Source organism: Lynx canadensis, chromosome C1 (genome assembly GCF_007474595.2).
Source record: "Lynx canadensis isolate LIC74 chromosome C1, mLynCan4.pri.v2, whole genome shotgun sequence".
NCBI lineage: Eukaryota > Metazoa > Chordata > Mammalia > Carnivora > Felidae > Lynx > Lynx canadensis.
The window spans coordinates 10,508,077-10,768,308 of NC_044310.1; the positions used below are offsets into that span (position 1 = coordinate 10,508,077).

Here is a 260,232-nt window from a genome sequence, read left to right on the forward strand (position 1 = left end):
TCATTTGTGCTTTTAATAGAATCTACAATGCATCTGCTTAGCAGGGATGATAGATCTTCCTGATTTGGTGTATTTTACAAAAAGATCCTTGCACCCTGCCTTCTCCGATTCCCCCGCCCCCCGTCTCTGCCATCTGCTGCTGAGGTCGTCGTCCTCCACGGGAGGAGCCTTAAAATTGAGACCCGCAAACTTCTTGCAGAGAGCCCCCCCCCCCCCAGCCAGAGAGCCAGCTGGTCCCCTCCCTCTGAAAGCACAATCCCATACAAACCACCCCCTGCTCCTTACACTCCAGACTGTTCTAGGTGGGAAAGTGTCCCCCGCCGAATTCACGTCCACCTGGAATCTCGGAATATGACCTTATTTGGAAGCGTGATCTTTGTGGAGGTAAGTAGTCAGGTTAAGGTGAGGTCCTATTGGATTGTGGTGAGTCCTAATCCAAACTCGGGTGTCCTTATAAGAAGACCATGTAAAGACGCAGAGGGATGGAGGCCGTGTGATGACAGAGGCAGAGATTGGAATGATGTGTTTATAAACCAAGCAATGACGAGGATTGCAGGCAACCACCAGAAGCTGGGAGAGGTAAGGAGGGGTCCTCCGCTAGAGCCTCCGGAAATGGGGCCTTGCCGACACCTTGATCTCAGACTTCCAGCCTCCAGAGCGGGCAGAGAATAAAGCTCCGTGTCTGTGCACTTTGGTGCGGTAGCCCCAGGAGACTACTACGGTGCCCGTCCTTCAGTGTCTCAATCCTGCCCGGTTCTTTCACCCCTGCACGGGCTCTCCCGTCTGCCTGGGACTCTCTCCCAGCTGCCCCTCCACCCCGGTCCTTCTCCTACCCCAACCACACATCACCAGCGCTGCCCCTAGCTTAAGATCTCAGGTTAGACGAGAAGCTTTCTTGGATTCCCCAGACTGGGTGGGGGGTGCTTTCACTGGACACCCCCGGAGCCCTGCACCTCCCCTCCTGGCACTCACCACGCTTCAGCATAACTGTGTGTCCATGGCCTGTGGACAAACCTCCAGACAGTGGGTTTGGCCAGGGCACCGCCATTGTGGGTCTTATCCACTGACTTGTCCTCGGGGCCTGGCATCGTTCCTGGCATTCAGTGGGAGCTCGGGAGGATTCTGTGTGGCGGTAGATGAAGTGAGCAACGTTCCTGGCCACGACCAGCTGTGCTGGCAGCTTTTCTTGACTTCTGCCACCACGTCCACCATGGGGGACAAGACAGCGGCCATCATCTCAGACTTCGCCACCGAAGGCACCGTGGGGTCCCGTTCGACTAAAGGCTCTGGGAGCCGGCTCACTGGTCAGTTGAAAATCCCGCTCTGGTTCTCCTGCCCTTCTCTTTTGTGAGGACTTTGCTCATAGATGAATATTTAATGAATTACCTTATTTAAAACAGGTGGCCTTTGGGGCGCCTGGGTGGCTCAGTCGGTTAAGCTTCTGACTTAGGCTCGGGTCATGACCTCGCAGTCCGTGGGTTCGAGCCCCGCGTTGGGCTTTGTACTGACAGCTCGGAGCCTGGAGCCTGCTTTGGATTCTGTGTCTCCCTCTCTCTCTGCCCCTCCCCCACTCACGTTCTGTCTCTCTCTCTCTCTCTCTGTCTTTCTCAAAAATAAACATTAAAAAAATTTTTTTTAAGTAAAAGAAAGAAAATAAAAAAAATAAAACAGGTGACCTAAATAGAAAGGAAGCCTCCTGATTTGCCTGGAATTTGGCTAGAGCCCCCGCCTCAGTCCCATAAGCTCTTGGGGAGTAATATTTATGCTCATCTAATCATCTCTTTCTCCCTGGAGCCTGGCACTGAGTTGACAAATAGAAAATGCTTGATCCTAAAATAGCTGAGCCCAGAGAAGCCAGAGTGGCCGCATCCTGACACCTAGCATGAGACTCCAGTCACAGACTTCTCCCCAGAGAGATCCTAGTCTGTGAACTCTTGGGATTGGTGCACTAGAGAATTCCATTGTTGCCAGGGCGTAAACTTGCATTTGAAAAGACAGGACGGAAGTAAGTCGGGAGGGCCACTCGCCCAGCCCCACAAGTGGTGGACTTTTGACCTTGCGATGCCCTTCTTCTGAATCCCAAGTTCAGCCTCATTTTATCCAGGCCTCCTGAGCTGCAGCGCTCGACCATGGCCCAGCCAGGGCCACCGGGTTTCGGCTCCGATCAATGGCACGTGGAAACGTGCCTCAGGGCCAACCTTTTGCTTCCGTCCGCTCCCCTTCGCCCTTGAAGATCTGTCGTTTTGTGAGATCCGCTAGGGTGGGGAGGTGTGTTCTGTACGGGGGCTGTGAGGGGGCTGAAGGGGAAGCAGAAGACAAAAGCTGCACTTGACTTTGACCAGGGGACCAAAATAGAAAGCTCGGAGCATTTGATTCCCTCCCGTCCCCCGGGGGCCACGCTGCTGGTGGAGTGAATGTTGTTGTGTCCGGTGGGCGTCCATCCACTTCCAGGACCACAGGCACGTCAGGTTCTGTCACTTTTCTGTGCCCGTTTTCTGCTCCCCAAAGTGCATCCAGCTCATGGAGACGCTGTGTTGCTGATGATGACAGCAGTCATCCCGCCCGGTGCCTTAGCTGAGACTTTGCCTTCTGCGTCAGCCTCGCTCGGGGCCTTGGGAGACCCCCAGAGCGTGGAGGCACCGGGTGGGCAGTGGGCTCATCAGCTGGCACGGCCCCTGCTCCAAGCGGGCTTGTGCCTGGCTCCGTGCCCTTGGTTTTCCCTTGCTGAGCCTGTGATGTGTAGAAGGTTCCGGACTGTGTTCAGACAGAGGGGAAATGGAGACACAGAGGGCAGAGGGCAGAGGGGGAAATGGAGACACAGTTTCACTGCAGGAAGGACAGGAGCGGACAGGGGTGACTTCCCAGAAGCACAGCCGGAGCCTCCTCCAAGGCCACTGGAGGAGAACAGTTCTGACCTCCCCCAGAAACATCTGGCTTCCCCGTCACTGTTAATTGCGGCTACACCTATCGGGCACTCATTGAGCGCCAGGCACTATTCCAGCACTTTCCCTGGGAAGGAGCCATTTTATAGATAACGGAGGCTCAGGGAGTTGAAGCAACCCACCCAAGACCACACAGAACAGACCTGGGATTCCGACCCAGGATGACCGAGCCGAGGCTGACATCTTACCCACTTATTGGGGGCCTGCTCAAAGTGAATACCTAACCACCACTTCTCAGCTGGGCAGCCTGGGGAGTCACGTGGCCTGGAAGCACCTGGGCAAGCCTTGAGTGTGTGTGTTTTGGGGGGGGGGGGCCAGCGGGCCCCTCTGTGGCTGGCCTCAGCCCCGCACATCCTTGGGGCCAGGCAAGCGTCTGGTCTGCTTAGTTTCTCTTCCTTGCTCTTCCTTCTCTCCCACTGTGGTTTGAGGAGCCCCGTGGTGTTGCTGGTACCGGTGAAATGCTGAAACAGGAAGCCAGGTCCCCCCTTCCCCAGTCCCTGCTGGCATGTCGGAACGTTCTGGTCAGCAGGAACGCCCATCTCCGCAAAGCAAGGCGGCTGACTCCTGTTCCCGCCACAGCTTGGGATCAAAGCCTCGTTTTAGGATTCCAGCTCCCAGCCTGCCCTCCCACTTCTACCCACTTCCTGCCCGGATCGACCCTTCCGATTTGTTCCTTTAAATCACCACTTGCGTTTTGGACAGTCTCAAGCTTTTCCTGGCTCTCATGCTTTTTTCTCCCCTCTCAGGGTGAGCTTGCGACCTCTCATGGCCTTCCCTGTGTGAACACAATTCAGGGGGCTGACTCCGGACTCACTGTGGAAGCTCAACGCAGGGGCTATGTGTATATATATTCAGCACAGCGCGGCTCTAATTACAGGCTGCTGCTGGAGACTAGTCATTTTGTGAGTCATTAGGACGTGTGGCTGGGGCTTTACCGTATCTTTTGACAAGTTCTGTGATTTTTAGATCTTCACCTATGATGACGTTTTCGGTAAAGCAGAACACAGTAGTGAGGTTGGCAAATGTCACGGCCTCCGGGCTGTTTCCTTCTCCCCATTAAAAGGGTCCTCTCCTCTCCGTTGCAAGGAGAGCAATATTGATTTTGATTGGGTTGGAGGGGTTGGAAGCATGGCTGTGTCTCTGTGTCTTGCTAATCAATATCCCAAAGCCGTGGTTGGGGGTAATGTTTTGAGTTCTTGCTTCTGTTCTCCTTCATGTTGGCAAATTACAGGCTTTCAGGTGAGGCGCCTTCATTTTGCAGAGGCTGTGAGGAGCAGGTTTAATTAGCACGCAGACCTGCTGGAAAAATCCAGCGTTATTAAGAGCCTCACTCCATGTCGGTGGCTGCCAGGCTGTGCCAGTCCCCTGCCCTCTGCCATTTCCTTCCTGCAGATACCCAACACTGACCCCTCATTACTTTGCCATTACTCCCAAGATCTCCAGGGATGAGCAAGAAAAGGGTGAGAAAAATCACCAGTTCAGATTTTTCCCCATTGAGACGAGGACTCAGGGTCTCATGAAACTCTTGAAACTCTTGGCTTTGATCCTCAGATCCTGCTGGGCAGAGTCACTGAGGGTTGGGTCCATGGGCTCAGCTCTGGGAAAAATTAAGTCCTTTCTACTCAAAAGCAGAGACCACAGGCTTTGGAGCTAACATAGACTTTGTGGGTTGGGTCCCGTTCTGCTCCTGACTTGATGTGTGACTTTGATTGAATAGTGTGATTTCTCTGGTCTTCAGTTTCTTCACCTGTAAAATGGGGTTAATTCCAGTGGCAGTCTCATGAGTTGCTGTGATGTCCAATGAGCTAAAGTATGGAGGGAAGTTGAGCCTGGCACAGGGATTGTCAGAGCATCAGCTCTCACCCAGGTAGTTGCTCTGAGGGTTATGCTGTGATGGTTGTCCCGTGGTCATGTTGTTCTATTACCTGTATGAACCTTACTCCACAACCACACGTGCAAGAAATCTGACCAGACCCAACCAGGAGAGGTGAGAAATTCAGACTCATCATATCAGTGAGTCCCTCCACGCCTGCCCGAGGTCACATGGTAATCCAGGAAGTTCATCTGATGACCAGAGAATGGAGGAGGAGAGTGGAGTCTTGCATCCATGGTGGTCTCAGCTGACCTGGTCTTTGTCCAGACCCACCTGACCCCCAGAGGTGGACAGCACTCTCCCCTGAGCCTAGGTGTTTCTTTGGTGATGTCAGGAGCCCCAGTGTCCAGGGTCCAGACCCATGACCCCTATGTGTGGTGCCTACATGTGGCCACTCCAGACTTCAGCCCTGCTGACCTGTCACCATGCTGGAAGAAACCAGACACGTTCCCACTATCACAGGCCTACAGACCCTCCTGCTAAGGCCTCGAGAATTGTCCAGTCTCCTCCTTCTAGAATGTTCCATATCTCCACCCCCCAGAAGCACCACCTCTTCTCCTCCTCTGGCCTAATTTCCTCTAGGCTTCCTGTCTGAGGAACAAAGGTAAGGAGGGAAGTATGCCTCCAGGTAAGCCCTGCTTTCCTTTCATACACGAGTCTCCCGGAGGCAGGGGGCTGAAGGACCCACTTTCTCTTGGAGCAGTGATTGACCAGAGTTGAGTCACACATTCATCCTGGAATCAGCATGGGGTCAACCCTATGGGAGGCTCATGAGCTGAGTGTAGGGGAAAAAGAGGTGGCCAGGGAAAAGGGAGGTGCTGTTGCCAGAAGAAAAGGGCATGAATAATGCATAGACAACATGGCAAGAGACTGTCACCAGCAGACAAACACCTTGATTGCTGTATCAGAAGCTGAATTAATTAGGGCACAAGCCTTTGGTGACCCAGCTGTTAAATCACTCTGCTGTGGGAAGAAAAGGGACTTGGAGTCACAAAGCCAGACTTCAAGGCAAGCCTCTGTCTCGTGATGGTTGTGGGACCTCTCTGGGCTTATTTTCCGGTCTACAGAGTGGGAAAAACTACTTCATACAGAGAGGTTTTATGGCAGCGCTGCTCTAACATGATAAAAACGTTCTAGAACTGCACTGCCCAGTATGACGGCTGCTAGCCACAGGTGGCTATTGGGTGCTTGAAATACGGCTAATGTGACTAAGGAACTGAATTTTTTATTTTATTTTAATGAATTTGAATTTAAAGGGTCACACGCGGCTAGCGGTGGCCATATCGTACAGTACAGTTGTCAAGTATTTAATGGAATAAAACAGGAAATTGCTTCGTAAGGTGCCGTGAAAGGATAGTCGTTGCATGCCTAAATTGAAAGATCATGGATGGGGCCAGATGCTGTCTGAATAAGTCCAGATCATGGTGATTGTAACTGCTGATCTCAAGGAGGCCTAAGACCCCAACAGAGGCTGATTTCTGGACATCTCCTTCCATACATGAAGGGTTAATACACCGGCCCTGCCACAAACCTATACGGATTCCAGTAAGAACTGTATTGCATGGATGGATGAATGGATGGACAGACAGACAGAGAATAGATGAACAGGTGAATGAATGGATGGATGAATGGATAGACAGACTCATCCATTTATTCCTCTGCCCTCTACTATTTGCTTGGCGTTGTTCTAGCAGTTAGGGATGGAATAATGAAGATGCCTTCACGAGGGTCATGTTGTAAAGAGGAGAGTCGAACGCTAAACAAGAAACCAAAGGGCTAATATATCAAATAGCAGTAGTGCTGTGGAGAAAAAATGAAGTCAGGAGAAGGGACCCGGAGCAATGTGGATTAGCTAACTCACAAGGGTGGTTGGGGGAAGACCTCTGGTAAAGCGATATTTGAGAAAAGTATGAGGGAGGTAAGAGAGTGAGCCATGCAGAGACGCGAGGGTGGAGCTAAGACAGCAGAGGGAGGCCAGGGTGCTCTGGACCAGGGTGTCGGACGACATGTGAGCAGAGATGAGGCCAGAAGGAGCTGGGGGTTTTCAGAGGTGGTTGGAAGGCTTTGGTTCCCTCTGAGTGAAGTAGAAAGCCAACAGAAGGTTTACAGAAGAGGAGGGATGGGGTCTGGTATATATTGATGCTGTGTTGAAAATAGACGCTTGGTGGGGCGTGTGGGTGGCACGGTCGGTTAAGCATCCGACTTCGGTCATGATCTCACAGCTCGTGAGTTTGAGCCCCCGCGTTGGAGCCTGCTTCGAATTCTGTGTCTCTGCCTCTCTCTGCCCCTCCCTCACTCGTTCTCTCTCTCTCTCTCTCTCTCTCTCTCTCCCTCTCTCAAAAATGAAAATTAAAACAAACATTAAAAATTAAAAAAGAAAGAAAGAAAGAAAGAGAGGAAAAGCAGGGGCAGGCAACAATAAGGTGGCTGTGATGCTAATCCAGGCAAGAGATGATGGTGACTGGGACCAGAACATGAGCAGGTGCAACGTGGTGGGATTCAGGATCTAGAGTAAAGGTCGAACAAACAGTACTTACTGGTGGATTAGATGCGAGGTAGGAGAAAACAGAGAAGTCGAGGATACTTCAGGGATGTAACCTTGAGTTGCTGGAAGGAGGGCGTTACCAATTGTTACGACAAAAATGGGCAGGAACTAGTTGAGAACATGTAGGGTGGGGGCAACCGGGAGTTCAGTTAGGGGCCTGTTACGTTTGAGATGTCTGTTAAATCGTCCAAGAGTTTGGAATTCAAGAGAGAGGTCAAGGCTGGCCGTATACATTTGGGACGCTTCAGCATAGGGATGGTATTTAAAGCCGTGATACCGGGCCGGTATACACAGAGAGAGAAGAGAGGAGGCCTACGGATGGAGCTCGGGACCCTCCAGCATTTGGAGGGCAGAAGGAGAAGGGGGATCCAGCAAAGGCTATTGGAAAGGAGCAGCCTCAGGTGAACTAGGAAGAAACCAGCAGAGCGAGGGGCCCCGGAAGTAAGGTGTATCAAGGAAGAGAGAGTGATTAACTGTAAGAGGAGGCTGGAAAATTGAGCATTGGGTTTAACAGCGTGAAGGTCGTTGGTGACCTTGGACCGTTCAGAGGAATGTCGGCATGAATTGCCAGCGGGCTGGCCGGGTGGGTGGATGAAAGTTTAACCCGACTAATACAGCTGACTGCAGCATCCCTCACCTGGACCAGCAATTAAGCAGATGTTGCCCGACGCCCTGGATGCCGGAACCAAAGACCGTCAAGACCAATCTCGTCCATTTTCCCCACTTCTCTGGGTTTAGCCCACAAATGTCGGTGTGACCCCTGCTCATTATGAGATTTGAATCTTGGCATCTTCTGCTTTGATTAGTGTTCTTTTGATTACCCATAATGCTCTCCGTTGAATGTTTCCTCTTCTGAGGCGTGAGAAGGGAAAGAGAGGGAAGAAAACGAGAGAGAGAGAGTAAAAGCTAGCTCTGGGATTCTGGATTCACTTGGTTTTGTATTTGCCTTTGCAAACTGCCACTTTGCCAAATTCCGCTGCCTTTTGGGAAGAGCAGATTTGCAGACACCTACCTCTGCGAGCAGGTGTCCCTGGTGATTTCCTTCCACTTTAAAGCCAAGCGAGAAAAGTGAGGTACGCTTATAAGTTGTAGTTGGAGAGCTAGAGATTTTATGTAAAATGCTATTGATCTTTTATGGGTTTATTTCGTTATTCATTGGGAGGCATGGAGGCTGGAGCCCAGTCAATCAGCCTGTATTACGTTGTCCTTAGTTTTTTGGTTTTTTTTTTATGTTGTTTATTTGTTTGTTACTTATTTTTTTTATTTTTAATGTTTATTTTATTTTTGAGAGAGCGTGTGCGCACATGCGTGAGTGGGGGAGGGGCAGAGAAAAGGAGACACAGAATCTGAAGCAGATTACAGGCTCCGAGGTGTCAGCACAGAGCCCGACGCGGGGCTCGAACCCACAAACCGGGAGATCACGACCTGAGCCGAAGTCGGACACTTAACCGACTGAGCCACCCAGGTGCCCCTGTTTGTTTGTTTGTTTTTTAATTAAAAGCCTTATTTTCCATGAAGCAGTCGCTCTCTTCTCCTAATATTAAAAATCACATAAGTGGGGAGGCATGAGGCTCAGACCAGGCTTTCTAGCTGTGCCAGGATCGTGATAGCCAAGGGTTAACCTGTCAAGAATGTGGTGAGCCTCACACTGATAGCTGAAATTGGTGATGGTGAGGGTATTTACACCAAGGCGATTGGCAGCCCAAATCAGGACTCCTCTCCCCCCCCATGTCCACAGCTGATTGTTAAGCATTTACCAGCAATCAGGCCACCGCCTGTGGCCCTCAGCCCTATTCTCTGGGATTCATCTGAAGTGCAATCTAGGGAATTCCCTGCCTTCCTGGAAGAGGAGATTTCAGCCCAGGTGTGACTGTCACACAAACAGGTGCTCAGGAAGATGTGTTGCCCGCAAACTCGCACAGTTGATGTGCCCAGCTTCAAGCTCTGTAGGGTGGGTGACCGTGTGATGGGAGAGAGCTGTCCCTCCGGCGACCAGGGAGATTAAAAGCAGTTTGGCTGAGAAGAGGAAGAAGGCGACCGAGTGGGGTTGTGATCATCACCGATGTCAGGATCTCGCCTCATTAGGGCACCTCCGGGGCTAGCCGCAGAGGCGAGAAGCTGGAGGTGAGGAGGCGGCTTGACAGAATTGTCCGTGTTATCAGTTCCCTGTCCCCGATCTCATCTGCACAATCACCACCTCTGTTGTCACCTGTCCAATTTCTGATCTTGTGGTAGCTGTGTTTGTTATCTGCACAAATGCGGCCAGCACCGGGATGGCACCGGTGACAGTGGCTGCAGGGGGCTCGTCGTAAAGCAAGCCGGGGAGGGAAAGAACAGATATCTGGGAAGGCGCACCCGGGGTGTGCAAGCAGGACCCAGGGCTTACTATGACCATCACTCCTTTGCAGGGGACGCAGACATGGTGTCGCAGAGGAGTTAGATGTAGGGGTCTGGAGGGAAATTGTCTGGGTTCAAGTCTTTTTCTGCCACTTACTAGCTCTGTGACCTTTCTTTATGTTTATTTTTGAGAGAGAGAGTGTGCTAGCAGGGGAAGGGAAAGGGGCGGGGAGGGAATCCCTAACGGACTCTGCACTGTCAGCAGACCCTGACATGGGGCTTGAACCCGCGAACTGTGAGATCATGACCTGATTCGCAATTTAGAGTCAGGTGCTCGACTGACTGGGCCACCCAGGCGCCCCTGGCTCTGTAACCTTGAGCACACTTCTTACTCTCTCTGTGCACCTTGCAGTCTACCCATTCATAAAATAGGATGATAAGAATGATGATGGTGAACCAAAAAATGGCGTGCTTGTGAGGCTTAATGAGCAATCTATATAAAACGTTTAGAGCGGTGCCTGCCACCTAGAGCTTAATAAATGTTAGCTGTTATCATTCCCTTCCAGGCCTTTTTTCCAATAGCCATGTCTGGATTTGTGAAAGCCCTCTCTGCCACCTAGGGTACTGCAACGCCATTCACTCTGAAATCAGAGCTAAAGAAAATAAATGGGCCTTTCGGTGCATCGAAACCAACTTGTATTAGTCAGACACATCCTGGAGTTTCAAGTGAGAGGAAATCAACATAAACTGTCTTAACACCCCCCTCCCCCCCGCCAAAATGCAATAGCTATGCTCAGGTAATTGAAAATACTGGAGTGGATCATTCAGGCATGGCTGGATCCAGGAGCTTAAGCAGTGTCACTTATTAAACTCTATTACATTCTCCTCCCACCACCAATCTTGTGGATCTACTTCCTTTTTTTTCCCCTTTGTATATTGTCCCCATTCTCTCCTATTGAGGTGGGCTTCTTCCACGTGGCTAGGGAGATGGCCTCCAGCATCATCTTTACATCAAAGATCTCCAGGGAATAGAAAAGCGTATCTCCAGGAGGTCCAGAAAAAGTCCCAGGGGAGACTGTGATGGGCTCACCTTTAATCCCATGCCCATCTCTGATCCAATCACAATAGCCAGAAGGACAGAGTCTGTGGTAGACCTAAGCTATGGGCCAAGGCCTGGACTGAAAGGTAGGCAGATAGGGGCCAATGCATGTAGCCCAGCCCATGAGATGGGGAAGAAGTGGTCCTCTAAAAGTAGAGTGTGGGACAGACATACAGCGCTGGTTCACCACAAGTCCATGGTTAGAGGAAAGGCTCCAAAGGCCTTGGGTTCAAATCCTGGCTCCTTCACTCCCTAGCCAAGTCCCCTAGGACACGGTCCTTTTCCTTTCCGTGCTTCAGTGTCCTCGTCTGTAACATGGGGATACTAACAGCACCTGCTTCATGAGGCCGCTGGGAACAAAAACTAGTTAAAAAGTATAGTTGAGAGCAGTACTTGGCACTTAGGAAGTAAACGCTCAGTAAAACCTGTTGTAGGATCTGATATTCGCAGTCGTCATGAATATCCTACAAAGATTTTCATTAATTAAACAAATGTTTTGGGGCGCCTGGGTGGTGCAGTCGGTTAAGCGTCCGACTTCAGCCAGGTCACGATCTCGCGGTCCGTGGGTTCGAGCCCCGCGTCAGGCTCTGGGCTGATGGCTCAGAGCCTGGAGCCTGTTTCCGATTCTGTGTCTCCCTCTCTCTCTGCCCCCCCCCCCCCGTTCATGCTCTGTCTCTCTCTGTCCCAAAAATAAATAAACATTGAAAAAAATTTAAAAAAAAAAAACAAAAAAAAAAACAAATGTTTTATGCCAGGTCCTGCGCCAGGCCCCAGATGTCTTGCCGGACCCTACAGCCCATGGGGAGTGATAGACATTAAACAAATGATTGTGCAGTAATTGAGGGGGAGGGAGGGACTTCTTACACAGAGTGGCAAAGTGGAAAGCTAAGAAAGCTTTGCTGGAAGCCACACCAGCCTATAGATGCACAGCTTGGGCACAAATGGGCTGGGTGATGGAGGACACAGGGCACAAGCTCTTTCTCAGCCTTGACTTTCTTCTCTCTAAAATGGAATGACAATCTCTGGTGGACTTTCACCCCAACTGCCTAACACCCCAAGGTCTTTATCACACACCTGGGTGCATTGATTCAGACCAGGATTTCTCAGCCTAGGCACTATTGACATTTGGGGGCCAGGGAACTCCTTGTTGGGGCTCTCCTATGTACTGTGGGCTGATTAGCAGAAGCCCCAGCTTCTACCCACCAAGTTGTGACAACCAACCAAACATGTCTCCAGGCATTGCCACATGACCCACGGGAGCAAGGCCTCCCACCCACCCTCCCCTACTTGCGAACCAGTGCTCTAGAAGAATTTCTCTGCGTAACTCTTTGGTCTGGGACTCCCCTCCCCAGGCCTCAGTCCCCCCATCTGTCAAATGAATGGCTTGGCCCAGAAGATGGATAGCAATAGACCTCCCCAAAGCAGAGTTTTCCCAGCTCCAGATTTTTTTTTTTTTTTTGGAGGTTGCAGGGAGAGAGAGAGATAGAAGGAGAGGGAAAGAGAGAATCTCAAGCAGACTCTGTGTTCGGCACAGAGCCGGACATGAGGCTTGATCCCGTGACCCTGGGATCATGACCTGAGCCAAAATCAAGAGTCAGACACTTAACTGAGCCACACAGGCAGCCCCCAAAAAAAAATTTACCCCAATTTTTATGGTAAAATCCAGCCAAGTTCCACCAGCAGGAGACAAGGAGGACAAGGAAGACAAAGAGGAAAAAGGCCATTCGAGCTTCAGCTAGACTGTTATAGAGCTTTCCAGACGTTTTGTGTATCCACCTTCTATAACCCCTTCCCTTGTGCTAGACCTTCTTTCTGGCTGAATTGCCCATTGGCCACTACATTTGCCCGGGTCCTGGGGAGACACTGTCCCTCCTGCACGCCAGAGAGAATAGGAAGGTCATTTGAATGTTAATGAACTTACTGGTGAATTTGCGGTGGATGTTGATATGATTCCTGGCACCCGAAATGGCCTCATCCCCCCCAGAGTGGTCTTTTGGCCCTGGCTTCATGTTTCTGAAGGAGCTTATTCTGGTTTTCTTGAAAGGTAATTCTTGTGGCTCAACTTTGCTGAGATGAAGAGCCTTCTCCTCTCCCTTTAAATCCCCACATGTACCTCCAAGAGCAGAAAGGACCTCTGTCACAGGTGTGGTGTCACATTAGCACCTGGGCTCTGGAATCAGAAGGTGTCCTTTCAAATCCCAGCCAGGACACATATGTGACACGTATGTAAAGCCCTGAGCATAGTTCCTAATGCATAGAAAATGCTCTATACAAAATCATTTATCAATAGTTACATAGATTACAATTGAGAAGTCAAACGGGCTTATTTATATCTGGTACTTTTAAACTGTTCAGTGTTACCTACAAGACTAATAATTCTAAGATGTTATCAACATCGTAAATAGCACTGTTCCAGCTTTCCAGAGGAAAATAGCCAGATACGATCTGTCAGTATCACAGCCCATCAGTATCCAACGATGCTTACTCTGGCTTCAGGGTCAGAAACAGCCTGGATCTCTCACTGGAACAATCATGCAGAAAGTGGACTTGTTGGCTCAGATTGACTCAAAGCCCTGCTCTGGAAAAATCTGTGCCACAGAACTGGGCCCAAGAACAACCCCCATGAGGACCAACAGGGTTCCCAAATGGATGATGAGAATACGATCTGATGTGTGCAGCTGTGCAAGAACGCAGACCCCTCCCCCATGGAGTGGAGGTGTCTAAGGGACACTCAGGGTCCTCCGGTCATGATGGAGACAGTGACCACAATGGAATGGGTGCCAGGTGGAAGGCGCCACGTTAAGTACATTATGTGCATTATCTCATGAGTGTTTACAACTTCCTAACCCCTTGTTATAAATGATGAAAAGGCTCAGAAAGATTAAATCCCATGCCAAGAATTTCAAGGCAAATAGCAGTAGAGATGGGCTTCTACCCTGGGCTTCCCAGATGTTTGACTGCTGCAGGCAAGCACACAGAAGTGCCTAAACCAGCTTTAGGATGAGGTTCACGTGCTCAGGAGGATTCAGGTTGTAGGGGGCGATGGAGGGAGTGATATGACAAAAGGGAGATGCCCCTTAAAACTCTGAGCTGATGAAAGAGAACTGTAAAGGCTTCTACACCAGACAAGTGCCACATGCTTCATGTACACTTTCCCACTTAGTGCTAGCAACAACCCGCCAAGACAGAGTCTCTGTGGACACCCATTCTAGATGAGAAAGCTGAGGCCTGCAGGGTCCCAGTGGCTTTCCCTTGGAAATGTCTATAATAATTAGTGGAGCTGGGTTTGGAACCCATGCAGTCTGGCGCCCTGCAGAGTTGTTCTAGCTGCATAACAAACCACCCCGAATTTAGTGATGTACAACACTAACCATTTTATTTTGCTCAGGGATTTTGTGGGTCAGGAAACCAGACAGGGCTGGGGTAGCTTCTTTCTGCTCCACGATTCTGCAGCCTCAGCTGGAGCTGACCCGGTTAGGTGGGAGCTGAGCCAACAGGTCCGCTTCCGAGAAGGCATCTTCACTCGTCTAAAGAAGTGCACAGGTATGACTCAGAGGATGGGCCCAGCCAGGAGTGATGATCAGAGCACCTGCCTGTGGTCTCGCCGTGTCACCTGGGTGTCTTAGAGCATCTGGGTTCCAAGAGGGAACTTTCCAAGAGAAACATCTGGAAGCTGCAGACTTTCAGGACCTAACTTTGAAGTCACATGGCATCCTTCCTTCTGTACATCACCGATCAGAGCAATCACAGCAGCCCAGATTCAAGGGGATGGGACATAATTTATACTGGGCTCTAGCTAGTGCTGGGGATTGGGGGAACAGTAAGACAAACCCTCACCCTTGAGCAGCTCCTAGGCTCGTGTGGGGAAAGAATTACGCCGCCGCATGTCCCATGCCCTCGAGGTCTCTGTGTCATGCCGTGGGCATGGAGCTCATCCTCAGAGAGCGTGGTAACTGTCTAACAGCTCTGTCCCATTAACTAGCAACACCACGTGCTCTTGGAGTCACTTGTGACCAGTCCTGCACGGGTTGTGCTCAACCAGCTTAAGATGAATGTTGTGAAGAATGAATGTTCCTGTGATAAGCAGGGGATTTCCAGTCATACCAGAAAATCCAGCAGAGTGACCGGGCAGATAGCTTCCCAGCCAACCACTTCCCAACACTTGTCACGACTGGTGAGTGCAGAAACAGGTGGCAACAAATACAATGGGCACGGGAAATGCTGGCAGAACCCCTTTTGAAAGCTGTAGAAATCATTTGAGGACCTTAAAGCTCAAGAAAGACTAGAAGGCAGGAAATCAGCCTTTTGCCACCAATATCATGGCGTTGTTTACCACCTGGTCCTGGACTTTCATTATTCATTTATCCTTCATCTACAAGTGTTTATTGACTGCTGATTATGTGCTAGGCATTGTCCTAAGCCCTAAGCTGCAGTGGCTGCCCACCAGTGGTAGCAACTTCCTCTCCTTCTCTAGACCCAGTATGAGCTTCTCCAGGGCAAGGACTAATCTCCTCTCCTCCTGTGTATCTCTCAGGGTCTAGTTTGAGCTGCCATTGGAGCTGGCACTCTACAAATGCCTGTTGAGTCATTAAGTCTGAACCTCAAATTTTACTGTGACTCTGAGGGTCATTTTGAATAGTTATGACTAGAGCATATTTAAATGCAAAACTTCAAGTTCTTGTAGAAGAAAAAAAAGCCCATCTGATATCTCTGAAGCGTGGTTTGGTGAAGCAGTTCTTAATTTGAATTAAAACTCATCTTCTGGGGTCGTTGGGTGGCTCAGTCATTGAAGTGTCCAACTTCAGCTCAGGTCATAAGCCCCGTGTCGGGCTCTGTGCTGACAGCTCAGGGCCTAGAGCCTGCTTCAGATTCTGTGTCTCCCTCCTTTTCTGCCCCTACCCTGCTTGTTCTCTGCCAATCTCTCTCTCTCTCTCTCTCTCTCTCTCTCAAAAATAAAAATAAACACGAATTAAAAAAAAACAACTCCTGTGTGTTAGCCTCTCCCATGAAGCAAATTGTTTATTCTCCCTAAGCTTCAGTTTCCTTGTCCGTAGCAGGGGGACCAGCCTGTTTGGGGGCTGCTAGGGTGTGAAATGATGCCTGGAAAGTGCCTTGCTTGGAGTTGGGCATACACTTGGCTTTGATAAATGAGGACTACTGTTATAGACCTAATACTTATGCCAGTCCAGAGCTCCAGGTATTGGGGTAAGGTCATGCAAAGTGCCACACCAACTCTGAGGGGCCAGGGTAATGACAAAGTGGCAGTTAGAGTTCAGATCCCCAAAGCATCACCCATCAAAACCTTGCTCTTCCAAAAACTTTCATCTCCCTGCACTCAGGAGGACAAGTCAGAATGATTGCAAAAATAAAAGCAATTATAGAACACTCAAAAAAAAATAGTTGGCATTTATTGAGCACCTAAGAACTTCGAGAGGCTGCTCTAAGAACTTTGCGTGGATTATTTCACTTCAGTCTCATGACAGCCCTGCCAGGTGGATGCTGCTGTCATCCCTCTTCTATAGGTGAGGAAACCAAGGCACAAAAAAGCAAAGAGATTTGTCGAAAGTCATTCAGGGAATTAGTAGGGGGCTGGAATTCAAGCCCAGACATTTCTCTACAAAAGTGATCTTTGATCATTATTGGTAACTCTAACAGTGGGTCTTCAGCTCTTTTGTCCAGGGGCACAGGGCTCCTAGGACTCTGATGGAAGTGATGGCCTCCTCCCCTAGGAAAACACACACGGGGCATGGCAGTGCCTGGAGCATCTTCCCCAAAGCTGTGCCCTTTCCAAAGGTGCAACTCTGAGACACAGCCTAAAAGAGCAGGGGGCATCTCTTTACGTGCCCCTCCCCCATCTTTTATCCCCAGCGTGGAATCTGGTGTAACTTATTAAAAGAATATACACACACACGATGTTGGATGCAATTTCAAAGGATTCAAAAGCACTCCCCCTCCTCCGCCTCCAAGCTTGCTCATCCCCCTCACACGCACACAGTGGAGAATCCCAGTTAGGAATCAGAAAAACAGTTCCTGATAGGGACAGTTAGGGGCCCCACTTTAACTCTGAACTATAATTCTTAAATTAGCACACCACTGCTTTGTGGACCACCTGCTTGGAAATCAGTTGTTTTCCTTAACTCATTAGACGTCCCCCTGACCTTCCTGTGTATGATTAGAAAGCCCTTCTTCATCCCTCAGGTCCCCCAGCCCCAATCTGTTCTGCACCTCCTCGTTTCATAGATAAAGAAACAGCCTGAAAGAGATGATATCATTCGCCCAGGGTTTTGTAGCCTGTAACTAAGTCCAAAGAGCACCCAATACCAAAACATCTCTTTCTGTTGTACCACTGTATTCAAGAATAAAATCAGCCTTCGATATTGTATGAACTGCATGGCTTTGCTTTGGATGTATATACCATCAAGTTCTCCAAATTTAGGATGTTTGTCACTGGAGTCACAGAAGCCCAGAACTGAGTGCATTTTGGGAGGTCACTTAGAGAAGTGTTCCTTAACTCCCTGTGCATGGCAGTCAGCTGGGGCTCTCCTTAAAATGAAAATTCTGATTAGGAGCTCTGGAGTTAGGCCCAAGATGCAGTATTTCTGCAAATTCCAGGTAAGGACCATGCTGTTGGTCCAGAGATCTGTACTGTGTGTGGTCAAAGGCTAGACCAACCTCTTGACTTTCCCTAAATGGTCTCCATAACTGAGCAGGAAGTATTAGCTGAGAGCCTTCAAAGGAAAATTATAGTTCACAGTGGGAACACCATGGTGCAGAAGAGATCCACCCGTGGGGTGGGGCAGAGGGGACCTTAGCCGTGGAGGCTGAGCCCCATTTCAACATGCAGCATAAAGATGTGCTCCCTGAGGAGTCCAAGGAGAGCAGGACATCACTGTGCATGGGAAAATGCCTGGCAGGCAGCTATTATCCATTGGAATGGAGTCATTATGGGCATCTTTTCCAAAAACACTTTAATGCCAGAATCAACAACAATAACGTTACCTCCAAGTTCTCCTTTATTAATCGGAAATGGGATAATCACTAAGCTCTTGCTTGGGTTAACCCAGGAGTCCAGCCTGGGGAAGGGTGCCCCTTCCTCTCTTCCTGTTGCACACCTCTCCCCAGCCAGGCAGGCTTCAGGCCAGGTCCTCCAAAGCTTCCAGCTCCTGCCCCCAGACCTTTGCACCTGCTGAACTCATTGCCAAGAATGCTTGTCCCCCTTCTCTCCATCTGATTGACTCCAACCATCGTGTGGGATCTGAGTGCCTCTCTCTCTCTCTCTCTCTCTCTCTCTCTCTCTCTCCCTCCCCGCCCCCTTCTCACATAGTTTACCACTGCATTTCCAACATTTAGAACAATACCTAGTTCCTAGTAGGTGTTCATAAACACTTTTAAAATGAGTTGAGAAATGAACCACCACCACTCCTCCCCAGGTGTGGTTATAAGGATTAAATGAGATTATTTATGTATTACAATTAGCATAGCCCTGGGTATTAGTAAAATGACCAATAAATGCTAATTCTCCCCCACTTTCTCTCCCCTTCCCCTTCTCTGCCAAAGATCCCTTTTATTATTTGACCCCTCATGAACCCTAGGTTTTGAAAGATTTTTTTTTTCCTAAACTGATTAAATAATGTATTCTTCTCCCCCTGTGCCATGGAGCAAAGACAATGCTAGCTGTGCAGAGGCATTAGCCTCCCTGGGAAGAACCCATGACTGCATTCACTAGGAATGAATCCCAGAAATTCCTACGATGTGATCAACAACCAATGAGACCTCTCACTGGTCTAAGTAAGCTAGTGTTACCACTGAGCGGATAGAATTCCAGCCTTAAACAAAGAAGCTTGACATTTTTAGTTTGTCTTCTTGTGCAGGGTTATCGGGAGTAAAATAATGATTTCCCTTGGGGCCGTGGGTTGGCTCGGTCAGTCTGACTCTCGATTTCAGCTCAGGTCATGATCTCATGATCTCACAATTTGTGAGTTCGAGCCCCACATCAGGCTCTGTGCTGACAGCATGGAACCTGCTTAGGATTCTCATTCTCTCCCTGTCTGCCCCTCCCCGACGTGTGCCCCTGCACATGTCCTCTCTCAAAATAAATAAACATTTTAAAAAATAATAATAATTCCCATGAAGCATTTTTTAAGTTCTTAAAAAAATCTCACAGCCCTTCCTGTGATCCCTGGCCTCCTGCCCTGCCCCAAGGAGCCCCGGTTTGGGAGTCATGAGCCTTGCGGTCGTGTTTCTTGCCGCCACATTCCCGTGGAGCCTGAAGGAGGCATTTTTCAGGGTGCGATTGCTTGATCACTTTCCTTCCCTGCTCCCAGTAATGAGCTTCTGGGCCTAATTACAATGAAATGTGCTGTTTCCCTTCCTTCTTTGTGTCCATATCCATAATGATCTTTATCATTAGGATGGATTAATCGCTCTTGTCCGGTGCATGCTCGCTCTCGCTCTCTCTCTCTCTCTCTCTCTCATTACAGTTTCCTCAGGGTGTGTATATGTAGGTGCATGAGTCTGCTCACTGTGTGGATGTGAATGGTTAAGGGGACCTCCATAGAACTGGGAAAAAAAGAGGAAAAGAAAAAGAAGAAAGAAGATAGGCAAGTGACAAGGAATGAAAATAGCACCAAACGAGCCTCTCTCCTGACTGCCCCTCTGAGTGATCATTGAGAACAGGGGAAGCACAACACAGCTGTGTTTGTCCTTCCTCATTGCTGTGGCTTTAATGAGAAAAGGAAATTAGCTGATCCGGGGACATTCTTGTCATCTTCCAGCATGTGAACACCTTTGTGAGGTTTCGGGCAAACTCGCCTTGCCCGGGCAGCACTTTGCAAGCCTCCCCGCCCAGGAGGCTGGAACACAAAGGCTTCTGCCCAGACTTGCTCTGTGACTCGTCCTTCCCATGGGTCACCTGGGGTTTCCAGCCCCGGGACCCCAAGAATGGAAAGCCTCCCGGCGTACCCCCTCTCCCTGCTGCACCCTCTTGTGCACGAGTGTTAACTTCAAAGACCTGGGGAAAGAGGGAAAGTGAGGGACCCCAGAAGTCAGGTAGGAGGTGCTAATCAGTCCCGCAAATGCTAATTATCTTCAAATGGATGTAATTCATTACAGTGAGGGGATCACTATGAATACACACACTGGAAGGGGTGATGCCCCGTTTAACCTGTTGAGTATGGCTTTATGCATTACTGATTAGCCTTGCAGAAAAATGGCCACAACCTCTGACTCCTACAACAGAAACCACTGGGTTACAGCGGAAAGAGCGTGATGTATCAGTTAGGATCGACTCGGTTATGCCACAGGGTTTATTTGTCACTTATGCTCGTATCCGGTACAGCCAGGACCCAGGCTGATGGCGTAGCCTCTAAGACCCTGGCAGGAAAAAGAGAAAGGGGCAGATCACGTGCCGACTCTAAGAGCTTTGGCTCAGAGATGACACACATCAATTCTGTGCATTTCATTGACCAGAGGAAGTCCCAAGGTCAAAGCTGCCATCATCAGGAGGAAAGTATAGTTATTCTCCTCCAGGGAGAAGTAGTGAATATTTCTGAAAAATAGTAGTCTACCACAGTGGGCTTACAGCTTATGACTGCAAAAAACAAACAAGCAAACAAAAAAAAATTGAGCAATTATGATATAGTCACTTAACAGAATAGCATAGAGCCATGTAATGGATGCACTCCAGCTGTACTTAACAACATGGGGAGTCTCAGAATAGTAAGGGTAAATGAAAAAAGCAAGTCACAGAAGACCACATTTATTGTGATACCATTTTTGAAAAGCTAACAACAAAAGGTGGAACTAAACAATATGTTGTTAAGAACACACATTGATTAAGTCAGATCTTTTTTTAAAGAAAGGATTGATGTTGGGGGTGGATGGGCAGCTCAGTAGGTTAAGCGTCCAACTTCAGCTCAGGTCACGATCCTGCTGTTCTCGAGGTTGAGCCCCGTGTTGGGCTCTGTGCTGATGGCTCAGAGCCTGGAGCCTTCTTCAGATTCTGTGTCTCCCTCTGTCTCTCTGCTCCTTCCTCACTTGCGCTCTCTCTCTCTCTCTCCCTCAAAAATAAACATTTATATATATATATATATATATATATATATATATATATATAAAAGAAAGGATTGATGATCCCCAAACCCTCCGATAGCACCGACCCCTGGTAGAGAAAGTAGGGATTTAGAATAAGGGAGAGGCAAATAGACAACAGTCCAACGATGCTGACTCACAGATGTTGACTTTATTATTAGGATTCATAACCTGCGTGTATATTATGTATTTTTCCAATGTCTTTATTGTGGTAAAATACACATAACATAAAAGTTACCCTCATAACCACTTCCAAGTGTGCAGCGCGGTGGCATTAAGTGCACCCACACGTCGTGCAACTGTCACTGCCGTCCATCTCCAGACCTCTTTTTATCTTGCAAAACTGAAACTCTGTCCCCATGAAATACTAACTCCCCTCCCCCAGCCCCTCGTAACCACCTATATCCATTGTTGTCTACGTATCAAATATGACATAGGAGTTGGTTTTGAAGGGAAGAACAGGGGCTCTGGAAATAGATCTGGGTTCAAGTCTCAGCTCTAGCTTTTGCCGACCTTGGGATCTGCTTAATCCCGTCTGCTGAGTGGGAATGATAAAAGCATCATAGACGACATGTGCTGAGCATTTAGCACGAGGCTAGACATACAGTCGATGCTTTAAAAAAGGGTAGATATGCCATTGTAAGTGGCGATTGATTAATTAAGTGTTGAATAAAGAACTGGCCCCAGGGCCATGCCCTTTCAAGGCACTTAAATGGGCCAAAGCTGGGTTGGTTTTCTCCTGGGAGGGAAGGAGGGAGTGCTGCAGAGATACTGTCTAGGAGCAGAGGGTCCTGGGGTCAGAGCAGGGTAACTCAGAGAGTCTCCAGCTCAGGGTGGAGAAAAGTTGTACTTCCAAGGGATGTGGGGCCGGATGTGATGTGCAGGATGAACCCTAAAGCCCAACGCCAGCAGAGGGCAGACTGGGGAACGTGGTGTGGGTTGGGTTAGGGGACACGGGTCTAGACTGAGGCAGACAACGATACAAAGGCATTGCTGGGGTCTGTTCAAAGGAGTGGGTGTGATCACCAGTCTGTTAGGATAATAAAATCATACAGGATCTTTTAGTGAGCCACCCATCTGGCTGGAGATTCCCCGAAGAGCAGAGACGGTCCTATCCTTACCCCTATCACCTGTCCTCTCCAGCAGTCTGTGCAGACAGTTCCCATCCATGCCAATGACGTCCTGGGTCTTCCTGAGCACATTCTATGGCCACAGAGCATGCTTGACCCGCCCACCAGGAACAGGGTCAGAGGTCAGAGAGGTAGCACCTCAGGACCACCCTCAGGCCATGGCATCCAGGAGTTGGAATATACACACTGCACCTTCTTCGGTCCTTCCGTGGAGACAATGCCCGATGCGTTCTACACAGTCTCTTAGAGGGCTGCAGAGGACTGACCCCAAGTGTCACAGCATGAACCCATTTGTCAGCCTACCTTCCTTGTCTCCCTTCCCCACTTCTTGCTCCCCGGGACCAAATCCCAAATAAACTTCTTGTGCCCACATCCTTGTCTTAGGGTCTGCTTTGTAGGGAAGACCCAAACTGAGATGGCGTCCAGATCTGGTTTTTGTCCAGAATGACTTAGCACTCATTGTCTCCCCAGAGACAATTCCTATCCTATTAGAGACAGCTCTGACCCTGGAAAAGTCTGCAGCCCATCCCTCCCTGCCAACCCATGGGCCAAATCCAGCCCTTTTCCTCCCCACTGTACATACAGCCCATCTAACAGGAATACTTTTAAATGGTTGGAAAAAATCAAAAGAAGAGTAATAGTTCATAAGTGAAATTTACATGAAATGTAAATGTCGCTGTCCATAAATAAAGTTTCATTGGAACACAGCCACACCCATTCATTTACATATTAGTTAAGGCTGCTCTTGCCCTGCAATGTGAGCTGAGTAGCTGGAACGGACACCGTGGAGACCACATGACCTGAAATATTTACTATGCGGCCTTTTACCAAAAAAGTTTGTCGACCATGGTCTTAACATGACAAATGTGGCAACTATCAGACTGTGGGGTGGTAACCTCAGTGAAACGTACCTTGTAGGTGAGGGGCACCTGGGTGGCTCCGTCGGTTAAGCATCAGACTTCAGCTCAGGTCACGGTCTCGTGCTTCGTGGGTTCAGGCCCTGCGTCGGGCTGTGTGCTGACAACTCAGAGCCTGGAGCCTGCTTCCGATTCTGTGTCTCCCTCTGTCGCTGCCCTCACCCACTCATGCTCTGTCTCTCTCAAAAATAAATAAACATTAAAAAAAAAAAAGTACCTTGTAGGTGAAAGCCAAACTCTAGAGTTAGAACCCAGTTTGAGGCACTTCAAGGGGAAGCTTGCCATGGGAACCCGCGGGGCTTCTCAGAACTTGCCAAACGATCACCTTTCCTTTTCCAGCTCGACAAGTTTGGGTTTGGGGTAAGTGAACCCAGCTGGGTCAGCCGGAATGCTCCACTCTGGAAACGGGCTGATCTGGGCAATTCAAATTTCTCTTTAATGGAAGATTGAGCAGGAAGTCCTTTCTGCATCGCCCCTAGGGAAAGATCTTTCAGTTGCATGCGAAGCCCGTTCTTCCTGATGTCTATTTTTCCTGATGGAGAAGTCCATCTTGCAAATGTCGCTGAACCCCTCCATTACCCAAGGACGGTGCTCCATCCTGCAGTCGCACCGGCCATCAGTCTCACTGATGGGACGTCATGCCACTGATGGGACGAAAGTGCAAGACGAAGAAAATGAATCTGCCAAACCCATGACATCCCCTAAAAGCTGAAATGTTTTCCTTTAAAAAAAATTTTTTTTCTCCATATATGAATAGAAACATCCCTTCCTTTAAAAACATCCTTTCTTCAGGGGCACCTGGGTGGCTCAGTCGGTTAAGCGTCCGACTTCAGGTCAGGTCATGATCTCGCGCGGTTCGTGAGTTCAAGCCCCGCGTCGGGCTCCGGGCGGACAGCCTCGGATTCTGTGTCTCCCTCTCTCTCTGCCCCTCCCCCATTTGCACTCTCTCAAAAATGAATAAATGTTAAAAAAAATTTTTTTTAATAAAAACATCCTTTTTTTCTAGCACTTGCTCTGAATTACCACCGAGGTTTTGATCCAGACCCCATACCATCAATGATCTGAGAGTCGGGCTTTGTTCATTATCAGATAAAAATATAAAGACATCCAGTAAAACATAACTTGCAGCCAAACACCTGTACCCTCAGTACCTATAAAAGTTAACGCTTTAAATATTCCCGATAACAAATTGAAATCTTTTTTTGCCCTGCCAACTTCTAAAATTGCAGGAAAGGGTGTTTAAAATTTTTTTTCATGTTTGGTTATGTATTTATTTATTTTGACAGAGAGCATGAGCAGGGGAGGGGCAGACAGAGAGGGAGAGAGAGGATCTCAAGCAGGGTCCTTGCTGTCAGCGCAGAGCCCGATGCGGGGCTCGAACCCACGAACCATGAGACCATGACCTGAGTCAAAATCAGATCAGATGCTTAACTGACTGAGCCACCCAGGCACCCCAGGAGGGGGTAATTTTCAAGGTATCCTATAGATCAAAATTCCATGACTCAGAGTCATCTCGGGGGCTCTTCCAATGTAGAAACTTCCAGACCCCACAGCAGATCCACCGGTAGGGGTCCAGATGGGGCCCAGGAATCTGTATTTCATCCAGTTTCATAGTGCTTCTGATGAAAACCACCAGTTTAAAATTGCTACATTTCCCAGCTACATGGGAAAATGTCCGTAGAATATTGTTGAATTTAACAAAAAATTTAATCGTAGAATTTTAAAAAGCAAGATAGCCTCTGTAATGCTATCTGATTGCCGGAAAATTCTGTGTTGTCTTATGTTTGAGGGGGGAAAAAAGCCAATAGAAGTAACAGTAAGGAAAGTGTAATTTTACAGGCGATTTATGCTTTTTTCTTTTTACTTCTCTGACTTGTCTGACTTTTATGCAATGAGTAGATACTTCCTTGAAAATAAGAAAGCAATCCCTAAAGTAATTTTCTCATTAGGGCGGAGCAGACAGAAGCATCCTGGGATCTGTGGCAATTGGGGTCTGGCTGGGTGAGGTTTTACGGTGTCTCCTGCTCTTGGATCTGGCCCTGCCTGTGCGTGTGATCGGAAGCTACTGGGGAGTGTGAAGAGAGTTTGGCATTCCCTCCTCCGTTCCTCCTGCCTTTGCCCTCTGGCTTGCCACCAAAGGGTCTGTGAGCCGTGTAGACACCTAGAAGTAGGTGCCCTCTCAAGGTGACAGGCAGCGTGCCGCGGGGTGGTGGCCCTGCTGTCATGTGTGGTTCATCTCTGCCCTCATTCGTGGCCTAAATGGAGTCTCAAGGTCCCCCCGGGAGCCCAGGCGAGCACCTGCTACGAGCCCTAAATCCTCCCGGAACTCCAGGGAGAAAACACTTCCGGCAGAAGAGAGTTCCGTCCCTGCCGGGGGCTTGCCTCTGGGTCATCTCCGATGACCAGTATCTGCACCGCCATTATGGGAAGAGAGTCGTCTGTCTTTCAGAGGCACCTCTCTCTCTCTCTCCTCCCATCCCCTGCCCCATATCCTACAGTCCCTGGATTGTTTGAAGGCTAGCTTCTCCTACGACATTTGCAGCATCCTACCCTCCCCTGGCAGCCCACAGGAGCCCACCTGCAGGCTTCCCCTGTAGGCTTGCGAGGGGCAGAGTGGAAAGGGAGGCGCTGGAAGGTTGCAGGGAACCCCCCAGAACGTGTCTCCAAAGCAGGCTTTTGAATTACCATCCATCTCTGCGGCATCCGTGTCCGTGCTGAGGGTTAGATCTGCCCGGCCCCCTCCGGCATGGGCAGACGAGCCCAGGAAGCGCCTGCCCTTGGGCCGTGGGGTCTCCTGCAGGCCCAGCCATCTGATGGCCAGGGCCCAGGCCAAATCATCTGACGCATCTTGTATCCCCAGCACACACAGGAAGTTTCCGGAAGGAAGGAAGAAAGCAAGGGAGGGAGAGGAAGGAAAGAATCATCAATCTGCTGAGATTATCCCTCATTCATGCATCCTTTCCACAAGTACTTATGAGCACCTACTATGTGCCAGCCGCTATTCTAGGTGCTGGGATGTAATAATGAGCAAAAAGTTGGACCCGTTCCCTGCCTCACGAGGCTGCCGGTCTACAGGAGGAGGCCACCATAAGGGAATCATCCTTTAAAAGAATAGTGAGGGGGGGTGGTGCCTGGGTGGCTCAGTCGGTTAAGCATCCGGCTTCAGCTCAGGTCATGATCTCACGGTTCGTGGGTTCGAGCCCCACATCAGGCTCTGGGCTGACAGCTCGGAGCCTGGAGCCTGCTTGGGATTCAGTGTCTCCCTCTGTCTCTGCCCCTCCCCCGCTTGAACTCTGTCTCTCATAAGTAAGTAAGTAAGTAAATAAATAAATAAATAAATAAGAGAGAAATGGCTCCCATGACCAGAGCTGCACAGGGGAGGCCAGAAACCTTTTGATCTGGCCGGCGGGGGGCGGGGGGCGGGGGACACTCCCCTGTGGAAGCAAATGCCTCATGGAGCACAGGCGGGTGCAGAGTACAAAGACCTCCATCCTCCCTTCCTGCTTCCCCTCACTTTAACTGACCCCACCCCTACCCTTCATGCCGTCACACCCACCCACCGCCGCTTCCCCGACAGAGAGGGCGGTGGGCTGGGAAAAAGCAGAATTGCAAAAACTCTTTCTGACCATATCGCGTCTGGAGCTCTATACACCCCGCTCGGCCTAAGACCTCCGTACCTGGAGGCCAGAGGAGGGCGAGAGCTCAAAGTGGGGAGCACTGATCCGTCCCCTTTAAGCCTACGTTGAAGGTGCAAGTCTGAAAAGAAGGTGCAGGTCTGAAAAGTCCCTTTCCCGAGGGAGGCACCTTCCGAATGTAACAAATCTCACCCCAGCTCGGGAGCAGACAGCGTTGCCAACGGAGTGTCTCAAAAGTTGTGCAAATGACAGGCTCATTTTGAGCTGAAAAGAAGACACATCTGAAATATTGATGAGGCAGCCGGGGCCCAGCTCCAGCCCCGGCTACAAAGGGAGGCGCTAAATAGTTGATGAAGAGGATAATTAATCGCAGTTATGACTCTCTGGCTGCAGGTTTCAAACCAGCCGTTCCCCACGCACGTTTCTCTGACCCGCCAAAGCACAGGGCGCCGCCACTCAGGGCACCGGCCGTGCGTGAGTCAAATTGTAAACTTCCTGCCTTCTGTCACCCCCATCTCCCCGCCCCCCACCGGCCCACAGCTTTCACCGCGGCCCCTCCTGCTACAGCATCTAAGCATCGGCCACTGGCCTGGCAAACACTGGTCCTTCTGCTCAGGACCACGTTCTCCTCCGTCGCCTGACCCACTCCCGCTCCCGGACTCGCCTCTTACCACCTGTGCAATGCCTGAAAATTTTCTTTCTTTCTTTTTTTTTTTTTTTTAATATTTTTGCTCTAATATTTTTTTATTGTGCTTTTTGGGGAGGTTTTCATGAACGTATATTGATAGTGTAACTTATCTCCACAAACTCTGTTTTAATTTTTTTTTTAACGTTCATTTATTATTGAGAGACAGAGAGACACAGAGCGTGAGCAGGGGAGGGGCAGAGAGAGGGGGAGACACAGAACCCGAAGCGGGCTCCAGGCTCCGAGCCGTCAGCACAGAGCCTGACGCGGGGCTCGAATTCACAAACTGCGAGATCATGACCTGATCCGAAGCCGGTCGCTTAACCAACTGAGCCACCCAGGCACCCCTGGAAAATTTTCTTAATTTCGTTGTGCCTCAGTTTGTAAATGGCGGGGGGGGGGGTGGTGGTTGTACGGTCACTGGGAAGACTGGAGGTGGCAGTGATGTTGAGGGCGTAGAGCACTGCATGGTGCTGTGTTTGCTCTGAAGATGGCAGCTATGGATAGGACACCCCCTTCCCAGCTCAGCTGCTTGGCCTCCCAGATGTGCCAGCGCCGCCCGTGCTTACATAATTGCTGGTCTGTGGTCCTCGCTGGACTCCGAGCTTCTCGAAGACAAGGATGGGACCATTCATCTCTGTATGCCCGGTGGCTGGAATGGGGTCCACAGGAGGTGCTGCATGAGTGAATGAATGAACGAACGAACGAATGAATGAGTGAATCTGCACAGAGACTTCTCCAGGGTCTGAGAAATAGCCCACATCTGTGACTTGGGCTGAAGGGGACAACTCTGTCGCCTTGCTCATCCAGCCAGCTGTTGGGCGCAGTGGAGCAGAGGCTGCCCTCGGCCCTGGGGCAAGGGCCTTCCCCACCAGGCACAGAGTCTAGGCCTACGGATGCCATGGGGTAGCCCGCTGTGCCGCCGTCACTTGAGGCTGAGTTTTGGAAAGCGAGTCTCGCCCTCCGTCTCCCCGCCTTCCAGAGCAGGATTCTGTAAGCGGCCCCTCCTGGCATTTGCCTTTTCTCCTTCCTCTCCCGGCCTCACCGGCGGCCTCTGCCATTATCCACGCCGCCTCTCCCCATACGGGGACAACGGGCAGCCCCAGAATCTAGGGAGCAGCCGGGGAGCGGTCTCCGGTTTTTTACAGTGTTGGTCCCACGCTCCCACCTCCCCCCCAGCCCTCCCCCGCCATGCCTTGCATGCTGGGCACACGCTCCAGGCTCTGGGCAGCCCGGCCAGCCAGGAAGTGCAGACCGCCCTCGATTAGTAGAAGCAACCCGCTTTCCTTGGCTGGGTCCGGAGCCGTTGTGGCCCAATTAGCAAAGCCGCCAGATCAGCAGGCCTTCTCATTAACACGGATCCCATCCCCTTGTCAGCTGCTGAAGCCCCCACGGTCCATCCCTCGGCAGTCTCCCTCCGGGTCACACCAGGGCTCTGAGAGCGGCCCTGACAGCCAGGAAGGGCCACGCAATGCCCTTGTCACCAGCTGATGTATAGAACCAGCCAGGGGCTCATCTTCCTGGGGGGAAGGGCTTCGGCCGGTGGGCCTCCCAAAGTTCAAGGCAGGCCTTGAGTCCCAAGTCTTTCCAGCCCTTCCTCGTACAGTGACTCTGCACTAAGTTCTGTGAGACACACGCTGCAGGCCATGGTGCCCGGCTTCAGAAAGCTTTCCTTTCCCGGAACCCAGGCCGGCCGGCTCCGTGGTGGCCACAGCCACGGCCTCGGTCACAGTCGGCCCCGGGAGTCTCATTAGGTCAGCTCAGAGCACCTGAGGCCAGAGAATAAAAGAAAGTAAAGGGAGAAAAGAGGGGCAGCTGCTTTGGTTTACACAACCCGAAGGGCTTCTCAGAGGAGGTGGCATTTGAACTAAGACTTGAATGACCAAAAAAAGTCGACCTGGCGATGATCCAGAGAGATGTCCCAGGAGAAGGGGGAGCGAGTGCAAATGAGAAAGAAGCCAACTTCTCTCTACAAGAGGAAGGAGGCCAGGGTTCAAGGAGCTCGGTCAGGCATTGGGATGCTGAGTAATGAGGCAAGCGGGAAGAAATCCTCGGGTGAATGAATGAATGAGTGAACGCTGTCAGCACTGAAGGCTGGGAGAGACCGCTGGGACTTGGGGTCGTCAGGGAAGCTTTCTAGAACACACAGGGCTTTGTTTTTGCTCCTGTTTACTCCTCCATCACAGAAGCAGATCCTACGCGGTGGGAGAAAAGAGAGAGATCCTCAGAGCGCAGCAGGTGGATTCAGACAGGCTCCACGTTGCTCACACACGACAGACCCCTCCGCTGTTCTGTCCCAAGTCACAATTAATGGCCAGGTGCCAAGCACTTGACATACTGAAGCTTCTGACAGTCGCAACAACCCTACCATGGGATAACTCTAGTTACCTCCACTTTACAGCAAGGAAACGGAGGCACAGAGGGGTTAAGTCAGTCAGTGGAGCAGGTGTTGAGCCCGGACATGCCCCTAGTCATTGTTGAGTTTGCTTTGTACTTGGTTAGAGAGCCAAGGGACCCGCCATGCTGCATGAGCGGCAGCCCGAATCCCTGCAAAAGGCCACGGGTTTGTCCCCGAGAGAAGCCTGTTCCCGGGCGCTCAGGAGCTTTTACCCACCACGCCTACTGTTCGGGGGCCTCAAAGTGGCTCTCCAGAGTACATTTCTATAGTGGACATCTGTCACTCATTTGGTCCACACGGCATGCAAACCTCCTTTCTGGGCTTGAAGAAGCCCCCAAGTACTTTCAGGAAGAGTCTACTCCCCTCCATCAAGTTGAAAATGCAGGCGACTTGTATTCCCAGCCTCCCTTGCAGCTAAGGATTCGACACATGACCTAGTTTCCACCAATCAGAGGCAAGCATCTCACCCTTAGAACTGGAAACCAGTGCCCCAAAGAGGTGACAAGAAATGCAAATTAGGCTCAGTTTCCACAGGCTGTGGTGGAGGCACCCGTGGGTCCATCATGGGGAGTGGCAGTAGGTAAGATAAGAGTGTCTGGGCTGGACAGTGGGGCCTGGCCAGCTTGATTTGGGCCACGACTCCTGGTTCCACGCCCTCTAAGGCTGTCTCTCCCACCCTCCAGGAGATGTGTGAGCTAGCCAGACAAACGTGCCTTTTCTGCTTGAATTAGCTATAACCGCTTTCTGTTGCTTGCAACCAACAACCGCTCGAACTGGCCCACTGTCGTTAGGTCTCATCAAGTCAGTAAAGAATGCAATTCTGGGGGTGCCTGGGTGACTCAATGGGCTAAGCATCCGATTTCAGCTCAGGTCATGATCTCGTGGTTCGTGGGTTCGAGCCCCACATCGGGCTCGTGCTGACAGCTCAGAGTGGAGCCTGCTTGGGATTCTGTGGCTGCCTCTCTCTCTACCCCTCCCACACTCACACTCTGTCTCAAATAAACACTAAAAAAACAAACAAACAAACAAAAACCTCCCAAAGGTGAGACAAGGAACTTGTCATTTCTGGGCCCAAGAGAGGGACTTTGGGAGACACTCCTGAATATCTCAGACTGTCCAGCTTCCTGGGGCCCCACCCAATGACGTTTTCTTGTGATCTGGATTGTAGATTGAGAAAAGCAAGAACTTAACCTTGAAAGCTATGTGGTGTGGTGGGAAAATAAAGGTTTACAAGGAGACATGGGTTTGGGTCCTGGCACTTGGCACTTACTAGCACTCGCTTAACTTCTCTGAGCCTCAGTTTCCTCATATGTAAAGGAGGGTTTTGCAGTTCAAATGTCTTCATCTGTAAGGACTCAACATCCAAATCCAGCTGGTATAAAAAAATAAAGATGTTTATTAAGTCATGACACCGCACTTGAAGATGTAGGTCAACTTGATCCATGACTTTGTCTCCATTTTTGGTGATTCTCTTGGCTCTGCCCTTTTCTGGGTTCAGTTCCCTCCTCGGGCTGGATGTCAGCCAGCTGCTGACGTTCAGACGCCACAATAACATCAGAGAAAGATGTGGCATTGTTCCTATCATCCAGAGAATCGGGACAAACTTCCCGGACAGCTCATAGGAAGCTACTCCAAGGATCTCATTGGTCCAAACTGGTCACATGCCTATTCTCCAGCCAATAGCGGTCACCAAGGGAAGGCCACGTGCTGATTGGCTTAGGCCTGAACTCCTGAGCCAATCACTGGCCAGGGTTATCAGAATCTCGGGATTGGCTCAGCCAGCAGTTCTCAGACTTGCGTTCTCATAACCCCCAGTACACGTTTAAAATTTAGGCAGGGCTCCTACAAGCTATTGTTTCTATGGATTGCATTTATTCACTTTACCATTCGGAAATTAAAACCGAAAAAGGTTAAATGTTTATTTACTTTAAAAATAACAATAAGCCCATTGACGTGTTAATAGAAATAACGTGTCTTATGAATAATAACTATATTTTCCGAAGCCAAAAAAAAGTTACTGAAAAGAGTGGCGCTGTTTTACACTTTTGCAAACCTCTTTAAAGTCTGGCTTTAAGGTTAAAGTCCGACAGCAGGTGTCTCATATCCGCTTCCGCACTCAGGCTGCCGCAGTAATACCGTTGTTGGAGTTGTAGTTCACGAAGACAGTCCAGCCTCGTGCAGATACGTGGTTTGGGAAGGTGAGGCCCCGCAGACTTCCGGGAAGGCTCTCGGGGACCCCAGTGGTCCTCAGAACGCACTGTGACAACCACTTGCTTAAACTGACTAGGGCTCATCCCTGGAGCTGGCCAGGGTCGGATCCTGCAAACTGCATGGGAGCTCCACCTTGAGGGGTGCACAGGTATTGAGGAGACACCCACAATGTCCAGTCCGTGGAGATGACAATCCCCCGTACTCCATAGGGTTGTTAAGAGAGAACTAAGGGAGATTATGTATGTAAAGCACTTAACACAGGGCTCACTAAATGGTGCCTGGGACTGAGGAAGGACCTCAGGTGAGCACAGGTAAAAGCAATAATCTTTGGCTCAGATGAACTGACTTCTCCGTCCCTTTTCCCGGGTCCTCCACCCACGTGCACCCCATTATGCCACTCTTGCTGCATCTGTGAAAGCAAAGACATACCATGATGATTGCTACAGAAAGGAAAACGGGGTCGTTATTCTACAGAGGGGAGGAATCAGTTGCAGCCATCAGACTCCAGCACTTGAGTTTCCTTGAGCAGAAGGAGAGGCAGGGTCTGGAGTTGGCACAAGTCAGGGATCAGGGTGAGCCTCGGATCTGCTGATGCTCTCCCCCAAGGGCAGAACTGGGGCCCTTGCTCAGGAGTGCCGTTGCAGAGAGCGTAAGACACAGTCCAGGGTCCAGAAGCCAAAGCAAAGCATCCGGTGTCAGCACTGGTCAGCAGGTTGGGGTTGGGGACAGGAAGCTGAAAACCAGATGGCATCAGGAAGTCAGACCAGGACAAGGGAGAGCGGACAAGGTCTTGGTCATTTGGTAGAAGGAGCAAGAAACTTCAGACCAAAGTTGGAACTTGCAGGGAACAGCTGGAGCATATGCACATGTGCGCGCACACACACACACACACACACACACACACAAGTGTGGAGCTAGGCAGGTAGCTTGTATGACTAAGTCCCTTGCACAGAGAGGGAAGCAATGGTGTGAAAGGCTGGCCACTGCACAGCTTGCAGAATGATCCCAACTTCAAAGGACCCTAAGGCGATAGGGACGGGTACCTCTAGCATTCAGTGCACGGCACATAGTGCCTATCGGTTCGATAACTGCTGGCTGGATGAATGAACCTGTATCGTTACCCCTAAATGCCATCAAAATATCTCAAAACTTGTCATGCTTCGGCATCCCGATTGCATCTCCCAGACTCCCCCCTTGCTCCCAGGAGTGATACAAAAGCCTTCAGCTGAAAATGTGTTTGGATTCGGGGCTCAGAACACCTGCTTCCCTCCAAGCGCAGTGAAAGGGACCCTGCTATGCAGACCAGGAAACCCTGGTTCCGTCCCCAGCTCTTCACTAGATTGATATGTCATCTTCACCTTGTCACTCTCCCTCTTGGAGACGCAGGTCACCCCCTGTGGGTGGATGGGGTCACCAGCGGGGCACCTGAGAGTGCGTGCTGAAGCAGGGGCTCAGGATCCCAACAACAAGGAACCCAGAATGTTCCACTAGCTCAGGTTCTCAGGTGGGACCAGGGAGACAGTTTGCCAGCTGAGGGTCAGGGCACCTGGAGAGTTTGGGCTGTGGTCGCACCTGGCGATGTGTTCCCTCTCTCGGTCCTGGCAACCCTTTCGTAGAGCCCCTTTACCTCAGGAAGGCTACAGATGGACTCCAGCCTCTGACCTGATACAGGTCAAAGCCTTCCGCCCGACTTTTAGGGTACGTGCTGCCGGTAGCTGAGGCCCGTGAACTTGGGTCTGGGCCATGAGGAAGGATTGGAAGGAAAGAAGCCATTTTCGGTCCCAGGCTTGATCTCCTTTTTCCAAACGTGAGGTTGGGGAGGCAAATAGGAAGGGAATGAACGGTCTTCAAGTGCCTGTGATATGTCAAGCCTCTGTTAGACTCTTGAACTGTATGCGTGACTTTCGATCCATATGGTAATTATCAGCGTCCCAAGGAATTTGAGAGAGAGGTGTAATGTCTTGGCCAAGATCATGAGCGCAGGCTTTCAACCTCCCCTCTCCTATGCATCCCTCTCCCCTCCTCCCCCTGCTCTCCTCTCCTCCCCCACCTCCTCTCTTGTGTCCCTCCCGCCCCCTCCCCTCCCTGCCCCTCCCCTCCTGGAAGGTACCCAAGAGTCCACAACCACCTCTGTACCCTCAAGGGATTTGAGCAGCCCTCTCAAGAAGCAGTGTCCTTATTTCATTTTCCCTTTGTGACCCTGGACTTCCGCCCTGGCCATTCAGGGTGGCAGCTTCCTACCGCCCTCTCCCCTCTGCCAACAAAAGCCAGACATAATCCTGCCTTCCTGCCCGCCCCCTCCATCCTCCAAAGTAATGTCTTTCCTCCCTCATTCTTCCCCCCATTGCTCCAGCCCTGTGGCTGCCTTCACAGCAGGCCCGTGGGATTCGGGCCAAGGTTGCCAGGAAGGACTGGGATGGCTGGGGAGGCAGAGCCTGCTGACCTGCACGCCCCCCTCCCCCGGGGACTCCCTGTCATTTGCTCACCCCGATGGCTGCACCTTGGAGCTCCTCACGGCGCACCCGGGCGTGGGGTTTGTGAGATGCGGTGGCTTCTTAGAGGAGAGAGCGTGCTGCCCCCGACCCAGAACTGCTTCTCAGGGGCCGTCATCACCCACCCTCAAGCTCTGCTTTGAGTTCCCCTGGGAGAGGTCCTGCACTTTGCAGAAGCTCGTGGGAGAGGTGAGAGCCCCGCCTCTGCAGTTAGCTCTGACACTTGGCACGAGTTGAAGCTGGTCAGTGCCGCCATTTCACCATCTGCAAAATGGGTACAAGAGTAGTAATGACCCCGTGGGGTCATTGGGAGGATTGCATGCCTGGGAAGAGCTTAGGCACTGGGTCCGGCTGGTAGGGAGGACCTAGCAGGTGGGGTACAGCTGCTACCATGCTGGTGTCTTTCTGGCTTCCTCTGTTGTCTGGAAAGGGGAAGCCACTGGAAGGAGAGAGTTGCTGGCATGGTTGGTCCAGGGAAAAGAGTTTCCTTACCCAGACCGCTGTGATTCCAGGGGTGGGTACAGTGCCCACTAGGGTATGCTGCACAGAGTGTCCACAAATTTATTCATTCAACAAATAATTGAGCATCCACTCTGTGCCGGGCCCTGTGCCGAGGGCCAGGAGGCAGTGGTGACAAGACACAGATGACCTTTGTCCTCAGCGAGCTTCTTGTATGGTAGAGAACGATAACCAATGAGCATTGAACAAATGATCTCGAGATGCATACGTGCTATGAGAAAAACAAAGTGTGGTCATCGGTTGGGGACAACCAGAGGGAGGGGCTTCTTCAGGTGGAGGTGGGGGCAGGCCCCTCAAAAGAGCTGGTCTGTGACTGAGACCTAAACAGGGAGAAGGACCTGGACACAGGTGGGACGGGGAAAGAGCCCCTCTCGCCGGGAGGTACGGCACGTGTCAAGACCCCGAGGTGGAAAGCGGCTTGGTTTACTCACAAGATAACAAGGCTAGTGGCGATCAGTGAATGAAGTCAAAGTGGGGATGGATGGGGTTTGGGGCGGGGGGAGTCAGGCAGGGGACAGATCCTGCCAGTTATGCCACAGTCAGGAGTTCAGAGTTTGTCCAAAGAACAACGGGAAGTCAGTGGAAAGTTATAGGCAGGGGGTCACATGGTCTGACTGGCTGTACGTCTGGCTTTTGGATGGAGGCTGGATAGGAAAGGAGCACGACGGCATAGAGCCTGCTTTGGATCCTCTGTCCCCCTCTCTCTGCCCTGTCTGTCCCTCCCCCACTTGCACTCTCTCTCAAAAATAAGTATACTTTAAAAAAAAAAAAAGATCCATTTGGAGGTGAAGCCAGGGGGACCCGCTGGTGGGTGGGTCCATCCAGGTCCCACCCAAGAGCAGCCACGGCGAGAGAAGCTCGAAGGACTGTTAAAGCTGCGTGCCCGTAGCTGCCTCTCCGGGGTGGCAAGACTTCAGCCCGTCTGTCTCGTCGAAGCTGAGAGTCCGCGCTGAGATATCCGAGGGGATGAGAGTGACACACGCTGTGTTATGGGAACGTGGCCGTGAACCCGTGAATCCCCCTCTTCGGAGCGCCGGGAGGGTCTGCCCGCCGTGACCCCCCCCCGCTCCGCTGATGAAACTGAAAAAGACAGTGCACGCAGATGGGTGTGATATGCACACACCGAGGCAGCCGATCCGCCGAGCAGGTTAGGGACGCAGGGACCCAGCAGAGGGTGAAGCACCGAGAAAGCCTGTGCTGACATGCGCTTAACATCGCTGCCTGCGCCAGGGTGCTGGGAGCAAACAAGGACAGAGAACGTGCTTTGATAGACCTAGGTCTTTATAGGCTAGGAAACCCCGAGTTCTGAGAACTGCCGTGTTTATCCTCCGTGTTATTTCCAAGGAGAGCCAAATACGCAGCTAGAGACCGAACATACAGTTGCTTTTATTTATTTATTTTTTAATGTTTATGTATTTTTTGAGAGACAGAGCACGAGCGGGGAGAGAGCAGACAGAGAGGGAGACACAGAATCCGAAGCGGGCTCCAGGCTCCGAGCTGCCAGCACAGAGTCCGACGCGGGGCTCGAACCCACAAACTGAGAGATCATGACCTGAGCCGAAGTCGGCCGCTTAACAGACTGAGCCACCCAGGTGCCCCAACATACAGTTCCTTTTAAAAGCCAACTTTATATTGGGGCACCTGAGTGGCTCAGTCGGTTAAGCATCCAACTCTTGATATTGACTCAGGTCATGAGCTCACTGTTCATGAGATCAAGCCCCACGTTGGGCTCTGAACTGACCACACAGAGCCTGCTCAGGATTCTCTCTCTCTCTCTCTCTCTCTCTCTCTGCTCCTCCCCCATCTCTCAAAATAAATAAATAAACTTTAAAAATTAAAAAAAAAATGCCAACTTTATTTTTTTTTAATTTTTTAACGTTTATTTATTTTTGAGACAGAGAGAGACAGAGCATGAACGGGGGAGGGGCAGAGAGAGAGGGAGACACAGAATCTGAAACAGGCTCCAGGCTCTGAGCGGTCAGCACAGAGCCCGACGCGGGGCTCGAACTCACGTACCGCGAGATCGTGACCTGAGCCGAAGTCGGACGCTTAACCGACCGAGCCACCCAGGCGCCCCAAAAATGCCAACTTTATAGACATTCTGGAAAATGACATCATTAAACCTAGGTGAATGGAGCAAAAGCTCTTGCACAAAACTCAGTGAGAGGAACGGGAGCCACCAGGCCCAGCCACAGGGAATAAAGAGTGTGGGCAGGTCAGCCTCGGAACACAAAATGTCCTGTTTGTTGTTGGTTTGGAAATTGAAGGAACTGTCCTCGTAGACGCATACATTATAAATAACCTCTTATTTTCTCCTCCCCTCCCCCCTCTCCTTTTTTTCCTACCATGGTCTGTCTGGTCACCCAGTAAGATGCCAGGGATAGGAAACGCAAGAAAAAGGAAAAGGATAAATGCTAACAACACCTCCACACTTGTGAATTCAAACACAGGATCCAAACTCTGCTTTTCAAGAGGCCAGGAGGGCAGGTTTTGTTTGATGGCCCTGGGGCCACTTCGGCAGTGACCATCATTGCAGATCTCCCTTTCATCCCAGCCCTGCAGTCCTCGGCAGCTGGGCGGGCACCCCTTCTGTCTGCCTGGGGTGCCCCTCCTTTGGCTACGGGGGGCAGACTTTGCGCCGGGCACTGGGGGGGACCAGAGGTCAAGACTATTCTTCCCCATCGCATCCACCAGATGGGCAGAGAGAGGATGAGGAGTAGAGGGCTGGTTCCTGCTTTGTTGTGCTTTGTGGCTGAAGATAGAGATGTACCAGGATGACGTAGGCATCGCTTTGCCGGGCTGAGAAGCTTACCACACTCTCCACCAGCCCTGGGCACAGGCTTTGTAAAAAGTTGCCTTGTGGGAAAATCAATCTTCAAACATTACGCTGGAAACAAAATGTAAGTTTAACAATCCCGATCCCATTCATCTGACATTAACAGGTAACATTTCTCAAATGCTTACTCTGTGGCGGATGCCGCTCTAAGCGCTTTACGTGCATTTAGTCCCTTAACCCACTGAGGGAGGCAGCGTTCTTGTTCCATTTTGCAGATGAGGAAGCTAAAGTCCTGGGATGTTTAGCAATCTGTGAAGGGTCCTACACGTAGGGCAGGATTCTTGTCTTAATCTCCCCTCGTCTCAGGGCCTGGCACCCAGGGATGCATATGCTGGTGGGAGGTTGGCAGGTCGACTGGTTAGTGAGTTGGGTGATTAGCTCATTGGACTGGTTAGGCAGCAAGATGGTTAGGGGCCCAGGCTTGAGTCAGCAGACCCAGGTTCCAGCCTCAGTGTGGCCACTTCTCAGCTGTGTGGCCTTGTGGAAATTGCTCGCCCGCCCCCCTCCACGCGCCTCAGTTTTCCTCATTCATAAGATGGACGTCGGGATTGCCTTACAGAGTTTTGGTTATGGCTAGAGGAGATAAATGCATCTAAAACCTGGTGCGTGGTAGGTACTTCATTATGGTTGCTGCAATGCTGAGCCCCAGCTGTGAGTGAGGCCTTGCAACCCAGTTCCAAACAAGGGCCACGGGACGCTGGCTTGCAGGGTTTGAGACGTCTGCACACTTCAGGCACCAGCATAGACAGGTCTGTGTGCGGCTCGTCAGATTCCCTGCTGGAGAAGACACCGCTCAGGTCTCTCCAGATGCCCGTGAAGTTGTTTTCCAACCCCCGCACCCCCACCCCAGGCATGTCCATCATCTGCAGGTGCCACGGGGCTCTTCCCACGGGGCCTGAAGCGCACTTGGCGTAGAGAAGCCCCTGCCGGCTTGGTTTGCTGTGTCGCCTGCCAAAGGGGACCAAGTAGGAAGGACCCGCACTGGAGAAAGAAAGGTCCCACAGGCCTGCGTCCAGGAAATCCTCCCAGGGTTTGTTAGCCAAATATTAACGATAAGGATAAACCAACTACTTCATGTGAATGCTTAATAAGAAAATGACACACCACATGAATTCAGCTTGCCATTAACTGCCCAGGGGAACTCGGATACGAACAGTGGACAATTTTAACAATTTAACAGGACGTGATTACCCTTGAAATACGCTGGGTTTGGAGGTTTTTTTGCTTTTTTTTTTTTCTTTCTTACTTCCTCTTCCTTGAGCAGGGTGACTTTGCTAACGGCTTTGCTTAAGCGGATGTTAAAATTTGTTTTCATTCCTTGGCTTAGTGGCCAGGGGTAGGGCAGCAGAGGGACACCCAGGACCATGCCAGATAGTAAGGAAAAGTCAGCCTCAGAAGTGAGCTGTGACTAGAAACAGACGTGTAGGCCAACAGAACAGAACTGAGTGTCCAGAAATAAACCCACGCCTATACGGCCAACTAATATTTGACGAGGGAGCCATAGATACCGGATGGGGAAAGCACAGTCTCTTTGACATATGGCACTGGGGAGAGTGGACATTCACATGCAAAAGAATGAAAGTAGCTGCCTATCTCACACCACTCACAACAATGAACTCAAAATGGATTAAGGACACAAACGTGGGACCTAAAGTCATGAAACTCCTAGAAGAAAACACAGGTGGAAGTCTTTGTGACATTGACCTTGGCAATGACGTTTTGGATGGGATACCAAAAGCACAAGTAACAAAAGCAAGAATCAAACTGAAAAGCTTCTGCACAGCAAGAGAAACAGCCAACAAAATGCAAAGGCCCCCTGCAGAATGGGAGAAAATATTTGGAAACCACATAGCCGTTAAGGGGCTAATATCCAAAATGTGAAAGGAACGCAGACGATTCGATATAAAAAGAAATCCATTTTAAAAATGGGCAGAGGAGCTGAATAGACACTTTTTTTTCCAACGAAGACATCCATATGACCAAGTACACGAAGAGGTGCTCGACATCACTAATCATCAGGGAAATGCAAATGAAAACCACAGTGGGATGTCACTTCACACTCGTTAGAATGGCTATTATTGAAAGGACAAGAAATAACGAACGTTGGCGAGGATCTGGAGAAAAGGGAGCCCTCTCACACCGTTGCTGGCAATATAAACTGTTGCAGCCACTCTGGAAAAGGGGATGGAGTTTCCCCAAGAAATTCAATATAGAACTACTCTGTGATTCAGCTCTACAACTACTGGGTGTTTACCCAAAGGACACGAAAACACTCACTCGAAAAGACATCTGCACGCCCACATCCACTGCAGCGTTGTTTGCGATAGCCAAGGCACAAAAACAACCTAAGTGTCCCTCAAGCATTGAATAAATAAGGAAAACGTGGTATAAACACACACGCACACGTATACAGTCGCAATGGAATATTACTCAACCATAAAAAATAAGAAAATTCTGACATTGGCAACAACATGGATAAACCCGGAGGACGTTATGCTAAGTGAAATAAGCCAGACAGAAAAAAAATATCCTGTGGGATCACGTATCGGTGGAATCTGAAAAAAAAAGTCAGACTCACAGAAACAAAGTAGACGGATGGGTACCAGGGCCTGGGGGGTGGGGGAAATGGGGAGATATTGGTGAAAGGGCATAAACTTGGCAATTGTAAGAGGACAAAATTCTAAAGAGCTAATGCACGGCATGATGACTGTCGTTAACCATACTATATTACATATGCGGAAGATGCCAAGAGCGTAGATTTTTCACGTTCTCAGCACCACAACAAAATGGTAATTTAAAGTGAAGGATGTGTTAGCTGACCTTAGCGGGGTAAACATTTCCCAACATATACGTGCGTCACATCATCACCTTGTACACCTTAAACTCACACAGTGCTGCGTGTGAATTTTATCTCAGTAAAGCTGGGGCCTGGGGAGACAGAAGTGAGTTACAGCATGGCTGGTGACCTGGGAGACGTTGGCCCCACGCTGCCCAGGTGTCCCAAGTGCATTGTAGAGTCCAGCCATTTTGATGTTGTCCCATAAAACGAAAATGTTAAAAAGTCTTTTTCGATACCCCGAAACAGCAAAACTGATTTTTTTTTCTTAAAAAGCGCAAATGATCAGTTGAAACATGCAAGTGAATTGTCAACATTAAAAATCATTGTGTTCCCTCTCACTAGTGATCTCATATTTCTCTGGGAGACAAGGTGGCAACCCTCGATTGAGGTTAGGTGACCATGAAATAATCCCAGCCTGCCCTCAGTTACAGAGTCACTGGATATGCCTCCCTCTTCTGAAGATCTTGGGGGGAGGGAGCGTCTCTGAAGCAGCGTAGATATAGGTCAGATTGAAGTACGCAATCTCCCTCCTGATGGGTCAACACTCTTGCCTCCCCTTGCCCCCCACTGCCGGGATTTACAAAGGCCAAGATTAGTAAAGTGAAGCCCCTGCCCCTAGGAAGTGCCCTAGGACTTTTCCACTCAGAGTAAGGCACTCAAGAGTGTGTGGCCTCTGGACCAACAGTATACGCATCTCCTGGGAGCCTGTTGTTGGCAAAGCTGAGCCTCAGACCCTACCCCAGAATCTGCAGTTTCATAAGGCCCCCAGGAGATGCACGTGCCCAGTAAAGACACCCTGTGGCAGGATGTCCTAATACCCCTAAGAGGGCCAACCGAGTTTGAAAAGTATGTGCTGGGTACAAAGAAGAAGGTGTGATTACTTTGCCCGGGCATGTCCTGAACTGCTTCCGGAAAGAAGTGTCCTGTGAGCTGGGCTGGAAAGGATAGAAGGAAGGGCTTCAAAGGAGGTGGAAAGGAGAACATTTGGGGGGGGGGCGCTCAAAAACTGCCAGTGGGAGAGGCATTTCCAGACCTTTCTCACCTGAAGGCGGGGGGGGCACCATTCCTCTACCCCCATCTCTCCCCAGAGCCCTCGTGCCCCCTGCAGAACATCTCTGCTGCCCTACTCGTGCTGGAGACTGGACTTCGCTCCATCGAGCTGAGCCGGGACTCCGTGTGAAATATTACAGCTTCTGCACCCACTCTGTGCCAGCATTGTGCCGGGCACCTGCCCTGCTCTATTTCATTTATTCTGAAGGACAAGTCTCTCAGCAGATCCTAGAGAGGCAGAGGGGCGGAAGGGTTAGGAGCACGTCTCCTGGAGCCAGACTGCCTGGGTTCAAATCCTACCTCGTTAACCTACTAGAAGCATCCTTGGAAAAGGGAGGATTAGTTGACTGGCCCCTACCTTGAAGCTTCCTCTCCTATCAAATGAAACGAGTAACAGTAGGTACTCCATAGGGTTGCTATGAGGACTACATACATCACATAGAGTTTGGTGCCTTGGCCCGTGGGAAGCTCTCGAGGTGAGAGTTGTTACACTTCTTATCCCCATTGAACGGATGAGGAAACCAAGGCTCTAAGACTTTAAATTCATTTTTTTTTTAATTTATTTTTGAGAGACAGAGAGCACGAGCAGGGAAGGGGCAGAGAGAGACAGAGAATCCCAAGCAGGCTTCGTGCTATCAGCGCAGAGCCCGAGGTGGGGCTCGAACTCACGAACCGTGAGATCATGACCTGCCAAAGGTCTAAGAACTTAAAAGTGACTTCTCCAGGGTCACGGTTATACCCCACCGCCTTTGCAAGGATCCCCCATGGGCTCTGCCCTCTCTCTTCCACTTAGCTTGACTTGGAGGTCCCTTACACTCTGCCCCCCCCCAACCTCCTCCAACGTCAGGCCCTTGCTTCCCAGTCGGTTTTGCTCCCAACTGACAGAAAACAGCTCATCTCAGATATGTGCCTCTGAGTCCGTTACTGCCGCCGCACCTTTGCTTGGGCTGCTTCCTCTGGCCAGAATGCCCACCTCCCCGTCTCTGCCTCTCCTGATTGCACCTTTCAAAGCCGGGGCCAAATAACACCTACGCCTGTGTGGACGGACCTGGCCGGAGGAGCCCCTCCTCTGCGTTTTCCCGTGGCAGCCCCTCTCAGCGGGCCACCTCTCGCACACCGAGAGGGCCAAGGCTATGTTTTGCACATCGTCACTTTCTCCCACTTTCCTAACACAAGGCTCGGTATGCAGTCGGTGCTTAATAAATGCATGGTGAACAAATGCCTGGCCCAGGCCGGTTAGCTCCTGGCTACCAGGATGGATCTGGGATGCCCACGGCCCGCGGATCTCTCTCTCTCTCTCTCTCTCTGCTCGACCCCTTCTAACATTCATTTTCCGACCTTGAATCACAAGTGGCTGCCACAGTAAATGCTTTCCCCTTAGTTCCACCAGGGAATGTTCCAGGCCCTCCATGATTACGGAACAGGACCTGGTCCACCCTGCTGACGTGGGTGACCCTCCCTCTCGGGATCCTGTTCCTAAGGGCTCGTGGGGGCTCATGCTCTCTCTTGACTCTGCTCAGTGTTTCCCAACCTCATGTTTGAAGCCGAACAATTCTTTGTTCATCTTGTGTTTAACAGCGTCCCTGGCGTCTACCCACTGGTTGCCAGAAGTCACCTCCCCTCCCCATCGGTGACAACCAAAAATGTCTCCATACAAATGTCCCCTGGGGGGCGCAGTTGCCCCCAGATTGAGAACCATTGATCAACCAGAACTCCTCCCAGGGTGACCAGGAGGAAAGAGGGGTGGGTGACTTTAGCAGAGGGGGCTACAGAGAGGTCTTTGAAATCCCTAAACTTACATGCAGGGAGGTCACATAGACAAGGAAAGATGTCTGAGCATGAGGAAGGAGAGAGTGCCTAGCTCCTGCCAGTCCTTGCCAGGTGGAAATGTGGTCCAGCTTTTGCCAGATCTCAAGACTCTTCAAGAGAAACCAGAAATCCTGTCTTTTATGTGAAATCCCCTGATTTTTAAATGTTGGCAGCTAATGTGATTTCAAAAAACAAACAAACAAACAAAACACTGTGGGAGAAACAAATATGTCTGTGAGCCAAATGTGGGCTGCGGGCTGCCAGTTTGACAAGCTTTCCTATAGGCTGAGCTTCCCTTCTAGAAGGGACCTGAGCCTGCAGGTCCCTACTCTCTTCGCACTCGTTTGCATCTTAGACACCGTGCACGAGCCCCCTGCTAGGCCTCCGGACCACACAGACACTCTCTGTCCACACTGGCCATGCCAACCCCCTCTGAAGCCCAGTTTCAAGAAGTTGGAGGGTTCTAGATTCCTGAGGGAGAGAGACTATGGGAAGTCCCCCCAAAAAGGGGCTCAAGAAGCCTGAGCTCTGCCTGCCTCTGGCATTGCCACGCCGTGTGACCTTAGGCAATCCTTCCCCACTCTCTGAGCTTCAGTTGCCTCCCATCAAATGTTTATGGAATGAGGAGAGAGAGGGGAGCTTGAATGAATGCTGTCTGTTCTTAGGACTTGAATAAGCATTTCCCCTTGGCAGCAAGGAGCCCCGACTGGCTTGCCCGGTGCCCAGAGGGCATCTTTGTCCCCACACTGACCTAGGCAGGGACAATCTGGCTGTACCTCCCAGCTCAGGCATCCTGCATTTCAGAGCAGGGAGTCTGGGGAGTATCTGACGGGCTCTCTGCTCTGTGCAGTTAGATTATTGCTTCTAGCAGCTTCTCCAAGGGTGAAAGCCCCCCTCCTGTCATTGGGAAGGGCCAGCCCATTGGCCCCTGCTGGTACTGATGGCAAAGCTCTGGGCTAATGACATGGTCCCCTGCCAGGAGGTACTCACATCCACACGACGGCTCAGGTGGGCAAGTCCACATCCTGCCCGTCTGCAGCCCCCAGGGTGGTTTCCCAACCGACTCTGGGGCTGCGGGGAGCTTTAGGCTGATAGGATGTCCTATCCGGCCTCCAGATTGTATAGGTGGGGAAGCTGAGAGCCAGGGAGAGTCTGCCCAAGGTCACCCAGCCAATGGAACAAACACCAGAATCTCCTGCCCTGTCTGATCTGCCGCATCGGGATCTCCCAAGAGTGAGCACTGGGGAGACAGACAGACAGAGAGACAGACAGATGGACCCAGTATAAGCAGTGCCTTTGCCTGTCATTAACTGTGGCCTAAGACTAGTGGTTGTAAACGCCACGCCTGGAACACCCAGGCGGGTCACTTACATGAGCAAGGGAGCCAGGGGTAAGACCACAGGGAGCAGCTGGGATGGCAGGGGTGGGGGGAGGGGGGTAAAAGGGCACAGTGTTACCCTGTGGGATGGGATAGGGGCTCACTATTACCAGATTTCCTGATTTTTCCAAAGTAAAGCTAAATGTCTGAATTTTTTGATGTAAGTTATCCTCACTTTAAAATATTGGCAACCAGGGCACCTGGGTGGCTCGGTAGGTTGAACGTCCGACTTCGGCTCAGGTCACGATCTCGCAGGTTCGTGAGTTCAAGCCCTGCATTGGGCTCGCTGCTTCGGATCCTCTGTTCCTCTCGCTCTGCCCCACCCCCACTCACACTCTCTTTCTCAAAACATAAATGAAACATTAAAAAATATATATTGGCAAGGAGCTTGGGTGGCTCAGTCGGTTGAGCGGCCGACTTCAGGTCATGATCTCGAGGTCTGTGAGTTTGAGCCCCGTGTCGGGCTCTGGGCTGACAGCTCAGAGCCTGGAGCCTGCTTCGGTTTCTGTGTCTCCTTCTCTCTCTGCCCCTCCCCTGCTTGCTCTCTGTCTCTCTCTCAAGAATAATAAACATTAAAAAATTTTTTTTTAAATATATATTGGCAACTAGTGTTTCAAATGTTTCTGAATAGAGTGTTAGGAAAAGAAAATACATTTCCTAGGCCCCATTTGGCTGTAGGGCCACCAGTTTGCAATCTCTGCTCCCTTCTCTGACCCTCAGTTTACTCTGCTTTAAAATGGGTATAATAGCAGTATCCCTTTCTTATAAGGAAGTTGTGGGATTAAATGCAATGATGCATCTAGAGGGTCCATCATACCACGGGCCCCACAGCAAATGGTAGCTATTGTAACTTATTAGGACATGGGACACTCTTCTTCAGTGAAACAGAAGGGGCTGGAGTGACAGAAGGGGCACGTTAAGTTCGGCACAAGGCAGCTGGGAAGCCCTGAGCTAGAACTCAGGGTCTTTTCATGAATCCACAGAACTGATCATGGGCTTGCTGTGTGCCTGGCGCCATGGGCATATATCAAGTTTAAGACCTGTCCCTTCCTTGAATTTACAAGGGAGGTGGAAATACGCCCGTGCAGCAGCTCGTGGGGTCGTCCTTTAGCCCAGGAACACCTGTGAATCCCTCCCCTGGGCCCCTGACCCGGGAGAAACCTTCCACTTTCAAAGCTCGGGTCTTTTTTAAAAACAAAGAGAAGGAAGCTTCTTTCACGTTTGGCAAAACACATTTTTACTTGTTTGTTGAGCAACTTCAGGGGACGATGCCAGTCCTTCCTATGTATCTGCCTCCTGAAACCAGTTCCAAAGATATTCAAAGGGCAATTCTGGGAAAAGAAGAATTTAGAACCAATTCTAATTAGTCCCACTGGGACTCGAGGCCACTGCAGATTTCTGCCCTGAGAACCCGAGACTGGGGCCTAAAGTTACTCCTTAATGTCCAGAGCAAAGAACGTTCTGCCTTCCTCCCTGGCTTGGCCCACACCGGAGAAGCTTGGGGCAAAGTCAGGCCTGTTCTCGGCTTTGCCGGGGGCACTTGCAGCCACAGAGCCCCCTAATCTGCTTGTGTGGTGGTGATGGAGGCCGTGTATGCTCTGTGTTCAGAGTTGGAGAAGACAGGGGTTGCTCTGGCTGACGTACCTGGGTTCTGGTGGGCGGGTGTCTGGACGAGCAGGTAAAGCCCGTATTTACGGGCAAGCAGCCTCGGGCATGTGCGGACAGGCCTCCCAGAGCCAGGGCTAGGTGGCCTCCTGACAAGGGAGGGCCCTGGAGTACGGAGTCTGGGTGCAGAAAGCCATCAGGGTGGGGGAGGGGTGGTTATGTAACTCTGATGCCACAGTCCCTGAGAAAGTGACCTTGCTATGCTCCACTGCCTTGTTCCTCCCCACTCGGAAGGACATGAAAACCTAGCAGCCCTTCCTCTGGGCACGGCAGTGGCCCTCAAGTTTATCACCATCAGGGTCACCTGGAGGGCTGTTAAAACTCACACTGTCAGACCCCACCCTTGAGTTTGTGACTCACGAGGTCAGGGCGGGGTAGAGAATTTGCATTTCTCATAAATGCACAGGAATGGTGCCGACGCAGCTGGGCCAGGGGCCACACTTTGAGAATCGCTGCTCTAGGACTTAGTCCGTCTGCCTGGGCCCCTGATTTGCTGTGTGCACCTGGGCAAGTGTCTGAGCTCCTCTGGGCTTCTGGTTTTTTTTAGAAGGCGAAGCCAGCTTTGTCTTTCAACAACTAACCCCCACCTCAGGGTTGAGATGCCTAATTACTATTCACAGGTAGCTTAGAGATCCTCACAGGAAAGGCCGGGCCTTAGCACAGGGTTCTTACCCCATGGTTCGAACTTGCTTTTAGCCACTGTGAGGCTAAGTCACTCTAGGAGAGGTGGGCACTTTAAGCCTTAAAGGGGCAGGGCAGGCCAGCATCTCTGGCCTCAGCACCTGCCCTGCGTGCAAGAATCTTGAAGAGGTTCACTAGGTTTGTCTTTGGGATCCTTTTGTGTCTTTGAGGAGGTGAGTGGCACAGGCCCATCAGAGCCCCAGTGATCTATGGCATAGAAGATTATGGCATAATCTGCCAGAAGTCCCCCCTTTTCGTCTTAACATCTAAGTGGAGTGTCTGCCTCCTAGATGCTGGGGTCCCCTTGCCTCCCGCCACCGCCTCTGGGACAGGAGTGGACTCCTGGCAAACGCTGAGTGCAGAATAAAATGAACAAGCGAATGAACACACGGACCCTTTCGTGAACCGGTCGTGAACAGGGCCCAGCTGTCCTCCTTGTGCAGTTACGTGGGCTTTCCCACCTAGGGTCTCCTTTGCTTTTCACAGAACAGCCTTGGGGAATGGGCCAGTATTCTTATCTCCCTTTCGTAGGTGGGGAAGCTCAGGCCCTGGGGAACCAGGCCCCAGTGGCCCGACTTGCTCGACTTCACTAGTAAGTAAAGGGCAGTTGCAGGAGGAAAGTACAGAACTCCAAGCCAAAGCCCCTCCCAACAGCCCCTCCCAAGTGTAATCAGTTGTACCTCCCACGCCCCTTGAAGAGCCCTCCGCAGGTGATGGCCGTGGACGTGAAGTGGGGAGAGGGATGGTGTCGCTGCAGGTGCCCACAGCAGGTTCTACTGACCGGCTTCACCTCCGGAGCCCAGAGCAGTGCCTGGCACACGGTTGGTACAGAGTCTGCGTCTGGTGAGCGGATAAACGAATGGACGAATGAAGACAGGCCGGGTTGAAGTACCAGCCCTACATTTACCAGCTGGGTGATCTCAGACAAATCCTTTTACCCCTCTAAGCCTTGGTTTCTTCAACTGTACAACAACAACAACAACAACAACAATAATAATGACAGTGACAGAATAATAGTTGAGAGAGCAGACTCTCTAGAGCCAGAATTGCCTGCGTCTGAATCCTGGCTCCACCATACAGTACTGTGTGACCTCAGGCAACCTCCCCAACCTCTCTGTTTCCTGCTTTCCTCACTGATAAAGTGAGGATAACGACAGTGTTTGTAGAGTGTTGTGGGGACTGAACTGAGCTAATATGGGTAAAGTGCTCTATGCAATATTACTCATAACCCTTGACAATGATGATTCTACCTCAGTGCATTGGTAAATTAAATGACCTCCAAGGAACAAGCGCCTAGCAGAAGAGTTCCTGGTGCAAAGGCAGAAGTGCCCAGTAAACAGTAAATGTTATTCTTACCTCGGGCGCTGACTGGCCCAAGGCCCTCAGTGTCTCTTGAGTCACACATAGGAAGGGGAGACACAGGGTCTGAAAATTGTGGCGGGGGACAGCAGCCCCATTCCCCAGGTCCCACCAACCCCTGGTTCAAACTTGCTGAAACCAGTTGGAGAAGGTGAAGTACTGCCACTGGCCACTAGGGGCAGCAGAGGTCCCATCCCGCCCCGCTACCCAGCTGCTTAACCCTTCCTTAAGTCCTGTCTTTTTAGGAGGTAGGCAAGGATCCGTCTCTTCCAGCAGGCCCACGGGCAGGCATTTTCTGTAACCCTGAAGTGGGGGGCATTTCCCCCAGATAACACCCCTCCCTTCTGAGGGTTAGACTCCCAACCCCGCATTACCAGTCACGTCACCTTGGATAAGTCCCTTTGTCTCCATAAACCTCGGTTTCCTCATCTGGGACATGGGGATAGAGTGATTTGCAGGGTTGAAGGAGCTAGAAGGAGCGGTCCCTGTGGCGGAGTGAGCACTCAACCAATAACACGTGTTGCCAAAGGAGCATCGTGATCATCAGCATGGAGTCTGCAGCCAGACTACATAAGCTTCAACTCTGCTTGCCCTACTCGCTGCCTGTGTGCCCTTACGTAAGTGACTTGCCTTCTCTGTGTCTGTTTTCTCATCTGCAGATGGAGATGGTAAAGTAGCGTATGGTATACTTGTATCTCTCAGGGTTGTTGGGAGGGTTAAATGAATGTGTGAAGTACTTAGAACACATATAGTAAGTACTATGCAAATGTATGCCAGTATTATTATAAGTCATGGTGTTTTGGTGTTATTGTTTTTATTCTGAATAAGCTGCAACATTCTAACTTCCTGCAGAAACCTCCCTCTTTGACAAAAAAAAAAAAAAAAAAAAAAAAAAAAAACAACAAAAAACAAAAAACCCTCCCCTAAAAGGGGCTTAGAGGAGATGAAGATGTGGCCTCTGGAAAAGAACTTTTTCCTTTTGTTGCAGCTGAGAATCTCACTCGGGACCCAAGACAGTCTGACAGGCAGGGAGGGCGTGGAGGCCAGCTGCACTCTGTGAAAATACTTCAATGCCTGGCTCTGCCCGAGGACTGAGCTAAGCCTTCGCCCCCAGGGCGGGCCCTTTGCAAGCCCTCAGAGGGGATCAGGATCTCTGCCAGGTCATTTGGGGCCCCGGGAACATCGTCAAAGGGTACCAGTGAGCCCATGACAGGCGCACAAAAGTGTCCAGCCAGGAAGACCTCGCCAGGACAGATGGCAAGACGGATCGTGGGTAAATCCTCTATCCCCGTAGGGCAAAGGTCTAAATAGGTTTGGAGGAAAATCCCAGTCTAATCCTCCTGCAGCACCTGGGCCCCCGAGTCCTACTGGGATGGCCAGGGAAGACCAGCACCGTCCCTGCTGGTGGCCCTGGTCACAAAGGCATCCCAGGGCCTGCCAAAGGCCTTCCGAGTCACCAGGCTGCAGAGCTCCATGGAGATAGGTAGCACCTGTCTGACTTAGTAGCAGTGGGCGTGTCCCTCCAGCCTCCTCCAGCCATGTCCCTCCGGCCCGCTTTTCAAGGGCTTACCCTGTGCCGGGCACCATTTACAGCTCCATATGTGCATTTTATCAGTGAAACCCCCCACCCACAACCTCTGAGGTGGTAGCCACGGTCCTCCCCATTTTAAAGATGAAGAACCTGAGGTTTCCAGAGGCAAATCGTTTGTCCAGCATCATGTACCCGTGTGTGCCAGAGCTAGGATTCGAGGCCCGGGCGCCCGGGCGCCCAGCCTCCCGGGGTGGGGAGCCTCCAGTATGGCCCCCAGTGACCCCCGCCTCCTGGTAGTCATGCCTTCCTATAACCCCTCCCACGAGACGAGGGCAGGACCTAGTGACTCACTCCTAATGAACACGGAAAAGGTGATGGATGTCCTGTCCAACGTGAGGTTACAAGGAGACCATGGCGTCCATCTGGGGCACACTGTCTCTTGCCCTTTCTCAGAGCCCCGTGGCAGGATCAAGCTGCAATTCTGTGTGTGGCTCTGTGAGGCGTGGAGGGCGGCCAGTGGCCAACAGCCAACGGTGAGCTGAGGCTTCCAGTCCGGCAGCCCATAAGGAGCTGACTCTTGCAAGAGCCACAAGTGTGAGCTTGGAAGTAGATCCCACCCAGGTAGAGCCTTGAGGTGACCGCAGCCCCAAAGGCTACCGCGGCTGCCACCCTATGAGAAGCCTTGAGCCACAGGCCCCCAGCTCAGCCACGCCTGGATTCCTGACCTGCAGAAGCAGAGAGATAATAAATACCGGCGTGGTTTGTTTTTTTTTTTAAATGTTTATTTATTTTTGAAAGAGAGAGACAGAATGTGAGCAGGGGGAGGGGCAGAGAGACAGGGGGACACAGAATCCAAAGCGGGCTCCAGGCTGTGAGCTGTCAGCACAGAGCCCAACGCGGGGCTCGAACCCACGAACCGCGAGATCATGACGTGAGCCGAAGTCGGGTGCTCAACCGACCGAGCCACCCGGGCGCCCCAATACTGGTGGTTTGAAGCTGCAAAGTTTGGGGGGGATTTGTTATACAGCCACAGACAACTAATACACTTGCTTGTCACTCCTAGTGACACCCACACAGCCATCATAGAAAGGACAGAAAAGACCGGCTCAACTGTAGAGGGCAGAACTGGCAAAGCCCTTTCACATCCACTAACCCAGCTCTTCATTCCGCCTTTGCCAGTGAGGGGCTGAGACAGAAGGAGCCTTTCCCACAGTCCCACGCAAGCTAGCGGGGACCTAACATCCCTGCTGAGGGCTCCAGACTCCCTGGCAGCATTGCGAGGGTTACAGATAAACCTGTGCGGATTCCTGGGAATCCAGAATTGCCACTCTGTCTTCATTGCAGGTGTTTGGAGAGAGCACAGTAATGTTGGCTGGAAGATCTTAGTAGAATCTCCTCTACAAATACTAAAAACATAGCCAAGAAAAAAAAAATACCTGAAAAATTCCAGTGGATTCAGATACTCAACTTCAAGCATGTATCAAATATAGTGAGGCCTTTTAATACAACGTTTCTGGTCTTCCTTCCTTAAATCAAATGTATCTTGTCATCTTTTCCTGTGATCTAAGGGCAGTTTCCCTGGAAGCCAAGGGATACTTTGAATGGGAACCGTGCTGATCCCTAGCACGGGATCCCTGATGCCCCGGCCTCCTTTGTGTTTTCTTCGGCGGCACCCCGTTGACATCCTGAGATCAGGGTCATGGGGACACTGGCTGGCCTCAGAGCTCAGAACCAGAGCATCCTCCACCCCCCTCTGGCTGACTGCCCATCCCCCCACCCGATTTCCCACTATGCCATTGCTCCTTAATTAGTTTTCTGGAGGAATGGATGGGGAAGTTCCTGCTGCCTTTCCCCACCCCCAGATCCTCCCTTCCTGCCGCCTCGCAGAGGCCCGACACAACGTACCCTGGAGGACGGAATGAGCCAAACCCCGGGCCCAGCTGCCTCCAACATCAATTCCCAGCATCCCCCAGAGAGGCTGGGAAGATCTTCTGGGAGGAGAACCAGCTAGGTAATTTGCAGATCCCAGTGCAAGATGAACGTGCGAGGCTCCTAGTTCAAAACTAATTAAGGATTTCAAGGCGATGACAGCAGAGCATTAACCCAAGAGCAGGGCCCTTCTGAGGTGGCACGCTCAGAAGCTGGCTCCGTCTTGGAGTTTCCAATAAAAACCGCCCTGCAGTTATCATTCCTGGAGGGCCTGCCCAAGTGCCCAGGGCAGAAAATGGGTTGTCACTTGGTTCTCGGACCTCCTGTCGCAGAACTGAGCAGAAACGTCCCCCTGGGTCCAGGGTGTCCTCATAACGAGAAACATACCTCAAGGAAGAAACACCTCCCACCCGAGGCAGATGGTTTTCTGGAAGGCTGCAGGCCGTCGCTGGTGCCAGAGGTTTGCCTTGCTAGCAGAGTTGCGAGTGGGGAGACAGAGAGGCTGACGCTGCCTGGGGGAGGCCTGGGCCGTCGGAGGACCCCCAGAAAGTGAGGGAAGGTGGGTGCGACTGCCATCTGAAGTCCTGACCCTGAAAGTGGGGAACACAGATGCACAGACACAAGCACACACGTGCACTCACACACACAGCCAGGCCAAACTGTGCTGAGTAAGGGAGAGCCGCGGAAATCCCCCAGGACTGTGCATGTGCAGACTTCTGAGAGGTCACGGGGGGCCCATAACGGTAGCAGTGAAATGAGCACGTGTAGCCAGTGGGCTACACAGAAACTTCTAGACATGTTTACTTTGTTGTTCTTTCTCCGTCCTCTTCTTCTCCTTCTCCTCTTTCTTCTTTGTAAGTTTTAAAGAGGTGTCCACATTTTGAACTTAGGTTACACATAAAAAATTCATATTTCTAATAGTTCTTTTAAAAAACACAACAGAACCCCTCGTGACACCAGAGCCACATTTCTGCATGACAGCAATCTACGGCCTCCTCTCCAGGGAGGCTGGTGGCTTCCTGTTTGCCACAGTCCCCACCGCTCCCTAAAGTCTCCGTGACACTAAATCCAAGTGGCAAGTGCTCCGTATTTAGGCTTGTGCTGCTGTTTTCTTGTCGTGGAATTAAGAGGAAATTGCATGTTTCCATCAAAAGTGGGAAGACAGACTCAGAGTTCCATGTACTTCAAGAAATACGGGAAGGAGAATGTTTCTCTGTGGAAGTAAATATCCTTCCTGCGGGCTTAATATGCAACACGTGTCTAAGTCAAAAGACTACACTGGTCACTGGTGTGACCAGTGGTGGTCAGTTTCCTCCCCTTAGAGTGGTGTGGGTGTTGAGGGTAGTTTTCTCCCCTGGCTGGGGGTATCGCCAGCATTTGATGTTACCGGTCAGCTTTCCAGTGGGAAGTCGGGGTTCCAGACAGGGCTCTGAGGCAGGCCGGTTTCCACATCATGGGAGGAGGGAGGAAGATGTCGGGTGTGGAAGCTGGGAAAGCCACGATGGGTGGTGGCCAGACCACAGTGCTTGCTCCGGGGCAGGGTTCCTCGCCCACAGACAGGAAAGTGACCCATGAACAGTTTTAGAGACTTGGGGGCGGGGGTGGGGGTGGGGAAATAGTTTGTTTCCCACAGCTTGTTGGAGAGGCATATGCCAGTGACCTAGAAATTCCCAGAGCTCAGGCCTGGGCCCGTGGGAGCCACAGGTTAGAGAGCCAGGCCTGGTGCATGCTGCCTGGAAGGGGAGGCCGGGGACATCACTGAGAGTGTGTGAGTTCTTGCCTTGTTCTTGCTATGTTGCCTCGGTTCCCCATGTGTACAATCGGGGGGAGACTGGACCTGCTTCCCGGGGCTGCGGGGAGATAATTAGTCTTTCTAAAGAGCATCATAATACCCAGATCAAAGGGGGCTGGGAGCTGCAAACTCATTTTACAGCAGGCACTGCCAGCCACTGGTGCACCCACTCCAGCAGGCAGGTTCAGGTTTGCAGACCCAAGGTGCCACCTCCTAGGGGCTTGGCTGGCCGAGTAACTGCACCCCCCCCCGCCGACTCCCGGGGTCCAGGCCCTGGCCTTCCCTGGGAATCACCTCACCTGCCTCCTGGCTCTGGCAGAGGGGCATTCAGAAGCATCTGGCATGGTGGACAGGGTGGGAATTGCCGATGCCTCATTTGAGAGATGGGGAAACTGAGGCTCAGGGAAGTGAGATGCAGACATACCCCGCCCCCCACGCCTGGTCGGTCACACAGTACAGGTGAGTGCAGGAAATGTCCCAGGGCCACCACCCCTTTCCCTGTCCACTCGTGCTGCCCTCTCCTGGTCGGCTATTGGGACTTCAGCTCCTCAGCAAGGCTGTCACAAGGGTGTCGGAAGAGTGGAGACATCGGCAAACCGGGGTTCCAGGCAGCCGTCCCCCAGATGCCCGCACTCTGGGCTTTCAGAGATCTTGGTTCAGGCCTGTCCCCCTCCGACCCGTGCGCCACTGGCTGTCGTTCCGACCCGCAGTCTCTCCAGAAATGACCATGTGGGGGGATGCGCCGAGCGTCCCCGGAACGGGGCCACGAAACGCTCGCCGAGGCCGTGGGGCGAGTCCCGGCGCCGCCGAGGGGCCGGGGGCGGGGCCGGGGGCGGGCCGAGGGCGGGGCCGAGGGCGGGGCGGGGCGAGCGGCCTCGCCAGCCCGGAAGGAGCGGGAGGCGGAGCCGCGGGAGTGAGGGCCGTTCCCACGTGAGAGGCGGGCGGCCGAATTCCTCGCGTGCGGCGGCCGCGGACTGCCCGGCGTCGGCCGGACGGAGAGCCCGGGTGCGGCGCGCGCGGGCGGCCGGCGGCCGGCGGGGACGGCGCTCGGCTGCGCCCCGATGCGGCGGTGGCCTCGGAGGCTGTGAGCCCGGCGCCCGCCGTCGGAGCCCCCCGCGCCGCCGCGGCAGCGCCCCCCTCCCCGGGCACGCGGCATGCGGGCGGCCGACTCGGGCACCTGGGAGCGCGTCCGCCAGCTGGCGGCGCAGGGCGAGCCGGCGCCTTCCTGCGGGGCGGGGGCCGGGCCGGCGCGCCCCCCGGCGCCCGCAGCTTGCGAGGCGGGTGCGGACGCTGCGAGGCCGGCCGACCGGCCCCGCGCCGGGGCGCCTCCGTTCGAGCGGATGGCGACTGCAGCCAGCCGGGTAGGTGCGCGCGGGGCGGGGCGGGGAGGGCGGCGCGGCCGCAGGCCCGGGGAGCCGCCGGGGCCGGGCGCGCGGGGGCGCTCCGGGCCGGGATCGCCGCGCGCGGGTGGCAAAGTTCTCGCCGCGCGCCGCGCCCCCGGCGCGGGGAGGGGCGCCCGGGGAGACGCGCGGGACGCGGAGTTGGTTCTGCGGCGCGGGGGCGGGGGTTTCGGGGGTCGCAGCTCTCCGGCCGAGCCCCCGAGCGAGCTGCAGAGGGAGGTCAAGGCCACGCCTGCCGGAGTCGGCGAGATCCCGCGGCGCCTGGAGGGAGACCTTGCTCTGGGCGGGCCCCGCGACTTTCGTGGGAAGCGTGGGAAAGGGGCCAGCCCCGCACGAAGTTGGGGCCGCCCCTCTCCGGCCGCACCTGTAAACCCACCTGGCAGCCCCGTAAAGGGCCAGGAGAGCCCTGCTCTCCTGCTGCCCCTCGGAGAGGAAAGTGGTGAATTGCATTTGCGGAGAGGGTAGAGATTTCTCTTACGTTTGAAGGACTGATGCGGAAAGAGATCGAGGCGGTGCGGACACAAATTAAATGGTCCAGTTGCGTATCATAGGCTAATCTGACCCCAGCTGAGAACCGCGTTTTAATGTTAAAATGTTCTGAGTAGGTGCAGCCTGTTTCATTATGCTCCTGTCTCAGCTGCCCGCCACCCCGTCCCAGCAAGTTATGTCTTGGGGGGGGGGGGGGTCCCACCGAATCCCTGGATCCCCTTGACTCTAGAGGAGGAAGAAATTTAGATGGAAGATGAAGGGCTTCCAAGAAGTGTCTGTCACCATCAGTTTGAAGTTTGAATACTTTTTCCAGGAAAAAATGGGGGTGGAGGGAGTACAACATGATTATTCATTATTTCTTGAATACCTGTTGTGTTCCAGTAATTTGCATGCAGTGTCTCCTTAAAATTTTATCACAACTCTGGGAGCCAGGCTGTGTTATCTCCATGAAGATAAGGACAGAACACGCAACTTGCCCAAGGTGCCACGATTTCAGATTTTCTGTCAGTTGACAGTAGAATGCCTCTCCCAGACAGCAAGCTTAACCAGCTGGGAAACACCAGGCTTATTTACCTAATAATTATTTCTTTCCTATGAGAAAAAGCCAGCAGCAAGGCCCCCTTAATTCCAGGCTGCCTGTGTTGGTCTCCCAGGGAGACAGAATCCTGAGTATCACAGTTGTAGCCACAGGAGCTGGGACCACTGACCTGCTGAGCTGCCACTGGTGTCCTGGAGCCCCTGAAGTCTTGGGTCACCAAGGGTCTAGAAAAGAGACACTGAGCCCTGGAGGTAGCTTGAATCCCTGAACCCTTGGCCTCGGGGCTGGGCCTGTTGGAGACAGTCCCACCTCCTCCCCAGTTGCACAGAGCAGTTAGAGAAAAGATAGCTTGCTATAAAACAGAGCACAGATGCAAAGTGCTAGCAGATAGAGCTCGGGCAACTTGTTTATCTTTTTGAGACTCCGTTTACCCATTTGAAAAGTGGCGGATGATACAAGGGTCAACTAACATCCTGATGACCCGAAAGCTAGTGTCTGCAAAGCACCTTGCCTCGTTCCTAGTTGACTCATAATAAAGGCTGGTTGTCAGCTTCCCTTGTGGGGCACCTGTCAGTGCCCCCGTTGACTCGGTTTCCCATTAGGATGTGATGCTGTAGGTTCCATCTCCACCCTCCTGAACTGTGCCAAGATGAGATTTGTCTTGTGTGTGAAATACCTCAGGGATCCAAGGCTGACTGTTGTGCTGCGGGGAGGGGGGGGGTTGTTATTATGTAAAAGTGTAGGAGATGGCTGGGTGGAGATAGGTCTGTTTACTTTGTGTCTACAAAGACTCCGTTTGTGTATTCGTAATAACAATATCCTAATGATACGGTGTAGCTGAGAAACGTCGGGTGTCCAAGGCCTTGGGGGGGGGGTGGTTGTTTCAGTGGCCCTCGTGGTGTCCCTTTAGGGCAGAGAGCAGTGGACATCTTCTGATTTACAGATGGCATCCCTGGCGCGAAACAGGATCAAGCCGGCAGCTACACCAGAAAGTTTTGAGTTCTCTCCACTCCACCACCCACCCTTCACCCTCTTCCGGTGCCCGGTTCTTAAAGGTCACGTGCAGTTTCTGAGAACTTCCGTGCCGGCTGGGCATTGAGGCTGGCCTGCCATGGACGTGGATGTTTGAGAATCCACGAATGGTTTGAGACATTGGCTGTTATTAGGGGTTTTTCCTCTGGGAAGCAAATGAGAGCTCTTCTGGCTTGGAACCGCAAGCTGAAATTACTGTCGAAATAAACATTTTAGCCAGGCTGTGAGGTGACTAGTCCCAGGATCTCTGCCCATCGGTCTCCAGCTGCACGTAGTTGCCCTGTTGGATGACAGAGTCTGGGAATTGGCACGTTCAGAGGTGTGGGGGAGGGGTAAGGGAGAGGGGATGCTGGCTTGGCAGGCTGGAAGGCTGGACACCTTGACATTGCTCACGGAGGGTGCCCTGAGATCACGAGGGGGACAGGCTCTGTGCCGGTGACAGCCCTGGCCTCCAGAGTGGGGCCAGTTCTAGGGGAGGTGACCGTTTTCAGGCTCAGGACCAGAGCAGGAGAGGCAGAGATGAGACACGCACTCAGTCCGCACCTGGTTCTGCCTCAAATCTGTGTGACCTTGAGAAACTCGGTAACTCAGTTTCCCTGTTTGGCACCGTGGGACTAACTCCATCTGAGGGGAGGTCACCCAGACCCCCCGCAGAGTAAAGCAGGTGCTCCCTGAAGCTTCTTAGGCTGGGGCGTGAATTCTTTCCATCTTTGGTCGTCCATCCATTCAGTCACATTTCTTGAGCAACTACCGCGGCCACTGTCGTAGCTGCCAGGGATACAGTAGCAAAGGGGACAGCCGCAGCCCCTGTTTCCATGGAGCTTCTATCGTGGGAGGAGATTTCCAGCAGGCGCGGGCGCACAAGATGTGTCAGGAGATGGCCAGTGCTGTGCAGAAAAATAAAGCCAGGTGAGGGGTTAGCATGATGGGAGCGGGTGCTGGGTAGCATCTGGGCAGCGGGGTCAGAGAAGGGAGTGAGCTGGGTCCCTAAGGCGAGAGGGTGTTCGCCCTTCGGCTAAAGGCTCCCCCAAGCCGTTGTTTCAGAGTTGTTGGTAAGTTAGTAAATTTGGAGACTGGACAGCGTATCTGTCCGCATCTGAAGCCAGCCAGACCTCGAGGCCCAGTGCAGATGCCGTTGCCTCCTTAAGCGTTTCTCTGAACCCCAGCTTTCAAAAGGCGCAGGACCTAATGGCTCCTCGGCCAGCCTCTACCTTTTTTATTAGTCATTTGCGTTCTTATCGCCTCTTGCCCCTCCCCCTCACATAAAGCACCCCCCCTGGCCGAGGGCACCAGGCCCTTGTGGATCTGGGTACTGGCTCTCATTGCTGTCCCGTACCCTCCTGGGGGCCGGTGATGGTACTCACCCAATGGGGTGCTCTGTCTTAATCAGTCCTCCAGGGACCCCAGCCGGGAGGTGCAATCACCTGTCCCGGTCCACAGGTGAGGAGACTGGTGCTCAGGAAAGTTTAGTAATTTGCCCGAGATCACGCAGCTGGTAGGTGTCACAGCCAGGATTTGACGGTGGGGTCCCAGGCTGAGGACCTCAAAGCGGTGTGGAAAGACCTTGTGTTGATGTTTAAGACGTAGAGCCACATGAGGTTTCAGGTCCGTTTTCTCTTTAAATTTTTATCTTTAAAAAGAGGGGGCGGGGGTTGTCCTCTCCTTGACTTTCCTTGTTTTAAGCAACTCAAGCATTTGCTTATCTTTGTGCCTTTAGCAGTTTCAGCAATAGATTGGTCTTGTGTTATCCCTTCTGTAAAGGGTCTCTGCTGGGTTAGGGGTGAGATTTCAATCTCCACCTTGGAACCGGGGATTCTCTTAGAAAGCCAGCCACCAGGACCACAGGGTTTAGTGTGGACATCCTTGGCGACCTGAGCGGGACAGAGACTGCTGAGGCTCGGGGGTGAAAGTCACTGCTCTTGAACACCATTCCCATTGGTTTCCTTGGGGAGATCCCCTGCGGGCCAGCACCCTCACCCCGGGTGACCGCTCAGCGAGAAGGATTGCACTTGGCTTCTGCCAGGACGCTTGAGGACCGGGCACCAGCTTTGGGGTCAAACACACGCTGGTTACTCGCTTCTGCTTACTACTAGCTATGTGTCCCCAAGCAAATGATTTAAGATCCCGAGCCTCAGTTTACCCATCTATTAAATGGGATCATATCACCCACTTCGGAATTGTCGGACAGGAATCTGTGTGGTTGGCATCCTTCATACACTCACGGAGCCCGATGCCACAGGAGGGAGGAGGTTTCCCGTTTATCCAGAGTCCAAACAAATCGATTGAGTGTGTATGTGTGTGTAAACTTCTTAAACGTTTTGAAGTGTGAGATACTGGGATTTGATGAGATCGGGTGATTCCAGAGGACTGGTCGCTGGCTCATTTGGCCTTCAAATTTCCATAATAGTCATTATGCCTGCTTTGTGTTCCTTGTAACATTCCAATCGAGTTTACTGGAGGATATACCAGGACCCTCTAGCCATTCTGAAAGATGAGTTTAACCCCCTTAAGCCATTTCAAGAGTCACAGAGTGCATGGTTCAAGGAAAACAGCAAACATGAGCCTGGACCCCAGCCCCTCCCACCCATCTGGTGGCCAGTTGACAAAAGTAGAAAATCAGATACATAGGTGTTTACCCGGATTTTAGCCCTAGCAGATAAGCACAGCCAACATATCATTAAAGCTGTCCAAAGCAGCCGCCGTGGGGATGCTGTGTTTGCTGTGGGTCACTAAGGGCTGTAAACACTCCAGAGAGGTTGGCAGGCTGTGTTTACAAGGTATGTGTGCGTGTGCGTGCCTGTGTGTGGAGGTTTTTTTTATGAATTCACTCTCCGTAGATGCACTTCATGTTGCGTGCGTCCGATGAGTGCCTGTCCGGGAGGGGAAAAGTCAGGAATGACTCCTGTTCTAAAGGACCACCCCTTCCGTGCCCCTTGGGGCAGCCACCCTGAAGGTGGGGACTTCGTGCTTTCTCTTGTCTGCTGTTGGGATGCCCTCAAGAGAAGCCAGGTGGAGGACCTGGGTCGTGGCCATTCCTCTGAGCCCTTGGCCAGTGCCAGTGGCCCCAGAGGTGCTAGAGCAGACCCGGATTTGGAAGAAATTAACGGCCAGAGAGGTACGACAGGTGGGTGAGTCCTGAGCTCTGAGCTGGGGGGACGCTACGCCCGGGCTAAGGAAGAGGGGAGCTGGTGGGTTCAGTGATGGCGACCGTCCCAGTGCTCCCTCCCTCTGTGCGCTGGGCTTTGGGGACCACTGCGGGGAACACCCACCACCTGGGAGCCTGCCTGCAGGTGCCAGCAGCCTCATCTGTTGTTGCCACCCGGACTCGGAGGCTGGCTCAGGCTCCCAACTAGTTTGGGCTGTGACTTTATCACAGGTGTTGAGTGCGTTCGGTACCTTTTAATCGTACAGAAGCTTCAGAAAGTTCTCCCTGGGGGCCTGGAGAGAGGTGAAAACAACAGGTGCCAGTTCCTTCCCGGACTGCACGGCTCTGCCTCACCGGTGCCCTGGTAACTTTGAAGTCCCCCTGTGCCCAGGCAGGGAAGAATGTGTATTTCCGGTTTGGGGAAGGTCCCTTTAATGGCAAAGAAGTGTTTGTTCAGGGCCACCCAGGAGCCGAGCACTTTGTTAGCTGCACTCCTGTTGGTCTTGTCCTACCCCCGTAAGGCAGCCCGGCATTCCTCCCCATCCTAAAGGTGACACAGCTGGGGCTCCTGGGTGACTCAGTCGGTTAAGCGTCCGACTTCGGCTCGGGTCGTGATCTCACGGTCTGTGAGTTTGAGCTCCGCGTCGGGCACTGTGCTGACGTCTCGGAGCCTGGAGCCTGTTTCGGATTCTGTCTCCCTCTCTCTCTCTGCCCCCCCCCCCATAAATAAAACATTTTAAAAAATTAAAAAGGTGACCCAGTTGAGGCTTCAAAGCAGTTAAACAGATTGTAGAAGTGGCTGTTCGAGGACGTCACACTCTCTGCCCCAGGACCATTGCTTCTCACCGCCATTTTTCCTTCACCAGCTGACGATTCCTTGAGGGCCGCCAGGGCACCAGGCAGAGGCTGTGCGGCTGGGTGTCACGGGCTGGGTGTCATGGGATGCCCTCCCTGACATCTTTGACGCTGGCTTCCAGTCAGCCAGAGGCGTTTGGAAGCGAGGGCCTCTGGGGCCCAGGGCCACTCAGCTGGCTCCAGGAGACAGCCCTGCCCCCCTGCCCCGGCGAGAGTCCAGAGCAGCCAGCTGACCCGTGACAGGAGGTCCAACCCAGGCAGAGTCCCCAGAGGGAAACAGCAGCAGGGAGAGAGTCCATCACTCTCTACGAAGTGAGGAAACCGAGGCCCAGAGCGAGGAAGGGACCACACTGCACGGTGCCATGTGGATTCCCGGGGCCAAATATCAAGACCCCCAACTACACGTGATACCTTGGCAAAGCTGGGGACTTTCCCTCTTGACCTCCTTCCTTAAAGGGGGTTTCAGCCTGAGGATCACAGGGGTCCGAGGTAGGCTCCGCCTCTATTCTGCCTGTAGTGCTGGGGAGGGGGCCTGGGAATCTGTGTGTTTATTGAGTGCCCTGGGTGATTCTGATACGAGGGTTCCACGGGCCAGACTTTGAGAACCTCTCTGCCCTTTGCATTTCTGGGATTGGGTTAATTTTAGAGTGAGAATATTAGCAGGCCGAGCACTCTGGTTTACCCCCCGCATCCCGACATCGTCCTTGGCCGCACCCTGCTCCCTCCCACAGGTGTCCCCAAGTGGACAAGAGGCACATAGACACCCTAGCCAACTCTCCCTCTTTCCCTTCCTAGCCCACGCGCCCCTCCCGCCCCCACCTGACCTTCTCCGAATCTGTTAGAAAGAGGCACGTGCTAATCTGTCTCGTGCGCTCCCAGGATCGGCCAGGGGTGAGAAAGCAACCAGAGTAAGACTCTGTCTTTGCTCAGATCTCCCCACCCCGCTCCCCACACCGTCACCAGCACGCCTGTGCCTTCCGCTCGGCCGCTGTTCCTTCTTCCTTGAGTACCTCGGGGCGGGGGGAGGGGGCCAGGCACGGGGCAGGGCGCTGAGCGGACAGAGGGGGACCGCACGCTCGGCCTAAAGAACCTCGGTTCATCCAGATCCTTTAGACTTGGGACCGAGCCCACTCGGGGCTCACACTCACCATCCACGAGATCTTGACCTGAGCCGAAGTCAGACGCTCAACCCACTGAGCCAGCCAGGTGCCCCTCTGGCACTTTTTCATCGTCCCAAACTGTGACCGTACCCACTGAGGAATGTCCCCACCCGCCGCTCCAGCCCCTGGTAACCCACCGTTCTGCTTCCCGTCTGTGCATTTGCCTCCTGTAGGCACTTCATACGGTAACTGCAGAACCCTGCACTCTCAACGGACTGTCCATCCTTGTCCCTGCACTGCCTGTCCTGGAACCGCATGTGGAGATCCCCTGGCCCCGGTACTTTATCTCTAGTGTTCTTTCAACTCCTTCCTTGAAAACCCGACCACCTCATATGTGTGCTGGGAAGCTCTGGGAAAGAAGTAAATTCAGTTGCCTTTTCTCTGGGATTAAATCCAGTCTGTTGTTAATGGCTCTGCCGCTGTGATGGGTTAAGCATACACCTTTTTTGTTGGGTTGGTTTTGTTTGGTATCACTTTTCTTGAAGGGGAGTTGCTTGGGCTTGGTTTTCCTTAGCATACTCGTGATGCCTAAGCTCTAACTACTAAGGGCTACTCATCACGGTGGGGAGTCTAGCAGCCAACCAGAAGGAAAAAGAACCATCCTCTTGGGTCCTGGGGCAGACATGGAGGCCAAACTGGACCACCTCCTCCCACCAGCAGGTGCACGGGCTCTTTAAATGTGGGGAAGAAACGTCGCTCTCGGCGGAGCCTCCCGTCTCTCTTACACCCTGAGAAAGATGGTGGGGAAACCCCTTTTTATAGAAAGGGAAAGAGAGGCAGACACGTTGTGATCGCTCCAGGCCAGAGCTCTCTGACAGAACTTTGTGCAAAGGTGGAAATGTTCTAGATCTGTACAGTCCCATATGGTAGCCACTGGGTTTAAAATGTAGCTAGGGTGACCAGTGAACTGAATTTCAATTTTTTTCAAATATTTTTTTTAAGGGGGGCTGGGGACAGAATCCCAAGCAGGCTCCGCACTGTCAGTGCAGAGCCCGATGTGAGGCTCGATCTCATGAACCACGAGATCATGACCTGAGCCGAAATCAAGAGTCAGGCGCTTAACCAACTGAGCCCCCCAGGTGTCCCCACTTTTTATTTAATTGCAAAAGGCTCCGTGCGGCTAGTGCCTACTGTATTGGGTGGCCCCGAATCAGGGCATGGGACTACAGATGTTTCTGGGGCTCATCGAAGCTCGCAAAGCCTGAGAAATGTATTTTTCCACGGTGCCGCTCTGACGCTCCCACGCCTCTCCCTGTGGCTCAGACTGCCTGCATCAGAATCACTCAGAACCTAAGTTCCTGGGCCCCCTCGCAGACCTGGACAGTCAAAAATATCCAGGGAGGAGCCCACAGATCTGCATTTCAAACAAGTTCCCTCCTCTGCCTGGTGATCCTGACCCTCTCCGAAGCGTGAGGACCAAGGCCTCCCAACACCTTCACCTTTACTTGGCGTGGCTCTTCCCAGCCCCCGGTGACCCATCAGCACCCCTGTGCTTCTTCCGCCTCCCCCCATCCCTCATAACCACGTGCTCCAGGCCGGTGGTTCCCAAGATGGGGTGCCAAGACCAGCAACATCAGCCTCACCCGAGAACCTGTTACAGGTGCGAGTCTCCGCCCCCCCCCCCCCAGACCTGCAGAATCAGAAACAGGGTGGGCCCAGCAATCTGGGTCTTAATAATCCCCCTGAGGTGATGCTGATGCAGATACAGCATGGGACCAATCACTGAGCAGCACTGCTCTGGGAAGCTCCTTCTGCTTCAATCCGCCAAGTCCCCTCTCCCGTCTCCTCCCTCTCCCTGCCCCTTCCACCTCCCCTGTTCTCCGGCCTGTTCTCTCCCCGTCTGCCCAGAGCCTTTGAGACCCTTCCACACCTGGGGGCTACAGGCTGTGTGGCTAGATGATGCATTGCCTTTCACAAGGGCCTTTGGGGATCCTGGCCTTACCCGAAGGGTGGCCATAACGGGGATGTCATAGGTGAGGCAAGCAGGGCAGCAGCCAACAGCACCCCAATCCCCATCCCGTCTCCCCACGTCCCAGGTGGTGGCCGCCGTTCACCCTGGGTCAGAATCTCGGAAGAGCAGAGGGCCAGATGGGCCCGTTTCCCTGGGGCCCCTAGGGCCCCTCTTGGGGACGAGGGCTCTGGTGCACGCCCCCCCCCCTTCGCGTCCACTGGCCCAGAGGAAAGCGGCACAGCGCACGGCCGTGCTCGACAGACAGCGCTTGTGTATTTCACGTCTCCCCGACGTGCAGGGAAAGCGAGGAAGCTGGAGGCCAGAATGTCACACTGGCCCCGTGACTTGCCCACCGTGGTCACTCACGTCCGAGCCTCAGTTTCCCCGTTCCAGGAAACGAGAGTCATAGCGTCAGCCTGGCCCGGCTCCCACGCCTGTGGTTTGCCTGAGCCCACGATATGCAACAGCTTTGTAGTGTCTGAGCCCCTGACAAATGGGGTTGGCCCCGCCGGCAATCTTTTCCCTCTTTGGTGCTGGTGCGGGCAGACCTGTGCCTCAGGTGACCAGCTCATTCTGGACTGCCAGAACTCTCCCGGTCTCAGCATTGAGCGTCCCACGCCCTGGGACACCTCTCGGTCCCCTGGCGAAACAGGACCGTCGGTCACCCTCTCTGTACCCCCAGTGGCTTCTTAACACTTAGCTGTGCCAGCCGTACTTACCTGCTGCTGCTGTATCCAACGAGCGATCCCCCCACCCCACCCTTGCACTCTCCGCAGCTAAGGTGTCCCCTGCCTGGCCTCTGACCCCTCTACCTTCACTCGCCTTTTGGTGCTGTTCTCTCCCAGCTCATTCACGTCTCTGGGCCACAGCTGAGGGTCAGGATGATTCCAGCCGAGCACCTTTACTAAGTCAAATCTGCCCGCTTTTTTTTGCTTAATCACTCACTGGATGCATACTCCTCTGACTGGGTGCCTGGTGTTGACAAGCTGAGCCAAGCCAGCTCTACCCTCCTGGGGCTTACGGTCTGGAGGGGAAGGGTTCTGTCTAGAACCTTTAACTTGAACCAGAAGGATGGCCTCCCTCAGGCTCTCCCCAGAACTGCCAAGGCTCCTGGTTCACCCACCTGGCAGGTGTTGAGTACCTGCTCTGGCCTGGACTTGGGGCTGGGACCCACGGACCCCTGACAGCCTCTCTTTTGACTCCTGTCGAGGAGCTCAGAGTCTCCTCACTGTCCCACGAGCCAGCTGGCTCACTCCCACCCCTCGCCTTCTTACTTCTGTCACCATTCCACCCCACACTGACTTCCGAGTTTTCCACCTCGTCCCGGGCCCCCGACCCTTCTGCAAAAGCCTTTCTTGTTCATTCCACCTGTTCTGTGCTTTGTCCTTGCATTGCCATGGGCATATGTCATTGGAGCACAGGGTAGCTGTGGCAGGTCCTGCATGAGCATTTCTCGAGTGTTACCCTGGGCCCTCTGAACTGTCATCTCCCAACGGGGCGGGGCCATAGGGCACCTGCACCTCCGTCTCCCTCTGTTCACCTGGAGCACAGAGCAGGGCTCCAGGAAACGCTCCAAGTGGGGGGAAACACGTGTGTGTGAATATTTGAGCTGGAAGGACCTTAGGAGAAATCTAATCCTGCTGACATTGACACACCTTTGGCTGAGCCTCACCCAGCAGGTCGGGCACACCTGGAGAGCACCTGCGGCCTCACCAGTAATTGTCAGGCTTTTGAGGGGTTAGTAAACACGTCCCTCTTTTCTGGAGCCGGCTGAAAGCTATCGGCAGGAATGGGACGGGTGGAGATGGTGACTTGGGTTGTGCCTTGTGGGCACCCCCCTCCCCACCCCCCGCACCCCTGCACTGGATTTTGTTCTCAGCCTCCGTCTCAGATGTAAGCTCACGAGTTCATTTGCTTTGACACTTGCCCTCGTCCTTTGTGTCATCTGGTCACCCTGTAAACAAGTGGACAGTTTGTGTTTCAGTCTCCGGAATCATTGGTGGGGGGGGGGGGGGGCCTGGGTGGCTCGGTCGGTTGAGCGTCCGACTTTGGCTCAGGTCATGATCTCGCGGTTCGTGACTTGGAGCCCCGCGTCGGGCTCTGTGCTGACGGCTCAGAGCCTGGAGCCTGCTTCGGATTCTGTGTCTCCCTCTCTGCCTGTCTCCCGTTCACACTCTCTCTCCCTGTCTTAAAAATAAACATTAAAAAAGAAAAAAAAAAAGAATCATTGAACCTGTAGAGCCCCTGAAGTTCTTCTCTTTTCTTCATTTATCCTGTGAATACTTGGGGTGCACCTGCCGGGATCAGAACCCTTAAGTAACAGGGATACAATTGTAGATAAAACACAAAACTGCTCAAAACACAGTCCTCCCCGCTGGCCTGAAGTCAAGGATATTTTCAGAGGGTGAGACACCGAAAATTCGTCCTCTGTTTTCGGTGTCGTTGAACATTTCCTAAAATGCCTTTCTGCTTCCCCACCTTGGTCGCAGGGCCAGTGGAGCCCGGGCGACTCCTTTTTTGGCATTGGGCTTCTGCGGACTTTCCGGTTCTAACTCAGAGCCTGCGCGCCTGGGACGGTTTGTTGTACTTGGCCCCACAACTTTCCCTGTCTGGGTTCAAGAAAGTCAGAACGCATCGCGTGCATCAGCGAGTCGTGTCGTTGCTTCTTTGTCCTCAGACGTAAGCCAGAGCTCCAGTTAAGTGGGCACCTGAGCTGGCCGGGACCCGGTTAGATGACATTTGGTTGTGTGTTTTGGTGCCCGCTGGGGTGTTTCGAGGTGGCCTGCAGCTCCTCTTACGTCTCTTCACGCCAGGCTCCTGGAGTAGGCATCAGGGACTTCCCCCAAAAGGCCGTGTGTCCTCGTGCGACCTCCTCTCCCAGGGTGATCGGGCCTGGCCCTGCCGACCTCTAGGCCAGAGCCCCGCCCTCGTGCTTCTCCCCCCTCCCCCGCGCCACCCGGGACGCTCCCCGCAAGGTGTGCCGTCCCTTGGGAACACGCAGGCGAAAACCATGCAGGGGAGCCCCCTCTGGGGACTCCTGCTTTGCAGGGTCGCCTACACCAAACAGCCCAAATCAGTGAGGTGCATGAGTCACCCCATTTTGCAGACGAAATAACTGAGGCACAGGGAAGTAAAGAAGCTTGTCCCAGGCCACGGAGCCGGGAGGCAGAGAAAAGCATTCAACCCGAGGTCCAGCTGGAGTCCGGCTGGCAGTAGCCATTACTCTCCTGTCCCCACTGCCATGTACATCGTGGGGTCACTTGCGCCCATCCTCAGCAGTGGCATGGCAGAGTCTGAAGTGAGCGGTGACGGGGGGACTTTATCCCTTGAGAGGCCGGGCACGCCCCTCCTGTCCGGGGGCCCCACCCCTGCCGAAGAGCTCGCCGTGGCTGCCTCCCGGGGCTGGGCTGGCCCCTAGTAAACTAGGAGGGTCGTGGGCCAGCTCTGTATACTCCAGCCCGAGGCTCAGGTGTGGGTGAGCTCTTTGCAGGCGTCCCCGACAGAGGGTTCTCTCCCAGGGCTGTGGGTTTCCCCGCTGCTCTTGACCACAACACGTGAAAGATAACAGAGTCTGCAAGAGGGTCCAGCGACTTTCCCATGCACCCTGTGAGGCCGGGAGGCGTGCTCACCATCATTCAGAGCGGCATCTGCGGCTCGGAGAGGCCCTTGCTTACTGCTCAAAAACTTCCTGAAAAAACTAACTTTGTATTGTATTGTTTGTACTTCCTCTTGCTTTCCTACCACCTGCCCGGAGAGTCATGTAGTTGCAGGGCTAGTTGAGTTGCAGATGATAGAAACACCACTGGCACGGACTCACTGAAAGGAAAAGCAACAGCTCCCCATAACTGAGATGGTCAGAGGTAAGCCCGGCTTCAGGCGTAGCTGCATCCAGGGGCTCAAATGATGTCATCTCCCAACTCTCCTTTCATCTGTTGGGGCTTTATCCTTTCTGCTGGCAAAATGACCCCTAACAAGTCTAAGCAACATTTACCTTTCTAGGTTTCCAGTCAGTGCAGAAAGCCCTTCACTCCCAGTATTTCCGGAAATCCCAGGGCTGATTGTCATCGGTTTAGCTTTAATGACGTGACAGCTCTAAACCAATCACCTGGTCCAGTGGCCTAGAATGCATTGACTGGCCAAGCCCAGATGTGCACCCTTCTCTGCAATCAGTCGGGATAGGGGTTGTGAGCCCCCAGTGAGATGCACAAGCTGAAAGGAGGGTGTTAGCCAAAGGCAAGTCAAGGAGAATGTTCATCCCTGGCAAATGCGGGAGCTGACCCCTGCGGAGCATGAGATGAGTTCCTTCAGCAGGTATGTGTGTGTGTGTCCCTCGCTAGGTGCCATGGGGTTGAAAGGAAAGCCTTAGATGTGGACCCTGTCACTCAAGGATTTTGCAGGTTTTCTTGAGCAGCTGCCATGGGCCAGGCCCTGTTGTACACCTCTGTGGAGGAGCTCAGTTCTCTCTTCTGTTAAGAAATCATTCTTTCTCTTGTTTTTCCTCCTTCTCTCTAAGGACCAGCTAGAGAGTTGCCACCTCTCAGCTTCCTTCTCAGTCTCCTGGTCATAGGTAATTATGACTCTGCCTGCTTCTCCCTTCCATCCCTCTGTTTATACCTCTTTTGTCACCCCTGTCCCAGATGGGCTTTTACAAGGACCCGTGCATCTGTTGGCTTCCTGAGCATGGGGGTGGGGTGGGGTTGATCTGAGCACACACACCCACCCACCCCAGTGTGCCTGCATAAATGTGTGATGTGATGTTCCCATTGCCGGCCTCCTGCCACATCCCTGATGCTGCTGAGCGCACTGAGGGCAGTGACAACAGCTGGTGCTTTGGGCACTCCAGATAGCATCTGGCTTCTCTCAACCTCCCCATTGGGAGTCAGATTTTCCAGGCCGCATGTGGCGCTTGGCCATCTCCCTGGAAAGCACGGATTGATTCCCCTTAGAGATGACCTGAATCCATACCCCGCAGGCAGATGCTGCCTTCTCACAGCAAGGCAGGGAGTGGGCAGCCCAGGAAGGTAAGAATTTAGAAAAAGGGATGGTTAGCTTGCCTCTGTGCCTGGCATTGTTTAGGGTGTAGGTGCTGGCTCCACATTTCCTTTGGTATCTGCCCTTTGGGGGAGGGTGAGTCCCCCCACGAAGACAAGTACCTGGACCCGGGGCTCTGAATGTGGGGACACTGGAGGGCGTGTACCAAGTGCCTGGGGCCATAAAGCCAGACCGCCTGTGTGCAGATGGTTTCAACAGTGGGGACCTTGAGCAAGCTTCTCAGTCCTTCAGTTTCCTCATGTGTAAATTGGGGGAACTACCAACTGGGGGTGCTATCCCTCCCTGGTAGAGGTTTTGCGGAGATTCACCGGGATGACTTAATGCACCGTGTTTAGCATGGTCCTTGACACATAGTAGGTGCTCAGTAAACATCATTTGTATCAGTTTTATACCAAAATGGGTGCTGGAGAGATGCCCACACTGCACAAACCTAGGGTCAATGATCAGCGGGAGATAAAGTCCTTAGGAGCAGAGTGAGGTCCTGCCTGGCAGGTCCTGGCAGCAGGTTTTCAGGGCTTCCTGAGACTCAGGTTCCGCATCCTGCCATGGAAATGGCAGAAGCCACCCTGCAGAGCCTGGTATACAGCAGGTACTTGATAAGGAAAGCAGCTGCCTTATTCGTAAGCCATCTCAAATGCGTTGCAGGTGTTTATTAAGCACGGGGTTGGCGATGGCGGTACCAGAAGCATCTTCCCAAAGGATCGGGTGTGTGTTCGTGAGCCTGTTGGGACTTTGAGAGTGTGGGAATGACTGACCCTTTAGCCTGGTTGTCTGTGGCATATGGTTAGAGTCAGGGCGCTGTGGCTGAGCAGTGATGATGGGAGGTCCATGGGGAGCACAGGCCGTGCGTGAAGCCTGTAGTCAGAGGGAATGTGAGTCGGCCTTGGGGAGGGCCTGGGGCTTGATTCCTCTTTGCAGCCTCAGGGGTGCCAGATTCCCAGGACGGTCGCTGAGCCTTCGCCCAGCTCCGCATCCTGCGGGGAGCCGTCTGCTCCCGCCACCGCGGGTCCCGCCAGGAAGCCCCCCAGTGCTTCAGGTGTGAGGAGGTGCCTACCCCACGGGACTCTAGTCAAAGCTGGGCTTGTTGTAAGGACACGACACGCAACCTCAAGAAGTCCAAGGCTGGCCGCGTGGGGTCCGGACAGGAATGCTGGGAGCCTGAGGCAGTGCCCCCCTCTCTGTCCCGCCCCCTTCCTCTTCCCACCCAAGGGCTCCCCCTAGCGGCCTTCCCCGGCTTAATCCTCTGCTGTAGCCTGGGTCTCTTCAATGCCCTGGCGACAGAGAATCTCATTGGCCCCTGCCTAACCAGTAGTTGGGCACACCGTGGGTCAGGTGACTCTTCCGGCCCAATCAGCTGCAACTATCGTGGCGGGGGGGGGGGGGGTAGGGTACCTGGCCTATGGAGTTGCTTCCTTCCAGATTGTGGGAAAGTAGTTAACGTAGAGAATTGGGGGCAAGGACGACAAATTGCCTCCGAACGTCCAGTGCAGTGTGTTCCTCCTGCTCTTGACTGCCTTCCGGGACTGGAAACTCACTTCCTTCCAGGCAGCCCCTACAATTTTTTTGATCGGTTTTAAGCATTCGCTCCCCTTTTTATGGAGCCCCAAATCGATCTCATTGTAGCATCCACCTGTTGTCCCATGTCCTGCCACGTGAAGATCTAATACACTAAATCTATTTCCTGGACCTGATAGGCCCTCTGATGCAACTACATGACTCTGTGCAGGTGGTAGGAGAGTAAGAAGAAGCAGAAACAATACAAAGTTAGTTAGCTCCATGGTACAGGACCCCATACACCCTACCGCACTAGCTTCGTTTCCCCAGATGTCTTTCTTCCCGGTCAGGCCAGAGCAGATTGTGCTGGAGGGGCAGGGGGAGGACAGGGCATCTTGCCTTGATCCGCCCAGCTCGACCAGCCTCACATCTCTCACTCCCCACCGGGAGCCCTTTTTGACAGTAGATGAGAGCTGCTGCTCATCTAGCAGGAGAATGTTCCCCATGCTGAGCTGTGTGTTCCCGGCTGTCCTGATGTTTGTTTCAAGAGGACTCAGGAACCTGAAGACTTCAGTGGCGCCCACTGGGAGCAAGGCTGGGAGAGGGGCAGCTAGAAACCCCACCGGATGCTGTGAGGACAGGCGAGGACGGCACAGTAGCCTGAGCCAGGCCAGGGCTGTGGAGTGCGGATGCCATTCCCCTTTTCTGCAGCCCACCCTGTACCACCCACCCCCGTGCTGACAGCCCCTAGGTCAAAAGGAACCGAAACATCCAGTGACAAGTTCACACACTCCTTTTGCGGTCGATTAAGCAGCATCCGTGGCCAGATAAACAGCACTTGCCCCTTGGCAAGAGGGTCCTGTGAACATTTACATGTAGCCAAGAGATTACAAAAAGAGGAAGACAGAGGTGGAGGAGAGAAGCGATACGTGACTTGCCGACCAGTTGAAAAAGGGGATTGAATTTGTGCCTGGAAATGTTGGCCAGGCCAGGCCAGCCGGGGTGGGGCTCTGGTCCACCCCACCCCTCCCCCCCGCTCGGCTCCCCCCAAATTAGCTTTTTGCAGGTGTGCACCCAGAGAAAATGCTAATTTGGAAGGAGATTTATAGCTTTCTCTGGAGATCAGGGGCAGGAACAATTTCCTGGGCAGTGAGCTTATCCCGGGTTAATTTTCATGATTACTGAAAGAATCTTAGCTGAACGTTCTTTGGCCCTGCCCGTGGCCCTTGCCGGATGCCACGCTGACCGTTCACCTGCGGGAGAACCCGAGGGGTGCTGTCCCTTTGTCCCTGGGCCTCCTGGGTTGGAGGTTCATTGTCCAGGGCCTTGTGGCTGAAGAATAACCAGAGCTCGCGTTGGATTTTTTGTTTGTTTTTGGTTTTGATTCCTGGAATGTCTGCAGCTATGTGCCATCCACCCCCAAAGGAGTGACCTCACTGGCCTGGCTGGTGACCAGCCTGCAGTTCCAGGGGGGAGCATGGCAGCACGCCCACAGGACACAGAGCTTTTTCTTATTACAAGTTGAATTACAGTGCAAACACCTGCATTGTAATTGTTAGGACACTTACTTCTTTATTCGGCCTACTTTCTGCCGCTTTGGCCAAGCATGGGAAGCAGCGCTTTGAGCATCAGCAAACTGCAGATGTGTGTTTTTTGTTTCGTTTTGGGTCCCCCGCTCCACCAATTCTGTACGCCCCGGGGGCCCGTATCTCTTCTCCTTCCTCCTCAAGCAGCCACGAGGGATCATACCATTTCGGATGTGTCAGAAACGGGGTCCCAACCTCAGGCCTGGGACATCCCAGGATTGGTGTTGGCGGATGGGAAGAAGGAAGAGAAAAGACATAGAAAAGTTCAGTTCAAGAGAGTAGGGCAAGGGGAGGCTGACTTCGATAAAACATGCAGACCAGTAGAAAGCCTCTGACCTGCTCCAGGCCGTTCACCTCCGGGGTCTCTGCTGTAACTTGCGTTTGTTCCTTTCTTCAAGCTGCACACTGATTCTGCAGCAACAGACCTGCTATTTTCCAGTTGGTGTCATTTTCTCCCCTGGGGTGGAGGGGTGGGCAGGGGAGGGAAGGGTATGGAAGAGAGAGACTTCAAGGAGAAGCGTGTGTCGTCTCAAAAGCGCCTCTAGGCAAGAGAGCGTGGTCCTGTGCCGGGGAATGGGGGAGAGGGTGGCCTGATCTAAGGCATCCCTTGCCCTGGGCCCGTGCCCTGGGCTGGCTTCAGCTCCGGGGGCACTTCTTGGGCTTAGATGATGAGTCAGGGCTCTGCTAGGTGCTGAGGTATATAACACGTGACCCCTGCCAGGAGGTGCTCCAGAAAGAGTTGGAAGGATGTTGTTCTATACGAGATTTCCTTGTCTGCGTTGGCAGGATCGTTTGTGTTCCTTCCAGGAAAGCAGCCTGGGGGTCGGTCACCATTGGGGAAAATTCTGCATCGTCTCTTGGCTCTCCTGCTCCTTCTAAGGGGTGCTGGGACTCGGTCACGTGTTCCGTCGAAGCGGGTATGTGCTGTGCATGCGTGTGTGAGCGCGTGTGCGAGTGTATGGGGGAGGTGGGGGGTGGAGAGCCCTGGGTTTTTTTTTTTTCAATTTACATTTTTCGAATAGTTTTCTCCTCTGCTCTCCCGAGAGACAGCGTGCGGAATGGAATCAGCGTTTGACCTTTGCGAGACGTTGGTGGAGTGGGCCAGGCGGACGGGGGGGGGGGGGGGGGACGTTTGGTGACAAGCTGGTGGCAGCTCAAAGCAGGAGTTCGAGTTGCATCTCTTTCCTTTTCAGTTCATAAACTGGAGAGAGTGAGGGTGGTGGGCAGCAAACAAGAGGGGGCTTCTTGTGCCCGGGCCTCTGGATTAGGATCACGTGGGCCACTCAGCTGGGCAGCCGGGAGCCCCACTCTGGAGACCTCTCAGCAGAGAATGTTCTGCTGGGGGGTCCGGGTCAGCAGTTTTCAGGAGAAGCCCCCCGGGGACCCAGACCAGGCGGCCAGGCGGGGGCTGGTCTCCGAACCGGAAGGCAGTGGCCCCCAGAAGGGGGAGGGAGCAAAAAGCACTGGCAGGAATGTGGCCGTCTGGCCTGTGCCGCGTCCCGTCCCTCTGTGTATAGTCCCTGTACAGGGACAGCCACTCTTTTAATTCCCAGAGCCACCCTATAAGATAGGGACTGTGATTGCCCCATTTGACAGATGTGGGAACTGGGGCACAGGGAGGTTATGGAGTGGCTGGGACCCAGACCCAGACCGCCTCGCCACTGTGAGGCTACGTTCCTAGCCACGTAGACCACGCTGCCTGTCGGTCAAGGTGCCCAGGAAGTATCTGTCAGAACCAAAAGGCAGACGGGCAGGTCCTGTGTTAGGGTCGAGTTTTCCTGTGGGGGAAGAAGTTCTGTTCACAGGCATGGCAGTAACTCATTAGGGACTTGAGGTTGCCCTCCCCCCCAAATACCCCACATTTTTCTGTCTTGATTATATGTTTGGTGCATAGACCACACTGCTCAAACTCCCCAAGCGAAATTAAGGGTGTTTTTCTAATCCGTTTTGTTCAGTTTTAGTCGTGGAGGTTGTAGCCTGATGGGAGGAAGGACATGGTTGTGGGGGCCCCGGTTGGTGCCCCACTGTCAAGTGCAGGAATCCATTACCGCCAAGGCCTCTGGAGACAGGCTGGACCACTCTGGGATTGTGGGTACCCCCAGCCCTTCAAACAGCGAGGCTTTGGGGGGAGGCTGGGAGGACAGGAGTGCATGCAGCAGCCCCGAGAGGCAAGGTTGCACCCAGGAGTCCGCACGGGTAGGGAGGGAGGGGGCTGGGGAAGGTCTGAGGGAGGCAGGAGCTGGGCCCAGGCCTCACGCACTGAGGCTCCCTGAGTGAACTGGTCGAGGAGCTCATCCTTGGGCCGAGGGGCTAATCCTCGGGCCTTGGGCTGACTGCCCTTGCGAAGCACAATAAAACCTACCACTGTCATCTTCCCAGGGGATTAGGATGAGACACATAACAGAAGTGAGAGCACTTGGAAGAAGTTAAAAGTGCTATATTCAGCCTAGCAGTATCAGGCCAAAGCACATAGCCTTCTTCGTGTGAAGACGCCATTTTGTTCCGGGCTAGGCAGAAGGCCTCCGTCTGGCCTCGCTAGCCGCTGTCCGTTCTGTGCTTGCTTTGGAGTTATGTTTGTCAGGACTGGGGGGAGGGGGGGTGTCCCCGTGGCACGTCAAAGAATGGAATCCTGGGAAGACGTATTGCAGGGGGAGCCAGGCAATGCAGTGACCGGGGCCCACGGCTTTGAGGTGTGGGCCCTGGGGCAGGCCCTTCGTCACCTGGAAAGCGGGCATCCTCCCACCCTCTGGGGTTGCTGGGAGGTTGCACGGGACGTGTGCCCGGCGTGCAGAGCTCCCCCTGTCCTTGGGGTGCTGAGCACGGCGCCTGGCCTTCGAGCTGCAGGTTGTTGAGGTCCCAGTAGGGCCTCCTGTGAACCAGCCCCCTGTGGCGTAGGCCTGCTCTTTCTCAGCCCGAGGTAATTTTTCAATTAACTCGATTGGCTGGAGACCCCGGCGCCCTTGGAGTGTGGGAAACCATCCCAGGCCGGAAGGGCCCTCCCCTCTGCCCCTAAGCTTGTGCTTGCTGGGGGAGGGGGGGGACTTGGCTTCCAGAGGGAGGATCCGATTTCACATTAGGACACCAGGATGTGATCCCAGTGCCCCTCTGAAAAATCCCAGATGGCGCCTTCTGGAAGCCCCAGCGGGCTCCACACTGGCGGCCAGCCGGCCCGCCCTCCTCGACCCCGGGCTCCCGGGGCTCCAGCGTGAGAGCCTCAAACAGTGCTCGTTACTGACTTTATCGCTAAACGGTTTAGAAAGGCCGCCCTCCCAGTTTTCATAAGTGAAACATTCAAAGTATGCGAAGCATATTTTATTTCTTCCTGGAGCAGCTGCTCGGTTGGGCTGGAGGATAATCAGGAGTGAGTTACACGGTGCTGCCCTGCTGTGCTCCAAGCTTCCGTGGCCTCCAGCACCTCCCACCAAGGGATGGCCCGCGAGGGCCCGGGCGGCCGGGGCCCAAGCTGGCTTCTTCCTTTAACCCCCACCCCACGGGGCCAGCCGTCCTCTGTGATGGCATCAGAGCGGCCTGCCAGCGTTGCCGAGGGCTTGCGGGGTGCCGGGCACCTTCCTGCGACGTTTGATCCATTACTCCTAGAACGTCACGGCAGCCCTAGGCGATGGACACTGTCATTATCTCCGTTCCCCACATGAGGACAGAGAAGTGACCTGCAGGTCAAACAGCTTCTGAAAGGGCAGAGCCAGGATTTGATCGAGCACCTCCTACCCTTCGTGGCCAACATTTTGTGGGCGAGGACGTGGAGGGACGCAGAGGTCGTGCCATAGCAGGAAACGCCCATCTTCGTTCGCCTTCTGGGGCCACCTTTAGATAGGGAGTCCTCTAGGCTTGCCGTCTTCGGGTCACAGTCTGGAGTTGGTTTAAATTTTTTTTTTTAATTTTTAAAAAAGGTTTATTTTTGAGAGAGAGAAAGAGACAGAACGCGAGCAAGGGAGGGGCAGAGAGAGGGAGGGAGGGAGGGAGGGAGGGAGGGAGGGAGGGAGGGAGACACAGAATCCGAAGCAGGTTCCAGCCTCCGAACTGTCAGCACAGAGCCCGACACAGGGGGCTCTCGAACCCAAGAACCGTGAGATCATGACCTGAGCCGAAGTCCGGCACTTAACCGAGTGAGCCACCCAGGTTATCCTGGACTTGGTTTAAATTCTTCTGAATGCCCGGATCTGTTTGTGGTAGGGATCTGAAGATGCCGGGATTTCTGGCCTTCTATGCTCTTGTGGTGGCGACATTTAGGAGAGCCGTCGGCCGGGCCTGGTCGCCCACTTCTCGTCTCTGCATAATTGTTTACATCTGCGGGGGCCTCCGGCGTGCCTTACACATTTCGATGCATTTAACCCCTGAGTCGATGTCTGAGACTGGCTGAGCGCAGTGTTCCAGCCAAAACATGTTTCCAGGTCATGGCAGCCAGTGGCCTAGCAGTCAAGGTCGTGGATTCCAGACACCTTCTTCTGGGCCTCAGTTTGCGTATGAAATGGGGCTAGAAATGTTTTTTCTTCCCCCAGTCTTTGGCCGGGGGAACCAGGTCTGCTCTCTGACCAGTGTCAGCTTCTATCCACCCTGTGCATAATGGTAATGGGCGGAGAAGGAAGCTGGGAGGCAGGTGTTTGGCTGCTGACTCAGACTCCGGTGGGAAAGAAAGCAAGAGCTGGGCTGTCCCCCGGAGGGGCAAGGCCTCCTCAGTCAAGCTGGTTCCTCCCAGTTTGCAATGAGCTTTGTGCTCGCTGCTTGGATGGGCTGTGTCGTGCGTTGGTGGGTGTAACCCATATCACACCCTCTCCTCTATTTTTGCCTTTCACGTTTTGGTAATTTTTTTTTAAATGTTTATTTATTTTTGAGAGAGAGAAAGAGAGCATGAGCAGGGGAGGGGCGGAGAGAGAGAGGGAGACACAGAATCGGAAGCAGGCTCCGGGCTCCGAGCCATCAGCACAGAGCCTGATGTGGGGCTCGAACCCACGAACTATGAGATCATGACCTGAACCGAAGTCGGATGCTCAACCCACTGAGCCACCCAGGTGCCTCTGGTAATTTTTTTTTTTCCCTGGGGGGTGGTGAAGAGGGAGGAGGGGTGTGAGGGGAGAGTCACACGGGGTGGGGGGAGAGGGAAACAGGCCATGCCACCCGGTGGTCACTGTCCTCTCCTGGATACACGCCTTTAGGAGCCGGGCCTTGGGGAGGAATGAAGCTCGCTTCAAGAGCCAAGGATGGGGGACCTAGACATTTTTCACCAAAGTTCAAAGAAAGGCACAATTCCTTCTCTGTGCTTGTTTGTCAGGCTCTTTGATCTGGCATTTAGCTCAAGAAATACGCACAGCATGGTATTTAGGGCTGGGAGCCTAGTCCAGCAGTCAAGGCCACGAGCTTTGCAGTCAGACAGACTTCGGAGTTGGGATCCAGCTGTGTGACCTGAGTCAGCTCTATGACCTTGAACGAGCCAGCTCACCTGTCCCGGCCTCTGGCTCTGCCTGTGCCAAAGGGGGGAGCACGCCAGCACCGCTCCCACAGGCTTGGTGGGAGAATTTGGTGGGCTGAGGCCCAGTGGCAGGCACATAGTCAGCATGCGAGCGGGAGCTGGAACCTGCAGGCGAAGGAAGGAGACCCAGCGGCTGTGGGGTTGGTGCTCACCGGGGGGGGGGGGGGGCCTCCCCCCTCCCCCCCCAGGTGAGAAAAAAGGAAAAGGGCCGATTGGGGCAGGAAGGTCTGGAAACGGCCTTGAGGCAGAACTTGAAAAACGTGTGCCTTCCAGGGTTCAAGCCAGAGGGACTGTTGCCTGCAAAGGTAAACTAGGCTTGAAGTACCCATGGGGGTAGGTGCTCACTGGTTTTGTGCGGGTGAATTGCCCATCCGGGTCCTGAAAGAGAGTGATAGCTTGGAGCGCTTAGCATATAGCGGGTGGCCTTTAAGTTTGTGGGGGACGCTGAGTGCCCAGAAAGCGATCTCTGACAAAAGCAGTTTATCAGAATTCTTTTTCCAGTTACAAGAGCTAGAAAGCACAAGTGGAACCGGCTTAAGAATGTGTTTGCTCACGTCCAGGGCGTGTATCCCGGCTTTGCGTGTGGTGTGATCTAGGACACGGATATTATCTGAACCCAGTCTGTGTCTTGTTGGCGCTCCCCTCTCGGTGGCCGCGCGGCTGCCACCATCGCCGGGCCCCATCCTGATGCCGGCCAAAGCAGAGGGACGCGAGGTGCAGACACCGGCTTTGATCGGAGTGGCTTGGGTCACGTGCCCCCATCCTGAGCCAATCACAGTGGCCGGAGTAATTCGGTGCTCTGATTGGCCAGACTGGGTCACATTGGCACCCCTGAACCACAGGCTGGCTCTGCAAAGGGAAATCGAAGAGCGGTGTCAAGAAGATGGGGGGGGGGGGGGATGGTCAGTTATGTTATATTAGCGGGACGGAAATGCCTGCGGCCCAATCCAGGAGGGGAGAATGAGCTTGGAAACGGCGGCATGAGCCCGTGTTCCAGAAGAAGTGGTAGCTTTGTGGCTCAGCGTGGCAAGCGTGCTCAGATTCTTCCTTGTACCCAGAGGGTATCCCCGGGCGGCCGCCGTCAGCCCACCCGAGGCAGTGGACTGACTGGGGGCCCCAGCTCAGCTGCTTCTGATCTCCAGCGGAAAATGCGTTCAGCGAGGACTGGAGCAGGCGGTGTGCGAGCGCAGAGGAGAGGCTGGCTCGCTCTTCTCCCACCCCTCCTGCCCCGCAGGCAGATACCTGCCCGGCAAGCAGAGAGCAGCAGGCTCCTAAAAGCCACCAAGGAGACCCGGGCACCGGGCTTTGGGACTGCGCAGTCGTGGCTGCCACGGCCCCTCAGGGACTTGGCCACCCAGGTGACAGGAGAATGCCTGCCTTTCCCACTCCCGGCCAGATGGCGCCTTCGGAGGCTCACATCCCTCCTGGAGCTAGAATAACTTGCTGAGTGATCTTTGCGGATCCCGGAGGACCCCAGGCTTCCTACCGGCTGTCAGTGCTATGGCAGCATTAAGCCATGGGCCGAGAAAGGCCACCGAGGATGTCCTTTCTGGGCTTGTGTTGCAACGGACACAGGAGGCGAGGACCTCACGCGGGGTAGGACAGGGATCAGGCCAAGCGGCCCGCAGGGAACACATTCCGTGGCCCCTCACATCCTCGGGCTTAGCTCTGCCTGAGAAGTAGGCAACCTGTGTGCTGGAGATGTGTGATTCCTCCACACCCCCAGGGTGTCTCTGCTTTTGAGCCTGTGACTGTCGATCTTCCAGGGCAGGGACCTGGTCTCCCTCACCGATGCCCGGCACGCACCATTGCTGAGTCGGTGCTTGGGGAAGGGGGGACAAGAGGCTGCAGACCCCTGTCCCTGGAGAGAATTGAATCTCCGGGGTGGGAACGACAGGCCCGTGGGCAACAAGACCACGCAGGGGGGGGTTAGCCTGGCAGTCAGGGGCCCGAGCAGAGTCTGGCTAAACGGCGTGTTTATGGACTGGCAGGTGCACTGAGCAGCCTCTACAGGAAGGATTAAACCACCTGAAGGATAAAAACAATCACTGTGAAATATGAGAAAAAGACAAAAGCAGTATCACCTGGGTGCCCACGTCCTCCCCCCCCCCCCCATAGTAAGGATTACCAGGTGGCTCTCTCAGGCCTGGGAGCGGCCTGGGGCATGATACTGTTGGGAAGTGAGTGGCCGGGCGATATCTGAGAATCTCCTCGTATTTGGCGAGTGCCGTACCCCCAAGGCTTCAGGTGTCGGGATCACATGACAAAGGCCCAGAGAACACGGAAATCTCCAGCAGACCATAGTCGCAGCTCTCCCCTGCCTTCCGCTTGGTCTGTTTCTGGCCTAGTGGGTCTGTCTCCACGAGCAGGGGCGACCGAGGGAGGGACAGGAGAGTCTGTATGATGAACGGGGACAGAAGTGGTCCAGGAGGACTGTTTACAGCTCCTAACGCAGGGACCAGGCAAGAGGGGAGCCTGGGCTGGCCCTGAAGGGGCCAACCAGGCCAACCAACCAACGCTAAGGCTTGCTTTACCAGCCCTGGAGGTCCCCGGTGGCCCTCGGAGGCATGTCCCTGAGGCTGGAGGGACATGAGTCTTCCCAGGCTACTGCTCTCCCAAGACCGCTCTCTCTGAAGGCAGATCGTTCCGTCCAAGACCAACCTGGCTGCATTTCCCTGCGGCACCCCGGTCACTTACAGAGCTTCGGGGCCGCGTCTGGCACCAGGGGCCACTTTGCTGCTGCTGTCAGTGCCACCCCTGCCGCCCCGGGGCTGTCCAAATCCAGGGCTCCCAGCCCTGGGTTGGGTCAGTCAGCTTAACCAGGAGGCAGAGGTTCTGTGACCTTGGGCCTTTCAGATGGGGAAAGGTTGCAAACAGTGGTGACCGTGCAAGAGGGTTTGAGGGTCGGGGCACAACAGCAGGCCCTGCGAGGAAGCACAAGGTTTGTGCCTTCCCTGGGGGGCAGCTTGCAGTCTAGCAGGTGTGCCCCCGGGAGACGGGCAGGCAGAGGTTCTGTAGCCAGACCCCCTGGGTTTACCTGCATGTTCCCTGTGCCTGTTTCTGTGAAATGGGTATATCCCCAGGGTCATTGTGTGGATTGAGAATGAGAACCCTTCTGGAGGGCGTGAGCAGCTCAGAGAGGTTATCACCACGATGAGATGATGCTCCTGAGTGCATTCAAGAACGGGGACTTCAAGGACAGCCCCGGGCGGCTCCCAGGCCTGAGAGGGTCGCCAGGTAACCCTTACTGCAGGTGGGGAGGGGGTGGGCGCCTCGGGCACCCAGGTGATACAGCCTCCATCTTTTTCTCATATTTCACAGCACGTTGAACACACCTCTTCCTTGCAGGGTACTTCCCCCTGCCCCACCTCCGGCCCCGCCCCCGCCCCGTCTCTCAGTGATTTGCCCGTAAGGATCCTTATACCTCAGTCTTCATGTTTTCGCCTTCTGAGGACAATCCTGTTGCTAGTTTATAGGACAAGCCCAACCATAACAGCAAGAGCAGAAAGAGGGGCGCCTGGGGGGCTCAGTCGGTTAAGCGTCCGACTTCGGCTCAGGTCACGATCTCGCAGTTTGTGAGTTCGAGGCCCGCGCCGGGCTCTGTGCTGACAACCTGAAACCTGCTTCAGATTCTGTGTGTGTGTGTGTGTGTGTGTGTGTGTGTGTGTGTGTGTGTGTGTGTCTGCCCCTCTCCCCACTCTCTGTCTCAAATGAATAAACACTTTTAAAAATTTTAGAAAATAGGGTGCCTGGGTGGCTGTCGGTTAAGCGGCCGACTTCGGCTCAGGTCACGATCTCATGGTTCGTGGGTTCAAGCCCCACATCGGGCTCTGTGCTGACAGCTTGGAGCCCGGAGCCCGCCTCGGATTCTGTGTCTCCCCCTCTCTCTCTGCCCTTCCCCCACTCACGCTCTGTCTCAAAGATAAATAAACATTAAAAAAAATAAACACAGAGTAGAAGGGCTTAAGCACTTACAGGCACCGCTGGGCAAGTCCGTGGCAAGTGGCTTCAGAACCACTGACCTGGGCTTGACCCCAAGCACCCCCAGTGTCTCTGATGCTCCAGCGCGGTCACCACCGCCCTGCACGGGGCGCCCTGAGTGAGGCACCGGCGAGGCGAAGCCTGGCACCCGGCCCACCAGCCGGCGCTCAGACTGGCCGCTCGGTCGGCCGTTGTCTGTGTGAGCAAGGGGGCCTGGGCCGGAGGGGACCCGCGGTGTGCTGCCATACGTCGTGTGTCACCTGGAAGGGACCTCCGCCTGGCCAGGGGCAGCGTGGGGCCGTTCCCTAGGCATTTGGCTTCTCCCGTAGGGCGCGTGTAGCTCAAGTGCACCCCCCAGCGTCTCCTGGGATGCAGGCCTCACGTCAGGGAATAGAGGTCCGCCGCAGAACCTTCTGGATTGGCGGGGGTTGGACGTCAGCCCCCCTCCGCCGAGGCCTGCTGGAGGGCACGGGACCGGCGGGCTCTGTACCCAGATTTGGGGAGAGGGGGGAGGGAACATGAAACTGAGCATTTGGCGGAAAGTCTAAACTACGTTACTGCCGTATTTGGATTTTCTTTTGCCCGGGGTAGGATCTACGTACGGCGTGTGACACCTGTTAAGTTACACAGTTGTTAAGTGGACCGTTGGAGGTCGGCGGGTTTGGACAGGCACGCGCTTGGCTGCTTGTCAGGGTGTCCACCCAGGGGCCGCCAGGGAGGGCCGCTTCCAGGCTGCGCTCATTTGCGCAGCCTGGCCTCCGCCCAGAGCCCCTGCCCTCTCCTGCCTCCCCCGGCCCCCAGACCCGGGACCCGGCCTTCTCTGCCTCGTAATCCACCCTCTCGGGATGGGAGACTCACGGGTCAGGGCTCTGCAGTTGCTCAGGCCAAGGCCTTCCTTCGGGATATCAGGGAAGTTTGCCCTCTTCTAGAAGAATGATCGCGATGAGCTACACGTGACCCCTGTTAGAACCTTCCAGAATGTTTCCCCTTAGATGATTGCTTTGTTTAATGTTTACCACAGGCCTGGGAGACGGGTCTTGGCTCCATTTTCAGATAGGCTCGGAAGTCGCTTATTCAGAGGTCAATCAGCTTGGCAGTGGGGAAGCCGGGACTGAGCCCAGGCTGGCTGGCCCCAGACCTGCCCCTCCCACCTCTGCCTCGACGCTGCACCCAGCGCCTTTCTGCCGAGAGCCCAGCACTGGACCGGGTGCTGGATGTCGGGTGCGAGCAGAGCGGAGCCCCTGCCTTTGTGGAAACGGCCAGGCGAGTTCCCTGTGCGCGTCTTTCTCCAGGAGCTGTATGGGGACCCAGGGCCAGGAGCACTGTGTGCGGAGCGGCTGGGTCACTGTAGCCCAGTGCACTGTGGGAAATGGAAACAAGCTCATAGCCTGCTGGGGGGCGCAGCTGCCTCCACTGTCATCCACCAAGGAGAGTCTGCTTGGGCCCTGGGCTCCCTCTCGGTCACCCACAGATTTTGCCACCGTGCCCTGCAAGATAATACAGTGCGGAAGCTAAAACCGTGCGGGCCGGAGCTAAACTGCCCACTTTGGCTCTGCTCTTTGCTCTGTGTGACCCTGGCCAGATCACCTGACTCCTGGGCCTCAACTTCCCCATCTGTAAAATGGGGTGATGACGATAGGACCTACGTCGCCGGGTACCGTGAGGAATAAACGAGTTAGGGCACGTTAAGTACTCACCACAGAGCCTGGAGCGCGTCGTGGGTGCACGAGGAGTGTTAGGAAAGGAACCGTTGTTGTTGGGTTGCGCGGTAATTATAATATTGCTATTTAGACCTTTGACTTGGGAAGGCTGGGCTTGTAAACGTGCAGCTCACCCGGAGAACTTACTGGTGCTTGGTCCCCCACGGCCCCGTTCAGGCGGTTCTTGGGTGTGCCCTCCAGTCACAGAAAGCAACCCGCTTTCTTCTCTCCTTCCTCTCCTGCCCCTGCCCCTCTGAGCTCACAAAAGCTAAGCCTGGAAGAGGCTTCTCGCAACTGGGGGCTCGTCCCCAGGGCCAGGAGCCGCCACCTCCCTCCTGCACTGTGTGGATTCCGCCACAGCCCGCCCACCCCGCCCGCACTCCCTGCGCGCCACACCTGAGCTGCCCACACGCACAGCTGAGGGGCCCTTAGCAGCGGCCTGAACTCAGACTCAGCCTCTAGCCTGGGCTAGGGTGGTTTGGCTCTGGTGGTAAGTCAGCTGGGAAATCAGAGGCTCTCCCGCCCCAGGCAGCCCTGCCTCGCTGATGCTGTTCCAGGTCCTGACGCGGGGGCAGGGCTGAGCTGTGCTGTCCAGGCCCCATCGTCTCTTCTCCTCCCTTGGTGTGTTCTTGGCCCTCTGCCCACTGCCTCCTTGTTACAAGCTAGCTGCTGCAGCTCCAGCTACGAATCCACTTTCCAGACAAGAAGGTAGAGAAGGGGCACGGCGCTTTTTTCTTTTTTTTAAGTTAATTTAGTTTTGAGAGAGAGAAAGAGAGAGAGCAAGCAAGCAGGGAGGGGCAGAGAGAAAGGGAGAGAGAGGGAATCCCAAGCAGGCTCTATACTGTCAGCGTGGAGACCAGCGCGGGGCTCGAACTCGTGAACCGTGAGATCGTGACCTGCGCCGAAATCAAGAGTCTCACGCTTAACCGACTGAGCCACGGGCACCCCAGAGTCCCTTCTTTCTTAAAGGACAGTCCTCCTCAGGGGGTTTCTCTTACATCTTGCTGCCCAGACTGGGTCACCTGGACCGCCCTAGCTGCAGGGGAGGCTGAGAAGTGGCTTTTAAAAAAAAAAAAACAGGGGCGCCTGGGTGGCGCAGTCGGTTACGCGTCCGACTTCAGCCAGGTCATGATCTCGCGGTCCGTGAGTTCGAGCCCCGCGTCGGGCTCTGGGCTGATGGCTCAGAGCCTGGAGCCTGTTTCCGATTCTGTGTCTCCCTCTCTCTCTGCCCCTCCCCCGTTCATGCTCTGTCTCTCTCTGTCCCAAAAATAAATAAACGTTGGAAAAAAAAAAAAAATTAAAAAAAAAAAAAAACCAAACACCAGGCACTCACTTCTCTTGACGACAAGAGGTCTGATGCCAGACAGAGAAGGGCAGGCCTGCTCTGGCTCCCTTTGCCACCTCTGAGTGGGTATGCCCCACCTCCAACCCCGGGGCAGCACCCCTGGTAACGGGCAGCTTCCCCTGGGGCAGGAAAGCCGCTGTCTCCCAGGCAGCACTTACTTCCGGCTCCCTTGGCCCAAGAGCTCTGCTCAGTCCGCGGCATTTCTGGCGTCAGCCCTTTTCACCAAGGTCCTAGGGCACTGGAGTTGGCCGGCATTGGCAGAAGGGTGGACAGTGATCTTTCCTTTTTCTGTTCTTGGGAAAGGGCCGGGATGGTTTCTCCATAAGCGGTGGCTCCTTCCTTAGCTCTCCCGGCCATTGACAAAAGGCTCCTTCTGCCCGTGTGTCTGTGGGGCTGGGCTGCGCTGCACCAGATGCTTAACAAATACCGCACTCTTCTCCCCTTTTCTTTCTCCACCTTGTGCCCTGTAGGTCAGCACTGAGCAGGAGCTCTCTGTGCAGTGAGGAGACTGGCCTCTGCGTGCTCTGTCCAACACCAGGGCCACTAGCAATGCACATGCACTTGAAACCTGGCTAGCGTAACTGAGGAGCTGAGTTATTCGTTTTAATTAATTTACACTTAAGTAGCTGCGTGCGACTGGCGGCTGCCTGGCTGAGGAGCTCAACAGCTGTAGACTAGAGTGGGGACCCCCGTTCCCGCCAGGGGAAGACATGCGTAATCAGTAGCATTCATCTAGATTCGTGAAGCACGGGCACTGAGATTGTGAAGGCCCAGAGAGGGCAGTGACTTGCCCGGGGTCACACAGCATTAGACAGCAGCTCCCCTGAGGCAGACAACCCAGATCTTCCAACTCCAGCTTCGTCGCTGTTTCTGAGGAATGTGGTCAGTCCCTCGGCACAGAAGGGAAGAGGAGTTGTGGGATGGTGGCACGCAAGGTTCCCACCGCGCCGAGCACGTGTAAGCGCGTTACGCACAAGTCTCCTTTATTCCCACCACCCCTGCTTTACAGGTGAGGCATCGGAGGGCCAGAGAGGGGAAGTGCCTGCCCGTGGCCCCAGAGCGCCCCCCACCCCCCATGGGCTGCCGTCTTGTGCGTCTCCCTGTGATTACAGTCCCGGGGTTGCCCCGAGTCTCTGCCTCTGGGAGGATCCAGGGTGTGCGCGATCTGGGTTTACACCCCCAGCCAGGGCAGGTGCAGTTGGTAAGCTCGGACAGGCCTCTCTCCTTCCACAAAGTTGTTTTTCCAGCCTGGTCTCCTAAGACTTGGCTCCCGAGGGTGCCCCGCCCTCCTGCTGCTTCAGGGCCTGACCCAAGGGGTGTGGTGGTCAGGTGGCACCTGTTAGAAAGGGGAGCGCAGGAAAATTCCGCCTCCGTCACCGTTGGCCAAGGAGAAGGGCACCCAGCCACATCTCGCTCTCTGCTGTCACCTAAGCGCAGGGTGCAGAGAAGGCTGTGCCTGGCCCTTCTTAGCCTCTCCCCCCTCCCTCCTCTGAGGTGCTCTGGCAAAGCCCTTTCTCGTGATCGCCCCGTATCGTTGTGCCAGAATCCCCGTGGATGGGAGTAAGGTTGCTGGGTGAAACACAGCACGCCCGGCGAAATTTGAATTTCAGAAAAGCCATGAATACATTTTAGCATAAATATGTCCCGTGTAATATTCAGGACAGGCTTATCCTAAAAAATATTTGCTTATCTGGCATTCAAATAGAAGTGTGCATCTGGGCGGGGGGAGGGAGGGTGGGGAGGGAGGGAGCACTGTTCTGTTTTGCTTTGTTTTGTTTTGTTGTTCTAACTCTGGCAACCCCAAACAGATAGCATGTTGTAGCTTATGTGAGTCCCGAGACCCAGAGAGGTGATGGGGCTTGCCCAAGGTCACAGCAAGGTCCTGGTCGGGACTGGGTCTGAAGCCAGGCCTCTTACGGTTCTCCGGATCTGTGTAGATACAGTAGGCGACCTTAGCGGCCACTTCAGGGCCGTCTAACGAGGCCCAGGAGTCACATCCCCAAGCAGACAGACAAAAGCAAACTTCTCTGCCACCTGTATGGTAATGTGAGCACAGATGAGAACTCAGAGCACTCACTCGTACCTTATTCGGTGACCGCTGAGTGGGGACAGACCCTGGCAGGCTGGGGGTTGGGGAAGAAAGAGAGTGTATCAGTCTGTTCTGGCTCCTGACAAAAATACGATAGACGGAGTGGCTTGTAAACGACAGACGTGTTCCTCACTGTCCTGGAGGCCGGAAACCCCAGATCCAGGCACTCACTGGCAGATTCAGCCTCTGGTGAGGACCCTCTTCCTGGTTTCTGGACAGCTCTCTATTTGCTGTGTCTCCATGCAGTAGAAGGGACAAGGAAGCTCCCTGGGGTCTCTTTTTTAAGGGCACTAGTCCCATTCATGAGGGCTCTATCCTCATGACCTAATTGCTTCCCAAGACCCTACCTGTAAATACCATCACCCGTTAGGGTTCAACATGTGAATTTGGGGGGGACGCAAACATTTAGTCTATGGCAGGGAGCAAGGATGAAAAGTCCAGCGTCTTGAGAACTGCTAGAGATGGGTCACAGAGGAGGGGTCAGGGTTAAGACCTTTTATAATCTGACCCTGGCATACGTCTCCAGGCCACCTTCTGCTCTTTCTCACCTTATACCCATTTACCCCCCTCCACCCATCCATCCAGGGGCCTCTGCTTTCCAGCCTCCTCGGCTTTGCTCATGCTCTTCCCTCCGCTTGCCAGCCCTTACATCTTCCAAGGCCCATTTCAGTGTCCTTGTACCCCACGCACATGCAGCTCCTCGTGTTACGCCTACCCGTGTGTGCTGCTTCTTCTACTCACCAGAGACTTCTTGAGGCCGAGGGTGTTCCCTTCTCCTCTCTGGACACCCTACACTGGGCCTGCGGTGTGGACCGCCTGCAAATGTTGGGCCAGAGCGAGGGGAGGGGAGCGGGCCCCCACAGCAAACCTCCTGCTTTGCGGTTTTGCTGAGAGTCTTGGACGGTCCCCAGCTTGTATTCGAGCCGGGCGATGGCCAGGTAGCCGGGCGCTCCCTTGCAGACGGCCCTTCTTCGCGGAGTGTGGGTTTGGGGTCCTTCAGCCCGTGCTCCCGGTGGGGTCTGGGAGTGCCAGCCTGAGGACGGGACCTGTCTGTGACATTCACCCAACGGTCCCCAGGGCCCGGAACGGTGTCTGCCACGGGGCAAATGCCCGTAAACTCTCGTGGGCTTGATGGATGGGCCGAGGGAGTCAAGGCGACTGTCAGTGCGTCACCGCACACTGTTCGGGGCACCTCCGACCCCGCAGCAAGTGGGACGGAGCGGTGTGACCAGGCCCGCTGCCGGGGCTCGAACTCCCGAAGCATGAGACCATGACCTGAGCTGAGGTCTGATGCTTCGCCGACTGAGCCACCCAGACTCACCCCTGGATGAGTCTGTATCTTCGGGACTGAAAGGTAGCCTGCGGGAGGTCGGAGAGGGCCGCCAAGGCCGCTGCCTAGCGGCTCTACCGTGGGAGCGCGGCCGGGAGGGTTTTCCGCAGGGAGTGACGTTCTGCGCTGTGCATCTCAAGGGGGCCCTCAGGCTTCTGTGGGGAGACGAGGTGGGCGAAGGAGGAGCTGGGAGGGCCGGGGCATCCCCCCTCGCACACCTGGCCGCCGAACCCAGGAGGCCTCAGGGAGGGTGGTAAGAGGGGGACAAGGGACAGGCCGGAGTCAAAGCCACCTTTTCACAAAGCCTCTGGTGGTGGAGGCACCGCACGTTCTTGAGGCCTTAGCTCTGCTTCCCCTCGCCTGCCCGTGCCTGGCTCTGCCCTCTTCGCCTTGAACCAGGACCCCCGAGGACTGCAGGTCACAGTGTTGCAGAACGCCGGGCGCCGATAGAGGGTGAGACGTCTAGGTTGATGAGGGCCACTGCCTCGCCAGTATTGAGCACTTCCTGTGTGCCCCCAGCACGTCCGGGACCAGGCCCATGCCATGCTGGGGTGGGGGGGAAGGGGGGACGCCTTCTGTGTCACAGTCCGATGAGGGTGAGACCCGTCGGGGGGACATCTGAGGCTCGAGGGGGGAAGGGACTCGCTCACGGCCACATGCCTCTCTGGAGCCAAACCAGAGACCCAGTGACCCCAGAGCTGTGCCACAGCCGTGACCCTCCCAGGCAGGGACGGCACCCCCAGTCCCCGGCAGCGTGAGACCTGCCAAGAGGGCCTCCCTGAGGAGGTGGTGCGGGGGGGGGGGGGGTGGGGGGGAAGGCCTGTGTGGTGGTGAGGAAGCAGCCGCAGCGAGAACAAGGGGAAAAGGGCGCTCTGGGTGGAGGCCGCTGCAGGGGCACAGGCCCTGAAACCGGGGACAGCTTGGCATGTTGCAAAGAGAGGGACCGGGGGGTGGCGGGAGGGCGGGAAGGAGGGGGCGCCATGCGTGAGTTCAGGGCCATGTTGTCAAGGGCCGGCTCCCAAGAAGAATTCAAAATCTCCCCCGGGGCGGCTCGACCCGGGCGGCTGGGTCAGTTGAGCGTCCGACTAACGGCCGGGTCACGATGTGGTGGTTCGTGAGGTCGAGCCCCACGTGGGGGCTCGCTGCTGTCCGCGCAGAGCCCGCTTCAGATCCTCTGTCCCCCTCCCTCCCCGCGCCCCGAAAAGAAAGAAACATCCAAAAACAACGTTTTTTAATCTCTTTTTACAAAACCATGGGGTGAGCACCCCGACCCGAGGCTGGCTCCCTTACAGGGTGCGGCAGGGGCGCGGGCGGCCAGTGAGGCTGCTTGACCCCGCCTTCCGCACCCTCCGCGGCTCGGGGTCTGCTGCTGCTTCAGGCGAGCAGACCTGGGTGCGAGGGTATCCGTCCACCTGCAGGGCTGAGCTGGCCTGCAGGACTCACGGGGCCTCCCAAGGCCCCCGCCCCCCGAGGGGACACCACGTTCTCGCCCTCGTGGATATGGGGTGGGGTTTGGGTGGCGTGGAAACCCCCGCCCCTGGGGTCACCGCCGTCGGCGCCCGCTTGGCCCCGTTCTCCCGCACGTTCGGCCGTGAATGCCGAAGTCCTGTGTCTGCACGGGGCTGGGTTCCTGGAGACCCCATGTTCCGCGACACCCCTCGAGTGTGCCTTTCGGGGACTGTTCCCTGAGCGTCAGACTGGGAGCTCAGGCCCTGGAGTTGGCCATGTCTGGGTTCGAATCCCAGCTCTGCTACCCGCTGACTTTCTGACCTTGGGGAGTTACTTAATCTCTCCGAGCCTCAACTCCCTAATCTGTGAAATGGGGGCGAGGCTGGTAGCCGCCTCAGGAGGGCTTTTTTGGTGGGATTAAATGAGATAGAGCATCTAAAGGTCAACTCGGCAGGCTGCAGGCTCGTGGCTCCTGTCGGCTCTTCGTCCTCATGCTTGTTCCTGCCTTTTGGAGGGAAGTCGATGTCGGCCGTCGGAGTGGATGCTCTCAGTGCAGGGACGGCAGCACCAGAGAGCCCTAGAGAATGTGGCAGGGGGTGAGGGGGGCTCCCACCAGGCCTGCTCTGCAGGTGGACATGGGGCGCAGGGCTGGGGCAGGGCCTCTTGGAACAAAGCCAGTGGCTTTGAGGTTTTCTTCCCAGCACACACGTAGGAAGGGCCTCGAATGCAGAGCAAACAGGAAAAGCCAAAGCACCTTGGAAGCGTCCCCAGAGAAAGTGAGCGAGCACGAGCCAGTGTCCCCTGCCTCTAACCGTGTGCCCTTCTCCCCTAGTGCTCCTGCGGGAAGAAGTGTCCCGGCTCCAGGAGGAAGTCCACCTTCTCCGCCAGATGAAGGAGATGTTGACGAAGGACCTGGAGGAGTCGCAGGGTGGCAAGTCCTCCGAGGTCCTGTCAGCCACCGAGCTCAGGGTCCAGCTGGCCCAGAAGGAGCAGGAGCTAGCCAGAGCCAAAGAAGCCTTGCAGGGTAAGTGACTAGTCGGTGGCAGTTCCCTCCCTTCCCTCGCCTGGGGCTCAGGCTTGGGCCACGGGGGCGCCGAGGAGCCAGGGTCCTGCCTCTGCAGGGGGGAGTGGCGCGGACACGGGGGTCTCCCAGCGCCTAGACCCCCAGCTGAGGCCGCCCTGTCCCCTTTTCAGTAGATGTCTGCCTGTCGCAGTGTTGGAGGCTTATGTCACTCCATCCCTCTGGGTGACCGCCACCTGCTCTCCATAGTGGCCGTCCAGGCCACCTCCCTCTGATGGCTGAACGGCAGGCGGGCGTCTCTGCTAGATCAGGATGTGGACCCAGCAGCTGGGTCTCCTCTTTCCCGCCATTCTCGAGGTCCTTAAGCACCTCCCCTCACGGGACGGTGTAGATGCGCTGAATCCTCTGCTGGAGGAGGCGTCCGTCCACCACGTTCGCTCTCGTTCAACGTGGTGGTCTCTCGGGGGGCTCGGGGCCCTTCTCCCGTGGTCGGCCTGGAGGGGGCTCCCCTCTGAGAAGTGCGGTGTCCAGTGTTCTCTCCGAGGAGACGAGAGAGGAGGTGGGAGAGAGTGTGGTGCTTTCTGGCTGAGCCGGGCCACCTGTAAGCACCACGCGGCCAGCCAGAAGCCGCTTTAGGGAAGGAGGAAACCAGCGGTCCCACGTGTGCAGCCCGCTCTCCCTAGAGCTGGCCTGGGACACTAGGGGCTGGCATACCCATCACTCCTGGGGGCCACCTGCCCGCGCTCTTTGGGGCTTGGGAGGGGGTCTCAACAGGTTATTCGAGCAAGGTTGAAGTCATCCTCTAACAGTGCGTGGAGACCTCGGACCCGTAACCCAGGGCAGAAAATGGCTTTTGGAGCCCCCTTACTGTCTCTGATTCTCCTGGGCAGGGCCGGGGTGGTGGGGGGAAGCAGTAAACTTGGCAACCTGCTTTCCATGTGCCATTTTACTAGAATGATAAATACCCTGAAAACTTCATTTTTGAAGCCAAAGTGGTTTCATTACTTAGGTTGAATTCAGGCTGCTATAGCAAAGACATTCCAAAACGGAGTGGCTTAAAGAATTTGTCTCTGTCTTCCATAACCATCAAGTGGAGCATTTTAGGCTGCGGGTATCTCTGCCCCCCCCTCGGCCTGGGGGAGATCCAGGGAAAGAGCCAAAATCGAGGGGCAGACGTTCCCTTTGGCAAGAGCTTGGTGATAACGGCCATGCCCGCCTTCAGGGAGAGCTGGGGAACGTAGGGTCTACCTGGGCGTCCCTGGCCCACCCACTGGGCTAACTGGGAGGGAAGCAGGGGCGGGAAGGTGGGTTTTGCAGGCCAGTCAGTCGGCTCTGTCGTAGTGGGTTTCCCTGCCCGGAGCTGGGCTATGAGCAGCAGAACATTGGCACACTGGCCAAGCAGGCTGTCTGTCCAGCGTCCCACTGATGTCCCGCAGGAAGTCTGGAGAATCATCTTTGAGGGTGCACAGCCCCCTGTGAATTCTTTCAGCAATACATGTTACTCATAAAGACAGGTGAACCATTTCCTGCTGGGTAATGCTTCCGGCGGGGCCACTCAGTGTTCCGGTGGTGTCTTCAGGCCAGAGAGGGGCCGGTGGGATGTGCTGTGGTCCAGCCGATGCTGGGCGATTGGGAAGTCATCGTGCCGGGCACGTACGCATTGCTGTCTGTGCAGCCATCCAGGAGTCTGGGCAGATCTGTGCAAGCTTCGAGCTTCCGGGGGTCTCCTGACAGGAAATCTCCCTGAGGAAGTGCCTCGGGGCCTCGGGTGGGCGAGCTGGTGTCCTTTGGTTCTCCCTGAGTGCTGTGACCCTGTGGAGTAGGTTGGGACTACCGTGGACGCAGTCCCCAGCCACCTTTGCCAGTATTTATGTCTAGGGACGGGGAAGCCTGCTTCCACGTCCTTGGACCAGGGAAAGAATTCTCACCCATATTTGCCCTTCTGGACCCCGTCTGGGGATGGGGGGGGTGTTTCTCGGTCCAAAGGAATGGGCAGGGGGCTAAGCAGAAGCTCATTTACCCACAATTCCCCAGCTCATGGGACAGACAGTCTGCCCTCTCCAGACCTCGTTCCTGGTCTGAGGACTGAGGCAATGTCTGTGAGGGTGGAGAGCTGCCTGTTAAGATGTGCGTGCTTGGGACACCTGGTGGCTCAGTTGGTTAGGCGTCCCGACTTCGGCTCAGGTCACGATCCTCCCGATTCACGGGTTCGAGCCCCACGTCGGGCTCTCTGCTGTCAGCGAGGAGCCGCTTCGGATCCTCTGTCTCCCTCTCTCTGCCCCTCCCCTACTTGTCCTCTCTCTCTCTCTCTCTCTCTCTCTCTCTTCTCTCAAAAATAAATAAACATTTATATATTATATAAACATTACAAACGTTATCTTCCCTAACTCTGTGCTGTAAGGCGTCTTATCCATCACCAGAAGTCACGCACAGGCGTGGAGATCTGCCGGAGGGAGTGGCTCCCTTGTCAACAGCAATCTCAACAACAAGGGCTTGTCAGTATTCATGACAGGAAAGCCTTCTTGAGCACCTACTGTGTGCCAGCACTGGATCAGTCCCTCACCCCAACCCTACCAGGGGGTATCAACCCCCTTTCCCAGATGGAGACACCTGAATGAGGTCAGAATGGTTAAGTAACTTGGTCAAGGTTATAGAGCTAATCACAAGCAGAGTCAAGAAACTGTCCCCTGCAGGAGCATCCCTCTTCTTCCCTCTGGGGAATTCAGTCCGGTGGACTGAGAGCAACAGGAGGCCTTCGTAGCTCAGGAAAGGGGACAGCAGACTCTGGAGTCAGATCTGGGCTTGAATCCCAGCTCTAACCTAACTTACTAGCTGCGTGACCTCGGGCCAAATTCCCTAACCTCTCTGAACTATATAGTTCTCTTGCTGAGGGTAACAAAACCAAAGCTGTTTCTCTTATAATTGGGGCCAATAATAGTAGCTACTTCAAAGAAAGAGGACAAGATCACTTGTCATCAGGATTAAATGAGATATAAAGTGCTTGGCCCAGTGCCTAGTACTGTTAGTGCAAATACTTAGTGATTACCGGACGAGAGGGGGCTTGGCACACCTCAGATCTGCCTGAAGATGTTGGTCCCCTGATTCCGTTAGGGGTGGCCCGGACCTTAGACCCCCCTGAGCCCACCGAAGCTCAAGGTCGCGGTGGTTCCCAAAAGCAGTGGGCACCTTCAGCCGGCCCAAGCATCCTGCCGGCATTCTCCAAAGTCATAAATAAGACACTTTCTCCCCAGCCACAGCACGTGGTGAGTAAATTGCAGACAGATGTGGGCAGAAGGAGGCTGGAGCATGAAAAGGGATTATATGCCCATAATGAGGAGAATGAGAATAAATGCGCAAAGCAAGTAAGCAGCAGATGTTGGGTGACGCTTGTTAACAGCCGGCGTCCCTGCAGTGGGAAAACACAAAGCCCCCAAAGACTTCCACCCTGGCAGTTCCCTGCCTACCTGCCCCCGTCTTTGCCTGGGGGTTGGATGAGAACCAGAATTTTTCCAGAAGGTGAGAGGATTGAGGAACTCAGCAAACACCGGAAACACCAGCCCGGGGTTCCAGTGCACAAAGCAAAGCAAAGCAAAGGGCCACGTTCGGGGAGAACAGGGTTTAGAAGATTCCTTGGTTCCTTTGGGGATGAGTCTGGAATGTCAGGTTTAGGAGTTCGGTCTCGCTGTGTGTGTAAAGGCAGAAGTCGAGAATGATCGTTCAACAAAGAATGGCATTATTGTGTGTTTAACATAACCGGGGTCCTCCAGCCCTACAGTGCAGTGAGCTTGCGGCTCATGGGGCCCCTTTGGGGTGTCTGTCAATTTCCCCAGCCTCCCCTCTCAGTTCCATTGATTCCCCCTGAGAATCAAGGCATTACAAGAAACATGACCATGAAAATTTGCTTCTGCCCTTTTTTAATGGTGTGTCGAGTATGTTGAGCATTTTCTCGCAATAAATACTCTTTGAAAGCATAATTTGTAAGACTACGTAATGTTCTAGCAAATGGAGGCCCCATAATTTAGCCACTTCCTGATTATTGGACACTAAGTTGTTTCCACTTTTTTCTCTTTGTTTTTGTCATTATATACCGCTGCACTAAAGATCTGGGTTTGTAAATCAGTTTATTTTCTTAAGACAACATTTCTCAAACTTCCTGGTCTCCAGACCACTTTACACTCTTTACAAAATTGAGACCCGAAGAGGTCTTTTTAAAAAAATTTTTTTTTGTAAATGTGTATTTATTTTTGAGAGAGAGAGGAGAGAGAGAGACAGAGCTCGAGCAGGGGAGGGGCAGAGAGAGAGGGAGACACAGAATCCGAAAGCAGGCTCCAGACTCTGAGCTGTCAGCGCAGAGCCCAACGTGGGGCTCGAACTCACGAACTACGAGATCATGACCTGACCCAAAGTCAACGCTTAACCAACTGAGCCACCCAGGTGCCCCAAAGGAGCTCTTATTTATGTGGTGTAGTTCTGTAGGTGTTTACCATTCTAGAAATAAAGCTGAGAACCGGTTTAAGTCTCCGTAAGTATTTTAAACAACAGCAGTGAAACCATTACGTGTTAACATAAATTTAAAATTTTTAATGAAAAATACTTATATTTTCCCAGACAAAGCTACTTGAGTGAGGAGAGCAGCAGCGTTTTACATTTTTGCAAAAGCTTTTTAACGTCAGACTTTCCAGAAGACTGCCAAATTCTCATACCTGCTCCTTCAGCCAGGCTACGGTGATTTGTTGTTTTGAGTTGAGTATCTGGCGGCAAACAGATAATAGGAAAAGGGAGGAGGGTATTAATTGCCTTATGAGGTGATTGTAGGTATTAGTAAATTTGTTGGCATACTAAAACTCACTAGATGGTAGTATCTGAGAGATTTGCTGCTGTGTGCAATCTCAGACTTTCTCTGGTGAGGGTTTTGTGTTCTGTTGCAGTCAACATAGCCATGGTCTCGTCTGCCCTTTGAAGCGATACTGTACCCACACATGACTTTTTTAGCATCTATATTGATCACTTTTTAAAAATAAAGTTTATCATTTTTGAGGGGAGGAGCATGAGCAGAGTGGGGGCAGAGAGAAAGGGGGACAGAAGATCTGAAGTGGGCTCTGCCCTGGCAGCAGTGAGCCCGACGTGGGGCTCAAACTCATGAACCGTGCGATCATGAGTTGAGTTGACGGACACTCAACCCACTGAGCCGTCCAGGCGCCCCTACCATTGATCACTTGAGCAATGCATCACCTGAATGATCACATCTTCTCAGTGATGACATACTTCATTATCCATCACCAAAAAGTCACATTTGTTAACATCACCACTCATATCAGAAAAGTCTTTAAGTCTTGAGAAGCTGTTGGCATGGTGGCACATCACATCTGCCGAAATTCTCACTTTTGTTCGGGAGCTCAAATTTTATCATCGACAACCAATACGGTCAGTTGTTTCTCAGAAGGAACAGGCTCACTTAGTTCATTTGTGGACTTAGTAGTTTGCCAGGTACCTCGGTTAATACATTAGTCACTTGTCTGTCAAGTACACGTGGTATTCTGTGGCAAAAGTGGCTAGTTTAGCTTGCAACTCAAATGGTCACACAAATGTCTTTCGTCAAGATAGCCTTTGTTCTTTGATATGCAGCAAAAGAGCTTTCAATGTGCCTCCATTTAAAAAAAAATATGTATTTGGGATCAAGTTTTAATAAAATTAATAATTCTTACTGCTTCATCAAGGACATTCGGAAGCAAAACTGTGCCCTCCCCGTTTGTTTGTTTGTTTGTTCTTTCAAGAACAAGTACATGGTGTCAAGAACATAACGACTAATATGGTTTGATGCCTCTGCCTGGATTTCTGCTAAGATGGTCAGCATTTTACTCTGCGTTGCTTTCGTACCAATGGTGAAAATACACAGTAAAAAAGGCAAATAGCATCGTAGCATTATTATGAAAATAGTTTCCCTCATTGATCCCCTGAAATGATATTGCTGGTGGTAGTGGCGACAGCTAGCATTTCTGAGCAATGTGTTTATGCTACATACTCCAGAACTTTAGCTCATTTAGTCTCCCCAACAAGCCCAGGAGGTGCGCCGTGAGTGTGCCAGGAGTATGCGCAGTACTGGTTCGAGCCAGGTTTGGACTTCGGCAGGGTGGACTTCTGCCCTTAGGGGATGCTGGCAGGGACAGAGAGGGTACTCATGCAGGGGAAACAGCTTAAGCAGAGGCAGGAAGACCAGTCTGTGTGTGGGCTGGGAAGGGAAGCCTGTGTCAAGGCTTTGCAGGAGGGAGGGAGTGGTAAGAGATGATCGTGGAGAACCTCGGGGGGCATGCTCAGAAGTTAGGGGACCGGGGAAGTTTTGGGCAGGAGACAATATCAGAAGGGGGTATTCTAGTGTGTCCCCATGTCCCTTTCCCACCCTTGCCCAGCCTTTGCCATCTCCTCTCTCGCTCTCAGGCATGAGGACATACACGTGTGTGATTAAGTACCTATGGTTCCTGGGTCACCTCCTTTCCTCCAGAAATCTTCCTGGACCTTCTCTGTCTGGCAGTTCAGGGCCGTGGTGGTCAGGATCATGCCCCCACCCCAAAATGCCTGCATCCTAATTCATAGAACATGTGAAATATGTTAGGTTATGCAGCAAAGGGGAATCAAGGTTGTTCATTAGATGTCCTTGAGATGGGGGGTTCCCAGGGTTCTCCAGTGAGCCCAGTGTAGTCACAAGGGTCTTCCAAAGTAGAAGAGGGGCAGAAGGAAGGTAAGAAAGAGGGAAGGAAGTGTGATGACAGAACAGAGACTCAGTGTGAGGATTTCAACCCACATTGCCGGCTTTGTAGACGGAGGCAGGGGCCACGAGCCCAGGAATGGGGGGGGCACCTGTAGAGGCTGGAAAAGGCCAGGAAACAGACTCTCCCCGAGAGCCTCCGGAAGGAACGTTTCCTAGATTTTAGCCCCCCAAGACCCATTGCGGATTTCTGACTCGAGAACTAGAAGACAAAAAATATGTATGGCTTTAAGCTACTAAATTTGTAGTAGTTTGTTAGAGCAGGAGGAGGAAGTGAGAAGGACCCTATCTGGGACTTAGCGTGTAGTGAGGGACGTCGGTCTCTGTCTGGGACTTAGCGTGTAGTGAGGGACGTCGGTCTCCTGTCCGGGACTTAGCGTGTAGTGAGGGACGTCGGTCTCCTGTCCGGGACTTAGCGTGTAGTGAGGACGTCGGTCTCCTGTCGGGACTTAGCGTGTAGTGAGGGAGTCGGTTCCTGTCCGGGACTTAGCGTGTAGTGAGGGACGTCGGTCTCCTGTCGGGACTTAGCGTGTAGTGAGGGACGTCGGTCTCCTGTCCGGGACTTAGCGTGTAGTGAGGGACGTCGGTCTCCTGTCCGGGACTTAGCGTGTAGTGAGGGACGTCGGTCTCCTGTCCGGGACTTAGCGTGTAGTGAGGGACGTCGGTCTCCTGTCCGGGACTTAGCGTGTAGTGAGGGACGTCGGTCTCCTGTCCGGGACTTAGCGTGTAGTGAGGGACGTCGGTCTCCTGTCCGGGACTTAGCGCGTAGTGAGGGACGTCGGTCTCCTGTCCGGGACTTAGCGTGTAGTGAGGGGCGTCGGTCTCCTGTACGGGACTTAGCGTGTAGTGAGGGACGTCGGTCTCCTGTCCGGGACTTAGCGTGTAGTGAGGGACGTCGGTCTCCTGTCCGGGACTTAGCGTGTAGTGAGGGACGTCGGTCTCCTGTCCGGGACTTAGCGTGTAGTGAGGGACGTCGGTCTCCTGTCCGGGACTTAGGTGTAGTGAGGGACGTCGGTCTCCTGTCCGGGACTTAGCGTGTAGTGAGGGACGTCGGTCTCCTGTCGGGACTTAGCGTGTAGTGAGGGACGTCGGTCTCCTGTCCGGGACTTAGGTGTAGTGAGGGACGTCGGTCTCCTGTCCGGGACTTAGCGTGTAGTGAGGGACGTCGGTCTCCTGTCCGGGACTTAGCGTGTAGTGAGGGACGTCGGTCTCCTGTCCGGGATTAGCGTGTAGTGAGGGACGTCGGTCTCCTGTCCGGGATTAGCGTGTAGTGAGGGACGTCGGTCTGTCCGGGACTTAGCGTGTAGTGAGGGAGTCGGTTCCTGTCCGGGAACTTAGCGTGTAGTGAGGGACGGTCTCCTTGTCGGGACTGTAGTCTCCTGTCCGGGACTTAGCGTGTAGTGAGGGACGTCGGTCTCCTGTCCGGGACTTAGCGTGTAGTGAGGGACGTCGGTCTCCTGTCCGGGACTTAGCGTGTAGTGAGGGACGTCGGTCTCCTGTCCGGGACTTAGCGTGTAGTGAGGGACGTCGGTCTCCTGTCCGGGACTTAGCGTGTAGTGAGGGACGTCGGTCTCCTGTCCGGGACTTAGCGTGTAGTGAGGGACGTCGGTCTCCTGTCCGGGACTTAGCGTGTAGTGAGGGACGTCGGTCTCCTGTCCGGGACTTAGCGTGTAGTGAGGGACGTCGGTCTCCTGTCCGGGACTTAGCGTGTAGTGAGGGACGTCGGTCTCCTGTCTGGGACTTAGCGTGTAGTGAGGGACGCCTGCCAGGCTCCCGAAGGTCACGGCACCCAGCACAGAGCTGGCCTCGTTAGCTCAACAAAGCAGGTAACCATCAAGTGAGGAGAAACGATGCCTGAGTTTCTCCTCTTCCGCAGGAGTAAGGCCTGTTGGGACCTTTTCCCGGCCTCAGAATGGGGCCTTTTCCTTTCCTTGCCCTGGACCAAGCTCTTAGAAAGAACTGAGCCTTGTTTAATTCACTTATTCAACAAACTGAAAACCTCCCCACACTAGGACCTGTGCTGATGGCTCAGAATTCAGGGGCAAATCGGACCCAGGTCCTGCCCAGAACCAGTGACGTGCCTAGAACCCACAAAACACTCAGTGCAACTTAGTCGAATAACTTTTCTTCCAATGCAACCAGACGTGTAGATAAGCTTGTGTGCCACAGATGTTCCTGCTTCGGAGAGTTCTAGGGCACAGAGACTGTCTCAGACCTGGGGCAGGAGGGGACACGGTGCCCTTTACATTCCCAGTGGGCGTGGCCATGCCCTGGCTGCCATTGCAAATGTAACCAGGCCTGCAGACGGTGGGGTGGAGTAGGGTAGAATGGTGTGTCATCGATGCCGGGATGGCTCTGCCCCCCTGCTCCTCACACACATCCTTGTCTCCCTATCGCCATGTGGGTTGGAAAAGCAACCTGACGTTTCCTGCTTCCCTTCCCATGTGCACACTCCATGCTCTGTTTCGTTCCTTCCTTCAAGACGTGTTCATCCTCTGGGCACCTCATCACCCTGGATTGAACGTGTGTGTTCCTCTTCCGGAAGTCGTGTGCACAACACTACCACATCTCTTGGGCCCCAGATCCAGCCTGGTGGCCGCTGGGGCTCCTGCAGGGGCACACCCGGAGCCAGCGCCTCTGACCCACAGCCCCGACACGGAAGCCTCTTAGCTGCTGAGTCTTAGGACTTAGCGGAAGTTTCCAGAGAGTTTCAACTCTACAAAAGGAAGACAAAAGGTCTTCCTGATAGACTACTGACCACTTTTAACTATTGTTAACAGATTTGAAGGCATCTTAGGCTCCAAATTTGATCCAGTTGAAAACAATTTATGGTCAGGCAGAAGAAGCGCCCAGAATCTTTGCTGTTCTGTTGCAGCTGTTGGCTGGGCCATTTGTCTCCAGGGGTTTTGCTGTTCACACGGTGGCTGGATTCCTAAAAAGGGCACAAGCCCGAATGCACGAGTAATTAAAAAATTATAATAAATAAAAATAAATATTTATACATAAGTTTAAATTTATTAAAATAAAATAACATATTAAAAATAAATATTTTTGCTTCTAGAAATAAGTATTCTTGTGTCTGAGATGTGCAGAAATGCTGCAGAGTCCCTGTGTCCCCACCTTCCTTCATTGTCAGCATCATAGCCTATCTGGTACGGTAACAGGCACTTTACAAGTCATTTTATTTTTATTTCTTTACCTTTTTAATGTTTTATTTATTTTGGGGAAAGAGACAGAGTACAGGGGGAGGGACAGAGAGGGAGAGACCCATTTATTTACTTTTTAATGTTTTATTTATTTTTGAGAAAGAGAGTACAGGAGGGGGAGGAACAGAGACCCAGAATCCGAAGCAGGCTCCAGGCCCTGAGCTGTCAGCACAGAGCCCAACGCGGGGCTTGATCTTGTGAACCGCGAGATCCTGACCTGAGCCAAAGTCAGATGCTTAACCGACTGAGCCGCCCAGTGGACCCGAAGTCCTTTTTATGAGTCATGTTTGCTGATGTCTCATTGGCCAGAGCACGTCACATGGCCATGCCCAGCTCACGTCGGGTGGGGACTCCACTGGGCTGTGGATATAGAGAGGTGGGCTCGTTGCAGCTGTTTCTGTGGTTCTGCCCCAGAGAGCATTGTAAATGGAATCATTTCCAGGACCTCTGCCCTCGGGTCGGGGCCCTGGTGACTGACAACGTATTGCAGCCACTTTGTCCTTTGGCTCTTTTGCTTTTTATCAGCCTCTGTACCTGAGGCACTGATGTCCTCGTCTGCGGATTTTCACCCTGAGTCGTCCCTCTGTGAGTTGGAAAGTCAGGTCCGCCCCGAATCTCCACCACCCCTTCCCCCAACAAGGGCCCTTCTGACTGTTGTCCCACACTTCGGGTTCAATTCTCAGTAGATTTTACTACAATTAGTGTTCTAGTTATGGAAATCTTCCATTTATTCTGGGAAAAAACCGAAAGACTCGTTTGTTTGGAAATTCACAGACACCCTCTTGGACTCACCCCTACATACCCTGGTACGGGTTCTCGAAGCAGGTACAGAGCCCAACCGCTTTCATTCAGAAAAAAGAAACTGTATGCACCCATTTTACAGGTGGGATGACTGAGGTACAACTGGGGTGGGTTGCTTTTGAGTAGTAACCATTGCAGCTGATATTTATTTAGCACTTGGAATGTGCCGGACTCTCTTCTTCTGCTTCTTCTTCTTCATGTTTGTTTATTTTGAGAGTGAGCAGGGGAGGGACGGAGAGAGAGGAAGACAGAATCCCAAGCAGGCTCCACGCTGTCAGCCCAGAGCCTGATGCAGGGTTTGATCTCACAAACTGTGAAATCATAACCTAAGCAGAAATCAAAAGTCAGAGGCTTAACTGACCTGAGCCCCCCCGCCAGCGCCCCTGATCTCTTCTAATCGCTTTGCCTGGATGAACTCACTAATCTCCCAACAGCTCTGCTAGATGGGTGGTGTTTATTAGCCTCAGTTTCCCCGTCTGCGGCATGGGCGGTGAGAGAGATTAAGGAATTTTTCTGCGATCTCCTGGATGGTAGTTTTGGACCAAGGCTTGGTCTCCGCTGAGTCTGGTTTCCAAACCTCTATTCTTTGCAGATCCTTAGCGGATACTTCGTTGATTTCTTCAGGCGTTGGGGGCAGAGGAAGTAAGGAAAGAGGAGAGTTCTGGATGTGGAAGCAAATCAGAGGCCCCTTGAGATACCGGAGCCCCCCCTCGCCTTTTAGAAAGTTTGCATACGACCCACATTAGTACCTGGTTTCACTAACTGGAAGAAATCCAAAGAGGATTTCCACTTTTACCAAAAAAAAAAAAAAAAAGACGAAAGGCAAAAATAGCGTTGGGCGTTTGTTTTGCAGCGAGCCCCTACAGGGGCAGCACGCACCCCAGGCAGCCAGTGCTGGCCCCACCCAGCTCCTTGCCCGGGGACTCCGTGCAGCATCTCAGCCTTTGAACCACATCTGGGAGCATCTATGCTTTGTCTCCATTTGTGTTGTGCATCCACTAGCAAGCTGTGTCCTAAGGTATCAGAAAAACCTGAGAGAAGAGAGGTTACTTTTGGGGGTCCGGGCACGCTCACAAAGTTTTCCACACAAGTTAATGGCAGTTGCCTCTTTGCCTTACGTCATTTTGGCTCGCCCCGGGTTTCATAGGAACGCTCGCTTTCGGAGAGCGGGGGAGACCTGTGCCAGGATCTGGGCACGCGTTCCCAGTCTTGGCTGGGGGAAGTTGTTCCAGGGAATAAAGGCGGGTCTCGGCCACACAGGCCAGGAGCTTCTTTTCCTGTCCTTCCTTGTTCCCTCCAGGGTTCCGTGACCACCCTGCGGCCCTGGGAGACGCCAGCGGTCTCAGCGGCCGCAGAGGCTGTGTTCGAGGTATGAGCAAGGGCTGCAGACCTTGAGCCCCTGCCTTACGTGACCCCTCACTCCCTTCCCAGGAAGGGTTTGGGGATAGATCGGCTGAAAGGGGCACGAACGGACCCGGTGTGAGAAAAGCCACGTTCTCGAGCTGCCTTTCAAATGGCGTTGCCCGAGACCCCATTAAATTCTGCTTGGAGCCGTGGCCTCTGTCCTGGGAGGAGAGCTTCGCTGTGCGCGGATGGGAGGGGTTTTCTTCAGAGTTGCAGGGACCCTTGCTCGGCGGGTGAGCACTGGCCCCAGAGGGCGTGGACGTGGGCCCAGTCTGACAGGGGCCCCGACCATGATTCTCCTCGGCCCTGGTCGACTCCCCAGGGGACGCTTCCTGGCCTCAGAGACCTCGGGGGTGGGGGTAAGGTCCTTCCTGTAAGAGCGGCTCCGCTGATGTTTGATCAGGCACGGACAAAGCGGGGGCTTCGCTGGCCTCGACTGAAACACAGGCGAAGCGGGTAGGGAACAGGGATGGCACCTTTCACTCCGATTTAGCAAGCCTCATCCGGGACCTCCTGGGGTTATTAGCCCCGTGCCGAGCCCTCCACACATCTTCGTTTTCTGGTAACCTCCGAACAACCCCGTGACACAGGTAGAGTGAGCCTGGCTTTACAGTTGGGGAAACCGACGGCGCCAAGAGGATCTTGCCGCTTGCGGGTCTCACCGTTGGAACTTGACCCAGATCCGTTACTACCCACACCAGGTTAGTTTTTGCTCAACGGAAATCTCTTCAGTCTTCGTAAAATCATACCCCACTCGCTTGTCTATTTAACAAACGCTTGTGGAGATCTATTTGCCAGGCGTTGTCCTGGGCCCTGGGGGTAGGTCTGTGAGCAAAACAGGACAGACGGTCCCTTGGTCATGGAGCTGATGTTCTAGAAGAGTGCGCCAGTTGGTAACTGACGTATAACAAACTGGCCCCAAATCTTAGTGGCATAAAACAACCACCAGTGTCCTTCTATGTCCATGAGTTTGTGTCGGGACTTAGCGGGGCTTGCTCAACTGGACAGGTCTGCACTTCCGTTGTGGTGTCAGCGGGGGGTCCCGCCGTGGGGGACCCTTCCACCAGAGTCCAGGACGGCTGCCCTCATGTCTCGTGCCTTGGGGCGGGGGGGTGGGGCGGGGTCTCAGCTGGAAACGATAACCAGAGACACCCACGTGGTGGTCAGGCCTTGCACGTGGAGACTTAGGGCCCCCGCAGAGAGGGTCCTCCTTCAACGCTTCTTACGGCCTGGCCTCAGACGTCACTTGGCGTCACCTCTACCACATTCTGTTGGTGACGGGCCGGCCACAAGGCTAGCCAGGCCCCCACGCTGTAAAGAGCACGCGGTATGGGAGACACTATTGTGTCCGTCTTTGCGAAAATACCATCTGCCACAGAGGAGAGGGAGAAGGCCAGCGATCGACAACGAAGCAGAGTAGAAATTAAATCGCCCGACTTGGAGATTTGAAGGCCACGGGAACGTGATGTTTTACAGCCGGGTGAGATGTGACCCAGCCATTCCCTCCCCGGTGTTTGCTCGCCTGGGAGATAACGTATCCGCACCAAGACCGGCCCAGAAATGGCTGTAGCCGTTTTCTTCATCATCGCTCCAAAGCAGGAAGGAGCCAGATGTCCGACAGATGCAGGGAATCCGGTGCGTCCTCTGGTGGAATCCTCTGATCCACGTCGCCGCATGGTGGGCCTCAACGTAATCACGCTGAGCGACAGAGCCCAGAGCGGAGAAGAGCGTATCCCGGATGATTCCATTTACATGAAACTCTAGCAAATGAAAAGGAATCTGTAAGGTCAGAGGGATGAGTGGTTGCCTGGGGCGGAAGGAAGGACAGGAGCGTGGCTCACAAACGGGGGAGGAGACTTGGGGGTGTTGGATGTGTTCGCTGTCTTGATTGTGGTGATGGTGTCTCGGGGGAGGCGTATGTTCCGACCGTCTCTAACGGTGCACGTTAAATAATGTGCACTTAACAATCATTGAAGCCGTATTTAAAGGGGGTAGGTGAATGGGGTCCTGGGGATGGATGGTGCGTTTTGGGGTGGGCAGCATTTCCCAGTACCCCATAGGCCACATGGCTCAGGCAGACTCCAGCTTCGCTCCTCGTCCCGCACGGGCCTCAGCGGGCCACGGAGGGGACCCGGCCCCGGTGGGCAGCGCCCGGCCCGTCCAGGCAGAGCCTTGAGCTGTCAAGGCCCCAGCACGCGGGGCTCCTGGGCTCGCATCCCAGAAAACAGGCAGAGACAGAGAGGTCGAGTCTGTGTGACCGTGGCCTGGGCTTCGGCCCCAGCTCTTTAAATAGCTCCAGCAACCTGGACTGGCCGGTGCCTAGACACAAGGGGCTGCTACCCGCCAGGCAAGCTGGGCAGGCCTTTGTGCCCGAGCCCAGCGTGTGGGCACAACAGGAGGAGAGGCATTTTTGGCACTCAGAATAATGTAGAATTTAGAAAGGAGCATTCTTATTCTGCTCAGGGTCAGGTAGGTACTACACTAGAGAAAAGATGGAGGGAACATCTGATGGTTCCGTAATATTTTTTTTAAGTTTATCTATTTATTTGATAGAGAGCATAAGTCGGGAAGGGCAGAGAGAGAGAGAGAGAGAGGGAGAGAAAGAATCCCAAGCAGGCTCTGTGCTGACAGCACAGAGCCCGATGTGGGGCTCGAACCCACGAACTATTAGATCATAACCTGAGCTGAAATCAAGAGTCAGACCACTTAACTGAGCCACCAGGCACCCTCGGCTCCATAATATTTTTAAAATATATACGCATTTAATGTATACATAATTAAAATACATATTGCTGAATTTTTTTTTAATTTTTTTTTTAACGTTTAGTTCTTTTTGAGACGAGAGAGCACAGAGCATGAACGGGGGAGGGTCAGAGAGCGGGAGGACACAGAATCTGAAACAGGCTCCAGGCTCTGAGCTGTCAGCACAGAAGCCCGACGCGGGGCTCGAACTCACGGACCGCGAGATCGTGACCTGAGCCGAAGTCGGCTGCCCAACCGACTGAGCCACCCAGGCGCCCTGAATGTTTTTTAAAGAATTTTTTTTAATGTTTATTTATTTTGAGAGAGAGAGAGACAGAGTGGGAGCGGGTAGGGCAGAGAGGGAGACACAGAATCCGAAGCAGGCTCCAGGCTCTGAGGCTGTCAGCACAGAGCTGATGTGGGGCTCGAACTCGCGAACCTCAAGATCATGACCTGAAGTTGGATGCTTAACCGACTGAACCCCCCAGGCGCCCCTTTACTGAACACTTTTATAGGCCAGGAATGCATGGGCTGTAAACCCCATACATTGTCTCGGATAATCCTCCCCGTTTTTTTAGACAAGAAGACTGACAGAGCAGTAGCCTCCCGAAAGGTGGAATTTCAACCCAGGAAGGCATGGGTGGCTCTAGGGCCTGCGTGACTTCGCCCGTGGGTCCCGCTGCTGTTTGCTTAAGTGGTTAACAGTTGGTTTTTACGACGAATCATTCGTGACGTGGCTCCTGGAGTGAGGCTGGGCCTGTGGGTCAGAGGCAGGGGGGCACCTTGGAGCGGGCAGTCGGGAGGCCAGGGCTCTCCGTCAGGCTTGCCCCTGACCTCTGCAGGCCTCGTCTGGAAAACGGGCGGGTTGGGCCGAGGGTTGTGACAGTCCCACTGGAATGTGAGCTACATACTCAGAACACAGGGGAAAGTACCTCCCGGAAAGCCAGACAGAAGCTTGACGCCACAACCAGCTGCCTGCCTGTCGCCGGTCACAGAGAGTGCCGCGGGGCCTGCCACTTTGCCCCCGGCCCAGAGAGAAGCTTCGGGGCCCACACCCAACAGCCCAACCTGGAAGCCCTTAGCCTGCTGACCTCTGCAGCCCCTGAACTCTGGACAAGTTGCTCACCCATGAGCTTTGGATCGTGAAGATCTACAAGAATCATTCTGATTCAGGCCTTGCCAGCAGAACTCGGTGCCCGAGGAAAGAAGAAGTCTTCAGCAGGAACCCATGGGCTCAGGCAGCAGGAGGGGGCACGGCCCAGGACTGGTCAGTGTCCCCAGCGCCTGCCGAGCCCCAGGAAGAGACTGTGCTGTGCTTCCCTCGGTAGGTTCTGTCCTGGATTCGGGCCCAGCTAGACGCGGCTAGAGGGTCAGCCTTCCTGGTGCCCTTAACCCTCTGTCTCCCACCGGGTGTCGGGCAAGGGGCTCAAAAAATGGGTCCTGAGGTGAAGGCATAAGGTTGAAAAACCCCGTGAAGGCTTCGGGACTGTCGCTGAAGGCGGCTGTTGACTCAACATTTTAAGGCCAGGACGCCCTGAGGTCAGGGTCTGGAGTATGTTATCTCTGCCTCTCGGGGGTTGTTCCCATTCCTGCTGCTGTACGGCAGTTAGCAGGGCTGGGGAAAGAGGGACCGAGCAGGGACGAGATGCTTGCTGGGCCCCCAGGGCTGGGGAAGTGCAGAGTGAGGGCCCACACCACACGTACATGCCCACGGTCGGTCACAGATTCCGGAAGGTCCTCGTGCTCGGGTGGCATTCCCCAGGCTGGGTTTCCTGGTTGTAGGACCTGTCGGTGTCATCCTGAGCGCTGACCTTTTGTCTCCCGGGAGACGGGGACCAGGGGAACGCGTCACTGCCTCTGAGTCATTTAAGGAATCTGTGCACTGGCTGAGCACCCGTGTCACTGGAGAAAAAAGGGCCCCTGTCTTTCTTCCTCGTAGTTCAGGTGACTGCAGATTGGGGGAAACTTGCTTCCTTCTTGGCCAGAAAGGTCGGGGATGGCCCTGTGTGGCTTCCCGGTGGAGGGGGCGGATGGGGACTGGGGGTCTCTGGCCAGACCCGCAGAGCGGGGCCATTGGCAGCTGGAGCTCTCAGAGGAGCGTGGCTTTGGAGACCACTAGCTCGCACGCCGACCAGGACTGTTCGGCCGGCTGAGCGTTGACCTCTCACGGCTCACCTGCGCGGGCTGAGTTGGCTGGCGGCAGGTAAGCCTCGAACCCGCCGTGGGCGCATGTCCAGGTAAAGAGCAGAAGAATGAGCTGGTCGGTGGGGCATCTGGGGGGCTCAGTCGGTTAGCGTTCGACTTCGGCTCAGGTCACGACCTCACAGGTTGTGGGTTCGAGCCCCGCGTCGGGCTCTGTGCCGACAGCTCGGATCCGGGAGCCCGCTTCGGATTCTGTGTCTCCTTCTCTCTCTGCCCCTCCCCCACCCCCGCTCGGTCTCTTTCTTGCTCTCAAAAATAGACATTTTTAAAAATGTTCTACTTTAAAAGAAGAAGAAAATGAGCTGGTTGGTGATGTCTTGCTGAACGTCGGGGTTTTCCAAAGCACCTGATGACAGCTTGATAAATGAGGATGGTGGGGAGTCAGTCAGAGGCTTGTGGTCCCACGGATGGGAATGTTGTGTCTCCTCTTTGGATGAGAAGTTGGTAAAGCCCCCCTTCACCTCTTTGGGATCTTCCATGCCCACCAGGAACCCCTGAGGCAGTGTTCTTCTATTCTTGGATTTCTTTTCATCCGAGAGGGTTTCTGCTTCCCACTCTTCTGGAGGTCCACGCTCCCGCCCCCAGGCTGCCAGCACATTTGAGGGCAGTTTCACGTTGGTGATGGATGGCCACTGGGCATACTGGGGGTTCGCTGTAGGCTGTCGTCATATGGTCTGGAGGCAACGCTTGCCACGGAGGCTGGCTGGGGGCGGGGGGGGGGGAGGTGGTGTCACTCCCCTGCAAGTGTGAGGGCTTTCCTCGGACAGAGTGGGCTTTCCAAGCTCCCCCTAGAAGGGGGGGTATGATGCCAGGGCACGGTGGCCTCTGTTGCCGTTCAAACTTTGTCGCTAGTAAGTCAGAAAGATGGTGAATAATTTAAGGGTGGGATCTGTGGCTCAAAACAAGGGGGCTTCCTGCCTGCCACATTTACACTCTATGTGAATGCCAAAAGCAAGGGCAGTAGAGATTTCCCAATTCATAGCGAGCAATTAGGAGACGCTTCTCTAGGGAAGGGAAGGTGCCCCTCTGAGCTTCTGAGTTCAGCCCGAACTCTCAGGAGAAGTGACAGCAGGGAGCGTCCAGGAAAGCACCCGCGGCTCGTGGAATCCTGCCCGCCATCTTACAGGATAGTTCCTAATCTCCCTTCTACGTGGAAAGAGCAGGGGTGCACGAGGCCATGCGGGTGGTAGAGACAGGACCAGGCTCCACTTGAACTTTGGCCAAGTGGCTCAACCTCTCTGTCTCCTGTTGGTGGCCCAGGGATTACAACAGCACCTACTCTCCGGTCCTGAGGATTTAATGAGAAGATTCGTAGAAAGAGGTTGGGGCAGTAAGTACCCTTGTGTTAAATATCAGTGGCTCCCTCTTTATCATTATTCTTGCACTAGGCGTACAGCGACTGTATCATTTATTGTCTAAACTGGGAGGGATTCATAAGAGAAAGAGGGCCTATTAAATAGAGTTCTGAAAAAGACAATAATCCTCAGGTTGTTCCTGGGACATTAGGAGTAAACTGGGACTGTTCCAGGCAGACAGGACCTGTAGCCCTTGACCAACAGGATAGGATCCGAGTAGCTGGACAGGTGTCAGGCAGGCATTCCAGGTCAGGGAATGACACAAACAAAGGTGTGGGGGTGGGATGCTCATGGTACACACGGGTGACCGTGAGGTGGCCTCAGGGCCCACCTGCCCCACTGGCCCTTCATTGCACCTGACCCTGTCTCCCGGAGCACTTGCTTGCCTCCGTTGCAGATTCATCTGCGTTCCTCCGAGACCGCTCATGATATATGAGGATACCACAGGCCACTCGGTTCTTTATGGACCTGAAAAAGACATGATCTTGCCCATGACAGAGAGGGTTTGAAAAACACTCCGGTGGCTGTGATAGACGGGAGGGAGCGGAGGCAGAGACGTTAGCTATTAAATCACGAGTGCATCCTCGTTGACCACCAGAGGAACGGAGCTTTCAGGTGGTGGCTGCAGGAAGGACGCGGAAGGCAGGGAAGGGAGGTGGGGCAAGCTGGAGGAGGCTCGCATCCCTAGCCTGCGCGGCTTCCGTGTGAAAACCTCAAGCAAGAGCACATGATGCCTGAGAAGAGGCGTTTCCAGCAAACTGATGTTCCGCACCCATAGGCCCTGTGTCTCCTGGTGGAGCACGGTGTTCTGGGGAGTCAAGGTTCCCGAAGGGCGGAACAGTGGGGTCTGAGAGGCTGGGAAAGACCTCCTTCCCTAGAGAAGACTGGGGAAGGGAGCCGGGACCCCGGAGGCCAGGATCTGGGGACAAAGTGACAGCCCCAGCTAAGCTGGAAGCTGGACCTAGACTCCCCACCCTGGACGCTTAGTGCGGTCCTCGCTTTTGACTGTCTGTGTTCCTAAAAGAGGTTTCTAAACACTTTAATGAAATCTTGACCCAGTAGCTTAGGATCTTAGCTCAAAAAGCGTAGGCCAGTCACCAACCTGGGGATCGTAAGTGCGTATTTTAGACATTTGTGGGGCTCCCACTAGCCTCTGTGGAGACTTGGTGCAAATTAGAAACAGCCATATAGACAGATTCAGAAAAAAAATGTGCCACTTCCCACTGAACACAGTCCTGCTGCCCTACTAATGCCTCAAGTTTCTCTGAGCCCTTAAAATGCAGCCCTTGGGTAGAGGTGAGCAGGCTTGGGCTTGGGGGTGGGACCAGGGCTCCCCGCTCATCCCCTCTGAGCCAAGGTTGTTCTCAGCACCCTGCGACCCCGAGGGATGCCTGGCCTGGGGCCGTGACTGTGTGATGGCAAGAGGACTGGAGACACAGTGCTGGATCTTTCCACCACCTGAATTGCTAAAGACGTCTTCCTGTGGCCCCCGAGCCTGGTACGGGAAGCGCATGGTGCTGATGTACGAAAAAGAAGTGCCAATGATAGCGAAGGCCCGCACAGGCACATCTCCAGCCAGCACCCGTGGGCCTCTGGCTCGGAGCACTGTGGAGGATGCTCCTGGCCCCGTGACAGGAGCCTTGCAGCTTGTCCATGATCGTCAGTGCAAGAGGCCAGAACGTTGCTTTTGGTCTCGTTGAAGACCCAGGGAGCCTTTTTTCTCCACAAAGGAGAAGGCACGCTTCTGAGGTTTCTCCAGAGACCCAGAGCTCTCCTCGCCTGTACACAGAAGCAGCGGTCGTTTCGGGCCTCGTTGGTCCGCGGGTGTTCATTGCCCAAGTGGGTGGGCATTGTGACCGTGAATACCACCCCCTGCCCCCGCTAGGATGCCCAGCCCAGCACCTTCGGGATGAGCCCTGACTTGGCCCCGGGCCAGAGCCTTCATCCCCAGGGCTGGAAGTGTAAGCAGTAGATTAAGAAGATACAAATTACACCTGCCCAGAGGTATCATTGCTCACCTCTCCGGTTGGCAAAAGCACAGGATGGCACCAACACACCTGTAGGGGACTAGCACTCTCACACATGCCTGGCAGAGAGGCAGAATGGTGTGACCCCAGTGGGGGAAAGCGCGGTACGGCGAGCAGAATCACATACGCTTTTGCCCATTGATCCACCAGTCCCCCTTCAGAGGGTTTGCCCCGGGAATAAAACACAGATACGAAACAGGTTACCCTATACTCCTCATGGAATATATCCGAAGGCAGAGGGTGCTTGGGTGGCTCAGTCGGTTAAGCGTCCAGCTACGCCTCAGGTCACGATCTCATGGTTTGTGGGTTCAAGCCCCATGTCGGGTTCTGTGCTGACAACTCAGAGCCTGGAGCCTGCTTTGGATTCTGTGTCTCCCTCTCTGTCTGCCCCTCCCGTACTTGATCTCTCTCTCTCTCTCTCTCTCTCTCTCTGTCTCTCTCTCATAAATTACTTGATCTCTCTCTCTCCTCAGAAATTAAAAAAAAAAAAAAAAAAGAATACACCCAAAGGCTTAAAAGAACAGAAATGGGAAACAAATCTTAGAAGTTTACACAGATTTGTTGGCAGTCCTTCTTGTGTAATAACCGTGGACTTATTCTGTGACTACGGAATAGACCAAATAAGTAAAATACTGTTAGGGACCAGGATCGCCGCTGGAACATGGGAATACGGAACGGGGGAAGGTGTTGGATGGGAGTTGGAGGCGTCAGTAGGCTCGTGATTTTGTGTGTGTGTGTGTGTGTGTGCGTGTCATATAATTTACATATATACATTTTATACGCATGTGATTTACGAGTCAAATCACAGAAAGGGCGAAGAAGCAGTGACTTGTGCAGCAATGCACACGCCTGGTGCCCACAGCTCACTGCTGTTCCCGTGAGAAGGAGCCAGGGCTCCTTGGACCTCAGTGGAGGATCCCGGGTGTGTTGCAACGGAAGTAACAAGGTGAGGACTAGGCCATCCTGTCGTTCTAGAAAGCAAGGATGCATTCAGAGACAGATGGGTCAGAACCAGGCACCGGTTGGAAGAGGCGGCTTCTGACGAAGATGAGATACTTTGAACACCCAAAACAATGAGAAGATTCGATTCTTAAGGGGGGAAAGGAGGGGAGAGACGAAAGCTAGTTAGTAAGTGTGTAATTAATTGGAAAGTCACCAGAGTGGGCAAACGGGCGTGTGGGCCTCCGACAGGACACAGGAAGAGGCCACGATGTCACCTGTGGGTTCGTTGGATCGGGAGCGGGCAGCTTCAGTGTCACCAAAGGACCCACAGAAGGCAAAGGGAACCGCCTAGACTGAAGGACAATCGGGAGCCACAACGAACGGCTCATGCAGCGTGCGACCCTGTGTGGGATCTCGGACCGGGGGGTGGAGCAGCTGGGGCGGGCTGGAAACGTGGGCTCCGTGTTAGGGTAATGTCGCCGCGTCGGCCGTGATGCCGAGTGAGACGCGTCAGGCGCTCTCAGGACGGGCCGCCGCCCGAGTGCTGGCCTGCCGGGCTCCGGCAGTTTCGCAGCCCTGCCCTCGCACAGCGCCAGTTCCCCCGTACGTGCCCTGCGCTGGCCGAGTGCCGGGAACAGACGTTAATCCTCGTCTGCAGGTAGGAGACGCGTGCACGGCGATATTGCCTCTCTTTATGAATATTTTAATATAAGGCAGCAAATCCCAGAAAGTGCTGACCTGTGGCTTTTCTTGGTTGGCGTATCCCAGGCCAGTTCCACTGGCGGGCTCGCGGCCAACCAGGGCTCGGTGCACCCATCCCGCCGCAGACGGGGTGCGCAGGACCTCCGAGGGGATGCCGCTGTCTTCTTATTCCGGAGCCACTTAGGGAAAGCGGCTCCACTCCGTGTCCGAGCTGTGTGCGAGGGGTGTAGGACTCGGATGGGGCCCGGGCCGGCCGCCTTCCCGGAGACGGACAGGCACAGGGGACACTGGGCCCCAGGGGCTTTGCCCGCACCAACCGGCTAAGTCATTAGCGGGTCCTCAGCAAGCAGTGGCCGCGGCTGCTTTTCTCTGTTCGGTTGAATCGAGGGCGCAACGGCAGGCACTCGCCAGGTATCAGAACGCAGAGAGTCATTCATCCCAGAAATAGCGATTGACCCCTGGCCACGTGCCAGGCCCGGGGCGAGGTTGCCGAGTGTCTCGTGGAGGAGAGAAACAAAGTGTCGCCTCCTTCCAGCTCAGCAGTTTAGAGGAGAGTCGAGTCATAAATTAGTGAACAGACGAGAAAGAGATAAGATAGAACCACGTGCCATAAAGGATGCAAATGGGGGTGCGGGGCATGGAAAGATCCTGGGGACGGGGCGAGGGGCTCCTTGCGTGCGGTGTCAGCGAAGGCCTTCTGAAGCAGGGGTCTCTCGCGCCACCGATGGGGAGGAGGCGAGCTGATGAATCAGGGTGGTGGGGGGAGGGCAGTTCACCGGGAGGGGGACAGAGGAAGCTGCTGTGGCTGGAGGGTGAAGGACAGGGAGAGTTGGGGGTGAGGACAGGCAGTTTCGGGAGGGGCTTTGCGATCCGAGTGAGGAAATGGATTTTGTTATCGCGCCGGTTTTAAGCAGGGAGGCATCTCAACCTGATTCGCATGGGAAGCAGCCCCTCTGGATGTTGCCTGTGAGAGTAGACTGGGACGGGGGTGGTCCTGGAAGGCAGCTGCAGTCCTGGCAGGACAGGTTGGAGAATCCACCTGACTTTCCGGCAGATCAGGTGCGGGAGAGGAGGACAACTCACAGGGATGGGGGTTGGGCACCTGGCACAGGGCAGTGTCTCCTCCGGCAGGAGGGCACTGGGGAGCCACTGCAGGCTTGAGGCAGGGAGTGATGGGATTTTACTGGGATTTAGGAAGCCAGCCTGGGGGTGTAGCGTAGAAACAGAGAATCCAGAAGGCCCCGGCCAGGGAGGAGGAGGGGAACGAGGGCCGTGGTTCTTCCTTCAGGGAAGCAGTAGGTGTAGGCAGGGCCTGCTTCCTCCCCACGTTTGGCCTCAGGCCCCTGGCTGGGGGTCCTGCACCATCACCCCCTCCTTCTGGCTTCCTCGAGCCTCCCTGAGAGGAGAGAGAATGTCGCCCTCCCCTGTGGGGACTGCATTCCCAGGCAAAGGCAGAGTTCCCGTGGCTTGGGCATCTCCGTTTCCATCCCCACCCGATCCCGCCCTCTCCTCTCCGCCCGCCAGAGCCTGGAGTCACCAAGGGAGTGAGGGCTGCCCCGCAGCTCTGCCCTGCCGAGCTCTGCTGGAGGGGATTGGAATTAAAAACGGGGTGGCTGCACTTAGACTAATGATGCTCCACACTCAGAATTGCTGTCCTAGGCTCTGATTTTCCTGATGCCAGAAAATCCAATCACCCCCGGTTGTGTTCGGTCTGGATGCGGTGCCGACGGGATTTGTAAAATCCGTCCAGCGTGTGGTATTCTGATCATTGCCTGTTTGGGGGGATGGCTGTCAACGCAGGCAGCAGGCGGGCAGTTCGTTCACAAGGGCCACCCTTACGCAGGTGGGGTCAGATGTGCGGCTCGGCCGCAGAAGCCAGGGCCTCCGGCCCCAGCTCTGGGCACACTGCAGCTGCGTGCAAGACCCGCCTCCCCTCGCCTGGGCTCTCGGGTCCCCACGTGTGACCATCACGTGGGACAGCAAGCTTTCCTAGAACCTGCCCCCTGCCCTTACCAGCCAGACTCAGGGGAGCACAGGTCAACATTTCTCAGTGACTCGAGGTCACCCGGGAGTGTTCATTCTTGCACTTGGGAAAATGTGGCAGCTCAGTCTGTTCGTCCTGGATTCTCTTTCCCTTCCTCTCAGGCCGTGGCCTGTCACTTGTCTCTTGTCATCTGGCCGCCCCTTGGCATCGATGGAGGCCATCATATGTGGAGGTTGGGATCTCAGGCACTGGGTTCAAATCCCGGCTCGTCCCTCAGCCCCTCTGACCATCTGCAAAGTGGGATGATATTCATGATATTCATGATATTTATTCATCTGCAAAGTGGGGATGACACCGGGACCTGCCTGGAAGAGGGACGGGAGGATGGATTGTCACCTCAGCCACCTGCCCCGGGGCACAATCAGCCCCGAGGACGGGAGCGACACCCTCACGCTCACCACCTTCTTGCTCACCCCGCCATGCTTCAGGCCCAGCACGGAGCAGGCCATGAACCGCCAAGGCCACTGCTGCCGTCTCAGTGCTTAGCAGCACGGGGGGGAGTTTTCCTGGGGCAGCAGGAGGAGGCTAAGGGGAAAGTGGGAGCCTGAGCCTTGTGCGCTGGGTCCTAGGAAGGTGGCCGGCACCCTTCTGGGCAGAAAGGGAGAAGCTGAGCTCCACGGAGCGCCTTCAGGTGCATTTCTGCTGGGACGAGCTGTGACTTTGCCGGGATCCCCCAAGGTGCCAGCGCTGGGCTGGGCCCTGCTGTCCCGTTTGCAAGGACAGCAAGGAACCCTCCGCCCTGGGAGCCCCACAGCGTTCCCTGCAGAGCCTGATGGGCGTCGACTGTTCCCCATTTCAGCTCCATCACACCAGGAGCCCGGGGGACAGCCTCCCTGGGCTGGGCCTCTGTCCCCGAACGTTTGCCGTCAGAAAGAGGCTGGAACTCGCACACCTACACCAGCTGCACAGAAAATAATCAGGGGCCTGACAGGAGGAGCCAGACAGGGTTCTCCTTACCTGCTTCTCCTTTCCTGCCTTCGGCACTTTGTGCAAAACGCCCGTCTTGCCAGAAGCCCTTTCCTGCCCGGCGCAAGCACCTTCAGGCATGTCCGACGCAGTTCCTTGTTTTTATTTGCCTTCGGTTATCCCAGGCCGTAAAGCTGCCGACCCACAGATACGTTCTGTTGAGTCTGTGTTGCTTATTCAATGCTTGAATGCGTTTCCAGTGTGTGAAAGTCGGAAACTCTTCACGGTGCGATTTGCACCTTCTTTTGGAAAACGGGCAGGTCTGGGCACCCTGGGCCGTGCCGCCTCCCGTCAGTAGTCACCGGAGCTCCTCCCTTGGACGGCTCACGCTGCCCTCCACACCCCACCCCACCCCCTTCTGCCGGGCCTCTGTCCCTGGCTCTGTACCCCGTGCAGCCGACCTGAGAGGACGCACGCCGGTTTCTAGTCTCTTCCCGGCAGCAGAGCTGGCCCAGCCCTCTGGGTCTTTGGTCCTCAGCCCCCCACACCCACAGGGTCCAGAGCCTTTGACGCATGGTCACCGGGTGGGCTTTTCCCCTCCTTCCCTTTGCAGACGCATCCCTCTCCCTCTGCATCCTGACCCCCATCCCTCTCTCTTGCTCCCATGCTGGCAACACAGTGATTCACGCCTTTCCTTTTGCTCCCCGGGTGCCTTCACTGGTGGCTGGATTTTAACACCCTGGGTGTGTGACTGAGTCATCACTGTGCCATCAGAACCCAGCTCAGGGCCTGGCCCACAGTGAGCGATCCGGGAATGGAGAGTTGCACGAACAGGACACTGAGGAAGCTACCGGGTCCCCGCCCGCCCTCCCCTCCCCTCCCCTCCCCTCCCCTCCCAGAAGTCTTCTTGGAGGGGAGCGCAGATCAGATCGGCCAGCGAGATGCTGCCTGAGAGGTACCTGCCACTTCTGTGTGCTTCCTCCCCATCAGACTTGACCCTGGCCGGCCTCTCCCAGTCCCCGCAAGAAGAGCTGATCTTCCCAGAGGCCTGCCCCCTGCAGGAAGGAGGCATCTTGGGTGTCTCACACCTCCCGGCGCCCAGCCTGGCACGTGGGGCCCTGGGAGGGCCATGCATGTTCCCCGTGTGACGTAGTGTCCACCTCCCTGACCGACCTCATCGCCCCGAGTGTGCTGGGTCACATTCTGGTCTGTTCTTCAAATGCCCCGAGGCCACTCGTTCCTGGAGGGCCTTTTGTCTTTGCTGGTCTCTCGGCCTGGAGTGTTCTTTCCCAGCATTCCCCGCCTCCCAGAGCAGCTCATCCTTCACGGACTCTGCTTTAGTGTCACCTGCTCAGAGGGGCCCCTGGAGCTTCCTCTCCCCTGGAGACCTGCTGCCCTGTGCCCCCCCCCCGCCCACAGTCATTCTCAGCATCAGCCCCAAATGGTTCCCTTCACAGTACGTTTTACGGTTTCTGACTGTTTTCTGCATTTGGACGCTCATTTATTGTCAGACGCAGGAGGGCACGGGGGTCCAGTCTGATTTCCTTCTGCTCTGTCCCCAGCAACCAGCTCACGGTGAGGATGCCGTGGCTTCTCGGTAAAGCTGCACTGAAGAGTGAAGGGTGAACGGGCCCCCGGTGCTAGACCAGGAGCCGGCGGCTTGTCAGGCTGATTCTGCAGAGGAGCCCCTGAGCAGGCCTGGGCTGGGAGTTGGCAGCGGGCGCCCAGAGGCCCCGGGGCTGACCGGGACCCTGGGCGCTTGGGGCCCGGCGGGGCCTCGCGGAGCAGAGGCATCCAGGCCCACTCCAACCGCGCCTCAACTACTCTGTTGCCGTGCGGCTTTGGGCAAGGGATCTAACCTCTCTTGGCTGGAACTTCCTCATCTGTGAAATGGGTAGAACACTTTCCAGCGCACGGGAGTTAATGCGGTAACGGAGGTAAGGCATCTGGGAACAACGCCTGGAGGCTAAGCGGACGGTAAATTGTTAGCTGACGGCGTGATTTTAAGTGCGTTTGGTGTGGAACCGGGCAGACAGGAAGTAGAGAGGTGGGTCTGTGCCGTAGAGGTGAGGCAGGGCTTAGATACCGTCTTGGCTCCGTTTTACTCCTTGCTCCCACTCTGCCAACGGGAACTGCCCTGCCAGCTCCCCAGCCAGTCTGGGGCAGAGTGGGAGGCGGACGAACAGTCTCCTGCCGCTGGCGGACGTCGTGGTTCTGTAGCAGAAAGATGCTCCAGGGGTTGGCCTGCATGGGTGTGCGGGTTGTCTGCCACGTGGGGGCCCGGGTCCTCTGCTCCTTCACGCCCACCCAGAGGACGCGGCTGTGGCTGGGGTGGAGACTGCGGGGGTCAAAGCAGGGGGGGCACGCGGCTTCCGTGCAGTGCGGCCCTGCTCCAGCCTAAATGCTCTCCCCGAACTGGCGCGTTACATCCTCACAGCGCCCCGTGAGGCAGGTGCTTTTGCCCGCTCCACTTTACAGATGAGGAAACTGAGGCCCAGAGAGCTAACGATCCCTCCCTGGTAGAGCCCGGATTCAGACCCAGGCTGTCGGGCCCAAGAACTTCCACTTTCAACCACTTGCCCTCCTGCTGGGAGCCACAGTCAGCAGGTGTTTGTCAAGTTCATGGGTAACCTGGAGGTAATTTAAGTGGCAAAGTCGAAAGGACACTGGTCTTAGAGTCAGGTGGACCTGGTTGCAATCCCTGCTGTGCGACTTTAGGCAAGTCACTTCACCTCTCTGAGCCTTCGTTTTGCCTTTAGAACAACGGACCTAAAAATGCTCCTTTTTTGCAGGGGTATTTTGGAGGCTGTTTTGGAGAGCTGTTTGCCCTCCCAGAGGCACCCCGCAAGTGTTAGTTTGCTGTCTTTCTCCAGGGTTTCCTCCCACCCCGTGCCTTCAGCTTCAGGCACTGGCTCCTGTCCAGAGCCTGACCTTGGCCTTGAGTTCCACTAGAACTTCGGCTGCCCCGATCTGCTTGCTGATCAGAATCTCGGGGCGCCCCTTGCCAGGCCTTTCATGTTGTTGCTTTATTTCACAAGAGCCCCGGTGTTTGTTTAGCAACGGGCAGTATTTTTAGAACTTAAAAGTAATTCTGCTCTTCGAGGAACAAGCCTGTGGATGTAGCCCCATCTGGAGCCAGGCCTGGACTGGAGGCGTGTGGGCGCCGTGCCCTGGGTCTCCCCACCTCCGTGCCCTGCTCCTCTGGGGCCTTTCCACTGGCCGCGGGATACCCTCAGTCGGCCCGGCCCAGCCGGACTCCTTCCTTCCCACTGGTCTGGCTCTGGGGGTGCTGGTCGTTTGTGTCGGGGGCGGGGGGTGCACCACAGTCCCAGCCTGTGGTAGGCTGAGTAGGAGCGCCCCAAAGACGTCCACATTTCAGTCCCTGGAGCGGGGAAAAAATGCTACCTTGCACAGCAAGAGGGACTTCACAGCTGTGATTGAGTCAAGGCTCTCGAGGTGTGAGCTTATCCTACTGTATCGGGTAGATCCAGTGTAACCACAAGCACCCTCGTCCCAGGGAGGCAAGAGCAGCAGAGAGAGAGGAGAGATGTGGAGGCAGAAGTTCAGAGTCCGAGGGAGGGCTTGTGGGTGCTGCAGCGCTGGCTTTGGAGATGGAGGCAGGGACCACGAGTCCAGGGACGCAGGTGCTTCTAGAAGCTGGAAAAGACAGGAAAACAGGGGCGCCTGGGTGGCCCAGTCGGCCAAGCATCCAGCTCTTGGTTTCAGCTCAGGTCACGATCTTGCGGTTTCGTGAGTTCGAGCCCTGCATCGGGCTCCGGGCTGGCAGCACGAAGGCTGGTTGGGATTCTCCCTCTCTCTCCCCGTCTCTCTGTCCCTCCTCCCCCTCCTGTGCCGTCTCTGACTCTCTCAAAATAAATAAACCTTAAAAAAAAAAAAAAAAAAAAAGGAAGGAAAACCGATTCTGCCAGAGAGCCTCCAGAAGGAGCACAACACTGCAGCACCTTGATGTTGGCCTGGGAAACCTGCTTAGGACTTCTGCCTTCCAGAACCGTCAGGGGATCAGTGTGTGTTGTCGTCAGCCGCCAGTGTGTATCATCTGTGGCAGAGGCAGTGGGATGCTAATACCCGGCCCCACGTCCGCTTCTGCCCTTGGAGGGCCTCCCTTCAAGCCGGATGTGCAGGGGCACTGACCCCCCTCCCCCCCCAGTACTGCACTTATGAGACAGAGCTCACTCTTCTGGAATTCTTGGGAGGAGTTCCGGAGAACGTAAGGACCCGACCCAGCCCCTGGCACGTACTAAGCATGACACCATTACAGAGTCATGCACCTGGTGTGCTCCCCAGAGAAGCAGGGTGGCGGTGGGGGGGTTAGCGCAGTGGGTGTGGGTCTGGGTCGATGCTACGGAAACCCGAACTCAGATGCCAGCCTCAGCACGCTCAGGGAAGCTTTCCAGTGAAGTTCGGCAAAGTTGCAGGTACCCCAGCGTCCTCGTCTGTAGGAGGGGAGGACAGCGGTCCCAGGCCCGTGAGCGAGTGCACAGAGCCTGGCCACAGCGCTCCTGGATGAACAGGTGAAGGGAGCCAGGACTCTCGTTCGGCCAGCCGGACCCCTTTTCTCTCCACCCGAGCTCGGCCGCGCGCCTCCTTCAACAGCTGGAGGCCTCCCAGCCTCCAGGGTCGACCTCTGTTCGGTGCAGCATTTTCCCACAATGGTAGTCCCCATCTGGGGGTAGCTGAGGACCCTTGCGTGTTCCACCGGGAGGCGATTGAGAGTAGGAGGTGCCTCTTCCCGGCTGCCTCCCACTCTGTCCTACAAAGCTGAAATCCTAGCCGACTGAGGGCCGTGCCTGAGGCCTCCGGAGGTCACAGATGACACATCGGGGGCGGGAATGCTCCCTCTGTGGGGTGTGGGAGGAGAGAGGCCCCCCAATGGGTCTCAGACGTTCCCTGCCTCAGCCAGCACCCGCCTGTCGTGTTTGTGAGGACACAGACCGTCAGAATGGGTTCAGTCGAGTGTGCGGAGAGAAATCTGTGTGCCTGACCTGCCCACGGTGCCTCCCGGTCCGTTTGGGCAGGAGCCGGCAGGCGTGCAGCCACACGGGCCAGGACACCGGGCTGCGTCAGGCTTCAAGCTTCCCCTCTCCCGGACAGGACAGCATCGGGGTCCGGAGCACCTGCGTGGATTCAGACTGCCCGCGTTAAAGCCTAGTTTGCTCTCAGAACGCCCTTGGGCAAGTCATGGAACTTTCAGGAACCTCTGTGTCCCATTCAAAGAAGTCAACACTGCCATCATCTTCTTCAGCTAACACATCTGGAGCCCTCACTACGTGCCAGGCACCGTCCTGACTCCTCTGGAAAGGTACACACTCTGAATCCTCACCGCGAACCTGTGAGGCGGGTGCTCTCGTTGCCGTCAGGCGAGAGAGGGGCCCAGAGGAGTAAAGGAAGGTACCCAGAGCCGCACCCCGGGGTTTGGATTCAAGTCACCAGGCCCTTGCTGGGCCTGCGGCCTCCTCCAGAGTGCTGGCACCTCCTGGAACTTGTCGGGGTGACGTGGGTAAAACCGCGAAGCGCCGTGTCGGGACGGTAAGCACTCAGCACCTGTTAGCTCTTCTGTTCCTCTTACCTGATGAACAGAGGTGCTTGGTGACTTGTGCCGGGGGGGCCTGGGTCAAAATTCATTCTGACTTTTGAGCGCCACGAATATATTCACCATTTTGATTGGGTTGATGGTGTGACGGGTCCGTACGTAAGTCAGGGCTCATCTAACTCTGTGCTTTAGATAACGTGTGGGCTGGGGCGCCTGGGTGGCTCAGTCAGTTAAGCATCCAGCTTCGGCTCAGGTCACGATCTCGTGGTCTGTGAGTTCGAGCCCCGCGTCGGGCTCTGTGCTAACAGCTCGGAGCCTGGAGCCTGCTCCCGATCTGTGTCTCCCTCTCTCTCTGCCCCTCCCCTGTTCACACTCTCTCTCTCCAAAATAAAGAAACATTGAAAACATTTAAATAACATCTAGGCTGTCCATTTTATGTCAGTTATGCCTCAGGAGAGCCAATTTAAAAAAAAAAAATACAGCAGACGTTAATGAACAAAACAGGAAATCCGCTCTGCCCTATGGGTTTGGCCGAGTGAGGACCACCTAAAAGGGTGGCAAGTTTTGGGGTTGCCTTTCAGGCAGCACCCTCTCCACTCAAGTTGTTGCATAAAAGAGGGCTGTGGAAGTGAGGGGTGGTCTTTCATTGTACCCACAGTGCTGTCACAGCGCTGGCCTTTCCTGTGCACTTGACTCCGGATCCGCACACGGACGCTCCCGTCAGGAGTCAGATAATGTTCCCACAGGTGTGTTTCACCTGCGGGTTGCACTGGCTTTGTTGTAAGGAAGTGGGGTTCACCCTGCTCCTGGGGAGGGGGGACGTCACCATCGGTGCCCCCCGCTTGGTCTGCTCCAGGAACTGCCTCTTTAATGGCCCACGTCCTGGTTTGCACCTGGGCTGGTGGTATCATCAGCTCACGGGCGGCCCTTGGCCCCGCTTAAGGAAGAACCAGGGTTGACAGACCTGGGCCCGAGCACCCCAGTCCCTGGCTGGTGTCCAGACTTGGCCCGGTACGAGCCGTGGGATCCCGTCCAAATCTCTTCGCCAAGCCAAGCCTCAGTCACCGCATCTGCACAATCAGGGTGGTTTCACGAGGCCGTCTTGAGGGTCGTCCGAGAAGGTCCCGTATTTTATCGATTCCAAATCTGAATCGGGGTCTGAAATCAGGGTCCCCCCCCCCCCGCAAGTGACCTGTCAGAGTTTATTTAGCAGTGCTTGTTGACTGGTAATTTTGTGCACCGTCTTCAAGAAGAGGAGACCGTGTCTCTGGGGAAGCCACGCCTGAGGTCAGAGGCGCTCCCGGTGTTGCCGTTTACGGCATCCAGATCACTTAGATCTTGGACCTCAGTGTGTTCACCTGTACAATGGGTATAATGATAGGACCTACCAGCTGCAGTGGCTGCGAGAATTCACCGAAACAGCACAGAGCGCCTGGCACTTAAAATGCACTCACTGGGGGCATGAGCCAGGTGCCCACGCGTCCAGTTTTCATTAGCGCGTTATTAACGGTGATTATTCTTCTGAGCTGGGGGTACAGAAGGGAACACGTGCAGATCCCTCTCCTTGAGACCTGGCGACCTTTCACACGTTGAGGAAGAGAATATGAAAGCCAGGCCGACGGGAGGCATCGGGGCCGACCCTCACCTGAGAGCACGGGGGTTGGGGGGAGGGGTTCTCAGGCACAAAGACGACTCCCCGCGTATTTTACAGGTGCACTTTGATCATTTAAAGTCATCAGTGGTTTTGTTCGGGGGGAAAAAACCATGGTTTTACTCTGTCCTGCACATTCTGCCTCTGCGGGTTGCTGGGCCCGCACCTGGCCCCCAGGAGTCCGGTCTCACGGGTTCCAAACAGGGGCCGGTGTTTGCGGTACGGTCACGGGGGCAGGTGCCATCTGTTGGCGCCACGCCCCCTCCTCCTACCCTGCCTCTGTCCCACGTTCTCTGGGTTCCCGAGTAGCCAGAGCTGTGCCTCCCCCTTCCCATTTCCTTCTGAGTTTAAAATTTAAGCTGGAGAGGATCGGGCCCAGAGCAGGGCCCCACTGCCTGGTCCCATCTGCGGTGGGACAGACCTCTCAGGGGACTCGGTGCTACTTGCATTTTTCATTCTCTCTGCACTTTACCACGCGGGAGACCGGAAAATATCCAGGCAGGCAGGTCTGGGGGTGGCTGGAGGGTTGGAAGTCCGAACCTTGAGCCCCGTGGCCCAAGAACCGTGTCCAGAGATAGATGCGAGTATCAGACCCACCCACTGGCCAGCCCCGTGAGGTTCATGAACTCTTCCACGAATAAAACCCAAAAGCCAAACACTTTAGAGTTGACAGAACACATGCCCCCAGCATCTTGTTTGAAGCAAAAGAGGATTCCTGTGGCCGGAAACGAGAGTGGAGCTGGTCGGCCCAGGCTTTCCAGAAAGGCCGTGGGAGGCCAAGCCAGGTCTTTGTTGGGCTGCGGGAAGGAAGGAGCTCTCTTCCGCCTGCAGAGGCGTGGTGGTGGCCCAGCAGGTGCCTTGCATACGGTGGCTGCCAGCTAAGGGCCGGTGGGGTTGGGTTGGATGTGAGCCCGAAGAATCTGGGTGGGTCAGGCTGGGTGCCGTGTGATCCCCTAGCAGGAGACTCCCCTTCTCTTCTGTTACAGTTCATCCCATCCCCAAAGCTGACCGTGCAGGTGTCATTGCAGAACCCGGTGGGTTAGCTGTAGAGTGAGGACAGTGATGATCATTCCTTCACTCATTCATTCATTCCACGCGTACTCACTGAGTATCTGCTGTAAGGACACAGCCGTTAGTAAAACAGGCAAAACAAACCCTCTGTCACAGACAGGCCATTCTGCCAGGGGTGTGGAGCAGGCAACAGGTAGACAAGTAAGTAAAATACACAGGCTACTGGTTGACACCAGGTGCTAATGATTGCAGGTCTAGAAGCTTCCGGGGAAGGAATGATGTCACTAATTAACAACAATAGCTATATTGGCCTAGTGCCTTCTAGAGGCCAGGCCCCTGCAAAGAACTCGAGACGCTCATGTAGCCTGGGGTAACAGCCCTGAGACTTAGGTGGGGAGGCTGGGCAAGCCTCGGGCGCCGGACCCCTGGGGTGTGGGCCTGGAGCACAGCCGTCCCTGTCCTACGGCATGACCGCAGACGCGCTCCTCCACGTCGCCCTGCAGACAGCGGGCTCCCCGAGCTGTGACATGGGAAGGGCGGCAGCTCCCACCTCCGTGCCCGTTCGTGACATTATCCTCGTTGACCCGGGCACCAGTGAGCTGCAGAGTCAGGATTCGAACCCAGAGCTGGCACTCCAAACCCAGCCGGTTTTTCCGAGAGCTGGCTACCCTACGAGGCTTGGTCCCCAGTTGACAGGTAGAAGATATGCGCCCAGAGCGCTCGGCCAGGAAGGGGGAAGGTGTGCTGGGAGCCGCGGCTGTCTCTCGGGCATCGCCGCTGCCCAGGCCGCCCGAGTGCGGGTTCGCAGGGAGAAGCAGAGGGGCCCTGGCGTGGGGCTCTGGTGGGACGCAGAGTCTGGTGGGTCCTGTAGTGGGACGCCTCCCTCCCCTCCCCTCCCCTCCCGGCTTCTCTGACCCGCAGACACCTCGTTGCCCGCCTACCTTCACAGCAGATGTTTAAGAGGCCCCGCAAAGTGGATGATTCCAAAGCAGTGGAGATTGTTTGGGAACGGAGCACGCTCCTCATTTTCCGCACATTGCCGCTTGCTAACAAAGCTGATTGCCGCCACCCAGCAAACTCCCCGGCTCTGATTTGCATGAGAAGCTTTCTCCCGGATAGATTTATCAGTTCATAGCATCTCCCGTGCGCGGAAGGCTCGGCTGCCCCCTGGGCAGCCCGGGACGGGAGCTGGCACCTGACCTCGGTGCAGAGGTGGCCCCGGCAAGCAGGACCTGCCGGCGGGGGGGAGGGCCTCCTGCCGAGTTCTGGAGCAGAGGAATCGCCTCCTCCCTCCTCCCCTTTTTAATAAAATAACTGTTTTGCCCATGAGGCTTAATGAGGATCTGGAAGCTTTGTTTGTCTTAAGCTGTGGCCTACGGAAACGGATAGCTGCCTTCCCCGGAGGCTCAGCCCTGAGTTTGTTACCGTAAGCCCAGCACGCGAGCCAGTCGTCCCCATCCAGACTTCATCGCCTCGGAATCGGGAACCTGGTTGTGATTCTGGCCCCGGGCTGCCGGCATCATGAAGGAAAGGGCTTTGCCAAAGCTGGTAAATGACTTGAGGGTGCAGGGGCCACACGGGTCCCTGATCAGGCAGGGCCTCAGACCAGCCCAAGAGTAGGAGCTATGACCAAAGGCAAGTCATTTAACCCCTCCAAGCCTTGCTTGCCCATCCGTAAGATGGGAACACGAGTACTGACTTGTGTGCAGATGGGTGAGGTGTCTGTCAGGAGGAGTGGTAGTACCCTGTCGTGTTTGCAGAGCACTTCACTGTTTGCAGAACACTTCGCAGAGGTCATTTTGGGTGAGCCTTAAAGTTGGTCACGTGACCAGCCCACGTGACAGGGCCTCTGGCCTTGGTATCTGGTTCTAAAACTAAGGCTCTTTCTACCTTGCCCCATGTGCCTTCCAAGTTCAAAGTCTGTATAAAGCACTGCTGTTATCCTGAGCGTCAGTGTAAGTCCTCAGCGGTCCCCTTGGACCTAGGGGCCCTGGGCCGGGACAGTAAAGTCTCAGGTGGTGGTGGCTGGGGACACTGAAAGGGAATGCTGAGGTCCCACTCCCTCCCAGCCACGGTCCCAAAGGCCTCTCCTGCGTCCTCATCACTTAGTGCTATTTGTTTGAGCCGTTACTAGCTCAGTTCCTGTTATTCCCTGGCAGACAATCGGCCAGGAAATTCTTCACTTTTGTTTCCTTAAGAGGTCAAATGCTTTTCTCTTTGCAGAAATAAATAAAATCCTGCATGCTGAGTTGGCAGTTTTTCGGGGCAACCTGCAGGCCCCCTGCCCTGCAGCCTTAGCCAGCCCCGCGCAGGGCCCCGAGGCCACCGGGGAAGCACGGGCAGCCTGCAGCCCATCCTCCCACCTCCCCGAATGGCATCCTGGACGTGTCTACAAAGGGGGCGGGCGGGGTACGATTTTTTTAACCAGACGCAGGGCCGGAGCCCGGGAGGGTGCGGGAAGAGTCTGTGCCTGTTGACAGGAGCACAAGTTCCCTCTCTCTCCCATCCCCAGAATCCTGATGGAAGGGAGGAGGGTAGCATCGTGACCTCGGCGCTCCCCGAAAACTGTCTTGAGGCTGTCTTAGCTCCCCAAGGCATCCTGAGCACCAGGAAGGAAAGGAAGCCTGGCAGAGAACTGGCATAACCAAGGGCACAACTCCTGAGCATCTCTGTACAGATGGCATCCCTTTTGCCCAGGCTGGGGGACTCAGGCTTGACACACAGCAGTAGTGAGCCACGTCCCCTCGGTCATCCCACAACGGTGTGGAGGAGGCGCATTGGGAGAGGCCGCTCTGGGCACTCCTGCAGAGGGACAGCTGTCAGCCACATAGCAGACGGACAGACTATCCGTGGAGCCAGCTCTGTAGAGCACCAAAGTCTGGACCACTCATGAGCTGTCCTCTGTGAGTCTTGGTGGCATTTTTTCAGTACGTGCAGAAGTCCTTTCAGTTACACAGAGGTCAGTAGTATAGTGTGATAAATGGCACATAGCCGTGACCTGGCCCCAACATCCATCACCCCGTGGCCAATTCTGCCCCACACTCATCCATCATATTGTGAAGCATCATGTTGTGATGCATCATATTGTGATGCATCCCCATCATATTGTGAAGCAAATCCCAGATGTCATGTCGGCTGTGAATACCGTTGTACGTCACTGTAAAAGAGGACTCTTTAAAAAAAAAATGATAAATAGGGGTGCCTGGGTGGCTCAGTCAGTGAAGCATTCGACTTCGGCTCAGGTCGTGATCTCGTAGTTCATGGGTTCGAGCCCCACATTGGGCTCTCTGCTGACAGTGCAGAGCCTGCTTGGGTTTCTCCTTCTCCCTCTCTCTCTGCCCCTTCCCCACTTGTGCACGCTCACTCTCTCTCTGTCTCTCTCTCTGTCTCTCAAAATAAGTAAACTTAAAACAAAATTAAAGGGACACCTGGATGGCTCAGTCGGTTAAGCATCTGACTCTAGCTGAGGTCATGATCTCACGGTTCGCGGGTTCGAGCCCCACATCGGGCTCTGTGCTGACAGTTCAGAGCCTGGAGCCTGCTTCAGATTCTGTATTTCTCTCTCTGTCTCTCTCTCTCTTTCTCTGCCCCTCCCCCACTCACTCTCTGTCTCTTAAAAATGAATAAAGGTTAAAAAAATTTTTAATTAAAAATAATAAGGAAAATAATCTGCAAACTGTTATCACACCTAAAAAAAAATGATTAGATATCCAGTCGTGATTCAGATTTCTAATTGGCTCATAAATTTATGTTTCAGACTTTGCGGGAATCGGGATTCAAGTAAAATCCACAGCGTGTGATTAGTTGAAATGTCTTTTTAAAAAATCCAAAGGTTCCTCTTCATTGCTCTCTCTTATTTTTCATTCTTGCCAATTACCGGTTGACAGAGCTGGGTGTTTGTCTTATTCCCTGCCAGACAGTCGGCCAGGAGATTCTTCACTTTGGTTTCCTTAAGAGGATCTGGAGTTTGCTAATTGCATCCCCGTGGTGCCCTTTGACATGCTCCTCTGTCCTTTGTGTCTCCTGTAAGTTGGTAGTTCACCCAGAGGCTTGATCATTTTCTTGACTTACTTTTTGCAAGCCTCCTTCAAAGGAGATGTTGGGTCTTCCCTTCAGGAGGGGCATGCTGTCTGGTTGTCCCCTTTGGTCCCGTTGGCAGTCCCGAACATGCAGTGCCTGAGTCCCCACATTCGGCACGTTCGGCACAACGGCGGTGTTCTCGTCCGTCGCTCCTTCTTCCCGGGGCAGCTGGAATCCTTCCGTAGAGCAACTCCCCGCCATCCTCCCCCACTGGTAACAGTTCTTCTAGGGAAGGGAGGGTGAAGGCTTGATCTTCTCTCCCTTTATGGACCAGCTTTCAGAATAATGAGTTAGTGCCTGTGTTTTAAAAGCTTAGATCCCCAGGAAATGGTTCAAGCAATGCATTTGCTAAGAGTTTGACGCTAAAAGGCTCAACTGGTTAGAAAACTCAGACACCCCCAACGTTCTCCGAGATAGCCCGGGGTGTTTCACAAATGTGGCAGATACTAGTGTGTTCGTGAACTTCAGAGAGAGGGGTTTATTTATCCCCACTTCGTTGGTAAGAAGACTGAGCCGCAGCAATCGGGACCTGCCCTGTTTTTGTAGCCAGTTAATGTGACACACTCATAAGAGCAAACACAGAGGCAGAGTGGTTAGATATGCTCGCGTTGTTTCTAGAACCCAGGCCTCCCGACGGGGCTTGAGTACGTGACCCCCATTCCCTGCCCTTGCTTACAAAATGCCCTTAGGTCTGGCGAGGTCACTGGTCCAAGGCTGGACGCTGAGGGGCAGCCACCAGGAAGGAGGTGGTTGTTTATACTTTTCCCAACTGTCTGAAATTCAGGAGAGGCCCCAGTCCTGCCTCTTTCTGGAGGCCTTTCCAGACGTCTGTCCAGCTCACCATCTCTCTCCGACTGCCGCTTCTCCCCTCCCAGTACTCGCGCCCACAGCCTGCGTTATCCCTTCACTGGCTTGGATTAATTATTCACGACTTGACGTATCTCTGTTTCTTGCTAGTGTGGTCGCCGGCTTCAGGCGGATTAAATAAAGTTTGCCCGAATGAATAAATGAATGAGGGGAAAAAAAAAATAAACAGGACTCTCATCGTTTGTATTTCGACCTCCCTTTCCAACCTGGCCGTAAATCCCTCCAGTAGGGAGGCCGTAAATCCCTCTTAGTAGGGATTGTGGCTGACACCCCGAATGATGCCCTAGGCTCTTTGTGTTACTTTCTCCGATTCTCTGCGTAGCCTGTGGTAGGGACTGTCACCACCCCCCCTCTGCAGGTGAACAGACGGAGGCAACAAAGAAACTAAGAGGCTCACCCAGAGTCACCCAGCTGGTAAGTGGAGGGGCTGAGATTGAGCCTAGGTGACCGGGTTCAGAGCCCCACTCTCACCAACCGCACCAGCTGCCTGCTGGTAGAGAAAGAGCGTCCTGCTCAGAGACCCTCCCACGGGGACCTGCGTCCTCAACGCTGGAAAACTTGTCCTAGGGGCACCTGGGTGGCTCAGGTGGTTGAGCGTCCAACTCTCCATTTGGGCTCCGGTCACGATCCCAGGGTCGTAAGATCGAGCCCCGAGTTGGGCTCCGTGCTGAGCTTAGAGCCTTCTTGAGATTCTCTCTTCAAGGGAGCCTGCGTGGCTCAGTCAGTTAAGCATCTGTCTCGATTTCAGCTCAGGCCGTGATCTCACGGTCTGTGAGTTCGAACCCCACGTCAGGTTCTGCGTTGACCCCACGGAGCCTGCTTAGGAGTCTCTCTCTCTCTCTCTCTCTCTCTCTCTCTCTCTCTCTCTCTCTGCCCCTCCCCCACTCGCTGTGTCTCAAAAATAAATATTAAAAAAAAAAAGATCCTTTCTTTATCTCTTCCCCTCCCCCGCTCATGCACAAGCATGTGCACACATGGTCTTCTCTCTCTCAAAGAAAAGAAAATAAATAAAATAAAAGGAAAGGAAAAATATAAATACAAGTAAAAGTACAACTTGTCCTAAAGTACCCCCCGTTTCTCCCAAGCCCCTCACGCCTGGACGTAAGAGGCACACACAGAATGTAAACCCTCTTTGAAACCTCAGAGTTCTCCTGCAGAGAACCATTCTGGCCAAAAAAAAAATTTACTAAAAAAAGAAATGAACGGATAAATTTGCTCTGCCCCAGCCCAGGCACCAGGTCTGGTCTCTGAACCTCTGTGCCGAGCTGTTCTCTGTTCCAGAGCAATTCTTTACAGCTCCCAGTTTCCTGAAGCTCGGGCAATACCGAAGTGAGTGTGATTCCCCAAACACAACAGGTTTCTGCACACACACCCACAGCTCTGCAAACACTTCCCTGTCCTGCAGTGACCCTCAGCCTCCGTTTGCCAGGCTCGCGAGCTCGGAGACGCCCTCCTGTCGACCTCTCCTGCCTTCCTGCCCCCCCCCCCCGTACCCCGTACTCACTCCACTGGGCGTAAATGCTTTTAAATGCTTCCATAAATATTTATTGAGCACTGTCTATTTGCCAGACCCTGATCTTAGTGCTGTGGGCTTAGCAGGAAACAAAATTATCAAAATCCCCCCTCCATGCTGATTGGGAGGTAGGGGTGGGGGCTGGGGTGCTAGACAATAAGCAGGTAAATGCAAAACACACATCATGTCCGACGGGAAAGAGCTTTAGGGGAAAAGTATGGAAGGAAAATAATGCTAGGGGGTCTGTTACCCCCTAGCAGTGGCAGTTTTAGAGATGATGAGACAGTAACGATCTGAAGGAGGCAGAGAAATGAGCCATGAGCTTGGGGTTGGGGAGGAGCATTCCAAGCAGCGCGCATGGTAAGTGCAAAGGCACTGTGGCATGTTAGAGAAACACTTATTTGCTTTACTGTTCAGAAATTCTTTGCTCACCCGTTGGTCTGTTTCCTCGGCTCCTGTGTCTCACACACCCGACACAGCAGTACATGTTGGGACACAGGGGAAGGATTACTTGGAGCATCAGGAACTCATTCCTGGAGAGGGTTCCGTCTGGGGGAAACCACTGGCCAGGACTCACAGGCTGAGCAGGAGGGAAGATTCTCCCTTGAATCCAGGAAAAGGGCTGCAATCACACCCTTGGTCCTTCTGGATAAGTCAAACATCCTTCAGGCTACCTGTACCCAGATCCCCCAGAGTCAGCCCCACCAAGGGGTTTCAGCGAGGAAGAGTATTGGTCTATAGGGTCGGAAGTCTGTGATTTGAGTCCAGCCCAGCCTCTGAATCGTTTGTGAGCCAGTGACTTTAACTCTCTGAGCCTCGGTTTCCGCACGAGCGAAGTGGGACTAGAGTCTCTCCCGCTGCCCCCCCCCACAGGTGCTCCCAGGAAGGACTAGGGTAGTTTTTGTCAAACGGCGCATTTCACAGCAGAGGTTGGGTATGGTTCCTCCTGCTGCTGCTCTGATTTCCTTTCTCTTCTCTTTTGTATAATTCTGTCCCCCGCTTCAATCCGAGTGCCAAGGCTCCGATGAATCAGTCGTGCTCTGCTGGATTAACTTTTCATGGCAGGGCATGTCCAGCACCCTGGGAGAGATCTCCAGAAATTCACCTCCTTGCCCCCCGTGCGAGAGGGCACCTGCAGGCTCCCGTGGAATTCTGGGGCATCTGTCACCGTCAGGGAAGCCGTTCTCCCAGGGCAAGTCTTGGCACGTGCCCCGTGCTTGGAGGGCAGTGAGAGCAGCAGTGCGAAAGCTGCTGGTGTATTTAAGGGGACAGTCAGGCGGCCAGTTTGCAGGGCCCAGAGCAGCAGCCCCCCCCTCCCCCCCGCCGCCAGATTCCTGCTCCTTAGCCTTCCTGGCTCTGGCCGAATCGTTTTCTTGGATCTTAAGAAATAAGCCTGAGAAGGCTGGCGCTTTTTTCTAGGGTGGGACCTTGGCTGCATGATTTAACCTGTCCATTTCCTCATCTGTAAAATGGGAGTGATAATAATTAATAATAATAACAACGACAGCACCTTCTTTGTAGAGTTACTGTGACGATAATATATTAAGTACTGAGAACACTGCTGATGCACAGGAAGCAGGAGATAAATACTAATTTTTCTAAGTGTATGTGAGTCGCATAGGCCGCGATGGCTGGGGCGGGGGGGGGGGGGGGCGTTTTTTTGCTCCGGTTCTGTGTTCTGCTCTTCAGCCCCCAAAAGTCAGATTGCTCGTGACAGACTCATGTGAACCAAACTCACGAGAAACCGATGTATAGCCCACAGTGCCAGTTAATCACTCGTCAAGGAGAAATGTGATTTCTTGGTGCTTTGCGTGCCCGGAGCTCACTCTTGCTTGGAGCGTGGGCTCCGAGGTGGCCCTCTTGAGCTGGTGTGATCGAGCGTCAGTGACTTGGGGCTCTCCTCTCTCCTCTCCGGAGCACCCCCTAGGCAGACAAACCATTGATGTGGACAGATCTGGGTCCTGAGCGGGGCTGGGTGCACCTTGCCAGGCCCACCCCACTGACCCCTCTGTATCTGAGGGCTTTCCTTCTGACCACTTCCCTCCTGGGAGGCGCAGGATCTCAGATTCATCCCCTTGTTTGTCTCTGCCACCACCACCCTACTCCAGGTCACCACCTCTGTGCTCTGCTCGACCCCAGTCTGGTCTCCATGGGGCAGCAAAGTGGTGGTAAGGCAGGTCACTTTTGCTTACACCCCTTCCCCGACGTCGTGCCGAAGCGAGCCCCTCAGAAGATCCATCGGCCCGAACCCGTGCGTGTGGCCTTATTTGGGAAGAGGGTCTTTGCAGACGCAGCTAAGGTAAAGATCTCAAGATCATCCTGGACAAGTGTTCTTGTAAGAGAAGGGAGAGAACGCACCGCGGACAAGGCCAGGGGAAGGTGGGGCAGAGATCGGGACGACGCGTCCCCGAGGAATGCCACGGCTTGCTGGGGACACTGCCCGCTGAGAGAGGCAAGGGAGGTTTCTTTCCTGGAGCCTTCAGAGGGATCTCAGCCCTGCCACACCTCGATTTGAAGCGTCTGGCCTCCAGAACTGCAAGAGAATACATTTCTGTTGTTTCAGGCCACCTGGTTTGTGGTAACTTGCCCCGGCAGCCACGGGACAGTAATGCAAGTGTCTTCCCTCTACCCTTCCGAGAAAACCCAGACGCCTGCGTGGGCCTGCGTGACCCGGCCCAGCCCCCTTCGACTTCACCTCCCGGCCCCCTCACCGCGGCCTCTCCCCTCTTTGCTGCCTCAGGGCCACTGCATTTGCCGTTCCCCCCGCCAGAGCAGTCTTCCCCACTCTCGGCCTATGTGGCTTCTCCGTCCTCTAGAAGGGCCGGCCCTCCCAGCCTGCACCGCCCACTGCACAGCTCCCCAGGGACTCCCCGGCTATTTCCTGCACTGCCTGACCTCAGCGTGCATTTAAATAATTGATCTGTCATGCATCTCCCTTGCTCCAGCACCGCCCCCCGCAGAATAAAGGCCTCATCTGTCTGGCCGAGCCAGGCTCCCAGCAGCAGGCCCAGTGCCCAGCGCACAGTCAGCCCTCAGGAAGATTTTGCTCAATTAACAAATACAAGGCTCTCTATTAATAAGGCCGTAGCAAGGTCCCGCTCATCTTGGTCGTGACCTGTGGCATGATACGTTGTTTGAAAGCAACATTTGCAGATACTGTGATCTCATTAGGCTTGCACGCTTGAATTTAACTCTTAGGCCGGGCGCCTGGGTGGCTCAGTCGGTTGAGCGTCCGACTTCGGCTCAGGTCACGATCTCACGGTCCGTGAGTTTGAGCCCCACGTCGGGCTCTCTGCTGGCCGCATGGAGGCTGCTTCAGATCCTCTGTCCCCCGCCCCCCCCCCCCCGTCTCTCTGCACCTCCCCCGCTTGCACTCTCTCTCAAAAATAAACAAACATGTAAAAAAGTAAAAAAAAACACCTCTTAGTATCCTGGGCGAGACTCCTGTGTCACCCCTATAAGCCATTTATATGAGTCAGCCTCTGAGACCTGATCATTAGAGCTGCTCCTAATAGTGAGTTCTCCATCCATGGAGGCATGCAAGGTTTCATATTTACTAACCCACTTGATCTTCACAACTTCCAAGGACCCTATGGAGTTTTCAGGGTTCTCCCCCTCTGACCGCCCCGCCTCCCCGCCTCATGCCCAGCCTGCTAACTCCCCTCCCTTTTCTGGGCAACCCGTTGAGCGTCTTTCCAATAAGGCAAAGTCCGAGAAGGCTACATGTGTATGGCTGTTCACACCTATAATTTTACAGCACGAGAGTTTATCAGTCCTGAATGTATATTTAGTGACAGGCTTGGCTAATCTTTCAGCTAATTACACCCATTAACATTTAAACGTGTAATCATTAATATATCTGGGCATGGCGGTCTAAATATTTTATAGAGCTCTTAATTACAGCAGACTTCCATAAAACCCGCGTGCCCCGTGGCGTCAGGTAGCCTGGGGCCCTGGCCAAGTCGGTAGCAAGAACTCGCCATTGCACGGAGATGGGGTGGCTGCGGGGGGTCTCCAGTTTGCGGCTGCACCACGGAAGCCGGGGCTGGCAGAGAGGACGACACTCATTCTCGTGATCTCTCACCGCCACACCGCTGTCGACTTCACGCTCCTCCTCGAACGGGGGGAGTTCAGAGACCCGATAGCAAAGCTTAAAAAGAATAATCGTTGCTGCCAAGGCTTCGGGGAGCCGATGAAGAGGCGCCCCTTTCTTCTTCTGCCAATTGCAGAGAGCCTCCCAGGAGGCAGGTAAAAGATGATCGGAACGTGTCTTGTGGCTGCAAGAGCTGATCTGGGAACGTGGCGCAGATCCGTGGCCACGTGGCTGGTCCACACCGTATGCCAGAAATAGACAGACTTCTCCCCCCAGACCGCCCGGGTGGGCACCTGCGGGCCCCCAGCCGTTACCCTTCGTGGTAGCAGCTGTCTTTGCCCCCTTTGAAGCTCCCTGTGGATTCTAGAGCTCATCTTCACACGCTTCTCGGTCCCGAAGGCTGGCAGAGTTTTGTTACACGCCTTCCACAGAGAACGCGGAGTCTCTGAGAGGTCCCCAGAGGTACACGGCTGCTGGCGGGCAGAGCAAGACCCGAACCTTTGATGTCCTGCCCTGAGCCCCACCTGGGCTAAGACCTGTGCTTCCCGGCAGCCTTTCTGCGTCTGTGAGGTGACCCAGGAGGCTCAGTAGACCCAGGAGGACTGAGCCGTGGGGTTTGCCGGAGACGTAAGACCTCACGCGATGGGGCCACCGGGCTCTGCCCCTCCCACAGCCAGGGCCGGCATCCACAGCGGCCATGTGGCACCGGGCACTGCCCGCCTGGACAAGCTTAAAGGCAGGGACCCAGAGCCAGAGCTCCCGGGCCACGTCCTGCCTCGGTTTCCTTACTTGTAAACTGCGGATCACTGATGCTAACTACCTCACAGGATCGCTGTAAGGGAAAATTTAGTGAAAACATACAGGACGATACCCGGCCCCTAGTACACACGCAGCAAATATTAGCCGCTGTCACTGTTGTGATCATCAGCGTCGTGGGGCTGGGGCGCCCACCCCGACCTTCCTCGCTCGCGCGCGGTCTGGGCACCTTCACGGAAATCTTCCCCCGAATTCTCACCGCAGTCCTGCACGGAAGGTGCCGTCTTTGTGCGGGATGGCGCTAGACTCTGAATCCAGGACAACCCCAAGTTCACGTTCATGGTCACGTTCTTTCCCCCAGCCCCAGGGGTCCTGCAGATTCACAGTGCAGATTCACAGCAGCTGCTCTCCTCGCCCACGCTTGGACCTGCCCATGTCATGGGGTGTCTGTCCCCTGGTGGCATGGGGGCCACCTCCCCCCACCCCAGATGATAAGAGCGGATACTTCCTGAGGGCTCCCCCCCACACTTGGCACAGTTCTGAGTGCGACGCGTATGTAAAACCGGCCCTGCAAAGTAGACGCTGTTTTTAAAGCTTTTTATTAAAGAATAACATACATACAAAGTGCAGGTTTACCTGCTTAATGTCAGGTGCTTAGCGTCACCAACTGGGCACACATGTGTGACACCAGCACCCAGATCAAGAGGCAGTACGTCAGTAGCTTCCTGAATGTCCTCCCGTGGCCCCTTCCTGTCTGTATCCCTCAGCGGACAACCTCTTCCTGACTTCTCCCCACGTCCGTTAACTTTGCCGCCTTTGTGTGCTGTAAAGGGAGCCACGCGGCTCTTGTGTCCGGCTTCCCTGGCTTGGCGTGCCGTCCTCGTGGGTCATCACGTTGCGTGTGGCGGGGTGGTCGTCGTTCGCTGGTTCTCATTAGATCGAGGCTTCACCCCTGCAAAAGGGACCCCTTCTGCAAAGGGACTGTGCCCGTGGTTTCCAGTTTGGAGCTTTTACAGATGGTGCCGTTGTGAGTTTTTCAGTGCAGGTCCTCGGTGAGCCCGGATGCGTGGGGAGGAACTGTTTTTATCCCTCTTGTACAGATGTGAAAAACCAGGCTGATGTGACTCGCTCCAGATCTCCCCTCTAGACGGTGACAAGACCGGTTTTAAACCCAGACAGCCTGGCTCCGGGATCCGCACCCTGGAGAGGTCTCCTGCCCCTCTCCTGAGCTTGTCTAGGAGGAGGCTGACCATAGCTGCCAGGTTCCCACCTGCATCTAACCTTGAATAGCCTTGCTGTATCTCTGTTGGAGGGAAGCCAGGCGAGATCGATTCCCAAACCATCAGGGCTCCAAAGGCAGCCTCCTGAGGGTTCCAGAGGGCCCGACGGACCATCTTGAAAGTCTGACACCAAAGCCCAGAGAGGGTGTGTGAGTCCCCAAGGCCGCACAGCACACTGGCTTCCCTCCGTGTCTGGCAGCCATTCTCTGCCACATACCTCCTCCTCCTCTCAGGGCCGTTATCTTGCCTGAGAATGACCTCACGCACCATCATGAGCCGCTAAAAATAGTCCTCATGTGGGGCGTGAGGCCCATGGCCCATGCTGCGTTTCCAGAAATCGCCCCCCTGGGACTAGGGAATGTCAGTGTTCCGGGCCCATCCCTTGCCCCTATTTTTAGTGGTAATTTGGAGGAAGGAGGACATTTCCTGGACTTGCCTTTGGAGGCTGGAAAACAAACACCACCCCCTCCCTGCCTCCGCCCTCCCATTTCCCTCGGCAGGAAGTGGGGGGCCCGGCTCCCCGGGGCCCGCCACCCTCTGGGCTTCCAGGTGAGCTCTGAGTCATTCCTGAGCGGAGGGATGGGCTGCAGGGGGCCACAGTGTGTCCCCACCCCCAACTAGGACCCCCGCTGTGCCTCTTATTTCTTGCGCTCTGTGTCTAAGGCCCTCGCTGGCCTCGCCCTTCCTATCTAAAGTTTTCCGGTCGGGAGCCTCTGACATCTAAGCCTGAGACAGAGATCCTGGAGAAAGCCCATGCACCCCTCTCCCCATGCACCCCTCTTCCCTGCTCAGGCTCCAAGACAGCATTCCGCGCAGCCGGCTTGCAGCCTCTACTCAAACTCCCCGGCAGGGCGCCCGCTTCCTCTCAAGACCCCCCAGTCTGCCCTGAGACCTCTGTGAGGCTGTCACCTAGAATGACAGAGCCCGACCAAGCCATCGGAGGTGCATCTAGAGCTTTTGCTCTCCTTTAGTGGTCACTACAGCAGGATGACATAGAAGCTGGTATCTCCGCTTCATGCACGAGGGGAGAGGCACAGAGAGGTTAAGGAACTTACCCGACGTCACCCAGCTAGTGAATAGTGGAGCTGGGATTCAACCCCAGGTTTCTGTCTGCAGAGCCTGGTCCCTGGTCTCACTCTACAGAGCTGCAGTCCACATCGTCCTGTGTTCCATCTTCTGTAGCCACCTGTTCAGGTCAACGGTCTAGCACCCCCGTGAGGCCCACAGCCACGGTTGGGTATCATGATTAATTGCCAATATTGGAAAAAAAAAAAAAAGAGAGATCTGACATTTAAGACATAAAGACTACGACAATCCAGAGTTTGGAAGTCTCTGGAAAAGTTGGAAGGTGTGGCAGCGCTGGGCCCCCTTCAGTCCCGGAATGGCTGCCCCTGCTATGCATTCTAGGTGCCCGCCTGTGCTCACTCTCTGACCGACGGACCCTGGCAGGGCCCCGAGTGCCGCTGTGCTCTCCGCCCTGGGATGGGGGGGGGGGTCCCTCCTGAGCCCCTGAGCTGGAGAATGCAGGAAGGGGGCGGCTTGGCCCCCGGCATCCAGACCACAGGTAGAGGCGGGGGCTGTGGGCTTTGGAAAGCCAGGCGGAAGCTTCCTCGAAGTCTCGCAGGGAGAGAAGGCCGGGAGGTCCTCCCAGAAAGGCGGACGTGCTCCCCTCAGTACACACAGAATACATAGTGTTCGGTGGTGCCGAGCTCTAAGGAGAGCGGACAGGGAAGGGGGTGAGGAGGGTGTCCAGGGAGGGCTTTGCTGAGAGAGTGACGGTTGAGGAAGGACCTGGGAGGGAGTGGGTCACGCGGGCAGGAGGACATTCCGGGCAGATTCAGAGGAAGGAGCAGATCCGCGTGAACCGGGAGCAGCACGGAGCCAGGTGGCAGCAGTGGGGTGGCAGTGGGGTTATGGGGGGCGGGAGGAAGGCAGGTGAGAATGCAGGGGAGGACAGACACGTGACTCTTCCGGACCATTCTAGGGACTCCGTGCTCACCCTTGAGACTGGAGCCGTTGGAGAGGAGCAGGGAAGTCGTGATCTGATTTGCCCCGTAAAGGGACTACTCCCTGCTGAGCTGATGGGGACCAAAGGGTTGGGAGACCAGTCAGGAGGCTACTGCACGACGCAGACACAGGATGGTGGTGACACGGGCCAGGGTGGTGACTGAGGAGTGGTGACAAGTGGCCGGATTCTGGCAACATGTCAAGCTGACGTGGCTTGTTGAGGAACTGGGTGTGGGGCCTGAGAGGAGCGGAGTTCAGGAAGATTCTGGAGTTTGGGGCCAGAGGAACTGGAAGGCTAAGGCCACCCCTGCATTGAGTTCGAGGAGGCCAGGCGGAGCAGGGTGTGGGGGGCTGGGTTGGAGGTGGTTAGACCCCCGGCGGTGGTGTGGGGAGGTTCTCGGCACTGAGCGGGCTCCAGGGCCGACGGCCAGGCTGGAGATGCACAGCACGGGGCTGGAGCTGTGCACAGCCGGGAGGCTGGACGGGCCACCAGGACACAATGGGAAAGAAGGACAGGTTCCTATTGCCTAGAGGCCCGCTCCTCAGAGAAATCAGCAGAGACCTAGAAGGAGCCGCCAGAGACAGAAGAAGAAACCAGGAGAAGGGGGCGGGAAGGGCACACGAAGAGGGGATCCCCGGTGCCGATGGAGTGTGACAGACAGGACTGTGGGGTTCACAGCACGGAGGTTACGGTGACCTTGAGAAGAGCAGGTGGGGGAGAAGTCCAGGCGGTGCCAGGGAGGGTGGGAGGAGAGAAATGAGGCACGAGCCCAGGCGGTCCTTTTGAGCATCTTTGCTCCAAAAGGAGGAAGAGATAGAAGGAGGGCGGGAGAGAGAAGCGGGGTCGGTTGCGGGGTTTTCTGTTCGCGTTGTGAGACAGAATCGCACGCTCGTGTGACGCGGGGGAAAATCCAGTGCAAGGCCCGTGCCAGGTGCACGGAACGTGGGTACTCGGAGCAGGCTCTCGTAATGGAAGGATGGCCGCAGTTTCCAACGCCTCCTGGCCCATCCAAACCTGGTGGCCTCCGCGGGCCACCCAGGGTTGGGGACGGGGAGCCCAGCTGACGAGTGGGTGGCCTCCTCAAGACCCGGGGAGGGTGCGCCATGAGCAGGCTGAAATCAAGGAGCCTTGTGGGACAACCAGGTCACCCCGCTCCCAGACACTGGGTGTTGCCTGTGCTGGGAGCAGTGTCTGGGGTCCGTCCCCAGCTCTGAGCACCTTAAAATACTCCTGGTGCCCTGGGGCAGCCGAAGCTGTGGTCCACTTGAGTGTCCTTGTATCCTGCCTGGCGGGTGACGTGAAACGGCCGTGGACACGCCGCACAGAGCCCACGGCAGTTCGGCGAGAGCCACGGCCTCTCTGCAGTCGGGGCTCAGGGGCCGGTCAGGAGGCACAAGGGAAATTAGCCTGCCCTGTCAAACCTGTGGAGGTCAGGAGGAGACATGCAAAGGAAAGCCGGATCACCTCTGCCCCCAGGATGCAAGAAATATTGGACACAGCTCAGTGACGACCATAGAGCAGGTCCCAGTGTTCTCTAGGGAGGCCACCCTTTTGTCATTCATGAGTAAGTTGGTGGGTATTTACTGAGCACTTACTATGTGCCAGGCACTGTTCTATGCTGGAGATACAGTAGTGAACAAGGCAGGCCAGGTCCCTGCCCCCAAGGATCTTATATTTCCAGTGGACATAAAAATATGTAAGTAGACCCAGGAATCCCCCATGTATCTTGGACCAAACTGAGGGAATATTGTGCTCTCACCGTCGAGTGTGCGGGTGGCAGTTTGTGTGCAACCGTCTCAGATGCGAATGGACTGGCTTCTCTCTTTTGGTTAAATGGAGTTAAATGGAGTCGGTATTGGCACTGCATTGACCCAGACAGGGCTCGCCCAGCCGTCCTCAGACACGCCAGCTCTGATCAATCGGTGATGGCATCTGACCTCCCAACCCGAGGCAGAGCAAATCTGCATTTCCCTCCTGTGCCGTGGCAGACATCCCCAGTCAACCCAGATTCCTGTAGAGTGTGGTTGATTAGTCATGTCTGCGTGGCCACCGGATTGGAAATCAAGTACCTGTATTCCAGACATTTGGAATATCTTTCCAGGTTGGAAAGGCCACGCTGCCTAACTCTTTCTAGGCTGTACTTGGAGAGAGGAGCTGTGGGGACTCTGGAAAGATCGCAGACCTGAATATCAAAGTGCTAGGGTCAAGTGCCAATTCTGCCACTCGTTGGCTGAGTTGGCCAATCAGTCCACTTGACCTGGCAGTGAGAAGAAAGAGGAGGTTTTGGTCCCCGAGGAGCAGAGCTACAGCCAGGTCAGACCTTGGGCCACACAGCCAAGCGCGTGTCTGACTAGGCCTGGCTCAGCGGGTGATGGGTTTTCCTTCTTCCCCGAGTGCCTCCCGACAGGGCAAGAGCCTGCTTAACCTCTCTACCTGTTCTGAAGTCACCTTGCTCAGCCTTCAAACAGGAAGAACCAAAATAAACCCAGGCATGCCCGTCCCGGGGCCATAAGTAAGTCTGCAGGCCTTTTGCTTCCTTCCCTGCCCTGTGCCCACCCTTCCCCCTGGCCCTGGGCCCCTTCCCCAGGCCCTTTTCCCAGAATCCAGCCTGTTGGTCAGGTTACCCAGTATTTTCTGAGCCCTCCTGGGGCCTGGGAGCCACGGGGAGCCGGAAGACAGGAGGAGGTGCTAACATTGAGCGAACACCTTGTGGATTCAGGTGCCAGGTAGTGTCACATAGGGCCTCGCAAGGTACGAGTTATCACCCTCAGCTTACGGCTGAGGAAACACCCAGAGACGTTACACGCGGGGAAGCTGGTTAAGGGGTAAAGCCGGACTGGAATCCGAGGCTCCGTGAATCCGGAACCGTGTCTTTCTGAGGCTCTCTTCTCCCCACGTGCTCAGGGTCCGCACCTGACGGGTCACTCCGGATACGGAAACCTGTTCTCTATCGGGCAGAAGTAGGTACACTTTCAGTCCTCATTCCACAGATGGGGAAACTGAGGCTTAATTAAAGTCTGATAGGCCGACTCCAAAGCTGATGCTTTTAGCCCAGCGGCGTTGGTCTGAGAATCGGGAGACCCGGGCTGGCTGGCTGTGTGATATCGGGTATCCTCTTTCCCTCTCTGGGCCTCAGTTTCCCCATCGGTAAAGGGAAGCTGAGCTAAAAGAGCTTTGCTTTCTTCTTTCTTTTTTTAAAGTTTTTCCATTAAAAAATTTTTTTTCCACCCAAGTACGGTCAGCACACAACGCTATTCCAGTGCCATTGACTGTACTCCCAGCCCTGTGCCTTCTGTTCCCGCGACCTGTTTGGGAGACCATCTTGGTGGGTGTGTTTGTCCAGAGTGGTTTGCTAGGCTCTTGTGGCCCCCGCCCGCCCACCCCTCCTGTCTCAGAATCTGTGGATGCGGGAGGTTCAACTGGTTGGGGGTGTTGAACGGAAAAGAAAGGGGGCCCCCTGCTGGCGGTGGCTGGGATCATCATACCTGGGCTGAAATTTACCCGACTCTGCCCACCATCCCCGTCCCCGCCTTCCTTAGAGCCTGTTTGCCGGGAGGAAGGGGGTTGGGGGGGTAGGGGGGGGGAACTGACCAGGCTGGACATTTTCATAAGGTCTCTTGGTTTGGGACCGTCCAGAGCCAGGCCCTGCAGTCTTCCGAGGCCAGACTAATGGGAAATCTGGGCGTGTGGAAGGAGACTGTGTCTTGGGCAAGCTGTGGAGGGGGGCCGGGGGAGGATTCCTTGAGAGCCGTGGCTTGCACGCACGCGCACACACACGCACGCACACCACCAGCGGCCACGGAGCAGTCGTGGGGTGCACACAAGAATGTCAAACCGCCGTTGATGGAAACCTCGGGAGGTCCCCTCGGGACCGTAAGCTGCAAAAACAGCGTCTCGTGGCAGGAGTGACTGGCGCAGATTTCTGGATCATCCGGCGTTTTTGTGCTTCGATGCAGGTCCTGCTGTTTCCGGCGACGTGCTTTCACAGTAGGTTAAGGAAGGGGAGTGAGGGGTTCCAGGTCAGACGGCAGAGAGGCAAGTCCGGGATCCGGTCCTTGAGCTGTGAGGGCCCTGGAGAGTAAGTTAGCCCTTCGAACCTCAGTTTCCTCCTCCACAAGGCAAGTGCCCCCTCCCCTCTACACACACACACCCCACCCCCCAGCCCCACCCCCGCACAAGGTCCTGAGGAGCGGGACCCTGCGGGGTTGGTTGGGGTCGGTGATTTTGGAGGCAGCAGGGGACCAGGGTGGGAGGGGGAGGGGAGAGGGTAGGTGGGTGTGGGGCCAGACGGGCACCGCCACTCACTCCCTGACCCGGCTCCTCACTCTCCCGGGGTGCCTACTGCCCCATGCTGTGACATGGAACGACTTCATACAGTGGTTGTGGTGGTTGAGTGGCGAGAACGCATCGGGGGCTCAGAGCAGGGCCTGGCACACGGGAACCGTTTTAATACCTAGGAAAGCGAGACTTGGGGGAGGGTAGTGACTTGCTCAGGGGCTCAGAGCCAAGGACAGAACCCAGGTCCTCTGACGCCAGACTGATGCCCATTCTGCCCCGCTGTGTGGTGCTGGCCAAGGCCCTGGACACCTCTGTGGGGAGCAGTGGCGGAGGTGATGCCTTCTCGGCCCTCCAAAGCCAGAGGAGGCTCACAGGGTCCATCCAGCACACTCATGGTGGGGGCACGGTTGAGGCTCTGAGAGGGGAAGGCTGGGAGCCTGGCCCCTCCCTCCCCAGCTCCCCAGCAAGGTTCTCCCTGCGCACTCTGCCTTGGGGGGTAAGCAGAAGTCCCCTGGTGCTCAAAAGCGCCCTGTAAAATCCCTTGCCCTGCAGGCACACAGTCGCTAGAGGCTCAAACGCCACGAATTAGCCTGTCCGGTTCCCTTGCTTGTTGGCGGAGGCCTCCCTATGCCTGGGCATTGCCGCTGAGGGTCTGTCACCCGTGGCCGCAATGAAGGGGACCGGTCCTCCCCCTGCCGGTGGTGCGTTTGCAGCAGCTGTGAGGTCGGTGAGGAGCTGTGGTCCCCTAAGCCAGGAGAGGAAGACGGGGTCTGCTGCGGAAAGGCCACGGCGGAAGCTTGAGAGGATGACATCCCCAGAGATGCTCTATCTTCACGGGGCCAGAGCCGGGCCCCTGGTCACCCCCCTGCAGGCACTCGGCCTCCTCTGAGTTAGAAAAACAAGTCCCTCCCTCCCCCCCTCGGAATTCCCACATTCCCGGGAGCTGAGCTGGTCTCCCACGGTGACCCCACAGGGCCCGCCGGGCATGACATCACCCGTCACCATGGCAGTGGTTCCGGTGGCCTGGCTCCTGGAATGGGACACGCCTGGCTGAAGCTGGATGCCTGGGAAGGTGAAGTGAGCGCCCGGGAGCTTTGGGCCGAGGCAGGAGGCTGGTCACCCTGGTCACCGAGAGGGAAGGTCAGGTGTCACAGACTCCACCCTGCTACTCCTGCCTTAGTAGCAACATTTGGAGAGCGCCAAAATGCGGTTTGGAAGGAGGGATAACAGCAGACCTGTGGCAAAGGAAAGAAGGAGGCACCCCATTGCGTAGTTTTCATAGCTGTGTAAATTAGTAATTTAAATTCTTTCTTGGGGACCCATCATGCTGATCTTCTTCTTTTTAATGTTCATTTATTTGAGAGAGAGAGAGAGAGAACAAGGGGGGAGGGGCAGAGAGAGAGGGAGACACAGAATCCGAAGCAGGCTCCAGGCTCCGAGCTGTCAGCACAGAGTGCAGTGCACGACTTGAACTCAGGAACCGCGAGATCATGACCTGAGCCGAAGTCGGGCACTTAACCTTCTGAGCCACCCAGGCGCCCCCGATCTTCTTGTTTTCTTAAAAGAGTTACAATGCCAGCGACACCCTTCAGCGAGCCCCGTCTGACGGCAGCGACCCAGCATCTGGAGACTCGGGGACAGTCAGGCCCGATGGGGACGCGCGCGCGCGCACACACACACACACACACCCACACACACAGGTGCCTGCTCCCAGGTCCTGCTTCTGAGAGGAGTTCCCATGAGTCGCTAACGGTCGTGTGTGCTTCCGAGAGGCTATGGCAGACCGCTCGGCATCTGCTTTGTTCACACTGTGGCTCCAGAGGTGCCGAAGCTCCGTTTCAAAGGGATCTGCACCCGGCATTCCTGCCCAGAGATCCAGCTTTCATGTGTCTCAGTCCTCAGCTGGGCAGGGTCCAGCCGCCGCCTCCACCGTGCCCCCAGAATCCGCAGAGCAGGGGTTCCCAGGGAGAGCTCGTGCGAAGGAACCAGGCAGCGAAGGTTATTATGGTGGGGGTGGCGGCACCTCTCACAGCCCGCCCTGACGTGTCCGTTAGGAATGTGTTGGGTTGCACGTCATAGGAAGTCCCCCAAACACTGTGACCTTGTACTATAAAGAAAACGGGTTTTCCCAGTAGGCTCCTGGGCACGTCTTAGTAGCCACAACTGGACACATGGCCCCTCAAGTTGCAGGGGAGCATGGCACGTTGAGTGTTTTAGTTGGGGCGCAAACAAAATTGGGCTTCCCTTGGTAAGGAGGCGGGTGGATGGGGTCTAGCGTCATCCACGTGTGCAGGGGTCGTCTCCTCCGTCACACTGGCAACCTCCCAGGAGGTAGGGGCGTGTCTTTTTCAGCCCTGTCCCCCCAGCAGCAGCAGGCAGGGAGTCTGGCACACAGAACATGCTTGATCAGTAGTTCTAGGGAGCTCGCAGTTTCCCCTTGAGGAGGAGCTACTAATCTGAAGGTGGAGGGTCAGCCCCTGCTCTCAGGAGCCCCCGGTCAGATGGGGAAGGCGTAGCTCCCTGCCACTAACACACAGAGACACAGGTGCACACACCCTTTGCTGGGGGACAGAACGGGGGCCCACACGGCTGCTCCTGTACACGGTGGCGCAGGGGTAGAGTGGAGGGAGCACCGTGGAGGCCAGCGGCAGGCTGCCACGTCGCCCCTCCCCAAGGTGTTTTGGCAAAAGTGAAGGAAGGCCCAGCAATGCTATGGAGGAAGGGGTGGCATCCCTCCCAGAGCCTCCAGTTGCCAAGAGCAAAGTCTGGAATTTGGTTTCCATCCAGACAAGGCTAACAAAAGAGGCAAATCGGAGCCCAAGGGGGATTAATTTCCAACCAAGGGCAGAGGCATGCTCCACAGGGGAGTCCGTGAGACCTTCTCAAACCCTGGGGTGGAGGGTCCCACGGTGGTGACTTTGTCCGGGTCAGCTGCCCCCACCCGCAGCCCCTGGGAGCCACTCCCCTCGACAGTCTGAAACCCACCTGAGTCATCTCTGCCATTTGCCGGCTGTGTGGCCTCAGTTTCCTCCCCTGTAAAATGGGATGATAGCACTTCCCTCCCACCCACCTCTGTCACAGGAGGGAGTACAGCCAGAATCTAGGGTCTGATGAGAATGCAGATGGAAATTTCCCAGTTCTCAGTGGCAGCTGAGCCTGGGCTCTTCTGTAAGATTCCTTCTGACCCACTTACGTCTTTAGATGTTGGGTTTTCTTCAAGTGAAGCTCACCGTTAACCTATACCCTGCACCCTAACAGAAAACTAGCACAGCCCTGCCCCCCCTCCCTCCTACTCCTACCCTGGCCACCCCCAGCCTGACTGGAGAGAGAGGAGATGAGCTCTCTCACCATGCTCTCCACTGTCCCTGTCCTCTAAGGTCCCAGCCCCAGCCCTGCAGGCCTGGAGCTCCGGCCCTGATGATCTACGCTGCCCCACCAAGCTGCCACGAAGAAGACGGGTCCAGCTGCAGGACTGAGGGGAGTTGAAAGCTGGAATTTAAAGGGCCACCCAAGACCAGGGCCCCCACCGCATGGGTCTCCCCACGGTCCCTGTTCTACCCAGGTTGGGGGTTGGGGGAGCAAAGCACAGGAGGATGAAGGAAGTCCCCTCAGGGCCAGAAGGATATCAGCTTATGTCGAGCACTGGGCCAGGAGCCCGGCATCCTCGGTCCTTACATCACACCTGGCGGCCCAGACTCCCATATTGGCAAGCCGAGTTTGCAGAGTTGGATGTCCGGGACGAGATGGGGTGTCACAGCCATGGTCTGCCCCATATCACTGCCCTCAGCTAGCCATGGGGCCGGGACCCTCCAGGTCTTGGAGGCTCTGCTGTAGGGACAGCATAACGTGGGGTCACCTGTGTCGGCTTTCAGGTCAGACATGGCTGTGTGACTTTGGGCAAATGACTTAACTACTCTGTGCCTTCTGAGGCCAAGGGGCCTGAGAGCCCTCCGGAGCCACGGAGTTGCTTTACCCTCCTCCATACCATCTGCACAACTCTGCTTGGTGTTCTCTCCAGGGACAGGACAGAACAGACTTCTGGGGGCGCTGGGACAAGGCAGTGGAGCCCACTCTGCAGCCACAGCCCCCCCTGACCACAGCTACTCTCTCCATTTGCCAGAGAGCCAGCGGTGTGAGAGAGGGTCTGCAGGGAGCAAAGAGTCACGCTGCCTGCCAGGAGGTTGCTTAGAGCTCATGGCCCTGTGCGTGTGTGTGTGTGTGTGTGTGTGTGTGTGTGTGTGTGTATGAGAGAGAGAGAGCTTTATTAAGATATAATTCACATATCATACAATTCACCGTTTACAATGTACAATTCATTGGTTTTTAGTATATTCACAGACTGCTTATCCATCACCACAATCAACATTAGAACATTTTCATCATCTCAGAAAGAAACCCCAGGCCCTCCAAATACCACCCCTATATCCACACTCCCCCGTCCCCCGCCATCCACCCCTCCCCCCAGCCCTCAGCAGCCCCTTGTCTGCATCCTGTCTCCGTAGATTTCCCTACTGGGGACCGTCCATACGGTATATGGAATCATACATCGGCAACCACCTTCTTTCACTTAGACTGTTCAGAGTTGATCCGCGTTGTGGCATGAAACGGTACCTCTTTCCACTGTCAGCGTTCCATTGTATGCGTCACCGCACCGCGTGTTTGGGTTTTTAACTCCTTCATCAGTTGCTGGCCATTTGAGTTGGTTTTCACCTTGTGGCTTCTGCGACCCATGCTGCCGTAAACGTTTGCGTACGAGCGTTTGTGTGGACGCATGTTTTCCTCTCTCTTGGGCGTGTGCCTAGGCGTGGTTGCCGGACCACAGGGCAACTCTGTTGAATCACTTGCAGAACCGTCAGGCTGCCTTCCACCGTGGCTGCACCGTTTCCATCCGTCCCCGTCGGCGGTGTGCAAGGTGTCCTAGTATCCCCACATCCATGTCAACCCTTGCGTCCGTCTTGTTTATTTGTGGCCATGCTAGTGAGTGTGAAGGGGTGTGTCCTTGTGGCTGTGATCCGCAGTTCCCTGTGGACTAATGAGGTCAAGACCCTTTTCCTGTCCTTACCGGCCATTTCTTGGAGAAATGTCTGTTCACATCCTTTGCCTAGTTTTCACTTGGGTTGTCTTCTTATTATTGAGTTGTAAGAGTTCTTTATATATTCTGCGCGTAAGGCCCTTATCAGACGTACGGTCTGCAAGTACTTTGTCCCATTTCCCGCGTTGCCTTTTTACTCTCTTTGTGGTGGCCTTTGAAGCACAGGAGTTTTCTGTTTTGACGGAGTCTGACCTATCTGTATTTCTGGCTGTTACGCACACTTTCCGTGTCATTTCTTGCTGCGCGTTTTTAATCAAGTGCTTCTCCTGTGGAGGAAACGGGGCAGATGATGGACTATGGTGCTGGGCTGAGTCTTCCTGGGGGCTCAGAATGGACCGCGGGGGGCTCCTTCAGCCCGGAGTCGGGGCGCCATCAGCTTCCCCGGCCACGGGCGCTCACCGGGCCTCCAGCCCCCTCACCCCGGAGACCCCTTCGGTTCAGGGCTGGGAGAGATGCTCCGTCCAGGACTTGCTGCCCCGGCTGGATCAGTAAAACCGAGAGGTGAGAACAGGTTCTAGAGACAGGCGGCCCAGGTTCGAATCCCGGGAATGCCACTAAGGGACAGGGGCGCGTGGGAGAGAAACGTCGCCTTCCTGAACCCCGTTTTCTCATCTCTTAGAGGATAGAGGCAGTTCCCCTTCTCCCTCCCCATCGGGCCGACGGCCCGGCTAGACTCTGGCACTCACAAGCTCTTCTGCCCCGCAGCCATGAAAGCCGACCGGAAGCGCCTAAAGGGCGAGAAGACCGACCTGGTGAGCCAGATGCAGCAGCTGTACGCCACGCTGGAGAGCCGCGAGGAGCAGCTGCGCGACTTCATCCGCAACTACGAGCAGCACCGCAAGGTGGGGCCCGCCCCTCCCCCCAGCCCCCCTCCCCTCCCCCCAGCCCCCCTCCCCCTTCCTCGGGGCCCCCTCCCAGACACCGGCTTCTTCCCCCTTTTGCCCCTCCCCTTCCTCCCCGCCCCCTTTTCCCTCCCAGACACCAGCTTCCTCCCCTCCCCCTCCTCCCCTCCCCCTCCCAGACACCAGCTTCCTCCCCCTTTTGCCCCTCCCCTTCCTCCCCACCCCCTTCCTCCCCTCCCCCCACCCCCTTCCTCCCCTCCCCCTGCTCCCCTCCCCCCTCCCAGACACCAGCTTCCTCCCCTCCCCCTCCTCCCCTCCCCCTCCCAGACACAAGCTTCTTCCCCCTTTTGCCCCTCCCCTTCCTCCCCGCCCCCTTCTCCCTCCCAGACACCAGCTTCTTCCCCCTTTTGCCCCTCCCCTTCATCCCCGCCCCCTTCTCCTTCCCAGACACCAGCTTCCTCCCCTCTCCCTCCTCCCCTCCCCCTCCCAGACACCAGCTTCCTCCCCTCCCCCTCCTCCCCTCCCCCTCCCAGACACCAGCTTCCTCCCCTCCCCCTGTAGACACCAGCACCCTCACCTACCACTGCCTGCAGGCTGCCTTCTCTGCCTAGCAAGGGGTCTGGCTTTAATCCCCGAGCACACACACTCACTGCCCGTGTCACCTGTGGTCGCCTGAGGAGGCCTGCAGTATGTCTGGCCCGGGCCTGGGCACGGAGAAGAAATGGGCACAGCCCCTAGTTGGGGGGCCTCCGTGCCTCCCGGGCAGACAAGGCCGGACAGGACAGCCCAGCCAGTGTCAGTGAGGACTGTGGATTCTGGGTGGCCCGAATTCAGATCCCAGCCCCCTGTGGGCGTGCCCTTGGGCATCTCACCTAACCTTCGCAGCCTCAGACCTCGTGCGGCTGTGATGGAGACGCCGTGCCGGGCACCCAGCATGGCATCTGGCTTCCAGTAAGTGCTCAGTAAATACTCGCTAGGCGCCTTACAAATGATACCACAACAAAAGTGTGAAGAGAGAGCCGGGGCGACAGCAAGAAATTCTGCCTGCAGGGAGAGAGGCTCGTAAGGCTTCTCGGAGGAGGTGACCTAGGAGTGGGGCTCTGCGGGGTGCGTAGGAGTTTGGACAGACCCGAGTTATTTCCGCTATTAACTGTTTACAGAGCAACCCAAGGCAGACCACAGAGAAGAGGTCCCAGTTGCCCTCGTGAGCCGTGGGTGCTGTGCTGAGCATTTCAGCGGCAGTGTGACCATCCTGGGGCTTAATAGCCAGCATCTCTCCCGTCTTTCAGTGGGTCATCACATTTTAGAGACGTGCTTTTCCTTGAAAATAAAATCTCCACAGAGATCCACCTTCCGCCAGGTCCGTGCCGTGACTTTTTTTAAGTCGCAGGTACCTGGGGGCAACCCCCTAAGTCCAGCCAGCAACGGGGGGGGGGGGGGGGTAGGGTTGAAGCTGCTGAATAATCCGAAGCCAGCCGCGGGCAGCCATAGATGGCCACAGCTCGGCACCGAGCGTCACTCTTACAGAATGGCAAGAGCCTTCAGATTCATTCAGAAAAAGGAATTTGGAAAACACTGATTAAAAGAAAACTTAGTGTCTTAACCCTCGTCGTGTGGAGCAAGTTGTACTTCTAGCCTGTCAGTGGAAGAGCAACATTGTGGTGGGTCATTAGTCGTTGTTGGGCGCAGCCCCATTTTACAGACGGGAGGACTGAGGCTATGAAGGGTGCAGGGACTGACCCAAAGCCACCTGTTTAGAGCTGGTCTGGAGAAGCTAAAACCACAAGTCCTGATTTTATCGTCTCTTCCGAGACCTTGCAACTGGTTAAAAAAAAAAAAAAAAGTCGCATCTTATGCACAAAGTAAGTGTCCCCGTGAACAGGATTAACGGAACCTTTAGGTGCCCTGCCCTCCTTGGTCCTGCCACTTAGCCTGCCACGGCCCACCCAGCTCCTCCTGAGGACCCCTGCAGGCCTCACCTGGAGCAGCGGGCAGGACCCCAGTTCTCTGAGCTGCTGGGGTCAGCACAGGCACAGGCTGCTGAGAAATGAGGGGTTTGGAGTCTGCCCAGAAAGTTCGCGGAAACGCAGCCTCCCAGAAAGTTGTGCCTGATGCTCGTGCCCCGTCACACGGTGCAGTTTGGAGGGCGATTTGGGACTCTCCATAAATCCAGCCGAGGAAGTTCTCGCGGCAAGTCGGGCGGGCAGGCTGGGGGCCACGGGCCAGACACGGGCCCGTCTTGGGTAGTGAGGCTGTTGTCACAACGGGCCGCCTTCATCCCGCCCTCTTCACCTCCCCAGACAGGCCTTTGTCCCCTTGAAGCACCATTCTCACTGCACCCCTCCTCCTTCTGTCCAGTGAGCCTCACACGCCAGCAGAGGGACCCCGCTCCCGCCTTGCCACCTGAGGCCCGACCACCCTGACCCCCGTGTGGTTCCAACCCCCCTGGCGGGTTTCCTTTCAGTTGCTTTCCTGCCTCAGTTACCAGCAAGGATCGAGACCTCCACCACACTCTCGGGGAGGTGGGAGGGGGAGCTGTTCTACTTCTCTGGCCTCAGCTCGCTCATCTGTGAAACAGGGATGGTCATAGTTCCCCACCTCCCGGGTGGTTGTCAGGTTTAAATATAATTGCCTAAAACGCGGAGGCACCATGCTTGACGTGTGTCCGGAACACTCCCTGTCACTTGCGACTGAGCCCCGCCCTCCTGCTGCCAGGGAATGTGATCACGGGGGTGGGTGTCCGAGTCCTCACCAAGACGGAAAGCACCTGGAGGCCTTTCCCCCCCAGCCTGGAACCCTCGGTCTGCTCGCGACCAGGGCAGTCAGTGACTGCAAAGAGACGCGGAGACAAAAATGATCCCGGGGTCCTAGTGGGCCTTCCTGATTCAAGAATGTTTTGTAAGCAGCCTCTCGTTACACCAGCCAGTTCGAAGGGACAGTCCTTAACCAGCTATTCATTTTCCACACGCTTCTATGATGGAGGCTTGTGGCTGGGTGCCGGGGGCAGATGCCCAGGACGTAGCTCGGCCCGCAGGGGAGGAGCTCCCCGTCCGGGTGGGTGCCGGGGGCCATGCCTGCCACCTGTTTGCACCGACCCCACCTGAACCCAGCCCCACAGAGAAAGGACTGACCAGCAGTAGAGTGCCTCCTTGCACGGAGACTCTTGCTTCCAGAACGTCAGACTACGGCTTCCCCTGTGACTGCGCGATACGCTGTGTCTTGCATTGCCAGTTTCTGCTGGGCGTCCCGTCACCCTAGGAGGTGGTATCGCCACTGCCTCACAACTGAGGTGACCGAGGTGTGGGGAAGTCGAAGAACTCGGCCAGTGTTCTGCAGCCTGCAGGGGGCCGAGCTGAGACTCCTACCCGGGCACCCTGACCCTAAAGCAGGTGCCGGCGACCCGTCCTGGGAGGGATCGTCCCTCGTACCCCCTCCTCCAGACTGCACTAGGAAGCGGGGGGGGGGGGGGGGCTGCTCACACCCCGCCCGAGGGCTGACACGTGGCGATGGCCTTTGTAGCTGTCCCAGCAGCCGGGACGCACGCAGTCATTTCTTCGGCAGCATCTGTCACCCGCTGCTGCTGGCCGGGCTGCCGTCCTGGGACCCGGGTACACGCCAGGAAACCGACGTGGCACATCCCTGCTCTCGCGGCGCACGCGCTACGGCTTTTCTCTGTGAGCCCCGCGGATGCAGGGATTTTTTGTCTGGCTCATGCCTGCCGACAGCATCCGTGAATATGGCTGGGTTGAATGACCAGTATTAGGCAGCAGGTTGGAGGGAGCCCAGGGCTACTGTCGGGTGAGTGGTCAGGGAGGGCCGCTCAGAGAGGACGGTCGAGCAGGGTCTGCCGTGCGCTCGCGCCGTGCTGAGCTCTCCGCGTGGATTGTCTCATTCAGTCCCCAGGACAACACCCCAAAGTACCTGCGGTATTATCCCCGCGGTAGAGACCAGGGCGCCCAGGCCCGATAGTCATCGCGGCTCGTCCTTGCAGAGCCGGGATCTGACCCGGACTCTCTCTGTCCCCAGACCACAAGCCATAGCTCCAGCTCCGTGACAGCCCCAGAGAAGGGGACAGCCCTCGGCCTCCTTGGCTCTGGCCATCTGGAAGTCGGGCCTTCTGCGACAGGGCTGTTAAACAAGGCAGGATGTGCCCCAGGCCACACAGGGACCTTGAGCGTGGCTCCTGGTCTGGTGAATCAGAAGACCTTGCTGGGTGGGTGGGTGGGCCTCCTCCTTCTCGGGAGGGCCACCTGGCCTTCTGACACCAGCTCTTGCCCTGGGAGGTCAGGCCCCCTGATTGTGTTCCCCGCCTGCTGGCTTTGCCCCTGCACGGCCCTTCCCTCTGCACCCCGGGAAGAACGGCTCCTGGCGGGGGCCACGGTGCTGCATCCGGACCCAGCGGCGAGCTGAGGGGCTCGGCCTGCTCCGTCATCGGCTGTGACCTCGTGAGGTGCTGCGGGACCCCGTGGCCTCCAGAGCAGCCGGGCTGCGGGTGTCTCCTGGGCCCCTCCGTGCCTGGGACACACACATTCCCAAACAACAGAACAAAGCCCCACACCCGTTACTGACCCAGACCTGCGTCAGACGCCACGTGTTTCCCACGTGTAAAGTCATCTGATCTTTATAACTTGAAACAAGCGGTGTCGACCCCCTGCCCCCCTCTTAAAGACGGAGCAACGGAGACTTGACGAGGTCAGACGACTTAACCCGTCACGCTCATTTGCTCACTTCTTGTGGAAACGCTGTTCACGGAGCATCTACTAACGGATTGTCGGTGTCCAGTCCCCCCGCTGATCTGTGGCTCAGCCAGAGCGCCTCCCCTCCCCTTCCTCTGGTCCAGGGGTCAGGGCCCCCCTCTGGGTGTCTGTGGGCCGAGAGGCGGTCCCGCAGCCCCGCTGTAACTCCCCTGGCGCTCCGTCCCCACAGGAGAGCGAGGACGCCGTCAAAGCCCTGGCTAAGGAGAAGGACCTGCTGGAGCGTGAGAAGTGGGAGCTTCGGCGCCAAGCCAAGGAGGCCACGGACCACGCCACGGCGCTGCGCTCCCAGCTGGACCTCAAGGACAACCGGATGAAGGAGCTGGAGGCCGAGCTGGCCATGGTGAGACCCCACCCCACCCCCCCCTCACGCAGCCGGGGCACCCACGACGTGCTGCGGGGGACAGGGCGCGCGGACAGGGTGGGCGGAGGAGAGGGCGCGGCTGGGCGCGGGGTCTGCTGTCTGCTCAGGTTGACCGCTGAGCCCGGGCCACAGCCTCTCCTCCACCTGCAGGGATGAAATCCACCACACTCCCAGGCCACTGTCAGCAAAGAAACCAAGCCCGTCTTGATTTAAAATACACATATTTAGGGGCGCCTGCGTGGCTCGCTCAGTTAAGCGTCCGAATTCAGCTCAGGTCATGATCTCACGGTCCGCGAGTTCGAGCCCCACGTCGGGCTCTGTGCGGACAGCTCAGAGCCTGGAGCCTGCTTGGGATTCTGTGTCTCCCTCTCTCTGCCTTTCCCCCACTCACACTCTGTTTCTTTCTCTCTCTCTCTCTCTCTCCCTCTCTCTCTCTCTCTCTCAAAAATAAAAACATAAAGAATATTCTAAAGTACACATATTTGTTTAGGAAAACATTTGCTTTGGGAGGAAATGCACCAAAAAATTAAGAGTGGTCATTTTCTGGGTAGTAGGATTGTAAGAGATTTTAGTTCCTTTGTTTCCCCTCCTGTTTACATCTCTAGTGAAAAATGTGTTACTTGGGTTGGCAAGGAAAAAAATGTTATTCTTTTTCTATTCCAAAACAAACCTTCAAAGTACTTCCAAACTCTGTGTTTTCCATGGAGGTGACCAGCCTGCATGTGGGGACAGAGCACCCAGGTGGTATGTCCGGGCCTGGCGGGAGGGGTCCAGAGCCCTGCAGTCCTGTTCTGCCTGCCCCTGCGTGACCTGGGGCCACTCACTGAACTTCTTTGGGCTTCAGCGCCCTTTATCTTGTATCAGAATGGGGGAGATGGTCTTTACTTCACCCTGCCCTCCCAGGAAGTGGCTGGGGGAAGCCCAGGGATCCCATGACTTAAGTAAGGAGCCTTTGAAACCACCAGGGTCTCAATGTGATCGTGGCTGGAAGGAGACTATGCAAGGTGCTCATGAGGGGTGGGGAGGCCCATGCAGCTCTTAGAACTCGGGGTTCTCCCTCAGAGCTCTGACACTGACCAACCATGTGCTGATGGCCATGGGTTCTGGGTTTGAATCCAGCTGTGTGACCTTGGGCAGGATCCTTCACCTCTTGGGGCCTGTTTCGAGTCTAAGTAGGGATAATGGCATATACCCCACGGGGCCTTTATGAAGGTTTCAGTTAAATAATGCAGGGGAAGCACTTAGCACGTGCCCGTACACAGTGATGATACGGTGACACAAAGGTTCTCTACGATCACTTCCTTCAGGATCACTTCCTTCAGGATCGTGGGCCGCACCCGTGGCAGGTCAGGACCCTTGGGCCCCTCCTGGGTCTCCTGTCCAATGCTGACCCCTAGTGGTGAGAACTGCCCAGGCCAGAACAAGGTGCAGCCGCCAGGTCCCCTCCGGGGAGGGCTTTTCCCGGCCCCGAGGTCTCCGGTGCTAAGCCTTTCCCGCTGCAGACCTAGGAAGTGGGTGCAGGGGGAAGCAGGGTTCCCATCCTCCCGGGTCTTCCCGGTGCCCCGTGGGTGCACAGCTGTGTCTTCCTTGCCTCGGAGCACTGGCCTCAAGCATTCTGGGTGTTTCTGGGACTTTTCAGGAGTGGGAACCCAGCCACCTCTGTTTCCGCTCTCCCCATGCCCAGACCACTCAACCTGCTTCGGTTCTGGCCGCCTCCTCTGGCAGGCCCCGCACCCCCCTGCCAAGTGTGCGTCGTTACGCGGAGCGTTTCCGGCTCCTCGTACCATCAGCGGGGCCGGTGTCTGCCTAGGGCTCGGCCGCAAAGCGGGGGGCTCTGCGGAGAAGCGTGAGAGCCCCAGCTCTGTCGGGGTGCCCAGCAGACTGGAGGTCTCCTCCGCAGAGCACCATCCAGAGAAGCTCATGTTGGCCAGCGTGCGCCCCACTGCACTGCTGCCCAGGCCGGGACCGGAGGGAGGGCGCCACCCCTGTGCGCGTGCCTCGCGTCCTCGGGTGCAGCCTGGCTGGCTTGGCACAGGGGGTGCGCCGGAGGGCCCGGCTTAGAGACGGCTCGCAGAGTGGGACGCCCGGGTGGCTCGGTCCGTTACGCGCCAGACTCTTGATTTCGGCTCAGGGCACGACCTCACGGTCCGTGGGACTGAACCCCACGCCGGACTCTGCGCACGCAGCGCGGGGCCTGCTCGGGATTCGCTCCCTCCTCCTCTCTCGGCCCCTCCCCCCTCCTCAAAATAAACATCTTTTAAAAAAGGAAGAAATGGCTGGCCGAAGCCAAGGCAGCCGCAGAGGTGGGGAAGCCAGGGTTCTAGACGGAGTGGGTCTGCTCAGCGGCCCCCCCCCCCCCCCGGGGAGCAGGAACCCGAACCCTTTGTCCTTTGAATTTCACCTCCGTTTTTTTTGTAAGTCTGAAAATGGCCCATCTTGGGTCACGCGGTTACCACTCACCTGGGGGTCCTGGCTGTGGCCACTGGTGATGAGTGATTTCTCAAGTGACCCTGAGGTGCCCCCGAGGAGAAGGGAGCTGAGCTGGTCAATTCCCACCCGCCCATCATGCCGTGACACGAGAACCGTGGGAAGCGGCCTGGTGCCCGGTGAGAACGAGCGGGCCCTGTCCTAGCTTAGGCACCGCCCGCTCCCCGGTCTCCACACACCTCGCGTAGCTGCTTCACCTGAGTAAGAGCCAAAGGCTTTGGCTTCCCAAGAAGCAAAGCCCCTCGCTGTTTGCTGACGGCAGCACCCGCGCTCCCCCTCGGCCGCCTGCCCTTCGGGTGGACGTCTTCCCGATGACGACTTCCGGCCCAGCCAGACATTCCCGCACGTGGCGTGGCTTCACCCCCGTGGCCGCATTGGGTTTGTGGCACCACCCCGTGGGGAGAATGCGTGTATTTTTTAATATGTTGTTTTACTGAGATGTCACATCCCACGAAACTCAGCCTTGCAAGATGTACAGTTCGGTGGATTTTAGAACGTTCACAGAGCTGTGCGACCGTCACCAAACAATTGGGTTCTAGAACAGTTTGCACACCCCCCCCCCCCCGCCCCAAAAGGGAAACCCGTATCCATCGGCCGTCACCCCTACCCCTCACGTTCTTGTGGTGCCCGCTTTAGGGACGTGGAAGCGGGCTCGGAGGGCGAGAGGCTCACCCAGAGCTGCCCAGCGGGTTGAGAGGCAGAGCTGGGAGTCGGGGAGGGCCCGAGCTTCGTGACGTGGAGGCTTCGGCTCCGTGCGGGGCCTCTGTAGGGACATCCGGCTGCTGGCCTGAAGGGGCCCCTCCCCCACCAACCCTCGCATGTCCCTCGGGCCCTCCTCGCTGGCCTCCGTCACACGGAGGGGGAGGGAGACGGGCCTGCCAGCCCCCGAGAGCACACGCTTCCCCCAAGGGCAGGCTCGTCCTGCCCCCCAGGACCTTGGTTCGCGTTGACCTAGTTTCCTATCGGCGCTGCCTCTCCAGAACAGGAGGCTTTTTTATGTTCACTACACAGTCGGTCAACGGGGCTTCTCACCCTCAGCACTGCTGACATTTGGGGCCGGTCCGTCTCTGTTGCGAGGCCTTCCTGTGCCCTGGAGGATGGCCACCAGCTTCCCTGGCTTCCACCTGCTAGATGCCTTGGGCACCTCCCATCTGACCACCAGAAGTCTCCGGGCATTTCCCAGGGTTCCCTGGGGGAGGTGGGGGTGGGTCTCGCCCCCGTGGAGAGCCCGCCTTCTGTAAAGTTGGACGTTTCTCAAGCGTTGAGCGTGGGATGGTCTAATCTTAGCATCTCTCTTAGCCGTTCTGTTCTAACGGAGTCCCCCGTTGGGTCCCGCCATGTTCGGGCTGTGTGACCTCTGACAAGGGACTTAACCTCTCTGAATCTCAGTTTGCACACGTGTGAAGTCAGGGCTACGAGGCCTTCCGCTGGGGGGGGGGGGGGGGGATTGTGAGGTGAGGTGACGGTGAGCCAGGGCAGGTGCGCACACCGGTGTTCAGTGAGGGTCACTTACTGACTGGTGTTGGGCACCTAGACCCGTCCTGTCTTCAGATTCCGTTCCACTGGCCAGTCACCGTGTGACCTTAGGAGTCACTCTTAACCTGCCTGGGCCTCAGTTTCCTCATCTGTGAAAATGGCAGCCGCCACAGACCCAGGCGAGAGTCGGGCGCGGTGCAGTGGGGGTGGGGGAGAGGCGGGGTCAGGCGGCAGGGGGATGACGGGAATGGCCCGAGTCTCCATTCCTTTTCTGGCGGCCGTGCTCCGGGTTGGCGCTGCTTCTGCCCTCACTGCCGCAGGCACCACCCCCCGGCCCTGGGCCATTGCCGTCTGGGAGCAGCGGGCCAGACCTCACAACCTGCTGGTGTTTTCTTGGAGGATCCCCCCCAGCAGCCTTTGGCCAGCAGAGACGTTCCCTGGACAAGCAGGAATCCCTCGGAAAGCTAACGAAGGGTTCCGCTGAGCCGTGCTCCCGGCATCCCTCGGGGGCCCGGGCTTACTGTCCAACATGGAGTACCTCCTGGCTGCCGGTCAGCAGACCCTCCGGCCGGTCAGGCGCCTTCATCAGCCCCGATCCAGAGGGAGGCCCCGGGCAGGGTCCTGCCACCCCCTGGATCTTACCGGCCCGTCTTAGGGCATAAATGATGCCACCAACCTCGATCACTGCTTCTTATGGAACATGGCAGTGGTGCAGCTGGCGTCCTGGGCCTTCATTGGACTTAGTTCACGCCTAACTCCTACTTGTGAGGTGGAAGACGTTTCAGGATTTAACAGTCACTAACCTTTATTGAGTATTTTTATCTTAGGCCGGGGCTCTGCATAGCAACTGTGTTATCCCCATCTGACAGAGGGGGGCGTGAAGGCACAGAGCGGTGAGGGACCTCGCCCAGGATCCCCCCCGCCAGGAAGTTGGCACAGCCGGGCTCAAACCCAGGCAGTCGGGTTTCAGAGCCCAGACTCCAAAGCCCCCTCGTCCCACAACTCCAGGGGGCGCTACTTACATGGCAGTGATCTCCCTCTGCCCCCCGTCTTGCTGGGGAGGACCCTGAAGCTGAGGGAGGTGGAGGAACTTGCTGAAGGTCACACAGCAAGTTAAACAGTACAAGTGGAGTTTGAACCCAGTTCTGACTCGTGTCATAACAGGGTGTTTGGGCCAATGTCCAGTAGCTCGAAACTTCGGGTGCAGAGTGCTCAGGAGAGGGTAAAGGCTCAGAGAGAAGAGGGAGTCAGAGCTCAGGGGGAGCTCCCAGCATTAACTTGCATTTAGCGGAAGCGGTCAGCCCGAGGAACGCTGCGTAGACTGCCACGGGGAGCGGATCCCGTGTGCGCACATGCCTGTATCTTAAATTAGACCTCACAGGCCGCTTTTTGTAGGTCTTGTCTCTGCCACACGTGGGCCGTTTGTAAGAGGTCCCTGTGCTTCAGAACTCAGGGGTACCACCGCCCCACCCTGCAGGACCAACCACGGGGGACCTCCCGGTTGTCAGGTAGCAGCGATGTCGAGCTGCCTGCTGAGTTAGAAGGTGCCTCTCCCAGGCCTAGACGGAGACGAAGCCCCCCCTGGGAGAAGAAAGCCAGGAGGGGACAGAGAGGGCATCTTGCCTTCGGTTCTCCCGTGCTTCCCGCCTACGTGCCCGTGAATGTTTGCCGAGAAGGCCGAGCTGGGGGTTAATTAGCGTGATGGCAGATTGACCCGGGGCTCGTGTCCCCACCCGGGGTCCACCTTCCAGGCAGCCGAGATGGATGGGGCCCGGAGGAAGCAGGGAGCAGGGCAGCTTAGCACGTGGAGTGGTGCCCGGGATGGTGGGCCAGGAGGCCAGATGCACATGACCTAGAGGGAAAGGAGATGTGTTCCCAGCTGAAGTGCCCTGGCAGCCGGGAAATGAGGGTCTCCATGGTGCTGGGTGGCCGCAAGCCTGTGGCAGCTCGGAGATACACGCCGCTTGCCCCTTCCTTCAGCAAAAGGATTAGTCTGTTGTTCTTGCAGTAAGTTAACACAGCGGATTCCCTGAGCCATCAGCCTGGACACGGCAGGGCCTGCTTCCGTCTATGCTGCGGATTTGTACTGATCGCTGCATGTGCCCTGCCCCGAGCGAGGTGCTGCGGATTTCATGGTGACCAGGCACACCCCGTCCTCTGCTTCGTGCACCCAGAGTCTGCATTACTTGTGTGGTTATTTTCCCTGCCGCTGAGGAGCGTGGGTGCCGTGGAAACCCCAGGGCTCAGGGCCAGGCTCCCAGGCTTGGGACCCAACTTGAACATTGTACTTGCTGTGCATTCTTGAAGAAGTCACTTCTCTCAGCTTCCAGTTTCCCCTCCGTCAAGCACAAATAATCTTACCCTCCCTACCTGAAGCCCAGGGCTGTCGTGCTGAGCACATGATAGCTTTCTGGCTTGGGGGACAGGGCTGACACCTTCAACTCAGCCTCCCTCTGCCGTGGAAGGGGGGTGATCTCATAGACTTGGGGTGCCCTTGCTCTGGGGTTTTCATTTTACAGGTGGGGAAGCCGAGGCTCAGAGAAGGCAGTGACTTTAGCTTTTTTTTTTTAATGTTTGTTTATTTTTGAGAGAGACAGAGAGTGCAAGCAGAGGAAGGGCAGAGAGGGAGGGAGACACAGAATCCGAAGCAGGCTCCAGGCTCTGAGCTGTCAGCACACAGCCTGATGCGGGCCTCGAACTTGTGAACTGCAAGATTATGACCTGAGCCGAAGCCGGACACTTAACCAACTGAGCCACCCAGGCGCCCTGGCAGTGATTTCAAACATAGCTGGTCAACGGGATAAGGGTATATCAGGTTTTAGGCCAACGACGATCCATTTCTCTGTTTGGAATCTCTTTCCCAAGAGCTCCTGCTCTGCCAGGAAGGTTTGGGACCTTGGGCAAGGTATAGAACATTCTGGAGCTAGGACAGATAAGATTTTTAAATTTTACCCGTGTTCATATCAAGGTCAAAGCCAGCACTCACGGTGACTCTGTTATCTGTAGCAACGTCCCGGGTTGTCAGATTCGCTGGAGAGCTCGGTTCAAGACCCTTGGGCCCCTGCCTGTGTCCCCGCTCGACCCTGGCATGATCTTGGGGAACCAGTTGAGAAAGAGAAGTAGGCTGTGGTGAAAAGAATATGCATTAATGCATGGCTCACATGTGCCCATTTTCTCCCCCAAGTAATGTGAGATCACTTCAGTAAAACCCCACCTACGTGGCAGGGAGATCACCCAAGGCTGAGAGATGTTGGACTATCCCTCCTGCCCTAAGTCAGCCCCAGACTTCTTCCTGGGCTTCCTCCTGTGATCCTGGGAGCCAGGTTGAGGGTTTGCTCTGTCCCCTGCCTGCACTGCACAGCACCTTGTAAAGGGGAGCTCGTGGGCTGAATTTGGGAGGAGTTAGGGTGGTCAGGCAAAGCACCCATTTTCCTCCAATCTCATTCAAATCCCAGCTGCTCCTTAGAGAACTCGAAAGAATGGGTGATAAGTGTCTCCTTGGACCCCCTCTCTTCTGCCTCCTTGGTCTCCCTTTGTGTTAGCAGGAACTAAGGGGTAACCCCAAAGTGAGGCCTGCGGTGCAGGTGCTAGACTCTGATGGGCCATGCCATTCAGAGTCAGAGCTGCCCAGGTACCGAGGGCAGATCCATGGCTTTCTCACCGCGGTGGGTCTTGGCCGAGCGACAGGCCGGGAGATCCCCTCGATCCCATTTTCTCTCTCCTGTCTCCCGGCCCTCTCTCCAGGCCAAGCAGTCCTTAGCTACGCTGACCAAGGACGTCCCCAAGCGGCATTCCCTCGCCATGCCGGGCGAGACGGTGCTCAACGGCAACCAGGAGTGGGTGGTGCAGGCGGACCTCCCGCTGACCGCGGCCATCCGGCAGAGCCAGCAGACTCTCTACCACTCTCATCCCCCCCACCCTGCAGACCGGCAAGGTGAGTCCTGCCCCCCGCCTGGCCCAGCCCTGGCTGCGGCGGCTTCTTAGGAGGCTACTGACCTTCCCAGGGCGGGGCAGGCAGCCTCTCCGTTCACACTGTAGCTGCGTGCGGGGGTGTGGGGGCAGAGGCCACAGGCTGGTTGTAACTGAGAAGTCTAAGAGACGGACTTCAGGCACAGCTGGCTCCTGAAGACCAGATGATATCTGGGGTCCCCCCGCCTCTCGGCTCCACCTGCCTCCATTCGGCCTCATCTATAGGCCCTCTCTTTCCACAGAGCAGCAAAACGGTCTCCGGGAGTTTCAGGCTTTTAAGGTCTTTACGTGCAAAAGTCAGGAGAAAGAAAAACTAAGTGCTTTCTCTGGGCGTATGGTAAATCCCGGAGAAGGACTCTGATTGGCCAGACTGGATCACGTGCCCACCCCTGGACCAATGACTGTGTCTAGGGAGCGGGAACACGGATTCTCCAGCCTGGGTCTCATGGGATCATTTGGCAGGGGAGACCGCAGGGCGCCTCGCAGTCACAGGGTGCATGGGAGGGCCACAAGTAAACGTCACACGTGTTCCCTCCGGGCACTGGTGGGAGGAAGGGTGCAGCCTCCGGGCAGCATCTGTACCCACTGGCCGTGGTACAAGCCCCAAACCCCTCCGCCCGTCCGCAGCCCTCCTGGCTGTGTTCTCAGCCCCTGTGTTGAGTGGCTGCCTCTGGGCAACGCGTGCAAGTTGGGGGTTGGCCACTGGCCTTTAGAGCCCGCAGCTGCTGCCGTCGCCCAGCTGGGTACCCAAGTCCCTGACCGCAAAGCCCGCTGTCCACCCCTCTCCCCCGCCAGCCCCCCACATCGAACCGTATGGCCCCTGGCAGGAGGGACGATCTTTGTCGTGATGCAGCCCAGTCCGCTCCCTGCTCCCATGCTGCCTGCGTACAGGAGGCCCTCAGTCCGTCTCGTTCAACAGGGAGTGAAATCGGCTGAACACAGGCTCTTTGGTGGGGGAAAAGCGTGGGGAGAGCGGACAGTTGGGGGAGGCCTCTCTCAGGACAGGCGGAGAGACGTGAACGGTGATAATTCCTCCCAATGGAGCAGCGGGACCAGCCAAGACGGAGGCAGGAGGGAGATGGCCTGTGTCAGGCACTGTCAGAAAGCCAGTATGATGTGAGCCAAGGCTGGTAGGGTGGCCGGGCCCACATCCCTTTGGGCCTTGGGGGTCCCCTCCCCCCCACCCAGGGTGACCAGATGCCCGGCTCTGCTGCAGCATGAGGAACGGAGTCAGCAAGGACTCCCGTTCATTGGAGGCTGGGAGGCCGCACGGTCTTCCGGGTGAGAGACGGCAGTGGCTTCGGCTTGGGTAATGACAGTGGGGTTGGAGAATAGTGGACGGATTTGGGGGTGGTGTTGGAGAGAAGTGGACGGATTTGGGGCGCCTGGGTGGCTCAGTCGGTTGAGCGTCCGACTTCGGCTGAGGTCAGGATCTCGCAGTTTGTGGGTTCGAGTCCCGCGTCGGGCTCTGTGCTGACAGCTCGGATCCTGCAGCCTGCTTCAGACTCCGGGTCTCCCTCTCTCTCTCTCTCTGTCCCTACCCTGCTCATGGTCTGTCTCTGTCTGTCTCAAAAATGAATTAATGTTAAAAGTTAAAAAAAAAAAAAAGAAGTGGATGGATTGGGGGTTGTGTTTGAAGGTGCTGATGACTGGGTGCTGGGTGTAGGGGAAAGAGGGGACCCAGTGGTGGCCGCTAGGCTTCTCACTTGGGAAGCTGGTGTTGACCAGCGGTTAGGATTGAGCCAGGTCTAGGGAATGTCCAGCTGGTGAGAGCATGGTGAGGACAGTCATCAAGGTCCCTGGAAACTCGGGCCTCTTCTCCTTCACTGCGGTTAGGAGAGGGCCAACTCGGATCCAGAGGCCATGCGGGACCTTCCCAGGAGCTGCCGTTTGGCCGTGTGTGGGTCTGGGGAGCGGAGGGCAAAGGGCTAGACAGTCTCTTCTCTATGCCTCGGCATTCTCACCTGCGTAACGGGAGCACAGGGGCGCCACTGCAGGGCGGCACAGGCGAGGACATGCTCTCCACCCCTCACTCACCAGCTGTCCCTGCTTTCCAGCGGTCAGGGTGAGCCCCTGCCACTCGCGGCAGCCCTCTGTCATCTCCGACGCATCTGCTGCCGAAGGCGACCGGTCGTCCACGCCAAGCGACATCAACTCCCCTCGGCACCGGACACACTCCCTCTGCAACGTAAGGCCAGCAGCAGCAGGGCCTGGGCCCCGGGCCCTTGCCTGGAAACCGCAGGGGCGGGGTGGAGGGGTGAAGACGTACCCGCTGTTTCCTCTCGTCCACCCAGGGAGCACTCTGGCGAAGGCATTTCCTGTTCTGTTCTCTCCTTTTGCAAGAAGAGATGGATGTGGGGAGAAAGGAATGAGGCCTGTTTGCTCCTTGTGTCCGGGAGGGCCAGAAAAACCCAGAGGAAGGCAGGCCTGGGTCGGCTCAGGGTCCGTGCAGCCTGGATTACCTCTGGTCTAGGACTGCGGGCCTCTCCTCTCAGAGGTTCCTTCGGGGCCTTACCAGCACCCTTCACTTCCGTGGAGAGCCAGCTCTCAGTCCTTCATCCTGGGATAAGCCAGGTTTTGTTTTGTTTTTTAATTTCCAGGAGTCTGGGCAAATGCTACTTCTGGAGAGGTGTCCCACGAATTTGTTCTTGGGTTTTTTTTTTTTTCTTTTGCTTAATCAAATGCTCTTTGATGGCATACTGGGCACCAGCTACCAAAAGGTGCGGGTCCCTGGCCACCTCACTCTTGGTGACCGGCAGAGCAGACAGTCGGGCTCCCGAGAAGGGGACGAAGGTGGGTCAGGCATCTGAGGACAGGAGGACACCATGTGGAGGGTCGAACGGGAGACACTGGATCCGGGGTGTGGAGGCCACGCTACAGTTTTGTTCTGTCACATGGTTGATACTACGGAGGGCGGCTCCCCTGCCGTGAAGGCAGAGACACAATGGAGTTAGGCGTTCAAGTGCATGAGAAAGCTTTCTCAAAAATTCACTTAATGTTTTATTAACCAGTGAGACCGATAGGAGGAATGAGGTGAATACGGTAGGAAAGAAAGACAAAATAACCATCACTTGCCACTGATCTGCTTTCCTACCTGGAAACTCAAGAGAATAACCTCTAAAGCTATTAGAACCGATAATGACCAAGTACATTAACGGGACTGGTTGAAAATCAGTGTATAAAAATCAGTAACTTTTCTATATATGAATAATCGTACTGGAAACTTTTGTCCAGTCTATAAGAACAATGGAGAGTAGCTAAAGACTACTAATAAAAGTGGCTAAGCCTGAAATTAAAATAGTTGCCTTCACTTGGCAACATGGACCGTGGGGATCGCTGGCCCAGGGCTTCATTCAGCCCAGGCCGGATGCCAAGAAGGTCACTTCAGGCCTGAATCCCACTCAAGGCTGGGATTCTTTGTTAACTGGGGCTTTAAGGAAGCAATCTGTTCTTCTCTAGTTCCCACGACAGAACCCCGTGACAGAGGTGGTCTTGAATGACAGAACAAGGGCCACTAGAGGGCCTCTGACATCTGTCCTCTGGTTCTGCGGGACCACTGTTGGGCTGTACTCAACAGCCAAGGGTCCCCTCATTCTTCGACCATGGGCCAAAGACTTAAGAGTAGCCATGCACACCCCAAATGAGAAGACCTTCCCAGGCGCCATATTTTGTCTTCTTGTGGTGGGCCCAAGGGGGCTCCGATAGCCAAAATCCCATAGGAAAGCCCATTCTCAGCACGGGTTCTCTAAAGACCTCTTGAATTGCATTTGGCCTAGCCTTTTGCTCAACTTGGCCTTGACACATACCGGCTGCTACAGGTGGCAGTCCAGCATATTTATTTCCGAGATCACAGGGCCCCTGCTGCCAGGAAATGGGTGCTTTGATAAGCCAGTTGTCTGCACACAGCTATTTCAGTGGGCACTGGCTTCATTCTCTTCCCCATTAAAGTAGACCTATCTCAGTGGCCCGCCAGATTAGTTTCTGTTTGCAAACCTTGGGCTGGGACTAAAGACTAAACTAGCATTTGTTCCATTCCCGCCCACCCTCAGCCGCGTTCATCCCCCATTTCAACAGATGTGCACACAGGTAAGCCTAGAAAAAGCACCAGGTAACCCTCTGTTCTCGGGCCTTGGACCTGGTACCAGCAAGAACAGCCCAGCCCAGACTAAGGACTTCCCCATCCTCTTACTCTGTGGCCACTAATTTAGAGCAGAGGTGGGGACCAAGTGCAAGGAAGCTGAAGATTGATGGACTTCGGCCCAAATGACATACTTTGTTTTTTTCATGGATATTTTGCCTGCAATTCTGGAAACCACTATCAGAGGTCCCCCCTACTGACTTGTGATCCCAGGGATCCGTTTGCCCCCCAGGCAGGGCAGCCAGAGTCTGGGCTGTAGCGAAGGCTTTGTGTACAGCCACCTTTGCGTGCCCACGGAAAGCAGCACTGGACCAGGAAGAAACAGTCCCAGATCTGTTCCGCTTACAGTTAGTTCCATCACGTTGGATTGTCCAGAGCCTCTCTGTATCTGTAAATCAGGCTAATGAGCCCTGCCTGCACCTCCAGAAAATAAGAGATGCGTTGAAGTGTGGGGGGAATTAGAAGCTACATGGTCTCCCGTGTCTTCCTGTCCTGAAATTCTTTTTTGTGTTGTCTTTAAAACCATATTTCTTTATGAAAAATCCCAAGTATAACCAACCTCCAGTCCCAACTTGATGGACCAGTTGGGACAGGAACTTAGAAGCCTTCAATTGACTGATCTGTTGATCAGCGGGTGTTGGGTGGGGGAAGGGGGTCATTGAGAGACCTGAGTAGGCAAGAGCACCCCAGGACCTCTGGACCAGGCAGCGTCTTGAACCCCAGGTGCCATTGCTGAGCCATCTGGGAGTGTCTGCTTCAGGGCGGGCGGGGGTGGGTTCCCCAGCACAGAGGCAGGGTGGTCCCTAAGAGAGGGCTTCCTTCCACGGAAGGCCCCACGCTCCACGGGCCACCTCTGCTCCCATGTGTCTTGCGTCTCTGTTTCATCTTCTCCCTCTTTTTGGCTGCAGGGCGACAGTCCCGGCCCAGTTCAGAAGAACCTGCACAACCCTATTGTACAGGTAGGTGTGCCTCCCCTGGCCATTTGGGCCCACTCCCCCCACCCCTTGTTCCCCTGGGCCCTCGGCATCCCCACTTCCATTCTTAGACACTCAAGGCAGAGAAGAGTTAAGCCACTGCTTCAGTCAATCCAGGTTTGGTGTCTGAGCCAGGCTCAGTGCCTCGTCTGCCCTCCCCTATCCTCTTTCCAGTCCGTGGACCCACCAAGTGCATCATACATCCTCCGTCCCACTGCCCTGGTGAGTGGCTCCTGGCAGCCAATGGTTGATGACCCAGGCCAGAGGCTCACTGGGTCCCTTGCTGCAAGAAACTGTTCTTTCAGTACCCTGTCAGCAGTGAGGAGGGGACCGCAGGCAGGAAAACCTGAACTGAGAGTCGAGAGGGGTCTCTGAGACGGACTTTCTAGTCCTGGGGTTCCCAGATGCTGGTCTGTGCACGGCACATCTCCATCAGGGTCCACCAGGAAAGACTTTGCAAATGCAGATTCCGGGGGCCTTTAAGCCTGAAGGATCTGAGGCCCCAGGTATGGGATGGGCCCTGGAATTCAGGTAATTCTGGTGTGTTTTGGGCACCATTAGTCTAACCTCCACCTTTTGCCCAATGACACTCCATGTCTTTGTGTAAGGCACTCGACCGTTTGTAAAGCCCTCCTATAGACACCACCCTCTGGCCCATTAGCCCGCACAGGAGGCTATCCCCGACGTCACTGTGGTCTCCACATCACAGCTGAGGAAACTGGGCTCAGAGAGAGGCAAGGGGCGCTCCAAGAGTCCATGGGTAGTGACCTAGTTAGGACGAGAACTCAAGCTCCAGCCTCCCCGCTCTAGTCGTGGCTGGCACGAAGCTCAGGTCGCCCCCTTCCTCATTTTCCGGGCTCCCCTGGGGCTCCTTTCCCATGGGGACTTTGTTTTTACAGGCAGCCTGTACCCCTGCCGCAGTGTCCCAGCAGACGAGGCCTGGGGCCCAGCGGGAGCCAAGTGCGCAGACGCGCTCCTGCAGGCCCTCAGGAAGCACCCCAAGGGTGTGGGCAAACTGACAGCTGTAGAGCGGCAGCTAGCGGTCATTTAAAGGGTTATTATAACCCGGCACTGCTGTAAGCACGGCGGTCCTCGCTGCCACCCTCACAGCGGCCTTGGGTGGGTCCCGCCGTGGTCCCAGAGAGCTTCCGCAACTGGCCCAAGTGGGCTCCACCAGCGAGGAGGGGCAGACCCTGGCATTTCACCCACCCGTGGCCCCCGCCGCCTGCCTGCCCCCTGTGCCCTCGCCCCTCCCCTCCCCCCCCCCCCCCCCCCCCGCACCCAGCTCAGGTGGCTTTGTTCTTCTCCCTCTACCCCCGCCCGACTCCTCAGTCACTAGAGGATCTTGAAGACCAAAAACGGAAAAAGAAGAAAGAGAAGATGGGATTCGGCTCCATCTCGCGCGTCTTCGCCAGAGGGAAGCAGCGGAAGTCCCTCGACCCCGGCCTCTTTGATGGTACCGCCCCTGATTATTACATAGAGGAGGACGCGGACTGGTGATACCCGCCTCCCTGCGCCTGCCGCGCGCAGGCGTGTCTGTGCGTGTGGACGTGCGTGCGAGCGCGGGGGAGGGGGGGCGCGGCGGGGCGTGCGTGGCGGGGCGTGTGCGGGCGCGAGCTCCCGCGCACGTGGGTGCTGGGCGTGGCCGAGCGCGGGCCCCGCCCCCTGCGGCGCCACCTCTGTAATTGATGTACATACTCCAACCGTGTGTGACTCTGTCAACTCTCTGTCGTCCTCGGAGCGATACAGTCGTGTTGTTAATCTGGGTTTGTTTCTGTTTCTTTTCCGTGTTTTGTTTTTTTTTCTTTTTGTTCGGTTTGTTGGGTTGTTTTTTTTTTTTCCTCACCCTCCCCCCCCTTCCCCTCCCCTCCTCCTTTTTTATGAAACTTGAAAACTTGAAGGACTGCTGTGTATTTGTAAATAACAAAACTATTGTGCACTCCGTGCTTGTAAATGTCCCTTGTCCAAACTGCTACTCCTGGAGCCCGTCTGCCCAAGGATGTGGTCTGTTTTTGATGTCCCGTTCCCCCGCCCCCCTGGTGTGAACGCGTGGGACCAGACCCTGTCCCCGGGGCGCCGAGTCACTTTAATCCGCAAGCTGCCCAAGTGGTCGGGTAAGGTCGGCTCCTCGCCAAGACCCGCGAGCCCGGCCAGGGGATTGGGGGCGGGGGGTGGGGGGGGCGGCTTACCTTGGCTCGGCGTGCCGGAGGTCAAACGGGCTCTTTTTAACGGCCTGCCAGTTTTTAAATTGCGTTGCCGTTTCTTTCTTTATGGAAAAAAAAAAAAAAAAAGAAAATTGTTCCGTTTAATTTATTTGCACAAACGCAGAAGACTTATTCTATCTAAATTATTACATAAATATTGGAATGTATATTTTTCCATGGGGTGGGCGGGAGGCGGGTGTTTTGTTGACTTGTCTGTTCTATTATCATGCTGCTGCCAAACTGTGCAAGGTAGACTTTAGGGTGGCCAGAACCCAAGGACCATTGGATTTCAAAGCTTGCTTTTTTCCGTTCTTTCTTCTCTTTCTCCCCCATTCTTCTGCCCCTGCATGGAAGTGCACTCCACCTTCCTTCCCACCCATAGCTCTTCCCCCTTTCTAAATATCTATTTATTTATCTGAAATAAGGAAAACTGACCTCAGTGAGCAGAGGGCCAGCTGTGATGGTCACCTTCTCTTGGGTCTGTCTTTTGAGAGCGGTTGAGTTCAGAGTGAGACAGCCAATCAATCACATGACCACAGGGTGTGGCCACAGGGACCCTCGGCCCGAGTCGGTGCCACGAGGGGCCTCAAGAGGCCATAGGTTCTTCCCTGCAGCTGTGTCTTTCTCATCCTTGGGTCATTCTGCATGTTGGCCAGGCAGGTGTCCTTGGGGGAGGCACCCACCTCAAGGGGAGAGCTGCTGGGGACACAATGTCCAGCACCAGAACCTCTCTGCCCTCCCCATTCTGGTTGGTTCCTCCAGCCACACTTAATAGAATCTCCCGGGATCCCTTGGGCCCTGTCCTCCCAACTTGTCACAACAGCCTGAGCCCCCTCACCCCAGGAGAGAAGGGCTGGCAGGAAGTCTGCCCATTTGGGGAGCAACATTGGCCCCAGTGAGGCTTCACCAGCAAAGCGACCGTGTGCATTATAACGCCAGGTGATGGAGAACTCGTGAGCTTCTAAGCCAGGGCCTCCTAAGGCCTAAAACTAGCTTAAACCTTTTCTTTTGTTGACCTGTGGATCCCCCGTCTCCCCCCCGCTTCACCTCAACTAACACAGCTCGATGACCCGCACCCTCTGCACAACCGTAGTGGCGCTTTCTGCTAACTGTAACATTTTTCAGCTCTTACAAAGAAAGGAGATTTGAAAGTGCTGGAGGATCTCTATCAGAAAGATAGGATATTTTGTCCAAAGTCTCTAAAGCAAACAAAAAAGCACCAGTAGGCTGTTCCCTTTCCTTCTGACTCAGTGGGGGCCGGGGGGGCGGGCGGGGGGCGGTTGCTGGGCAAGAGCAGGCAGGGTACCTAATAAGGATCTTTCTGGCCTCCTTCGGCTAAGCTGTTTAACCGAGCCCGGCGGTGAGGGAGAGCGGCCGGAGCTGACATCTTTCTCTACGGAGAGAGACTTTAGAAAATACTTTTCTCCCCCATGATTTTTTGTTTCCTTTCGGTTGATTTTTATTGTTTGCCCTTTACTTATGAGAACATAAGATTGCAACCACTCCTGGTAATGATTTAGTAGTTCCTTTTCATTTCAGTTTTTGTAAATTAGGAGATAAATCTAAGAGTTACTAAGGATGATTTATTTAAGAGAACTACGTCAAATAGCGAATGAGTTATGGGTAAATTAGTTGAAAATAACTTTTCCCATGGGGAAGGTTTCTCGAAGGCATGGATGCAAATATAAAATATAAAAAAAAAATCTAAATAAAGCTTATTTTAAAATATTATTGAACTCTATGTTATTTGAGTGCTTCTATCTTGCTCCGGGCGGGGGGCAAAGCCCCTGCATGGCCTGCTCCTTGAAATTCCAGGGCTGGGTCCGGAGGGGCCGAGGAAAGCTGGCCGAATTCTGGCTGAATTCTGGGCCCGTGGTGGGGCTGAGGCCAGGGTGGCCTCCCAGAAACATCTCACCTTGGCCGCCCTGACTGTAATTTGGGGGAGCTGTCAGCATCCAGGGCTGCCTGTGGTCCTATCGTGCCACCTCTAAGCCTGGCACCCTGGCCCTGAGTTCTCCAGTTCAGCGGCCTCGGTCAGCTTTCCTCTGCTTCCTTCTCTCCCCGGCCATCCTCCCAAAGGCCCAGAAATGGGCCTGTGAGTTTGGGGCATGTTACTTCCTGCAGACCTCAGTGGGCCTCTGCATCTTCCCAACGTCCCACCTACCCTGGGGACAGGAGAGGAGCTTAAAAGAGAAATCAATGGAGTCACAGGACTTCCCTGATCAAGCCAGTGTGGGCCAGGCTTTTTCGAGTCCCAGGAGATCCCTCCGATGCAAAGCCTGGGCCTCTTCCCAGTGAAACTCCACAGTGTTGCCCAAGAAGAGGTCACCCTGGATACCCCAACCCCCAATTGCAGCCAGGGCCTTCAGCCTCTATCTCCCAACTTAAAGACAGATCCTCTCCAGCAGTCAAACTGATGGAAGCCCCTGTCATTTCTGCTGGAAGAAAGCTCAAAGTTCCATGATCTATGAACCACTGGGCCTCTTCCCAGTGAAACTCCACAGTGTTGCCCAAGAAGAGGTCACCCTGGATACCCCAACCCCCAATTGCAGCCAGGGCCTTCAGCCTCTATCTCCCAACTTAAAGACAGATCCTCTCCAGCAGTCAAACTGATGGAAGCCCCTGTCATTTCTGCTGGAAGAAAGCTCAAAGTTCCATGATCTATGAACCATGCCGAGAAGTCGTACAGCTCAGGACTTCAGGGAACTTAGGGACGTCCACCCCGGCAGTTCTCAACCTGGCCACACGTTAGAATCACCTGCAGAGCTTGTGAAAACCGTTAACCGATGCCAGGCCACATCCCTGAATCAGAGCGTGGTTAAGCCTTCTCTGGTGCATTCTAAGGTGCAGTCAGCATAGAGAACCACTGGGCTGAGGAGGGTGAGAAGCCCAAACTTACATGCCACTGCTCCCCGCTCTCTGGCCTCATGCAGACATCACTAATCAATCAAAGAGCCCCTCCCACCCAGCCCAAAGTGGCCTCTGGTTTCTTCACTTTACAAAGCCTCAGACAGCCCCTGCCGACCAGTCAGACTTTGGCATACGAGGGGAAAGCCTTTCTGTCATCCCGAAACTAACTCCACCACCCCACCCTACCCGCCCTGGACTGATGGGAAGAACTTTGGCCCAGAGAGGAGTGACCTGGCCAAGATTCTAACTATCGCTCCTCTAGTCCTGTAACCTTTTCAAGGGCTGAGCCATACCTCGTTCGAAGCTTTGTGGCTCGACTCAAAAGCCACATTACCTCCATTGTTAATCTTCCCCGAGACCTTGCCCCCAAATGGTCCGACTTCAAGTGGTACCTATTAGAAATTGAAGTCGGGATGCCCAGGGCATCTAGGGCCAGTGTACAGCCCCACAGGTTGCGTACTGCGCTACTCCAGAAGGCACTACTGTGGAAATGGTGCCCTGAGTTGTACAGTGCACAACCTGCACAGCTGTACTCAGTGGCCCCTCCACGTGCTCTCCCACCCATGCTGGCAGGCTCCAACAGATACAACCTAATAATGTAATAATAATATCTAACAATTATTAAGCACTTACCACAAGCCATGGTCTATGCTGCACATTTTACATGCATTAACTCAGTTAACCCTCCCATAACTGATGAGATGACTACATTTTTGATGAGAAAACTGAGGTTAAGTAAATCATCCAGGGTCAAGGAGCTAGTAAAGAATAGAGCTGGGGGGCGCCTGGGTGGCGCAGTCGGTTAAGCGTCCGACTTCAGCCAGGTCACGATCTCGCGGTCTGTGAGTTCGAGCCCCGCGTCGGGCTCTGGGCTGATGGCTCAGAGCCTGGAGCCTGTTTCCAATTCTGTGTCTCCCTCTCTCTCTGCCCCTCCCCCATTCATGCTTTGTCTCTCTGTGTCCCAAAAATAAATAAAAATGTTGAAAAAAAAATTTAAAAAAAAAAAAAAAAAAAGAATAGAGCTGGATTTCAAACCTAGGGAGTCCATAGTGTCTTGACCACTCTACCATCTGGGCAGTGAGGGGCTGGGCCTGGTTGGCAGCTCACCTTGCCCACCAGGAGTCTGTGGCACAGCCTAGCACTTCCTTGCTGGTGGGACTGCATCTACTGTATCCATTCCGGCAGCCTTTTACCCCCAGGTCAGGGAGACCCACCCCTGGGAGGAACTGGGGCAGGCAGACTAGATACAAGCCATTGTCCCGCACTGGTGCTCCGTCCGGGCCAGAGGCGTGCCCCCCTTTGCCCTGCTGCAGGACCCCTCGCTGCACAGAGCAGCCGCAGTCTCAGGGTTAGCTCCGCCCCCGACGTGAGGTGGCGTCTCCCATCCTGGCCACAGCCCGGCCCAGGAGCCACCCACACCCATGCCCAGTGGGGAACCCCAGTGCCATGTGGCTGCAACATACGAGGTCACCAGCCCTTTGACCGTGAGTTTTAAAATATCTACAGGGCCTCTCACCCAAAACCTGCATTCTCACAACACGGGCCTCACAGACACCCCACCCCCAGCCCATCTGCTCCCAACAAACGGCTCTGAAGTTTTTTCCATTCACACCCCACTAGGTGGGGCAAACACTGCCATAGGCCCACACCTCCCACCTGTTCCCACCGTCCAGTAGGAAAAGAACTTGGCGATAATAAAGTATCAGGAGGGAATACATACAATCACAGCTTTGTCTTAGAAAAGGGTTCATAAGTTTATGTTATGAAAGAATGCCCTATAAACGTGAAGATAACGTAGGAGTTTGATCTGGACTGTACGTTAGAAGCGTTTGAACATAAACATCAGCGCATCGCTAGTGAAGTGTCACGGTACAGGCCAACCGCGGGTGTAGATCTTGCTGGCAGCCGGGGTGTGGACAGTTCGTCCCAGAACCACCGCTACCTGGGGTCGTGAAGCCCAGTTACTGAAAACGTACGCAAATATGCAACCCTGTGTGTACTCTTAAGGGCTCTGACCACCGTCCCCAGCAAACAATCCAGGAGAACATGATCCCGAGAGGACTGATCTTTAAGCAGCGAGAACAGCAGTAACTGCAAATCTTGCCCCAGTCTTGAACGTGGCAGGACCTCCCGTTGCCCAGCCCGTCCCCAGGAAGGCCTGGTGACATTGTTGGGCTGCTTGCAGCAGTCGCCCTTCTGAATCCGAGGCCCCAGGACATACTGGCGGACTGCTCGTCTGCATTACTGAGTTTCAGGTTTTGTCTGATCGCTTTCTTAACGGGTTACCAGTCAATAGCAGTTAATTGCACCAAAACAAGAGAATCTATGAAACTGCACGCCGTGCTCCATCTGGAGGACCCTTGCAGCCCCTCCCCACCCCCCAGCGGGGCCAGGCCGTGCCTGGAAATTCGCTCCAGCTCTGGCCCCTGCATCTGATTTCAAGTGAGTTGTCTCACCCGTGAGCCTCGGTGTCCTCTCGTCCTCTCCCCTCCTCACAGGCTCAGAAATGAGCGCTGAATGCGTTTTGGAGCCTGGAAAGCACTGGCCCCACGTGGCCCGCATCCCCCCATGATTTGAGTGGGTTTAAGTTCCATCGGGGGTAGGAAAAAAGTGTGGAGGTGGCTTGATATACATCTTGAGCGCAAAGAGGACTCAAGCAAAACTTGTCCCTGGGGATAAAACCTGGTCATCAGGCCGTGTGGACCTGCTATCCCTCCAGCTGTAGTTCCAGTGCTGCTTTGTGAGAGAACCCAGGCTTCCCCGCCTCAGAACAGGGAGGCTTGGACCTGTTTGCCCAGAGCATCCACCAGCCGAGACGCCATTCTTTCTAGGTTCGAGGGAGAGACATACTCCCTGCTGTGGCCAGCACAGCGATTAGGCTGCCCAAGCCTAAGTGCTTGGGACAGAAGCCCCAAGGTCACCCCGAGGGAGCACACGTTCTAAGGACACGTGTGTCAGAACTCGGGGCCAGCCCGGTCTCACATGCCTCAAACTCTGTGCAAATATTCACTTATCTAATCTTCCCAATAACCTTCCAGGATAGATACTGTTATTATCCCCATTTTATAGATGAACAAACCAAGGCACAGAGAGGTCAAGTTTCTGCCCAAAGTCACACAGCCAGGAACAGGCAGAACCGGGTTTCAACTCCAGCACTGGTCTGACTCCAGAGTCTATGTCATCAGTAATTGCGCTGTATGGTCTCCCCCAGGGACAATATCAATAGGAAGCTTCAGAGAACTTAAGAAAGCCTCACTAGCCCAGCCCCATGCAGGCTAGCTCTTTGGGGCTCGGTTTTTCTACCCAACAGAGGAAGGAATTGGAATAAGCAGTAGTTTTCAAACTGTGTTCCATGGAACCCTTGAGGGTTCCTCAGGTCACTCCAGAGGCTGCCATAGCTGATCAAAGAATCAGCGGGCAGGGCTCCGGTCCTACCTTCGGCCAGAAGCTCTGCTCTTATCTGTTGCACGCTGTACTTCCATGCAGGAGTCCATGTGGAGGGTCCCACGACAGGAAAAAACATGAGAAAGAGGGAGGGGGGAAAAAAAAAGAGAACCACACACAGATCGGTAGTTGAGAAACCTGACCACGCCTTGAGTTTTGAGGATACAGATTCCCAGGCTCCATCTTATACCTACTAAATCAGGTCTGGGGGGGTGAGGCCCTGGGATCTGTGTACCAAACAAGTTCCCCCTTGTGGGCTCAGCTGCCAGAGGTTCGTCCCACGGGGCAGTAGCGGAGGGTGGCATCCTGCCCACGGGTTTCAGCATACACTTGCCATCGGGAAATTTCCCCAAGGGACCGTGACTAGGGAGGGCGAGGCTGCCTTTCCTGGGCAGCTCCAGATCCCTCGGGGAGGGCGGAACCATGCTCAGGCCAGGCCCTGAGGAGCAGAGAGCGAAGGGGTCTGGCATTGGCGTACCTGCTGCCCCCCCGCCCCCGGGCAGAACCCCCAGCGGTACGCCTGTTAGAGTCACAGAGAGGTGCCCAGTTCTAGAGGCACACAGCCAGGAAGTGGGGGGTGGAGGGGGGACAGAAGTGAGACCTGGGTGCAGGCCGAGTTCTGAGCGTGGCACCTGCCATCTCAGACTCGGCCGGGGCCCGACGGTGCCCCGTGGACAGCAGATGCTGAGCCCTACACATTGGGAGCCAGGCTGCCCGAGCTGTGCCCCAGGGAGCAGTCTGGGCGAGGCTGCTACTGAGGGAGGGGCCCGGCAGGGCACTGCCCAGACCCTGCCCTCAGGCTCCTAAGGAGGCCCAGCCTGCAACCCAGGAGCCCCACCACCCCAGCCCAGTGCAGGCGGGAGCCCGGAGCCCGGCTCTGGACTTCCCGTTCCCAGCGTGGCCAAGGACTCGCTGTGTGACCACTGGCAAGTCAGTCCCCCTCTCTGGGCCTCAGACACCCTCCAAAATAAACCAGGGCAGTGGTGGCCTGTGGAGTCCTAGGAGTCCTTGATGTCTGAGGCCATCTCCCCCCCCACCAAACTCATGCCCTTCAGCCCAAAGGCCAGTATATTTCTCTTACAGATACGATTTCGTTGGCACGAAGGGTTTGTAATGCCAAGGCAGTGTGAAACCCTAACCCGTGGGTTCGGTCGTCTGAGCTCTGTCCCGTGGGCGGCCTCAGACCTCCTCCCGCACCCCTCACCGTGGAGAAGTCGCTCCCCTGGACACCCCCAGACCCCTCAGCCCTGCTCCGCACCAGGAAGAGGTAGCCTAGACCCCTTCCCTCCTCGCTCTGGCAGAACGGGAAAGCCCACAAATGGAGGGCCCGAGCCCCGCCCCAGGAGGCCACGTACGTCCCCTGGATGAACCACAGCAACATTACATAGAAGAACGCCCCTGCCGGGGAGCAGCCCTTCACAGTTCGTAACGCTCTTTCTCGGGCAGACCAGGGTCAAGGCTAAGAGGGTAGACTCCAGGCAGATTCTCTGGGTCGAAGCCTTAGTCCTGACATCGGCTACCTGGTAACCTCAGGCAAGTTAGTGAACCTGGCTGGGCCTCAGTTTCCTCACCTGTACGCTGGGGACAATAAAGCATCGTCAAAGGGTGGCCGCAAGGAGGGAAGGAGTTACCGCATGGAAAAGGCTTAGCTCAGGTGGCAGTAAATGTCAGCCGCAATGATGTTGGTGAGGACAATGACGGCAGTGATCTCATTTCAGCCCCTCACCCACCCTGTGAGACGGGCAGGCAGGCCCCTTGGTATAGGTGTGAAGGAAGCTTAGCACAAGCGTGATTTAGAGCTGAGAGGGCTCTCGTGGCTTCTTGCCCACTCCCCTCGCATTACGGATGGGAAGGGACTTGCCTACAGCCAAGCAGGGTGTCAGTGGCTGAGCCGGTTCTAGAACCCAGGCTCTGAGAAGACCACAAGATTCGGGGCGCGGCGAGGGGGTGGGGGGTGGGGAATAAATGCTTGGGTCGTCTTGGAAACAATGCCGTGTCTCTAACCCTTAGAGAATCAACACAACACGTCAGCTCTGTAAGGCTCTGACAAGTTCTGCAGTGAAGAAAAATACCACACTTTTTTCCACCTCGTGTTTCCCAAACTTAATGGACCACAGAACCATGCATTTTTTAAGGTTTATTTTGAAACACAGAGAGCACAAGCAGGAGAGGGGCAGGGAGAGAGGAGAGAGAAGAGAGAGAGAGGGAGAGAGAGAGGGAGAGAGAGAGGGAGAGAGAGAGGGGAGAGAGAGAGGGAGAGAGAGAGGGAGAGAGAGAGGGACAGAGAGAGGGACAGAGAGAGGGACAGAGAGAGGGACAGAGAGAGGGACAGAGAGAGGGACAGAGAGAGGGACAGAGAGAGGGAGAGAGAGAGAATCCCAAGCAGGCTTGCACAGTGTGGAGCCTGACTCGGGGCCCGAACCCACGAACCGTGAAATCATGACCTGAACCAAAACCAGGAGTCAGACGCTTAACCGACCGAGCCATCCAGGTGCCCCAAGGACGCTGCGTTTTTTATCTAGTTCCATGGAGCACCCCCTACCCCTCTGGGATGTGTGGCAATGCGCGACTCCCTCAGCCCCTGTATCCTGTGCTTGGAGGCGCTAAGGCAGTGGTTCTTTGGAGAGCTTGGAGCCCACCACACTTCTGACATCATTTAGCCCTGGAAAGTTCCTGAGGCTCGTGTGGGATTCCCACGTGCCTTAAGGAGTGAGCCAGGAGCAAGGCCAGGTGGGCCTCTTTCTACCCCCTTTGCTTAGTTAGAAAGGACCTGAGTCAGTGTAGGGCATCTGCACACGGGCCCCCGCAGGCTGGCTAAGAAGTGCCAGCCCCAGGGTATTCATCTTGTGGCCGTTCCGAGTCCCAGGCGTGGGCAGAGAGGCCCGGTCCATTGCCACAGGGCCTTGGACAGGGACAGGAATGGGCACATCCTGCCGGCATCCTGTCTCCCCACCAGCTCTGAGCTGCCTAATGGCTTTCCCCGGGACAGGCCACAGACACTGGTGGCACATCCAAGCTGGTTCCATGCACACACAGTGCCAGCTCCCTTCCTTGCTAGGACACCGATGTCTCGGGGGGGGGCGGCACGGAGCCTGCGGTTGGGGGCGGGCAGGCCAGGGAGGAGAGAAGTCCTCCTCTAGCAGCTGTCACCACAGACGCCAGTGCTGTGGCGACAGGGAAGGAGGCTCTCGACAGGCCAGAGGGAATCTGAGGGCCTGTCTACAGGCTCTGAGGGTCAGAGATGACAGGCTGGGTCACCAACTGCAACTCGCGTGTGAGAACCACTGCCAGGTCCCCTCCGTCTCTCCTTGCGTGTGCAGGAAACACACGATCGTTTCAGCGACAGCCTGAACGCAGCAGAACTGATAGAAACCAAGCAGTACAGGGAGGAGCGTTGAAGGAAGACCAGGCTTTGGAGCCGGATCTCTGGGTTCGATCCCAAAGAAGCCACTCACTCACCCAGTCCCTTTGGGCCTCAGTTTTCCCCTCCATGAGATGGACACAAAACTGCCGATCTCCCGAGGCCGCTGCCAAGATGACGTAACAAACGGGCAGAAGCGTCCAGCCTATGGCAGCTGCGTGTCTCAGCGTGGCAGGAGACTCACGTGAGGGGAAACGTGGGCCAGTGGCATGAGACACGGACTCTGCGTCCTGGCTGTGCGTTCTGTCCACACCTGACTGACGTCTCTGAGCTCCACTCGCCTCATCCGTGCAATGGGAACGCAGCCGCTCACTGAGCTGGAAAGCACCGGGCAAGCCCAGCCGTCACGGCGGGGGCCTCCCGGTACGAGCTGGAATGTCTTTCCTGAAACCCTCTCCGCTTTAGGTCAGCTCTAGCGGCCCCGCCGCACAGTGCTGTGGGCGATGACAGGGGCTCACCTCCACGAGCACTCTCGGGAGCCAGCACCGAGCTGCACGCTTACCCCCCTCATTCCCGCTAGGTCCCGGTCCCAGAGGCCTCCGGCAGGTTGGGAAGAGGGTACCCGGGGGCCCCGCGGTCTGGCCCCTCCTAAGGAAGCAAGCCCCGCTGGGCTCTAGTGCTTCCAGACCTCCTGATCTTTCAAAAGAAGCCAAAAATGCCACAGATACATCACAGTTCTTACTACTGGCAACTCAGGTTTTTTTTTTTTTTTTTTTAAGATCCGTGTTCTTTAGGGGAAAAAAAATTTCCACGGCCCCGGTCTGTCTCCAGGCCACCTGCTCGGCCACGTCCGCTCTGGATCCCCTCTGTCCTTGTCTTTCCCCTCGATCGCAGAGCCCCGTGTGCCTGCCTGGCCACAGGCGTCCATCTCAATTTGACACGTGTCCTCCTTCACCAGAGGGCCCTGCGGCCCTTCCCTCGATGGGGAGCCCGGCAGCAGGGGACCGCGCTTGTTTCTGAACCCAGAGCAGGGCTCCCAGAGCTCGGGGTGTTGAGGAAGTAGCAGGTGCCCTCCGAATTCTGGATTCGGCACAGGAATCCTGCTGCGGTCAGACTCGGGGGCAGCCTGCCTGCGGCCCGGAGCCCAGCCAGGGGACTCCACCATTTCTCATGGCCGCACTCGGTGGGATTCAGAGATAGAAAGGGTGGCAGGGGAGGCCTTGCTTCACCCTCAGGTGGAGGCGTTGATGGGCTGGCAAAGGGGGACCCCAAGCTCTCCCAGAAATGCCAGGCGGATGCGTGGTCACCGGTGCGGAAACAGCCGTAACCTGCAGGCCCAGGGATACGGTGTGGGTGTCAGGCTGAGGACGGAGGACAAGGACTGGCTTCTGGCGGGGGGGGGGGGGGGGGGGGGGGGGGGGAGAAGGGCGTAGGGAGTGAGAAAAGCTGGGGGAGGAGAGAGGAGGACGCGATCTGCAGACATTTCCTGAGTGCCAGGCGAGTCCAGGCCCTTGACATACACTCAGTAAGTCATTCAACAAACACGGGCTGGCCGCTCCCCGTGCGCCAGGCCTAGGGCTCAGGCGGAGGATGCAGGTGCGAACACGAGACGACAGAAGTCACCCTAATGTAGTCCTCACCAAAATCGCATGAAGGGTCTGTTATGGTCCCAACCTTACAAGGGAGGAAACGGAGGCTCAGACAGGTGACAGAAATAGCCGAGGGGACATAGCACGTGATGGAACAAGGATAAGAATTGGGGCCCAACAGCGCCCTAAACCCAGGCAGGTGCAGGTACAGCTGACAAAGCCAGGAGCTGTCAGAGTGGCTTAGTCCCCTCTCACCTCCAGAAAGTCAAGACCAGCACCAGCTTTTCCCCTGACAATTCCAGTTAGGTGTCGAAGTTGTAAGAATGCCCTCCATGAGCCCCACCAAAGCTCACTCTTCGTTTTGAAGGACATTAAAGATCTGCTCAGAAGCATCTTTGCTCTTCCTAAATTAGCCTTGGTGCCAGAAACAGTGTAGCTCATCGCAGGTACAGGAAAGTTCCAGGCAGCTGGGAGTATTTTGAAGGAGGTTGGAGGCTGGACAGTTTGCACTCACCGCTTAGGATGATCCCAGAGAGCGGCATTGGCTCCGGGGGCCTCGCCCTGAGCCAGAGGTCCACAGATCCGACTCGCTGGGGGTCCCCTCTGTGCCAGCGAGCAAACGGATAGGGTCCCACGACCATCCTGATAACCGCAGTCCATGGGACTCACAGAAACAGGCTGAGCCGACCCAGAAAGGGGAGGGGAGCCGGGAGGGCTGGGAGCCAGGCTGAAAATCCCGTCAGGGAGCCCGGGCACAGCTGGGCCCTCAAAGCGCACAGCAACTGGGTGCTCTAGCCTGGCCTCCCAAGAGCCGTACAGATGCAAACTCGTGCTGTACAGGCCTCACCTCCCAGACCTGCCCATCGGTAGAAAAGCCAGTTAGGAAACTAGGCCCTCAAGAGTACTAGCCGTGGGAACACAGGGGGAGGCCGCCCCCAGCATAAACAAAAGGGCAGTGAGATTTCAGGCGCAGATCAGACTCTAAGGTGGTCTTCGCAAACGTGGGCACTATTCAGTGGGGGGGGGGACAGGTCAGCAAGGAGCAAAAAGGAAAGGTTCTCTCTACATTGCTAAAGCAGACGGTGGCTGTCGTTGGGTGACACTGCACCTGCCTGCCCTGGACCTCGTCTCCACATCTTGCCCCTAAGTCTGTAAAATTAAGAAATACTTGCCAATCAGCTACCCGGGAAGTGAGTATGGAGGAGGTGAAGCCTTGCCCAGTCCAGGAAATTGATTCCCTGCCTCTTGGGAAAATTCCCCAAGGGGCTGGCGGGAAGTGGTGACTGGGGGAGGAGGGAAGATGTCCTCTGAGGTTGGGGACAGGGGTCTTGTCGGCCCAGGGGACAGACACAGTGAGCACAAGCTTAGGGCCTTTGCCAGTCAGTGGCACCAAAAAGGAGGGGAAGGGAAATATGTGATGTTTTCTCTGAACGCATCAAGCAGTTATCGCTGGTAAGGGCTGAACTCTGTCTGACTTCTATGTGTGCTTTGTGGTTCTGTGGATTTTCTTTCTTATTTTTTTAATGTTTATTTATTTTTGAGAGAGAGAGAGAAAGAGACAGAATGAGCAGGGGAGGGTCAGAGAGAGGGAGACAGAATCCAAAGGAGGCTCCAAGCTCTGAGCTGTCAGTTGAGCCCAACGCGGGGCTCGAACTCACACACCTTGAGATCATGACCTGAGCCGAAGTCGGATGCTTAACCGAATAGAGCCAGGTGCCCCGGTCTCGTGGATTTTAAAGGACACGGTGGGGAGGGAGTGCTGTCAGCTTTTTAGCTCAGGGCCTCCAAGCACCCGCTGGGCACTGGGGTCAGGGTGTTGTGGGTGGGTGGCGAGCCCACCGTGGTCCCGCCGTCACCCCAGCAGCTACATGGTCAGTGACTCGATGCCGTGTGAACCCGTGTTGTCGGTCTGGCACTCCAGGGTCTGTCTTTTGCACATCTTTCACAGGGGCTGTGACTGCGGGCTCCAGCAAAGCATCTCCATGCAATGCAGCGGCTGTTATCAGGCCATAAAATGTTACTTTCTCATATTATAATGCAGAATTTTAAAAATGAGAATTCAGCTTCTGGCTGGATAAGTGCTGACAGGGGGCTCCCTGCCACTGCCCAAGGGCAGGGAGTTTTGACCTTACTTGGCTGGCAGAGCAGGGCGGGTCTGAGAACAGAGGGGCCCCGGGGCGGAAGGATGGGGGCGCCCGGAGCAGCCACCCTGTGTGCTCACTGGCATCTAGGGTGCGGAGGCCAGGTATGCCCCTAACCATCCTCCCCGGCGCAGGACAGCCCCCACGACAAAGAATGAGCCGGTCCCAGATGTCATTCAGCAGCGCTGAGGTCGAGAGGCTCAGAAACAGGAATGAGACCATATGGTGTGTTCGAGAAGCTGCAAGCAGCTTGATGTGGCCGAAAGGAGGTGGGACGAAGAGGAGCCTGGAGGGAGAGGCCTCCCTCCCTCCTTACCTCTCATCCTGCCTTCTTTCTTTTAACCAGCGTCTCTAGAGCACCTTCTGTCCAGGCAGTAGAGGGCAGGATCCGGCTCATACAGGCTCACAAACAGACTTCCTCGCTCACATCCAGTGACCTCTTGCTGGTCAGTGAAATCGGCCACGGTGGGTGAATCTACACCACAGAGATCGGCAGAGATTGAGCCCTTGCTGAGGGCCAGAGATACCGAGGGAGCAAAAGCAGGCCCCGCCGCCTTCCTTCCGGGGTTGACATTCACCACGTAATCCCCTGACCGTTAATTTCAGCCGGGAGAAGCGTGGGCAGGAAGAGCGCCTGGGTTAATGAGAGCCCCGCCAGCACACGCACCTGGAGCGGAGGCGTGCTGGTGACCGGCCTCCCCCGGGTGACCCGAGAAGGGGTCCCAGGAAGAGGCAACATTTCACTAGAGCCTGAAGGCTTCACAGGAGTTCACCAAGCAGATAAGCCAGCGGCTGGCGGGAGGGGGGGGGGGGCTTTCAGGCAGAGAGCAGCAGGTGCAATGGATTCGAGATGGGGGAGGGGATCAGGAGTGCTGGAAAAGTGCCAGAAGCCCAGGGTGCCAGAGAGGGGGTGAGGGACAGACGAGAAGCCAGCCAAGGGCTGAGTCGCAGAGAGGATTGTCATGTAAGGAGTCTGGGCTTCATCCAGGGAACCGGTGATGGATGTTGAGCAGAAGAGGTCCCTGGGAAGATTCAAATTAAAACAAAAACAAAAAACCAACGACTGTCCTTTTCCCATAACTTGGGCTTCTGCCAATGGCATTAAGCATCACCGTGAACCAGACTTGGGTGGTAAAGAGGTGGAGAGACCTGACCTCTGACCTGGGAACTCCCTTTGTGGCAAAGGCAGATGGACAGACCCGCCCACCAGCGGTGCCCACAGAACGTGAAGAGCGCTGGGTGGACAGTGCCCTCGGCCAAGAGGGACATCCTCTTGGGGCCGCGCGGAGCAAGACGGACCAGGGACCCTCCCTCCACAGAACCACTAAAGCTAAAATAGAGCATACTTCCTCATGTATCTCCGACCTCACCAAAAGTAAGGGATATCCCCAAGTTGCCCTTATCCAAAACTAAGAAGCTGTGAGCTAATCCCAGAAGAAGGAGCAGTGAGTGATAACTCAGTGTGGAAACCGGGGTCTGTCCTGGGAACAGATGCTGATGTCAGGACTGTGTACCGAGAAGTCAGTGTCAGGGCGTGGCACAGCGAAGGAACAGAGTCTGTGGTCCCTTGTCCTCCCAGGTCTCTCTAACAGGAACGAAGTGGTCCCTGCTACCAGATATCATCCCCATTCCCTACCTCCTCCTACGCCGCCAGAAGTAACGTAAATCCTCTCTGGAGGACAGCACCTGCTATTTAGACACTAGAGATTCCCAGAAGATCAAATCTGAGTTCAGCACGCATGCAAATCCACAGAAAAACACAACCAATTTAGAGCCTCCACGGCCTTTTCAGATACAGGAATTTCCAATACCAAATACAAGCTAACATGTAGGTCGTTCTTTAAAAAAATTAAGATGAGGGGCACCTGGGGGGCTCAATTGGTTAAGCATCCAACTCTAGATATCAGCTCAGGTCATGATCTCACAGTTCATGGGATCGAGCCCCACACCAGGCTCAGAGCCCAGCACAGAGCCTGGTTAGGATTCTCCCTCTTCCTCTGTTTCTCTTCCCCCCCTCAAAATAAATAAATAAACATAAAATTTTTTTTAATTTAAGATGAAATCATAACATGAGTAATCAACAAAAGACCATCTAAACAGACCAGGTGAACTTGGAAAAGCACCAACTTTTAGAAATACATAGTAACATTTAAAAAAATAAAATCTGGGGTGCCTGGGTGGCTCAGTCAGTTAAGCGTCTGACTCTTGACTTCAGCTTGGGTCATGATCTCACGGTTCCTGGGTTCGAGCCCCACACCAGGCTCTGCAGTTGTCAGTGATGAACACTTCCTGCCCCTCCTCTGCTCGTGCTCTCTCTCAAAATAAGCTTAAAAAAAAAACTTAAAAAAATAAATACATAGGGGCGCCTGGGTGGCTCGGTCGGTTAAGCGTCTGACTTCGGCTCAGGTCATGATCTCACGGTTCGTGGGTTCAAGCCCCGCGTCGGGCTCTATGCTGACAGCTCAGAGCCTGGAGCCTGTTTCGGATTCTGTGTCTCTCTTTCTCTGCCCCTCCCCTGCTCATGCTCTGTCTCTCTCTGTCTCAAAAATAAACAAACATTAAAAAAAATTTAAAAAAATAAATAAATAAATAAATAAATACATAAAATCCAAGGCTGGATTAACCAGCAGTGTAAATATCCAAAGAGAGGATTTTAAAAATGGAAAATAGGTGTAAGGAAATTACCCAGAATGCAATGCTGGAAATGCTGCATTCTGGGAAACCGTGGGGAGAAATTAGAGTTTTCTGGTCCCCCACAATAGCCACTAGCCACACGTGGCAACATAAACCTGTATTTGAATTAAAATTAAATAACGTCTTAAGTTCAGTTCCTCAGCTGCACCAGCCACATTTTGAGTGCCCGCAGTCATATGTGGCTAACAGCTGTCACATGGGACAGTGCAGATTATCCAACATTTCCACCTTCGCAGAAAATTCTGTTGGACAGCACTAGGTTACACGAGAGGGAAGACAGAATTCGAAAGCCCAATCCCAGTAGGAGAGCAAATGGAGAGAATGGAGAAGAGGTAAAATTTTAAGAGAGAATGCTCGAGAATATTCCAAACATGAACCCACAGATACCGGAAGCACAATTTACATCATTCGGAATAAGAAGACACCCACATCTAGCCACATCGCAATGAAACTGCAGAAGCACAAAGGCAAAGACGCAATCTTAAAAGTAGATAACAAAAAGAACAATTTTACTGGCGACAGCTGCCTTCTCTTTAGCAAAAAGGAAGACAGAAGACCGTGGAGCCACGTATTCAAGGTGCAGAAGCAGATGATTGTCAACCTAAAACTGTGTGGCCAGCAAAGCTCTCTGAAGGACAAGGCGGAAATAGAGGCTTTTTCCCCCACATAAACCAAAGTTGTAAGAGCTTACCACCAAACACTCCCAGAGGAAATTTTAAATCGCGTCCTTCGGGAATAAGAAAGATTACCCTAGAAGTAAGGTCTGAGACACAGGAAGTGATGAACCATGTAGGGAAATTATTCCGGGTCAGTATGATCAGCAGAAAATAACCATGATGATAATGTCTAAAATTATGGGGCTTTTTCAAAGGACAGAATTAAAATAATCGACATGGTAGGTTATAAGTCAGAAAGAGTGATCAGAATGTTTTTAAGTAACTTATTATTGGGGACAGAGCATTAAGATATGCTCAACCCTAGGTTTCACGTTAAATACACGTACGTTTTCAAGGGAAACCATTAAAGAGTGGTTCTAGGGGCGCCTGGGTGGCGCAGTCGGTTGAGCGTCCGACTTCAGCCAGGTCACGATCTCGCGGTCCGTGAGTTCGAGCCCCACGTCGGGCTCTGGGCTGATGGCTCAGAGCCTGGAGCCTGTTTCCGATTCTGTGTCTCCCTCTCTCTCTGCCCCTCTCCCCCGTTCATGCTCTGTCTCTCTCTGTCCCAAAAAAAAAATAAATAAATAAACGTTAAAGAGTGGTTCTAGAATTCAGCACACATCAGAATCACCTGGGTGGGGGAGGGGCTTGTCAAAATGCGGATTATTTGGCCCAAGATTCAGAGCTGCTGTTCCAGGAACTTGGGGGGGGGGGGCAGTCCTAGAATCTGCACGGCTAACAAGTCCCCACGTGCTGCTGAGGGACCCCACTTTGAGAACCACTGAACCAAAAACAGAGAAACAGGACGCTTCACTTCCAAACCAACAGAAGGGGGGAAATACGGTGAGAAAACAAAGAAAACCTTCCATCTAATCCAGCTCTGTCCAGCAAAAATACCATGAGTCACATATGTAGTTTTAGACTCTAGTAGACACATTAAAAAGTAAAAAGAAACAGGTGAGATGAATTTTAATAATATCCGATTTAACCCAATACGCCCCAAATATTAGCATTTCAACATGTGATCAATATAAAGATTATTGCGATTACTTCTTCTTTCTTTGGACAAAGGCTTCAAAACTCAGTATTTTATACCGTAGACACTTCTCAATGTGGACAAGCCGTATTACAGGTGCTCGATAGCCACGCGTGGCGCGCACCTACCGTACCGGACAGAGCCAGTGTAGACTGTTTGTGACATGAACTTGCAGAGGACAGAGGCCCCCACGTAGCCCCTGAGCACCCAATGAATGCCAAACACTGAGCTGAGCACTCTGTGTGGATGGTACATCACCTCATTAAGTCCCACTTAGGCCTGTGAGATTAGACATTATCATCCCATTTCACAGATGGTAAAAGTGAGGCTGAGAACATTCGAAACACTCTCCCAGATCATCTGGCTGGTGAGCAGAAGAGCCGGCACTTAAACCCAGGTCTCTTGTATTTCCGTGCCAGCCTCAGAACCTCAAGTTTTCCATAAAGGATTTTCTGTAACAGGCCAGGTAGTAAATACCTTGGGCTTTTTGGACCAGCCGATCCATCAGGTGGGAGAAGGTAGAACCTCTTCTGCCAGAGCCACCACGGTCCCCCCCGTGTTCCAAAGGACCCAGACTGACTGCCTCTTGGCGACACCTCCTCTCAAGACTCTGCCAGGGGCTCGGCCAGCCTCTCTAACTCACCAACTGTAAACGTGAGTTATGCCCACTCTCAGGCTGAGACAGGGGAAATAAAATCCAAGATTGATGGAATCCTGAACATAAAATCTGGCATCATGCTACCTGCATTTTGCAAAGTACCCTTAATTAATGGTTTATGACCCCAAAGACGCCTCCCTCCTCAGCCCTTCTGCAGTGTCGCCTTGGAGCTCCGTCCTGGGTGCTGGGGGTGAAGGAGTTTGCGGGGAGGACGTGGCGGCCGGGGGGGGGGGGGGGTGCCGATAGCTGTTCTCAAAAACCAGAATGTGTGGTTTGCTCGTATGAGCCCAGCTCAGCCTCTGACATTCCTCGAGCCTGGACGCCATAAGTAATGGGAGTTGAAGAGCCAGCTCTCGTCACAGGCCCGGGGCCCCCTAACCACAGAATGACCCGCACAGAGTCACACGCTTGGGAAAACACGCACGCGCGGGGGGGGTTTGCTTTTCCTCTTTGCCCACTTACCTGAGGCTCCCTCTCCACCCTCCGCTCACTCTCTCCTTCCCGTTTACCTCTGTGTCCTTGTTGTTGCTCTGACTCAGTCTCGCTCCTCTCACTTTCTCCGTTGCCTGTCTTCTCCTTCCTTCCTCTCTCCTGTGCCTCCTTTGTCGCCTTTATCTGGGGAGGCCCAGCCACACACCGCCCACCTGGGCGCCGGAGAGACAAGCCCACCCCTCACCTCGCGGGGAGCCCCACCCTCCCACCTGGACCAGGCCAGGGTCCAGCTGGGACGATGCATTTCAGCTGGGCTCGACACCAAGCGGGAACCCCTGTAAGCACCTGAGCCGAACTCAAGCCACGTTTCATCCCAGGAAGGCAGTCCTCAGGGAGGGGCCCTTTATTCCCAACAATAACCACCTTCTACCCAGTGCCTACGATAGCTTCACGTTCAGAATTTATAATAGTCATTAACCTGGGAGGTAGAGAGTATTGTTTTTATTCCCATTTTATAGACGGGAAAACTGAGACTTGAAGAGGTGAAGAAATTTGCCCACAGCCAGGGTCTATTCAACCCTGAGGCCTGGTCTCTTTCCACAGGCCCGGTCCAAACGGACAACACGGGCGGTGTCTCAGAATTTCAGGTAACCAGATGTGGTGACGTTCGTCTCTCATCTTCCCAGAAGCACGGAACAGAGACAGGACCCAGCCACAGGAACACAGGAGCTTTCAGCTCTCCAGCCCAGGGAGGGCACCCTGTTTGGGTGCCACTGATAGGACCCAATCAGAAAGACTTCCCTGCAAAAGCCAAACCTGTCCTTGGGAGCCGGGGGCCGGCAAGAGGGACACCGAGGCTGGGAACAGGCAGCTCTGTCACCAGGCAGAAACTTGGGGGCCCCCAGACAGGGCTGCAGAGGAAGCTGCTGTTTCCGCATTCCCCGGGCGTCATGGCAACATGTGCTCGGACTGGGGACCAGTGCAGGGCTCGTGCACCATTACTGTTTCCCTGGGGGCAGGGCTGAGGCCTTCCATCTACCTGAGAAGGGAAACTGTTTCAGTAGCTTCTCAAACCTCACCCATCCGGCACAGACGGGCGCCAGTGAGTGGGGAGTCCCTGAGTGCCCAGAGCAGCCCAGGAGAGGAGGCAGGTGGCAGGGAGCAGTATCATGCCAACCTTACAGAGATAGAAACTGAGGCACGAAGCAGCATATCTGCCCACCCTGAATTAGGTCGCTCCGCCCAAGTGCCCTGCAGAACCAGGAGTGACATCTTCCTGGCCGGCAGCTGTGGGCTCCCGAGAGTCCCTGGCTGGGCAGTTCGAGGCCCCCGGTGTTGGGGAGAGAAGTTTCCACAGAGCCGGATGCGTGCGTGGTCACCAAACTGATGCCGCTGTTTCCGAAGGGTTTAAATGGCAGGGGCAGGGGAGGGGGTGAAGGAAAGCAGCCTCGTAACTTGAACAAGGTTTCTAGGCTGTGATTTTCAAAACCACGTTATTCGCTGGGGCGCCTGGGTGGCTCAGTCGGTTAAGCGTCTGACTTCAACTCAGGTCACGATCTCGCAGTCCATGAGTTCGAGCCCCGCGTCGGGCTCTGGGCTGATGGCTCAGAGCCTGGAGCCTGCTTCCGATTCTGTGTCTCCCTCTCGCTCTGTCCCTCCCCCGTTCATGCTCTGTCTCTGTCTCAAAAATAAATAAACGTTAAAAAAAATTAAAAAAACAAAACCACGTTATTCAAACATAATGCAGTCAATTCAGGACACCTGGGAAACAGGAAAGTATGCACACATGCAAATACTCTTGCACACTCACACGTGCACATTCACACACAAAACCATCACACGCACGTATGCACCATTAACCCACCACCCCATTCCAGACAGACTTTTAACATTTATCCAAACTAATATCTTATAGTGATAAATATACATATACACACACAATATAGTTATACATTATTAGTCATATATATATATGTATCATTTTAAAAATACAGTGGTGGGGTGGGCGCCTGGGTGGCTCAATTGGTTGAGCGTCCGACTTCGGCTCAGGTCATGATCACACGGTCCGTGAGTTCGAGTCCCACGCTGGGCTCTGTGCTGACAGCTCAGAGCCTGGAGCCTGCTTCGGATTCTGTGTCTCCCTCTCTCTCTGCCCCTCCCCTGTTCATGCTCCGTCTCTCCCTTTCTCTCCAAAATAAATAAACATTAAAAAAAAATAAACGTTAAAAAAAAACACAGTGGGGATTAGGTTGTACCTGCTGTCTCGTGGGGTCTTTTTCACTCGGCAATGGATCATGAACATCTTCCCATGTCAAAACTATTCTCCAGCGATAGATTTCTTATCAATGACATATATTCCAATATATGAAGGCAGCATCATTCGTTCAGATACACTCCCATCAATAACCACTTACAGTTTCCTATTTTTTTTTTCAATTATTCCAACTTATGCATGTTCATTGTGGAACGTTGATGACACACAAAAGCGTGGAAGAGTAACCTCATTCTTCCCGGCACCCACGCTCAGTAACTGTAAACACCTGTGTGACTTCACACACACTGTTTTAACCGTGTGCCGGGTTTGATGCATCAGCATTTTTTTACATCGTTAACGGTAATTTATAATGCACCAGGCTTTTTCTCACGCTTGTCATTTCTTGTGGTGTTGAGTTTGGGTGTTTATTTAACCCTGCTTTAGAGAAAGAGACTCTTTCCCCTCTCAGTCGAGTCTGTGTGAACTGAACTTGGCCTGTACATCAGGTGTTGTTGTGGCTGACCCTGGATCGAACAGGGCCGGGAGATGCTGGCAGGTAGACGTTTTTGTCTGGGGGGAGCTACTCCGGAAACAGGTTTTGGGGTGTTCAGGAAAGGAGCTGAGGCTCCATTTATCCTAAGAAAACAAATCAGCCCACGGCCAACAGGTGACTGCCCTATTGTATACACCAGCGAAAAATGGGGAACAATTCGTGCCCATCGACAGGAGGCAGGCGAGGTAAATTAGAATGTATCCTCTGATGGCTCCTGTGCAGTCAAAAGCTATCACAGATCTCTGCTGAGACGGAAAGACATCCTCCGTGGCATGAATGAGAACAGCGTCTTACAAAACAGAGTGTCTGCGCGTGGGTCTGTGTGTGTTTGTAAGCGTGGGCATTTGTGTAACCCAAAGAATATTTAGCTAAGCACTAACAGCTGCTGTCTCTGGGGGACGTGGGATTGGGGGCGATTTTCACTGTTTTATTTTCATTCTTTTCTGGATTAAGTTTTTAAAATTCTTTTCTTTTGTGGGGGGGGGACAGATTACTTTTGTCATGGGGGAGGGGCAGCAAAACAAAACGAGAGCTGTTTTGATTTGGCCAAGAAGACGCGCACGAGGGGAAGCCATCCCTGCCCTCCTCCTGCACCCTGGGAGTGCAGACTCAGGGGGCAGCCGGCCCCGTCCCTGCCCCTCCCCCCACAGCGCCCCCCTCCCACCCCGCCCCCCTCCCCAGCAAGCTTGCGCTTGTGTGTTGCAGACTCGGACAGCCAGTGCAGCCCCACGCGGCAGAGCCTCAGCCTGTCGGAGGGCGAGGAGCAGACGGACCGGCTGCAGCAGGTGGAACTGGTCCGGACCACCCCCATGTCCCACTGGAAGGCCGGCACCGTCCAGGCCTGGCTGGAGGTGGTCATGGCCATGCCCATGTACGTCAAGGCTTGTGCAGAGAACGTCAAGAGTGGGAAGGTAGGGCACCTCCGGGACCCCGGTGGGGACGCCCCTCGCCCTCCCATGAGCCTTAGCGGGCAAAGCTGGCCTGCTCCACCCACGCCACCGGCATCCCATCCCCGGGCGAGGAGGAGCTGTGTTCTAGGAGCCGGGCCAGGGGCCCCACTAAGCCATCGCGTCTCCCCTGGAAGGCACATGGAGAGCCCTCTGAGCCTAACCTTCCCGTACCTGGCTGGAGGGGAGGTGGAGACTGGCCTAAGGGGCGCTTTTGGCCAGGATGTGATTCCCACTTCCTGGAGCAGGGACAGGCCAAGTGCTCTGCCTGGGCTGCAGAGGAGGATGGGCAGGAGGACGGAGTAGGGGGCGGGGTCCGAGGGGGGGGGGATCCAACGGGGGCGGGGCCCAGCCTCATGCCCGCAGACCCCCCCCCCCCCCAGGCCTCGGCTGCATAGCCAGCGGCGGACCCCGGGAGCCTCGGGTGCCCACCCAAACCTCCCTCCTGGGCTCAGTCCTCACCTTCCGGGGGGAGCAGGTGCTGCTGAGCCTGAGTGACGAGGACCTGGAGCTGGGCCTGGGCGTGTGCAGCTCCTTGCACCGGCGCAAGCTCCGGCTGGCCATCGAGGACTACCGCGACGCCGAGGCGGGCAGGAGGTGGGTCGGCATGCGCGGCTGCCCCGCCTGGGCGGGGCCTCCGGGGAGAGGGGAGAAAAGTCCACCCTGAGACCCCCAGATCGCACAGTGGGGGCGGGGACACGCAGTGTGGGCTGGGCCAGGGATGGGGGATGGTGTGGTAGACCGGCAAACGCCACTGGCCGGGGAGGGGGTCAGGCTCACTCCAGTCCCGCTCTGGACCGGCCCTCCCCTTAGAAAGATGGAGATCCAGGGAATCAGGGAGGCCCCAGTGCCCTGGGATCCCCGCAGCCGCAGCCGGGAGGCCTCACACGCCCCCCGGGACTCCTCTGTCTCCGAGGTCCGGCCCAAGCAGGCCTGGGAATTCGGCCAACACGTCACCTCAACCCCTAGGCCTACCATTCCGGAGGGAGGAAAGACGGCATAAGGCAGGGAGAAGCAGAACGGGACAGAGGAGAAATGGACGTGGCTTTTTTTTATTTGTGTACTTAGAGGAGACAGCGTGAGTGAAGGGAGGCAAAGGGAGAGAGAGGGAGACCGAGAATCTCAAGCAGGCTCCACGCTGTCCGCACAGAGCCCGATGCCGGGCTGGAACTCACCAAACTGCGAGATCATGACCTGAGCTGAAACCGAGTCCGACGCTTAGCTGAGGGAGCCCCCGGGAGGGGGCGGGGGGCAGTGAAGGGCTTTATTGCAATCTCTGCGCACAGGATTGGGGCCGGCTGGGCGGGGGCTCCTTTAGCAAGCACGCCTGGGAATGGCCCCAGGTCCCTCCCCTCAGGTGTGCCCTGCTCCCCACGGGCACCCCCCCCATCTTTGTCCCTCCTCCTGACCTTTCGCCAGCAGGATTTGTTGTTGGGGAGCTCACTCACCAGGCAGCTCCCAGGAAACCAGGGCCGCCCCCCCCCCATCCTCAGCGTGCAGAGGGGAAGGTAGTAAATCTGACACTTTCTGTTTTGCATAATTATCTCCTTCACTGGTTTCCCCATCATTTTTGCGCAGTTAATTAATCAAACCTGGTGGTGTGTGCTATTATTTGCAGAAGCAGCTTTGCGGATTAAAAAGTGAGGGGGGTTAGGACCGGGGACTCGGGCTGCTTTGGAAGCAGGAAACCAAACGCCTGCCTGTGAGTCCTGGAGAGGGGCCCGTGGGGTGATTCCGGGGTGGAAGGAAGTACGTATGAGATCGGATCAGAAACCCGGGTAGCAGCTCAAAGCAAGCGAAGCCAAAAGCCGCCGAGCTTGTCAGCAAGTCAGGACCCCGGGGCCAGGGCTGGGGGTGAAGGATGGGGGTGGGGGAAAGCAGTGCCTGCTGGGGGAGGGGAGCGGTGGGCACGAGCCTGCTTTCCTGGCGCTTCCCCTGCTGAGGGTCTCACAAGCACCTCACGCTCACCCACCCACTTCTAACCAGTGCCTCCCCCCTCAAAATCCCCAGAAGCGCTCATCCTCTGCCACCCCAGCTGGAGACCCCTCCCGCGCCCTGGTCCGCTCCCGGTGTGGTCAGTAAGCACTGGCCATTGACAGGGCGGGGGCTGCCTGCTTCACCCGGCGAAAATGCCAGATCGCTGCCCAAGTCCCCCCAAAACGGGACCGACCCCTACGAACCTCTAGGAACCAAGATTCTACAGCACCTGGAGAGGGGGTGGCTGCAGGATGGGAGCAGAGTTTGAAAAATTCTGACGGCTGTGATCAGGACCCTTTCCGAGGAGAATGCGTCCCAGAATTAGACACCCCCAGGGCCTCCTGCAGGAGGGAGGGTCTCATTCCCTGCAGAATTCTGGCGTGTCTCTAACTTGCCGTGACCTTGCTCTCTCTCTGGGACACGGTTTCTCCACCTGTGAAGCGAAGGGGGTTAAATTAGGACAGAGGTTCTTTTAACTTTTGGAGACCGGGGCCACTTTGAGAATCTGATAAAAACGGTTGACGCTTTCCCCACAAGAGATATTACAAAACTGCTTTAACTTCGTGTCCTGGGACCCTTCGGCTCCCTCACGAACCGTTTAGGGGCCCATGAACTCTAGGGTAAGAACCCCAGTGAGCTCATCTTCAAGAACACCTCCTGTGTGGCTTCGGGCATGACGTTACCCTCTCTGGGGCTGGTTCCTCTTATCTCTAAAATATACCAGTCGCCTTATGGACACGATTTTATTTACCCATCACCACACCCATGTGGGAGAGACATCCTTACCCCCATTTTAAAGACAGAGGAAGCGAGGCCCAGAGAAATCATGGGTGCAAAGTTACATTTCAAAATACCTAACTTTGAAGTCAATCCTCTTTCTGTTATCCTATGTTGCCTCAATGTTAAAAACATTGACCATCCCCACTACACTTATTTGTGGAACATGGAATGCGCCCCAGACCCTGTGCTAAGAGTTTTACGCTCTCTTGTCTCTTCCAGCCCTCGCGACGTCTGTGAGGCAAACACGATTAGCCCCATTTTACAAATGAGGAAACTGGGGCACCAGAGACGCAAGGTCTCCGAGCTAAAGGTGATAGAGCTAGAATGGCCTCGTGTTTACAGTGCTGAATAATGACCCGGATGATACCTAAATTCTGTGCCCAAACTCGGATTTCAGGGTCTAATCCAGCCCCAGTTTGGGGCGGGGGACAATGTTAAATTTTATAAAACATCTGAATTACTTTTAAAGTCATACCGTTTTCAACTCGGGCGCTTACAATAGCTCAAACCAACAGCTGGGAAAGTGTTGCCAAGCCGAGGCCCCACGGGGACAACTTTAATGAAAAGGGAACCGTTTTTGAAGGGCAAGAGTGCATTAATTGTCAGCATGCAGATAGATATTGCTGACTGTAAATGGCTTCTCTCACGTAGGTTCCCCCATGCGCCCCCCCCCCCCGCAACATACCAGCCCACCTCTTGTTGCTGAGCAAACCCTCGCTCAGGAGAGGAGGGCTTCGGGTCCCCATCAGGGCCAACCCTGGTGGCATCTGATTAGGAAGGCTGGGAGCTCTAACTCCTGCACTGGGCAAGAGAGCCATGACAATGGCAGAGAGGCCTGGGAAGGGCCAGAAGAGGGGTGGGGGGGGAGGTGGGGGGGGTCTGACTGGGACATTTTCTTCCTAGAAGGGAATGTGGGCCAGAAGTTTCCAGTTCATGGGGCGCCTGGGTGGCTTAGTTGGTTAAGCATCTGGCTTCAGCTCAGGTCATGATCTCACGGTTCATGGGTTCAAACCCCGTGTCGGGCTCTAGTGCTGACAGCTCAGAGCCTGGAGCCTGCTTCGGATTCTGTCTCCCTCTCTCTCTACCCCTCGCCCACTCGTGCTCTGTCTCTCTGTCTCTCTCAAAAATGAATAAACATTTAAGAAAAAATTTAAAGAAACAAGAAGTCTGCAGTTCAGGAGCTCCGTCTGGGCAGCCTCCTGGTGGACAGGAGTCAATGCCCCCCTCACCCAGCTTTGCTTTGTCTCCGATGCACTGGATTATAGAAAAGAAGCTGTTGACCATGAACTCTGAGCCAGGTGGGGAGCCCGGGTGTTTGGAGAGAGGCCACACCCAGTCCCACCCTCCAGGAGCTGACGGTGTGGTGGGCCACTGGCCAGATGAACAGCAGGGTGACACGTGCAGGGACGGGGGACTCCCGGGGGGCTCTGGACACTGAGAAGGGCTCTGACCCAGCACTAGGGGCCGGGAAGGCTTCTGGGAGAGCAAAAGCACAGCAGAGTCCAGCGTGGTGGTGGAGAACAGCCTGGAGACCAGGAGGCCCCGGCCTCGGAGAGCAGCCCCCAGTGGTCCCGGGGGGCTGAGGGGCAGGAGGAGGCAGAGCGAAGCTGGGAGCCCACCCTTCCAATTCTTGGCGGATCTTCCACTGAAAGCACCTGCTGGGTGTCGAGCGCTAGACTGGCTCTTCAGCAGAGAACATAGTCTCTGTGCTTAGATCAGTTAATTCCTAAAGTTCCATGTGTAATTAGCGCTTTGAAGGAAATACTCCGAGGCAGAGCAGCGGGCCAGGGAAGCAACTCTAGACAAAACGGGCAGAGGAAGTTTCCGCTGGGAGGTGAGTGAGCCGTGGGCAAGGCTGGAAAGAAATGGGCCCAGGGAAAGGCAGCTCCCCCACCCAATGGGGCCAAGAGCTCAGTGCATCTGGGTGCCCCCTGAGCCTGTGGCTGTCATGGGAGAGGAGGCCACACCCTGCTGGGCGACACTAGTGACTCCTGATGTTATATCTGCAAAGGGAAGCCACCGTTTTCTTGTTCTGTTTCCTTGAGATCTACTCTTTGTTCCTTTCCCCCCTCTTTTACTGACTTTTTATCAGTTAAATGTTCCTACCACTAGCTTACGAGCTACACTTCATTTTACTTTCCGTTGTTTCTCTGCAGTTTGTAATACACATGCTTCGCTTACCACTGTCTGTCTTTAAATAATATTATACAACTTTGCGTATAGTCGAAGGTGCTTTCTTCTCCTGTCTTTGTGCTATTGTTTTCACAGGTTTTCATCTATGTGGATTATACGTTCTGTAATACGTCGTCACTGTATTTCTTTTAAGGTGTCCATTATTTTAGATTTAAGGAGATTTGCAAATGAGAAAAATGTTGACCCAGATATTTACCATTTCCAATCATTTTCCTTCTTAGAAAAATTTTTGTACTGTGCATATTTACCATCTTAACCATTTTTAAGTGCACAGTTCAGTAGTGTAAAGAACATTCATGTTGCTGTGTGGCCATCACCACCATCCATGTCCAGGACTTTCCATCTTATAACACTGAAACTGTATGCTCACAAAAACACAATAAACACAAACTCCCTGCTCTCCCCTCCTCCCTGTATAATGGCAAGCACACTTCTACTTTCTGCCTTCATGGTTTTGACTACTCTCAGTACCTCCTACAGTATTTGTCTTTCTGTGCCTGGCTTATATCACTTAGCGTCATGTCCTCAAGATTCATTCATGTAGTAGCATGTGTCAGATTTTCCTTTCTTTTTAAAGCTGAATAATATGCCACTGTGCATATATATATATATATATATATATATAGCACATTTTGCTTATCCATTCCTCTGTCGATGGACACTTCTAATGGAATTGCTGGATATGATAATTCTGTTTAATTTTTAAAAAAAATTTTTTTAATGTTTTATTTATTTTTGACAGAGAGAGAGAGACAGAGCATGAGCGGGGGAGGGTCAGAGAGAGAGGGAGACACAGAATCCGAAGCAGGCTCCAGGCTCTGAGCCATCAGCACAGAGCCCGATGCGGGGCTCGAACTCACAGACCATGAGATCATGACCTGAGCCGAAGTCGGACTCTCAACCGACTGAGCCACCCAGGCGCCCCATAATTCTCTTTAATTTTTTGAGGAACCGCCATACTGTTGTTCCCAGTGGCCACACCATTTTAGATCCTCACCAACAGCACACGAAGGTTCTGATTTCACCACATCCCCAACAACTCTTGTTTTCTGGGGTTTTTTTTAGCCATCCTAATGGGTATGAAGTGGTATGTCATTGCAGAGAAATTTCCATCTCTCTAGTGATGAGAGATGGGCATCTTTTTGTGTGTTTATTGGCTTCTTGTAAGTCGTCTTTGGAGAAATGCCTATTCAAGTCATCTGCCCATTTCTGAATCTGGTGGGTTTTTCATTGTGACTTTTAGGAGTTCTCCTCTTTATTCTTTTGTGTGGGCCAAGTTGCCATACAGTTACTATTTTCTTTCCTTTTGAAGAAAGTCTGTCAACATTTCCTGCAGTTTATTCTTCTGATGATGAATTCTCCCAATTTTGTTTGTTTAAAAAAAAATCTTGGTTTCTCCCTCATCTATTAAATAAACATTAATTTTTTTAGAGCAATTTCAGTTTCACAGCAAAATTGGAAGGAAGGTACAGAGATTTCCCATGGACCCCCTGCCCCCACTCCTTCACAGCCTTCCCCATAATCCACGTCTCCCACCAGATGGAACATTTGCTACAGTTGATACACCTGCACTGACACATCATGATCGTCCAAAGTCCATAGCTTATGTTAGGGTTCACTCTTGGTGTCGTACATCCCGTGGGTTTGGACAAACATCTAATGATATGCATCCATCATTGCACTATCATGCTGAATAATTTCACTGCCCTAAAAAGTCCCCTGTGCTCCACTTATCCATCCCTCCCTCTTCCTAACCCCTGGCGGCCACTACTACTCTTTTTACTGTCTCCGTGGTTTTGCCTTTTCCAGACTGACATAGAGTTGAAATTGTACAATATGTAGCCTCTTCAGATTGGCTTCTTTCACTTAGTGATGTGCACTTGAGTTTCCTCCACTGGGAAGATTTTAAGCAAAGGAGGGACGTGACCTGATTGATGGTTTAAAATTTTTTTTTTCAACGTTTATTTATTTTTGGGACAGAGAGAGACAGAGCGTGAACGGGGGAGGGGCAGAGAGGGAGGGAGACACAGAATCGGAAACAGGCTCCAGGCTCCGAGCCATCAGCCCAGAGCCCGACGCGGGGCTCGAACTCCCGGACCGCGAGATCGTGACCTGGCTGAAGTCGGACGCTTAACCGACTGCGCCACCCAGGCGCCCCGTTGGTTTTAAAAGACTGGCCACTGTGGGGAAAAGAAGGGGTGGAGCAGGTGGCGGGGGGTGGGGGGCGGAAGTAAGGAAGCAATTGCTGAAATCTGTGCCAGAGGTGGTGGTAGATTGAGCCCAGAAAAGGAGAAAAGGGGACAGACACACCGACCAGAGTGATTGATAGACCCGGCGGGGGAGGGAGGAGGAGGGCAAGTGAGGCCCGGGAGCTGGGTGATGGTGGGCAACGGGGCAGAGCTGGGAAAGGGGACAGGGCATTTCATTTGGAGCCCATTAAATGTGAAATGCGTGACGGTCAGGAAATGCTAGGAGGGCAGTTAGTGAGAAGCTGGGTCTCAGAAGACAGGAGAGGGGAGAGATGAGAATTTGGGAGTCCTCATTTACAGATGTATCCAGAGCCCTGGACATGATGCCACCAGGGAACAGAGAGCACAGGGGAGAAGAAGGAAAGAAAGGGGCCACGAGGTGAGGGGAGACGTGCCCATTACACGACAGCATCCATCCCGGGCACAGCAGTCAGTAGCTGCTAAGCGCGTATTGGTGGAATGAAGGAAGGACAGCAAGGAGCCAGGCAGGAGCACCAGCAGGATGGGTGGTGTGGTCGGCCCCGGCTGCTGTCCTGGGGAAGGGACTGGGGAGGGCTCAGTTGGAGCAAGGAGACCAGTGGGAGGGCAGAGTCCAGGGAGAGGCAGGGTTGCCCAGAGTGGGCGGAACAGAGTGGAAAGGAGGCAGCTGAGTCAGGTGGGAGTGAAAATCCCACCCAGGTCTCCAGCTTGAGTGGCTGGTAGGGCAGCTCTTAGAGATGGGTGCACAGGGAGGGGGCTGGAAAGTGGGTGAGGGGTGTTCCATCCGGGGCGGGGAGGGGAGGATGCTGGTCCCAATCCCGGACCTGGGGAAGGGGGCGGTGTCTCCCCGTGGGCCCACATTTCCCTATAACATCCTGATCCCTCTGTAGTGGACCCGCCCACCTGGCAGCCCCGGGGGTCATTTCTCGAGTCCCTAGGTAGGCAAGCTGGGCTGTGCTAATTCCTTCTGTCCCGCTGCCACCGTGTGGCGATTAGGGGAATGACAACCGGAAGGACCTCTTGGTCCGGAGCATGCGCCTTTTTATCCGTTTGAGTCTTCGTTGTGCACCTGCTATGTGTGCAGCACTGAGCTAGGTTCTGTGTGGGATACAGAGGATCTGAGGTCTAGCAGTGAGGTGAGAGGGCTTGGAATGGGCAAAACGGTGGTTTTAATTCTGATTTCAAGACACGCCACGGTGTGACTTTGAGGAGAGACGGCCCTGGCCGTGGCTTTGCAGGCTTCAGGGCTTCGGTAGAGGGACATTCCCAGGGGACCGTGCCCAGGGACAGGCTGAGGATGCCGAGGGCTCCCAGAGGTGCTGCTTCCCACTGCACATGTCCCTGCTGCTCTGCCACTGTCCCTTCCCACTCAGCGTGTCTGAATGTGCTCTCTCCTCTTTTCCTGTCCCCTTTGTCTGCCTCTCTGTTGATCCTTTTTCTGCTCTTTGGGGGCTCGCTCTCTGTTTCTCTGTGTCTGTCTTTCTGTCTGTCTCTGTCTCCTCCCGCCCCCTGTGCCCACCTCTCTCCCCATCTCTGCTTTGTCTCTCTCTTCCTGTCTCTTCAATCCATCCCTTTTCCTGTCCGTCTCCCCGATTTCTTGGTCCCCCACGCTCCCCCGCCCTGTTGTTTTCCCTCTATCTTCGTCTCTGCCCATCTCCGCCCCGTTTCTTCCCGTCCCTCTGTTCCTGCCACCTGTCCCCCACCCATCCCTCTTTCTGGCCATGTCTTTCCTCACCAGCCTGTCCAAAGCCGCTGACCTGGACCATCACTGGGTGGCCAAGGCCTGGCTGAATGACATCGGCCTGTCCCAGTACTCTCAGGCCTTCCAAAACCACCTGGTCGACGGGCGGATGCTACACTCCCTGATGAAGCGGGACCTGGAAAAGCACCTGAACGTGTCCAAGAAGTTCCACCAGGTCAGCATCCTGCTGGGGATCGAGCTGCTGTACCAAGTGAACTTCAGCAGGGAGGTGAGGACCAGGGCAGGAGGTGGAGGCACCTCCCACAGCCCTTCTTCCCACACTGGTACCCACTGTCTGTCCACCCGACTACCTGCCCATCCCTCCATCCACACACATCCATCCGCCCCTTCCTCACTCCCTCCCTCTTCCAACAACTGCTTGTTGGGCATCATCAGGCCCGGTGCCCAATTCAGAGGAAGTGGGGAACCCTCATCCAAGAGCTCACTGCTGATCAGGGAGAACCACATAGAAGCTGGAGCCACAATACCATGGAAAGTTGCCCTGGTGAGGAAAGCCCGGGGCTTTATGAAAATCCAAAGGAGTCGCTTCCAGAGGAATCAGGGAGGGCGTCCCAGAGAGAGTGACAGCTGAACTGAGGTCTTGAACAGGGAGGCCAGGTAGGCAACCGGACAGCAGGGGGTAGAGTTAGAGTTTGGACTCTGAGCGCCCCCTTGATTCAGAGCCCTGCCAAGCCGGACGGCATGGGACATGCGCCTCAGCTCCCCGGGGACCAAATATCCCTGAGGGAGGGGCCCTCAGCTGCGGAGTGGAATCAGTCCAGATGGTTTCCTTTTCTTTGAGTGTGACGTCAGACCACAAGAGCTGGGGGTCAGGAGGAGAGGCATAGAAAAGGGCGCCGTCCAGCTCTCCAGCCCTTCGCGCACGCCCAGCACAGGACCCGAGGCACAGGCCCCGGGCCCCCGGGAGCCCCAGGCTGGTGAAGGATGTGGATGTGCAGGAAGATCGTGAGAGTCAAGTGTGGAAAAGGGCTTGGTGCACTGGGGCTGGTCAGGGCAGGTTGGAGAAAGCCATCGGCCGGCAGGGGGCAGAAATCCATGTGTCCACCCCGAGCCCAGGAGTCCTTGTCTGGGAGCCAGTCCCCCCAAGGGGGCTTGCGAAAGGGGACCAGGCTGATCTCTCTACAGGCTGCCGTGGGTGACCTTTTGTGTCTGGGTGACACTCGTTGCCCCCAGGGGCTGGGTGGACCCACAAGAGACCTAGCCCCTCATGGAAGGGCCACATTGTTGGGCACCCACTCTGTGTCAGGAGAGCGGCGGACAGGGACGCACAAACCAGGCAGCCTCTGGGGGTCTCACCCAGCCCTCCACCCCAGAAGCAGGCTTCTCCCCATTTCCCACGATGAAGGGCCAAGCCCCAGCCTGACGTGGCCAGAGAAGCTGGGGCTCGCCGGCCAGAACTCCTCCCTGTACTGTCATACCAGGGTCCCCCCAACACGGCGGACCCTCGCTCCTTGTCATCTCTGTGTAGCCACCCCCCCCCCGGACACACCAGCTGACCCGCTGTCTTCCCCCCACAAGGCCCTCCAGGAGCGCCGCGCCCGCTGCGAGACCCAGAACATAGACCCCGTGGTCTGGACCAACCAACGGGTGCTCAAGTGGGTGCGGGACATCGACCTGAAGGTGAGAGGCGGTGATGGGCTGGGGGCGACTCACGGGCACGTGCCAATCCCATGCACGTTTTGTGCCCATTTTGTGGGAGTGGGGTGTCCGCCCAGGCTGCTGAGAGTGCCTGCCTCCTGTCACTCAAGAGGAGGGAGCGCTCACCCCGCCCCCACAGCGGGACCCCCATTAATGATGCCTTTCTCGTAGCAGGAGTGGAGAGGCTGGGCTGTCCCCTGAAGCCTGGGTCGGGTTGGATCTGGGTTTCTCTTCTCACTGGACAAGTATTTATGGGCTGCCTGCCAAGGTCTGAGTATATGTCAGTGACAAAATAGTCTTGGTGACCGTCCTCATGGCCGTAAAGCAGTGAGGGGATCCCCCTTGGGCTTAAACTGACCGGTCCCCAGGGGGACAAGCCTTTGCTGTGGGGGACATGTCCCCACTTGCAGCTGAGGGCACCTCAAGCCGGCAGGGCAGCCTCAGGACAACAGGGTGGCCCCCTCAGACTAGCAGGGCAGCCCCCCAAGGCTGACCAGCCCTGTGCCTCGCCCTCAGGAGTACGCAGACAACCTGACCAACAGCGGCATCCACGGTGCTGTGTTGGTGCTGGAGCCCACGTTCAACGCCGAGGCCATGGCCACTGCCCTGGGCATCCCCAGCGGGAAGCACATCCTCCGGAGACACCTGGCAGAGGAGATGACTGCCGTCTTCCACCCAGCCAAGTGAGTGTGGGCTGCTGGCTCCCGCTCTGGGGCTCGAGGAGATGAGCCTGACTTCCCCAGGGCCCCCTCACTTCCCGCACCCCCTTCTCCCCTACCACACGGAGGCCTCCTTTGACACAGAGGAAACTGGGGCTCCGAGAAGCAAGGTGCTTTAGCGTGAAGGTCACAGAGGAGGGGTCAGGTCTTGAATGAAGTGTGTGGTGAAATCCCCAAACTCCCCCGGCATTTAGGGAAGGGAAAGTGAACAGCACAGGTGTAAGGAAAGACCCTGCGAGGGTGGGGTGTGGGCTGGGGAGGACTCGCACCGGCCAGAGAGGTCAAGGTGGCCGCTCGGGCAGGGAGAGCTGTGGAGACGGAGGTTTGGAGGCGGCGATCGAGCAGACTGATGGTGCTGATGGTCCCGGGGAGCAGGCCGTGTCAGCCCAACGACCCCAGCCTCCTCAGCTGAAAAGTGGCCAGAGAAGAAGCACCTGGACAGATGACCCAGACCCCCTCCCAGTGGATTCTGTCCGCAAAATAATTACCGTTAGGCTAAGGTTTATTGGACACTTGCTATGGGTACTAATTTCATCCTCGTGACAACACCAAGAAGTCAGTGTCACCAACCCTCCTTTGAAAATGGAGAAACTAGGGGCGCCTGGGTGGCGCAGTCGGTTAAGCGTCCGACTTCGGCCAGGTCACGATCTCGCGGTCCGTGAGTTCGAGCCCCGCGTCGGGCTCTGGGCTGATGGCTCAGAGCCTGGAGCCTGTTTCTGATTCTGTGTCTCCCTCTCTCTCTGCCCCTCCCCCGTTCATGCTCTGTCTCTCTCTGTCCCAAAAATAAATAAAAACGTTGAAAAAAGAAAAAAAAAATTTTTAAAAAAATAAAAAAAAGAAAATGGAGAAACTAGGGGCGCCTGAGTGGCTCAGCTGGTTGAGCGTCCGACTTCGGCTCAGGTCACGATCTCGCAGCCAGTGAGTTCGAGCCCCGCGTCGGGCTCTGTGCTGACAGCTCGGAGCCTGGAGCCTGCTTCAGACTCTGTGTCTCCCTCTCTCTCTGACCCTCTCCCGTTCATACTCTGTCTCTCTCTCTGTCTCAAAAATAAATAAACATTAAAAAAAAAATTTTTTTTAATAAATAAATAAATGGAGAAACTTGTTTGAAGGGGCCAAGGTCCCTGCCCCAGGTCACACAGCTAGAAAGTAGCAGAGCCCAGATTTGCCCTTTGTTCTGTTAATATGACATATTACATCGACTGATTTCCATACGTTGGAAACCTTGCATTCCTAGGATAAATCCCACTTGGTCGTGGTGTATATTCCTTTTCATATGTTGCTGGACAAAGTTTGCTAGCATTTGCATGAGGATTTTTGCATCTATGTTTATATATTTTGTAATTGTTTAAGTTTATTTATTTGTTTTTGAGAGAGAGCGCGCACAAGTGGGAGAGGGGCAGAGAGAGAGGAGACACAGCGTCTGAAGCAGGCTCCAGGCTCTGAGCTGTCAGCACAGAGCCCGACGCGGGGCTCGAACTCACAAACCGTGAGATCATGACCTGAGCTGAAGTCAGGTGTTCAACCACCTGACTCACCCAGGCACCCCATGCATCTATATTTATAAAGGATGTTGGTCTATAGAGTTTTTTTTTCTTGTGATATTTTTGTCTGGTTTTGGTATCAGAGTAATACTGGTCTCATAGGTTAAATTGGGAAGTATTCTCTCCCCTCCTATTTTTTTTTTTTTGGAAGAGTTTGTGAAGGATTGGTTTTCATTATTCCTTAAACATTTATTAGAATTCACTGGTGAAGCCTCATGGTCCCGGACTGTTCTTCGGGGAATTTTTTTTTCCCTACTTCAATTTTCTTTGTTACAAACCTATTCAGAATTTCTATTTCTTCTTGAATCAGTTTCAGTAGTTTATATCTTTCTAGAAATTTGTCCGTTTTGCCGAGGTTAGCTAATTCGTTGGCATGTAATTGATTATATAATCACTTCCTGATAGCCTCTCCTATTTCTGTAAAGTTGGTAGTAATGTCCCCTCTCTCATTCCTGGTTTTAGTAATTTAAGTCTTTACCCTTTAATTGTCGGTGAGTCTAGCTAAGGCTGTGTCCGTCTTGCTGACTGAGCTCAGATTTGAATCGGAGGCTCTCGAGTCAGAACCCCAAGTGCTGAACCCCCAAACCGCGTGAAGCCTCAAGAAGCAGCTGGAACACACCCTGTGTTATGCAGGTGGAGACACTGAGGCTTAGGGGGTGGGGGGAGTTGTGTATTAGTGGCGACAATCCAGAAGTCCCGAGTTGCCCTTCCCCATCAGCAGGCTAATACCTGAGTGTTTCTCAAAGCGTGGTCCATGGACTCCTGCAGCAGAATCATCGGTGCCCTTGTGAAATGCAGACCCCCTGGCCCTGACTCAGATCTGCAGGACCCTTATCTGCTGGTAGAGCCCAGGAATGTACATTCTGAGCATTCTGAGGTAGTTCTATGGAGACCAACGTTTGACGAGGACCCTATTCCATGAGGTGTACATCAACAGGTGCAGGAAAAAGGCTTTTCTCCTAAGAATTGTCCCCTTCCCTGACCTCCCTTCTGGAGCATTGTGATCTGTAATGGCCTTAATACATTCTGAGCCCTGGAGGGGCAGCACTAGCTAAACATTAGCAGGCATTCATGTGTCTGATTGAACCCTTGAGCACTCCTGAGCTAACAGGTGCATCAAAAGGACTGTCCAGGATTTGTGGCTGAGCGCTGGGGAAGTTTCTGGTGGGGAGCAAATAGGGTGGGTTCTTATGCTGTGGACAGGCCAAAGACTCCTTTAAGAACCAGGTGAAAGTGGGGCACCTGGGTGGCTCAGTCGGTTAGGCATCCGACTTCAGCTCACGGTTCATGGGTTCGAGCCCCGCATCGGGCCCTGTGCTGACGGCTCGGCGCCTGGAGCCTGCTTCGGATTCTGTGCCTCCCTCTCTCTCTGCCCCTCCCCTGCTCACGCTCTGTCTCTCTCCCTCAAAAATAAAATGAACATTAAAAAATTTGTTTAAGAATAAGAGGAAAGCAATCCTTCCTGATATCAGGATAAGGAAGAGGAAAGTGGACTCTTCTCATCTTACAGGCAAGGAGTCAGAGCTGGGCAGCCAGGGCACTGAGAGGTTCCGCCAGCCCAGACCTCAGGCCCACCTCCCTGCTGTCACCTCTGCACCATGCTGCTTCCTTCTGTGTGTCCGTCCATGGCCCGTGCATCGGGTCTCAGTGTGGCATTTGACACCCCTTTGCTGAGAACCTGCCACAGCCCAGGGGAAGAGATTTCGGTCAGCTTAGGGGAAACAGAACTTCATGAGTTTCTAAGAAATTCTGGAGACCACCCCCTGTTGGTACAAGTGTCCCCAGCTAAGCAGAACACCAGTGGAGACGGTGACCCCCAGGCATGTGGTGAGATGCGTGGGAGGGTCAGATGGGTTTATATTAACCAAGATCCTCGGGCTTTGCCCCAGGACATCTCAGCGGTGGCCCAAGCAGTGAAACTGCCCTGCCCATTGCCCTCTTGCTCCCTGTCCTTCTGTTGCTGACTTTAGCTTTCCAGAGAGAGGGGGCAGGGCAGGTGGTGCTGGTCCTTTGGGGTGAGCCCTTCCAGAATACTCTGATGGGGTGGAAGGATTCAGATGGAGAGACATCCCTGACCATTGAATAGATACCAAGGGCTAACCCGAGACTCCATTCCGGATTGAATCCAAGGCTTGGGGGGACCAGGTGACGGTTGTGGGAATAACACTTGGCAATTTGACTTGCAAGTTATCACCAGCAAAGTTCTGTCTCATTCCTTATTTCATCTGATCCTCGTCCCTAAGAAGGAAGCTGGATGAGAAGGGATCATTGTCCCATTTTTTAAAGTTTATTTTTATTTATTTTGAGAGAGAGAGATAGAGAGCAAGCAGGGGAGGGGCAGAGAGAGCAGGAGACAGAATCCCAAGCAGGCTCCGAGCTCTCAGCGCAGAGCGCGACTCGGGGCTCAGTCTCACAAACCGCAAGATAGTGACCTGAGCTGAAATCAAGAGTTGGACGCTTAACCAACTGCGCCACCCAGGCGCCCCAGATCATTGCCCCATCGTATGGGTGAGAAAACTAGCTTCAGAGAAGTGCAGTGGCCCCATAAGAGTAGCCAGTGGCCGTGCCAATGTCTCCCAAGGACCCAGTGGCTTTCCACCACGCTGGCAAGTTTACGGGGGTGCTGACGAGCACCTGCTCCCACTCCCCAGTAGACCCTGAGGCCCTGTGACCACTTAGAGAGGAGAGGGGGCGGCCGCTCAGAGCACATCAGGAGGCTGCAGTCACCCCATACTGTGGCCCAGGGCCACGGAGTCAGGGAACATTAGCATCCACACCTGACCCCGGGAGAGGCACGTTCCCGGCGTTACTAAGTCCCAACATGACATCGTCTTCTCCCGCCTCCTCCTGTCTCTGTGACAAGACACACACCCAAACGAGCAGTGTCTCGCATCCTCTCGCGGCATCTGCCCCGACGCGCGCCTCCTGCTTCTCCTGATAAACCCCCGTCCAGCACCAACTGTGTGTCAGTCCTCTGTGAGTTCCAGATCCGGAGAAATAAACCAGGGGACAGAAGGGATGCAGGGAGTAGCCGTGGTGTTCCAAAGGCATTCGCTGCAGCCCCGGAGCAGCCAAATGGAAAGTCTGCATGGAAACAGGGGACTGTCCCCAGTGTCGGCCTGGAGGATGATCCAGCCCGTCACTAACAGAGTCAGGGACAGGGATGGGTCCTTCCAGAATGCCCACTTATATTCTGCTTGGATATGAGGCCAGACATGGAGTTCTCTGCATTTTTGTTTAATGTGTATTTATTTTGAGAGAGAGAGACAGCGTGAGCAGGAGAGGGGCAGAGAAGGAGGGAGAGGGAGAATCCTAGGCAGGCTCCATGCTGAGAGCCTGACGCGGGGCTCGAACTCACAAACTGTGAGATCACGACCTGAGCCAAAATCAAGAGTCTGTTGCTTAACCAACTGAGCCACCCAGGGGCCCCCAGAGTGTCCCCTAGATCTCTGAAGCAGCAAACTTTGTATCTTCTTACTCATTCCCGTTCTATGGCCTCATGACCCACAGTCCAGAGGTTGCCATTTTGTTTCCAAAAATGGAAGAATCGCCAACATCTCCCTCTCCTCCTCCCTTCTCCTTCCCTCCTGCAGAGGCAGCTCTAGGGTGCGGTCATCAAACTGCCACAGCCACTGGCTGCCCTCTGCCACGGGTCCGGCTCAGGGCCTAGCATTTGATAGCTACCAGGAGACACATACTAGGAGCCCCATTTCACAGACGAGGGAACTGAGGTACAAGAGGGTTACCTATCTTGCCTGGACCCATCAGCTGATAAACAGTGGAGCTGGGATTTAAACCATCATACGCTGCTTCTTCCCTGAAGGGTGAGCCGAATGACCAGACAACAGCGGAAGGTGTCAAGGCCCCTCCCTGAGCCCCTCCCAGGGGGACTTTTGAGCCTTTGTCCCAGGGCATAAATGCCCAGGTTCAACTGCAATAATGGAGGTTAAGACCTCTCTCTCTCTCTCTCTCCTAAATGTGGTTCAGTACTGGTGGGAACAACCCTTTCTCTGAGCCCCCCAGGATGCCCCCGACAATGAAGGACAATCTTCCTGATGGGTTTGTTCTTCAACCCACCCACCATCTTCTTTAAAAAAAAAAATTTTTTTTAATGTTTACTTATTATTGAGAGACAGAGAGAGACAGAGCATGAGCATGGGAGGGGCAGAGACAGAGAGGGAGACACAGAATCTGAAACAGGCTCCAGGCTCTGAGCTGTCAGCACAGAGCCCGACGTGGGGCTCGAACTCACCGCGAGATCATGACCTGAACCTAAGTCGGACGCTTAACCGACAGAGCCACCCAGGCGCCCCCCAAATCTCTGATTCTTGCAAGGACACCAGTCATATCGGACTGTGGACCACTCGAATGACCTCATTTTAACTTAATTACCTACCTCCACAAAGTCTCCTCTCCAAACACGGTCACATTCTGAGGTAGGACTTCATAATTTTTTTTAATGTTTACTTATTCTTGAGAGAGAGAGAGAGAGCATGAACATGGGAGGGGCAGAGAGAGGGGGAGACACAGAATCCGAAGCAGGCTCCAGGCTCTGAGCTGTTGGCATGGAGCCCGATGTGGGGGTTGAACTCGTGAACTGCAAGATCATGACCTGAGCCGAAGTTGGACGCTTAACCGACTGAGCCGCCCAGGCGCCCCGAGAAGAGCTTTTACGCACCCCTCTCTGCAGAACACACAGCCCAGGTGACGTACCTGCTCAGAGGTCAGGCCAGGCCACTCCACTGGTGTGGAGCCCAGGGTCCTACGCTGTCCTCCAGGGTCCGGATCTTGATCCTAGAGGCTCAAGGTCAAGTTCCATCCCTGCCACCGAGGGTCTCGTGAATCCTCAGGTAAGGCCTGACTTCTACCTCTTCTCCAGTGGGAAGCCGAGGGCCCCGGCAGCTCTCCCAAGCTCATTCAACGGCTAGTGTCCCCAAGTCAGGAGGATTTAACGCACTTCGATGCATGACAGCAAACCGCTGGCTGAGTGAGTTTAGATTTTCATGGCTTCTGCATTGGAACGGCTTCCCCACTAGACCCGGGGAGCCCCCGGCACCCACGGATCTGAAAACTCAGCTTGATTTGCCCTCCAACCTGCCAGCACCACCTACATGCCACCTCTCCCCTGCCTTAAACCCCCTCGACAAAGTTTGCCCCGGAAGCAGGACTTCTCTGAGGCAGCTTTAAAAACCCTAGAGGGTTCATTTCTCTTAGCAAGTCTGCCTTCATGTTAGCTTGGGCCAAGCCTCTCAGCTCCCGCGACCCCGATCCCTGGCTGCCTGTCAATCAGAGCCGACTCCTTTGCAAAGTGTTCTAAGTGTTACTATGAACCCTTATTGTGGCCATTTATTGGACGTCAGCTAAGCTTCGAAGCACGTTTTAACTAACTTCATAAAGTTGGCTACGTTATAATCCCCGTTTTGCAGACCTAGAAACCAAGCTTCCAAGAAACGAAATGGCTTGCTCAAGGTCACACAGCCAATGAATGGTAGAGCCGGGATTTCAATCCTGCTAGAGCTCCGAGAAATTCTCTGGACATAAGCGCCTTGGGTCTGGCAAGGTTGACGGAGAACGTGCACAAGGCTCCCGCCAAGGCTACAGCCTACCCTCCAGGCAAAGGCTGAACGCCGGAGCCCAGGGGAGACGGGGGTTTGGCCAACATCTAAAAGTAAAACAGGGCAGGTGGGAGGACTGAGTTCGGAACTTCCAGGATTCTAGAGCAGGATTCTTACCCCAACACCTCTTACGGCCAGCACAGCACCGATAGTCTAACAGGGGCCGGAAGACTTCTTTAAAACGTTAGACAGAGGGACGCCTGGGTGGCTCAGTCAGTTGAACTTCTTGATTTCAGTTCAAGTCATGATCTCACAGTTCGTGGTTTCCAGCCCCGCATTGGGCTCCATGCTGATCATGGAGCCTGCTTAAGATTTTCTCTCTCTCCCTCTGCGCCTCTCCCCCACTCGCAAGCACACAAACTCTCTCTCTATCAAATGAAAAAAAACAAAAGGTTAGATAGTAAATGTTAGCACTTGGGAACTGTGTCAAAACACAGACACTCGGTCTATATCAAAAATATACGGGGGAGGAGGAGACAAGATGGTGGAAGAGCATAGAAGATTTTTGTGGGTCTCGTGTCCATGAAATGCAGCCAGACCAACACTAAACCAACCTACACACCTAGAAAATGGACTGGAGGATTAACACAACCACCTGCACAACCTGAGCCACAGAATTCAGCAGGTACGCGGTGCAGAGAGGCGGACTTGGGGAGCAAGAAGCCGCGGGAAGGGAGGTGCTTTTGCAGGCAGAGAGGACGGAGTCAAGGGTCGGGGGGGGGAGAATACGGGAAAAGCACCCCTCCCCAAAAGCAGCTGGAGAGAAAGTGGAAAATTGGAAACAGCCACAGGGACTGAACTAAATAGGGAGAAAGGAGAGGGTTTAAATTCCATTAAGACTGTAATAAACAAGGGGAGCGCAAAGGCTGCAACTCCGCAGCTCGATACCTGGCGGTGGGTGCTCTGGCGGGAAGGGCGAATCCCCAGGAGCAGAGCGGGGTCCGGGAGGTTCTCGGGCCACACGGGGAGAAGCGGTTCCATGGCCGGAAGGGCGTTCGGTAGAGGCTGTGAGGCCACCTGGGCCCAGCAGACCCCAGAGAACGCCCCGATCGCTGGTGCTGGAACAAGGTCGTTAAGGGTGAAGCCTGGTGCCAGATGCGTGTTGCGATTTTCCATAATCCCTGAAAGGCAGCTGCTACGCTAGCTCGCGAACTTTTTCTGGGGCGGCTGGCACCCGGCCGCAGTCTCTGGGCTTCGGCAGCAGCACGGTTTGGCGAACTTTCCTGGGTGCGGCCGGCGTCGGCCGTTGCCCAGGGAAACCCTCCCGCAGAGGGGCGGAAGGGGCCGAAGCCGCAGCCCTTCCGAAGTAAGGGGCCGGGGAAAACAGCCGCGTCTGAGACAAAACTTGGGGAGAGGTACTGCCTGGGGCCTGGTCACGGAGAGGGAAGAAGCGGGGAGCGGTCGAGAGCTGAAGACAGAAGACGGGTGCGCGACTGCTGATCGGGGAGAACAGACCGGGTAGCTGGGTGGCGCCATTTCACCGCTCGCGCGCTTGCGCATACGCACCTACTAGCGCCACAAGAACCCACCCCAGGAGGCTAGCAGCGCCATCTAGTGGAGAGCAGAGCCGTTACACTGAGCCCCGCCCAACCGGGCGAACCTCGCTCTTGAAGAACACACGTCTCACCGTCTGCTGAGTTTAAGGACCATAAAGCGCTTCCTAGTCTGACTTCTAGGGGAAAATGAAGCAATTTCAGTCCTATTTCAATCTGGTAGCAAGTCCATCTATCCCATTTTCTTTCTTTTTTCTTCTTTTTCACTTCTTTTCTTTTTCTTTTTTTTTTTTTTAATTTTTTTTTTCCAACGTTTATTTATTTTTTTTGGGACAGAGAGAGACAGAGCATGAACGGGGGAGGGGCAGAGAGAGAGGGAGACACAGAATCGGAAACAGGCTCCAGGCTCCGAGCCATCAGCCCAGAGCCTGACGCGGGGCTCGAACTCACGGACCGTGAGATTGTGACCTGGCTGAAGTCGGACGCTTAACCGACTGCGCCACCCAGGCGCCCCTTTTCTTTTTCTTGAATACAGAAAGGCAAAAATTCATTTTTATTTTCAATTTTTACTAAAAATATTTTTCTTTGTTTTTTTTCTATTTTTTTGCTTTTATGTAAATTTTTTCAAATTCTATTTTACTTCCACCATTTTATTTTAGTCTACTTCAGTGTATTCACTTTTTCAAATTTTCAAACGATTTCCTTTTTTCCTTTTTTTCTTTTTTCTCTTTTTTCTCTTTCTCGTTTCTTTTCTCCTTCTTGAATATAGAAAAAGAAAAATTCATTTTTATTTTTAATTTTAATAAAATAGTTTTCTTTAATTTTTTCTACTATATTCTTTACTTCTGTGTATGTTTTTTCACATTCTGTTTTACCTCCATCATCTCATTTTAGTCTACTTCAGTGTATTCATTTTTTTCAAACTCTCAAACGATTTCCTTTTTTTTTTCTCCCCCCCCTTTTTTTCTCTAATCTGTCAAAACACTTTCAACACCCAGACCAAAACACACCTAGGATCTAGCATCATTTATTCAATTTGTGTGTGTGTGTGTTTAATTTTTTAATTTTAATCTTTTTTTAATTTTAATATTTTTTTAATTTTAATTGTTCTCCCTCATTAATTCCTTTTCTCCCTTCAAAATGACGAAATGAAGGAATTCACCCCAAAGAAAGAGCAGGAAGAAAGGACAGCCAGAGACTTAACCAACACAGATACAAGCAAGATGTCTGAACCAGAATATAGAATCACGATAATAAGAATATTAGCTGGAGTTGAAAATAGATTAGAATCCCTTTCTGCAGAGATAAAAGAAGTAAAACTAGAATGAAATAAAAAATGCTATAACTGAGCTGCAATCACGAATGGATGCCGCAGCGGCAAGGATGGATGAGGCAGAACAGAGAATCAGCGATATAGAGGACAAACTTATAGAGAATAATGAAGCAGAAAAAAAGAGGGAGATCAAGGCACGATTTAAGAATTAGAGAAATCAGTGACTCATTAAAAAGGAACAACATCAGAATCACAGGGGTCCCAGAAGAGGAAGAGAGAGAAATAGGGGTATGTGAGCAAATCATAGCGGAAAACTTTCCTAACCTGGGGAAAGACACAGACATCAAAATCCAGGAAGCACAGAAGACCTCCAGTGGACTCAACAAAAACCGACCATCAACAAGGCATATCATAGTCAAATTCACAAAATACTCAGGCAAGGAGAGACTCATGAAAGCAGCAAGGGAAAAAAAGTCCCTAACCTACAAGGGAAAACAGATCAGGTTTGCAGCAGACCTATCCACAGAAACTTGGCAGGTCAGAAAGGAGTGGCAGAATATATTCAATGTGCTGAATCAGAAAAATATGCAGCCAAGAATTCTTTATCCAGCAAGGCTGTCATTCAAAATAGAAGGAGAGATAAAAAGTTTCCCAGGCAAACAAAAATTAAAGGAGTTTGTGACCACTAAACCAGCCCTGCAAGAAATTTTAAGGGGGACTCTCTGAGGGGAGAAAAGATGAAAAAAAAAAAAAAGACCAAAAGCAACAAAGACTAGAAAGGACCAGAGAACACCACCAGAAGCTCCAACTCTACAAGCATCATAATGGCAATAAATTCATACCTTTCAGTACTCACTCTAAACGTCAATGGACTCAATGCTCCAATCAAAAGACATAGGGTAACAGAATGGATAAGAAACAAGATCCATCTATATGCTGTTTACAAGAGACCCACTTTAGACCTAAAGACACCTTCAGATTGAAAGTAAGGGGATGGAGAACGATCTACCATGCTAATGGTCAACAAAAGAAAGCCGGGGTAGCCATACTTGTATCAGACAATCTAGACTTTAAAATAAAGACTGTATCAAGAGATGCAGAAGGGCATCATATCATAATCAAAGGGTCTATCCACCAAGAAGACCTAACAATTGTAAACATTTATGTGCCAAATGTGGGAGAACCCAAATATATAAATCAATTCATCACAAACATAAAGAAATTCATCGATAGTAATACTATAATAGTAGGATTCTTCAACACCCTACTCACAGCAATGGACAGATCATCTAATCAAAAAATCTGGGGCGCCTGGGTGGCTCAGTCGGTTGAGTGTCCGAATTCGGCTCAGGTTATGATCTCACAGCTTGTGAGTTCAAGCCCTGTGTCAGACTCTGTGCTGACAGCTCAGAGCCTGGAACCCATTTCGAATTCTGTGTCTCCCTCTCTCTGCCCCTAACCCACTCGCATTCTGTCTCTGTCTCTTTCAAAAATAAACATTAAAAATAAATTTTTTTTAAAATCAAGAAGGAAACCATGGATTTGAATGACACACTGGACCGGATGGACTTAACAGATATATTCAGAACATTTCACCCTAAAGCAGTGGAATACACATTCTTCTTAAGTGCACATGGAACAGTCTCCAGAATAGATCACGTACCGGGACACAAATCAGCCCTCAACAAATACAAAAAGATCTAGATCATACAATGCATATTTTCAGACCACAATACTATGAAACTCGAAATCAACCACAAGAAACAATTTGGAAAGACAACGAAAACTTGGAGACTAAAGAACATCCCTGTAAAGAATGAGTAGGTTAACCAAGCAGTTAAAGAGGTAATTAAAAAGTATATGGAAGTCAATGAAAATGATAACACCACAACCCAAAACCTCTGGGACGCAGCAAAGGCAGTCCTAAGAGGAAAGTATATAGCAATCCAGGCCTTCCTAAAGAAGGAAGAAAGATCTCAGATACACAACCTAACCTTATGCCTTAAGGAGCTGGAAAAAGAACAGCAAATAAAACCCAAAACCAGCAGAAGACAGGAAATAACAAAGATTAGAGCAGAAATTAATGATATCGAAACCAAAAAAACAGTAGAACGGATCAATGAAATCAGAAGCTGGTTCTTTGAACCAGGCAAACAAAAATTAAAGGAGTTTGTGACCACTAAACCAGCCCTGCAAGAAATTTTAAGGGGGACTCTCTGAGGGGAGAAAAGATGAAAAAAAAAAAACAAAAAGACCAAAAGCAACAGACTAAAAAGGACCAGAGAACACCACCAGAAGCTCCAACTCTACAAGCATCATAATGGCAATAAATTCATATCTTTATTAACAAATTGATAACAAATTAACAAATTAACAAAATTGATAAACCACTAGCCAGTCTGATCAAAAAGAAAAAGGAAACGACCCAAATAAATAAAATCAAGAATGAAAGAGAAGAGATCACAACCAACACAGAAAAAATAAAAACAATAATAAGAGAATATTATGAGCAATTATACGCCAATAAAATGGGCAATCTGGAAGAAATGGACAAATTCCTAGAAACATATACACTACCAAAACTGAAACAGGAAGAAATAGAAAATTTGAACAGACCCATAACCAGTAAGGAAATCGAATTAGTAATCAAAAATCTGCCAAAAAACAAGAGTCCAGGGCCAGATGGCTTTCCAGGGGAATTCTACCAAACATTTAAGGAAGAGTTAACACCCATTCTCTTGAAGGTGTTCCAAAAAATAGAAATGGAAGGAAAACTTCCAAACTCTTTCTACGAAGCCAGCATTACCTTGATACTAAAACAGACAGAGACCCCACTAAAAAGGAGAACTATAGACCAGTTTTCCTGATGAACATGGATGCAAAATCCTCAACAAGATATTAGCCAACCGGATTCAACAATACATTAAAAAAGTTATTCACCACAACCAAGTGGGATTTATACCTGGGATGCAGGGCTGGTTCAATAGCCACAAAACAATTAATGTGATTCATCACATCAATAAAAGAAAGGACAAGAACCATATGATCCTCTCCATAGATGCAGAGAAAGAATTTGACAAAATACAGCATCCTTTCTTGATAAAAACCCTCGAGAAAGTAGGGATAGAAGGAGCATACCTCGAGATCATGAAAGCCATATATGAATGACCCAATGCTAATATCATCCTCAATGGGGAAAAACGGAGAGCTTTCCCCCTAAGGTCAGGAACAAGACAGGGATGTCCACTTGTGCCACTGTTATCCAACATAGTATTGGAAGTCTTAGCCTCTGCAATCAGACAACACAAAGAAATAAAAGGCATCCAAATCGGCCAGGAGGAGGTCAAACTTACACTCTTCGCAGATGACATGATACTCTATATGGAAAACCCTAAAGATTTCACCAAAAAACTGCTAGAACTGATTCATGAATTCAGCAAAGTTTCAGGATATAAAATCAATGCACAGAAATCAGTTGCATTCCTATACACCAACAATGAAGTGACTGAAAGAGAAATCAAGGAATCAATCCCATTTACAGTTGCACATAAAACCATAAAATACCTAGGAATAAATCTAACCAAAGAGGTGAAAAATCTATACGCTGAAAACTACAGAAAGCTTTTGAAAGAAATTGAAGAAGACACAAAAAAATGGAAAAAGATTCCATGCTCCTGGATAGGAAGAACAAATATTGTTAAAATGTCGATACTACCCAAAGCAATCTACATATTCAATGCAACCCCTATCAAAATAACACCAGCATTCTTCACAGAGCTAGAACAAATAATCCTAAAATTTGTATGGAACCAGAAAAGACCCCGAATAGCCAAAGCAATCTTGAAAAAGAAAACCAAAGCAGGAGGCATCACAATCCCAGACTTCAAGCTATACTACAAAGCTGTAATCATCAAGACAGTATGGTTCTGGCACAAGAACAGACATTCAGATCAATGGAACAGAATAGGGAACCCAGAAATGGACCCACAAACGTATGACCAACTAATCTTTCACAAAGCAGGAAAGAATATGCAATGGAATAAAGACAGTCTCTTCAGCAAGTGGTGCTGGGAAAACTGGACAGCGACATGCAGAAGAAGGAACCTGGACCACTTTTTTATACCACACACAAAAATAAACTCAAAATGGATGAAAGATCTCAATGTAAGATAGGAAGCCATCAAAATCCTAGAGGAGGAAGCAGGCAAAAACCTCTTTGATCTCGGCCACAGCAACTTCTTACTCAACACGTCTCTGGAGGCAAGGAAAACAAAAGCAAAGATGAACTACTGGGACCTCATCAAAATAAAAAGCTTCTGCCCAGAGAAGGAAACAATCAGCAAAACTAGAAGGCAACTGACGGGATGAGATGGGAGAAGATATTTGCAAGTGACATATCAGATAAAGGGTTAGTATCCAAAATCTATAAAGAACTTATCAAACTCAACACCCCAAAAACAAATAATCCAGTGAAGAAATGGGCAAAAGACATGAATAGACACTTCTCCAAAGAAGACATCCAGATGGCCAACTGACACATGAAAAAACGCTCAACATCACTCATCATCAGGGAAATACAAATCAAAACCACAATGAGATACCACCTCACACCTGTCAGAATGGCTGACATGAACAACTCAGGCAACAACAGATGTTGGCGAGGATGCGGAGAGAGAGGATCTCTTTTGCATTGTTGGTGGGAATGCAAGCTGGTGCAGCCACTCTGGAAAACAGTATGGAGGTTCCTCAAAAAACTAAAAATAGAACCACCCTATGACCCAGCAATGGCACTACTAGGTATTTATCCAAGGGATCCAGGTGTGCTGTTTGAAGGGACACACGTACCTCACTGTTTATAGCAGCACTATCGACAATAGCCAAAGTATGGAAAGAGCCCAAATGTCCATCGATGGATGAATGGATAAAGAAAATGTGGTATATATATACAGTGGAGTATTACTCAGCAATCAGAAAGAATGACATCTTGCCGTTTGCAACTACGTGGATGGAACTGGAGGGCATTATGCTAAGTGAAATTAGTCAGAGAAAGACAAAAATCATATGACTTCACTCACATGAGGACTTTTTTTTTTATTTTTTTTTAACATTTATTTATTTTTGAGACAGAGAGAGACAGAGCATGAACAGGGGAGGGTCAGAGAGAGGGAGACACAGAATCTGAAACAGGCTCCAGGCTCTGAGCAGTCAGCACAGAGCCCACGCGGGGCTCGAACTCACATAGCGCGAGATCGTGACCTGAGCCGTAGTCGGTCGCTTAACCGACTGAGCCACCCAGGCGCCCCTCACATGAGGACTTTAAGAGACAAAACAGATGAACATAAGGGAAAGGAAGCAAAAATAATATAAAACAGGGAGGGGGAAAAACATACAAGACTCAAATATAGAGAATAAACTGAGGGTTACTGGAGGGGTTGTGGGAGGGAGGATGGGCTAAATGGGTCAGGGGCACTAAGGAATCTACTCCTGATATCACTGTTGCACTATATGCGAACTAATTTGGATGTAAATTTTAAAAAAGAAAAAAGAAAATTAAAAAAAGAAAAAAATATATACAGGGGCACCTGGGTGGCTCAGTTCATTAAGCATCCGACTTCAACTCGGATTATGATCTCGTGGGTTCAGGGGCCCCACGTCCGGCTCTGTGCTGACAGCTCAGAGCCCGGAGCCTGCTTCAGAGTCTGCGTCTCCCTCTCTCTCTACCCTTCCCCTGTTCATGCTCTGTCTCTTTCTCTCTCAAAAATAAACAAACATTTTTTAAAAAGTACACAACTCTGTTCTCATAGCAAGAAAGGAGGCTTAGACAACACATAAACAACTAACGGGCGTAGCTGTGTTCCAATAAAACTTTATTTGCAAAATCAGTCGGCGGGCCGGCTCCAGCCTGCAGGCCGCAGTTTGCGGAATCCTATTCTAACAGAAGCCTTCAGCGCTTTAACACAGAGAAGGGAGTAGTGGGGTCACTTCAGTCAACAAGTCACTGTGGGGTGGGGCGGGGGAGACACAGATTTCAAAAGCAGGGCGGGGGCGATTTTCCTGACGCTTCGGAATGCATTCATAGCACAGGGGTGCTTAGCACGCAGAAGGTACGCGGTAAATTGCAGCAGGTGGGGTCATTGTCAACTGTGTGAGTGAGTGTGTGTGTCTCTGGGTGATGGTAGCTGACCGGGTCCCCCACCGCTGACTCAGAATGTGTCTCTCCCCAGCTCCTCAGGCATCCGGGAGGCTGAGCGTTTCGGAACACCCCCAGGGAGGGCCTCCAGCGTCACCCGGGCGGGGAAGGAGGAGAGCAGCGGCGGCATTAAATACAAGGCTGGCCGGGTAAGACGCTGACGCCTTCACCCGGGGCTCCTGCAGCCTGGGGAAGGTCTTTTTGTCATCTGGACCCATGATGCCCCCTCCCAGCTCCTGTCTTGGCTTGTGGAGGGGGACCAATGGACCAGGTCACAGATGCAGACGGGAGAGAGGAAGACACCTTCAATTGACCTGCATGATGCTTTAAGCCCAGCCCCCACCCAAGGCTTAGAGTAGCATCTCAAAGCACAGGTCTCGCCCGCCTGCATCAGAATCACAGGCAGCTTCTGGGACCCACCTGGGCCTCCTAAATGTTTGTTTATTTGTTGAGAGAGAATGAGAGAGAGGGAAAGCAAGTGTGAGCAGGGGCAGAGAGAGAGAGACAGACAGACAGACAGAGGATCCCAAGCAGGCTCTGTGAGCTCCGCTCAGAACCCGACGCGGGGCTCGAACTCAACCAACGGTGAGATCATGACTTGGGCCGAAATCAAGAGTCAGACGCTTAACTGACTGAGCCACCCAGGCGCCCCCACCCGAGCCTCCTAAAACCAAGGGCCTCTGGGGGTGACGGGGATCCTTGGTTGCAGCCAAGCCGTCCAGAGGGTTCCATGCACCCCAAACTCTGAGAACCACCGACTTAGCTCTCGAACTCCAGTGACCCGACCGATAGCAGCAGATTAGCCTCTGGTATATGGAGTTCACACAGACTCAGACTGACCCAGATTCCTAAATGGAAGTGTGTAGACACAGATGGCCAAGTGGATAATCCAAAACTTCTTCCATTCATGCAGCAAACGTTTTTTGGATCCTAATTGTGTCTTAGGCACCACCCCGAGCATCAATGGGACCAAGCATGAATAAATTCTCTCCCTTACTCTTACCGTGCTCTCGGTCCAAAACGTGCAGTCTAGAATGGGGTGAAAATGGGTTTGGTGGGAAGGGGCCAAAACCTCCCTCTTTTTATGTATGAAGCACAGGTATGTATACGGGACATGAACAGAAGCACAGTGTATCTGTGGGGTGAACATTTGATGGGGGGGTGGGATTAGGAGAAAATATCGGAAAAGTCTCCGTTTTTAAAGGTGGCAACATGGAACAAAAGATCGAGAAACACTGGTCTGGCGGTCGAGGGAATAAGTAATTTCAAAGCGCCATCAGGAAGATTATAATAGAGATATGTTCAAAATAAGAGATAAATACACACTGAGGACCTGCTGTGTAGGGTTAATAATAGCCACCCTTTGCCAACACCTGGCTGTGTGCTTTACAGATCCAATTTCTACTCTTTGTGACAACTCTGGGAGAAAGGAACTTCTATTCCCACCTTGAAGCTGGGAAAACTGAGGCTCAGAGAGGGCAGGTGACTCATCCCAGGTCACACAGCCAGGAAGTGGCAAAGCAGGGATCGAAAGCCCAGTTTCTGAGTCTCCAAAACACGCACACCCTTTCTGCCACACCAGGAAGTGCTAGAATATTTCTTCTCGACTTGGGAACGCAGTCAGACCTCACGCCCCTGCTCAGACATTCTCGCCTGTCTTGTTATACCCATTCTCCGTGCTCCTCCTGCTGAGGAGGGAGGTAGGAGACTTTTGAGGACAATCGCACTATATTTGTCCTCACCCTGGGCAACCAATCAGTTCCTTCAGTTGGGAACACAAAGCTGTCTCCAAGGGTTGACTCACAAAATCCTCTCAGGGGTCTCTGAGCAGCAGGAAGCACACAGAGAGGTTAGGCAAGTTGCTTAAGGTCACGCAGCAATGAGAATGGGGGGACCCCACGTTTTCCAGATCGCAAGGCACCCCGTTCCTTTTTTCCTCTGACCTTCATCTCTCTCTTCTCAGCTGCCGCTAGGGAAGATAGGAAGGGGCTTCAGCAGCAAAGACCCCGATTTTCATGATGACTATGGCTCTCTTCAAAATGAAGATTGTGGAGACGACGACCCCCAGGGCAGGCCAGAGCAGTGCCGGCTGGAAGGCTACAACGGCCTCGAGGTCACCAATGTGTAAGGGACTGACGCCCCACCAGCCCCGACACGGACACACCCGCGGAGGAAGGGTAGCCAGACGCCGTCACCACTGCACGTAGTGGCCGCGGGCCAGGGATGCGCCCCTCCCGGGCACAATCCCAGCAGACTGTCGCAGTTTCAGACGGGCGCTCCGAGGAACGAGGGGACACCGGCCTGCCTGTCTTCAGCGGATTGTGGACCTGTCCGCTCAGTGGGAGGACCTGTCGGCCCAGCCTCTCTATAACCCAGGCCCCACCCAGAGTGACCGCCAGCCACTGAGCAGGCCGGGTGGTCCCCGCGGCCTTGAACTGAGCTGACGCGGTTGGAAGGAGGCAGGCAGTTCCCCAAGAGCACCCTCCCAGAAAGCGCAGGTGCGGCTCCAGCCGGACACAGGCACCCAGCAAGGGCGGTGCCAGGGGCGAGCACAGCCTGAGGCTGACCCGTCGGCTCGGGGGCCCTTCCAGCCAGCCTGGCGGGGCTCCTGGCTCCAGCACCTGTGCCCCCCACGACTGAGCACCCGGGTTCTGACTCAGCTCGCTGAATCTCCCTTGGGAGACTGCAAAATGGGGCGGCCACTCCCTTCCACCCCAAAAGCCATGGGGCACATGGGGTGGACGCGGAGAAGAGCCTTTTGCCTGCTCCCAGGCGCGGCTCCAGCGCCGGGAGGGTGCGGGTCGGGGCTTAGCAGCAACGGTTCCAGGAAATGCAGGTTTCCTGTCGTCGGGAGGGACATCCTGAGGACGGGATCCGGGCTGACTGAATCAGGCCAGCGACGACCAAGTTCGACAGCGGGGTTGGGATTGGGGGCGGGGAAATGCTTGTCACTATTAAGCCAACAAACCTGTGTGGTGAGGTCTCAGTCACCTGGAACGGGGGTGTGTTCACCAATGCCCTCATGGAGATGAAGGCCGGAGAGCACAGTCATTGACTGGTGGAGAGAACCCCCCGCCCTTTTCCTGACTCTGCCACTGTTTGCCTATGTGGCTTCTTGCCGGTGGCCTCACCCCTCTGTGCCTCAACACCTGCATCCACAACACTTCCTGGTTCCCTCCCAGGGACATTGTGAGAATTAACACATGCTAATGTCTGTAACCCACTTTGTAACCTCTCAGGAGACAGGTGGCAAGCAACCAGGCTAGAAGGGAGCTCTGAGTTCCCACTGACAGCTCCGGACTGACCTTGAACTGGTTCTCCCCAACAGTGTTCCGGTTGGAACAACATTCACAAGGAGGAAAGGAATGCTTAATGTTCAGACTCTCTAGAGCCCCCAGTAGGGCTTGACCAGAAAGAGAGAGAGAGAGAAAAAAAAAAAAAAAAAGTCCACAGACACAACCCTTGAAAACCAGTCGGATCCATGTGTTCGGGCTCGAGTCTGTTGACCTCAGCACTGAGTGATGACTTGGGAGGGACGACATGCACTGGAGTTCCCCTGACACGTTGGTTGTCAAAGCGAATCCTTTGTTGGGACCATGATGCTCGACCGCCATTGGGGCCATTCGCACCAGAGTCAATGACAGGTCTGAACTCCCAGGACTTGAACAGGTGTCGGCCTCCAAGAACCGTCAAAGTACACGTTCCTCAGCCCAATGAACCAGTTCCCCCTGCGGGAAAAGCCTAAACCGAGGCCTGAGGAACCTGAGAGTGACCCTTCCTCCCCGATGCCGAAGACCATGGTTTTCTCCCTGATCTTAAGATAAGCACAGCTTTTCTTGCCCATGGAAACCAAACGCCCAGCTGGTGGGCGGGTGGATGGCCCTCCGTTCATCTGATGTTTAGCCTTCTAGGGTCCCATTTCTGATTCTGTGGCCTTTCGGGGGGGGGGGGTGGGCGGGACGGGAAGCTCTGGTATCTAAGGTGGCTTTGCTGAGGTTCCAAATTCCAGCCACATTCAGCCACGCCTGGGGCCTGCAGCCCGGAGGGGGAAGTAAAACGTCTTCTAACCCGATGCCACAGGTCACTCCCAAGCCAGCCTCCAGGCTGGGTGACCCGGAACCCTGGGATCTGCCTCTTGGGAAGCAGCAGACCAGGCAGGAAATGACTCCCACAGGGTGAGCAAGGGTAGCACAAGGGGGCCTGATTATCTGAAGCCAACATTCACCCGAGTTGTCGGAAATGGAGCTTGCCTTTCCCACCCCCGCTCCACCCCACGGGGGACAAGATGGGCAAGTGGACAGTATGGGGGGGGGGTCACCGGCAGGGATGGCATTGTCCCCAAAATGTGCAACATTGGGCCAGCAGGCCTGGGGCGATGCGGACAACCTCGAAAGCACCTTTCGGTCCAAATGATACCTTAATAGCACACTCTCTCCCACCCGACGCCCCGGTCCTTGGCAGCCAAGTGACCGTTTGGAATTGGCTTTTCGTGACTCAGGCAGGCAGGGTGGCCGCCTGCAGAACAGGGACCTGCCACATCCTGTGCAAAGGGCCTGAGTCGTGTGGTCGTGGAGGGTGGTGTGGCTTCCGGACCTGGGAACATATGAATGTGCTTCTTGGAGTGGCATCATCTGTGTCCACGGGTGCTGGCCCCTTAGAGAGGGGTAGTTGGTGCCAGAGGCTGGGGAGAAGCGGGGACCAGGGCCACCAGGAGGCACCTGCCCGGGGAGCCTGGGTGGCTCCGTCAGTTATGTGTCCAGCTCTTGATTTTGGCTCAGGTCATGATCTTGTGGTCGTGGGATGGAGCCCCGCATGAGGCTCTGTCCTGACAGCTCGGAGCCTGCTTGGGCTTCTCTCTCTCCTTCTCTCCCTGCCCCTGCCCCTCGCTCTTGCACGCTCTCTCTCTCCCCCTCTCCTTCTCCGTCTCCCTCTCTCTCCCTCCTTCTTTTTCTCTCTCTCAAAATAAACATTTAAAAAAAAAGTCACCTGCCCAGCAGACTCTCTCAGCTTTCTGACCCAGACACCTCTGGAAGGTCCTTTTGTCATTAGCTGGGCAGAGCTTTTCTCCTAAAAGTCTGTCTGTCTGTCAGCACCTCAGTCACCCACCTGCCCCCTGGGCCCCAGGCTGCAGGGGGCAAGGAGGAGCCGCATGACAACCCGGCCCAGATGAAGGGGAAGGGGAAGGGAAAGGGCCTCTACGCAGCCCAGGCAGCACAGAGGGGGCCTCAGAACAGCGACCCCAAACCTCGAGGTCACTAAACAGGGCTGCACGTGGCAGAGCGGGAAGATGTGGCAGGACACGTCCCCTGCGGGGCCACCCAGACCCTCCAGAGCTCCAGGCTGCGCCCACCCCCTTCCCATCGAAGCCCGTAGGCTCTGGCCCGTCCCGTGCACACTGCTCTTCGAGGCTCCAACGGGCTCCTGGCGGGTGAGCGGCGAGGAAAGAAAGCCCGTGGGACACGGCGACTTCTGAAGCCCACGTTACTGGCGACAGTTGGCTGGTGAGAAGGTGTCCCAACACAGAGGGAGTCTGTTGGCCGCAAAGGGAAAAGTTGTCCACGAACAGAGATGACGCTCTTGGCCTTTTAGTTGCTGGTCACGGCCCCAGCGTCTTCCCAAGAGTGAATTTTAACACTGTAACAATAAACACTACTGCACAGCGGCCCATTCATCGTAGCCTTTCTCTCCGTGTGTTCTCCTTTAATTTTCCCAACAGCCTCTTTGGGAGAGATTACCCACCCATTTCAGAGATGGGGAGACTGAGGTGGGGGGCTGCTGAGGGGCTCACCCAGCTCCATAAAGCTAAGAAGTCCCAAGGCAGGGACTCAGACTCAGTCATCTGCCTCGCCACCCCAGGGCCCCCCACCCTGGCTGCACACTTCCTGTCGCTGCAACGCTGGGGATCCCCCCCCCGCCCCCCCCCCAGCACAGGACTTACCTCGCCAGGGGGCGTCACTCGAAGTGGAGTTGAGAGGCTCTCTGTCCTGCTGGAAAAGTCTGGGGCCTGCGCTCCCCGTTTCCAGGAGGAGAACACCTGAGCGGGGACCCTCCCTTATCATCAGTAGCTTGCCCGCCTCACCCCTCCCGCATGGCCCTCTGGTATCCGGTGGTGGCCTCAGTCGGCTCAGGCTGCTCACTGGGGGGTCTTCAAACAGCCGACGTTTATCTCTCCCAGTGCCACCTCGTCCTGCTCTTGGTGACGGCTCTCTTCCTGCTTTGCAGAAGCTCGTTCGTGGCCAGGGGGGCTGATTTCGGACAGTGGTAATGTGGTGCAGGGGTGGGGGCGCCCAGAGGACCTGTGAACCGGGACCTAAGTTCTGGGAAGGAGCCAGCCCCGCCAACACCTGGGGGAAGAGCGTTCCAGGCAGGGCGAGAGGATAAGCTAGATGCTGAGGATATAATGGTCAATGGAGTCCTGCCCAGCCTCTGCCCTTGCAGACCTTCTCGTCCAGCGGGGAAAAGACACGCGAATCAAATACTCCTCGGGCAATGTAAGAGCGTAACTAAGACCGGTGTTGAGAGCAGGGGAAGCTGGTAGGTGGGGGGGGGGGGGGGGTTATCACGTGGGTGTTTAGTGTGGTCAAGAGGAGGTGAGGCCCGGAGGGAGGCGAGTTCAGCACGTGAAGAGGAGAGGGAAAAGGATTCCAGATTGCCGGGACGGCATGTGCAAAGGTCCCGTGGTAGGCGGGCCAGAGTAAATGAGGCTGGGATAAGGCCCACATGGCTGGGTGAAGGAAGCGAGGAGCTCGTCTCCTGAGAGTGCTGAAGGAGCCTCGAGCAACAGCAGAACTTCCGCTGGGCTTCCGCCCACTCCCGGGGGACCCGCTCTGCCTCCTGCCCATTTACATCACCCTCACTGCCGGCAGCACTTCCTAACTGGACGTGAAGTCTCCACCTTCTGTAACGGTGTCCCTTTCCCTCTGCTCTGACTCGTGGCTCAAGTGGACTCCCGGGGCCACAGACTGATACAACGGGCCCATGAGGTGGCACCGGGGGCCGTCAGGGCACAACAGAGGTGTCGGGTGGCTCTTTCATGACCCCAGGGAGAAATCTGAGATGTCTGCTTTAAGCCATGCTGGTCTGCAAGAGTGGGGGGAAAACCTCGCAGGAAACGGTATCAGACCCGTGAGAAACGCCCAACCCCTCCTGATTCACCGGGGCCTGACAGAGCTCCTACCCCGCGGTGCGTTTCCCATGGCTCAGCCCGCCCCGGCGTTGAGGGGAGGCACGAAAGGAAGGCCCTTCCCTGGTGGACAAGCCGAGGCCAGGGCAGGGCCGATGTAGGCCGGGCCTCCCTGAGGGTCCCTAAGCCTCACCGGGCCCTCCGGACGAGGGGGCCAAACTCCCATAATAATTAGCAGCTAAGATTTTGCTTGTGTGTTTGTTCTAGACGCTTCTGTACGCTAAGGGCTTTGCACAAGCATCTCCTCTAATCCTGACGCTTCCCCGAGAGGCGTGTACTATCACTGATTCTGTTGTACCGATGAGAAAACGGACACGGTGGGTAGAGAAGCCACATGAACCTGTCTGCAAACACCCCGTTCTGCCTGGCCCTGCCCTCCAGGGGCCTCCCCGATGGGGTCCCACTTTCCGGGAGGACTCCTCAGGGGAGCACGGGAGGATTCCTCCATCTCAGGACCTAATTCCCTCGAGTAGCCTTGTTTGGTCCCTCCCCCAACCCTCCTGTGACCCAGAGGACGTCAACCGGGCCTCCACCGAAACTTTCCGCATTTGCGCTTTGCATTAAGTTTATTCGCGGGGGTCCCTGGGACCTTACTGTGTACCCCAATACGGCATCCAACACAGACTCTTTGTTTGTTAAACAAACGCAGTGATAGGAAAGAAAACTCATGCAGGACACAATGGGGCCATGACATCTGATAGAGTGGCCACAGGCTACACGTGGCCGTTTAAACTATTCATTAATTAAAATTGTATTTTTTTTAATTTTTTTAAATGTTTTTATTTCTTTTTGAGAGAGAGGCACGGGGCGCGAGTCGGGGAGGGGCAGAGAGAGAGGGAGACACAGAATCCGAAGCAGGTTCCAGGCTCCAAGCTGTCAGCACGGAGCCCCAGGCGGGGCTCGAGCTCCTCAACCGGGAGATCATGACCCGAGCCGAAGTCGGACGCTTAGCCGATGGAGCCACCCAGGCACCCCAGTTAATTAAAATTAAAAAAAAAAAAATTAAAGTCGGACGCTTAGCCGATGGAGCCACCCAGGCGCCCCAGTTAATTAAAATTAAAAAAAAAAATTAACTTTCCATTTCTCAGTCACCCCAGCACATTTCAAGTTCAAGGTCTCCATCGCTACGTGGGGCTGGCGGCTACCATACGGGACGGATGCAGAACATTCCCATCAGTGCAGGAAGTTCAAGCTGCTGCAAGGTCCAGAGGGAATTTAGTTTACTAACACAAACACTACCTCGAGAAGCTTATGATTGGTGGGGAAACAAATAAAAGAAAATCTCCAGAGAAAACACCATTGGTAGGGAGAAAAAAAAAAGGATTTTCGGGCAGGTGGGATTGCTGTATTAGCCGGTGACCGGAGATAGAAACGCAACTCAAAAACTGGTTTAAAAGTACCAAGGAATGTCTCTCTCTCTCTCTCTCTCTCTCTCAAAAATAAATAAATGAACATGAAAAACACACACACACACACACACAAAAACAAAGTACAAAGGATGTCTTGGCTTCTGTAAAGAACAGTCCAGAACTGTGACGGGCTTTGGGGATGGCTGGCACCAGAGCACCCAATGATGTTTTCAGGACGCTCCCCTTTCCTCCTCTCTGGGCTTTGCCTTCCTCTCTAGCAGGGTCACTCTCGGACAGGTCGTCCCCACTGTTGGCAAATGACCACGAGACACACGACCTCCCAGGTCTGCAACCCTACACACGAGAGAGAGGTCCTCACCCCGGTGGTTCTAGCAGAGTCTGGGGCTGGAGTCTCGTTGGCTCGGTGGGATAGGGTCTTGGGGGTGGGACAGCCCCCGCCGAGTCTCCAGTCCTGAGGGATTCGTGCCCGTCGTGCTCGGGGGACTCTAGCAGTGGGAGGCTTTAGTGTGGCCCAAAGGCTTTCTGCTTTCCTGAGAGAGGTATCCTCTCCTTAGCAGTTGGGGTAAGCAAGGACCCCAGGGGATAAGAGCCCCCAGATATTCACAGAGGGAAACACCCTTGAGTCCAGACACCCAGACGTTCACAGAAGCACCAGAGACAGACTCAAGGATTCAGGGGCGTCTGACCCCAGAGCTCAGACCTAATACTAGACGGCCTAGACTGGGCACTCGCCCTGTCCTTTGCCGCAGGGTTTCCCAAGCTCGGCGCCATTGACATTCAGGAATGCTTTGTGGGGGGGCCTGTCCCCCGTGTGTTGCGGGATGTTCAGAAGCATCCCTGGCCTCTACTCAATAGATGCCATTATTGGGGCGCCTGGGTGGCTCAGTTGGTTAAGCGTCTGACTCTTGATTTCAGCTCAGGTCATGATCTCGCGGTTCATGAGTTCAAGCCCCAAGCTCTGTGCTTACAGGGTGGAGTCTACTTGGGATTCTCTCTCTCTCTCTCTCTCTCTCTCTGTCCCTCCCCTGTCCCAAAATAAATAAATAAAATTTAAAAATATATTTAAAAAAATAGATGCCAGTATCACCCCCACCTCCACTCGTGACGACTCCCACATTTTTCCAGGCATCACGAAATGCCCCCTGGGGAGGCAGAATCTTCCCCAGTTGAGTGAGAACCACAGCTATAGTGTTTTTTCCCCATTGAATCCCCCCCATCCCACCCCCGGCAATCCTTTCAGGTAGACGTTGTTTTTCTCATCAGACATATGGGGAAACTGAGGCATAGAGCGGTCACATAGATTCCCAGGGTCCTGGGTGAGTGAGTGGGAGCAGACTGGCTCTTTGCAGTTTGGGCTTGAAACCAATGGCCTGAGGCTCGCTGGCCACACCCCTGCTGTTTACAATAAAAAACTCCTAAAGCCAGATGTTCCCAGGGCAGAAAAGACTTCCTCCGTATTAAGTACGACTTTATTGGAAGCCGGATCCACTCCCTCGCCTGGCAGAAAATTGCTCGGTAAATTACAGGTTTAAAGGGTAAACGGGGCCCTGTGAGCTCCTGACTTAAAACAAGGTAATAATTTAGGGCCTAGAACGGTCTGGTTGAGCGAGTTCCCATAATAGTTAATCTCACACCACACCCCCATCATTCTCATTTTATTAAAACACAAACAAACAAACAAAAATGGGATAGAAGCAGGAGATTTTGGACAGTTGCCCAAGACCTCACAGCAAGTTAGTGACGGAGCCTGACAGCAGCCGAGCTGTCCTCTTCCAACCTCACCGGGAGTCAGAGACCTGGCCTCGGGCTCACTGTCCCCCAGGCTCGGCCACAGACACAGGCTGTGTGTTCTGAGGCCAATTCCTTTCCCTCTCTGGGCCTCCCTCTCTCTGCTGAGCACACTTTTCCCTCCTCTGCCAGCCTTGGGGGACTGCTCTACCTTCACGACTGGGGGTGTGGCTGTGATCCTGGTGCCCCTCTGGCCCCCCCCCCCGACTGCCTCCCCCCCACCTCCAACCCCACCCCCACCGCTGCCTTCAGGGAGGTCACATGACCCTGGCTGGACCAAGCCCAGCTCTGCAGCCCGGTGGAGGTGCCGGAGCCCCAGGAACAGGCCCCGAGACCTGAGACGAGAAAATCAGAACCTACCCGGATGGCCCAAAATGGGGACTGGAAGGTTAGCGCTCCCTTTTCTCTCGGATCTTGAGCTGGAAGATGTGCCCCGGGGTTGCAGCCTGCCATGTCCCTCCCACAAGAGGATGCCCGAGAGGAAGGGACAAACCCAGAGCCAGAATACAAGACCGTTGAGGGCAGCAGGAAGACCATATGTTGCCCGGATCACCCTGTCCCTGCCCGAACCACCCCTGCCTCTTGAGTTTTGGTTGAGTGACGGCCTAACCCTTCCCCCCCGCCCCCCACCATTGCTTCCCTTTATTAGTTTGCTAGGTCTGTTGTAACCAGGTGGCTTGAAAACGAAATTTAGGGGCGCCTGGGTGGCCCAGTTGGGCAAGCGTCTGACTTGGGCTCAGGTCACGGTCTCACAATTCGTGAGTTCAAGCCCCGCGCCGGGCTCTGTGCTGACAGCTCGGAGCCTAGAGCCTGCTTCGGATTCTGTGTCTCCCTCTCCCTCTGCCCCTTCCCCGCTTGCGCTCTCTCTCTCTCTCTCTCTCTCAAAAATAAATAAACATTAAAAAATTTTTTTCTCACAGTTCTGGAGGCTGGAGATCCAAGATCAAGGCGTCAGACCCCCTTTCTTGGCGTGTCGATGGCTGTGTCCTCCCCCTGTGCTCACGTGGTCGTCCCCCTGTGCCTGTCTCTGTCCCAGGACCCTCTTCCTATGAAGACACCGGTCATATTGGATCAGCGCCCACCCTACCGGCTTCATTTTAACTTAATCACCTCCGTAAAGACCCTATTTCCAAGAACAGTGCATTCTGAGGTGCTGAGGGTTGGGGCCACAACACGTGAATTGGCAGAGTGGACCCACCAGCCCGTAGCACCCTCCCCACCACGCACCCACGGGCTTACGTCAACATGAACTGGGTTTCAGTCCCTCGACCCTTCAGAGAGCCTAGTTAAGCGACCGCCTGTCCACCGGGCTTGACCCCAAAGTGCCTCCGTCCCATCCCCTAACTCCTACCTGCCGTGTGCATGCACATACCCACGCACACGTGGGTGCACACATACCCACGCACACGTGGGTGCACACACAGCCTCCCGCTGCCTGCCAAGCACTGTCTGCAGCACGTAGAACAACAGGGAAGAATGAAACAATTTTAAATTCTTTTTCTTTTTTTTTTTATTTTAAAAAAAAATTTTTTTTTCAACCTTTATTTATTTTTGGGACAGAGAGAGACAGAGCATGAACAGGGGAGGGGCAGAGAGAGAGGGAGACACAGAATCGGAAACAGGCTCCAGGCTCCGAGCCATCAGCCCAGAGCCCGACGCGGGGCTCGAACTCACGGGCCGCGAGATCGTGACCTGGCTGAAGTCGGACGCTTAACCGACTGCGCCACCCAGGCGCCCCTTTTTCTTTTTTAACGAACCGACTCTTCCCAGCTAGAGATGCCCTCCCTGGAGCCTGTGACGTTGCATCTGTGGGGATGACACTGCCCTGTGTCTCTTGGCCACCACGCCACCGACTGGACGCCCCAAGGGATGGCCCCCCCCCTCGCTTCTGGTTTCCTGCTGGGGTTTCAGGGCCCCTCTGTCCCGGCCGGGCAGGGCCCCTCCGGCTGTAGCTCGCGGTAGAGGTCAGTCCAGAGCCGAAAGGTTGGAGCTGGTATCACCCTGACAACAGTGAGCCTAGGACACCAGGGCAGGGCTCTGCCGGGAGCCCCACGGACACAGACGGGCACGTAGCACCATCCGAGGGAGAGCCAGGGACCAGTCTCCGGCCCCAAGTAGCGGACAGAAGGAAACATGTAACGTGGAAGCCGGTGTGAGGGGCAAAATCCAAACAAGGCAAGGGGAGAAGACGACCACAGATGCGTGCCAGGTGGGCAAGGCTCCTAAAGGCGGATTCGTTTGCTGTTTTCCTGCCTGGATCCACCCGTGGTCGTGGTTTCGTGGCCACTGCAGCCCGCGAACTCCAGCATCAGAGTCATCGGCGGCCTCGGACTGGCTTGCTAAGGACGCCAGAGGCACCCGGAGCGTGGTGGCCGTGGGGTGGGGTCTGGTGAGGACCCTAGTCGGCCCCCTTCTCGTGGCGTCCATCATCCTGGCTGGCAGGAGGGGCGAGGGAGCTCTCGGGGGTCTCCCTTCTAAGGGCACTCGTGGCATCCGTGGCGGCTGCACCCGCATGACCTCGCCACCTCCCGAAGGGCCCCCTCCGAACACCATCACGCCGGGGGTGACGGTCCAACATGTGGATGTGGGAGGGGAAGAAACGTTCAGTCCGTAACACTTCATGTATACGTAAGGTAAAACCCTGGATCACGAGTAACTCGTTCAGCGAGGGTGCCGCGAGACCAGCAAAGGTTTCTAATACATTTTCGCTTGATAGACGAGCGATGTCTTGCAACACGAGTCGAACGTGATGCCACACGTCACATGATCACAACTCAGCCGATGGTTCCTGAAATTCGCTTTGATACACAAGCGCTTTGGATGACGAGCACGTTTCCAGAACGAATTCTGCGTGCAAACCAAAGTTCTACTGTTGTTTTTTTAATTTTTAAATGTTTTCTGTTTATTTTTGAGACAGAGACAGAGCATGAGTCGGGGAGGGGCAGAGAGAGAGGGAGACACGGAATCCGAAGCAGCACCAGGCTCCGAGCTGTCCGCACAGAGCCCGACGCGGGGCTCGAACTCACGGACTGTGAGATCATGACCTGAGCCCAAGTTAACCGACTGAGCCCCCCAGGCGCCCCCTTACTGTAACTCAAATTTGGCTCAGGCCTGATGGACGCTGCCACCCGCTTCTGTGAAACCACAGGCCCAAGACGCCGGCTTGATGTTTTCTACGACATAAACATACGCACAAACATACATGTGTACGGATGTGTCCCGAGCGTGTGTGCGTGTGTGTGCCAAGTACATGAATAAGTATGGAGGCAACTATTGCAGCAGATGCGTGTCTGTGTTTCCCCCACGATCAGACCACGCTCCGCGAGGGGCAGAGGCACCGCACCGGAAACCGCTTGCTTTGGGGAACAGAGATCTCGCTTGGCGTCCGCCTGAAGGGCTTCCAGTGAAGCCACCAGCCCGCGAGTCAGTGCATTCCCTTCCCAGCTCCAGGGGTTTGCAGGTGTTTGCTCACGCACGATGCCCCCTGATCCCCGTTCCCTCTTGCACACTAGACCCTCGACTGGTATTTTTAAGCACCACACACCCCTTGTTCCCCAGACACCTCTGTGCCTGCCCCGGTTATAGACCCTCAAGCATCCTCCCAGCCCCTCAGTTCTTCCAGCCCCACTACGTCCGGACATTCCCTCTATAAACATGTTCCTGAAATCAGACACAGTGTTGCCAACAGACTTGAGCAGTGTGACTCATTCCTAAGGGCAGGCCCTGTGCCGAGTGCTTCGTACGTGATCTCTTCGAGTCCTTCAAACAACCCTGACAGACAGGTACCCTTATCTCCACTCTACAGAAGCAGGAAGAAGTGTAGACATTGGCCCATGGTTTACACAATTGGGAGTAGCAAAAGTAGGACTTGAACCCAGATAGTAACCATTACTCATATCCTCCCCTAACCTGGGGGTTATGCTTCTAGTAATATGACCAAATGTAGCATCAGCTTCTTAAAAAAAATCCACATCTCACAGTTGTCTCATTTAACTTGCGGCCACTGTGTCAGTGGCGTTGACTTCAAGCTGCCCATAGGAGTTACTAGAGAAGCCTGGTTAAGAATTTGGATTCCAGGGCCACCTGGGTGGCTCAGTCGGTTGAGCAACCAACTCTTGGTTTTGGCTCAGGTCATGACCTCACAGATCATGAGTTCAAGCCCCACATCAGGCTCTGCACTGACAGCAGGGAACCTGCTTGAGATGCTCTCTCTCTTTCCCTCTCTCTCTGCCCCTCCCCTACTCATACTCTTCCTTTCTCTCAAAATAAATAAAACTTAAAAAAATAATACTTTATTAACAATTTGGATTCCAGAGGGACCTGGGAGGCTCAGTCAGTTAAGCGTCTGACTCTTGATTCCGGCTCAGGTCATACTCTGACAGTTCGTGAGTTTGAGCCCCCAGTCTGGCTCCAAGCTGACAGCGAGAAGCCTGCTTGGGGTTCTCTCTCTCTCTCTCTGCCTCTACCCCTGCTCATGTGCGCGTTTTCTGTCTCTCTCTCTCTCAAAATAAATCAATAAACTTAAAAAAAGAAAAGAATTTGGGTTCCCTGCGGAAGACGGCGGTGGCCCTGGCTGAAGTTGCTGGAGAAGCCCCCGGGACTGAGTGAAGGCAACAAACACAGAGCTCAGGGCGAGCGCCAGATTCCAGTTCTTCGAACGAGCAATGGTCCAAGTCTAACGGACTGACTGCCAAAGCGGCTCATCTTGTCGGGCCGGCCTGCAAAGAGTGTCTGCTGGCGAGCCCCGCAGAGGGAAAAGCAATAGTTCAGCCGGGTTTGGAGTGCAGGGTAACTCGAGCAGACGGACGCTCCAGGAAGGACGATGTCCACACTCCGTCGAAGGGCCGTAATTCAGATCTTGAAGACACAGTCCACTTGCAGGATATAACTTTACCTTCGCAGACATCCTATTATCCTCCGGACTTCATCGCTTTGTAGTTGACCTGACGGTTCAAGAAAAGGAGAAATGTCTTCATGTGTCTCACTGGTCTTGTCACAGTCGGCATTACCCAGGGATCGGGGATCAGGCAACAGGCCACATCTGTCCATTCTGTCTTCATCAAGAACAGACTATGTACCGGGGCGCCTGGGTGGCTCAGTCAGTGAAGCGTCCGACTGCGGCTCAGGTCACGATCTCGCGGTCCGTGGGTTTGAGCCCCGTGTCGTGATCTGTGCTGACAGCTCAGAGCCTGGAGCCTGCTTCAGATTCCACGTCTCCCTCTCCCTCTGCCGCCCCCCCATTCGCATGTGCGTGCTCGCTCGCTCTCCGTCTCTCAAAAAATTAAAAAATAAATTAAAAAATTAAAAAAAAAACAGACTAATTCCCACTAGAAGCTATGATGACATACAGAAGTGTGGTCACAGATATTTCCAAAGGAAAGTACATTCTGGACCAGAGGACTCACATAAATGGATAAGCAGTCATTCTTTGTTTGCGGAAGTTGATAGAATAAACTTATGTCTGAATCTTTTCTTTGTTCTTTCGTTGAAATTCTGCAGCTTTTATGTAAAACCTCCAACTGTCAAAACTGGAGCTGAGATCAAGTTATAAACTACCTTGTTTGTATAGATGAAATTTATTTTCGTAAAATGTGCAAATCAGCGGCTCAATCTTCAGGGAAAAAAAATAGTCCTTTCAGTGGCTGACCTGTTTGGCAATTTACTGACCTCTCTCTCATATTTTAAAATTCATTTTCTCCTTATGGATATTTACAGCTATTTGTTTATTAAAAACTATAATACATTGTGTCGAGGATACAGAAAGGGAAGACAGATGGGTTCGTTTTCAAATATTTATGTAAGCCAGTAAATGTGGTTAAGAAGGAAGGAAGGAAGGAAGGAAGGAAGGAAGGAAGGAAGGAAGGAAGGAAGGAAGGAAGGAAGGAAGAGAATTTGGGTTCCCAAACCCTATTCCAAACCTAGTTTAGAGGTAAGTCCTGGGGATCTGCATTCTAAAGCTAAACTGCAGATTTTCAGGCCTCAGACTTTCTGATGCAGGAGGTGTGGGGTAGGGCTTGAACATTCCTCTGTTTAAAAAACCTCCTTGGGAACAGCCAGGGCTTGGAGTCACCTCTCCCCTCCGGGGACGATTGAGCCTGGTAGGGAGGAGTCTGGAGCCTTTGCAGCTCCCAGTTCCACCACCCACCACTAGATGGCGACACTCTACGTCCCCCGCCAGCCCGGCCCAGCTCGGCCCAGACCACCAGGCCCACGCGGGGGCGGGGGTTGTGGGCAGGTGCCGTTGTTATCCCCGCCCCCTCCCTGCGCCCAAAGAGGGCGGCTCTTGATGGGAAAGGTCTTTTGTTTTTGTTTCCCCTCACAGAAGACCAGAAACACATCTTCAGCGGGACAGGCAAGATTTGGAAGCGGGGCTCAGGGCAAATCAGAATAGCTGTTGCCCCCCACCCCCACCCCCACCCCCGAGGATTCCCTCCCAGGCAGGACACCCGGATCCTGAGCGGGCACAGCGCTGGAGGGGGGCTGAGGAACCGGGCCGATGACAGCCGAGGCTTGGGCAGTTCCCAGGTGGGTGGCCCTAGGAGCAAGGACATGCTGGGAGCTAGCAGGGTAGGGTACTTTTTCTCCAGCCATTGTTCCCAGGCAGAGAAGGCTATAAAACAGTCCCATGGGACCATGTGGGCAGCCTGAGGGAGGCAGATACACCCTTGCGGCACCTGAAGAATGGCCATAAACTTCACCTTGTCCAGCCACCTGCCTTCTCCTGCTCCTGGACAATAAATGAGGCTTCCTCCTGGCCCCTGGGCATGCCAAAGGGGCCTCTCCCTCTGTGCCAGGGCACCACAGGGGCCATCAGGCAGCCTGCGTGTGGGAAGGGGGGGGACCCTCGGGGCAAAGGAAGGCAAATGCATGGAAGGACTCCACGGGGGTCACATCGGTGGGCCCCCGGGCACTCCCACACCCTCATCCCCGGAGCCTGTGACCGTGTTAGGTTACACGGCAAAGGGGCACGCAGATTGCAGATTGCTGATGGAATCGGGCTGCTGATCAGGTGACTTTAAACTGGGAAGATGATGCTATTCCAGGATTATCTGCGAGGGGCCTAGAAGGGGGCGAGGGGGACGGAAGAGGAGGGCGCAGAGAGAGGTGCCACTCTGGCAGGGTTCGCACCCAGAGGCAGGAGCCACAGCACGGGGGAGCCTCTAGCTGCTGGAAAAGGCAAGGAAAGGGACTCTCCCCCGGAAGGCTCCAGAGAGGAGCGCAGCTGTGCCCGCACCGGGATCTTCAGCCCAGGGAGGCCCGCGTCAGAGTCTGGCCTGCAAAACCGAAACGGAACGCATCGTGTTGGGCAAGGCACCGCGTTCCTGGTGTTCGTGACAGCAGCAGCCTTGGGAAGCAACGGGGCAAGGTCCATCACCCCCCCACCCCCGTGCCCTGCTCAGCCCCGGCGCTGGGGGGGGGGGGGGCAGGTGACGGAAGCAACCTCTGTTTTAGGGAAGATCCTAAGTGAGGTGGAATAACGCGCCGTTTCCGGTCGCCGGGTAAGAGGAAGACGACCTGGCGTCCAACTCGATTCTGCCAGCCCCCAAACCCGAGATCCTTCTGCCGCCCTGAAGGCAGAGCCGGGTGCCCCAGGCCCGGCGGGCAGCTTCTGAAGCGGCTCCCGTCAGCCCCGCCTCCTGGTGGTCCTGCTCTGCTGAAACCCCCTCCCCTCGAGCGTGATCTGCTTCTTAGAGCCCCGCAGATACGACGGGAGGTCGCTCGTCACGCCAGGTCACAACCTAGAACACAAGAGCCGCGATTCGCCCCTGCCAGGAGGTCCTTCTGCACGCGAGGCCCGCTTACATCAGCCCCCCCACCAGCTTCTCGCAGGTGCACAGCCAACTGGGACCCGATTCGGGGTCCAGAGACCGGCCTCCAAGGTCGGCCCCACCCACTTCCTACCTGCATGACCTTGCCTGGACCATACCTCAGTCCCAGTCACCTTGCCCAGAAGAGGGGCATGAGACTAGTTGTACCTTTCTCTCCCCGGGGTCGTTGGGGGGCTGGAGGAGACCCAGGCAGGGGAGTTCCCCGAGGGGCAGAGTACCATCTAGGTCGCGTAGGGGTCACGGCTGAGCTGGTCATACACCCATGCGCTAAACCTCAGCAGGTGCTAGCTGGGAGGGGGCAGGTGCTGTGAAGTTCGTGTATTCATTCATCAAATGCTTATCCCGAGTCAGCATCAGGTGTTATCAGGGGAGTCGCCTTGGGCAATATGGAAGCAAGTGGGACCTGCTCCCTCCCCCTCGAGGGGCTGACATTCTACTCAAGGAAGACCTGTGAGCAAACATTCCTGAAGGGTGACAGGAGCTCTCACGGGGCACGCGAGGCACAGGAAAGGCCACAAGCAGGGGCGCCCTGGCCTCCTGGGGCTCTCTGGGGGGCTCCATCTGTGTGAGGGGGTGACAGCTGCCCTCCTGAACCCGAGTTTGAGAAAACCATAGGGGAAAGGAGGGGGGTGGTGGTCAGAGGGGAAAGGGCCCTGCGCCATCGGCCAGAGGGCGCGTGTTAGGGTCACCACCGCCTCCCATTTGCCTCCCGGGCATGGAAGCCGCGACCCTCGCTGGTCTCAGCCTCTCATCCGGAAAGGAAAGCCTGTGGGCAACGCGGCCCTTCCAGCCCCGACAGTGGGGGGGTTCTAGAAAAGGTGGTGGTGTTCCCATTAGAGCACTCTGCCGGACTGACCCTGAACTTGGTGGTGCAGCTGGACTGCACTCCTCAGGAAGGTGGGGGTGGGTGGGTCATCCCCAGGCCTGCTCCCCAGCCCCCCACTCTGTGCCTTTGTCCAGAGGTGTCTCCTTTTCAGAGACCCACTTTTCTTTTTTTTTTAAATGATTCTTATTTGTATCATATTTTTTAAATATGAAATTTATCGTCAAATCGGTTTCCATACAACAGCCAGTGCTCATCCCAGCAGGTGCCCTCCTCAGTGCCCATCAGCCACTTTCCCCTCCCTCCCACCCCCCATCAACCCTCAGTTTATTCTCAGTTTGTAAGAGTCTCTTATGGTTTGGCTCCCTCCCTCAGAGACCCACTTTTCAAGAAGTGGGGCCCCAGTAATGACTGCCACTCCCCCTGCCACCTGACAGATGTGTTTTATCACACTCCACCCATTTGCTGTACTAACATCATTCTGGCTCGGGAAATAGCATAGCCTCGGAAGACAGAAGATGGGAAAAGAGATAAACGTCCTGTGCCCGAAACATACAAATTAAGAGGGAGATATAAATATTTTTCCAATGATGCAAATTCTATTAACTCTGGAATCGGTTTTCCGTTTTTTCCCATCTATAATCTCAGATAAGTAACAGGAGTGAAAAGTTATTCACGTAGTTCTATAACTATTCATGCGAATTGAACAGGTATTTGTGGGCTAGCTTGGAAAACCACCTTGGCCTTAATAACGTCGTTGCTATAAGAAAACAGATTTTGATTCCCAGTTCACACAACTATCAAAACACCTTTGGAATGTAACCGGCTGGTTAGGTGCGGACTGGCCAGCTCCCATAAAGCTTTCTTGAATATTTCACACATGAGCACTCCGTGCTTGATCGTCACTGGTAATGCCGTTGGGGGAGGACATAAGGACAGAATACCTTTTTCTCCCCCAGGCAGCCATCCTGTTAAAGAAGCTCCCAATGGATAGAACTCTACACCTGGAAGGGGAGAAGTGATTCTTAAGTGAATGTAAGGGGCAAGATCAAATTTAAAACCTTCCAGGGAAGAAGGATAACCACGAATTTCATGGGAAAATGAGACTATCAAAAATTTAAACCCGAGTCCTTCTAAGGGGCCTAGGGTAATTTTAAAGATTCAGAGATTCAGGGTGCCTGGGGGGCTCAGTCAGTTAAGCGTCTGACTTCAGCTCAGGCCATGATCTCACGGTTCATGGGTTTGAGCCCCGCATCAGGCTCTGGGCTGACAGCTCAGAGCACAGAGCCTACTTTGGATTCTGCGTCTCCCTCTCTTTCTGCCCCTCTCCCACTCCCGCTCTGTCTCTCTCTCTCTCTCAAAAATAAATAAACATAAAAAATATTAAAAAAAAAAAAAGATTCAGAGATTCATTAAAAAGACCTTGGATGAAGTTCCCATTGCCAAATGGTGAAAAGGTCCTGCGAGATTCACCCCCTCAGCCTTCAGAAGGCCTTCAGAAGGCCAGCAGGTGCACCCGGATCAGTCACCTCAAGCCAGAAGCAGCCTTATCTGTTGACCTCAAGGCGCCAAGCCATGATGGAAAGCAGAGCCCTCGTTCAGGGGTCCTCGAGCATAGGAAACACCTGAATGGATGTTTAAAACACATGCTCCAAGGGGCCCCTGGGTGGCTCAGCCAGTTAAGCCTCTGACTTGGGCTCAGGTCATGATCTGTGGTTCACAAGTTCAAGCCCCGCGCCGGGCTCTGGGCTGATAGCCTGGAGCCTGCCTCGAATTCTGTGTCTCCTCTTCTCTCTCTGTCCTTCTCCCACTCATGTTCTGTCTCTCTCTCTCTCTCTCTCTCTCTCTCTCTCAAAAATAAATGAACATTTTTAAAAAATTAAAAAACAAAACACACAGCTGTCCCACCCTAGACACACTGAGCTAGGTTGTTCTTAATCCTGGAGGTGAGGCATGGTAGAAACACCTGGAGCGTTTTTTTACACCCTAATGTTAGGGTCCCGCCCGCAGAGATTACTATTCCATTGGGGGAGCTCGTGTGATTCTTCAAAAGGTGTTCCTCACATGCAGCCGAGATTAAACATCCCTGACGTTTTAATCCGACTTCCCATCCAATGTAAGAGTTTCCCGAAACAACTTCCTAGAGGTCTCCAGCCTCGTTCCCAGACGTCCTCCCTCCTCGTTACCACTGAGAGCACAGCAAACACTATGTAAATGCTGGCTGCCGTTATTATTGGTGTTGGTATTACCATTATTACTATCCTCGTTTGTATTTGGTCACGGGGGCAAATTCAGCCCAGCTGTCCCCATAACCCAGGTGCCAAGACCCTCAGGTTTGGGTAGAGCATGGGAGCTACGCTAAGCCAATCAGAGTAGTGTTTCATCCCCCTACCTGCCCCCCAGTGATTGGTTCAGCAATGAGCATGTGACCCAGTCAGAGCCCAAAGTGAGCTTATATTGAAATTGTTGGCCAAGAGAATCACCCACTCTCCCCCTTAATCCTGGGAGGGCGTCAGTCTTACCCAGCCAGAGCCACCAAGATGAGAGGCAAGTTGTTTGAGAATAAGGCAGCACAGAAAAGAAGGGAAGCCAAAAGATGGAGAGAGACGTCATCTAGATGACATCATTTCACTCACCTGGATCCAACCATACTTGAAGCTGTTAGAGTCCTGGACTTCACATTCTCTTTTCTCCCTAAGTCAATTGGCATCTTGTTTTGTTTTGGGACTTGCAGACGACAAAGACATGCTAATATATTCACCTGATACCCAAGCTCACCCCGGACCGTACCCATGCTGGGCTCTTGCCCCTGAGCCCCCTACCAGCGACGAGGGCATTGCCACCTGATGACGAGTTTCCCAGGTGCCAGCCGCCTGCCTGGCTGTGCTTATTCTCCATCGCCGTGAACTGCTCACATGTCAGGACACCCTCTAGGTCATCTTGGATTAGGATGACCAGCCGTCCCAATGTGCCCAGCACTGAGGAGGCTCCCGGAATACGGGACTTCCCGGAATATGCTGAAACCAAAGAAGTCTCAGCAAACCAGTGCAGGTTGGTCACCCTCTTTCGGATTGTGTACTAACTGGAACTGGAAACCTCTAGAACTTCGGGACACTGAGCTCTGCCAGCAGCCAACACGGCTGGGGCTGCCCCCCATTCCGCTGGAGGCACGGGGAGGGACACGGGACCAGACCTCCCATCCTTCCTGCCTGCTGTGCCCAGCCGGTGCCCGCCGAAGCCTTGGGTGGCTGCCTCCGGGAAAGAAAGCAGAGAGTAGGGACAGCGAGTGAATGCATCCTCCCCACATCCCCGCAAGGTAACCTAGTTTTCGGTTGGAAAATTTAAGGTGTGAAAGTAATAAGATCACGTGTATAGGATTCTAGCACAGTCCCTGATGAGCCCTAGGTGAAGAGGGTAGCTGGTACTCTGCTCACAGCAATGGCTGATTATAATTTTATAGTGCTTCCTCTATGCTGGGACTCACTTTTTTTTAATTTTTATTTATTTATTTTGAGAGAGAGAGTGAGTGTAAGTGGGAGAGGGTCAGAGAGAGAGAGAGAGGGAGAGAGAGAATCCCAAGCAAGCTCTATGCTTAGTGCAGAGCCCGACGTGGGACTCCATTCCACAGCCACGAGATCATGACCTGAGCTAAAATCAAGATTCAGATGCTTAACCGACTGAGCCACCCAGGTGCCCCTATGCGAGGCCTTATTGTCAGCATTTCAGTGATACCCACCTATTTGTCCTGATAACCTCGGGAGGTAGGTAACATTATCCCACTTTTTCGGGAGAGAAACCCCCCAAATCTGCCTCATGAGGTCGAATTATGAGCCATTGTTCGGGAATCGGCCTCCCCTTCAGGCCTGACTACTGTCTATTCATTCAACAAGCATTTAATTGAGCACCTACTAGGTGCCAGGCACTGTGTTAGGCACTGGGAATATTGCACTGGACCAGACAGTCCCCACTGCCCTGGAGTTTACATTTTAGTGGAAAGGACACCAGTAAAGAAGGAAATGAGTAGCAGAAACCAGCCCTGCCTGGCTTTTGCAAGAGGGAATTTACTGGAAGGAGCTCCCAGGGCATCGCAGAATGGATGGGTCTGCTCAACTTCAGATCCAGAAGGGGAGCATCTGATTGGGTCACGTGCCCACCGCCGCGGCTGTGGGAGGGCAGAGCCCCCAAGTACCTTCCTTTCTACCGGACTGCGCACAGAGGAGATGAGTAATCCCCCCAAAAGGACATGAGATGGGGGGGGGGGAGACAGATGTCAGGCCTCCAGAAAAGCAACAAGCATCGGCGACCCTAGCCCTCGAGTAGTTAAAGTCAGGACACTCCACCTACAACCGGTCTCTCCTCTGAGCTGAAACCCTCATTCCCCACCCCTACTTGGGACTCAGTTTCATCAACCTAATCCTAGAACTGTAGGACTTTATTTTTTTTTTCAACGTTTATTTATTTTTGGGACAGAGAGAGACAGAGCATGAACGGGGGAGGGGCAGAGAGAGAGGGAGACACAGAATCGGAAACAGGCTCCAGGCTCTGAGCCATCAGCCCAGAGCCCGACGCGGGGCTCGAACTCACGGACCGCGAGATCATGACCTGAGCCGAAGTCGGCCGCTCAACCGACTGCGCCACCCAGGCGCCCCATAGAACTGTAGGACTTTAGAGCTGAAAGCTGAAGGAACCCAGCCATGCAGGTGACCAAAGCCCTGCCATGCACGTGTGGGAGAAGCGGGCTGTATAGCTCAGGTCCCAACCATGGAACCAGAATCAGTAGAAGGCATGTATTTGGAAATTTATCGCAAGTTGTTTGAGGGGCTGTCGAGGCAAGCCAAACTCCGTCGGGGGCGGGCCATCGGGAAGGGCGGGCTAACACTCTCACGCAGCAGGGGCTGGGGGGGGGGGTGGAGGGCGAGGGTTAACCACAGGTTCCCTGGGTAGGGTTTATCTTTCATCAGGGAAACCTCAGCTATGCTTCTAGGGCCTTTCAACTGATTAGATTCGGCCCGCCCAGATGAGCTAGCTACCCTACTTTACTGAAAGTCCATCACGTTGGACTTTGATCACATCGCAGCATCACCTAGATGCACACTCGATGTGTAACTGACGGGCAGAGCCTGGCCGAGCGGACACACACGAGTGCCCATCACACAGAGGTGACCTCACTAAGCCTCCGAGAAGATGTGGCACGTTTAGGGTCTCGAGAGAAAATGAAGGAAAATGTAACGCCCGGTTCAATTTGAATTTCAGACAAACAATGAATCGTTTTTGAGTAGGCACGTGCAAAGGAGGAAGACAGAAAATGTTCTTTGAAAGCCCTCCTACCTATAAAGACTTGAACTCGGAAGCAACCCCCGGGAAGGAATTGGCATACAAGGACCCTTGGCCCCTGTCGCTCACTAGCCAGCCATCCATTTGGAGAATATTTATTGAGCACCTATTGTGTGCTAAGCAAAAGGGCTGTAGCGAACAGCCCCATAGTGAGTGTTTGCCAGGTTCTAGCTGCTTTTACGCTTATTAATTCATTTAATATGTACAAACCAGTGGGGTCGGTGTAATTCCTATTTATAATGAGGCAACCAAGGCAAAAAGATTAAGAAATTGTCCACAGTCCCAGAGCAGGTAATTGGGAGACTTGGGATCTGAACCCAGGTAATTTGGCTTTAGAGTTCATAATCCTCGATACCTGTGTATTAGGGTTCAATGCAACAGAACCAGCGGGAGATTTCATATGCATCTAAAGGGAGGGAGGGAGGGAGGAAGGAAGGAAAGAGAGAAGAAGGGAAGGAGGGAAGGGAGGAGGGAAGGAAGGAGGAAGGGAGGGAGGAAGGAAGGGGGGAAGGGAGGAAGGAAATAGCCTTTAAAAGCCTCACGTATGATAAATACATATATATAGCATGGAAGGCACATACTGTCACCTCCATGTGTCACCCTCACACTCTTGGTCACACGGCCAGCTCCACTCAGTGTGGGAAGGGATGGCTAAGCTGGGACTACCAGGAGGTGGGGGTCACTCCGGCCATCTCAGAGGCGCTGCCGACTTCCCCGCTAATCTGTCCCTCTAGGTGCTGAGCTTAGTACTTGGGGAATTGAGAGTGAACAGGACCAACCCGTTCCCTGCCTTACAGCACAAGAGGCCAAACACCCAGTAAGTAAACAAAGAAGTAAATCATCACAAATTGCAGTGTTAAAAAGAAAGCAGAGGGGCACGTGGGTGGCTCCGTTGGTTGAGCATCCGACTTCGCTCAGCTCATGATCTCACAGTTTGTGGGTTTGAGCCCCATGTCGGGCTCTTTGCTGACAGTGCAGAACCTGCTCGGGATCCTCTCTCCCTCCCTCTCCCTCTCTGCCCCTCCCCTGCTCTCTCTTCCTCTATCTCAAAATTAATTTAAAAATTAAAAAAAAAAAAAATATATATATATATATATATATATATTAGAGAAGGCAGAGAGCAGAGGTGGAAAAGTCTTGGGGCCCAAAGGAGAAAGGTCAGTGGGGCTGGAGCGCCTTCAGGCAGCACAGGTGCTTAGAGCCCCGGTGAGTGGGGGGCGGGGGGGCTTTGTCACAACAGCTCCCAGAGGAAAGAGAAATTGGGGTGCAGATAAAGGACAGGAGAAGAAGCATCAAAGTGACCTCCCCTGCCCCAAACTCACACACACACACACACACACACACACACACACACACACACACACACTTACTTGCTTGAAGGGCTCAGGCCCGTGTTGGGGGAGGACACAGTGAGACCTTTTCCCTGGCTGACTTTGGGGAAGGAAACCTGAAGGAGGGATCTGGAAGGATGGAGAAGACCTTCCACCTGAAACTCAGTGCTTTGCTTCTTTGCAAAGTGCACCTGCTCTGCATCCCAGGGGGTCTTGCATTAAGATGGAGATGAACTGGCCAGGAAGTCTGGTGGATGCTGCCTTCGAAACTCCATGCCTCCCTCCGCTGTCCCCGCCTGCCTGCCCAAGCCCCCCCCCCCCATCTGTCCCTGGATTCTTGTCACAGCCTCTTAACTGGTCTCCCTGCTTCTGTCCTCGTCTCCATCTGTTCTCCACATAGCAGCCAACTCCCCTTAGAAATGTTAAGTCAGATCTTGTCACTCCTCTGAGGGAAACTCTGTAGGCTCTGTAGGTCACTGAATAAAAGCCAAAGTCCTCATAGCCACCTATACGGCCCCTCTGCCCTCTGCCCCTCGCCTCTCTGACCTCATGTTCCATACCCCTCCCACTCGTTCGACTCATTCCCACCAAACCATCCTTAATGTTCCCCAGTTACCGCCAGGAGCCTGCCTCAGGGCCTTTGCACTTGCTGTCTCCCTGCCCAGAACACTCTCCCCGTCCCACAGCCCCCCTCACCACTGCACCCGCCACCTCTTTCAGGGCTTCTGAATATCACCTTCCCTGACCACTGTGTTCAAAACTCCCACCCTCCCTGTCCCCCAAGCCTCCAACATTTCCTCCTCTTTCCTGCTTTAATCTATAGCACTGATTGGGGCACCTGGGTGGCTCAGTCGGTTGGGCGTCCGACTTCGGCTCAGGTCATGATCTCACGGTTCGTGGGTTCGAGCCCCACGTCGGGCTCTGTGCTGACGGCTCAGAGCCTGGAGCCTGCTTCGGATTCTGTGTCTCCCTCCCTCTCTGCCCCTCCCCTGCTTGCATTCTGTCTCTGTCTCTCTCAAAAAGAAATAAACATTAAAAAAAATGTAATTGATAGCACTGCTCTTTCTCCAACTCACCTCACTCTCTGTACTTATTTCTGAGTTTATTGGCCTTCTCCCCTGAGAGATGCAAGTTATAGGAGAGCAGGAATGCTAGTCTGTTTCCTCTCCTGCTGTGTGCCCAGAAACGAAAACCGTAGCTGGCACATGGTAGGCGGTCAAGGTCGAATAGAGTAAATCTAGAATCTGACATCCAATAATCATGGAAGGGTGACCGACCAGAAGACGCTAAACTCTTGGGACAACAGTTCCCGTTTGGCAGATAGGCACTGGGAAAGGCCAATGAATATAATCCCTTTCTCCCAATTTGCAATTTTTTTAAAAGTAGGCTCCACACTCGGCACAGAGCCCAACATGGGGCTCAAACTCAGGACCCTGAGATCAAGACCCGAGCTGAGACCAGGACTCGGACGCTTAACTGCCTGAGCCACCCAGGCGCCCCTCCCTTCCTCCCCGTTTGCAGAGGAGGCTGCTAGAGGCCAGGAATCTTTGTGTCCCTGGCCCTGTCATGTCACCGGCTGTGAGGCTTTCGGTAAGTCCCTTCTCTGGGCATCAGTTTTCCTATCTGTAAAATGGGAGAAATGGATTCACTCATCTCTGAATTCCTGCGCTACTTTCAAGACTCAACAGGCACCATCAGCAGGAGAATGAGTAGAACTTTCTTCCAGGTTTCAGAAAATCTCTATGTACGTTGCCAGCACAGGGTCAGATGACGTTTTTGAAAGGGGAAATGCTCTTGGCAAGTGGCCAACATATTTTTACATCTTCTGCTGAATGTGGCTGCCGTGGTGCCTCTGTCTCCTTTCCATTTCTCAGACTCTCATGCCTGCAACCCCGAGGCGGCTGTGCAGGGGGAGGGGAGGGGAGGGGAGGGAAACACAGTAGTTCCCTATTTCCTTATCTTGGAGCATTTTCTTTCTCTCTTGTTTTAATTTTTTTTTTTTAAGAGAGAAAGAGTGCAAGCAGGGGAGGGGCAGAGAGAGAGAGAGAGAGAGAGAGAGAGAGAGAGAGAGAGAATCCCAAGCAGGCTCCATGCTCAGCTCGGCACAGAGCCTGACACAGAGCTCGATCCCACGACCGTGAGATCATGACCTGAGCAGAAATCAAGAGTCAGATGCTCAACTGACTGAGCCACCCTGGTGCCTGTGTTGGAGCATTTGCTAAAAGAATGTCTAAAAGGGCTGGAACCGGGGCATCTGGGTGGCTTAGTGAGTTGAGCGTCCAACTTCAGCTCAGGACATGATCTCCCGGTTCACGGGTTCGAGCTCTGTGTCGTGTTCTGTGCTGACAGCTCAGAGCCTGGAACCTGCTTCGGATTCTGTGTCTCCCTCTCTCTCTGCCCCTCCCCCACTTACGCTCTGTCTCACTCTCTCTGTCAATAATAAATAAACATTTTTTAAAAATGAAATAAAAGGGCTGGAACCACTTCTGTATGCCTGACAGAAACAAGGGCTTCTATGCACCAAGAGCCAGGTGCAAAAATGTTCACAGCTACTTTATTCATAATATCCCCAAGCCAGAAAGGAAGCAAATAAAAACATACATAATGGGACATTCATACAGTGGAATATTATACAGCAGGTAAGAAAAATGGAGGCCAGGTATACAAAGACCCGGATAGAATGTTGAAAGAAGTCAGTCACAAAAGGATACACACTGTATGATTCTGTGCATTTGAAGTTCAAAAATGGGGAATAGTAGTTGAAGGTGATAAAGGTTAGAATTGGGGTGACTCTGGGGAGTCTTGAACCGGGAAAGGGTTTGGGGCAGCCTTCTTGGGTCCTGGGAATGCTCTAGATTTTGATCTGGGTGGTGACTGTACATGGGTAGAAACCCATCGAGCTGTCCACTTAAAGAGTTTTGCACTTCACTAAATGTCAATTGTGTTTTGAAGAAAGAAAGAAAAAGAAAAAGGAAGGAAGAAGGGAAGGAAGGAAGAAAGGAAGGGAGAAAGAAAGAAAGAGAGGAAGAGAGGAAGGAAGAAAGGAAGGAAGGAAGAATGAATAAGTAAAGGGCTGGCGCCAGAGGAGAGTTCCAGCACAGGGGGACCCCCCCCCCATCAACAGGGGATTTCCATGAGATCGGGTGGCAGTTCCCACCGCCTCCGGCAGCCCACAAAGGCATTAACTCAGAACTCAGCACGTCTGGCCACGACTTCCTCCTGAGCAGCCCGGCCCCCAGAAGCCGAGAGGACACAGGGCCCAGCGGCTTCTGGCCCAGGCTGCTGGTGCTCCTCCTCTCCCCTCCTACCTACCCTTCCCCCCTCCCGCCCCTTTCCTGAGAGCCAGGCCCTCCCAGTGGGCCCCATGTCTCCGCCCTTTGCTCTCCTCCCCCAACAGTGCTCCACCATCCAGGATGAGCTGGGTGATCCCAGCCTGGCACCTTCCTCCTGGCCTCTCTGGCTCGCTAGTCCCACAGCTGGTACTCCGGTGCCAGCCGAGACGCTGGAGAGTCTAGTTCAACTGGCAGGACTATGTCCTTGACCCCCCGATCACAGGTGTGCTGAGTGACCCCAGCCTCGAGAGCAGCGACATTATCACCCCACCCCTCCCTGACCCAGAACAGTTTCATTCGTGTTGGGAGTTTTCCTCCAATAATAAGATCCTCCTTTTACCGAACTTACGAGCCACGCATTGCTTGCTGCACTTGACAGACATCGACTTGGTCGGGACTATTAATGACCCCATTGTACAGATGAGGAAGCTGAGGCTCCACAAGACTGAATGACTCACCCGAGGAGCTGTAGCGTGACTACAGAGCCAGGATTTGAACCCAGATAACCCAGCTGCAGAGCCATGTGCCCAAGCATCGACCGAGACTGCCTCATATAGAAAGAACTCTAAACATCAGTGCCCGCATTTCGAATGGTGCCTGGGGTTAGCTAAAAGGCGATACAGGTGAAAGAAAGGGTTAAGTTTCTAGCAGGAAAATATCTCAATCTCAAATGATGCAATTTTTTGTTCTTTTTTTTAACATTGAGTTCCATGGAACTAAAACCAAAACGAAACAAAACCCTTCCCTCCCTCTGGCCACACAGAGGGCCAGTTAGCCCAAAGGTCTGTCCAAACCTGGTGCGGATGCTCTGCAAGGTGGATGCCTTCAGCTTGCGAGGCGGGCTGCCGACGGACGCATTGACGGCGGCCAGCATGCATCTACCCTTTCCTGTAACTGGATTTGCCAACTTTCTGACTCAAGCTCTCGTTTTATCCTTCCATTTTTATCTCCGTTCTCCAGGGAGTGGATCTGTCCTGACTGTCTGGACGCTCCTGCTGCGGTCAAAGTGGCGCGCGGTGGAGGTCAATAGATTTCCCTGGGCCAATGATCAGCAAGCTGACGGTCACAGCCATCCTGCCAATCAGCCGGGGGCATAGGCGGGCCTTAGGAAAATCTAGGCCAATGGCCTTTCAGTTTCCCCCAGGTAAGGATTCCGACTGGCCTCTACCGCGCACAGATGGTCAGGGACCTGGGAGTGCCGGAAGCAGAGAGGTGGGAGGTGAAGTCAGGCCACACGTTTGGGGGACCTGGGTGGCTGGGTTGATCTACTCTGAGTTCACGTCTCAGCTTTGCCCCCTCATTAGCTACTGACTTTGGACAAGCACTTCACCTCAGTCTCATTTCCAGTTTGAGGTTGAAATGAGGTAACACACGTGAATTGCTTAGCACAGCCCCTGGCATGTAGACAGATGATGGAGGGTGACCTCATAAGTTAACGGGTATGTTTTTTATTCCCAGTTTTTGTTACTGTTTCAAGATCCTCTCCGCCCCCCCAAAAATTCAGGCAGATGTTTCCATCTGCCTCCAGGAAGGGAGGACACAGTGTAAAAAAGCGAACCAGACAATCCTGGCTTTTGGATTTTGAAAGCCTGGGAAATAAGGGGAAACAGAAAGGACTGTTGTGTATAGACAATAGAACGGGGGTGGGGGGGGTGGGCAAAGTGGGGAGAAAGACCCAGAAGCTGGACTAGCAAGGATTCCTGCCTCTTGGGGCAAAAATAAAGGTTCCCAGGTCAGGAGGAGGAGGGAGAGTCTGAAAGGAAAGGAGGAAAACTGAGAATGAGGGCCCTGGGCTATGTCCCATGGTGTCCCTATCCGGTGTGGAGCCAGGGAGGGCAGCGAGACCCTGGACTGAGTGGCCATTTGATAAATCTAGGCAAACGGGTCTGAGACAGCTCCCCAGTGTTTTTCTCGCCCCAGCAAGGAGCAGGAGAAAAATGGGCCCCAGGGACCCAAAAGTGACGCAGCAGTAGGAAAAAGTGGGGACTGCCAACTCAAGCGTCTATGGGAGCCAGGCAAATTTTGCAGATGAGTGAATCCAGGCCCCGTGTTGATAGGAAATGGGGGGAAACTGTGGCTTAGCCACTGGGGGCACGCCTGTTGCATAGGGGCAGCCGCCACAGAGGAGGGTCCCGCGGATCACTGCCCCACTGGGTCGTGTGCCCAGAGTGATCTGCCCCAGGTGTCCAGATTCTGTTTTGTTTTGTTTGGTCTTTACGAGACATGAAAATCTTTATTATTTTTTACAAGACATGAAAATCTTTTTTTTTTTTTCCTTTCAAATATCTTATGTGAAAACTCCCATTGCAGGTTATTGGCAACTGATCTTTTAAAATACTCTATGGGTCAGGGGGCGCCTGGGTGGCCCAGTAAGTTAAGCGTCCGGCTTCGGCTCAGGTCCTGATCTCGTGGGTCGTGGGTTCGAGCCCCGCGTCGGGCTCTGTGCCGACGGCTCGGAGCCTGGAGCCCGCTTCTGATTCTGTGTCTCCCTCTCTCTCTGACCCTCCCCCGCTCACACTCTGTCTCTCTCTCCCTCTCTCTCAAAAATAAGCATTAAAAAAAATTTTTTTTAATACCATATGGGTCAAATAAAACGTATCTGTGGACTGCATGCGAATCGGAGGACGCCAGGTAGTGACTCGGCGGTCCTGCCAGCTTCCCTCAGGCTCAGCACGGACCTGCGGGGACCCACAGCCCAGCAGCCAGTCTGGGAACAGGGACGGATGGCATCTGCCTCAGATGTGCCCCTAGGAGGCTTTCACTTGACACAAGGCTGCAGAATTTAGGTGCAACCCCAGCAGACGGGGGAGGGAAACATCTCTGCCACCTGGCAGAATAGGAGCTCCTGAGATAAATCAGGCTGAGTCATGGAAAAGTAATTCCATTTCCTGCAGGTTCGAGTTTGTGATCTGAGTCTCTCCCCTCTTCTAGTGATCTAGGGAATTTAACTGTTTTTATGCTGCACATGTTTTGGGGAATTCTTTTTTTTTTTTATTTTAATGTTTCTTTATTTTTGAGAGAGAGAGTGAGAGAGAGGGTGAGCAGGGGAGGAACGGAGAAAGGGGGAGACGCAGAGTCTGAAACAGGCTCCAGGCTCTGAGCTGTCAGCACAGAGCCCGATGCAGGGCTCGAACTCATGAACCGTGAGATCATGACCTGAGCCGAAGTAGGACGCTTAACCGACTGAGCCTCCCAGGCACCTCGTTTTGGGGAATTCTTATTTCCATTTTGTCCCTATGTATTTATTCTATTTAGGTTGAAGTCTTTACTTTGAAATAGTAACAGATTCACGGGAAATTGCAAAAAAAAAAAAATTACAGGAAGGTTTTATGACCTTCACCCAGTCTTCCCCCGTGGTAGTATCTTGTGTAGCTTTCATACAACAGCGTGGCCAGGATGTTGACGCTGGTACAACCCACAGAGCTTATTCAGATTGTCCTCAGTCATGGAAGTGCTCACAGACTTTTTCAGCTGAACCCTGCAGAAGTCCCGGGAGGGGAGACAGGGCAGAGACTCAGTCAACCAAGCAACATACTTTTATTGAGCGCTTACTATGTACTATTCTAGATACTGGGGATACAGTAGCGAACAAAACAAACTAACATCCCTTTCCTCATTTATCATCCCCAATACACATATGGGAAAACTGAGGCTCCAAGAAGTTAGATGCCCTGCTTAAGGTCACATAGGTAGGGAGTGAGACTTGACCCCCAAGTCTTCTGACGTCCAGACCACTATTTTTCTGGTTAGATTTTGCCTTCTACCTTCACTGACATCAACCTCAGAGCAAAAAGCACATGCTGGGGGGGGGGGGGGCGTGTATGCAATATTTTAAGCGGTGGTTCTTCGTTGGGAATGACTCTCCCCTCCCCTTGGGGACATTTGACGATGTTTGGCGTCATTTCTGGCGGTCAAAACTTGATGGGGGGTCGCTACTGGCATCTAGTAGGTGGAGGTCAGGGAAGCCGCTAACCAGCCCACCGTGCACAGGGCAGCCCCCCAGTAAAGATTTATCCCGCCCGGATGCCAATAGCATCAAGGTTGCAAGACTCTGGTCTAAACAGTCCTAAGAGTCACGGACAAAGACAGCCAGTACCGAGACAGCGCAGTGTCGTCTTGAACTTCCGCCCCCGTAGACACAATTATTTGCGTGACAGGCATGGCGAAGGCAGGCACGTTGTTGGTTGGCGGCTGATAGAGGGACACTATGAAGTACCGTCACCCCCGCTCTATCAATACTGGGAGGCTTTTCTGCAGGGGACGAGGACACAGGGATGGCTTGGGTGGTAGGAGACCAAGCCCGGAGGGCTGCCTGAAAGAGGATACGGAACATGCGGGAGGATCGGGCCTCCGCTACAGGCTCTCTTCCCTCATTTCTCTTGAACACGCGAAGCCGTTTGGAACAGGGAAGCAGGCAGGACATTCAGTCCACATCGTGGAGTGCGCAAGAGACGTAACTTCGGTTTTTCACAACTGGGCTTCGTTTCTTAAAAAATTTTTTAAACCTGTTTTTTTATTTTTGAGAGACAGAGCACCAGCTGGGGAGGGGCAGAGAGAGAGGGAGACATGGAATCCGAAGCAGGCTCCAGGCTCCGAGCGGTCAGCACAGAGCCCGACGTGGGGCTCGAACCCACGGACCGTGAGACCATGACGTGAGCAGAAGTCGGATGCTCAACCGACTGAGCCACCCAGGCGCCCCACGACTGGGCTTAATTTCTGTCTCAAGTCCCCGTTCTGCTGGGCGGGAGACACTGAACCACAGTTAATCGGAGTCTGCCCACCGCTTGTTCTAGGTTGTGTCCGTATCTCTTTTCCTGGTGAAGGGAGCTCACAGAGTTCCAAGCCCCGGGCAGGGGCCCGCGGCAACCTGGCCTTCTCTGGCACCTGCTGCGATGGCCTCATTTCTGTCTTCCGGGTGGCAGACGTGCCCTCCCAGCCTCCTGGAAGCCCTCTCTTCGCCCAGCTTCTCCATCTTTCTTCTCTCGGCCTCTTCGCAGGCCCACGGGAGACATTGGCAGGGCCTGTCACAGGCCCTGTCACTCTGAGGGCACAGGCGTCTCGGCCCCTCTGCCAACCACTCCGTGACCATCCCCTCCCATGCCATACAGGGTGAGAGACACCTGGGCTCCCCCCCCAACCCACACCCACTCTCACAGCTGGCACAGGGCCATCGCTCCTGCCACCACTCACCTCTCTGGAGACCCACGTCCTCATAACTGTTTCCACCCTCCTCGGCCCCTCTGCGCGGACCCCCAGCCCAGAGACATCTGACCTTATCTGGGTCTGGGCAAATGATTGTTGGATCTTAGTCCAACATTGTTGCTTAGTCTCCAAACCTTTTGTTAATGCCATAAACTTTACGTTTGCCTGGGGCTCCCACTTTTGAAACTCGAAGCTCGGGTTCTTACGACGCCAAAGTCTTGATTCTTGATACTCAGAAATGGTATCTCTGCTTTTCTGCTGAATCTGGCTTAGCCCGAAGTAAGAAGAGCCACTGGCTGAAACAGCAAAAGGGAAAGAAAAAACCAAAACCGGGGGCGCCTGGGTGGCTCCGTCGGTTGAGCGTCCGACTCCGGCTCCGGTCATGATCTCGCGGTCTGTGAGCTCCAGCCCCGCGTCGGGCTCTGTGCTGACGGCTCGGAGCCCGGAGCCCGCTTCGGATTCTGTGTCTCCCTCTCTCTCGGCCCCTCCCCTGCTCATGCTCTGTCTCTCTCTGTCTCTCAATAACAAGTATTTTTAAAAGTTTTTTTCAATACATAAAAAAGAAAAGAACAAAACAAAACCACTTTCGTCAATATCACTCCAGCAGTATGTGTGGAATGGATGGAAGACACTGTCGTGCTTTGGGTCCTTCTCGGCCAGCGGAAGCTGAGTCTCAGTTCCCAGACTCCTCTCCCACCCTCCAAACCCGGATCCCGAGTCCCTGAGAGCATCGCGGGCCACACTAGCAGGAGAGCTAGTGTGGAGAGAAGTGTGTGGGCGCACAGAGCACAGGCAGCCTGGGTTCACAGCCAGGCGCCACCAACGACCAGCTGAGTGAGCTTGAAAAAGTCACTTAACCTCTCTGTGTCTCAGTTTCCTCGTCTGGACAAGGGGGGCGGAGCACAGTACCTTCTTCCTAGGGTTACGAGGATGATTAACGAGACAGTACTCGGGACGCGTGTGGGACGGTGCCCGGCAAGTAGTTAGCGCTGTGTGAACGTCCGCTGCTATCGTCGTGACTTACTTATCCTAGAAGTGAATGGGTTTCCCGGAATCCAAGTCACCCAGGGCCCCGGCGCCTGCTGCTGGCGGTTTCCCGCGCAGGTATCCCCGTGGTGAGTTGACCCGGAGAGGATCAGGGCCTCCGGGCCTGGCCTCTAGCACTGTGTTCAGCCGTTTGCAAGAGCTTCAAAGGGATTCTCTTAGGATCCTTTCGTTGCAGGAAACGGAAACTCATCAGACCAGTTTAAGTAAAAACAAGGAAACCCACGGGAAAAACAAGAATGCTGCTCAAGCACTAAGAGCTGGAAGGAAGACGGAGAGCAATCCACGAGGCTTCTCTCTCCTGCTCTCTCTGCAGCCGGCTTCCTGCCTCTGTTTGACCGGGTGGCCTCCCGGCACCTGCGGGTGCCTTGGCCACTTCTTCGTCTTGGCAGAAACTCCACTTGGTTCGGGGGTCTGCACCGACCCCCGTGATCCCAGGTGAATCCTGAGAGCCCACAGCGGTCTCGAAGGCCCTCGTCAGTGACGGGTTTCAGAATGAGTATGTGCCCGAGTCCCCGCGAGGGAGGTATCAAGCAAGTTCCCAGGGAGCTTCTGGGAAAGGTTTCATCACTGATGGAAAAGCGACCACGGAAGAGTGACAGGGCCTGCAGCCTGAGGGAGTGATGAGCAAGGCTGAGCAATTAGGAAGTCCTCGTATCCTGGGCAAGAAGTCTGGACTCGGTGCTAGGGCCCTGGGGAACCGCGGCTCAGGCCTGTGTCTCACAGTGCTAACCGTGCGACATGGAGAAGAGCTTCCAGGGGACGGGCTGGGAGCAGGGACGCCAGCGAGGAAGCAGCTGGACGAACCACACTGCAGAGGAGACATAGAAGAAGGTTCTAGGGGATGGGGCACCAAAGAACATGGGTGATAGAGAGAATCGGGGCTGTCTGTGCCCACGGGCCTCCAGACGCTGTGCTCTAATGCCGTGAGGCCCTCACTAGCTCCATCCTGGGCTGTCTGATTCGTCCACACAGGCCCAGTTACACTGGCAACTCAGGTAGAGACGTATTTTTTGACACGCACATTTTCCAGGAAGTGGGATGAACCTGGTTTCATTTAAGCCGACAGTCCCACTACCCGATTTCACCATGCACTCTATGAGCACAATGTCTCCGTCACGCAGCCCTGATTCAAGCTTCCGAGAGGCTGGCTCAGTATGTCACAGGTGACGCCCGCACGCAAGACACATCCCTTCCCAGTGACTGATGTGAACCGCTCCAGATGAAGGCCACGTTCCAAGTACACGTACGTACTGACTCTGGCAAGAGTCACGCAGTGGAGACATTGCTCAGCCCCTCAAGGGTTTAGAAATGAGCCGCGTCAAGAGTAAGTGGGAAGAAGGAGTCACCTGCTCAGAATGGACTAAAGGAAAAGAGAGGCAGCTGGGAAGACACAGGAGCAAAGGGTCCTGGCCTCCTTTTTTTTTCTTCGTTTATGCTATTAATACATTCTTATTGAAAAAAATTATGTCCCCCATCACACACACACACACACACACACACACACACTTTCACTTTTCCATTTCTAAGGGTAACCAGAGTTTGGTTTCATTCCTCCCATGCATTTTCTTTTCTTTTTTTTTTTTAAATATGTATTTATTAAGTAACCTCGGCACCCAACATGGGGCTCGAATTTACAACTCCAAGATCACCTGCTCTACCAACTGAGCCAGCCAGGCACCCCTTCCATGCATTTTCTAGGCATAAGTAAAATATATGTGTCTACGTCTTAAAAAATAAAACCTTTGTGTGGCATGATCATGTTCAGTCCCTTGCCTTTCTCAGTTAATGACACCTGTTCGATACTCTTCCCTGTCAGATAGCTCTTTCTCCTTCTTTTTCACGTCCACACAGCATCCCGGCACAAGCCCACACCAGAATTTATTCAGCTCTCTTCTGGTGGCATTCAGGTTGGTAACCGTTTTTCGCTGTTATAAGTAGTCAGCCATGAAAATCCCTGAACACCTGTTCTTGAGAACCTGGGTGAGTTCTACGCGGTTATCTGTTCCTCTAAGTCGATTTTCAGCTTCACTTCCTGACCGATTGAGGACTAGTCACCAGCCAGAGACAGTCTAATATTTTAAATTAGCATCTTGCCCACTCAGCCCGAGAGAGCAGAAATGTTTGCCAGGAGAATGCTCAGAGGAGCGTCTTCTCCTCTTAGAATCCAGACGTTCGGAAAGGGACAGGCTGGTGCCCCAAGTGATCGTGTTCAGATGGCACTGGTTCCTGCAAAAAAAAATTTTTTTAAATATTTATTTACCTTTGAGAGAGACAGAGAGACACAATGTGAGCAGGGGAGGGGCAGAGAGAGAGAGAGAGACACAGAATCTGAAGCCGGCCCTAGGCTCTGAGCTGTCAGCACAGAGCCGGATGCGGGGCTTGAACTCCTCAACTGCAAGATCGTGATCGGAGCCAAAGTAGGATGCTTACCCGACTGAGCCACCCAGGCACCCCTTAGCATCGCTGTTTCTACAGATGAGGAAGTTGAGGTTCAGAGGGGACAAGATATCTTCCCAGCGTCACACAGCTCATAAGCAGCAGAGGACTCAGAAACGAAAAGACGGAGCTAATGAAATCCCAGCCTCATCCTAAAGTCATGGTTCAGGCTGGATCACGGTGCCTCTTAGGAGAAGAGATCGATGGTGGACAAAGGTAGGCGTCTACATCTGTCTACATGGCTGAGTTTGCAAGACCTGTTGGTTTCCTGTGGCTTCTGCAACAAACCACCACAAACTTCATGGCTTAGAACAACACGAGTTTATTATCGTACAATTCTAGAGGTCAGAAGTCCAAACTCTGTCTCGGTGGCTAAAAGTAAGGTGTCAGCAAAGCCGTGCTCCTTCTGGAAGGCCCAGGGGAGAATCCATCACTGACCTTTTCCACCTTCTAGGAGCTTCTAGCACATTCCTGGGCTCATAGTCCCTCCCAGGACACATCGCTCTGCCCTCTGCTTCCACCACTACATCTCTTTCTCTGACCCTCATGCCTCCCTCTTCTAAGAGCCCCTGTGACGACACCCAGTCCACCAGGATAATCCGGAATAATCACCCCGTGTCAAGGGCCCTAACTGAATCATATCTGCAAAATCCCTTTTACCATGCAAGGTAACACATCTGCATTCGAATGGGCGTTTGAATATGAATGTCTCTGGGCAGCCCTGATCCTTCCTGTCCCCTGGAATTCCTAGCCTAGTGGTTAACAGCAAGCACATACATCAGTTCGAATCCTGGTCCTACCACTTGTTAGCAGATGGAGGTGTGTCATTTCTCTGAGTCTCAGTTAGCCTGGCCCGAAACACCAAAATAATAGAATTTCCCTTCTAAGGCTGTTCTGCGGATTAAACAATACAATGTTCCAGAACTCTTGAAACGTAGTGCTCAGTAAACGGGAATCATCGTCTTCCCCCACTGCCTGTTCTGGTCACGGCTAACAGAATTTCCACCGTTCGAGATTTACTTCTTTGGCTCTTTCCCCAAGGACATATCTTGGGCCCTTGTCAGTTAAGTCTGGCTCCTCAATAAGACCCAGCGAACCAGAGAAGAATCAGAGAAACTCACCGTGTAGAGGGAAAGGGCTGCGAAGGGTAGGATGACAAGGAGAGACGTGGCAAAAAAACAAAAAACCCAGCAAGTTTGCCAGTTTCTAGTTTTGCCTGTGGCTCTGCTTTGGATGGGAATTTCTCCAGCCTCTCCCCAGATTAGCCAGGGTGAGCTGCCTAAAAGGAACACTCGGAGGATGATTTGCTGAGATAGACCTGCCCGGTTGCGTTTGCAGCAGAGCTCGTGGCTCTGGAGTAGGACCCAGGCGTGGAAAAGTACTGACGCCCTTTGCCTGCAGGTAGGAGCTGCAGCCGCTGTCTGAAATGATCTTCCCCAGTCCAGGCCTCTCCAAAGTCGGTCTGGCAGAGTGAAATGAAAGCCCGATTCTGGGTCTTATCTGAAAGTGGGACTGTTTCCCATCAACCATTTGGAGACTGGAAGTTTCCCAAACTCACGGTCTAAACTTGGTGATGGAATATACAGCTCTCCGATGTGAGCTTGTCAGCACAGGCACCTGCCTACACAGAGAGTTCTCCCCATTCAATAACATAATGTGACTATTTGGGGCTCTCATTCATCCCCCCCAAAATTAATTAAGCACCTGCCGAGGGCCAGGAGAAGTGGGCGGGACACAGCGGTCCCTATCCTCAAGGAGAGCAGGAGGCAGAGTTTGTAAAGAGTTATGCCACGGTGCAGAGTGAGACAGAAGCGACTTCTTTTCCCGAAGGACAGACAGGAGAAGCAGGGAACCTTGTCTCAAGGGGGGAGAGTGTGTGCACAGTGACAAGGAGTTCTCCCAAAGCAGGGAGAGCGCGGGCTTTGGAGCCCACGAGCTGGGATCTAACTCCTGATACTTCCCAGCTGTGTGGCCTTGGGCGATTGATGACCTCACCTTTCAGAGCCTCAGCTTTCTCTTCTATAAAATGGGTGTAACCCAAAAGTATCTCTGAGGTTGTTAAAAGGATTAAGTGGGTTGGGCAGTGAGTAGCTGCCTGGCAACAGGTCCATAGTGAGGATGTGAGAGATGTTACTGTCATACTCATGGAGACGCATCACTGTTTCCCTAAATGCTTTCCTCACCCCCAAATCACAAGACAGCCCCAAATCCTATTTGTGGACACGAGGGTCCTGTTAGACGGCGACTGTTCAAGTTCAAAGGCAACAACGGGAAAAAAAAAATACCCACATGGGACAACATGGGTATACACACGTTCGGATGATGCCGACCCGTGAACTTGGCAGTTTGGAAGTGAACTCCATTGCGATTCCACCAGGGTGTCTAATTTCATCCCGGACACAGCCGATTCCCAATAGGAGGCGCCTTCTGTCCTCAGGGATAATCTCTGATACCCGGCCAGCTGCCTATTGGCTTTTCTCAGGGTTTGAACTTCAAAGAACTGGACCGAGAAGGGGACCCCGGCCTGTCCTCTCTTGGAATTCAAACAATCTGAGATTGGGAGAGGAGGCGGCTTCCCTTCTCCCCCTGTGTTCAGAATCCAGCTTCTTTTGCGGTCTGGCTGAGATCAATTTGGGCGCCGCACAGGTTCCAGGGCAAACCTCCAGGTGCGGGGGGCAGAGGCGCCCTCGCCAGCTCGGGCTTACCCTCCCCAGAGCCAGGTCTCAGGCAGCGGTTCTGAGGCGCTAAACAGAGGTGGGCCGCCGCCCGCATCCCGGTGGTCAGGACGACAGCCCGTGTTCCACCGGGAAAGTTCCCCGGAAAGCTGGGAATGAGCACCGGGCAGGCGAAATTCTCCGGCCAGGGCGCCCGCATCCTGTAAGCAGGCGCGGGCTCCCCGAAGGGGCTCCACCCGGGGCCGGGCCACCGGGAACCCGCAGGGGGTGCTCAGGGGACCGGGGAGGGGTGGGCGACCGGGCGGAGGGCAGGAGCCGACTCGCTTTTTCAAAACCTGCTTCCTTCTTCCCCGACTCCACCCATCAGTCACCTCGCAAACCACCGGCCCAGGGCGGTGCGGGCGGGCCCCGGCGCCCCGAACACGCCCTAGGGTGGAGAGGGAGGCGGCAGCCTCCCCAGGAAGTGGGGGTAG

At 54.3% G+C, this 260,232-nt stretch overlaps 2 protein-coding genes, 1 long non-coding RNA gene and 1 pseudogene across 3 annotated transcripts; 3 read left to right on the plus strand and 1 right to left on the minus strand.

Moving 5' to 3' along the window:
• The first annotated feature begins 54,895 nt into the window (after nucleotides 1–54,895).
• On the plus strand, nucleotides 54,896–168,717 carry LOC115520765 (kazrin). The gene is given in 9 exon segments (XM_032594196.1): nucleotides 54,896–55,067; nucleotides 55,070–55,102; nucleotides 90,655–90,846; nucleotides 148,823–148,959; nucleotides 153,886–154,056; nucleotides 161,785–161,974; nucleotides 164,067–164,197; nucleotides 167,056–167,106; nucleotides 168,454–168,717. Coding segments are annotated over 9 exon segments (1,245 nt in total). The 3' UTR covers nucleotides 168,622–168,717.
• A 28,424-nt stretch (nucleotides 168,718–197,141) lies between these two features.
• Nucleotides 197,142–218,283, minus strand: LOC115520766. The gene is made up of 3 exons (XR_003970862.1): nucleotides 218,272–218,283; nucleotides 201,386–201,392; nucleotides 197,142–197,424 (listed from the first exon to the last, which is right to left on the minus strand). It is a non-coding gene; the product is annotated as an uncharacterized LOC115520766 (long non-coding RNA).
• On the plus strand, nucleotides 200,758–223,933 carry LOC116738247 (kazrin). Its single transcript, XM_032594197.1, has 5 exons — nucleotides 200,758–201,148; nucleotides 202,459–202,560; nucleotides 203,095–203,261; nucleotides 219,444–219,558; nucleotides 221,373–223,933. The coding sequence occupies exons 1-5, from the start codon at nucleotides 200,900–200,902 to the stop codon at nucleotides 221,535–221,537; spliced, it is 798 nt and encodes a 265-aa protein (XP_032450088.1). The 5' UTR covers nucleotides 200,758–200,899; the 3' UTR covers nucleotides 221,538–223,933.
• Nucleotides 223,934–232,262: 8,329 nt separating this feature from the next.
• Nucleotides 232,263–248,852, plus strand: LOC115522121 (annotated as a pseudogene).
• Nucleotides 248,853–260,232: the final 11,380 nt, after the last annotated feature.

What these genes read in the sequence shown, in the direction of transcription:
- LOC116738247 (XM_032594197.1), top strand. Translation starts at nt 200,900, where the DNA reads ATGTCTTTCCTCACCAGCCTGTCCAAAGCCGCTGACCTGGACCATCAC. An exon ending in AAGTGAACTTCAGCAGGGAG is followed by an intron (nt 201,149 to 202,458) that starts GTGAGGACCAGG and finishes TCCCCCCACAAG; the next exon opens with GCCCTCCAGGAGCGCCGCGC. An exon ending in TGCGGGACATCGACCTGAAG is followed by an intron (nt 202,561 to 203,094) that starts GTGAGAGGCGGT and finishes CCTCGCCCTCAG; the next exon opens with GAGTACGCAGACAACCTGAC.